A 288,358-nucleotide genomic window follows, 5' to 3' on the forward strand; every position below is an offset into this window, starting at 1 on the left:
GTCCAAGTATTAGGGCCTTATTGTAAAGTTTATTATGCCATTTGGGAATGTAACCAATTTTACCATGTTTTATGGGTCAAAGCACCTACACTAGGGTTGGACAACAGTGTCCCAGTCATTAGAGTTCGAAACTCAGCAATACCAGTCAGCAAAAATGGAGGTGACCACTTAAAAAGGCACTTTTTCACAATGCCCTATTCACACACCATGAACCAAAATCCAGACTAGTCATTCTCTTTATTTTTTGCATCCACCTAGTCTGGGATGTGGGGTAGACAAGAACACTGCCGCTGAAACATAAAGAATGATCCTAAGAAATCTGCACCATAACGCATACCAATATTCTATTTCTTTTATTCAACAATGTAAATGTTTAGAAAGCATACTTCATACAGATGAAACGCAGTTTTTTGCATTGAAAATCTACATCAGTGACCAACATACTGTTAAAATTGTAGTAGTCAAAAAATTATACACAAAGATGATTTGTACATAACTTTTATCATTGATTAACCAAGTTTAATTTCTCTCTAAATATAATCAGTACATAATTTATTAGGCCATTACGACTTGAGACTACTCTGGTAGTATTTCCTTTCACTTTCTTTTCATTTTGAGTGCCATATTTCAAGTAAGTCAAAACTGCACCAATTAATTTAGTTGTTCTGACTGCAGAATATACACCTGGTTTGGCTTTTGTTCATCATCCTTGGAAATGACATCAAATGTTGCATTTTCTATTCTCTGCAACGCAGAATGACATACTTGAATGAAGAGAAGATGCCTATTATAGCCTAAAACTGAACAGGGACTTCAAGAGTAATCTTAAATCTAAGCGCTTTCCCACCCTGCAGTTGTTAAACCTTTTTTTTTCTTTTTTAATCAGTGTTCCAGAGCTTGTCACACACTTAAAACCTGAATAGGTACACTATTTCTCTTGTGTGTCATACTCGTTGCATTCACTCTGCAGCGGGCCATTTAATTTTTGGACTATTCTGGTTAGGTCTCCCTTGGCCAATGGACCTCCATGGATAGCCAGTAGGCCGGTAGACAATAGAAAACAGAGGGTTTCACCAGCCTTCCCCTGGGCTAAAATAGATCAAACTACAGACTTCATTGGAGCTGCCAAAGATTCTACAGGTAATTTGTTTAAGTGGGGTACCTTCCTAGGCTTTGAGAAGTCGATGAATATAACAGTAATGCATTTAGAAGTCTTTAATTGCACATTCGTCTTCAGTATAGGAAATTACAGATGATTACGGCAACAAAAAGTAATGCATTAGTACAGGCAAATATTAGAACTGAAAACAGATAGTAGAATCCTAACCTTTTATTAGGGGATAACAGAAGCCTTAATTGGATTTACTTCTGATCAAATAGACATGGACCAGATCCCCTGCAAGCCTCTCCTTAGGTAGGTTCAGACTGAGTGCACCCTTCAAGGAGCCGATGTTCAAAGTTCATGAATATAGTGTGCCTCTGTCCAACATTGTTCGCTGAAATTGACTAACAGCTGCCCAGACTGCTAAAATCTGAGTTTTTTTATAGCTATAAAAACAGCTTGTCTATTGCTTTCTTTGCTTCAAAAACTGTTTAGGAGAATGCAGAATACGAAATGTGTGTATGAAGTAATATAAAATACCATGCAAATGACACTTGAGAGGGCGCCTAGAAGACATACTGTTAGAAATGGGGTTTTTGGTTGGCAGTCAGGTTACCCTCTGTCCAAGCAAGAACCCTCAATCTAGTCAGGGTAAGTCACACACAATCCAAAATTAGCCTGTGCCCACCCTCTGGTAGCTTGGCACGAGCAGTCAGGCTTAACTTAGAAGGCAATGTGTAAAGCATTTGTGCAATAAATCATACAATACCATAATACAGCACCACAAAAATACACCACACAGTGTTTAGAAAAAATAGTGGCCAGCAACCAAAACCTGGGAGAGAACCCCTGGAAATGCTCACTTTCTAAAAGTGGCATTTCTAGAATAGTAATATTAAATCCGACTTCACCGGTCAGCAGGACTTTGTATTACCATTCTGGCCATACTAAATATGACCTTCCTGCTCCTTTCAGATCAGCAGCTGCCACTTCAACAATGTATGAGGGCAGCCACAATGTTATCCTATGAAGGGAGCAGGCCTCACAGTAGTGTAAAAACGATTTTAGGAGTTTTACACTACCAGGACATATAACTACACAGGTACATGTCCTGCCTTTTACCCACACAGCACCCTGCTCTAGGGGTTACCTAGGGCACACATTAGGGGTGACTTATATGTAGAAAAAGGGGAGTTCTAGGATTGGCAAGTACTTTTAAATGCCAAGTCGAAGTGTCAGTGAAACTGCACACACAGGCCTTGCAATGGCAGGCCTGAGACAAGGTTAAGGGGCTACTGAAGTGGGTGGCACAACCAGTGCTGCAGGCCCACTAGTAGCATTTAATCTACAGGTCCTAGGCACATATAGTGCACTCTACTAGGGACTTACAGGATAATTAAATAGCCAATCATGGATAAACCAATCAACAGTACAATTTACACAGAGAGCATATGCACTTTAGCACTGGTTAGCAGTGGTAAAGTGCACAGAGATCAAAAGCCAACAACAACAGGTCAGAATAAATAGGAGGAAGGAGGCAAAAAGTTTGGGGATAACCCTGTCTAAAAGCCAGGTCCAACACATACTATTATTGAATCAAGGTGGTAGTAAATTTAAATATTACATGATACATAAATGTAATATATGGGAGAATATGAGAAGCATCATGAATTAATAAAGGCTTATAATGAAAAGGAATTACATTATTACCCGAGCTCATGGCAAGCATCAAAGTCATAGGTTTTTACTTTGAATGATTAGGAATCTGTGATAATTCCGTAATTCTGACATTCCTCCCCGCCTTGAAGCTCCACTTTTCAGAGATACCCTAAAACATATAGCGTTTTCATCTGTAATTCCTTTCTTATAAAGTCTGACTCTAAACCAGATCACTCCACTGAAAAAATGCATTGGCTGCAAATGCAACCAACAACAAAGTACCTGTCGCGCCGCGGCCGCAAGCACGCGCGGCGGCGGCGCGGCACTCGATAAACACCGCGGCCCGCAGGCAAGCCGCGGGGGAAGCCGCGGCTCGCAAGCAGGCCGCGGGGGAAGCCGCAACTCAGGTCAGGGGTCGCGGCACTCGCCGCGCCCCCTTCCTTAGTTCGCCACTTCCAGGGCAGACGCGGCAGGGGAAGAGACTCCGAGTCGGATCTCGAACCTGCCGCGCATAGCGCATTTAGTGCGCTTAACATTCTGGTGCAATATATATATTCTACAACCCTCTTTTCCCTCACTTACCCGTCACACAGGCAAAAGATTTATTTTTATGCATGCTTTCTCCTTTCCCAGCATGCTGTTCACATCCTCTCTTCCCTGCATGCATTGCTTTTCTTTTCTAGGCACATGTTCCCTATCATTAATCATGACCTTTTCCCCAATCCAAGATGGTGGTATTTCTACTTCCTGTTTTTTCACTTCCTGTCCAGGGGTATATAAGGGGAATTTAGCTTCTTTCTCATTGCGTTGCAACACTCCTGTGGTGGTAGTCACACTCCGGCTGGTTTCCTCTTGAGAAGCCAGTTATCCTTGACCTGTCTTTCGTCTCCTGTACTCCTGAACGCAGTATCTTCCGCCCTAACGACCTTGTGTCCCCCTTCTGTTTCAGGGAGTTCCTGTTGGAGGTTTTTTACCCTTTTGGGGTTTTTCCTCTGGGACTCCTTCTGGAGGGCACGGACTGTCGTGGTTTGCTATTGTCAAACAGCACTGTGGCTACCGGAAGGGGTCGCCCCTACCTCGGCCAAAGCAGAACCTGCCGGAACCGGGGTCGTTCCCCACCTCTCATCAACTTCGACGGTAAGCCTTGAGTGAACCGTGACGGATTGCAACGCCCAAAAATCCAGTTGCAGTCCGGAACCATGGATAATCCAGTGGTAAACACAGAACCCACAGAGCCAGACCCTGCTCATGACTATACAACAACAGGCTCAATAACTCCAACAGCTACGTACTGAAAACACCGTCTATCGACAAGCCTTTGCATCCAGAACCACTGATGTTCCCTCGGTATCTGCCACTACACCTCGTTTCTCCGGGGATCCTAACAAATTGAGAGAATTCCTGGATGCCTTGACGGTCTATTTCGCTTTTCGCCCCTCACAATTTGTGCAAGACAAGACCAAGGTGGGGTATTTGATTAGCGCCCTATCTGGGCCAGCCTTGGCGTGGGCCACTCCTTTAGTAACAAGAAATGACCCCAGCCTGTCTAATTATTCCAGCTTTGTCACTACCTTTAAACAGATGTTTGAGCGCCCTGGACTCGAGTCTTCAGCAGAAGAAGCTCTCTGCGATATCCAACAAGGAAATCAAGATGTATTACAATATATCACCTGTTTCAGACAATTGGCAGCAGAAACGTCCTGGGTGGAACGAGCGAAGAATAGAGAAAAAGAAGAGTCGTTTGCCATCACACTCAGTGACGTCTCGCACCTTCCCTCATCGTACCGAAGAAGTCCGTCCTGAACCTAAGGGGGCTACCGAGGAAGAGCCGATGCAAATCGATACGGCTCGAGGACCTTTATCATCTAGTGAACGAGAACACAGACGAAGGAAGGGACTTTGGGCCTGATTCTAACTTTGGAGGACGGTGTTAAACCGTCCCAAAAGTGGCGGATATACCACCTACCGTATTACGAGTTCCATAGGATATAATGGACTCGTAATACGGTAGGTGGTATATCCGCCACTTTTGGGACGGTTTAACACCGTCCTCCAAAGTTAGAATCAGGCCCTTTGTCTGTATTGTGGTGCAGCTGGTCACCTAATTCGCACCTGCCCCGTTCGTCCAGCCAAGCCTTTGGGAAACGCCAACTCCCGTCCTCAGTGAGAAGGGTGAGGACGGGATATCGTGAAATACCTTCCATTTGTTCTTTCAGGGAGGAAGGAACCGCTCTCTTCCTTTTACCAGTTATACTTCACTTAACTGATGGCCGGGAAGAAAGAACTCTGGCCTTATTGGACTGCGGAGCCAGTGGTATCTACTTAGATGAAGCGTGGGCAAAGGAACGACAGATAGCACAAATACCTAAGGAAGTACCAGAACAAGTCCACACGGTGGATGGATCACTCTTGGCTTCAGGACCCGTACAGTATACCACCCCTACTTTCTGTCTCAAATTTGGGAAACACCAAGAAAATCTTTTGTTCGATTTAATTTCATCACCACATCACGCCATGATCCTGGGAACTCCATGGCTCACACGGCACAACCCCTACATCAACTGGGAAACAAGAACTATTTCTTTATCCTCTCACTTCTGCCAACACCACTGCTACCTACCAGGAGATTATTGGTCCCCAAAAGGTCTTTTAACAGCACCCCCTAAGGTGAGATGTTCTATTAACGTCCTACATGGAGTACCCAGTCATTATCAAGAATATGCCGATGTATTCCAGAAGCCAGAAAAACCAGAACTGCCACCCCATAGAGAATACGATTGCGCCATTCCTTTAGAACCAGATACAGTGGTTCCTTTTGGGCGTATGTACTCTCTAACAGAACCTGAGAAGCGGATTCTTAAGGAATACCTTGATGAGAACATACAGAGCGGATTGATTTCTCCCTCCTCTTCACCTGCAGGGGCTCCTCTCTTCTTTGTGCCTAAGAAGATGAAAGACTTGCGTCCCTGTATTGATTTTAGAGGATTAAACAAGATCACTATTAAGGATCGGTACCCGTTACCACTTATTAAGGACATCTTGGAAGCGGTCAGAGGGGCAAAGAGATTCACCAAGCTGGATCTCAGAGGAGCATACCATATTTTAAGGATAAAAGAAGGGGATGAGTGGAAGACCGCCTTTAGAACACCTTTCGGTCACTACGAATATCGAGTAATGCCATTCGGACTCACCAATGCCCCTTCCATTTTTCAGAGGTCCATGGACTCTATTTTTTCCGATCTTCTACAACAAACAGTGGTTGTTTATCTAGACGACATTTTAATATTTTCTGTCCACCCAGAGCACCACACTAAACATGTTCTCCAAGTTCTAGAGAGACTCAGACAACACCATTTATTTTGCAAACCAGAGAAGTGCGAGTTTGATCGAACAGAAGTAAAATACTTGGGATATTGCATTAACCAAACTGGGGTCGCCATGGATTCAGACAAGGTACAAGCTATACTGGATTGGCCATCTCCCTCTTCCATCAAAGAAACTCAGTGTTTTTTGGGATTAGCCAATTTCTATCGACAATTTATAGCAGACTTTGCCCAGAGAACCAGTTACATTACTCAAACCCTTAAAAAAGACCATCGAAAGAAGGGCTTTTGTTGGACGCAAGACGCATAGTTAGCCTTTCAAGACTTAAAGAAAGCCTTCATTCAAGCTCCTATTCTACGACAACCAGACACCAGCAAGCAGTTCATTGTTGTCGAAGACGCCTCAGAAAGAGCCATTGGGGCTGCTTTACTGCAAAAACAAGACGATGATGATTTAGAGCACCCTGTATTCTACCTGTCACCCATCTTACCCGATTCAGAGCGGAACTATTCAGTGTTAGAACGAGAATTACTCGCCTTGAAGTCCGCGTGCACGGAATGGAGACACTTTCTGATGGGCTCGAAAGAACCCTTTGAAGCCCGGACAGACCACAGAAATCTACAATGCTTGAGAAACTTTCAGTGTCAGAATAGCCAGCAGGCTCGATGGGCTTTCTTTTTCAGTGAATATGACTTTTATATCACATACATCCCTGGTTCTCAGAATATCCTGGCTGATGCCTTGTCTCGGCGTTACCCTGAGTGTAGCGATTCTCCTGTACAGAACCTATTTGAAAATAACAAGATCATTGGTTTAGTACAGACATTTTTAGACCAAGTCAAGTCTGAATATTCCCGTTTAGAAGATACAGAGCTCAATAAGTTGCGTCCGCAACTTCATATAGATCAAGGGTATTATTACCATGATAAGGCCCTGTTCTTACCCACTAAGTTAGTACAGACCGAAGCCTTACGTATGTGCCATGATTCCCCCATCGCAGGTCATCGAGGAATGAAAGCTACCCAAGAACTTCTGCTTCGCTCCTTCTGGTGGCCAACTCTCAAGACGGATACTGAAGATTATGTATCATCCTGTCCTATATGTGCTCAAGCCAAGACACCTGTACTAAACCAGTAGGATTACTTTGCCCATTACCCGTTCCCTCAGGTCCATGGCACACTATCTCCACTGATTTCATGTGCACGTTACCCTCTTCAGTGGGAAATCAAGTAATTATGGCAACCGTTGACTCTTTCACCAAAATGGCTCATTTCACAGCGTTAAGAAAGTTACCAACGGCCAAGGAATTGAGCCAAATCTTTACACAAGAAATCTTCCGACTTCATGGATTACCTCAGGTCATTATCTCGGATCGGGGTCCTCAATATATTTCCCGATTCTGGAAACAATTCTGTAAGATCTTGGGAATCGAAGTGGCCTTATCATCAGGGTTCCATCCTCAAACTAATGGACAGACGGAATGACTAAATCAAGGCCTCGAACAATATTTACGCAGCTTCTGCAATACTACGCAGAGTAATTGGTCTACCTATTTACCACTTGCAGAATTCTCCTACAACTCAAGACACAGTGCCTCGAAAGTCTCTCCTTTCTATGGGTCTTACGGTTTCCATCCTAAGGCCATCCCAACTCCCCTGAAAGATACTTCCAATCTTCCTGCCATCTCCTCCTATGTTCGGCAGCTACGGGGTGTCCAACGTGTTATCCATTCTAACCTTGTGGCCACTAAGTCCTGCATGAAAAAGATGGCTGATAAAGGACGTTGTGAGGCTCCCCAGTATCAGGTCCATGATAAGGTTTGGCTTTCCTCTAGGTTTTTACCTCTCCGACTTACTCAGAACAAATTTAAACCCCGTTATTATGGTCCATTCCTGATTCTCAAAAAGATTAATCCAGTGTCTGTGCGTCTTCGTCGGCCCCAGACTTGGAAGATCCACCCTGTGTTCCATGTCTCTCAACTCAAACCTTACCTTCCTGATCCTTTTCACAGACAATTCTCCTGTCCTCCCCCTCTGTTGATTGATAATGTGCCCGGGTACGAGGTCCAGGAAATCTGTGACTCTGGGTTTTTCCATGGACGCCTCCAATATCTTATTCATTGGAAGGGCTACCCTATGAGTGACTGTTCCTGGGAAGATGCCCATTCGGTTCATGTCCCTCTTCTGGTCCGTCGCTTTTTCCGGCTTTTCCCTCACAAACCTGGGGCCTCGGGGGGGCCTACTGTCGTGCCGCGGCCGCAAGCACGGGCCGCCGCGGCGCGGCACTCGATAAACACCACGGCCCGCAGGCAAGCCGCGGGGGAAGCCGCGGCTCGCAAGCAGGCCGCGGGGGAAGCCGCGACTCAGGTCAGGGGTCGCGGCACTCGCCGCGCCCCCTTCCTTCATTCGCCACTTCCAGGGCAGACGCGGCAGGGGAAGAGACTCCGAGTCGGGTCTCGAACCTGCCGCGCATAGCGCATTTAGTGCGCTTAACACTCTGGTGCAATATATATATTCTACAACCCTCTTTTCCCTCACTTACCGGTCACACAGGCAAAAGCCGACTGCATGCACATGATTTCTTTTTATGCATGCTTTCTCCTTTCCCAGCATGCTGTTCACATCCTCTCTTCCCTGCATGCATTGCTTTTCTTTTCTAGGCACTTGTTCCCTATCATTAATCATGACCTTTTCCCCAATCCAAGATGGTGGTATTTCTACTTCCTGTTTTTTCACTTCCTGTCTAGGGGTATATAAGGGGAATTTAGCTTCTTTCTCATTGCTTTGCAACACTCCTGTGGTGGTAGTCACGCTCCGGCTGGTTTCCTCTTGAGAAGCCAGTTATCCTTGACCTGTCTTTCGTCTCCTGTACTCCTGAACGCACTATCTTCCGCCCTAACGACCTTGTGTCCCCCTTCTGTTTCAGGGAGTTCCTGTTGGAGGTTTTTTACCCTTTTGGGGTTTTTCCTCTGGGACTCCTTCTGGAGGGCACGGACTGTCGTGGCTTGCTATTGTCAAACAGCACCGTGGCTACCGGAAGGGGTCGCCCCTACCTCGGCCAAAGCAGAACCTGACGGAACCGGGGTCGTTCCCCACCTCTCATCAACTTCGACGGTAAGCCCAGAGTGAACCGTGACAGTACCACAAGCAACCAGCTATTCCTCACTGATTTTGTCCAACTGGGCCAGAGCTGGCCTGGGTTTGCTAGTGTTTCTCTCCAAAAGAGACCTGGCAGTTCGGGTTGGACTGTTCCTGTTGGAGCAGGACTGGGGCTTGTTTGCACATGGGTGGTTCCTGTTTGGAGTGCCATGGTGGGAACAGAACTTTGTACTAGAAAGTGGCCCTAGTGGTTGCCGATTGTTGAGATTAATTTAAACATTCCATCCATCATGTACCTCAACCCCCCACAAAAATATTCACTCTGAGGTCCCTGCAACTGGCACACTCTTCAATGCTGATCTGCTAAGTAAAAATTACTCTGATATGACTGCTTATGCATGCATAGATTCATTATAGTGCACAGGAGGTAGTTTTGCCATTTCAGAGCTGTACATCTTTAACAGTAAAGCTGATGCTTTAACTCAAATTATGCCAGCGCCAACCCTCTGTAACACAATGCAAATATGGCAAACATACTGCTGATTTTAATTCAGAGAAGTGCACAATGCAAAGAAATATGCTATTTGTTAAGGTGACTTTTGCAATCACCTGCAAACTATGTTGTCAGCAACATTTGTTTAATATTTAGCTTTAATAAATATTACAATTTATTCACCAATTGTTCATTTGTGTAAGGTGAAGGAAGACAAGATCTTTTACTTAGTTATTATGATTAATAAATCAAACTGTAGCATACATTTTATATTTCATGTATATTGTTAAAAAAAATAATCAGAAAGTAAACTTTGAACATACCCTTCAATATAACATTGCCTCCGCATCAGCCCTTTGATAAACACTGTAGGTGCAGGGGTGTCCAAAGTTGGTGTACTCTAGCCATACCTTCCTAATAGAGTCAAATTAGTTTATTTTTCCACAGAATGAACACAGGCACATTTATGGTTGTATTGCAACCCAAAATCTAGATTCTAAATATTGTATGCAATCTAGTTATCACTTTGCAAAGTGTCAGAAAAAGTGAAGGCTGCATACAACATTCATGCGCTCCTTAATGAAAAGACAATATACTGTGCACTAAACGTGAGGTTTTTTTTTTTTTCCAATTTAAGGACCGCTTTTAAAAACCAATTTACATCAAAATCTGTACGAGTTGTAACAATTGTATGTATTGGTATTTTTTTTTACTTAGAAAATAAAACTATAATGCTGTAAGTTTTAAAATGTATTGTACATGGCTTCCATAAGAAACATTTTGTTACTACATGTAACCAACCAACAAGAAACTTTTTAAATTTCTACATATATGAATACTCTAGTTCAAAACCATGTACAATTTGTCTGATCACAAAAAAAAAAAATCACATAAGTACACAATATATTTTTTCACATGGAGATAAATAAATAGGCATTAAACAGGAGATAAAACATATACCTCCTGTACAAAACACGTTAAAGATCCAACCCTGAAAAGTCTTGTAAGACAATACTGGGACCTAATAAACTATGCTCTAAAAGCTTTTATTTTATTCAGTAGTCAGGTACCACTAAATATTCAAACTAAAGAAATATTTGTTGCAAGACAACATTATTAAATCATCACATATTTCAATCTTGATAATAGCTTGTTCAATGTTTTAATATTACCTTTTTTAAGAAACAAGAGGCTACATAAACTGAAACTTCAATTGAGATAGAGATTGAGTACTTGACATTACCGAAATAAACATTAATTAGCCATACACCTTTTTCTCTTGTCAATGTTTTACATTTTCTGTTCAATTGTTTAGATCAGTGGTTCCCAACCTTTTGACTTCTGTGGACCCCCACATTATCATTACTGGAAACCAGGGACCTCCACTTAATCATTATTGGAATCTGGGAACCCCACACTAAGTCATTACTGAAAGCTGAGGACCTATCATGTTAATATTATTTAATTTTCTAAGCAGTCGCAGACCCCCTGAGGAGGCTGTGCGGACCCCAAGGGGTTCCTGGACCACAGGTTGAGAACTACTGGTTTTGAACAAATGGAAACCATTATATATTGGTCAGGAACTCAGTTGTTAATTATTCTTTTCAGAAGTAGCTATTTTTTGCCTGAAGTGTTCATGTTTTTAGCAAATTGGTTCAAACACACCTTTTACCAAAAAACTGCAACATACCGGAATCTGCTGAAATGAGTATGCAAATTGTACAAGCTGTCAAAAACACCTACTATTTAAATGTGTCTTTAAAAGTACTATGAAATTGTTGTTTCTAAAGCTGCAAACTTGTAATTTTCTTACTATGGAATGTAATTGAATATTAATTTGAATTGTGATAAATCTAATAGCAGCACATCTACATGCTATTAATTTTATGTCAAGACCGGAGGCTCTATTATGCATTCTTTTCTTACTTTATTTTCAACAGCAGCAGTCAAGAACTACAGCTCCCAAAAGGACTAGCAACAGGCTAGCCAGTGGGAGCAAACAGAATCAAACGTTAGACCAATAAGGGAACCCCTCCAAACCATAGAGTCTACCCTTGACTGCAAGCAGCCCTCTTTTCTTGCTGCTCGCAGTCAAGAATAAGTACTCTTTCATGGTTTTCCCTTCAATTGTATTGGAAATACTTCTGTTTTAATTGTCTGTGTACATTGTTATTTATTGCCTTTGTACTTCATTTCTACTGTTTTCTCTGTTTTCTTATTTCAGTTCTGGCCCCCCCGCCCCTCATCTACCTTGTGATCGCGCTGCACGCGTTTCAACCGCTGCGCGTTCTATCGGGCCGCTTTCCGCCGGTTCCTGTCAGCGTGCTGTTCGTCTTGCGCTTCTGACCTCGGGGACGGCTTTTTTCTCCTGCTTCGTTGGTCTTCAGACGACGTTCGCCTCGCTCAAAGGGCTTGGCTTATCGCGCTGCTCTCTCTGCCTGGTAGCGAAGTGCTGGGAGCGCGGCTTCCTCTCTTGGCCGGCTTCCTGGTGCTGCCCCGCCCTCGGGGAGTGTTTTTTTCTCCACCGGAGAGCTTGCTGTTGGTTCAGTCTAACCCCTGCCTGCCCAGGTCTGCATAGTGGCTCCAATTTTATTCGTTTATTCTGTTTATCTTCGTTTTTTAGGCTAAATCTTATTTTTTCCATTTCTTATCTATGGATCCTGACAGTTCCCCTACTATGCCTGAAATCAATGAGGATGAGGAAGTTTTTAAGCAGGATTTAAACATGTTTATTCAGACATCAGTAAAACATGCTTTACAAGCATCTATGGACAAAATGTCAAAAAACATTGAAAATACTGTAAAGTCCATGGTGTCCAATTCTCTGGCCCATTCTGCGGGGGAAGGCAGAAAACGCAAACAGGCTGCGACTAAACCTGTTAAAGGCGTGCAATTGGACAGCGAACTTGCCTCACGACTGAGGACTTGATTCCTCCCAGGCCTCCTATGAAGGAGGGGAATATTGCTAAAAAACTTTTGTCTTCTCATTTAAAATTTAAATTTAATTAAAAGCATATTGACGCGCCAAAAAAGATTATTGTCTCAAAAATGTTGGACACCGATGATGAGGACATGGACGATTTGTCGCACTCTGATAATCCTGATGACTTTTTTCCTCCATCCTCACCACCTCCCAAATGTTCAAAACTCTCTCTTAGTGATCCCTCTCCCAGTATTGTCGATTCAGAGGGTGTCCCGATGTTTGATCCTTCACTGATTCAACACCCTAACTCCACTGAGTGGCTTCCATTGGATCACGTACGTGATTACATAGCATCCCGCATGCGTCTTCCTTTGGACAAGCAAACACGATCAAAACTGAGATCAGAATGCCCTAGACCTTCATTGGATTCTAACATAACCGCTACTCCGACTATTGACCAGTCTCTCATAACTATTTTCACAAAATTTGCCAAAGATCCCCGCAAAGGGGTTGACAAGGCCTGGACGACATGCCAGGACAAACTCCTGGATGTAGTGGGACCCCTCGCTCGAATCTTCGACTTAGCTGAATCAGCCAGACAGGAAGATTCCCCGATCGATCCTTCGGATCTCTCTCTTTGGACTCAAAGAGCCTTCTGCCTCTTGGGAAACGCTAATTCGGCAATCATCCATGAGAGACGGAAGGGTCTCCTGTTAAAGATGGACCCTAAGCTAGCTAACCTAGCCACTCTGGACCCCGTCAGCCAGGCTGACGGCAAACTATTCGGCGATTCTTTCATTAAAGACCTCAGCCGTTATGTCTCCACTTTTTCCTCTTTGGATAAAGCCCAACAACCGTTAAAAAAGGTCTTTAACCAACGGGTTTATGCACGGGCCGGTAGGGGCAGGAGCCGCTTTACCTGCCGGGCATATTGAAACCAAGGCTCAAGAGGCTCCTCCAATTCCTTCAATGCCTACGGTCAGGAGTTTAAACTGCAGTTTTACCCACAAAGATCAAGAGGCTTCCGTAACCGTGGACACCGCTACGTCAGATCCACCAGTGCTCAAGGTAAGCCAATTTTTTGGCCTTCCCTTGGGAGGCCGGTTACGTTATTTCCTTCCAAAGTGGAGGTCAATTTCTTCAGACCCTTGGGTTCTAAGCACCGTCCAGGGTAACTACATCGAACTCCTCTCTCCTCCTTTCTAGTCCCATCTTCTCCCCCACCCCCAAGATTCTCTCTGTCAATGTCCTCTCTCATTTCTTCAGAAATTCATGCACTTTTAAAGAAAAACGCGATACAACCTTGCGTTGCCGATTCTTCCAGTTTCATCAGTTCCCTTTTCCTCGTCCACAAAAAGAACAAAAAACAAAGACCAGTAATCAATCCCAAATCGTTCAATCAGTTTGTGGTCTACCGACATTTCAAGATGGAAACTATCATCCATCGCAGATATATTCTTCTTCAATACGATTGGCTGGCCAGATTGGATATGCAGGACGCTTATCTTACCATTCCTATTCATCCTGCTCACAGAAAATTCTTACAGTTCCAATGGAAGTCAAAAACTTATCAGTTTTCCTCCCTTCCTTTTTGCCTGTCGTCGGCACCCTGGTGCTTCACGAAACTGTTGAAACATGTTTTAGCCTATCTGAGGTCACTGGGCATCAGACTTATAATTTACCTCGACTACATTCTTGTCATGCACCAGAACGTATCTTTGCTTCTTTCTCATCTCCATACAACAACTATACTCCTCACAGAGCTAGGTTTTCTTATAAATCACGAGAAATCTATGGTTGTTCCTTCCCAACAAATAGAGTTTCTAGGATTTCAAATAGACTCTGTCTCGGCCACTCTTCTCCTCCCTTCTTCCAAAGTCGCCTCAATCAAAAGAGAACTGACTCTTACGCTTCAAAAAGATCTAATTTCCCTCAGGTCCCTCGCGAGGGTTGTAGGTCTTCTCTCCTCTTCAATCCAGGCCATCTTCCCAGGGCCGCTCCACTATCGACCACAACCACTACAAATCCTTCATCTTCGATGAGGCTTGGCCTTTTCCGACTTCGTGTCTCTAGACAAGGAATCTCGAATGGAAATTCAGTGGTGGATATCCCATTTAGATGCCTGGAACGGCAGATCCATCTTCCCCTCTGTGCCCGATCTTGTGTTAGAATCAGATGCAAGTCGCACGGGCTGGGGTGCCCGTTGTGGTTCGATATCGACTGGTGGTATATGGTCCACAGAGGAGTCAAAATTGCACATAAATTGTTTAGAGCTTCTTGCAGGCTCCTTTGCGATCAACAGCCCAATGCTCCATCCTTCTCCGTATGGACAACATATCCGCGGTACGATACATCAACCATCTTGGAGGCAAAAGATCCAGACCCCTAACCCTTCTGGCCAAGAGCCTTTGAGAGTTCTGTCTGTCCAACAAATTTTCCCTTCTAGCCGAATACCTCCCAGGATCCTTGAATTCCACTGCAGATTGGCATTCCCGCCATCTCACGGACGCCAGCGATTGGAAGCTGCACCAGTGGGTTTTCCAACAACTCGTAAAGAAATGGGGACTTTTTCACATAGATCTCTTCGTGTCGCTGCTCAATTCTCAACTTCCACTCTTCTTCAGCTGGCGTCCCGATCCTCTGGCCATCGATACGGACGCTTTTCTCCAGGATTGGTCTCAGGTGCTCAACTATGCCTTTCCTCCTTTCATCTCAATCAACAGAGACTGCAATTAAAACCACAATCTATTGTTTCTAGAACATCTATATCTCATTCCCACCAATGAGAGCCAATTCGGTAACCACATTTGAGGGGAGTTGGCACACTCCCTAACTTCCCATCTCCATGCAACTAGGTATACAGCTATTAACCTTGGATGTTGCATCTTTGTGGTACACCGCAAATAGGAGTCTTTCACTCACCATCACTGCGCCACGTTCATTGCCAACTTTCTTTTCCCAGGCCTCACTATCAGCAGTCTAATGCACAACAATAAGCCTTTCACTAGCTAATGAGGCTCTGCAGAGGAAAGAAGACAGCATGCTGGCAGTATTACATCAAACATGTTCTTGTAAGGCCTAACGTCAAGCTAAGTTAATTCTAGAATAAAAATGAATGACTGTTACAATATTATAAATCAATAGGAAGCAAGCAATTGATATTAAACGAAAACATATAATGAACATGGTTACATTAGTCTATTGATTTGCCTTGTACACGCATTACAAAACTTTTAGTGATTGGCATGGTTACATACTAGTAGTTAATTTAAATGTGCCGCGCGTTATTAAAATGAGACCACACTGACTATAAATGCCGTATATCTATATACATGACGCAGGTAGTGAGGCCAAAATTATGTAGCTCCAGGGTTGTGCAATATATTCTATATACCGTTACCTGTAGGTGAAAGACCAACAACAAAGTTACAGAATAGCCTGTTCTTTTTTTTTTTTTTGCCATGTTAATGACACTGCGCCCCACGTTAGCTAATCGCGTCCCCTTTGTACTCAGGATTACAGTTCCCATTCTTTTCTTTATGCACTGTAGTGTTGGGGGCCCTAGGCCCTCGTGCTACTAAAGAAGTCACGCAGACACAGTATCATGGTCGGTAGAACTGGCGCTGGGCACGTGCGCCCGACCCTTTTTATTGGCAGGGCCACCTGACCGGTGATGCCTGTGTTGGGTGGGTGTGGGGTGTAGATAGAAGGCCAGCCCTCACCGAGTGGCTGGCAGAACACTTGAACATGTCCAGCAGGACACTACATTCCTCCAAAACTTTATTGAGGAACAAAACAAATCCAACCTGCAAAAGAAAAACACAATAACTAAACACCACCATCAGTCTCTCGGCCTCGAGAAGGCAGGCTGCAGTATTGCAGGGGACAGGTGCAGCTGGGAGCACTCGGACACTTCCGCACGAGTCCATGATTTAACCAGGTACAGCCGGGCACGAACACTGTGTGGAAGAAGTCCAGACTCCGACAGTCAGATGGTTGATTAAGTGTCCACTGATGCACTGTTGTTCAGTCCTGTGGGCACTCGTGGCGAGGCTGGTGGTGTTTACAGTTCAATTTGTTCGAATTGGACGTATCATTCAAATTGGGTGCGTCATTAGAATTGGGTGCATCAAAGAGCGGTGATGGAGTCCGCTGTGAATATGCTTGTTGAGACATCCTGGCTTCATGAAGGCCAATCCCTCGAAGACGGATGACATCTGTGATGGCGTGAAGTCCTCCTCTGAAGCCTTTGTACATCCTGACACTTTGTTGACAGAGCTGCTTCCAGACCACCTCTCGTTTGTGGATTCTTCACTCTGGAACTTCTTTGAGGCCTTTTCAATGGGTTTGCCACAGGATTGGCGTGGACTGACTGGGCTGCGTGTGGGCCATCTGCAGGCCACTGCAGGCTCTCCGACAGGAGCCACGGTCAAATCATTTGTGCAACCACAAGGGGGGAATCTTTCGTAGTCAGTGCGCTTGCCAACATGGACCAGGTGTAGGTGGGCTCTCAGGTGGTCTCAGGGAAATTGTCTGTCATGTTGCCAGGAGGATGTCTAGCTGGTGTTGTGTTAATTCACTGAAGACAGTCTTGGTGTGCTGTGACCTGTTGGAGTCTCCACTGCACAGCCTTGCTATCTCCTTGACTTCATCGGTGGGGCAATGTCAAGTCCTCTCTCGCGCTTGGGAGGTCCCTTGTCTAGGTTGCCACAGGACTGCATGTGGTCTGCACAGGGGCTGCTTGTGTGCCACGTCAGGGCAGCTGCAAGACCTTCTAGGAGCCACTGCCTAGTCGCTCGTGCCATCACAGGGGTAGATGGGTCTAGGTCACAACTTGCTCTTGCCACCGAGAGCAGGATACAGGCAGGGTAAGCAGGTGATCATTGGTTGACTGGTTCTTCAGAGCATCAAAGCAACGATGTAGGACTCCAGTCTGGTTGTTTAACTGCTCCGCTGATGGATACCGTGATGCACATGGCAATGAGGGTGCTTGCCATTCGGAGACCTGGACGACAAGTGATGTTGCTGGAGTGAGGGTGATTGGAGGGACTTCGCCATAGCTAGTGCAGTCTTTCTTTTCCTCATGTGCAGATGCTAGCTGTGATGCCATTTGCTTTAAGCAGCCGGTGACAGGTGGCTTGGACGGTCACACTGTGAAGCGTAGGGCAAGTACGCGGTTTGCGCATGGCGTCTTACATTTGGTACTCCTGCTGAGCTGTCTCCAGTGATGTCACCGCACCCCGGTGGCTGTCTTGTCTGTGGGTGCACTCTTCCTTTGTGGCAGGAGTCCTCCATCTCTCCACCCTGTTGATCTTCCGTTCTTATTCTTCTGTGGTCGTCAGGTGTTGCAGTGTAACAGGTGATGTCACACAATCTCCTTTCTTCCTTCTTCATAGTGTGGTGCTGCACCACGCTTTCTTCTCCTTTGTTGTTGTGTCTGGCCACTTGTCTTCCTTTTTGTGTGGACCTTTCAAAGGTCCTGTCCTGTCGAAGGACTAGGGGCTCTTCCACGTTTGCAGTGGTGGCATCGTGCCACTTAGGGTGTGCGACTCTCCTCTTGCCTGTTGTGAGTTGCTACTGACTCCGTCTTGAGGCAGTGTGGGGGAGGACACTCCTTGGTTAGTCTTTGGCCCGTTGCAGGGCAGTGATGGCGGGTCACTTTCTTTTCCGCCTCCTCTTCACTTGAGGGTGCAGTGCTTGCGCCTCAAGGCAGTGCCTTCTCAGCACTGGATCCTGCTTGAACCTGGGTGTGCTTTGCAGGGGTTGGTCGCTTCTCTCGACCTGCTGTGTGATGGGCCAACTGTGGCCATCTAGTGTTGCAGAAAGGCCGCCTGGCACGGGCTCTTGTCCTGTACGTTACGTCACGCTCTCGGGTGCTCTCTCCATCTTCGCGGACATTGCCCGTGTAGTCATGTTTTGATGGCGCAGCTCTCTGCGCACCTGTGACATAGTCTCTTTTTTTTCTGGGCGTCCTTTGTTAACGCCTGGCATGTCCATGTCTGTCCTACAGTGATGTCCATCACTACTGGGGCATGTGGCGTTCTTTCAGCGGTGGCGGCGGACGGCCGCCAGGGGTGGCGCAGGCCATGCACGCTCTCGTTGTGCCTCACGGAGCACTTACGTCCATTCCTCACCGTTGCAGCTTGGCTGCGACAGCTGCGGTCCTCTCCTTCCCTGTGCAGTGTCGTTTCCATCTTCTGCGCCGTTTCTGTCTTCTGCGCTGTTTTCCTCCGCTGGCGTGCTGCTGGTCTGGCACAGTCACTCTCTGGGGTGTTGCTGTCACTTTTTTTCAACAAAGCTTGTTTTCCATTTTAAGATTGAAATAGGGTGCAGTACCGACTTTGGCCACTGGATGCCACTAGTGCACTTCTTTTCCAACTTGAAAGACAGACGCCGTTGAAGCCATGCTGCGGGAAGAGTTCTTCAGGCTGGTGGGGGCTTTTGCAGGTGTCCAGAACTGCAGGTAAGTGTCATCTTCTTTCTTTTTTTTCACTTTTCTCTATTATTTTCTTTTTTTTTTTTCAGGCAAAAGACAGCCTCAGGGGAAGAGTCAGGCAGGTTGCTGGTCGGGAGGGCTCTGGGCACCTTAAATTTGGATTTTTTCCTTTGCTGGTGCAGAGGGTGCGGCCCTGGGCATTTTGTTGTACTTTGGTGCATGTCTGCACCACTCGCACTTTCCTCCACTTCTGGGGCCGGGGCAGCCATTCCGGACCCTGCGAGCTGGTCTGCGGCATTTCTGGGGTCAGGGGGGGCGTCCCCGGGCAATAATCCGGACTCCATTTTGGTGGGAGGCAGCACCTCTGCACCTCACACGACGGCCGCAGCATGCCTTCTCTTGCGCTGCGGGCTGTGGGTGGCCTTCCAAGGCCAATCCTGGAATATTGCTTGGGGGCAGGGGACATAACTGCACCACCGGCGTTTCTCTCCTTCACGCCTGCAGCAGTCATTTCTTAGTGCTGCGGGCCGCCATGCTCTTTACTATTCCTCGTGGTGCGTGTCTGCACCCTAGGCTTTGGAGGCCCTGGACAGTTTTCTTTTCTGTGGGTGCGCAACAGCACCATTGCGCATTCTGTGTCTCGGCCGCGGCAGCTTCCTCTGGTGCTGCGGCCATTCTTGCTGAGACGGGGGTGGCCTTGGGCATTAACGAAATCTTCTTTTCTCAAACAAAAGTCAGCCTCGTGGGCAGAGGCAGGCAAACTGCACAATGCTCCGTGAAGGGGGGCGGCCCTGGGCACTTCTCTTTAGTTTGGGCGCAGTTCAGAACTTCTGCGCACGGCCACAGCAGCATTTCGGGGGTGGCCGTCCCCGGCTATGTTTTATGTTTTTTTTCGGTTCTTCACAAGCTGCGGGCCGCCCGTTTGCCATACGCATTTTTCAAAGGGGGCGACCTTGGGCATTACCGTATTTGTTTTTTCTGTGGTGTGTAGCAGCACCATTTTCTACCTCGATGGGGAGGGTACCCGGGGCTCACCTCATTCTCGGTGGAGTGCCGGACAGGGCTCATGGCAGGCACCAGTCTCTCCACCAGGTTACTGTCCTGTTCCCTCCATGAGAGAAGTAGTCGTGTGCAGCCACGTGGGTTGCTATATCCCACCTTCTGGTCGCCAATGTAGTGTTGGGGGCCCTAGGCCCTCATGCTACTAAAAGAAGTCACGCAGACACAGTATCTTGGTCGGTAGAACTGGCGCTGGGCACATGCGCCCGACCCTTTTTATTGGCAAGGTCACCTGACCGGTGATGCCTGTGTTGGGTGGGTGTGGGGTGTAGATAGAAGGCCAGCCCTCAGCCAAGTGGCTGGTAAAACACTTGAACGTGTCCAGCAGGACACTACAATGCACTTCGACCGTTGCTCCGGATCATATATTCGATGACGCTTGGTGTTATTATTTGACATGCATTGTTTTGAAAGGTGTCACTTGTGGTTTCGTTGATGGTAAACACTAAAGTCATGTCCCGTATCGTCATCAAACATGGTACACAATGACTGCTTTAATAATAATTACTGGTTACCCTTCTCCAGGCCCCGTTCGCCCCTTCTTCTTCACGTCCCCATCCCAGCCCTATTGCCGCAATACTAATATGAACCGTCGCCCCTCTCCCGCGAAGCCTCCGTTCCCAACAAGTACCCTCTGATGTTTATGGCCCACAGTCTCCAACTGCCCGTCGTCCCCTTGTGGCCCCGGCCACGCCTCGCGTTTGACTTTTATAGACAACATATCTGACAACAACCTCTCTTTGAACCGCTCTGTGCGCGCGCCTCTGCGGATCACGTGACGAACGTGACCTAACGTCGTTGCTAAGGGCGCTTTGTCTCCAGGAACTAGACGCGGCGGGCTCTTTGCGAGGAGACTGCCTCTGCTTGTCCACGTTGGAGAGGCGCTCCGTCTTCAGGCAACCGGAAGACGCCGGTGATTCGTGAACGGCTGCGCTGCTGGTAAGCAGACCCTTCCCTAAGGCAGCCTTAGTCTGGCTGAGCTCCGACATCGTCTTGAGTCAACAATCTCGGTGGCCTCCGAGAGCCACCCGGTCCGTACTCACCTTAGGGGCGGGTCACTACTTCCCTCTGGCCCCGCCCTTCCATTCCACCCCCATCACATTTTGTCGAGCTTCCTGACGCCTGTCTGGATGGCCCATCTCCTGATCCAGCAGCCCACACCGCTGGCCTTCGGCTGGAACTGCTAGGGCTTTGGTGAGTGCCACCTAGCACCTGGCTAGAGGGGCTACCAAAAAGGGGGGTGTCCTCCCCTACCTGACTCATTTCTCTGAGCGAGCGAGTCTGGAGCTCCCTGGCCTATGATGCACATTCAACTTTTAGTAATGACTAAGACGGATCGTATACTGTTCTCCTTCCTCTGGCGTTATACATTTTAAATATAAGCTCAATACAACATGCGAGATTTTCTCGCATAATAGTGGCTTAAGAAATCCTGCAGCCTCTTATGCAGTTAAACATGATAGTGCATCGGTGTTGTGTTAGCGAACCAAAGTACAGGAGAAACGAAAAGAATGTAAAGTGCCGCCAAAATGGAGCAAAGGATGTATTTGAAAAAAAAAGATTAATCCAAGTGTTTTGAACTATCTGAATGTGACGTCGGTCCCTTCTTCATGGGTAATTCACTCGCATTAGCTAGATACAGCCATGGATACTCAAAATTATATGATGCTTTCTAAGGATCATATACTAATGGAGGAACTAATTTATTACTTTGTTAAAAGATTGGTGTGGTAAGTTTACTGCAGCTACCTAATAGCATACTGATTCCACTATCTACCGACTGGTACTACCTCTCTATGTCATAACATATTTGACTGCTGCCGCCAGCTCTGGTTCCCACAGCTACACCATTTTTCAAGTGCGGTTCATCTTATGAAACTAGTGAAAATATTTTATTTTTAAATAAGTCCCTCACGTGACTAACAGCTTTGACTGAGAGGTGTATTTGAATATCACTAGTCTTGAGTTTTTATAATCTTGTGGATTTCTTTTTTGTTTTTATTTTAATTAGGTGCATTTCCACATTGCTGCTAATACTTTACTATGACATGGAAGTTTCTTGCCTTAATTAATTATATCAAGCCCAGTGTGCATCCTGGTAATTATATCAAGCACAGTGCATCTTTAAGGACAAAATGATTGTTTTTGGCCCATATCTAGTCAAAATTCAGGTTGATTGCCCAGGGCACAGCTAAGCATGTTGTCCCCTTTGTTGGTGTAAGAGATCGCTAGGGTTCCTGGTTATATCGTAGGCCAAAGGCTAGTTTTAAGAAGGTGATGGATAACTGTGTATGTAGTTTAAAAGTATATTGGATCAGCTGAAAGCTGGCCACAAATACAAAGTCTGATGTTGCTTTCAGGGTTGGATTGTTCAAACGTTTCTGAGGCATTTGTCCTTTGTGTGCTGATTTAATCAGTTTGAACTGGAATTATACATGTTGACCATTGTTCTGTACATAGTGTTTTTGAGTTATTTTATTCGCAATGCAAGGAAACTGTTGTGCCAAAGTAGCCTTAAAATCTACATTAGAAGGTAGTACAGAGATGTGCTCACCAACTTTATAACTTTTTCCCCACACATGTAAATGTGTAGGACTTGAATTTATCTAAATGTATTAGGGAACCTATGGTCTCTTGCGTATCTCGATTAGATTCCCCCCCCCCCCCCCAAGAAGATATTTATGGCAGAAATGGTCTTGGAAACATTAGCCCGATAGAGTGAGGAAGTTGCCGATACTAGTGACCGGCTGTCCGAATTCTGTAAACGTTTATCCAGAATGCTTGTGGATCAGATGCTACTAATGTTCAAAAAAATTAGACGTCAGGATTTTCCTGACCTATGATCCGAAAATGGCTACAACCGTATTGATAAATAAAATAAGCTAAAGAAGACCAGAGTTGGAATCAAGTCTTTAATGAATTTTGAAAGCAAGATACTGGCACATATGTTTTCAGATTGCCTTCATAAGATCATAGGAGCACCAGTGCACCCGGATCTGTATAGTGTCATGTAAACAACAACATTAGAGAAAATCTCAGGTGCTGAGTTGGTTGTTGACTGTTTCTGAGGTCACGGTGTTCCTAACACTGGCTGCAGCTAAAGCCTGCGACTCAGCCATGCTGGGCTTTTTTTTTTTTTTTTTTTAAATGGGTTTCTTGACGTATTTCTTGTGCTGGACACTATTATACACTGCTCCCATGGCTAGAGTAAAGGTAACATGATATGTTATCTAAACCTTACTATTTGGGGAGTGGTACGAGGTAGGGATATCCCTTCACACCAGTGCTGTTTGCTTTGGTGCTGGAAATATTGGTGTGCTGGGTCAGGAAAGGTGCTCTGATCCGAGATCTAAGATGTGAGCTCTTTGGAATGATGGAACATCACTACATGCGGACAGTATTCTTTTCTTTATAGCTACCCAGAGACATCCTGTGAATGAATCTTGGAGAGGTTTCAGAGTCCTTGGTAGACATTCTATATTTAGTATCTATTTGAGTAAATCTGTATATTTCCCAATGTAGACGATTGTCTAATCAATCACCCACCACAGTATAACACTGGATAGTTTCACATATCTTGGCCTGTGTTTAAAAGTGAGTAATTATTTGGAGTCGGCAGTCACCCATCTCAATGAATAATAACACTAGCGTGCCAGATTGAACCCTAAAGACATTAAATTAACCTGAGCTCAGGCTCCTGCTCGCTGTGGCACAGAGCAGACCGGCTTAACTAGGCAATTTGTAAAATAATTATGCAGTATCAAAACAGTAACAAAGTCAAAATAACAAAAACTATCGGAGCAACAATCAAATTAGTATACTTTAAGCTTTTAAAAACAATATGTTGAGGTGCTGTTCTTTCGTCCTTTGGCTTTGTTTGAATTTGTAATTCCGGGACGGGGTGGGCAGTTGTCTGTGATGGTGGTGAATGCTGCTGTATTTGAGAAGGCAAAGACTATGATGCTCAGATTATGGAGTGACAATGCGCCCTCACTATAGGTAAAGTTATTTTGGGACCTCGGAGTAACAATTGGTTCCCTGGATGTGGCACATTATGGGGAAGCCTGGCGTTTCTGTTCTGCTTCTTGGTGTTTACAAATTACGGACTCCTAAGTGTAAATAGCCTGGTAGAATTGGGAACTAATGACTCTTAAACTATGTGTTTGGATGTGCTGTAATGCGTACATTTCACTGTCATGTATTGTTGCTGTTAAGATTTATGTTTATTTGTTCATCCATTTATTGAGTTTAATTTATACACAATTCTTTTTAACACATCTATGTAGCATCAAACAAAATATTTTGGTCTGGAAGATTAAAGTCTCTTGCACAAGAGACGTTCAAATATATGTGCAAGAAAATAAGGCATGTCCCATATTCTGTATCAGCGACTGGAGTCTGACTTATTGAACACACTTCGAAACAAAAAGACAAAGACAGATTTAGATTGTTTATAGTTAAATTTGAATGCTAAGCACAGTTGTTCATTGATTTTTGTCCGAGGCTAAGTGCCTATGGTGTCTTTGAGGAAAGGATGGAATAGACATGGAGCTAGAGGAGGGAGAGCTATTTCGAGGACATAGGGCCTCATTATGAGTTTGGCGGAAGGAAAACTCCGCCTGCCAAACTCCCGACAGGGTGGCCTTCACAGCAGCCTCCCCGCCAAAGCCATTATGGGTGTCCTGCTAGGTCGGTGGGAAACAGGCTCCAGCATTGTCCCCGGCTCACAATCAAGCCGTCGCCAATGCTTTTGCCTGCAGGATGCACCAGCACCCTCGCAATGTTCACTGTCTGCTTTGCGAGGGTGCTGGCCAGGGGGGGTCCCTGCACTGCCCAAGCCAAAGGGCAGTGTAGGAGCCTCCTGCACCTGTTCTGCACCAGCCTTTTCATGGCGGTGTTACCACCATGAAACCGCTGGCGGAGAATGATGTCGTAATCCCCAGGTCTGCCCTCTGGATTAAGACCTCTGCCACTTCCAGACCGCGGGGATCCAAGATGCTGGCGGAGCTGGCAGTTTCCAGATGGTCCGACTGGCAGGGTTTGTAATGTGGCAGTTGCACTTCCGCATTGACGGCGGTCCAGACTGCCACACTCATAATGAGGCCCATTATGTTACCCGAGTTCCTTCTCTGCAGGTGATTGACGTCTCAAGGAAGGTAAACATTCAGTTTAAGTGCAGTGATGATAAGACCTGGGAGAGGAAAGGCTATAGTAGTGGCGGTTAGGTTAATGAATATAAACCTTCTCTTATCCTAAAGGAAATGCTTATATTTTTTGAGGCAGTAAAACCTTTCAAGCCTTATGTGTGATGAAAGCTATTTGCTTTGTTTTATGATGTCAAACAAATGGCCAGTTTGTTGGTCTAAGAGGGGACCTGCAACATGATGGCTTATCAAAACGAGGTTGTCTCCCAAGATGAAAGAAAGTTTAATGGAGTTCTTACTGTGTGGGGAAAAAAAACTTTGTCCGGTTGTTGTTTGGTTTGTGGTACCTGTAGATGCGATAGAAGAAGAGGAGGTATTTGAGAGATTCGTTGAGTATCCTAGACGTGTGGTGGAAATTCCAGGTGTGATTAGTAATAAGTGGCGGCTAAAGGGTAGTGAATAGGATGAAGTATTTAGGGAGAGCGAGGAAGCACGTGGCAGTATTGATATTTTTTCTTACAACGAGGCTTGTATAAGAGAAGGATTTCTATGTGAGATAGTGATTGCTAAACATGCAGTTTGTTTTGTAAGAAATGCATATACGTTTTTTGGCCGATGGATGAACTCTAAAGGGAAGCTCTTTACCATCCATAAGGTATTTGTCTGGTGGCAAAAAGCAATAGATTAATTATATTTTTGATATAGATAGCAGAAGCCATTTAAAAAATAAGGCTATTCTGCACAGGGGGTTGCAGTAACTGGAAAGTCAGCTTCTGAAGTGACGAGAGGATGCTTGCCAGTAAGAATAATTTGAGAGCTGTGCCTAGATGGTTAAAAAATAGTGTTGGCAGTATGTTGGCTATAAATACAAAAGTGAGGAGGTGACGAAGAGATCTTCTGAGGCGAGCGGTATGCTTACATTTCGGTTTCCTGAATGATGATTTGAGGCTTATTGATGGAGAGAGGATAAAATAGCGGATTAAGGGTTTGGAAAACAATTGTGGTGAGTCTATTGGAAAATGAATAAAGAGAGAGACAGAAGTGTGATAGAGAATAATTTCGTAGTGATATTAGAGAAAAAGAGTTAACTGAATAAAATATATTGCTTGGAAGAAGTTTAACAACTAAGAGTGGCAGAGAAGGTATCATTGTAATGTTAATTTTTGTGAGCTTCTCTTCACCCTTTTATTGTGATCCATTTTAAGTGATTTTGTGTAATTAATTCTGTATTGATACGGTAGCCACTCTGAAACAAAGGTGGGTGCACTTGTCAGTTGGGTTCCTGCACTCTGTAGCAACCACTGCCGTTCATCTTTTTACCATCTTATATCTGTGGGCCTCTGCGTGTAAATTCATCTGCTTTCTACACCTACCCCATTGGGTACCCTACTGCTGTAAATACTAGGGAACACAGCACACTTCCTGCTTATGTGGATTCTTAACCGTCCTTTCTCCTTTATCTCTGACGATACAGCAAAAATATTGTCTCTAAAACCGGAGAAGTATGTCCATGTACCCTGCCACTAGAGCAATGCCATGTTGTATCCTCCCAATGCAGCTGTGGTGTGGGAGGAGAAGGTGAGGAAATGCAGGGCTCTGTAATGTATTCCACAAGAACAGTGGTTCCCAATCTGTGCGCCGCGGCTCGCTGGAGCGCCATCAAAACTAGCCAGGGGCGCCGCACACAGTTTGGGAACCACTGAGCTATTTATAGCCCTTGGGCCAGTTCGTACAAAATAAAACTACTCAGTTGTAGCAGCTTTTTTTTTATTTTGTCCTTGAGCGCCCTCTGGTGGTTAAACACAACTAAAGGGATTCTACATTTCACAATATTTAAACAGTTATGTTATAACTACATAAAAATGAGACCTGCCCATTTTACTAGGGTTACGTCAACCAATATTTTCCCCTTACTAAAAAACCCTATGCATGCTGTAATTAAACAACTGTTACATTTTTATTTTTTACAGTTATATATAGAATTACAATACCTTCATTGGCGTCATCCCAATTCTTTTCAGGGAGAAAAATGGATGTACTCCCTAGGCCAGGCTTACATCCCCCACCCGCCAACAAAAAGTAACATAATGGGGAGCCGCAGCCAGTGGCCAATAGATCAAGGGAGCCGTGGGTCGAAAATGTTTGGGAACCACTGCACAAGAAGCATCAACCATTCCCTAGGGAGCAGGCCGGGTAACAATCACTCATACACTCAACATTTGGAAGTTAGTGCACATGACTACGCCAGCATGAGTTGCGGAGAGGTAGCTGTTGAACAGAGTGCCAGAAGAAAGCAGCCATATGTTGTGTTTACATACTTTTGTAGACACCTGAGGCATCTGCTAATTAAGAAGACAAAAAAGCCTTTCATATCTGCAACAAAAAAAAAATCCCTAGGATTGAGACCCTTACCATAATCCCACATTCCAGCTTCCTTGTCAAGCTATTTTACCAGCTCAACTTCACATGGTAAATTCTTGAATTGTTAATACCCCTCTGGATTTTCTTTGAAATGTTTGTTCTTGAACATGTTTGATATACTTTCAAAAGATTTAGTAAATATTTAGAAGCAGCATCCACACTCCCTAATCAGTCCTTGTGTTTTTTGTTTTTCAAAAGGTACCTTTAAAAATGATCTTAGATTTGCACCCTAGAAGCAGCCAGCTGAAGATGGAGCAGCCTCGACAGCCAAGCACATCTCAGGTCCATTTGTTGGCAGGCACCCAATCAAAGGAGAATTATAAAGTTGGGCTCTCCCAGCATCGGCAGACTCAGGTAATACTTGAGTAATGGAATTTCCAAGCTCCTTGGCATCCGTACATTAGTTGTATAGTTCTCATTATTTCTCTAGCTCAAAATAATCCCTTTTCAGAATTTTATTGGCATCAAATGTGTTGTTTTCTTTGCAACCAGTCCAGATAGAAATGAAACTTTGGGAAGAGGTAGACGAAGACATGAAATAATGTTTTTTAAGCAATGGAAATCTAAGGTCAAGAACACACTTTGAAGCAGACGGAATTGTTGAAAACAGAATAAAGGAGATGCTATTATCCTAGGTTTTGATAGCATCCATGTGGCATTTCTCCCGCAGCCCCCACTTCCCACCCTGCCCCCTCCCTTTTTTCGAACCGCAAAACCAGGCAGTGACTGACAGCTAGGTCCTGAGCTCATAGAGATTTGTTCATTTGATTATCATATTCCTAACCTTGCAAGTTCTTTTCCCTGCCTTAAAGATATAGAAAGATGTGAGACTTGAATAGTGCTTTAAATTAAGATACCTTAAGGCTTGGAATTGTATGGAACAAAAGAATATTGACCTCCTGGGTGATGTTTTGTGTCCTGGGATATACGTTATCTGTCTGTGCATTACTGTTAATTCCATTGTTTATTCTGGATAAAATATATTATTTTTATGGTGGTTTCAATGTCTTTTATACATTTTCCTTCAATGGGACACTACCGTTTTTTTGGTATTTCCTACTATCCTTCAGATAATACAAAATCCAATTGAAGACTGCAATGTTACTGTGATATTGTATTTCTGTTTCTCCTTTTCCCCAAGATAATTTAATGTGATGACATACGTCATTCATCATATTTTAAATCATACCTTTTAGCAGAATTGCAGTGCTGAAGTTGGTCTGAGGCCCACTGGGCCAATTTTGATTTTCTAATCTAGTTTGAGCTATTGAGGACAATATTTTTGTGAGGAATGATGGAGAGTTGAAGATACAAGGCCAGATTAATCGAAAGCTGAGTCCCTGCCTAGAACATTAATTTAGTCTCGTACTATTTTTTTATTTTTATTAAACAAGGTATTTCTATTGCAGAGAATACTATAGATGAGGGATGAGGCATGACTCTTCATTCCAGTAAATTTAATCTGGTCACCAATTCGGTGATCTGTAAATAATTTGTTTAACAAAAATGGTGTGTTGTAATTTGAGAAATCTAAATCAGTCGTACAACGCTGTAGAAATCTAGGTTTGACAAGGTGTATCTCTTGCAGTTGCACAAAAGATGATGGTAGGTCATCTTGGTGCAAGTCTTCCATCACTATTATTCCAGTTTTGATCCATGAAAGCCATATCAAGGGAAGGTTATCAAATTTAATATTTTGATTATCTCACAGACTTGCAGCTAATTTGCTCCACAGTTTTTTTGCCATTTTTCGTAGAGGCAGTGTCTCTCATTAGCTGTAATGTTCCTCTTATTGTCCATGTTTAAGGACCAAAATGGTTGTTTGGGCCAAAATGGGTTTGATATGTAGCCTCAAAAGTGGATATACTGAGCTAGTAGATCAGGGAAACTACCAGGTGCCTTTCTAGTCAAAAAGCTTTGACATTGAAAGAAATTTGATGTCCTAATGCTCCCAAATCCTTAGCCTCAGTTTGACAAGGGCGATGTGTTATCTTGTTTTTTCCAAATAGAGCAATTAAGTAGATGTTCTGTATTTTAAAAGAATATGGGTGATAGTCTTTGGGACAACATGATGAGTATGTAGGTAATTATGAGGCTATGCATCATCTTATTTGCGTTTACTATATTCATCCAGAATTTCTAAACCTACAATTTTCAGTAATGTTTGAGACTTTTTTTGAATGTCCTATCTACTTTTAGAAGAATGGTCTTCAACACAGTCCTTGCAAAGGCTAATCCAAGACCAGTGTGCTGATTCGCCATTTTTGCCTGGAACTGTTCCCCATTATTTTTTTTTCTTTTTAATTTTATTATGATTGTTATTATTTTTTTTTTTTGCATAACTATTTCAGGGCATTGGTTCCCATTTAAGATTTGTTTCGACACTAGCCTGCATCTAGAGAGTAGGCTTTAATTCTAAATTAGATAGTAGATATTAGATATTTCTATATATAATCTTTAATTTAATTCTAAATTAGATATTAGATATTTCTAAATTTTTAATGAAGATGATGATATCTGCAAATGCTGTGAGTTTGATTGTGGTGAGTGTAGGAAGCTGGCCTGGTGTGTGGTGAGCACCTGTGATGTTATTACCTTATACCAGGTCCAGGTATCCACTATTAGTGAGGTGTAGACAGTGTCTAGGAAGCCAGGGCTCTCTAGAGGTAGCTGTGGACGAGCAGCCGAGAGAGACTTATCTAGGAGATGTGCAGAACTTATGCAATACCATTATAGTCACACAACACTTACACACATGAATGAACCACACAGTGTTAAAAAAATAAAGGTACTTTATTATGGTAACACAAATACTAAAATACTGTTTAGGCAATACTGCTCTAGAAGGTGAATAAACACACTACTATATACACATTAGTAGTCAGGAATTGACATAGAAAACAGTGAAATAACGGAAAATAATGGAGACCCTAGAGGGAGACCAAACCATATACGAAGTAAGTGGAATGCGAAAGTCAGTCCCCAACCCAAGGAAGTGGACTCTGTAGAGGGGAGCTGAAGAAACTATGAACCCCAAAAGGTAAGTACCAGGGTGCCCTACAGTGAGCAGGAGAGAAGAGGTAAGTAGCATTTTTTTCCCCCCCAAACCCACAGATAAACTTTGCAAGAGGACTGTGCAAGACTCAAGCAAGACTGGAAGAAACCAAAGGTGGATCCTGACAGAAGAGGATCTGCAAATGAAGGGGACAAAGTCCAGGTCGAATTCGAGTGTCTGGGCAGGACCAGGTCGACGGTGACGTCAATGAGTCGCTGTGCAGCACAGGAGCAGGAGGAGAATTCCAGAAGTGATGCAGTCGATGTCCCACGTCGGAAGAAGAGTTGAAGTCAGTCAGTGGTGTGGAAAAACCACCTACAGGCCTTAGCAAAGGCAAGAGTTGCAGATGAAGAGTTGCAGAGCTGCCGGGGACCATGAAGGTCGAGAGGGACTCAACCCACAGAGCGGAGTCCCAGGTGACCCTCAGCAGTAACAAGAGTCGGAAGGCAAGGATGCAGCTCCCACAGGCAACTCACAGGCAGCAGGCACAGAAGTTGCAGTGAGGAACACTCAGCACACCTGGAGAGGAGTCCCATGTCGTTGGAGCAGGTGGCAGGAGACTGTGCTTTGCAGGGAAGAGTGCTGGAGGCCGGGGCTACACGGAGCTTGAAGATCCCCTGGAAGAAGAGCCAACAAGCCTTGGTAGCTGCAAGAGTAGTGGGGCACAGAATTACTGTCCTGCGAGAAAAGGCAAGGGCTTACCGTCTTCCAAGTTGGACAGCTGGTAGAGAGGACCAAGGGAACCACTCCAGATGACCATATGTGATGTAGGATCCATGCAGTTCCGGAGAAGAGAGGATCCACGCAGCCGGTCGTCGTTGCAGTTGCTGCCTGCGGATGCAGGGTAGTGACTCCTTCACTCCAAGGGAGATTCCTTCTTACTTCTTGTGCAGGCTGAAGACTTCTCACCCTCGGAGGATGCACAACCAGGGAAATATTGCAGTTGCTGGAAGAAGCCGGAGACAATGTTGCAAAGCGAAGTCGTCGCTGGAGTTGCAGGTTGTCGGTTCCTGGAGAGTCCAGTTGCAATCGTGGTGGCCAGAAGATGCAGTAAACGGTGCAGATGAGTAGTCCTGCTGGAGTCTTGCACATCGAATCTGAAGACCCACCCCGGAGGGAGACCCGTAATAGCCCAGGAAGGGGGATAGGTAACCTAGCAGGGTGACCACCTATCACGAGGGGACTGTGACATCACCTGCATGACCCGGCCACTCAGATGCTCCCAGGGGCCTCTGCCCACCTTTTATTCAAGATGGCAGAATCAAGTGGCCATCTGGAGGAGCTATGGGCACCACTCCTGGGTGGTGATGGACAGGGGAGTGGTCACTCCCCTTTCCATTGACAAGTTTTATGCCAGGGATCCCTGGACTGGTGCAAACCGGTTTATGGAAGGAGGGTGCCAAATTTGCCCTTCAAAGCATACCAGTGGTTTTGGGAGGCTACCCCTCCCAAGCCATGTAACACCTATTTCCAAACGGAGAGGACATTGCCTCCCTCTCCTAAAGGAAATCCTTTGTTCTGCCTTCCTCTGCTTGAGCAAGCTAAGCAGCAGGAGGGCAGAAACGTGTCTGTGGGGTTGCAGCAGCCCCGGCTGCCCAGAAAACCAAATAAAACTGGCAGGAGCAATGCTGGGGGTCTTCTAAGAAGCCCCCAGAGTGCATGGAATCACACAACCAATATTGGCAAAAGTATTGGGTATGATTCTGACATGTTTGATACCAAACATGCCCAGGTTCGCAGTTACCACTGTGTCCAGTACACGGGTAAAATGGCTTCCCTGCACTTGCGAAGTCCAGGAAAATGGAGCTGGAGTTCGTAGGGACACCTCTGCTCCTGCAGAGGTGTCCTCTCACACAGGTACTTGCACCCTGCCCTGTGGTCTAGGAGGGCATGCCATAGGGGTGACTTACAGTGACCTGGTGCAGCGATCTGTAGTGAAAAGGGTGCATGCACCTTTTCACCCAGGTTGCAATAGCAGGCCTGCAGACACATTTTGCATGGGCTCCCATGGGTGGCATAATACAGGCTGCAGCCCATGGAGAGCCCCTGGTTCCCCAATGCTCTGGGTACTTGGGTACAATATACTAGAGAATTACATGGGGACACCGGTATGCCAATAGTGGCGTGTACTAAGTCAGAAACAACCGAATTTAAAGGGAGAGAACACAGACGCTGGGGTCCTGCTTAGCAGGATCCCAGTGAACACAGTCAAAACACACTGTCAGCAGGCAAAATGTGGGGGTAACCATGCCAAGAAGAGGGTCCTTTCATTTAGAGTAAATGAAAATCACAAAACATGTTTGCTGTAATTTTTTTTTCTTTATCAAAATTCAAGGACTTGAAGGGATAACATGGGTGACTGAGTACAACACTGCCTTGTTTCAAACAAAATTAATCAGGTGCTACACAGTTGGTTTTAGTGTTGGCCTTATTGTTGTAAAATACCATGACTATTGTAATATACCCTTTACCTACTCTTGCATTAAGTATGTTTTTAAGCATCCAGTGTGATAGCTGCTGAAATACTGAAATTGTACTAAGGTTGATGATATGGGCTAACAATCTAGTGTTATCACTTTTGTCAGCCTTCCAGAAAGCCTAATTTTTGTTCTAGTGCGATCAGTGATGGCCGAGTTGATATTAATTTGTTAATTAAAAACTTTTGTATAGGTAAGCGCTTAGTAAACTTTTGAGAACCACAACCCAATTTTTCTAGCAGCAAACTTTCATGATCCAACTAGCTTCAACGGACATGATGCAGGCATGTTTTTTAAAATTCAGCTAAAGCACTGTGTTGTAGCTCCCTGTCGTTTACAGTCCATTTTCCATTGAAATGACGAGTAAATTTGCAGACGCACACAATATACTGTATACTGCAACTGTATTGCACACAAATCATAATGTGTGGAAATCAGGTTTTAGTGATTATCAGTTCTGCATCACACAGTAAAGTATCTGGATGTGTTTTGATCCTCTGAAGTCTTTGTTTCTATCACACCTTCAGAATTGCTTTCCTAACTACTGAATGTGTACAATCCATTTACTTTGTGTATTGTTACAAACAAATGACACTACAGCCTTTCATTTCATACATTCTTTACCGCAGAAAGTTTGTCACATAATTCACTCTACTTATGTCTGCAAAGTGAGAGGAGTTTGTAAAGAAAAAAATATAGCCAGCTATTTGTCAGAAGACACAGCCTGAAATTTGACCTCTGTCTTTGAAGCAGTGCAAGTCTGACAAAATAAATACAGAATTTAGGGCCAGATGTAGGAAGGAAGCAATTTGCGAGTTGCAAATTGCGAGTCCTTCCGACTCGCAATTTGCAACTCGCAAATTGCTATGCAGTACGGTGTCTCAGACACCGACTGCAACTCGCTATGGGGTCGCAATGACCCACCTCATGAATATTCATGAGGTGGGTCGCAAATTGCGGCCCCATAGCGAGTATAGGCACTCGCTAACATGGAGGCCTGCTGTAGTCAGCAGGCCTCCATGTTAGCGACCTGCTTTTCAATAAAGCAGTTTTTTTTTTTTTAAATGTAGCCCGTTTTCCCTAAGGGAAAACGAGCTGCATTTCAAAAAATCCGAAACCTTTTGTTTCGGTTTTTTCAGGGCAGGGAGTGGTCCCTTGGACCACTCCCTGCCCTGAAAAAATATTTTGGGGTCCATTCACAAAGGGGAAGGGGTCCCATGGGGACCCCTTCCTGTTTGCGAATGGGTTACCATCCACTTCAAGTGGATGGTAACTGCGACTCCATTTGCGACCGCATAAGCGGTCACAAATGGAATTGCATACCATTGCGAATCGCAAATAGGAAGGGGACACCCCTTCCTATTTGCGATTCGGAAATGCATTTTGCGAGTCGGTAACGACTCGCAAAATGCATTTCTGCATAGGAAACACGCATTTGCGAGTCGCAAACGGCAAATTTTGCCGTTTGCGACTCGCAAAGTGCTTCCTACATCTGGCCATTAAAGGCTTCTTTATTTGTTGCTTGGACTTTCAGATCCCACGAAAAATCAGGTCGCGACCCACAGTTTGGAATACACTGGCATAGAATTTCCATATGGAGTTATGTAAAACTATGGGATGATAATATTCTGGCTTTTTCTTTATACTAAATTGAGGCATCTACCAGATACGACTCACGGAAGGGAAAAAAGAGGTGGCGCAGCACAGTGCATGGCTGTGGGGGCGGGGTGAACAACAAAAAAAATATCTAATAATAAAACAAAACTTACCTTTTTCCCGTGCGGCTCCGATCTGATCTGCTCTGCTCTGGTCTGCTCTGGTCTTGCATTGCAGGCACAGGCTTCCAGACTGCCCTCCATCGAATCTATTGATGTTTTCAGGCTGCCAGCAGCATGAAAGCAGCAGTAGATTTGGAGGCAGAGTGGGAGCCTCTGTCTGCTCTCTCCAACCCAGCAACGCAGTGTGTGGTTGGAGAGAGCCTAGTGCCCATGTATGTTTCGCTGGCATGAGACGGGCAGCCAAAAATACTTGCACACTGAGGGGGAGTGCTCTGCAGTCCCCCTTTGTCCCAGTCATGCCCATGTCCCCTCCCCATTTACAGTAAAAACACAATAAACATAGTTTATTACGTTTTAACTGTAAAGGTTTTGCTGCTGCTGGCGCGGGGGGGGCGACGCTCCTTTGTCTTAGTGGAGGAGCCGCTGCTAGCATCTACACAAGGTTCCGATGTTTTTTTCCACATTGCATTGAGTGGGGAAAACATATCAACACATGAGGATAAAATTTCCTGTAGAAGAATTTGGGCAAACCATCAGAAATGGGGACTTTCCCAGAAAGAGGGGGCATCCTTCACTGCCCTATATCTTTGGGCTTTATGGAAACTTGCAGCGCATTGGCAAGATGGTCAGTGTGGTGCAAATAAAAGAGGTACACTTGTCTATTGGGATCCAGCACTTTCTACCAACCACACTGGTTTCTTTCTTTCCACCGTATGGATGGGAAGGCCTTCCCCTTTATCAAGTTATATCTGTAAAGATTGTGTGTGCATTGCTAGTCATGTAACTACCATGTGATTTAAGTTTCAACTTAAGGAATGAATGCTCACTCATTGTAGTTTACAGTTGTTAGACCTGGTAGCTTTTGGTGTGTCTCCCCTGTCTTTTTGCCTTTTTACCTCCTGTTTTTATGGTGTCCTGGACTCTATTTTTGCTGGTTTATTGTATCTGTGCATTTTACCACTGCTGATCAGTGCTAAAGTGCAAGTGCCCCCTGTGTAAATTGTATTGGTGATTGGTTTATCCATAATTGGCATAGTTGATTTACTGGTAAGTCTCTAGTAAAGTGCACTATGTGTGCCCAGGGCCTGTAAATCAAATACTATTAGTGGGCATGCAGCACTGGTTGTGCCACCCACATGAGTAGCCCTGTAAACATGCCTCAGACCTGCCACTTCTTTCCAGAAATTACTGTTTTGAAATTGTATGTATTTTTTGGCTTATAACTGTCTACAAAACATGTAGCACTGTACAAGAAAGTGAGATACAGTGGGAAAGCATGGAGACGGGGACAAGTCTCTACATTTGCTATTTGAGCGTTTTGTGTGGTTGGTCGTTTGCTTGTGGACAAAGTGTAGCATGCATTTTGATGTTTGCTTGATACATATGTTTCTTTTCCATGGTTCATACTCTGTTAAAACTTCCATATGGGCGCATTGCACACGCTTCTTGTAAAGGGAAGTCTTTATCTTTCCTGGCCCACCAGCGCAATTCCTCCTTTTGAGGGTTGTTTAGAAGCATGTTCAACAACTGCCAATGTGCAAAACATTTTCTTTCTGACCAAGGCTCTTTCATAGTAGAAAGCTACTCTGATCTAAGCCAACAGGTTGAAATGTACATTAACAGAGTAATGTTTAGCAGAGTCTTATGTGAATAGATCACGTCCTTATTCCATACTGCTCTGTGGGCAAGAATAGAATCTTAACAATGATTAAGTCAATTCCTGGAAGTTGGTGTGCGACAACCCTGAGGCAAAATGGCAGCAAGTTCAGAGTTTACAAAGAACCCACCTGCTCCTTTTTTGCATGCAGTGTCATCCAGTTTTTGGCAGAGACTAGGCAATGGCAGGGGTACTTATTCATCAAGGGCACTGCACTGGTTTTGCCACATCTATTCTTTGTAAGTATAATCTATTACTAAACCTGAAATGGAGCAGTTCATGCCTATAATTATTAGTTATGAGATGAATTTGGGAGCAGCTCTCTCTACCTACACTTCATTCCTTTGTCCAGCATTTGGGGAAGGCAAGGGTTGTCAAGGAGAGGCATGTGCAGTGAATATAAGTACCCATGGGCAGTCTCTGCTCCCATATGTCATAAAGGCTTGATGGAGCTACAGACATTCTGTATAGTTTGAACTGGCCTTGGGAATCTGTTAACCATGCAGGTACAAAGTATGCCTCGCAGCACCTGATATTTTTTTATAAAGACATATGGAGTATCATGTGTCTGGCTAAACCAGATTGCGATGTAACATGATTGGTAGTATATTTCCACATCCATTACGAGTGCTCGTAGATCGTAAGGTAGTGGGTGTATCTCCCAACATAGTCTCAGGTGAGGACCCACCCTCACCAACCTGCTCAAGGCTGTTTCCATTTTGGGGAAAAAACTGCCTGATTCAGTGGTATTAGGATTTTCCGGAATACACGTAGAAATATGTAGCGCACTAGCATTTTAAAAAGAGGATTTCACCCTGCAATAGATAGTGGGAGTGATAGCCACATCTCAGTGTGTTCAGTTAGCATAGCAAACACAGGACTGTATTTTTCCGGTATTATTGGTGTCTGTTTCTTTTGAGTGGGATCCCTATTTATCGAAATGAGCTGTTGCACCTTCGCAGGGGGAACTCCCTAACTGTCCTGAAGGTCGCAGCACTTAAAGGAAACATTTAGGATTTTGGCAAGTTAAACAGTATGCCAGGCATGTCTCTATACCATACTGTTTCAGCTCTGAGTGGTGGGAGATTTGTATCTGGAACATGAATGAAGAGTAGTATGTCATCAGCATACAACAACATTAATATATGTTTCTTGAAAGTAAGTCTCCGATGGGGGTGTGTAGTATGCCACCAAGTGGCCAGATGCTCCATAGCAAGTACAAATAAGAGGTGCAAGGGGGGCACGTCTATCTGGGGCCCGTGTCGAAAGGGAACGGCTCTGTGAGACAGTCATTAACACAGATCCTACCAGTGGAGTTGATATATAGCAGTTCATGCAGCACGACAAACAGAAGATGCCACTCAAGTCAATCGAATGCCTTCTTGGCACAAAGCAGCACGAAGATAGCGTTTACGTCCGGTCGAACCTGTAGCATGACTGCAAAAAATGTTTCTAAGTTATTAAGCGTGGCCCTGCACAGGGTAAATCCAGATTGCTCTGGCAGTACTAAACTAAAAATCAAGGGAGACAATCTATTTCCAATGATACACGTAGGACTGTAGGACTGTAGGACTGACAACATTGCCCATTCTTGCCAGGTTTAAGAATCTCTGTAATGACCGCCTCTCTAGTTGTGAGGGGCAGCTCTCTGGTCTTCACTGCCTCTCGATAGTGTAGCAAACTATATGGCACTAATATCAATTTAAACAATTTGTAAAACTCAGCTGTGAGGCCGTCGGTACCCAGGTATTTCCCACTCGCCTGTCTGTCAATGACAAAACTATCTCTTGCTTGACTATGGGCTCAGGTAGGAGCTCTCTATTATCCTCTTCGATACAGGCAACCACAATGTCATCTAAGTATTGTTGTATGTCCGAATCTGTCACCAATATCCAGCTTGTGTATACAGATGAACAGTATGCCTGAAACTCAGACTATATCGTCTCTGGCCCCTAATAGTTCCCCAGTGTCAAGCTTGAGGGACTATATATATATATATATATTTTTTTTTTTTACAAACAAAAGAAAACATGGGGCACTCACAGGTGCTTTGAATCCAATTTATTGCGCCACAGACGCGTTTCAGCAACACTTGCCTTTCTCACTGTGAATGCGCAAAAAAGAATCAAACAGCTGAGCAGTCTTTAAATAGATCTGTCGATATTTAAAATGGAAAGACAGATGATGGACTATCAGTGCACCTTAGCTCTGCCATCCAGGTCCCGCCATCATTCTATGTTTAGGCTCCATATTATTCAACCAGTGACACCCTTGTTTTTTAATTTCCTTTAGTAGAAGTCATTTCTTCAGTGAGTGTGGGTTGTCACTTTCTGTCAAGTTCTTAAAGGGCCCAGTAAATAGTGCTCTCCACTTTGCTCAGTTTAGTTCGAATTTCCTTTAATTTTAAAAAATGAAATACAGCAAGATGGAATATCCCTCGTTTACCGTACATTGCCCTATAATAGTCAATGTCCACAGAGTTCGGCAATTACAAGTGGACATCGGTGATTAATAGAGTTTACAAATGCCAGAACCACTGTTTGCCTGAAGGAACAGCATACCTGCTGACACGAGGTCACACATTACTGGAATGTGAAGGCTCTGATTACGAAATCGGCGCTTTGAGGTATGCACAGACTATTATAGGGCAATGTACAGTAAACGAGGGATATTCCATCTTGCTGTATTTCATTTTTTTTAAGTAAAGGAAATTCGAACTAAACTGAGCAAAGTGGAGAGCACTATTTACTGGGCCCTTTAAGAACTTGACAGAAAGTGGCAACCCACACTCACTGAAGAAATGACTTCTACTAAAGGAAATTAAAAAACAAGGGTGTCACTGGTTGAATAATATGGAGCCTAAACATAGAATGATGGCGGGACCTGGATGGCAGAGCTAAGGTGCACTGATAGTCCGTCATCTGTCTTTCCATTTGAAATATCGACGATCTATTTAAAGACTGCTCAGCTGTTTGATTCTTTTTTGCGCATTCACATTGAGAAAGGCAAGTGTTGCTGAAACGCGTCTGTGGCGCAATAAATTGGATTCAAAGCACCCGTGAGTGCCCCATGTTTTCTTTTGTTTGTAAATTGATAACGTGCAGCCACTAGCACGTAATGGAGGCACCCGTTAAGAGTTCGGCAATTACAAGTGGACATTGGTGATTAATTAATATATATATATATATATATATATATATATATATATATATATATATATATATATATATAAGAGAGGAAGAAAAGAAAAAAAGAAAGCAATAATTTTGACACCAGGAGAAAGCCTAAGTCAGTTATGAGGAGTCTTCAGCATCTTTATTGATTGCTGCTGCTGCTGCAAGGATCTTTGAACGCAATCAGAGAGTCTTCTGTAGCTTGCAGACTACTCAGTGTTAGACTTGGCCCTTCTGTAGGGCCAACCCCAAACCTTTTTGCTTTTATCTTTGTTTTTTATCCCATTTTTGTTGGCTTTTAGGACTTTGCACACTTTACCACTGCAAACCAGTGCAAAATTCATTGTTCTTTCTCCTTAAAACATGGTAGAATTGGCTTACACACAATTGTCATATTAAATTTAATAAAGTGGCACTACCTGTGCCCAGTGTCTGTAAATTAAATGCTACTAGTGGGCGTGCAGCATTGATTGGGCCGCCCACTGTAAACTTGTTGAGACATGCCACTGCAGCCTATGTGTACAGTTTTAAACTGCCATTTCGACCTGGCAAAATAAACCATTTCCGGGCCTAAACCTCCTTTTAATACATTTATGTCACCCCTAGGTGAAGCCCAGGACAGCCCAGAGGGAAGGGTGCAACATATTTAAAACGTAGGACATGTCTTACATGTCCTGGTAGTGAAGAACTCTTAAGTTGGTTTTTCACTACTGCAAGACCTACCTCTCCTACAAGATAATATTGGAGTTCCCTTATTAGTTTTGTAAGAGTAATTTTCAATTGGGAACAGGTAACAAGTTCATATTTTCTGTCTCATTGTAATGAAGAATCGTAACTTATGGTGGAGTTGGATTTTCAATCACAATTTTGAAAAGAATGCCACTTTAAAAAAAAAGAAAAAAGAAATTGCCATTTGATGCCTGCAGCCTATCTTTGGGTCACACGACTGGCTAAGTTGACAGTTGGGCTTTGTGTATTTCCCCTAGACAGCCACAGAATGGGAAATTTAGGTGTTACTGGATGGGAGGAAGGAGCTGGGCCCAACCTCACTTACACTTCAATATGCTGAGTCCTGCTTCCACACAAAGGGCTCATACCACCTGTAGTTAGTCTGGAACCAGTCCTGCCTCCACACAAAGGGCTCATACCACCTGTAGTTAGTCTAGAACCAGGGCCAAGAAGGTAGGGCACCTGTGCACTTCAAAGGCATGCCTCTCGAACCTTCTTGCCGTTTCAAATACACTGTTGTGCCTAAGTACTGGACCTCAGACACCAACTCTTCAGTACACTTCTGGACATGTGGATACTCTCCCAGGAAAGAGGACTACTGTGCTGCGGAAAGGACTGCCACTCTACTGGACTGCTGCTCTGAAGGACTGCTGCCCCGCTGTGCTGACCGGCATCTCTTAAAACCAGAGTCCATAGTAACTCCAAGGGCTAGTTGGTTGTCCTCCTGCTATGAAGTCTCAGGTCCACAACAGGGTTCCAACAACCTTGGACCCTCCCGTCAGCTTGGGACGGCTCTTGGTGGCCCTCTGTACTCTCAGGCCCCCCCCCCAACCCCTACAGACCACGCAAGAAACCTCACTATCATCCTCGACTCAACGCTCACCATGACCAGGCAGGTCAACTCAGTCGCCTCCATCTACTTCCACGCCCTCTGACTCCTCTGAAAGATCTTCAGATGGATACAAGCCGACTGCCGGAAAACCGTGACACGCCCTAATCACAAGCAGACTTGACTAGGGCCACACCCTCTATGCTGGAACCTCCTGGTAGAACCTGAACAAGCTGCAACAAATTTAGAATGCTGCCGCCAGACTGGTCCTAGACATCTCGTGCTGAGAACACATCACTGAACACCCAAAGAATCTCCACTGGCTCACTGTAGATAAGAGGATCAACTTCAAACTCCTCGTACACGCCTACAGAGCTCTCCACAATGGCAGACCCACCTACCTGAAATTCCCCTTCCAGACCTTCCTGCTCGTCCCAGCACTCGCTCACCACCGTACCCCACATAAAGAAGCCCTCGCCTGAAGGAAGATCATTCTTATACCTGGTAGCTAAAGGTTTGAACACCTTACCACCGCACCTCAGACAGTCACCATCACTGCCTCAGTTCAAGAAGGACCTTAAGATCTGGCTCTTCACCTGATCTCTTAGGACCCCCACCCAGCGCCTTGAGACCCTATGGGTCAGTAGTGTGCTCTAGAAATGATTGATTGAACCTTGCACCTGAACTCTAATTGCCATCCCAGTCCAGGACCCTTATGCGTGTGCTAAAGGTGCTTTGACAGCCTCTGTAGATCCAGTGGAATGGACGCATCTCCTCTGTTGTGTGGCACAAATGAGCAGAACCGACTCATCGCCGCTACTGCATGGGTTGGACCCATTGCAAATACCTGCACTGCCTTCACAGACCCATCAGAAATGTTGCTGCGCAGTGCATCCTCAATGCAGGCTCTTGCATCCCTTGTTGACTGTAGCCTTGACGACGATGCTGGACTCCGCGTTGGCGGCTCTCAGCTCCTCTGAACCGATGCATCTCCCTGACTGCGCAATGCATCCTTGATGCCGGACATCACATATCAAGCCCTCATCGATGGGATTCTTGACAAAGGCTCAGGACCTCACATAGCAGCTGCACAGTGCATCTTCATGGATCCTCTCAACGCTTAGCACACTGGGATTTAAGGTACTTTGTACAGCGGATCTAGCTGGGTCTCTGTAGCCGGCTGGTGCATCATTGCGGTCGCCCTGAATTTGTGACTTTGCCTCGGTTTGGCATGAACTGATAACCCCAGCTGGCACATTGTTCTTTTTTGTGCTCTTTTCATTAAAATATTTAAAATTGCATATCTCTGTTTCTACTGATTGGATTTTGTTTTTTGTTGTTTTGGTCTTGTTTTATTCATTTAAGAAAGTTCTACTTTTTCTAACTTGGTGTGGGATCCTTTTTGTGTGGTGTTTTCACTTTAGCACTGTTTGAAGTATTGCACAGATACTTTACACATTACCTCTAAGTTTAGCCTGACTCATCTGTGCCATGCTACCAGAGGCTTGAGCAGAGGTTCATTTTGGGTTAACTTGTGCCTTACCCTGACAAGGATTGTGGTTGCTGCTTGACCAAGGCACACACCCCAGTCAGCCAACTACCCAGTTTCTCACACTCTGCATAGGAGGCAATGGAAAACAATGAGTAAAGCAGAAAAATTATCAACATTCACAAACGTCTTTAAAAGGATGCAGCGTCTCCGAGGTGGTTAGACACGTTTGCTGCCAACAGTTTTGTGCTACCTCCTTTCACTCATCGGCCCTGGACACAGACGCTAATCAAACCTTAGCAAGGAAATTCAGCATTCGGAGCATGTCTTTAACACTGAAGGAATACTCTGAGAACAGCTGCGCTCCTTCGATCTCATAAACAAATCCTTGAGCCATGGATTCATATGCAGAGTGGAGCAAAATCATACCGTACTTTGACAGTCCTTGAACCACATCGGAGACATTCTGCGGTTAGAACATTTTGTTGGAATAATTGACAAGATATTTTTATAACTACAGCTGTACCTGACTGGTTTAGTAACGCTCATAACGAAAGCAAGGTAAAATAAAACAAAAGGCAAAAGTTAAATATAAGGTGTGCTTTCTCACCAGGAAAGAGTTTGCCACAGTCAATCACCTTCTCCGTATTTGCAGGCCTTGGCGTCTTCAGCTATGTATCTCATTTCCCTATCCATTAACTCCCCTACCTCCTGGGTGGGATTGTTCAGTTCTACTAATGTGTGTGGACTGTGGGTCAATTCATATGTTTCACCAGTTGCTGCAGTTTGACCTCCTTGTGAGCCACTTGCGACCGGATCTACTATAAGGTCCCTATGTATTTGATCAGTACGAAGCCCCTCATAAACACTTTGTGATAAACATTCACTGTATCAAGGAGTGCTACCGTGCCTGTGGTTTTCCTCGAAAAACTCCACAATTGCTTCTGAGAAGGCCACATTTAAAGGCAACTTAATTTATCTTTTCCAAGTCTGGTGACAAGATGGCCCTCTTGAAGGCAACCCCTTTTTATTTGCAAAAAGGAAAGTAATTAAAATAATACGGCTCACAGTTTAACTGGGGTTTCTTGATGATTCTACCAAGTAGTTGATCTTGAAAAGCGAACTTACACCATCTATTTTCTACCCTTAAAGAAAGACTCATTCCTGATCTTTGCCAAGCTACCTGGTATTCATTCTATTAAAGACTGAGGGTGTGGTTTAAATACTGGCAGACGGGTTACTCTTTCACAACTGTGACGGATATCCCGTCCACCGAATGAGATTTAGGTTTCAGCGGAAGGGAAATCCGTCACCATTGTGACCGAGTAACCTGTCCACCAATATGTAAATCGGACTCTTAGTCACTTGAAGAGCAACAGATGAGACCAGTAGTTGCCACCTCATCTCTGGCCCAAAACAAATGGCCTTTGATTTCCAACAAAGTATATTGAATAAGAGGAACGTCAGCTGGATAAACAATGAAGCAATCGGTTTCCTTTGCTGTAAACTGAGTTGCTTAGTGGATTTTAAAGAGAATGAAATGACAATTCACCACTCGCAGCCTGCCTCCCGTGCGGATGGATAAGCTGATGCAACCTCTGTATGTCACTTGCATAGAGACTATCAATCAGCTTATTTTCGGAGAGGTTTCACTTTGATAAGAAAGGTCAGCATAATCCTGGTAGCTGTTACCTAGATGTGCATAGGGACAGTGTTATGCTCTAAAACAAAGTTTGAAAATGTGAATCTAGAATATCTCTCACCTGTCAAGTGAAGAGGAGTGTTGGCACACCATTTGCCTTTTCTTACCAGTACACGGCACATACACTATACCGTTGGGAAAATACACTCTGTAGATGGCTGATGTATTGTGGCTTCTGGGTTGTCGTGTGTCAGATTAATTCCACCTACTGTCGGTGCCAAAATAACTTAAAATTCACATAGGGACCTCCTAAACTCTGGATGACAAAATGACGCACCAAATGTTAATTTAGGATCGTTTCATGCTCAAAAAGATTTTTAGATGATTACCATTTTTCTTTTTCTTAACTGACAGCATATATACAATGTGGACATGATAAAACCTAGGCAGTTGTTTCACTGTTTGTGATCATGAAAAGCCCATCCCAGTACTTGATCCTGGATGAAGCTCCCATCACTTGGAGTTTTGCACTGCTCAACTCTAGATGTTTGGTGTTCAGTGCTACTCACATTAGGGAATAACAGGATAAATCACCCCTGCACGTGTTCGAAAATGTGACCTGCAGACTACACACACACACACACATGTCCCACCTGCTGTGCTATATTGCTGTGTCGCTGGTGATAAAATGGGCTTCTAGGTCCAGTGGGGGTTGGATCATTGGTTCTGGTCTTGAAATCCTATTTTTTTATTAGTGGGTCCTAGAAAGACTTAAAGGGGCCACTAGAAATAAGAAAATACATAGTTCAGTTTAACAGAAACCTGCATAACCAGTTTAAAGAATGCATTCCACAATGCTCCTTGAAGTTAAGTGGAGCTATTAGGGTGTTCTCTGGGCATCCCATTTAAGGAAAGTTGAGTAGGAATGCTTTGCACTGTTTAATGGAACGTGGGTTTCTTGTATCCCATGCCCCCGTGCCCTTTACCCACCAACCCCTTCTGTTATAGAAAACAATATTTGGTGCTAGAGGGTATGCTGTTATCCTTTGTCAGACTGTTTGTTTATTCTGTTTTGTAAAGGGATTTTTTACACCGAAGAATGTCCTAGCACTGTAATCGTATTGGGTGCACCGTTTATGACTATTTGCATGGGCATGGCATCCTTAAATTATTGCTAAAGTCCCTCTGCTTGTAGTGGGGTGATTGGGTGGGGACTGAGGTCTTAATCCTTCAAACCAGAACCACCCTGAGGCCTTTGAATGAAGGTGACTGTAGTAGTGTGTACATGGCGGGAGAGGGCTGCACTCTTGCTGATCAGTGTGTAAGACAAGTGCATAGGTGGGAGAGGACGGTACCCTCGGTAAGCAGTGTGTAAGACAAGTGCACAGGCGGGAGAGGACGGTACCCTTAAGTAAGCAGTGTGTAAGACAGGCGCACCCCTGCTCTGGGGTAACTCAGAAAAGTGAGTTGTGCTGCAATGCCTAGTGATCTAATTGAGCATGGAAGGCTGGGGGCAGTTCACAACTACTAATTTTAAACTTTGCATTTGGTCTCAGCGAAGAGAAGCAGTGATTGCAAGCACTGAGGTTTCCACAAATCAGAGTTACACAATAGCACACTTTATTACCTGTACTACAGAAATTAACTGTGGCCCTCCGTCCCTACAGTTATCATGAATGAAAAAGTTCAAGTCTTACCTTCTCAGTGCTACTTATTCTTTAAACTGCTTGGTGTGCAGCAAGGTGTAATTGATTCTGCCGGTGAAAACAGTGCTTGCTTATACAAGATAGTATGTTGCAAATGCATTAACATTGCCCAGGCCATGCACTGTAATCACCAAAGTAACCATCATGATGATATGCAGAAAATGATACGTGCAAATTATTCTGGGCCATTCTATGTGTAGAGCCCAAGTAATAGAGTTCAATGGAACCCCGCCCATCGAAAATTTGTTTTTATTGAAAAGGTTGCGCTCTAAACAGCGAGTTGGTTTCTTCTATCATGTTTTTAAAGCAAATCTTTCCTTCCGTTTTCAACTGAATACTGGTTCAGTCTACTTCTGAAAATAACACTAAGTGGGAGGCTGGCGGACACCATTATGCAGTCCGACATTGCAAGTTTCATTTTTAGTAGCACACGCATGGATCAGCTGTGTGTTTCCTTAAAGAAGCTTGCAACAACGCTCTCAGCTGCTTGTGAGTCCAAGGTTCGGGTATTGTGGTTGGAGGATACTCTGCAAAGCCACCAGTGTGGATGTTATTTGATCGACAATTTCCCATTCTTTGAAATACTAGCATTTTCCCTCATCACATTAAGCCGCTTGTGACTATCAGTTATTGATCTCCTGGGAGCAGAATTGTAACTCTATTAAATGGTCAGTGGGAAAGTGTTAGCTACTTTTGGGGTTGGAAAAGGTGTAAAGGTGGAGCATGGGTACAAAACAAATTATCTATCACAAAATGCCCTTTTTTCTGCTGCAAAAATTAGTAGTCCATGCTGCAGTATCCTGGAAAATCTGTATAGTGCTGCACTTGAGTGTTTGTGACAGAATATCCTAAATGCTGTGTTGTCAGATGACCTTTACTGCGTTACTAGTTAACTCCAGCTTAGAGGCAGCGTGTTGAATTCTGCACACCCATGTGTAGTGCATCAATCAGTGCATATTTGGGAAAAGATTGCTACAAGGATTATGAAATGTACACCTTTTGCCAGGGAGCTTTCATTTTGGGATTTGGAGCCCTTTCAACTCATAAGCAGAGACATGATGATCGCTAAATGGAGGGAGGGGGGTTGCTGTCTATTTTGCGACGTATATTCTGGGGAAGCCTTGATCACTTTTCAGGACGCGGTGGTCTCTTTCGGGATTGGGCCTGTTTAATATTTACAATATGCCAAACTTGTCAGTACAACTAGAGAGCTTTAAACCGATTTCCCAGTGCCCCATCAACATTGAATACACTAGTTGGCATCCTGCGGCTTGGCACATTGATGACCAAAGTTGTGAAATCTGATAAGTCCAGTCCTGTATTTAAGGCTAGGCGGTCCAGGGATGGTGATCTGGATTCCCCGTTCACTGATAAATGGTCAAAAGGGTTTTTGGTAGTCCCCAATTTAAATTAATTCACTTTAACTTCCTACATTTAACACTACATACGTTGAATACGGTTTACCTGTCCAGATCTGCCGACTGTCTGAGATGTAGAATGGACTGAGCATCATTTCTGCTATTTGCAATGACTTCTGGAATGAGGTCACTACAAAATTAGACAGGTCAGCTATGAGTCCTGTACCCTTTCTCCTCCACAATGTTTATTAAGCATTATTGGTAGACCACAACAGAAGAAAATGCAATATAAGTTCTTGCAACTCGCTTTATTGTTGGCTTAAAGCTGCGTAGCAGTCGGCTGGTTTGAGAAACCGTGTCCAAGTATTATTCTGTGGGTAAAGGACACACTAGAGTGACCCATAGCTGAAGAGGTATGCAGCAGAATGTCCAGAATAGATGACTAAGTAGCAGATGATCTTGCAACTTGGGTGGCTGCCACACGGGCATTTGCTGAGACGTTAGATGGTACTGAATAGATGGAGGCCACTGAGTCCGAGTAAATCTTTTGGTTTGGTATTAGCAAACTGTTAACTAATACTGTAGGTTGTGATGGGTCAATTGACATCCCATGAATGCTTACCTTTGTTATGATGATTGAAGTGGGAAGAAGAGAGTATGCAAGCTTATGCAACGCCTGTATTGGGCAACTGAAGAGCATGCAATTTCTCCTCTTGGTGTTCTTGAAACACTGAATGGATAGAGAAGTGAAAAAAAACCCTGGCTGATAGGAGGAGAGCGAAGGAAGCAGAAACAGGCTCACAAAAGAATGTGAAAATACAGACGTCTGGAAAAAATATCAAGCCGCAGGAGAGAAGATGCCTTTGCAGTATGAGCAGTAAAGAAACATTGAGGTGTAAGCTAAACGTATCTAGGCTGTACAAAGATAAATAGAAATACTTAGGCTCATGTCATCTCCTTAGCCAGTCTCTAGGCAGCAGGGAAAATCAATGAGATCATGGTGACCACTTCCCTACTGATTGGGAGCATTATTGTGTCTCTTATTTTTCTCTCCTTTTTAGTCCCTTGAATGCCAGATATGAAGACTAAACTGTTGGGTCACCATTAAATTTGGCCACTGCCGTGCACATTAAATTGTAATGCTTTTTTTTTTTTTTTTTACTTCACTTACTCTTAATCCTGACTATTTAAAACCATTTTATTTAGCCCTGGTTTCTGTCGGTTAGCTTTCTATTTTTTTATTTATTTATTTTCTGTTTTTATTTTTATTATGTGAAAAATGTTCTAACACTTTTTCTAACAATCTAGACAGTTGGAACTCTTTGTTCATGATCTTCCAACCATATAGAATTATTTGAAACTATTTATCTAAAGAAAGAATTACAATGAACCACACAGATGCTCCAGTTAAGCTAGTTGGTGTTCCTGTTCTAGGTGTAGCATATAGTTGCAAATCAATGTGAAGAATTTGTTTTCTCAATAGTACCTCACTTTATTGTTTTGTAGTTGAACTTTCCTATATTACCAACGCTTTTTAAAAAGTTAAATGTTATGCACATTGAGGAAAGTAGCTAATGTCGTCTGTTTTATTTTGTTTAGCTCCAGTTCAATAGGAACGTACCTACTCTTCCCTCAAATTTGGCCGTCCAGTATTCCATCCCCAATCCAATTGTTATAGAAAAGCTGAGGCGGTCTCCGGATCGCACAAGGGACCAGACCGATGGTGATGGAAGGAGTTCCAACAGTTCAACCCCTTTCTCAGTCGTATCTGAGGAGAGACTCAATCTTGCAATTAAGCTGGCAAAAAGGGACATCAAACGTAGGAATTTGGAGGAAAAAGTGCAACAACATTTGGCTAAAGAAGATCAGAATAAATCCCACAGTAAAACACTGGAGCAGAGCAAAAGAGAAACCTATGAAAATGCCAAACCTGGGAATAAATCAAAGACATATGTTCGTTTTAAACGTGGGGAGCATTCCAAACAAGCAGCAAAGTCAGAGATCACCAGCTCCGGTGCCAGAGTGTATGTTTACACCCCAGATCGAGGCAATATACAACAACTGATTTTAGATTCACCACCAACCCATGACCCAGGGCCAGGCCCAAAGGCAAGCCCCAAATCGCAGGAAGATAAAAGTATGCAGGAGGTTCGACGGCTTCAAAAAGAATTAAGCAAGTACATCCATAAAATTGAAGAACTAGCAAAAATAGGTAAATCAACCCATACTTATGTCTGTGTAATCATTTGCATTTCTTTTTTTGAAAATGCACGTTGCTCGATTTAAACGTTTGCATGCTTGACGTTTTTTTTTTTACAGCAAAACACCCAAGAATTTCGTAGGATTATAGAGAGGCTATGGTTTTATTGGAATTAAGGCCACAGTGTTATCTCCTGAAACCTTTAGCCATGTAATCGTGATTTTAGTTACCTGAAGCCAATTAGTGTAACAGTCAGCAGGATGTTATTTGCAGGCCGCCAAGGACTATTTTAGAGTACACCTGATGGAAAGCAGTAGTAATGTTAGAGCATTGCACTTCCTATGTGGGCTTTGCAAAAATATGTTTTTAGATGTTTTGTGTAAAATTAATAAAAATGTCTTCTAACTGAGTAAAGTAATTCTTTATAATTTAAACTGCACACAGTATCTGTTTCTGAGATGATAATTAGAGTAAATTCATAGATCGTGCAAAGTAGATGGATTAAAGTCGTATGCAATGGACAATTATTACTCAATGTCCAGTACTTTTCACATCTGTAATTAATAGATATTTGTAAATGGTTCATGAAAACTTCAGAATAAACTATGAAAGGCCAAACCTCCCTTGTCTGGGGAAGGAGTGTGTGGTGTTTTAGGAAGCAGAGGTCTATCAGCTTGCTAGACTGGATTTTTTATGGCTTGCAACAGAAATAGATCACTGCTTTGGGAAATTATATTGACTGATAATAGTACAGGGAATTCCATGTTTGCGTGTTGAGTGCATGTCTGCAAGGTGGGTGTGTAGCATATATATTGTAGAAAGACTACACGTGTTGTTAGTATGGCTGCTATGAATGTTAGAGTACATTTTAGATGTTCCCTGTTTTAGCATGGTACAAGAGAAAGGGTTGATACAGGTTCCCCATATTGAAGGAAAGTATTACCTGTATTACTGAGTGGAGACCCAAACAGTGAGTGAAACAGAGTCTGGGCTCTGATTAGAAATTCCGTGAGGACCTTTTAGCAGGTGATTCTTTCCTAAGCACTGCCATGTGGTGGATGGTAGAGGAGTTGGAGCAAGTCATTAGCATTTTCTGTTTAAAGTTGGGGAGTTTTCGAGGCAAGGCCTGACCTTTTTGCCTTTCAAGTCACTGATTGCTACTCCAGAAGGCTAATGATAGCTAAGTGCAAGGACTTCCCACTTCATTATGTCTATGTCATTGTGTCCACGTTTTGGATGCTCCTGCTGTGAGAGCCATTATCTTGTGGATAGTCTCTGCACTACTGCCAGAAAATGAGATTTGAAAAGAAAACACCCCACATCGCTTCCAGGACCATTGACAGTGGATACATTTCCCCTCTCTGTATAATAAGTATAAAAGTGGAACCCCAAAAACCCCACTTTGTTCCATTTCCAAATTCTTCTTGACCATTGAAGGGAGTTCTCTGAAGAGTAATTGAAAAGCTTCTGTGAGACAGGGTCAGGTGTGTGAAGTTTGTGCAACGTACCAGTGAAGCTGTCTACCTAGCGCTTAGAAGCCTGCCTCCCTGCTCATAGAAGGAAGGAGAATGGAGAAACTGCTCAGGAGGAAAAGTCTAGCCATGTTCTTGTTGTGTGGAACACCTAAAAGAGGGCAGCCGGTGTTCAGGAGTGTGGTTCATGCTGACCCAAGCCGAGAAGCTGCCCCTGCCTCCCCATGTGTCTCATTTGGTGAACTATGTAAGCAACAATTACTGGTATGGCATCCATCATCTCTGGCATGACCTGAGTGGCATGCCTTCTGCCACCAACATCCAGACTTCACTGCTGCGGCAGCCTAGGACTTCATCCATAAGCCCAGTGGCCCCAACTAGCAAGGAATAGGTGATAGCTGATCCCATGCCTGCCTTACTGTAACTCTGATTTGACTCACGAGATGGCACCAGCTGTGCGACCCTGCTCCTGCTGCTGGAGGACTTTTCCATGTGATGGTGAAGAGTGCAGTATAACCGCAGCAATGCTCAACAGCTTTTTGCACAGACATGTAACACAAGGCTGTGTTTGAAAGACTGAGAGACTGCCTTGCCCTAGAACTGCTACTGAAATCGGGCACGAGTGCTGCCACAAATTCTTTAGCATGATACAATTTGAACTGAGATAGGGGTCCCCTGCTTTGGGCAACCAACCACAAAATCAGATAGTGTACTGGTGCATGGGCCGATTCTTGCCTGAGTGTCCTGATTGTAACACGTCCCCACCGATGGGTGGTAGCTGCAGGCATAGCACTGGATCACCATAACATAGCAGGAATTAGCACACCTGGCGAGTGTGGTAGCTTCGAAAATCGATTGTACCCCATAGCGTTGAAAGAACCCTGTAATTGACTCCTGTTCCTGCATATAGCTGTCCAGTGTTATTCAAGTGCTTTTCATTTTTCAAAAAAATCACTGGGCTTGACATCATATTGCCGTCTATTGAGTTTTCTCCCACCTAGGCTGTGCTGAGAGTCCGGGGTGGACGAGCTCCACTTGTAAAGCTACAGGAGAATGCACCCCTTAACACCGTAGGGATATGATTCAAGCATGAGGCCCTGATACCCTGTTTGTCTGGTGCTGCCACCCAGCCCCAAACAGGATCCAACAAGCATTGTTGTGGCATAGGAAAGAAAAAATGGAAATGAGGCAAAAAAACGAATTCAATATAGTTAATCCATATTTTAACATACAAAATATAGTGTTCCCCTTCTCTGCAACTTCTTTTCTTATAAAGCAAACTAGTCTGCTTCAAAAACCTGTTAATAATTATTGACTTTAGCAACATAAAAGGATGATGGACAGTGTGCTGAAAGTTTCAAACAAATTTAAAAAACACAATATGTTGACAATACTAACTTACAAATGGTTTGGAAACACATGAAAACTACTAGAAGCAAAAAAATTTGGGCAAATGTTTCCTTAATAGCTGGAGAGTCAATAAATATAGCAACACCACAAAATAAAATGATGGACGGAGTGTTGTAACTTTTCAAACACTCCTCCCAAGACACAGATCTGGGTTAAATCCATTATTCTTTTGCTCACTATGCCACCCCAGCTTGGACCCAGCCAAATGCAAGTTGGTCTTGAACCTGCTACCCATTGGAACAGTCCAGCCGAACTGCCAGGCCAGATCCTCCCTGGACCAGAAACCAGCATCCTGGGACCAGTTTTGAGGTGTCATCATGTTTTTTAAATATTTTTTTAATACTAAATACTAAAGTCATTTCAGTCTCCATCAAGAATGAGAGATTCCTTCCTTTGTTTAATAGGCTTTTGAAAAACGAAAGCACTGTACAGTGGTCATGTTTAACAGTTCATTTATCATTTTACTCCTTACCCTATGACTATCCCCCTGTGTTAGATTGGATCTGGAGATTTGTTTTGCAGTAACTCTCATGTGCCATCAGGCGGCATTGTGTGACCTTATTCATAACCTCTTTTTGCCCTGCAATTGAGTATACTAGTATATATACACACTGTGAGGTCTGATGTATTGGTGCTCATTTCTGTTTTTTCTTGCTTTATTCTAGTTTGGAGCTTTCTTAGGTTCTCAATAAAGTCTACTAAACTCTTCAACCATGCTTTGCTTAGGTAGGTGATGACTGGAATGGAAAAATCTGTTTCAGGCCCACATTGTACATCACCAAAGGTCCACTCCTTCTGACCTGAAATTCTTAACAGCCCACCTTCTCCAGGTGATTCAGGCGTCACTAATGAAACTGAAACCAAGTGCTTTCCCTACAGCACCTCTAAACTGGAAGCCCAATCTTCTTGACTCCATTGACATAATGCTTTTTTTTGCCTTGAAACAGTTTGCTCTTAAGCGTAGTGAATGACACCTTCTCAGATGCTATACTCCCTGTAGAAAAGTTGGCTAAATTAGTCTCTGAGATTATACAAAGACCAATTGTCTGAGTTGTTAAATATAGCCTTGACACTTCCATGCATACCTCCAAAAATATAGAATTTGCTTTTCTGACACTAAGGCTCACTCTTTAGCTTCTACAGTTACCTTGTAGAGGCGTGCCTGTTTGTAATGAGCAAGAGTTTCAGTAGTCATCCAGGCTGCCCTAATATGGCTGACTACTCAGGGGTGCATGTGTCTTTGATTATGCATCCTGGCAGGTCACGTTCCACCTTCAGCAAAAGAAAAGTATCAGCATCATCATGGAGCATGGATTTGCCATAAACCTCCCTGTAGTCCTTTCCTTATGTCCTCCTTACATTGCATAGGTCATCTACAGAGTGTAATTCAAAGACAACTTCTTGGAACACTTATGAAAGAATGCAGAATTCTTGGCCATTTGCTGTCAGTTTCTTTACCCTCAAAGACTATGACCATCCGACCGTTGTTAAGCCTGTAAGATCTCAATAAATTTCTCATTGTGCAGACTTTCCACATGGTTATACTTGCTCAGGCCGTGGGTGCAATGCAGACAGGTTCCTGTGTGATATCGATAGATTTCCACGATGTGCACTTTAGTATTTCTATCATTGAAGTGCATTGTCATCATTTAAAGGTTGCCGTCAAGAATGTGCTTTATCTGTCTGGTCTGCAATTCGATAATGCCAAAATCCATTGATTTGACATCCTCAGAATGTTTAGGGGTGTGGGAAATAATACAATTTCTATTTGTCCATGGGATAGTTTGCTTCACAAAACATCTTGTCCTGTAAAGAAATCTACTTATCCCTTTGGTGCTATGTTATGCGGCGACAAATCATGGCAGCAGTCTCATTATATAAGAGGTCTGATAATAGCCTCTCCGATTATGCCAGGGCTCATACTACAGAGGGGGTTTAATAGTAGTAGTTTACTTATTTTGCAAGCTCTCCACAGATCTACATACCAGGGCTGGAGGTAGCGTTAACCAATAGTTCCTTTTGAGTCTGTGCAAACTAGCTAACTGACATCTTTGGAAAAATACTCTTAACAAAGGCAGAACTAAAGCTTTTTCCATGGATAGGAAAAAAGTGGTTGGAAGGAAAGTGAACTTGTAACCGCTCAACAATTTTTCGCATGAGTAAATCTTTGCATGCATATTTGCTTGTGCTAAAACACAGTTCACAAATACTTTCCAGGAGTACGATTTCCGGGTCTACTTCTGTAAATTCTTGCCAGTTCAAGAAATATGTTAATCTGCGATAATGCAGAGACATATACCATGGGTGCAATTTTGTGACTTTTTTAATTAATTGGGCCCCTGAATAGGTCTGCCGTTAACCAAGACCTAGACACGTCAGATTTCAATGTAAAAATGTGATGTGTCCATGTTGCGTTTCCTGTTGCAAGCAGTAGGACTACCCATACAAGTGAGGTACCATTTTTATCGGGAGACTTGGGGGAACACAGAATAGCACAACAAGTGTTATTGCCCCTTGCCTTTCTCTACATATTGTCCTTTCAAATGTAAGACAATGTATAAAAAACACATCTATTTGAGAAATGCAAATAACCACTGCTCCTCAACACCTTATCTTGTGCCCATTTTGGAAATACAAAGGTTTCCTTGATACCTATTTTTCAGTCTTTATATTTCCCCAAATGAATTGCTGTATTCCCGGTATGCAAAGAAAAACTATCTCAAGGTGCAGCTCATTTATTGGCTCTGGGTACCTAGGGTTCTTGATGAACCTACAAGCCCTATATATATGTCTGCAACCGGAGAAGTCCAGCAGACATAACGGTATATTGCTTTCAAAAACCGGCCATAGCTGAAAAAAGTTATAGAAGAAGACGTGTTCTTTTTTCACCTCAGTTTTAAAATCTTTTTATTTCAGCTGTTACTTTCTGTAGGAAAACCTTGAAGGATCTACACAAATGACCCCTTGCTGAATTCAGAATTTTGTCTACTTTCCAGAAATGTTTAGCTGTCCGGGATCCAGGATTGGTGTAACACCCATTTCTGTCACTAACTGGAAGGAGGCTGAAAGCACAAAAATAGTAAAAATGGGGTATGTCCCACTAAAATGCCAAATTTGTGTTGAAACATGTGGTTTTCTGATTCAAGTCTGCCTGTTCCTGAAAGCAGGGAATATGGCGATTTAAGCACCACAAACCCTTTGTTGATGCCATTTTCAGGGAAAAAACACATACTCAGCAGCCCTTTTTTCCCATTTTTGTGAAAGAAAACGAAATTTTAAATGTTTTCTGGCTAATTTCCTGGCCTCCTCCTGGGTACTTCACAAACTCTGGGTACCTTTAGAATCTCTAGGGTGTTGGAAAAAAAAAGGATGCAAATTTGGCGTGGATAACTTATGTGGCCAAAAAGTTATGAAGGCCTAGGCACGAACTGCCCCAAATAGCCTAAAAAAGGGCTCAGCACTGGGGGGGGGGGGGGGTTGGGGTTAAGGCCCAGCAGCTAAGAAGTTAAAACTAATAGCTCTCATAGCTGAAACCAATTGGCTTTGTCAATGCTTGTCCTTTCCCTTTTAGGTGGAGCATAGCAGCACGCAAGCCCTGCTTTTCTCAAATGTTGTAATCTATTTTGTGGGCTTTAACCATGCCCATCTCACCCCTATCACTTTCATTCAATCATTCATGGGCCTGCCTTTCAAAAATCCCTTGATGTTGTTGGTAAATGCCTTATGTTTGTTCCACTGAGAGGCAGGTTTGTTACTGCCTTGCAGACTCACCCAGTTACATGGATTATTGCACAATCACCCATATACTTTAGTGTGGGTGAACTACTTTTCTCTTTTCTCTCTCCCCTTCACATTGCACGGACCATGGCAGTTTCAAGTGCGAACTCCATCGGAGGTATTAAAGCGATTTACATGAGCACCAGTTGCGTTGTGAAGCTCATAAAATTTAATTAACTCAACGTCACTGCTGGCAGCCTGTCGGTCACTTCCTGTCTCCCACAGCAGTTGTGCTTCTATTTTAAGTACGGTGGATGGTGGACCAAGGTGCATATGCGCCTACACAGATGGAGCAAGCACACTGTTATTACATGCTGTGTCTCTGCCGTCCCCTCAGCTACATATGCATTGCGACCGAAGTGCAGCAGGCAGCCGACCCCAGGGCGTTTACATTTTTTACAAATTATTCTCACACTGTAGTAACTGTTCAATCAATCAAAAAATTTGTAGAGCGCGTTACTCACCTGTGAGGGTCTCAAGGCGCAGGGGGGGGGGGGGTCACTGATCGAACAACCATGTCTTGAGGTTCTTTCTGAAGAGCAGGAGGTCTTTGGTTTTGTGAAGGTTGGTGGGGATGGAGTTCCAGGTTTTGGGGGCGAGGATCCTGTCGGTCCTGTGTTAACTGCGCCCCACTGCAGAGAATCTTGGTTAATTCACTTCCAGGGTAAAGTTCTTTCTTGCTTCAGTAAGGGAGTGACTGCACTTTGTTGCCAAGGATTCCTTCCGACCCACTTGTTTAACATGTCCTTGTGGACGGGTGTTGTGTTTCTACTGACAGTGCAGCTAAACCCACTCAGAATTGGCAGTTAAGTAAACTCAGTCTCGCTGAAGCTGTCTTACTTAAATGCACACACGTCGGACCAGTAAGCAATGCCCTTCTGTGCAGGATGTCCATTGTTTCCCCCTTCCCACTGCTCATTGTACTTGTAGCTACTGTGAGAGGCCGCCACCCTATACCCTGTTAAGACCCCAAATTTCATTATTGTGTGGGCATTTGCAACACAATTAAAAAAGGTGCCTGCCGGTGCAGCCTCTATGCTTTATTGTTTGGGTCTCAACTTTACCACTATACGCCATTTACGAGTTGAAGAATTTCCTGCTTCCATACAGCATATGTGTCTGGTAAAGCGCTGCACCCCCTGGAGGCCTAGTCAAATCCCTTTACAATGTACATTGTGACTACGAAATTCCACCTTTTGTGCATGGTGCTTCATGCATAGTTAAAGTGGGTTTATTTTAGAGCTCTGATTCATGCATCTCACTTTCCTGTTACTTTGTTATTGTGTAATGCTGACAGTACAAGTAGATTTAAGTCTCCACTGCCTGCCCGCCAAATCGATTAAGTTGAAAAGTATTCTCGGGGATGGACATTTGGTTGTGAAACCATACCAGAAGCTAAATGAGTTTCTCCTTCGGCAGTAGAGACTGAAACTAGTGAACTACTTCAAGAGCAGTTTGTTCTCATTGTCTTATATCATCACCTGATGTGGAGTTTTGATCGTTTGCGTTTCACGTTCACTGGATGGAGTTGTTTGGTTTGGCTTGCAACATAACATTGCAGTATTCTGTTTTAATCAAATTAAAGTTTTGTAATGAAGTTTAAAGTAATAAACATATTGTTTGAACTGACAGATGTTTTTTGTTTCATGAATTAATGTTTAGATCCAACACCAACACCAAGTGCTTTGTTCGTGAGCGCTGTGTTCTAGGACTAAACTATAAGGCAGGGTTGACCAATTTATGTGGCAAGGAAAGTCCAGTGAGGCATTTACAGTGCCAATAGCTCTAACTCTTGCACAAGCACGACCTATTGCTTTGCAAATGCTTGTTTCCCGTCTTTTTTCCTTCATTCCTTCTTTCCCTCTGTCTTTTTTGTTTGTTTCTTCTTTTTCCTTCACTTCTTCATTCTTTCTTTCCTTTGTTCTTCTTTGTTTCTTCTTTCCTTCTTTCTTTTTCTTTGCTTCCATTTATTTTTTATTTTTTCATTCTCCTCCATTTTTTCATTTTTCTTGTCGTTCTCGATTTGTTTTCTTTCTTGATTTGTTTGCTTGTTTCTTTCTGTCTTGCCTGCTTTCTCACAGGCAAAAGGCTAGCAGCCAATTGTTTTATTTTTAAGGTCTGTGTTAGCCAAGACCTTTTGATGTTACTATAATTATGTGTACAGCATACTTTTAAGGGATTTTCAGCCAGGTGTCATCCGTTAGTCTGTTGTTCTGTCATTCACATTTTTCTTGCACCCATTTCAGCATGCAATAAGGAGCAGTGTATCAGCCCATTTAAGCTATTTGCTGGCTTCACTGTGACTTATGGTGTGCTTCCATTTTTATAAGAAGCACATCCACACACAAAGTAGCTCCCTCCTCTGCTGAGTGAAAGCTTGCTTTCTTGAAACCAAAAAAGTGTTTTTGTCTTTAGCCACTTTTTAAGATTGATGAGGGCCTCGCAGCTTTTTGAACAATAAAGTTTTGCAGAAACCAAGACAAAACAAGAATTGCCAGAAAGCTAGTGACCAATGCCAGACCTATTGTCTTTTTTTTCAATGCTTATTTATGTTGATAATTTACCCTCTTGGTAGTTTAGATACTACACATAGAGCAAAGGAAAATTATGTTGGTCTTTCTTCAACATAATCTGTAATGAAGCACCTGACAAAATTTCATTCAGCAAACAACTTATAACTAGCAAAGTGAAGTTACAGTGAATCAGCCAGATGGAGACCAGTAAAAAGATCTGCTTTACATGCTTACTGTGTCAATCCTAGGTCAGTATTGAGCCTTGCAGATAGGACCAGATATCTTAATTGTGGGCTCCAGGTAGCCTGAAATGTTCCCTGGTTTTATATGTTATATGCATAATCACCACCCGTTCAGCTGAAGTCTCTGAGGTGGAAGAAGCAGAGCTGTTCCAGCAACTAACTACTTTCAGCTGTCACAAGTTAAGTTTAAAAAAAAAAGTTGTTCCATATCTTTTCCTGAATTGTAAGTGCATCATTTATTTTAGACCTGACACCCTTGACTGATAGTCCTCCAAACATGTTTGCTTTCACCCCTCCTGCTTTTTGTTGGCTTTAGGACTCTGTACCTTACCACCACTAACCAGTGCTTAGCTGCTTGTGTTCTCTCCCTAAAACATGGTGAAATTAGCCTACACCCAATTGTCACATAAAATTTACTTATACGTCCCTAGTACAGGGCACTACATGTACACAAGGCCTGTACATTAAATGCTACTAGTGGGCCTGCAGTACTCATTGTGCCACTTAATAAAGTAGCTCTTTAAAACATGCCTCAGGCCTGCTGCTACTACATCTTGGAGTGCAGATTAAAATGGCAGTTTTGATCTCGCAAAATAAACCTTTTACCATGCCTTAAATGTAATTTTTAATACATATGTCACCCTTGATATTGGCCCTGGCAGCTCCTAGGGCAGGGTGCATGGTATTTAAACAGTAGGCCATGTATACTTAAGTTTTACATGTCCTGCAGTGAAAACTCCAAAGTTGTTTTTACTACGGTAAGGCCTGTCTCTCTTATTGACTATCACTGGATCACTTTATTACATACAATAAGTGCTAACTTTGGATTGGGAGCAGATAGAGATATGCTGTTTAAACTCAAATGAATTGTAATTTAACTTCAATGGCAAAGTCACAATTTTGAAAATGCCACATCTATAAAGTGAGTAACTGTAAGGGGCAACCCAGTACACCCCTCTAGTCTTGGGTGTAAATGTATAACAGTAAAGGTGCCAACAAGAGACTTATTTGTAGCAGAACAATTCACACTAATTAATCAGTGATTCTGAGATGTTCAATAGATAGTAGCATCCAAGCTGATTTAAACCAAAAAAACAATTATATAGATGAATTGAGGAAGATCGAAACAACAGGTGTATTGACACACAAAAAAAATATTTATAAGAAATATTAAACTTCTCCATCAACAATTAGTAGGGATACATAATCAAACGTTGAAGAGTTACAAACACATGGCAGATACAGTATCACCAGAGTTCACTAGTAACAAATTGTCCATGTAACTGTAACCCACTCCCGAAAATGTCCCAGAAATAATGCAAAAGGTGATAATCCACAACATCAAACTGAATTGAATGGTTAGAGGGGAGCTGGGTTGAGCATCAACATTTCGGTCTTGGAGGCAGTTGTCGTTGAGACCACCATCAGGACTTGAGATATACACAAACACATAGATGTCCACTTAATAAGTACATTCATAGGCAAGAAGACCGTCCTGGTAAAATTCTTTGTAGTCCGAATAGGACCTTCATATGTTTAAGGCATCAGTCGTTCAAAGGATCGCAACTGGCCGTTCACAAAGCACCAAGGGAACAGTGTGTTTCCCAGGCATACAGACAGGCGTTCGTATACGAACACTGTGCAAGGCGGCTGTTGGCACCTTTACTCTTATACTTCTAGAAAGTTGGCATTTTCTTGTCCCAACTGTTTTTGTGTTCTGCAAGTATCCTGGGCCAAATGGCTGTGAATGACTCTATTGTTGGGGTATCTGTATTCCTCCCACACAGTGACACAAAATGGACTAGTTGTGGGCAGGATGGGCTATCCTGTCAGGATAGCTGTAAGTGGAAATGTATGCTGCCCCACTTACACTTCAAAAGGTTTGCCTCTAGCACACACAAAGGGATCTGATACTAGCTTTTTGTAACCCCGGACAGTTTGGAGCCTTGAAATTGAAAGAGAGGAAGTTTCCAGAACCAGATGTGGGGGTATGATAGGTGCCCCCGAAACACACACATACAGAGGCTAACACCAGGTACAAATATTGGACCCCCAGAACTACACTTCAGGTTACTTCTGGGCCTGTAAAAGGCTCAGAAGTAGGACTGCCCTTCTGCTGGAAGGGCTGCCCTTCTGCTGGTAGAACTTCCCTGCTGCTGGTAGAACTTCCCTGCTGTCCTGATGCCTGAGGAAAGAGGACTGGACCTGTGTCTTAAAGCCAGGACCACAAGAATGACTCCAAGGGCTAAGGACCAGCTAGCTAGCTTCTTGTATGATCTACAGGGACACAACAAGTTCCAAAGACCTTGAACCCTACTTCTTTCTTCTGCTGGAGTGAGTCTTAATCCTCCCCCAAATGGTGCCACCCAGGACCTGGACCTTTGGAAATGATGTTGGGGGTACTGCTGCTGCGTAATCCTAAATGCTGAGACTTAAAAATTATTCCAACCAAAACAGCATGGAGAACTGACAGAGGACCGGAAACTACCTGCCAACTGATCTGTCCAAGGTGCATCACCATTTAGCCTGACTTCACCAAAGCTCCCGCTATGTTCTTCTCAGCAGGAGCAAATCCACTTCAGTGGGACCTCCTGGTAGCAGTATCCGGTCTTGTGTAACCCTCTTCAGCTACAGCTTTTAGTCTTGTCCAGCTGGGTGAATCCGAGCTATAGAAAAACGTCTAAACCTGCAGATAGAATTGGTCACCTGGGTCGACAACAACGAGCATCCATTCGCCAACAATGACCTCCATAGCCTGGAATTCCATCTTTTTCCACTCTGAGCCTTTTCCCGCCTCCGTTGACTGCTTCACAGAGATCTCGTCCGCCAGCTCCCCGTCATCAATGATACGCCTCAGATACAGCCTGCTGCCTTGCCTGTCTGTGAGTCAACTATCTCAATAATTTTTCTCAAGAAGTTTTCTTCAAACTTTCTTCTCCTAAGGTAAGGCGAGACTAGGCTCAGTCCACTCCTTCTCTGTGAACCATGCACTATTGCAGTTGGTCATAACTCTTGACATTGACTCTGTTTTACGCAACCAGATACCCGCTTTTGGTGCTTTGATACTTTGGTCCTGCTGATTGGATTTAATTTGTTTTTTTGTGTAATTTTATTGAGTTAAAATGTACTCTATTTTTCTAGATTGGACTTTTTCTTGTGTTGTGTTTCACTGTATTACTGTCAGTGTTCTGCAGAAATACTTACATATTGCCTCTAAGTTAGCCCTGACTGCTTTTGTGCCGTGCTACCAGGGGGTTAAGCACAGGTTCATTTAGTGCCTTTTTGTGCTTCACAGTGACGAGGATTGTATTTATTATTTGAGTGGAGCTTCCAACCCTCTCAGCTAATATCCCAGTTTCTTACAGATTACATTTCTTTAAGTGAGATGTGAGCCCTAAAATTAGCCCCCTTACCCAGTTAGGTTAATGTTGCAATTAGAGTGCACAAAATGTTATCCTGACAGATCTGCCTTTTTTTTTTTTTTTTTTTTTATAAATATGGAGCAACATTGACTTGTCCAGATTGGTTGTATAAGTACCATATTTAGGATACTTTGAAGATTGAAAATCCTGGACACACATTCAGTTCAACATTCGGAGAAATGTGGAGGTGTGATGAAACCTTCATAATATGTCTGCCACTGCATTAGTGCTTGGTAATTCTCGACATTGTTTAGCTTTTTAGAAGATGTTCGAAGGATTTTTTATTTTATTTTATTTTTTAAAGGAGTGAAATATGGAAGAGTACGAAACAAAATTGCATGGAAAGAGGAGAGAATGCCTGAATCTTGGTCATTGTACTACAATCCTAAATTCCTTTGAAGTTTGACTACAATAAATTAGAATTAATGTATTCTTATAGAAATGAATATGTTAAAGGCAAGACCCCAGATCAATTTAATAAATGATACCTAATGCAGTACTGAAAACATGCATTTTATTAGTCTGTGTTACTTAATAAGTGTGCATCAATTTATATTCTACTTTATAGATCGATCTGAAGACAGTTTGGAACCGGATGAAGAACGCAGAGGTCAAATTAGGAGGCAAGAACAAAGTGCTCGATCTGCCAGGATGCTGTATGTGCTCCAGCAACAGGTGAGGAACTAGATTACGAAGGGAGACTTACAATTTGTGTTAACAAAAATGAACTGTAATCAGAGCGATCATTTTGACTGCACATACATATTTTCCAATCTTGTGTGGCGCTATTTGCTTTTTTGTACTGATTGCGTGAAATGGGCTTCCTGCACATGTGCCATCTTTCCAGATGCATCCGGGCATGAAGTATGACCTAAGGACTTGTTTTGAATCCAATTGAAGAGTTATATGATGGAACTCCAAAAATGTGTGTACAAAGTTCATATTTCGAAGCTAGTGTCCCTTATTCTCTCACACATTAATTTTGCTCACAGCAGTGTATTGCCCATTGCTTATCTTTTGGCTCCTGAAACAGTTTCTGCAACAAAAAGTCTACTTAATCACAGCCACTAGAATTTTTTTAATTTATGTCTAAAATGTAAATTCCTGTATGCAAGCAAATCTGGAAACATTTAGCTGAGGACTTAAAGGGCCTAATTTTGAGGCTGGTGGCTGTGCCTGCCAGGTCTTTTAGGGCAGCAAAGGTCTTATGGTGGTACAGAGGAACTCCTGCCCAATTTACAGATCTCTGGCTTGTTTGTGGAGGGAGCTAGTCACGGATGAACTTTGAACAAACATTTTCAGTCCAGTATGCTGCCATGTTGCTGTGGACCAACTGACTTCCTGTTTTCTGTATTTCTGAAAAAAGCACCATAGTGGGCGGTTGTTCTTAAAAAAAAAAAAAATCAAATGTCCCTTGCGCTCATGGAGATTTTCCATTATGCCTAGCGGACTGTTCTTTCTGTTGCTGTCCAGGAACGCCAACTTAACCTGTGTTAGACCTGACAGCCTTAGGGTGGTCACCCTCAACGTTTTGCCTGCCTCCCTCCACTTTTTGACACTGTTTTTGCTGGTTTTAGGACTCTGCGCACTTTACCACTGCTAACCAGTGCTAAAGGGCATATGCTGTCTTCCTTAAAACATGGTGACATTGGCTCATACCCAGTTGGCTTATTTAATTTACTTATAAGTCCCAAGTGAAGTACACTACATGTGCTCAGTGCTGTAGATTAAATGCTACTACTTTTTCTTCTATCTCTCACCCACCTCCACCTCTGTAACACCCCTCCCCTATCTTCCTAACTTTCCTCCTAACTTTCTTCCTAAACTCCCCGCCACCCTAACCCCCCTCCCCCATCTTTTCTCCCCTCTACCTGTCCCCCCTCCCTCCGCTTTCCCGCCGCCACCTCCTGCACGCCCCCGCCCCTCCAGCTCCCATTCGTCGCCCCACTCCCGCCCCCAGCTGACCCCTCCTCCCTCTTATGGCGGCCGCTGCGCGACAGAGTTAGCGACCCTTGACCCAAGGGCAGGTCGCTCCCCCTGCCGCTGCAGCTCCACCAGCCCAGGCTCCTGAGACCTCCTAGCAAGACCAGCGAATTCACAGTGAGTACCGCCCAGCCCCTCGCCCTGCCCCGCGCTACTCAACTCCTCTCCTGCTTCTTTTCTTCATCTCTGATCTTCCTCTGTGCTCTTCTTCGGTATTCTTCATCTGTACTCTTCTTTCTTCCCTGCTCCCCGTCTTCTGTCTCCATCTGTGTTCTTCTTCTGTGTGCTTTCTCTCTCCTTTGCACCGCGACCTGCGTGTGCTTTCTTCTTCTGTGTCCCTCTTCTTGGCTCTTCCCTCTGCTGCTCGTTGCTCCTCTCCTTCTTTACCGTCTTCTGTGATCTCTGCTCTTCTGCTCCTCTTCTTCTTTACCGTCTTCTTGGCTCTTCTCTCTGCTGCTCGTCGCTCCTCTTCTTCTTTACCTTCTTCTGTGATCTTCTGTCTTCTGATCTTCCGCTCCTCTTCTTCTTTACCTTCTTCTGTCCTCTGATCTTCCGCTCCTCTTCTTCTTTACCTTCTTCTGTGTTCTTCTCTCTTCTGCTCTTCCCTCTTCTGCTCCTCTTCTTCTTTTACCTTCTTCTTGGTTCTTCCCGCGTCTGCCCTCCTGCTCCTGTCTCGTCTCTCTGACCTCCCTCACTCGCCACCCCCCTCTGTAACGTCCCTATCTACCTATCTCTCTATCTTTCTCCCTCACTCGCCACCTCCTCTGTAACCCCCCCATCTTCTTATCCTTTCACTCTTCTATCTCTCAACCTCACTCACCTCCACCTCTGTAACCCCCTATCTTCTATCTCTCACCCACCTCTGTAACCCCCCCACTATCTTCCTAACTTTCCTCCTAACTTTCTTCCTAAACTCCCCTCCCCCATCTTTTCTCCCCTCTACCTGTCCCCCCTCCCTCCGCTTTCCCGCCGCAACCTCCTGCACGCCCCGCCCCCCCAGCTCCCATTCTTCGACCCACTCCCGCCCCCAGCTGACCCCTCCTTCTTATGGTGGCCGATGCGCGACTGCGCCGCTGGCGCGCCAAAGGCGTGCCAAAGGCAAGCCCATCTGCGCCCGTCCGCCCTGGCCCGCGCCCAGCACCACGACCCCTGGCCCTCAGCACTCCCAAACCCCGCTGCACCGCTACGACCCCATCACCCTCCACGCCCTCAACCAAGGGCGCTCCAGCACCTGCTTCCAAGCTAACCCGAAACGTACCCACAGGACCCTTCGCATGTCACACCTGCAAACTTACCTTCCACCACGAAACAACCACGACCACCAGCCCATGCGCCATCAACCACCTCAAATGCATCCTGATCAACGCTTGATCCGTCCACAAGCACACCGTTGAACTCTGGGACCTCCTGGACTCCACCGCACCAGACGTCGCCTTCATCACTGAGACCTGGTTGAACGCCTCCTCGGCCCCCGACATCGCCATAGCCATCCCGGAAGGCTACAAGATTTCCAGGAAAGACCGCACCAAGTAGGAGGCGGAATCGCCATTGTCTTCAAAGACTCCATCAGCATCACCACCTCCACCGAAGACACCCCCCTCGCCGCCGAACACCTGCACTTTCAGATCCGCACAGACCCCAGGACCACCCTCAGAGGGTCCCTCATCTACCGTCCCCCCGGACCGCGTGCCCTCTTCAGCGACTCCATCACCGACTTCATCTCCCCGCGCACCCTCGCCAGACTACATCCTCCTCGGCGACCTCAACTTCCATCTGGAACAGAACAACAACCCCAACACCACCGCCCTGCTCGCCAACCTCAGCCTCAAGCAACTGGTGAACACCCCCACCCACATCACCGGACACACGCTCGACCCCATCTTCTCCGCCAGCAAACATGTTTCCTTCAGCCACGCCTCTGCTCTACACTGGACCGACCCCAGTTGTGTCCACATCACCTTCCGACGCAAGACTCGCCACCTCCGCACTCAACCCATCCCTCGTCGACAGTGGAACAAAATCCCTGAAGAACAGCTTTTCTCCACTCTCATCGACAACCAACCCACCTTCTCCGCCGACCCCAACAACGCAGCCCTCAGCCTCACAAACTGGATCACCAACTGCGCAGACAACCTCGCTCCCCTCGGACGCCTTCCAAGACAGTCCAACACCAAAAAACCTCTCTGGTTCTCTGACACCCTTAAGGAATCAAAGAAAATTTGTCGCACCCTCGAGAAAGCCTGGCGTAAGGACCACACTGCAGACAACATGACTGCCCTCAAGAACGCTACCCGCGAACACCACCACCTGATCCGCGCAGCCAAAAGAAATTTCTTCACAGACAGACTGGACAAAAACAGCCACAACAGCAGAGAACTCTTCAACATCGTAAAAGAGCTCTCCAACCCCAACGCCATCACGCCCTCACAAGACCTGTGCAACTCCCTCGCCACCTTCTTCCATTGTAAGATTACCGACCTACACGACAGCTTCGGACACCAGACCCAGCCGACCACCACTGAACCCACACCCCCAGCCATCACCCTCAACGCCTGGACCCACATCAACACAGAAGAGACCAAAACCACCATGAACTCAATCCACTCCGGTGCCCCCTCGGACCCCTGCCCACACTTCATCTTCAATAAAGCCAACGACATCATCGCCCTGCACCTCCAGACCATCATCAACTCCTCATTTTCGTCTGCTACCTTCCCCGAGAGCTGGAAACACGCTGAAGTCAACGCCCTACTGAAGAAACCTACGGCTGACCCAAGCGACCTGAAGAACTTCCGCCCCATCTCGCTCCTCCCCTTCCCTGCCAAAGTCATAGATAAGACCGTCAACAAGCAGCTTACCAACTTCCTTGAAGACAACAACCTTCTCGACCCCTCTCAATCCGGATTCCGAGCCAACCACAGCACTGAAACCGCCCTCATCTCAGTCACAGACGACATCAGAACCCTGATGGACAACGGAGAAACAGTCGCCCTCATCCTCCTCGACCTCTCGGCTGCCTTCGACACTGTCTGTCACCGCACCCTAATAACCCGCCTCCGCTCCACCGGGATCCAAGGCCAGGCCCTGGACTGGATCGCCTCCTTCCTCTCCAACCGCTCTCAAATAGTCTACCTCCTACCTTTTCGCTCAGACCCCACCGAGATCATTTGCGGCGTCCCACAAGGCTCCTCGCTCAGCCCGACACTCTTCAATGTCTACATGAGCCCCCTCGCCGACATCGTACGCAAACACAGCATCATCATCACCTCCTACGCCGACGACACTCAACTGATACTTTCCCTCACCAAGGACCCCACCAGCGCCAAGACCAACCTGCAAGATGGAATGAAGGACATCGCAGATTGGATGAAACTCAGCCGTCTGAAACTGAACTCAGACAAAACGGAAGTCCTCATCCTCGGTAACACCCCGACCGCCTGGGACGACTCCTGGTGGCCCACGGCCCTTGGCACCGCACCGACCCCCTCAGACCACGCACGCAACCTCGGCTTCATCTTGGACCCACTTCTCACCATGACCAAACAAGTCAACGCCGTATCATCCTCCTGCTTCCTCACCCTCCACATGCTCCGGAAGATCTTCCGCTGGATCCCCGCCGACACCAGAAAGACCGTGACCCACGCCCTTGTCACGAGCCGCCTGAACTACGGCAACACCCTTTACGCTGGGACCACCGCGAAACTCCAGAAACGTCTGCAACGAATTCAAAACGCCTCCGCCCGCCTCATCCTCGACATACCCCGCAACAGCCACATCTCCGCCCACCTGAGACACCTGCGCTGGCTTCCCGTCAGCAAAAGGATCACCTTCCGTCTCCTCACCCACGCACACAAAGCCCTCCACACCAAGGGACCAGAATACCTCAACCGTCGCCTCAGCTTCTCCGCTCCCACCCGTCTTCTCTGCTCCACCAGCCTTGCTCTCGCCGCCGTCCCTCGCATCCGCCGCTCCACGGCGGGTGGGAGGTCTTTCTCCTACCTGGCGGCCAAGACTTGGAACACCCTCCCCACCATCCTCAGGACCACCCAGGACCACTCCGCATTCCGGAGACTCCTCAAGACCTGGCTCTTCGAGCAGCAGTAACCCCTTCCCCCTAGCGCCTTGAGACCCGCACGGGTGAGTAGCGCGCTTTATAAATGTTAATGATTTGATTTGATACTAGTGGACCTGCAGCACTGATTGTGCTACCCACATAAGTAGCCCCTCAACCATGTCTCAGGCCTTCCATTTCAAGCCTGTGTGTGCAGTTTCACTGCTAATTCGACTTGGCATTTAAAAGTATGTGGCAAGCCTTAAGCTCCTCTTTTTCTACATATAAGACACCCCTAAGGTAGGCCCTAGGTACCCCATAGGACAGAGTGCTATGTAGATAAAAGGCAGGACATATACCTGTGTTGTTTATATGTCCTGATAGTCTAAACGCCTAAATTCGTTTTTTAATGCTGTGAGGCCTGCTCCTTTCATAGGCTAACATTAGGGCTACCCTCATATACTGTTTGAGTGGTAGATTCTGATCTGAAAGGAGTAACAGTGTCTAATTTAGTATGGCCAGAATAGTAATACAAAATCCTGCTGGCTGATGAAGTTGGATTTAATATTACTATTTTAGAAATGCCACTTTTAGAAAGTGAGCATTTCTATGCACTTAAATCCACGTCTGGCTAGTTAGTTGACAGCTCCCTTGTGTATTTCACTCAGACAACCCCAAATACAGGATGCTCAGTCACACCTGCACACATCTTCATACTGAATGGGTCTTCCTGGGCTGGCAGGGTGGAGGGCCTGACATGTCAAAGGACAGTGGCCTGCCCTCACACAATGGACTGCCAAACCCCCTACTGGGACCCTGGCAGACAGGATTGAACTGAAAGGGGACCTTGTACACTTCTAAGCCACTCTTTGAAGTCTCCTCCACTTCAAAGACACATTTAGGTATTTAAACCGGGTCACTGACCCTACCAACTCAGACTCTGGACAAGATGCCTACTGGGAATGAAACTCTGAACCACAACCTTCTAAGAGAATCTGCCTGGCTGCCAAAAGGACTCACCTGACTGCTTTGCTGTAAAGGACTGCAGCCATGCTGTGGCCCTGCTGCCTTGCTCCCCTCTGGCTCTGCTGAGAAGTGCTCTCCAAGGGCTTGGATTGAGCTTGTTTCCTGAAGTATCAGGGCCAAAAAGACTTGATCTCTGCAAAGAACTCCTTGTGCTGTGAAAATTGACGCACAGCCTGCCCTGCGGTGAGAAAATCACAGCAACGCCAAACTGGAATGACGCAGCCTGGCTTCCCGAGTGGAGATCGACGCAGCGGTAGCCTTGCTATCAGAACTTTGACGTACGGCCCACCGGATCGACGCATCGCCTAGCCGGAACGGCGCAGCCCGACTTCCTGCAAGAAGAATCGACGCAGTGCCTGCAGTGCAACAGAAATTTCCCCACATCGCCCACCGGATCGACGCAGCTCCTGTGACTTCGCCCTGCATGCCCAGGATTTCTCTGCATCGTCCCCGGCGCGTCCAAATATCCCCCACAACCTGAAGAGGATCCAAGTCTGCGCACTGGAAATCAACGCAAAGTCCTTGCTGCGTGGAAAAGGATGTGTGCGCCAGGAGAAACCAAGGCACACCTCCCCGTTTTCCACGCATCTCCTCCTCTGCGGTCCCGTGCGGATAATTTTGACTCAAACCAGGTAGTTTGCGCTCACAAGAGACCATTGTTGTTTTTAAGAACTAAAAGACTCTATTAATCATCACAAAAGTGATATCTCAACTTGTATTTATCAATTCTTGATCATTTTGACCTTAATCTATTCAGATAAATATTCTATATATTTCTAAACCAGTGTGGTGTACCACTGTGGTGTAACCTTGGGGTGTTTGCACTGTGATATTGCATGATTGTGTGTGACTTACCCTGGCTAGAGTGAGGGTCCTTGCTTGGACAGGAGAGTAACCTGACTGCCAACCAAAGACCCAATTTCTAACAACGTGTAAATCCCAAATCGGAAAAAACAGTGCCGAAGATACTACACTGAATGGGGATGGGGTGCTTCTGCACTGCGACCTCGTGGATAGGCTTACAGGGTTAAGGGTTTTAGACGACAGATGCCTATGCAGGTATGCCATTCTGTGGCAGAGCTTCCACTCTGACAACACCTAAATGTGGCTAAAATACATATTTTGCCTGTAAAACATTACATAGTGGTAATGGCTTGTTAATTATACTCCACCTGGACTACAGTGGGGTTCTATAATGGCAAGCAGCAGAGAACAGCCTTCCACTTTTTGATCGCTAGATTCCAATAATAATGGACTTTTTGCACAATTTTTTTTTGTGAATACATTAGTACTGGGCGCCAAAAGCCTTTTATTTCTTTTATCAGCTGAAATGTGGACAACTCTTCTTAAAAATAGGAGCAAGGGAACACTGAAGTGCAGTGGCTGTACTTGTGGTGATCAAGTGCTCTGCACAATACATAAACATATCGAATACAGAGGGGTTTCTCAGCCTGCATTGTTTAAAATATGTCATTGTATGTGGAATCTAAGTATACCGTACACTGAGCGTGAAGGGTATTTTGAAGAAAGGCGCCTTTTAGCCTTGTAAGCTGGAAGAACTCAAAAAGGATAAATTTGATCTTATACTGTCAGGCTTGGCGAGGGGGGGTTGTGTAAAGATCCTGGAGCTAAAAAGGGAACTTGCCCTCTATAAATAGAATATCATTGCTTTGAATCACAAGGGCCTGATTACGAGTGAAGGCGTTATTTATCACACCTGATATATGGCGATTCCAAATGGAACGTTATACCTAATACAAGTTCATGGAGAATAATATACCATTTTTGAATACGTGCTCAAATCCATTACACCGAAGAAACCAGGATAGTCTCAGTGAGATGGGACAAAGTGATGAGAGGTACATTGAATAATATAGATAGAGAGGGATTCATGGGTGTAGTGAAAATGTCATATAGAGACATGCACTAAAATAAACTGTATCAAATATTGTTCCAAACTGCAATCAATGTATATATTTAAAAAGTACCTAGTCAAACTACTGACAAGCTATTCCGGGGTACACAGCTTTGTACGGCCCTATCCCTGCTCCATGTGATTTATGCTGGGTCATCGTTTAGATCTGTGAGAAATAGCACCCAAATATAACTGGAAAATATACAGCTGATCAGTCTCTCTGTTGATACGTCTTTCATGCATCATCTGTGACAGTGTTGTCGTTATTTAAAGGTTTTCCTGATCTCGAATTCCTATAGGCAGAGCTTTTCACTGCCATGTATGTTGGTTTGTTGTACTACTGATGTTATTGTGGACGATAACCACCCAAGCTGATTCATGAAAAGCGCTACTGTTGGTCTCACTGAAAGTGTTCTAGATTACAGACTCAAGTGTTTTTAGGGGGGACTTGAAATTATTTTTGTGTTTATGCAAATGCTGTTTTCTCGTACATGTATTGTGTGTTTGACCACAATGATTCTTGTTTGGAGTCAATCCACTTACCAAAAGGTTATCTATGCCAGAAAAATATCAAGGAAACATTTTGTTTCAGTTAAAGGTTGATTTGCTTAACACAGAAAGGGTGGCTTGCACCAGTATGTAACGTAGCATGATGCACACAATGGAAGCACTTTTATCCATGATGCAGAAAATGTGGACTTTAATCCATATTCGATGCCATGCATTGTTCCATTAATACCTGTGCAGTAGTTTGCCTTTTGTGCACAAATAAGGCATTGGTAAACATTAATAAGCAACATATTTCAACTTGCCACAACCACGTCTAGTTCATAGAATGACCAATTCAAATACACAAGTAATGCTGAGATGTCAGTTATGCTATCAAGGTATTGGTTTATTTCTTGCCCTTAAAAGTAAAGGCAAGTAATCAGCAGATCTCATTATTGTGTCAGAGTATATCTTTTTACTATTGTATTCAACTACTGCATTCATTTATTTATGTAATAGAAACTATGTGGCTTTGCATATTTAGAAAAACATTTATTTTCCATAATGGAAGCCAGTTTCTGGTTAATATTATTGGTATTTTTCTCTTTTGTAATGTACAGGTCAAAGAAATTCAGGAAGATCTGGAGAACTTGAGCCCACAAAAGATAAAACATACAAAGAAAGTAAGATGCTATTGTGCTTGTTAAATGTTTTACCTTAGTATTGTGCTCAAAACACCTGATCAGCACCCACCTATGCCGTTATTCATCAAGACTCTTAGGGCCCGATTCACATACATTTTTATGTGCAACTGTGAGGCACTTGGGTAGCCAATAAAAACACTTTAGGAACAAAAATTCCATGTCTTGATTCATAGTATCGTGATTTGTGAGGCTTTGTGGGAGATACACTAACAGATCAGAGGTGGGATTTTGCGCATTTCTGGCTGGAGGGACTCCCTAACACACAGAAACCCATACGTTTGTAAGTTTTGTATGTCTGTTGAGAGAGAGAGAGAGAGAAAATTGTACCTAGAATTTTAACACATCTATACATACATTTGCCTACATATCTATGCAGCCTATGCTAAAAGCTAAAAAAAAATGCTGAATTTTCGTTAACTTTTTCTTTAATAAATATCAAACCAATATAAAGTATTTCTGTAAGTCAGAAAAAGAGAGGCATACTGTGCAAAAATCTCCTTCTATTGAAGAGAAACTGCAATGAAATGCAAAGGCATTGTTAGCCAATAGGCTGCATTTAAAACATAGGTAAGCAAAAACTGGCACCTTGCCTTTAAGATCTCCAGGAACTCCAGTATCCCACCATGCCCCAGAGATGAGTGAGGTGACAGGTCGTTTCTTTTTTTCCGGCTTCTTCAGTGAGGATCCTAGAGCATTGAGTTCTCATTTTCAGGTCATTTAGCCAGAAAATTACTACTAAAAACTACTTCTCAAGGCTTCACTCGACTTTTTTCACTTTTTGAGTGAAAATACATCATTTCCTGACAGGAATGTTTTGATTTTCCTATAATAAAATGCCATCTTTTTGTCAGGTACCCTGCCTTTGGTAAGAAGAAAGTCCAGACTGACCCTCACTCAGTCTGCATCATCTGTCTACCTAACACACATATACCCGAGACCTGCAGGCACTGCCAACACCTTTCAAAGAGAACTTTGAAAGACAGGGAGAAGATTTGTCTCCATGACCTGGAAGAGAGAAAAGGCAACATCAGGATAATCCAGCTCTGCCTCTGTTTATGAAAAGGTCTCCAAGGACAAAGGACAACAACCTACAGAAAAACGACGTGCAAGATCTACCTCTAAAGGTAGGAAGATACATATCTATCCCCCTTTGGCGTCAGGATTGACGTCAACAGTGCTTGTACTGCCGTCATTGCATCAATGACGTCGTTCGACGTCGAGGGACTCAACACCTCCTCTATCGACGGTGACACAGATGACATTAAAAGAGATAACACAGCGCCGTTTATCTTGGCAAGGTTGGAAAAGTCTCCATCGGTTACTCACTGATCAATGTTGAGCCAGCACCGGCAAGCTGAGGCTCTGATGAGGGTACTTCATAGCCCATCCACGTCGATACAACTTCCGACAACGAGGACTACGTTGTCAACGTCACTCCATCTGTCGTCGATGTCAAAATAACGGTCTGTATCTTTGCCAATGGCAATCAGTCGACATTCGACATTGAAACACACTTCCCTTATTCTGCCTCAATCGACGTCAAGACACTTCTCGGCGTCGAGATATAGACTGCCATAATTTCGTCGTTGGCAACGCAACGTTGTACATCGTCGAAGCACCACTCACCAGCATAGACTCCCTCACTTAAGAGGCTGCTGTCGACGTCAAGACATCATGCAACTTCTAGACAAGATTCACCTACCGTCAAAACAAAAGAACACAGAACTTCGGCTGCAGCATCAGGAACTTCTTTGCATGGCTGTACAAGGGGACCATTGTCTCCTGTCAATCTATTGTCAGGACGGCTGGAGAGCCTCCAACGGGATTCGGATACACAGAGTCTGGACTCTCAGCATTCGCACGTTTATTCTTCTACATGGACTTCCCCAAGGACACCATCACCAACTTTTCAGATGGAGGTGACTGCGCGTATGACAACACCTGGGTCTCACAGACACTTCAGGGTACCTAGCAGTGACTGGTACTCCCAGATCCCAAACAAAGAGTAGATCATGACATAGATCTGGAGCAAAATTACACTCTCCTACCAGGAGATTCATTGCCCTAGGGCACATCATCAAAGGCACAGATCTCCTTCCTGGTCCTGAACAATCATATCACTTATACGAGATTACTCGTCTACTCTAATGGACACTTCCCTGGCAACAGTATCTCTGGTGGATGATATTAACACCTTTAATAAAGTATTGGTTAGAGGCGCTAATAAATTAAATATCGACATCGCTTCTCCCACAACATCGTCTTCTGTAAATTTTGAAACTCTACACCATCTGTCCTCTTCAGGACAGCTCCTCTCTCTTGTTCCAGGCCTCCAATGACCGGTGATGGATGTTTTCCTCACTCCCGCAGCCTTATGTGCGGCTCCACCAAGAATCGTAACGAAATGCAAGGCCCCAGACCAGGACCCTTTATTCTTAAGAGCCGACCCTCCTCTGGACTCAGTCATCTTAGCAGCCGCCAGGAAGACACATTCTATTGCTTCCTCATCATCTCAAACCCCAGACAAGGAAAGTAAAGATAATGACTTTTTGGGGCGTATCAGCCTCCGTAGAAGGTATCCAGTGCTTCCGCGCTCTTGGGTAAGTAGGACAGGTCTCTCTGGGATTCACTACCCAGATTTGATGAGAAACTACCCAGAGATGATAGACAGGATTTTCAAGACATCCTACAGGAAGGCGGCCTGGTGGCAAATCAAATAATTAATGTAGCTGCGGATGACCCAGAATTAGGGGCTCATGGATATGCACATGGACAATGTGTCAGACGATCATCTTGGTTTCGTCTGACAGGTCTCAAACCTGAGGCACAGGAACTGATCATGAACCTGCCGTTCACAGGCAATTCTTTATTTGGGTCTCGTACAGATGATCAGACATCCCTTCCATCAGAGGGCTCAAACCCCTCACTGGGCCGCAAGGCAGCAACGACGACAAGGGAAACCCCAATACTGGTCCCGTAAACCAACGAGGGACCGATGACAACTTCCACCTCATCCAAAACTCCATGCAAACAATGAAACGTCGCTTCCCCCAGTTCTGTCGACTGCTCCTGTAGAGCGAAGTGACAGCAATCATCTAGACGGGTGGCGTTCAATAACCAAAGACAGCTGCTCCTCCCCCATCGGTTTCACCGTCTAGAACACCTCAACAACTGCTTCTACAAACAAAGTTGTCATGTTACCTCGGAAAAGAGCTATCTATGAGGTTCCACCCTCTCAAAGGGGTTGAGGTGTGTACTCCCATTACTTCCTTGTGGGGAAAAAAAGGTCCAAGCAGAGACTTCAGACCCATTCAAGACCTAAGACTTCTCAACAAACACATTCGCAAAGGAAAATTCAGAATCCTTGCCCTCCGTCAGGGGAACTGGATGTGTTCTATAGATCTGCAGGATGTCTCCTTCCACATTCCAGCAGCAAAAAAGCACCAGAAATTCCTGCGATTCACAGTTTGATCCAAACACACGCAGTACAAAGTACTACCCTTCAGTCTGAAGTCAGCTCGTGGCACATTTTCCAACTGCGTAGCAGTAGTGGCAGCACACCTGCGGAGGAAAAAGATCTTCATTTATCCGTACCTCGACGATTGGCTACTGAAAAGTTCCTCCCCAACTTAGACAATGCAACATTGCCAGATCTGTTTGGAGACACTTTAACATCTCGGTCTTCAGGTCAATCTAGACAAATCCATACAGACTCCAAACCAAAGGCTACATTACTCAGGAGCACACCTGGATACAAACTTCGCAAAAGTGTATCTTTCGGAGGAGAGACTATCGTCAATAGCACAGAAGTGTCACAAGTTCCTTCACACTTTGTGTCCGTCTGCCAGACAAGTAGCCGAAATGTCTGGGTTCCATGGCCTCCTGCATTTTCATTGTTTTAAATGCCAGATTACATATCAGACCCGTCCAAGAAGATCTGTAAGATCAATGGAGTTAATTTGCAGACAAATAGGATGGCAGGTTAATTCTGTCACCAGCAGCAGGGAACTCACTACTATGGTGGACACATCAACAGCATCCCCTAACAGGTGTCCCTTTACATCAGGACATTCTGACTCAAATTCTTGTAACCGATTCATGTCTTCAGCGTTGAGAGGCTCATATGGACCCCCTCCAAACTCAGGATCGGACAAAGAACAACAATATCACGTCAACGTGCTAGAGCTGAGGGCAGATGATCTAGCCCTGAAGTCTTTTTATCCAACTAGACAGCTCTCTCCTGGTCCAAACAGACAACACAACTACATTGTGCTATCTGAACAAGCATGGGGGGCACTCAATCTCACACCTTATCTCGGGAAGCACAGACCATCTGGAACTGGCGATTCGCAAGAAAGTTGTCAATCACAGCATCCACCTCCCAGGAGTCCAGAACACATAAGCGGATTCCCTCAGTGGAAGTTTCACTGACTCGCATGACTGGGTTCCTCATCGCGACGTCAGGCAAGACATCTTCAAGACTGGAGGCATCCTAAAATAGACCTGTTTGCCTACAAAAACAACAAAAAATGCAGACACTTCACATTCAGGTTTTATCGACCAGGCTCAAAGAAGAATGCCCTATTGATAGATTGGTCAGGAACATTTCTGTACACTTTTCCACCCATTCCCCTGATACGACAGTCATCAAATTCTATAGAACCAGAATCATCCTGATGGCCCCAGAATGGCCCCACCAGTGGTGATACATGGACCTTCTACATCTATCAGAAAGGCCACACAGGAGACTGCTGTGCAGACCGGATCTCCTTCACAAACCCGAGGGCAAGATATCCCACCCTACCCTTTCCTTGCTGAGCTTGACAGCATGGCTCCTGAATTTGTGCAGTATGGTCATCTAGGTCTTTCTCAGGAATGCATGAACATTCTCGAAGAGTCAAAATGACCATCAACAAGGTGTTCCTATTCATTGAAAGGAAAAGATTTTATATGTGGTGTATCCAGTATGGCTTCCATCCAATTCTGAATCAGGAGAATGTCATGCTACCCTACCTCCTTCACCTAACAAAATCAGGTTTGCAGTTTTCATCGATTCAAGGTACATCTTGCAGCTATAACTGCTTATCGAAAATCACCTTCTCGGACATCATTCTTTCGAATGCCTGTTAAAGATTTTCTGTAGGGCTTAAGAAAGTTTTTTCCTCCTGTTTGTTCACCTTCTCCTGAATGTCGTACTTTCAAACTCATGGGTCCTTCTCTTGAACCTATACATAAAGGTTCTCTACAACATCTTACGTGGAAGACAGTCTTTTTTGTCGCTATCACTTCAGCACATAGAGGTAGCGAAATTCAAGCTCTCTGTGCCAAAGAGTCTTAGTGTTCCATGATAACAGGGTAGTGATGAGGGCCTTTGCAAAGTTTTAAAGATTATAAGTTTATTATCAAAAGTAAGCTTGACACTTTTTAATAAAATATTCATTACATATAGGTCAGCATGTGTATACAGATATATCTATATATATTTAAATTAAACTGAATTTATATATTTATTAGAAAATGTTTATGTATTTAATCATTTACTATGAGTATTATTTTAAATCTCTCCATGGGATTGTGTTGCAGTACCTGTTAGTATCCATGTGTAGAGCTGGACTTCCTCCAATGCTTTGCTGGAATATGACATTTATGACTTCTCTGGACAGTACCATTGTCACCATCGAAGCCTACAAGATAGCACATCGGGACCAAACCAATAAATACGGAGGTGGAATTGCCATCATCTACAAGGACACCACCCGCTACACAACCTCCTCAGACGACTCAACCACTAAAATGGAGCAACTCAACTTCCAACTCCACACAGATAGAAAATGTACCATCAGAGGCACCCTCGCCTACAGAGTACCAGGACCAAGCCCCAGTTACTGCAAAGTCATTCCAGACCTCATTGCCCTGATTGCCATTGACTCCGTGTACTACATCTTCCTAGGAGATTTTAACTTCCACTTCGGTTCCGGTGACACAAACACAACCGACCTCCTGGAAAGCATGAGCAACATCGGCCTCAAGAAACTTGTCTTCGACCCTACCCACATAGCAGGACACACGCTTGACCCCATCTTCACGTCCAGTAACAAAGTTAAGTACCGCCACGTCTCACCTGGACTGACCACTGCAGTGTCCATTTCATCATCTCAGGTCCTACCAACATGGGCACCATGCCCCCTAGCTCAATGCAGAGAAACTGGAAAAAAATATTGGAAGACTAGTGGAACAACGCTCTCAACTCCCACTTCCCAGAAGCAAAATCCAACCAAGAACAGGCTGCGAAGAACATCTCCCAGCTGCGCCGACACAATTGCCCGCCAAGCCAGCAAAAACCAAAGGAACTGCTAGAAGAGCCAGCTGATTCACTGCAGATCTGATATCCACCAAATGCAGCTGCTGGCAGCTAGAAAGGAAGTGGAACACCAGTAAAGAGACCGGAGACTATACCTCTGTCAAGACAGCACTCAACTAGTACCACCGCCTCCTGAAGGAAACAAAGAATAGTGCCCTAGCAGACCACATAGAAACCACGGCAAACTGCAGCCAGGTTCTCTTTGCCATTGTGAAGGAATTCTCCAACCCCACAGCCACAGAGAACTACATCATGCCCTCCCAAGAACTGTGCGACACCCTAGCAGATTTCTTCCATGACAAGATTTTTAGTCAGCCACAAAAACTTAAAATCCCACCCCCTGCCACCGACGGCATCAGCCTGCTTACACCCACAAACACAAACCCTGAACACCTGCCCACCTATTGGGACCCTGTCACAACTCAACCCACAATCTCAATAATGAACTGCACGCACTCAGGAGCACTGACAGAACCCTATCCCCACCATGTATTTAACCTCAGGGGAAATAAGATTGGCCACAAGCTCAACAAAGTCCTGAACACCTGCATCACCTCAACCTCATTCCCTGAAGACTGGAAACACCCTGAAGTGAGGTCCCTCATAAACAAACCTTCTTCTGACCCAGTAGAGCTGAAAAACTACTGGCCTATCTCCCTGCTCCCCTTTCCAGCAAAGGTTCTAGAGAAGGCAATCAACCAGCAACTCATCGAACACCTGGAACACAACAACCTCATGGACACCTTCCAGTCTGGTTTCTGAGCCAACCACAGCACTGAGACAACCCTGATCGCAGCCACTGGCGACATCAGGGCCCTCCTGGTCCATAGCAAAATGACAGCCTTCATCCTTCTGGACCTGTCAGCCTCCTTCAGTAATGTCTCCTACTACATTGTGATTAACAGACTCCATCACATCAGAATCTAGGGAGACACGTTCAAATGGATCGACTCATTCCTACCTGGAAGAACCCAGAGGGTCAGTCTCCCACTGTTCACCTCGAAACCCAAAAAGATCTGAGGCGTCCCCAAGTATCATACCTCAGTCCCACCCTCTTCAACATGTACATGACCCCCTTGGCCAACACCGTCGGATCTTACGGACTCAACATCATCTCCTTCACAGATGACATCTAGCTGATCTGTCCGAAGATTCTCCTCCACCAGACCTAACCTCCACAGATGTTTGGTGAACAGTGCTGACTGGATGAAGGACAACTGTCTCATACTCAACTCGGACAAGATGGAAGTCCACATTTTCGGGAACAACACCTTGCCTTGGAACGACACAGGGTGGCCTGCTGAGCTAGGCTTACCCACCTTCCCCGATAGACCACGCCTGCAACCTCGGCATAATCTTAGACAGCAAGCTATCTATGTAGAACCAAGTAAATGCAGTCTCATCTGCCTGCATCCACACACTATTCATGCGCCCCAAGATACTCAGGCGGCTCCCAGTCAACACCAGAAGGACCATCACGCAGGCCCATGTAACCAGCAGGCTGGCCTACGGGAACACAGTCTACATAGGGATCAGCGCACGCCTTCTGAAGAGACAACAGATAATTCAAAACTCTTCGGCAAGACTCATCCTCGACCTCCCCAGACTAACCCACATAACCCTTCACCTCAAGAAGCTACATAAGCTCCTGATCCAAAAGAGGAGCCAGTTCAAGATGTTGACCCACGCATACAAAGCCCTGCACAACGAAGGACCAGCATGCATCAACAAACTCATACCCTTCCAGCAACCTGCCAGACACGTATGATCAGCCACCTTTTTCCTCGCAGACACTCTCCCTGGATCCGCTGAAGCAACAGCGGAGGACGCTCCTTCTCACACTCAGTGGCCAAAGCTTGGAATGACCTATCCCTGCACCTCAGAACTGCCTCACCGTTTTGCAGTTCTGGAAAGGACTCAGCACCTGGCTGTTTGAATGAACAAATCCCCTCTAAGCAGTCAGTTACTCCAGCGCCTTTAGACACTCACAAGTAATTTGCCACGTTTTATAAATCCCTGATTTATTGATTGATTGATTGATTGATTTTGGGACCTTTGTGGTTATACCTTAGAAGTGCTGTTTTTAAATTTTTTATTATATATGGTTACTGATTTTTTCCAGAAGAAGCAGGTACAAGTATATCATCACCAGTTATTACAGATACTCTGCAAAACAATGCTGTGTGAGTAGATGTGCACATCACTATTGCTTGTGTTTATATAGCGCAGTCTTTGTTGGAGAAGCAGTTGTCCTATAACCAAGTACCATTACTGGCAACATGAGCAAGAAAAAACAGTATACATCTAGAATATACTATGTTTCATCCCCCTCACACTATACCGCCCTCCCCTACCCATCCCTCATATAAGTAAAGATAAGAGACACTGAAATCAAACAGATTTTGGTCTGAAAACCCAGGACGTAATGGTTAATGGCACCTGTTAGACTGGAGTTATTGTGTGCGGGTCTGTAATGCCTCAATGTTTGTTAGAAGTGATGTTTATGAAAAACAATGGGTTACCTTTGTGTGGGTGGGTGTTTTTGTTTTTTTAATCACTGCCCCCCTAAAAAAACAAAAGGCAATCCTTACCCTGCTCTCTTAAACCTGCATGCATTTAGGTGTAAGTAGGCCTACATGGTGGAGATCTTCACATAGAAAAGAGAGGAGAGGCAGAGGTCTCTGCACGTAAGTATGGGAATTTCATTTTGTAGTACATCAGTAGTGCTGCTGTAATAGTACAACTCATACTTCACTATGCAGTTTGTGAACAGACTCTATTATTGCCAAATAGCTCCGTGCTAATTGTTAGAACCCCTGTTTGTTTTTGCTTTTTGGCTAGGGATATCATGCTGAGATTTGGGAACCCATTTTTATAGTATGGAAATCTTAACTAAAATTGCCCGCAGTAAAAATTGCTGCTGGCTAAAAAGCCCAGAGTGGCTGAAGGTATCACACATGATAAGGAGCACCATTGCGCCATTGTAGTCTTGTCATGTGCCAGGATAATCTTAGTAAGGGAGCTATTGTTAGTGGAGTTAACCATATCAAGATCACTCTCTCAAAGACTGGTAGGACTGGATATCACCTCTGATAGGCTAGTAGAGTAGGGTAAGAGTCAGTAATATAACAGATTTCTTTTAGAAAGATTTTTAGGGCTGTTTCAGTGCTAAATCTGACCAGTGACTGAAATATAAGAAGGTGGGAATGCCAAACGCAGAGGAACACCTTTGATGGGCTGGAATGTTGCGAGGAGCCAGTCATATATCTTGCACCCTAAAACATGTCTGACTGCCCCGGCGCTGCTGCATTAAATGCTCCTGATTTGAAATAAAAATGAATTTATTAAATGTATCCATTTTTATAAAATACATCTTTAGTCTGTAGTGGATAAGGTCAAACAGAGGCTCATGTGTCTAGTTACTTCAGACAGTTATTAAACCAGCAGGTCTTACAGCAATTTATTGATATGCCATACCATGAGCAGTGCAGAAGACGACATATGGTACATCAGAAAGCATCAAGACGAAACAAGATATCACACCAGACTATTCATGAGTTGTCTCCTATTCATCAGCAAGCAAACAGTGTCTTGTGCTTCCTTGAATTGCTGTATCAGGGCTTTGGTGCCTTCCTGGTATCAGGTGTTGGCATTATTGAAGATGACAGGGTTGCTTTTGTGCAGTTCCCCATCAGTAGTTTTGAATGAGAAGAATTAAGGGCAAAAATGAGGAACAAGCTAGTGCTAGGAGGTGGGGAATACGTCGTAAACCATAATAATTGTGTTAAGAGCGGGTGACAATTTAGATCAGAAATTTCATCATTTGTAAATGGACAGGAAGTTTGTGTTATCTTCACATCAACACAAAGCAATGGCAGTGACAGTTGTTATTGCTCTTGTATAATAAAATGGCGTTTACCATTCACCAACACACAACAGAGACACAGCTTGAGCAGCAACACTGCAAGCATTTCTAATTCATATAAGTTCAAAGACGGTTACAATAGTAGCAGCACATGCTTCAATGACCTATACAAAGCTATTACAGTGCAGACGGCTGCAGTGTATGCTGTCTTTCGCTCTGAATAGGTACAGCATTTGCATCAGCAGTGCATTGTGGAGAGTAGCTATAGCTGGGTGAAGTAGAAAGTGGAGGCTGGGACATAGAGGTGGTGAAAAGGTATTGAAGCAGAATAGAGGTCACTGTAGTTGGGGAGGTTAAGGTAACGTCAGAGATCCAAAAAAACGAGTTGGAAGCTTGTGAAACTAGAATAAAGGGAGGCCGAGCAAGGTCTGGCAGATGGGAGACTAGCAGCAAGAGATGTGGATAAACCGATATCGAGATGAGTAGTGGGAGAGAAACTGGACAGAATGGGTCACAGGCAGGGACATGGAGAGGCTGACACGTTCATAGATGCTCTGGGAAAGAAAGAACAGTGTCCAAAGGATGGGACCAAGGGACAAAGGTGGTCATTCTGACCCTGGCGGTCTTTGACCGCCAGGGCGGAGGACCGCGGGAGCACCGCCGACAGGCCGGCGGTGCTCCAATGGGTATTCCGACCGCGGCGGTAAAGCTGCGGTCGGACCGGCACCACTGGCGGGGTCCCGCCAGTGTACCGCCGCCCCATTGAATCCTCCGCGGCGGCGCAGCTTGCTGCACCGCCGCGGGGATTCCGACCCCCCCTACCGCCATCCAGATCCCTGCGGTCGGACCGCCGGGATCCTGATGGCGGTAGGGGGGATCGCGGGGCCCCTGGGGGCCCCTGCAGTGCCCATGCCACTGGCATGGGCACTGCAGGGGCCCCCGTAAGAGGGCCCCTACATGTATTTCACTGTCTGCTGCGCAGACAGTGAAATACGCGACGGGTGCAACTGCACCCGTCGCACAGCTTCCACTCCGCCGGCTCGATTCCGAGCCGGCTTCATCGTGGAAGCCTCTTTCCCGCTGGGCTGGCGGGCGGTCTGAAGGCGACCGCCCGCCAGCCCAGCGGGAAAGTCAGAATTACCGCCGCGGTCTTTCGACCGCGGAACGGTAATCTGACGGCGGGACTTTGGCGGGCGGCCTCCGCCGCCCGCCAAGGTCAGAATGAGGGCCAAAGTGTTTTCAATTTCCTGCCAAACTACCAATGCATAATGTGCCTCTACTGCACTGAATAGACACTTCGCTGTGCATGCAGTGCAGTTACAGCGTTGGCAGCATGAGGCCATTTAAAGGATCCAGTTATTTCTTGATGAATAGTGCATTCATTACATGTCCTGCTCTGAAATTAAATTGCACTGTAATGTTTTGAGAATATAACCAGAACAACGCCATAAATAGCTCTGTTCAGTCCATGGCCTCTTCTACAAATCTAGATCATTGGCATGTTAGGTGGATTATAAAACGGACTTAGTAAGATATGCAAATTAATAAATCTTATATTATTGGAAACAATGCATTTTAAATTGTTTCAATGGCTGACGGTGCTAACCTTCCATGTTGTGTTCAACTAGACTCGCACATTGTCAAGGTTGGCAGCTGTTCACAGAGGTGCAATCCGTGCCCTGCAGATGTTTGTAACTCAGCTCACAGACCAAGCAGAGCCTTCTCACTACAAGGAACTGGGCCATCTCATTCGGCAGCTGTCTCTTTGTTCTGCCAAACTAGATGGGACTGTGGATTCTTCGCTTTCTGACACCATCATTTCTATACTCCAGCAGGTGGAGGTAAGAAGTCTATCACCAGTACCGATGAGCAACAAAAAATTAAGACTTTGCACAGCAACATAGCAATGCTCAATTTTAAGGCTTTGAATGACCCTAGTTAGTAAATCTTCTGCCACATGATTTGTGACGTAGGCTCATTTTTTTGTTGCTGCGTAGACATTTAAAAAAATAAATACAATGTGATCCAAATCATTCCATATTGAACGTTGCCGTTCCATATGATAGTTCAAGATGTTCTTGAAATGTGATTTGAACAGTACATCACCGCCCTAACTTGTAAACTCTTTGTTTCAAGGATTTGGAGTCTATCATGGAAAAGAGACAGATGCCCCAAAAGATAAAGAATCCTTCCAGAGCTCGCAGTAAATCCTCTTCAAGCAGGGAAGGGTCTCCAGGGAGGCGGCGGAGTGCATCTCCGAGGAAAGGAAAGAAGCCACCTCCTGTGTCAAAGGAGCGTGTCCCACTGGAACAGAAACGGCCTCCGGTGGTGAGAAAGCTGGTTATTGGTATGTGGTCTAGGTTGTAAATTGAACTGTTTCCTTTGCACTAGAGGTATAGCATTCCCTAGCACCTCTGTAGGTCACTATTTACTGGCTTGCTGCCTGAAAAGGTTTAGCAAAGCCTTGATTTATATATGTATGGATGGATGTGTTTATTCAATTCCAGAATTATTTCCTATGAACCATCTTATTAGTAATGAGTGTTTTTAATAAATTCACATTCCCACCTTTATAACTATGGTACAAGGTAATTTGGCTGGCTATTGCTATACTCTATCCTAAGTAAATTGGAAAGTCACTCTACCCCACTGTGCTTAACACCATGAAAGCCATCAGTCAAAATTAATGTGATGCTTATCGTCCCATAGCCAGCTGTTAACAGGTCATCAGTATTCTCATATGCTCTCCATTATCTGTGCGCAAAAGGAAGCTTACAGAAGGATTTAACTACTATTGACAATAAAATGACTTTATATGAGGAGGAAAGATATGCGTTGATTGGTTTATTTGAACTAGCTATCAGTGTGATTACCAAAGGAAGAGGAAAACAAGCAGAAAAATTAGATGGACAGAGTGGAGTTTGAAATCAAATAGAGCCTTGTTGGACTTTTTCCCCTTTTGCAGGGTCTCCTCCAATCTTTTTGACTCCTTCCTCCTAATCTTTCTGCCCTGTTGTTGTTGGCTTTAGGACTCTGGGCACTTTACCACTGCTAATCAGTGCTAAAGTGCATATGCTCTCTGTGTAAATTGTATTGGTGATTGGCTTTAGCATGATTGGCATATTTGATTTACTAGTAAATCCCTAGTAAAGTGCCCTAGAGGTGCCCGGGCCTGTAAATCAAATGCAACTAGGGGTACTGCAGCACTGGTTGTGCCACCCACATTAGTAGCCCTATAAACCTGGCCCAGACCTGCCACTGCAGTGTCTGTGTGTGTAGTTTTAAACTGCCAGTTCGACTTAGCAAGTGTACCCACTTGCCAGGCCTAAACCTTCCCTTTTTATATATGTAAGGCAGCCCTAAAGTAGGCCCTAGATAGCCCCACGGGCAGGGTGCAATGTATGTTAAAGATGGGACATGTCCTTATGTGTTTTACGTGTCCCAACAGTGAAATACTGCCAAATTTGTTTTTCACTGTTGCATAAGTTAACATGGGGGCTGCCTTTTAGTATTAAAGTGCAGATTCCCTTAGGGAGCAGACAGAAATTTGGAGTTTAGGGTCTCTGAGCTCACAATTTAAAAATACATCTTTTAGTGAAGTTGGTTTTTAGATTGTGTGTTTGAAAATGTCACTTTTAGAAAGTAGGCATTTTCTTGCTTAAACCACTCTGTGACTGTGTCTGTTTGTGGATTACCTGTCTGGGTCAGTTCGACAGTTTGGCTGTTTGCACCTCTCTCTAGACAATGACACAAAGGGAGCTGTGGTATAGCCTGCATATCCTGATGAGCCATCTGTGCTGGGAGGGAGGGGAGGAGTGGTCACTCACACCTGAAAGGGCTGTGCCTGCCCTCACACAAAGCATTCTCCAACCCCTTGGTGTGTGTCTGGAGCCTGTCCTGGGCAAGGCAGGATTTCACAAACAAGAAAGACTTTCCTTTGAAGTAGGCCTACTTCAATTGCAGAAAGGGGTATAAGAAGAGCACCCAAACCCCCTGAAAATTAGATCACTTCTGGAATCAAGGGGAACCTCTGCCAAGGAGAAGAGCTGAAGAGCTGAGGAGAAGTGCTGCCCTGCCTGAGACTGTGCTTTGTGGAACTGTCCTGCAGTTGCAGCTTCTGCCTGTGAAAAGGGACAAAGACTGGACTTTGTGGTATTATCCTGCTTGAGAAGAATCTCCAAGGGCTTGGACTGAGCTTGCCCCTTGTTCTGAAGTCTCAGGGTCATCAAAGACCTCCCCTACCAGCATCTGGACTCTCTGCTGAGACTCCTGCCGTGACAAGTGGTGCCCTTTCCAGTCCCTGGGCCCTTGAAAGGAGAAGCTGGTGAACATCCAAGAAAACCGACTTCGGACGACTCCGTGGAAGTCACTGCACCACGTTGTGACCGCCAGATATCGACTCCGCCCGAAGTGCATGGATTGAACGCTTCACACTGATGCTGCCTCACCTCCAGCGCTCCCCAGCAAGGACTGGTTTGTCCGAGTGTGAGTGAGTTGGGGGTTGTTGGTGCAGGAGTGGTGGGTATAGGGTGTAGGAGAGTGCACGAAAACTTGTATGAGGTGCAGGTAAGCACTCCTTCCATTTTCTGTAGTGGGGTGTGGCAGCAGTGTGGCAAGTTGTGCCTGGGGTTATGGACATGTATTCACAGCAGGATATTGGTGAATCAGGGGAAGACCAAGGTTCCTAGATTTGGGCATGGTGTAGGTACAGACCAAGGTATCTTTGGCACAACAACGGAACTCCCGCACTGCAGCTGTCATTAAAAAGTTCCGAAGAGTAGAGAGGCATGGAAGGGTACTGTTGGCAGAAAGCCAGTGATGTCACTCCTTATGCAAATGGATGATGGGAAGTCTAGCAATGTCATTTCCTGTGGAGATGGGCAATAGGAAATGAAGTCCTCTTGCTTGGTTTCTCCTTTTAGAGACGGTTTTGTTGGGAAACCAGTGATTTCACTTACTGTGCAGATGGGCAATGGGGAAAAAAATACTTATATTTAAAAAAATATATATTTGCTATTATCATTTTGATCAGTGTCATTTTTACAGTACTATACTAAGTAACAAAATGTATTTTATCCAGATGAAAACGAACCAGCCTCTGGATTTCCACCAACAGCAGAACAAACTATCAGAACAGATACAAAGCTGGATAACATACCCCCTGATGCTTTTTCCAACATCAACAAAAATGGCATTTTAAAATCCGGAATTTCTGCCTTAATACAAGAACTCCGCCATAAAAATAAACACTTGCCAGAGACAGCTCCGCTTAAGAACAAAGGTGTTTTGGTGCCTCAAAGACCACAGGTAATAGTCATAGGAAATCTCTTTAAAGCCACACACATTTCAATCTAGTGTTGATGATTCTTTTTTCATTTGGTTTCACGTTTAAGGTACTAAAAGAAACCTAGGATGCTTTGGATATTTCATCCTGTTTTATCCTATTTCATTAGAAAAAATATGTTATTTTGTGGAACTCTTATGCATCCTACATGCTGTCTGGATTATTGCTGCTTAGTGGTGTACATGTGAAACAAAGTGGCAACATTTTCTATACAGTCAAATATTTTCACTGGGAGACTTAAGATACATTAGAACTAAATTCATGGCAAAAGAAAAAGGTGGCACCAGTTCATGATTCTTTACTTTCTTCCTACTCGAAGTATTGCAAGGAGTAATCATTTGCTCTTGCATTGGATCTTTCTCATATCACATGCATGGTTCACTCTGGGTTCTCAGGCTGGGTGGGAAATGATGCAAGCATGTTAATCTATGAATGATTCCAACATGGGAGATCTGTAGTTACTGATAAGGAACTTGTTTCATTATTACCAGATTGTGGGTGTTGAGGCGGAGGATGGCTTGAAAGCACAGAAGAAATCAAAGGTTTTAGAAGACAATAAAACGGGTTTAGAAGAAGAGTGTTTACACAGGGCACATGGGGGTGATATTGTATACGGATTTGATGACTAACATTGAGAATCAAAATAGTATTCTGCTTTGCATCAGATCTGTTTTTCAAGTGAATTGAAATAGTAGACGTGGACCAAATGTAGACTGCAGGACTCGTCCATCAGTCCAGTGAGTGGAGTGTCTGTTAGGGCTTTGGTGCAATTCATCTTGTGATTGTACCATATTTTGTGTGTGTTAAACAATTACCTTTATACAGGCAAATTGTATAAATTTGTGTTGGATTCCGCTAGCCATACACCTCGTAGAGGGCTCTAGGATGCTGGATGAAACACTTAAACCTGTAGATGAGGAGATGATTTTTTACTCCACCTCCTATACACTTTCTAGTGATTTAATTTGATCAGGAGGTACACTAAGAGGGGATGATCAGTTAAAATCAAATAATTTTAACTTTTCATATATAGGATCCCACATTTCAACAAAAGATCTCGTTTAAGAAGTCCAGTATCAAAGCCCAACCTTGCTAGAACTGGCATATTTCGGCCAGATGAAAATCAGACCTGATGGTGAAACATACCACCCAGACCAGCCTCTGACCCCGGTCTAAGCGCTTTCCCCTGCTGCCTCTGCCTTGCTCCTCGTGTCTGCTGCCCAGCTGGAGCACATTAGGCTGCTGGTTCGATCCTGCGCTCTGCCTGGACTGTCTTACTGCCTTTGTAATTTCTGTCACGGTAATTGTTTTTTTGTAAAGTTTTTTTTTTTTCTATTGTGTAATTACAGTCTCATTTTCCTGCACCCTTAGTTGCCCCGTTCTGTTTTGCCTCCGTGCTGTGCCCTGTTGTTGCCTGTATTTTGTCTGTGTTTTGCCTGCCGCCCTCCCACCTCCCTGTCCCAGGACTATTTATGGAGGCTTCTGCGTGACTGCACAGCGGGGACACCTCTGGTGTGGTGAAAATTCACCAAAGGCAAGCCCATCTGCACCCATCCGCAACTGGACCATGCCCAGAGCCTGGAACCCTGGCCCTACTCACCCCCACAGATACTCTTCTGTGGATCCTCGTGCTCTCAGCCCTATACGCAACAACAACTGCTGCCTTGCATCGCCCGCCACACAGCGGGAACATTCACCTGCACCCACTGCCGATACTCCTCCACCCCAGGACTGACCGCCATCACTGCCACCGCCTTGCCATCACCGCAAACAGAAGTCCTCGGAACAACTTGGATGCATACTGTTCAACTCCAGATCGCTGTGCAAACATGCAACCGAAGTCTAGGATGACATCTGCACCCTTTCCCCTGATTTACCCTTCATCACAGAGACCTGGCTCACCCCTGTCTTGGCCAAGGACATCGCTACGGCAACACCCCCCGGCTACAAAATGAAACACTGCACCAACAGCACGGAGGCGGCATCACCATCATACACAATGAATCAATCACCTGCACCATCACCAATGATGAAACCACACCCATCATGGTACACACGAACTTCCAGCTTCACGCCGACAATAGCACAACCATCAAAGACACTCTTTCATACAAACTATCAGGATCAAGAGTCAGCCTCAGCAATGCCGTCACTGAATTCATCACCCCATTCGCTATTGAATCCGAACACTATGGGGGTCATTCCGACCCTGGCGGTCCATGACCGCCAGGGCCGGGGACCGCGGAAGCACCGCCAACAGGCTGGCGGTGCTTCCAGGGCCATTCTGACCGCGGCGGTAAAGCCGCGGTCAGAAAAGGGCAACCAGCGGTTTCCCGCCGGTTTACCCCTGGCCCAAGGAATCCGCCATGGCGGCGCTGCTTGCAGCACCGCCATGGGAATTCCGACCCCCTTCCCGCCATCCTGGTCCTGGCGGTAAATACCGCCAGGAACAGGATGGCGGGAACGGGTGTCGTGGGGCCCCTGGGGGCCCCTGCACTGCCCATGCCACTGGCATGGGCAGTGCAGGGGCCCCCTCACAGGGCCCCATAATGATTTTCAGTGTCTGCAAAGCAGACACTGAAAATCGCGACGGGTGCCAGTGCACCCGTCGCACACCAGCAACTCCGCCGGCTCCATTCGGAGCCGGCTTCATCGTTGCTGGGGCTTTCCCGCTGGGCCGGCGGGCAGCCTTTTGGCGGTCGCCCGCCGGCCCAGCGGGAAAGCCAGAATGGCCGCCGCTGTCTTTTGACCGCGGTGCGGTCATTCGGCGGTAACCGCATGGCGGGCGGCTACGGCCGCCCGCCGCAGTTGGAATGACCGCCTATGTCTTTCTGGAAGACCTCAACTTCCACCTGGACAAACTATCCAACATAAACTCCACTGACCAACATGGGTCTCAAGCAGCTGGTCACGGGCCTACACACACAGCAGGTCACATGCTGGACCCCATCTTCACGTCTAGCAACAGAATCAACGACAGCCACACCATGGAACTCACCTGGTTGGACCACTACATTGTACACTTCACCCTTGCCAGATCCCCCATCTGCCACAGCACCCCCTCACGTGGCTGGAGCAGGATCATTCGGCAGCAATGGACCGACCCCCTCAGCACCTCTCAGCCCAACGTCACCATCAACTTGAATCAGGCAGTACAGAACTTTAATGACTGGATCATCAGCACTGCCAAACTGGTCGCCCTGACCAAACCATCCAAGACCTACCTAGCCATCAAAAAAGCCAGCTGGTACACCGTGGAATTTAGCAAATCAAAACGCAGGTGCAAACAACTGGAGAGAGTGTGACGCACCAGAAAGAACCATGCCGACCCAACCACATTCAAAACTGCCCTCTGCGACTACCACCGCCAATCAAGACTGCTAAAAAAGAGGCCCTGACCTGCCTGATTGTAAACAACACCGACCAAACCAAGGAACTCTTCACCATCATCAGTGTTTGCCTGCCCATCAGCGATCGAAAACTCCTTTCCCCCTCTCAAGACCTCTGCAGTGTCGTCACCGACCACTTAACACAACAGGATAAAAAAACATCTACTGTAACTTCGATCCCCAACCCTCCGACATCCCCAGCATTCCATCAACCTCCACTGCCGACCACCCACTCACTGCATGGGGACAACTTAGCACACCGAACATGATCACACTCATGAGCTCCATTCACTCGGTATCACCCACAGGACCCAAGAAACGGGATCAGCTGTCAGCTCACCACCACATGCAACTCCTCTTTAACCACAGCCACTTTTCCAGAAGCCTGGAAATACACAGAGATCAGACACCTCCTCAAGAAGCCCTCTGCAGACCTTAGCGAGCCTCAGAACTACCACCCGATCTCTCTACTCCTGTTCCCTGCCAAAGTCCTGGAGAAGGCCATCAACCTCGAACTCGCCAAACACCTGGAGAGAAACAACCTGTTAGACCCCTCCCAATTAGGCTTCAGAGCCAGTCACAGCACAGAGACAGCAACAGACTAAATACGCACCCTGCTTGACAGAGAAGCAGCTGCCCTGATTCTGCTTGACCTCTCCGCCGCCTTCAACACTGTCTCCCACCACACACAACCGACCATGCCAGATAGGGATCACAGATGATGCGCTCAGATGGATGTCATCCTTCCTCACAGGATGCACCCAGAGAGTCCAACCCTCCCCTTCAGCTCAGTAGTCAAGCACACCAACAATGGCATCCCCCACGACTCCTCCCTAAGCCCAACACTCTTCAACACATGACAACACTCAGACATTGTGAGATTGCACAACATCAACCTCATCTCCTACGCTGACTACACGCCGCTCGTTCTCTCTCTCTCTCTCTCTCAACATACCCCACCAAGACGAAGACCAACTTCCACAGCTGTATGAAGAACGTATCCACCTGGATGAAGGAAAACTACCTGAAGCTGAACAACGATAAAACAGGTTCTGATCTTTGGCAGATACTGAACCCTCTGGAATGACTTTTGTGGCCATTAGAGCTCTGACCCCCCCCCCCCCCCCTCACATTGAAAGAGCACACCTGCAACATCAGCATCATTTTCTCGCCAGCGAACTCTCTATGAAATGCCAGGTCAATGCCATTTCCTCAGCCTGCTTCCACACGCTTTGCAAGATATTTAAGTGGCTCCCCATCAGCACAAGGAAGATAGTGACGCAGGGCCTCATCACCAGCCAACTGGACTACGGCAATGCACTCTACGCAGGCACCAGCACTGAAGTCATACAAAGGCTCCAGATGATCCAGAATGCAGCTGCCAAACTGATGCTCAGCCTGCCCAAGAAAACCCATATCACCCATATCACCCATCACCTGAAGGACCTCCATTGACTTCTGATCCAGAAAATATGCCACTTCAAGCTCCTGATCTATGCCTACAAAATCCTCCATAACCAAGGACCCTCCTACTTGAACCACCTCTAGCAGTCGACCAGGAACCTCCGCTCGGCACACATCGACCTCGCAAAGATACCATGCATACGCCTCTGCCACGCCGGAAGCCGCTCCTTCTCGCACCTCACCATCAAAGCCTGGAACGCCTTCCACCTCCGCACCCTTGCTGACCTACTTCAGAAAGAGACTGAAAACCTGACTTTTTTGATAGACCTGCAGCAAGCGCCTGGATACCCACTCAGGTGACAAGCCGCGTTATACAAATAACACCTGGTTGATTGATTGATTGATTGATTGAGGTGGAAAGGGTCTTGTGTCCTATTCAATAACAACTATTTGTCTCAGAAGCATTTCAAGAAACTGATTGCAAGGATCTTCAAAACAATACTAATATAATTATATGTTATGCTTCCTTAGAAATGTCTGTGCTTTTTAGTTAAAGATGCTGATTTTAGAGGTAAAATCTAAATAAATGTCTCCATTGTTGTTGTTGAATCTGTGTTCATTGAAATAACGGTCACATATTTCTAAGGGATTCCGTCAGCCACGCAAGCCAAGACCTGCACAGCCTAACACAAGGCATGCTCGCTTTCAGGAAAAGACTCTGGCATCTAGACTTAAGGAAACCAAGGCACCTGTTAAAGAACTGAAAACTCCATGGATCCCTCCACATCCTACCTCACCACCTGCATCACCAAAGAGGTAATCAATTAACCCCTCATTCATTAGAAACGTTTCTTCATAAAGCTAATGCATGGACACTCAAATAATTTATGATTAACAGATTAATAGTATATTAGAATTTGAACATTTCCAATTCACAATGAATGTAGTGCTTAAGAATTGTTCAAATCAGGAGTCCTCGCAGGACTGCATTCACTGTGGATTGAAATGGGGGTTAGATAAGTGAATAGGAATGAAAACTACATTTGCATCTGCCATTTACATATGAAATATGCATCAAAGAAGTACACAACATGTTTGTCAAAATATGTATTTATTTAGAGGTTTGATCTACCCCTTCACCCTGGAGCGTTGTAGCGTGATTTACAATTTTTAGGGCATTGGGGTGATAGAAAGTATAGTAAGGAAAACGGGTGACATAAACCGCCACAGGCACCATATCCATAGCAGTAAAACAAGTAAGCTTCATCAACTTAATTACACCAAGAAATGTACTAAAAAATGAAACAATTTCACGGGTTGGATCCGATTTGAAAATAGGTAGAAGGCACAAATGGACTAAGTCACCATGTTATGCACACTGACACCACGATACAAATAAAAAACATGAATGCTTTTCATACAATATATTTTTTAGGGTGTGTTTGGGACAGAGCCAGTGCTATGTAATGCATAGCAGGCACTCAATACCCTTTTCATTGTCTGTATTTTAAATCCCAATCATACCCTCAATTGGTAGCTCCTGTACTGGATTTATTTGTACAAAAATTGCAATTGTACAGTTATGAAAAAATATAGCCTCCTTATTACAATATTTATGTTCTTCAAAGACGAATACACTGTGTTATTTCCTTTTCTCTCAGTAAACACATTTCAAAGAGACTCCAGTTAATATAAGCTGCAACTCTGCTCCTGTATTTATATTGTTAGGACCACTAAAAAGTTATTTAATGTCTTTTCTATATGTTTCACAGCAGTATGTAATAGGTCTCTTCTATATGTTTCACAAATAGTGGTAGATTTATAAACATCAATGTCTGTTTAATATACTATTAGGGTGGCAAGTGTTAGACGAGGCTTGGTTTAGCACTGAATACTTGAAATAAGGGAGAAAGTCCTGAGTGTGTTGGAAGGGCAAGAAGAGTGTACTTGACTGTCACTGGCTTTATTAGTTTTTGGTCCCTAATAATTTGCTCACCTTGTAGATTTCCAAGTCCCCCAAAAAGAAATACAATCTTTGCAGATAATAGGAACACTGGTTGGTGGTTTTCACCTCTCCCTCTGAAGTAAGATGCAGAATCGAACAAACCTGTCAGATAATCTATTGTTTCTACAGGTGATGTCGAGAAGTAGCCAGTCGATGTGCTTGTCTTTCCCTCTTCCCAGTTACCATGGTCTTGTACACCTTCTCTACTGTGGGGAGCCTAGGGTGCATTCCGTACAAATGTACTCCGATCCTGCATTTTGGAACACACGACTGAAAACAATGCTTCTATTGCTTCATTAATAATCGTGCAGAAGCTAAGTCTTCTATCTCTTGAAATCTGTACAGACCCCCTACAGGTTCAGCTTGCATTCAGACTACAGCTGCCTTGAACTCTGCATGGATGGAAAAATACCCATTATGCTAACTGAGACCTGTTAGCCTTAGGATGGTCTTCCCCGAAACGTTTTTTCCTGTGTATCTCCTCTTTTTGCTGATTGTTTTTGTTGGCCTTAGTATTCTGAGCACTTTACCACTGCTGACCAGCGCTAAAGTGCATGTGCTTCCCCCTCTAAAACATGGTAACATTTGTTTATCCTTAACTGGGATATTTAATTTTATAGTGAGCATTACCTGTAGCCCGGACATGTACATTAAATCCCACTAGTGAGCCTACAGCACTAATTGTGCACACACAACAAGTATCCCTTTAAGCATGTCTCCAGCCAGCCACTACAGGGCCTTGATGCACAGTTTTACTGCCATGTCGACTTGACATGTGAAACCATTTTTTCAAGCCTTAAAACTCCCCTTTTATTACACATAAGTCTCTCCTTGGTAGTCCATAGGGCAGGGTGCTATGTAAGTAAAAGGTAGGACATGTACTGTTAAGTTTTGCATGTCCTGGTAGTGAAAACACCTACATTAGTTTTTCACTACTGTGAGGCCTACCCATCCCATAGGTTAATATTGGGAATTCCTTATTACACTTTTAAGCTGTAATCCCTGATTGTAGGAAGCTGGTCTGGTGTGTGGTGGGTACCGAAGGTACTTGCACCTTATACCAGGTTCAGGTATCCCCTGTTAGTGTAGCGTAGGCAGTGTCTAGAAGCCGGGATCTCTAGAGGTAGCTGTAGATGAGCACCCAAGGCTTATATAGAGGACATGCAAAGCTCATGCAATACCACTGTAGTCACACAGCACTTACACACATGAAAGAAAACACTCAGTGTTACAAAAATAAAGGTACTTTATTTTAATGACACAATTACCAAAATGTACTAGGAAGGCAACCCTCCAATAGGAAGTAACACACTAGTTATGTACACTAGTAATCAGTAATGGGCATAGAAAGTGATAGAAAACAGTGTAAATGCAAATAGGCAATAGTGACCCTAGGGGGAGCCCAAACCATATCCTAAAAAAATGGAATGCGAATGCAGGACCCAGCTCTGCATACCTTTCTCTACATATAGGCCCCATCTGCCGTTCCCAGCTCGATCCCACCAAGGTTCTGAATCAGGCCTTAGGGCGGGGATGCAACCTTCCTTTGGCAGTCGTGGAAGGCAGGGGCGCCTCACTTTCACCCCGGGCAGTGGGGGATAGTCTATTTCTAGCCAGGATAATGTATTTCGGGCCTGGAGGCCACGTGGAGGGGAGCTGGGGGAGCTAGGAAACCCCAAAGGTAAATACTACAGTGCCCCACCCCAGCGACCAGGAAGAAAGGAGTAAATTACTGAATCTTCCCCAAACCATGCAAAAGGAAGAAAATGCAACACCTAGACAAGACCGAAAGAAACCAGCAGGAATCCAACTCTATAGCAGGTGAAGAGTTCCTGGAGGATGCAGTCGATGTCCCACGCCGGATGGATGATTGTAGTCGGTCAGTAGCGTGGAAGAGCCACTAACAAGCCTTGGCAAAGGCAGAAGTTGCGGTGAAGCAAAAGTGGAACTGCTGGGGACCAGCAAGGTCCAGAAGTCCTAGGGGGACCCTCAGTAAGGCAGAGAGTCCAAGAAGAAGAGGCAGCCCCACAGGAGACCCACTGGATGAGTAACCAGGAGTTGCAGACGAGCCCACGCAGCACAACTGGAGAAGGGTCCCATGCCGCAGGAGAAGCACACAGAGGGCTATGCGCTGCATATGCCCTGAGGCTACACGGAGCCTGAAGATCCCTTGGAGGAGATGCCAACAAGCCTTGGTAGCTGCAAGAGACGTGGTGCACAGGGGTACTGTCCTGCATGGGAAGCCAAAGGCTTACCTCCAGCAAAGTTGGGCTGGCAGAGAGTACTGCTCCGGACCACCACCCGTGATGCAGGATCCATGCAGCTCAGGATGAGAGAAGATCCATGCAGCCGGTTGTTGTTGCAGTTGTGCCTGCGGATGCAGGGGAGTGACTCCTTCACTCCAAGGGAATTCCTTCTTCCTTCTCATGCAGACTGAAGACTTGCCGCCCTCCGAGTATGCACAGCCGGGGAAATGTTGCAGAAGCTGGAAGGAGCCGTGGAAACAACGTTGCAACAGAGTTTTCGTCGTGGGTGCAGATTGTCTGTTCCTGGAGGGTCCAGTCGCGGTTCCAGTGGCTAGAAGTTGAAGTAGAGGTTGCAGAGCAGTCCTGCTGGAATCCTTGCAAGCCAAATCTGACAACCCACCCAAGAGAGAGGCCCTAAATAGCCCTGAAAGGGGGATTGGCCACCTAGCCAGGTGACCACCTATCAGGAGGGGGCTCTGATGTCACCTACCTGACCTGGCCACTCAGATGCTCCCAGAGGTCCCTGCCAACCTTGGATTCAAGATGGCAGAACCCAGGACCCTTCTGGAAGAACTCTGGGCACTTTCCATTGTCCAGTTTCATGCCAGAGCAGGGCCTGGAGGTACTTGAACCGGTGTAGACTGGTTATTGCACAGAGGGCACCAAATGTACCCTTCGAGTATTACCTATTTCCAAAGGGAGAGGGTGTTACCCCCTCTCCTAAAGGAAATCCTTTGTTCTGCCTTCCTGGACTTGAGCTGTTCAAGCAGGCTGGTACGAGCAATGCTGGGGGTCGTCTAAGGAGCCACCAGAGTGCATGAAATCATACTTCCAATACTGGCAACAGTATTGGGGTATTTCTGATGGATACAACTACCTGTGGATTCCTCACCTCATGAATACTCCCATGGCGCCAGCATTCGACGGAAATCTTCTTACCAGTCTCTGCACGTCGACGAGGACGTCACTGTCTCGCACGCGACGCCGTCTGACGTCATACAGGCAATAAGAGGTCCTCGACGACGTGCGGACGTCAGTTCCCTTTTTTCCGTGCATTCGAAACGGTTATCTTCGAGGGAGCAACTGTTACTCTTGCGGTTACAGTGTATATCTTGCTGCGTACTCTTTCTCTGTGGAAATAATGTCGCAGAGAAAGTCTGGATTTAAGCCTTGTCGTGAGTGTGGAGGCAAGATGTCGGTGACGGATCCTCATTCCGATTGCCTTTGGTGTTTGAGCTCCGACCACGACGTCTCGACTTGTGATTCGTGTCAGCACATGAATCCGAAGGCCATTAAAGAACGCGAGGCGAAGCTGTTTATGGCCAAGTCAAAGGAGAAGCATCACAAGAAAAAGTCTTCTCCAAGATATCGGCGTCATCGAGAATCCCGGCGCCGTAGAGAATCTCGGCGTCATTCAAGGGAGGCTCGTTCCAGGTCTCCGGATCGGCGCCGGAGGACATGGGAGGTCAGCCCCACGGTGACGCCGCATCCTTCGACGCCGTTGCTCTCTCCGACGTCTCCAACTTCGCCTGGACAGGCGTCGGTGATTGAGGTATTGGAGCCTCAGGTGTTTTCTCCGGCGCAGACGCCGAGGCCGGCGTCGGGGTCGCCTCCGAGTCAGGCACCCCAGTATCCGGCTTTTCCCACCCCTGGAGCCGATAGTTCCGCATTCTTGAATGCGATGTATGCCATCTTCCAACAGATGGCTCCAGGGGGTGCTCCGGCTGGGCCTTTGGCCTTTTCTTTGGGTGATCCTGCGCCTCTTCGGCCGGCACCCTTTATGCCCTTTCTCCCGTTTGGGAACGTGGGCTCGGCGCCAGTGTCGGCGCTGGTGGCCGCTCCGATGGCTTCGGAGGGATTGGCCCCAGGGATTTCCATCCCGTCGACGTCGAGATTTCGGCCTGTGACTCCAGTGGGTCCATCCGTTTCATCTGCTCTTCAGTCGGCGCCGAAGTTACCTGTGGCGCCGGATGCGGCGTCGGTGGCTTCGGAAGATCGGCGCCGATCTCCGACTTCAGCGGAGGTGTTGTCGACTCCGCGGATTGAGCAACGACTGCGTTCAAGGAGGCGTGCTCTCCGGGTACTAGAGGAGCAGGAGTACCAACGAGCCCTAGAGGAAGGAGAGCTAGAGGACTCGGGTGATGGGCTGCGTGGACTGGAGTCGGCCAGTGGGCTGGACACTTCCCCTGAGTGGGACCTTTCGTCCCCGGGGGAATATACCGAGGAAGCTGCTTCCTTTCATACAGTGGTACGGAAGGCAGCTAGTTTTTTGGACCTGCCTTTGCCGGTGGTGGAGGTGAAACAAAACCTTTTGACAGAGGTGTTGCATCCGGCCTCAGCCGCGGCGGAGCCTCTATTACCTTTTAATGACGCTCTGCTGGATCCGGTTTTAGAGGTGTGGAAGAAGCCGGCATCTTCCCCAGCAGTTCACAGAGCCGTGGCCAGGAGGTATCGGACGGCTCCAACTGATCCTGGTTTCCTATCTAGGCACCCTACGCCGGAGAGCTTGGTTGTGCAGGCCTCCTGTTCGTCCAAGTCAGCGCCTGGTTCTTTCCCGACGGTGCCTGGGGACAGAGACTCAAAAAAGCTAGAGGCGCAGTCGAAGAAGATTTTTTCGTCCTGCAGTCTGGCGTTAAAAGCCACTAATGCGACCTGTATCCTGGGGAGGTATATTCATGCTCTGATGGATGACATCTCCTCTTCGTTTACAGAGCTTCCCCAGGGTCTTTTGGATCTTGTCTCTGATGCCCAGGCTGCTGCGACCCAAATTATCCAGACGGGACTGGATACCACCGACTCGGTAGCCAGAGCAATGGGCACAACTGTGGTGGAAAGGAGACAGGCCTGGCTCCGTAACTCGGGCTTTTCGGCAGATGTACAGTCCACATTGTTGGATCTCCCGTTTGATGGGGACAAACTGTTTGGGGCTAAGGCTGATTCGGCCTTGGAACGTTTTAAGGAGAGCAGGGCCACGGCTAAGTCGTTGGGACTCCAAGCTCCTTCTTCCACGGCCTCTTCCAGATTCTTCAGGAGGTTTCGTGGATTTGGGCGTGGCTCTTCCTCTTCCTTTCGGGGAAGATATCAGCAACCTGCCTCTTCCCATCCCTATAGATCTTTTAGGGGGAGGGGTAGGGTCCGCACCAGGGGAGCCTCTCAGCAGCACTCTGCCTCTTCCTCATCCTCTGGCGGGGTGCAGCAGGGGAAGCAGCCTTAGGCTTCCACCATTTCCCACTCACTCCTCTCCTGTAGGGGGAAGATTACAGCATTTTCTCACCAAATGGGAGACTGTTACGTCGGACACTTGGGTTCTCAGTGTTGTGAGAAAAGGCTACACCCTTCCCTTTCGGGAGTTTCCGCCCCTCATCCCGCCCCGCCCTTCGTATTGTTCACAAGAACACCTCCTGTTGCTAGAACAGGAGGTAGAAGTCCTCCTTTTAAAGGGCGTGGTGGAGTTGGTCCCGGAGCAGGAAAGGGGTCAAGGAGTTTACTCAAGGTATTTCCTGATTCCCAAGAAGGATGGTCGTTTGAGACCAATTCTGGACCTGAGGATCTTGAATTGGTTCCTCAAGCAGGAAAAGTTCAAGATGCTGACCCTAGCACAGGTGCTTTTGGCGTTGAACATGGAAGACTGGATGGTGTCTGTCGACTTGCAGGATGCTTACTTTCATATCCCGATACTCAAGTCACACAGGAAGTATCTCCGGTTTGTGGTGGGATCGCAACACTACCAGTTTGCGGTCCTTCCGTTTGGTCTTACTTCAGCACCTCGAGTCTTCACGAAGGTGATGTCGGTGGTTGCGGCAGAGCTCAGAAGGAAGGGGATAGCAGTATTCCCTTACTTGGACGATTGGTTGATCAAAGCCAAGTCCCCGGAGCTTGTGTTGCGTCATCTGCAGTCAACAACCCAGTTGTTGTTCGACCTGGGCTTTTCGGTGAACGAGCCCAAATCTCACCTGGAGCCCTCTCAGCGCCTCCTGTTCATAGGGGCAGTACTGGATACGACATTGGGTCGGGCCTTTCCTCCGCCTCAGCGGATTCAAGATATTCAGGATTTGGTTCCAATGTTTCGAAATGGAGCGGTAGTTCCAGTCCTCAAGGTCCTTCGTCTGCTCGGTCTTTTTGCCTCCTGCATTCTGTTGGTCACGCATGCTCACTGGCACATGAGGGCTCTTCAGTGGTGCCTCCGAAGGCAGTGGTCTCAACACAGAGGGGATCTAGAGGGTACTGTCAAGATCTCCAGAGATGCTGCTGTGGATTTGAAGTGGTGGATTGCAAGCAACAATCTTTCACAAGGAAAACCGTTCCAGCAGTCGCCACCAGTGGCCACAGTCATAACGGATGCTTCCACTCTAGGGTGGGGAGCTCATCTGGGGGATCTGGAGATCAAAGGTCTTTGGTCTCCAGAGGAACAGATTTTTCACATCAATCTGTTAGAGTTACGGGCTGTACGTCTGGCTCTCAAGGCCTTCCTCCCTTCCCTTCGTGGTCAGTCGGTACAGGTCCTAACGGACAATACTACCACGATGTGGTACATAAACAAGCAGGGAGGAGTGGGGTCGTACCTTCTCTGCAGAGAAGCTCTTCGACTATGGTCCTGGGCAAAGGACCATCGGATTTGCTTGATAGCAAACCATCTGGCCGGAGTCTTGAACGTACGTGCGGACAGTCTCAGTCGCCACTTCTCGGCAGACCACGAGTGGCGTCTCCATCCAGATCAAGTCCGTTTAATCTTCCAGAAGTGGGGGTTTCCTCGGGTAGATCTGTTCGCCACTCGAGAGAACGCGCATTGTCCGTTGTTCTGCAGCCTTCAGTATCCGATGCAGGAAGCGTTGGGGGACGCGTTTCAAATGACCTGGTGCGGCCAGTTGCTTTACGCGTTTCCTCCCATACCCTTGATTCCTCGAGTATTGAGGAAGATTCGCCAAGACCGGGCTCTAGTAATCTTAATAGCTCCGGATTGGCCAAGGAGGGTGTGGTACTCCGACCTTCTCCAACTCTCAACGTGCCCGCCGCTCCGTCTCCCTTTCAGGGCAGACCTCCTCTCGCAGTCGCAGGGGCAGGTTCTACACCCCAACCTCCAGAGTCTGCACCTACATGCCTGGAGATTGAACGGGGCAACCTGAGTTCCTTCTCTCTCCCGCCTGAGGTAGTGGATGTTATATTAGCGGCCAGGCGACACTCCACTAAATCTATCTACGCTAATAGGTGGTCTAAATTTGTTGCGTGGTGTGGAGAGAGGCAGATTGATCCTTTACATGCTCATCTATCGGACGTTTTGTCTTTTGCTCTATCTCTGGCGCAGAAAGGTTGTGCAGTGGCTACCATTAAAGGTTATTTATCGGCCTTGTCAGCCTTCATATGTCTTCCAGACCAACCATCTTTATTTAAATCCCCTATTGTTATCAGATTCTTGAAAGGTCTTCTAAATCAATATCCTCCAAAGCCATTCGTTATGCCGCAATGGGATTTGTCCTTAGTCCTGACTTTCCTTATGGGGTCCCCTTTTGAACCTATGCATTCTTGCCCCTTGAGGTATTTCGTTTTAAAAACAGTCTTCCTGATAGCTATAACATCAGCAAGGAGAGTGAGTGAGTTGCAGGCCTTATCAGTAAAACCCCCTTATACAACTTTTTATGGGGATAAGGTGGTGTTGAGGACCAAGGCTGCTTTCCTCCCGAAGGTTGTTTCACCCTTCCATTTGGCTCAGGCAATTACTTTGTCCACGTTCTATCCTCCGCCTCATCCTTCCAAAGAGGAAGAAAGACTGCACCGTCTGGACCCAAAGAGAGCGTTGAGCTTCTTTATCGATAGAACAAAGGATTTCAGGCTGGAGGATCAGCTGTTTATTGGATACGTGGGCAAGAGGAGAGGAAAGGCAGTCCACAAGAGAACACTATCCAGGTGGGTTGTTCTTTGCATTAAAATATGTTACTCTTTGGCAAAGAAGGATCCTCCTGAGGGCATTAGAGCTCATTCCACCAGAGCTAAGTCGGCCACTTCGGCCTTAGCCAGAGGTGTTCCTGTGGTCGACATCTGCAAGGCCGCAACTTGGTCGTCCCTTCACACTTTTGCAAAACATTACTGTTTAGATTCTGAGGTTAGAAGGGACGGCCATTTTGCACGGTCAGTGCTGCAGGATTTCTTGGTTTGACCATTTAGGCACCCACCGCCGGGCGTGGTACTGCTTTGGGACTCTATTCATGAGGTGAGGAATCCACAGGTAGTTGTATCCATCAGAAGAACGAGTTACTTACCTTCGGTAACGACTTTTCTGGTGGATACATTAGCTACCTGTGGATTCCTCACGGTCCCACCCGCCTCCCCGTTGCCTTTATGGTCTTGCCAAGTAATCCTTGAGTGCGCTCCTCTTGATCTTTGAGGGTGCAATAGATGTATATATATAATATATTTATATATATATAGGTATATGTGTATATATCTTTATGTATATACTTGGTGTGTGTATATATTTTAAAAGAGAGAGTTTTATATATATATATATATATATATATGTACATAAAAAGATTTACAGTTATTCATACAATGTGGTGTATTTTTACAATATAATGGATGTTGCTTTGTTCTTTCATTGCATTGCCTGGTTGTTCTCATGCACGTAAAAAATTATTGGTACTGACGTCCGCACGTCGTCGAGGACCTCTTATTGCCTGTATGACGTCAGACGGCGTCGCGTGCGAGACAGTGACGTCCTCGTCGACGTGCAGAGACTGGTAAGAAGATTTCCGTCGAATGCTGGCGCCATGGGAGTATTCATGAGGTGAGGAATCCACAGGTAGCTAATGTATCCACCAGAAAAGTCGTTACCGAAGGTAAGTAACTCGTTCGATTCCGACATATTTGATACCAACCATGCCTAGGTTCGGAGTTACCATTATATAGCTGGAGATAGGTAGTGACCTATGTCCAGTACACACATAAAATGGTATTCCTGCACTCACAAAGTCCAGGAAAATGGAAAATCGAGTTTGTGGGGGCACCTCTGCTAGTGCACGGGTCCCCATACACACAGGTACTTACACCCTGCCCTCTGGACTAGGAGGGCCTGCCATAGGGGTAACTTACAATGAGCTGGTGCAGTGACCTGTAGTGAAAAGGGTGCATGCACCCTTTCACGCAGGCTGCAATGGCAGACCTGCAGATACATTTTGGGGTGGCTTAATGCATGCTGCAGCCCATGGGGATTCCCTGGTACCCCATTACCCTAGGTACCTGGGCACCATATGCTAGGGACTTACATGGGAGTACCAGTATGCCAAATGTGGGGTGTAAATGGTTTAAGTAACCACATGTTCGATGGCATATGTTGCTGCAGATACACATGTTTGGCACAGTCCGCTGCCTGGTGTTGGGCTCGGAGTATTACAAGTTGTTTTTCTTCGAAGAAGTCTTTTTGGTCACGGGACCGAAGGACTCCTCCCTCTTCGGCTCCATTGCGCATGGGCGTCGACTCCATCTTAGATTGTTTTTTTCCGCTGTCGGGTTCGGACGTATTCCTTTTCGCTCCGTGTTTCGGTTCGGAAAGTTAGTCAGAATCTCGGAAGAAAGCGTCGGTATTGTTCCGTTCGGTATCGGGATAGTTAGGTACATCGACACCAATCATCGGAAGACTTTGGGGTAGCTTCGATTCCCCCATCGGGGCCTGGTCGGCCCGACCGCGTGCTACATCGAAGCCGATGGAACGGACCCCGTTCCGTTTCTGCCCAAAATGTCACAGTAAGTATCCTTATACAGATCAGCACTTGGTCTGTAACTTGTGCTTGTCCCCCGAGCACAAGGATTATACCTGTGAGGCCTGTCGAGCCTTCCGGTCCAGAAAAACACTCCGGGACCGAAGAGCCAGGCGTCTACAAATGGCGTCCATGCCGACAAAACAACGTTTCGACGACGAAGAGGAAACATTCTCGGTTCCGGAATCAGAATCCGGAGACTCCGACGTCGAACAACAGCAACAAACTGTGAGTAAGACGTCGAAAAGTAAAACCATCGACAAAACGAAAGCCCAGGGGACGCCACTGCCAACAGGCCATGGCTCGACCCATAAAACAGGCGACCCGTCGAAGGCGCCGAAAAAGGGCACGCCCATAGCGAAGACACCCGACTCCGGTCGAGGGACCGCCATGGAGCAACCTCGGAGCCGAGAAAGCGGCTCCGAGAGACAAAGACAAGATACCGGCACCGAAAAACATCGGCACCGAGAATCCATGCCGAAAGGAACAAAAATTCTGTCGGTGCCGAAACCGAAAAAAGATTCTCTCTCGGCGCCGAAAAATACCACACCTTCATCCTACTCAGAGGAACAAGGAATAAGTGGCCAGATGCACAGATTTGGACAAGAGCTCCAAAGTGTAGAATCAGACTACACACAAAAGAGACTGTACATCCAGCAAGACACAGGGAAGATATCAACCCTTCCCCCAATAATGAGGAAAAGAAGGATCAGTCTCCTCAAGGATGACGCACAACCACAAGCCAAAGTGGTCAAAAAAGTCACGCCTCCGCCCTCTCCACTACAACAGGCATCGCCGGCACAAACACCGCCACAAATGCACTCACCAGCGCAAACTACCATAAGTCAAGATGATCAGGATCAAGACGCTTGGGACCTATACGACACCCCAGTGCCGGACAATGATCCAGATTCATACCCCACAAAGCCGTCACCGCCAGAGGACAGTACCTCATACTCACAACTGGTGGCTAGGGCTGCAGAATTCCACAATGTCCAACTGCATTCAGATCCTATAGAGGATGATTTTTTATTTAACACCCTCTCGGCTACACATAGCCAATATCAATGTCTCCCAATGCTACCGGGGATGTTACGGCACGCAAAACAAATTTTTGAAGAGCCCGTAAAATCAAGAGCCATCACCCCAAGGGTGGATAAAAAATACAAACCACCACCCACAGATCCAGTGTTTATTACTTCGCAGTTACCACCTGACTCCGTAGTAGTAGGGGCAGCTCGCAAAAGAGCAAATTCCCATACATCTGGTGACGCCCCACCTCCGGACAAAGAAAGCAGAAAATTTGATGCGGCAGGGAAAAGAGTAGCATCACAGGCAGCCAACCAGTGGCGCATCGCAAATTCTCAAGCGCTGCTGGCCAGATATGACCGCGCTCACTGGGATGAGATGCAACTTCTCGTAGACCATCTTCCCCAAGAATACCAAAAAAGGGCGCAGCAAATAGTTGAAGAGGGACAAACGATCTCAAACAATCAAATCCGCTCTTCACTGGACGCAGCCGATACTGCAGCGAGAACAGTCAACACTGCTGTCACCATAAGGAGACACGCTTCGCTCCGCACTTCAGGCTTCAAACCTGAAATCCAGCAGGCTGTCCTTAATATGCCCTTCAACGAAAAACAACTTTTTGGCCCTGAAGTGGATACAGCCATTGAAAAACTTAAAAAGGACACAGACACGGCCAAGGCCATGGGCGCACTCTACTCCCCGCAGAGCAGAGGCTCTTTCAGAAAAACTCAATTTAGAGGGGGGTTTCGTGGCCAACCCACAGACACCACCAGCCAACAAACAAGAACCACACCATATCAGGGTTCCTTCCAAAGGGGAGGTTTCAGGGGATATAGGGGGGGTCAATTCCCAAGGAGTAGGGGAAGATTCCAGACTCCAAAAACACCTCCACCTAAACAGTGACTTTCAAGTCACGCAACCCCTTCACTCAACACCAGTGGGGGGAAGACTAAGCCAATTCTACCAATCTTGGCAACAGATTACAACAGACAATTGGGTATTAGCAATAATCCAACATGGCTATTGCATAGAATTCCACAACTTCCCACCAAACATCCCCCCCAAAACACGCAAAATGTCACCACAACATTTAGAACTTTTAGGACTAGAAGTTCAAGCACTACTGCAAAAGGATGCAATAGAGTTAGTACCAGTACAACAAAAAAACACAGGAGTTTACTCCCTGTACTTTCTAATTCCAAAAAAAGACAAAACATTAAGACCAATATTAGATCTCAGGACACTAAATACGTACATCATATCGGACCATTTTCACATGGTCACACTACAAGACATCATTCCACTGCTCAAACAGCAAGATTACATGACCACATTAGACCTAAAGGATGCGTACTTTCATATACCAATACACCCTTCTCACAGAAAGTACCTACGGTTCGTATTCAAAGGAATACATTACCAATTCAAGGTGTTGCCATTCGGAATAACAACTGCACCAAGAGTGTTCACAAAATGTCTAGCAGTAGTAGCAGCACACATCAGGAGACAACAGATACATGTGTTCCCTTACCTAGACGATTGGCTAATCAAGACCAACACAGTAAAAAAATGCGCAAACGACACCACATTTGTCATACAAACCCTTCACAAACTGGGGTTTTCCATCAACTATACAAAATCACACCTAGAACCGTGTCAAACACAACAATATCTAGGAGCAACCATCAACACTTCAAAAGGAATTGCCACTCCAAGTCCACAAAGAGTGCAGGCATTCCACAAGGTAATAAGTGCTATGTTTCCAAACCAAAAGATACAAGCAAAATTTGTGCTAAAACTTCTAGGCATGATGTCATCATGCATAGCCATTGTCCCAAACGCAAGACTACACATGCGACCCTTACAACAGTGTCTAGCATCACAATGGTCACAGGCACAGGGTCAACTTCAAGATCTGGTGTTGGTAGACCGCCAAACATACCTCTCGCTTCTATGGTGGAACAGCAAAAATTTAAACAAAGGGCGGACATTTCAGGACCCAGTGCCTCAATACGTTATAACAACAGATGCTTCCATGACAGGGTGGGGAGCACACCTCAATCACCACAGCATTCAAGGACAATGGGATATACACGAAACAAAATTTCATATCAATTACCTAGAACTGTTAGCAGTATTTCTAGCATTAAAAGCCTTCCAACCCATAATAACACACAAATACATTCTTGTCAAAACAGACAACATGACAACAATGTATTATTTAAACAAACAAGGAGGAACACACTCAACACAATTGTGCCTCCTAACACAAAAAATTTGGCAGTGGGCGATTCACAACAACATTCGCCTAATAGCACAATTTATTCCAGGAATACAAAACCAACTAGCAGACTACCTTTCGCGAGACCACCAACAAGTCCACGAATGGGAAATTCACCCCCAAGTTCTGAACAAGTACTTTCAAATTTGGGGAACACCCCAGATAGATTTGTTCGCAACAAAACAAAACTCAAAATGCCAAAACTTCGCATCCAGGTACCCACACCGCGAATCACAAGGCAATGCTCTATGGATGAGTTGGTCAGGGATATTTGCGTACGCTTTTCCCCCTCTCCCTCTCCTTCCATATCTAGTAAACAAGTTGAGTCAAAACCAACTCAAACTCATACTGATAGCACCCACATGGGCAAGACAACCTTGGTATACAACTCTACTAGACCTTTCACTAGTACCGCATGTCAAACTACCCAACAGGCCAGATCTGTTAACACAACACAAACAACAGATCAGGCATCCAAACCCAGCATCATTGAATCTGGCAATTTGGCTCCTGAAATCCTAGAATTCGGACACTTAGACCTCACACAAGAATGCATGGAGGTCATAAAACAAGCTAGAAAACCTTCCACTAGACACTGCTATGCATCTAAGTGGAAAAGATTTGTTTACTACTGCCATGCCAATCAAATACAACCATTACATGCCTCTACTAAAGACATAGTAGGATACTTACTACATTTGCAAAAAGCAAATCTCGCTTTTTCATCTATAAAAATACACCTCGCAGCAATATCTGCTTACCTACAAACTACTCATTCATCGTCTCTATTTAGAATACCAGTTATTAAAGCATTCATGGAAGGGCTAAAAAGAATTATACCACCAAGAACACCACCAGTTCCTTCATGGAATCTTAACATCGTCTTAACAAGACTCATGGGTCCACCTTTCGAACCCATGCATTCCTGTGAAATGCAATATCTAACCTGGAAGGTCGTATTTCTCATTGCAATCACATCCCTCAGAAGAGTAAGTGAAATACAGGCATTTACCATACAAGAACCATTTATTCAAATACACAACAATAAAATAGTTCTAAGAACAAATCCAAAATTTCTGCCAAAGGTAATCTCACCATTCCATTTAAATCAAACAGTAGAATTGCCAGTGTTCTTCCCACAACCAAATTCTGTGGCTGAAAGGGCACTACATACATTAGACATCAAAAGAGCACTAATGTATTACATTGACAGAACAAAGCTAATCAGGAAAACAAAACAACTGTTCATAGCTTTTCAAAAACCACACATAGGAAATCCAATCTCTAAACAAGGCATTGCTAGATGGATAGTCAGATGTATTCAAACATGCTATCTTAAAGCCAAAAGAGAATTGCCTATTACACCAAAGGCACACTCAACCAGAAAGAAAGGTGCTACAATGGCCTTTCTAGGAAACATTCCTATGAGCGAAATATGTAAGGCTGCAACCTGGTCTACGCCTCATACGTTTACTAAACACTACTGTGTAGACGTACTAAATGCACAACAAGCTACAGTGGGCCAAGCTGTACTAAGAACATTATTCCAAACTACTTCAACTCCTACAGGCTAAACCACCGCTTTTAGGGGAGGTAACTGCTTTATAGTCTATGCCAAACATGTGTATCTGCAGCAACATATGCCATCGAACTGAAAATGTCACTTACCCAGTGTACATCTGTTCGTGGCATTAGTCGCTGCAGATTCACATGTACCCTCCCACCTCCCCGGGAAGCCTGTAGCCGTTTAGAAGTAGATCATAAATCTTAAACATCTGAACATTTGTAAATAATTATTATAAACTCTTAACGTACATACATATTCACTCCATTGCATGGGCACTATTTATACCAAACAACTCCATCCTCACCCTCTGCGGGGAAAACAATCTAAGATGGAGTCGACGCCCATGCGCAATGGAGCCGAAGAGGGAGGAGTCCTTCGGTCCCGTGACCAAAAAGACTTCTTCGAAGAAAAACAACTTGTAATACTCCGAGCCCAACACCAGGCAGCGGACTGTGCCAAACATGTGAATCTGCAGCGACTAATGCCACGAACAGATGTACACTGGGTAAGTGACATTTTCATTAAAGGGAGAGAGAGCATAAACCTGGGGTCCTGGTTAGCAGGATCTCAGTGAACACAGTCGAACACCCTGAGAACAGGCAGAAAATGGGGATAACCATGCCAAGAAAGAGGGTACTTTCTTACACTGAGAAGGAGTAACTCTGTTGTGTTTTGTATCAATCAAATGATAATTATAAATCCACTTTGCTTGCAAAGTTTGATTTAACATTACTATTTTAGAAATGCCACTTTTAGAAAGTTGGTATTCCTTTACTCTTAAAGCTCTGCGTGACTGTTGCTTGTCCCCGATACACCTCTGGAGTAGGTGACATCTAGACTTTGTGCATTCCCTCTAGACAACCACACACAAAGAAAGGTTAGGTGTGTCTGAGTGCCCATCGACATCTGCTTTGCTCATCCTGGGAAGGATGGAGAGGGAGGCGGTGACACACCTGAAAGGGCAATGTCCAGTACCCACACAAAGGGCTGATTATCCCCTGTAGTGAGTCCAGACCTGGAGGTATGAAGAAAGAACCTCTGTGCATTTCAAAGACCCTTCTTTGAAGTCACCCCCACTTCAAAGGCACAACTGGGTATAATTACTGGGTCTCTTACTCCACCAAATCAGACACTTCTGGACCTGTAAAGAACCTCTGTCGGAAGGACTGCTGTGGTACTACAAGTACTGTCACACTACTGTCCTGCTGTTCTGGAAGGACTGCTTTTCTGCTGTGCTGGCTTGGAGCCTGCTGCTTTCTGACCCTCTAAAATTATAACCTATTTTTCTAAGCTAGTGTGAAGTCTTTTTGTGGTGTTTTCACTGTGTTACTGTGTGTTGTTGCACAAATACTTTACACATTTACTCCTAGGTTAAGCCTGACTGCTCTGTGTGCTAAGCTACCAGCGGTTGAGCACAGGTTAACTTTTAGTGTGTATCTGACTTACCCTGACTAGGATTGTGGCTCCTGCTTGGACAGGGTACATACCTCTGCCAACCAGAAACCTAATTTTAACATTGATGCAGCATAAGTAAATAAAATATGTGACAAGTTAGCACATATTGCACACTGCTTGCTTAAAAATCAAGCTGGAAAACGTTGAGGAATGTAGACCAAAAAACCCTAGCACACTTATGCTGAATAAACCAGGAACCCAAATCCAGCCTTTCCATGAACATGGGCTATGTTAATATGTATAATAGACCGTAACACATGTAATATGTGCTTGGATGTGTGTGGTACAAATAAAACTACAACTACTTATACTGTATGAATGTAGTTCTATAAAAACATTAGTTTGTAAATTTGGGCATTCAAGTTGCCCAGTGATTTTGACCAGTCAGTTCTTTTTGGTGCTTTTTTCATTGAATCATTTGAATACTAGCTTGTTTTATTAACAAGCTTGCATGTTTTCTTGGATCTTTGAAACAGGAACTCTTATGTGTACTTTAATGTATTTGTTCATGGGATGACCGCTTCCACTATTTTTATGTCTTTTTTTCTTTTAGTTTTACTTCTCTGACACAGATTAAGCTCATTATTGGGTCATGTTGAAACTGGCTCTTCTTTATTGTCTTTTTCCAGCCAGCACCCCTGCACTAGGTCCTCAAGGCTAGAGCAGGAGGAGTTTTGTTATCAATAACAAGATATAGGCAATTCATCTGAGACGTCACTTTTCTTACTTGAATCTATATTTTGAAATTCTGAATATGAGCAGATAATAAACCCCATTATGGATGTCAAGAAGCAAGGGGGCTCAAGGTCCCATATAAAGACTATAGAAAAACATCAATATTACATTGATGTCCTAATCAGTAAGATAGTGAACTTCCTTTACAGAGATTAAAATAAACAAGATGTGGGAAAAAAACAACTGCATGGAATAGAATATTCCAGAGCATTAAATATTTGTTCTTGGCTTTCTTCAGTTGTAAAATTTTGATTCCTAAGACCAGTGGGGCACTTGGGCTATAGTAGGCCAGAACTATACCAGTTTGACACTAGTTTAGTTTATGTCTACTAACTTAACTTGACTTGGAGGAAGATGTTAAAGCATTTGATAATGTCATTCACCGTCAGCAGAACCTTCTTAATGTTTAGGTACTTATAGACATCAACATTTTCTGACGTACGTAGGATGTTCATCGTTAAACTATATTCTCTTCCAGGGGATCCTCATCAATAGTCATAAACATTGAATATTCCCGCCCTTGTGCGGGGACCCCGGAGCATATATAAAATATATACACATTATACATGTGTAACAAACAGTCATGCAGGCTATCATGTTAAAAACAGGCTAAAATGCTTTATTTCTATGAAGTTTTTTTTTTTTTTTTTTTTAAATACTACAATAGAGCATAAATAAGTAGCCAAGCTCCTAAAACTAGGCTTGGGGAAGTAAGCAGTAGCAAACTCTAGTGAAAAAATAGAGAAAACTGCATTGAAAAACAATGAAGCATTCTTAGCCAATAGGCTGCATGTAGGTTAACACAGGAGAACCATAAAAACTTTGGCACTGTGCCTTTAAGACCCTGAGCACCTCCAGTATCCCACCATGCCTCAGGGGTGAAGGAAAGGTGACAGTTGGTTCACAGTTAGGTCAGTTCTTTTTTCCGGCTTCTTCTGAGAGGATCCTGGAGCATTGAGCTCTCAGTTTTTCTGAGTTTTCCTCAGAGAAATTATTTAAAAAAGCTTTTTTTCACTTTTCACTCGACAAGTAACATCTTTGTCTGAGCTAGGAAGGTTTTTTCTGACAGAAAAATGCCTTCTCTTTTTGTCAAATGCCCTGCTTGTGGGAAGAAGAAGGCCCAGTCAGATCCCCACTCTCTGTGCATAGTATGCCTGCCTCAGAGTCACTGCCCTGACACTTGTAAGTACTGTAAGAACATGTCTAGGAGGACTCTGAAAGACAGAGAGAAGATCCGACTTCATGGGCTTCAGGAGAGGAAAAGAACATCGTCCTCCTCACTCCCCAGGCATCCAGAACGCCATTCTCAGGAGAGAATGGCCCGGTCGACGTCGACAGGTAGGAAAATACCTGTTTGTTCACCGTCGACGTCGTCGCTACCACCGTCCCACCGGCATAGATCGCCGTCGACGGCGACGCACCCGACGTCGAAGGGAACGGCGTCGAGGGAACATCAGAGCAGGGGCAGGTCTCCGTCGACGGCAGCCCGCCGATCGACGTCGAGCCACCGCCGGCATGCCCGGTCGCCGCCAAAGGCTGTGCGCCCCCCGACGTCAGGACACACGACGTCGAGATCTCCACGACGGCACGAGAAACATCCGCCGTCAACCTCCCATCGCTCCACGTCGAGGCACACGACGGCGAGCAGGTCGAGGTCCAAGGAACGCCGTTCGACGTCAAGGCACTCAACGTCGAGGCAATCAACGTCGAGGCAGGACCAACCGACTGGGCGTCCTTCGACGTCGAAACAGCCATCGACGTCGACGCAGGTTTTACCGGTCCAACAGGGAGCAGAACATCGCCCCTCGCCAGACAAGGCTCAGTCTCCAGTGGTCTCCATACCGAGCGACTCTTCTCGGTCAAGAGCATCTCCTGGGCATGTCTCGCCCATCAACCTATCTCCGAGATGGCTGGAGAGCCTCAACAGACCAGCGGCCTCCCCAGATTCGCAATATTCGCGAATGTATTCACCCACTGCCTCCCCGCCAAGAACGCCATCGCCGACAGCCGGGGCAGAACGGGCTCGTTCAGCTCCTCGACAGCCGACCGCGAGGCCTAGGCGCTCGGCTACAGCGTCCCGCAGCAGATCTCGCTCTCAACGGAGATGCAGGTCGCGCTCAAGAAGATCACCCTCTTGGTCTTCATCAGGTTCTTCTGTCGGGCGTTACTCACCTACTCTTACAGATTCACCACCTGCTAGAGTCTCTCCAGTGGATGACATAACCACTTTCAACGAGGTGTTGCTAAGAGGAGCGCAGAAACTCAAAATAGAGGTTCCAGAACCGTCTACCTCCTCATCAATCATCTTTGAGACGCTACAACAGAGATCAGCGTCGAAAAAGTTGCTGCCTCTAGTGCCTGGTTTGTTGCAGCCGACCATGGACACTTTTCTGGCCCCAGCCTCGCTTAAGTCTGCCCCGGCTCGGATTCTTAAAAAGTACAAGGCTCCAGAGCAAGACCCTTTATTCCTTAGGAAGGATCCGCCACCAGACTCCGTGATCATAGCTGCCGCCCGAAAGACCCACTCGGTGGCATCTTCATCCACGGTACCCCCGGATAAAGAGAGCAGGCATTTAGACTCTCTGGGAAGAAAGATGTGCGGGACAGCGGCTTCAGCAATGAAGGTCTCTAGTGCGTCTGCGCTCCTGGGCAGGTACGATCGTTCTCTGTGGGATTCCCTCAGTAGATTTACAGAAAAACTGCCCAGAGAAGACAGGCAAGATTTCCAAGAGATTCTACAGGAAGGATGCCTGGTATCTAACCAAGTTATCAGCGCAGCAGCGGATGGGGCGGATTTGGCGGCTCATGGGTACGCACATGGTATCTGTGCGAGGAGATCTTCCTGGCTGAGGCTCACTGGCTTGAAACAGGAGGCACAACAACGTATCCTGAATCTCCCATTTGCCGGGAATTCTCTATTCGGTGCCCATGCAGACGAAGAGATGGCCCGCATGAAGACCGAGGTGGATACCATGAAGGCGGTAGGCCTCGAAAGAAGGAAAGATTTCAGGCGGAGGTACAGACCGTACGATAGACGCCCTTTCCAACAGAGGGTTCAAACCCCTCATTGGTCGCAAAGGTCTCAGCAACGACAGGGACGCCCTCTGTTTCAGCGAAGAAACACAAGGGAGCGAGGGTCAAGTAGACCTCAACAGTCCACTCCAAAAGCACCCACTAAGCAATGAAGTCTCGCTTCCCTCGACACTGTACACCACTCCGGTGGGGGGAAGTATTATTGTTCATCTTCACGAGTGGCACTCTATCACAAGAGACAAATGGGTGCTCAATATTGTCGAACATGGCTATTCTCTCCTTTTCAAGCAGCCTCCACCACACTTGCCACCAACCAAACACAATCCGGCTCATCTCACCTTGCTACGCAAGGAGGCTCTCGCCCTCCTAAGAAAGAATGCCATAGAAAGGGTTCCACCTGCCCACAGAGGAAAGGGGGTCTACTCCCGTTACTTTCTAGTAGCAAAGAAGGATCAAGAGGGCGTTTTCAGGCCAATCCTGGATCTAAGACTGCTGAACAAATACATAAGAAAGCAGAAGTTCAGAATGCTAGCGCTTCACCAAATTTTCCCTCAACTGCATCAGGGAGACTGGATGTGCTCCATCGACCTGCAGGATGCGTATTTCCACATCCCAATAGCTCCAAAGCATCGAAAATTCCTGCGCTTTCGAGTAGCGTTACAGCATTACCAGTTCAGGGTTCTACCCTTTGGCCTGAAGTCTGCTCCAAGAGTTTTCTCGAAATGTATGGCAGTGGTGGCGGCGCATCTACGAAGACAAAGGATATACATATATCCATACCTAGACGACTGGCTACTAAAGGCTTCTTCTCCGGAGCAGGCGAGAAGCCATCGGGACATTGTACTAGGAGTTTGCGAAGCTCTAGGTCTTCAGGTCAATTACCAGAAGTCAACCTTGACTCCAACGCAGAGTCTTCACTACCTAGGAGCTATCATAAACACAGAACTACAAAAAGTGTATCCTTCGGAGGAACGACTGTCCTCAATAAACATGAAGTGCCAGGACCTGTTGAGAGCCAGCGCACCTACGGCACGTCAGGTGACATCACTACTGGGCTCCATGGCATCTTGCATCTTTATTGTCCCAAATGCCAGACTCCACATGAGACCCCTCCAAGAGGCATTGGAGGCCAATTGGAGCCAAAGAACAGGTCGCTGGGAAGACACAATGCGGCTACCGGAGGTAGCACTGCAGTCATTGAGATGATGGATGCACAGACCTCACCTGTCAGTGGGCGCTCCGTTTCACCAGGTACTTCCATCCGACACTCTGGTAACGGATGCGTCTCTTCAGGGATGGGGGGCTCATCTGGGTCCTTTTCAAGCGCAGGGTCTGTGGTCAGACAAGGAGAAGCAGTACCACATCAATCTGCTAGAACTCAGAGCGGTCCATCTGGCTCTCAAGTCTTTCACACCGCTAATTCAGGGGAAAACTCTATTGATACAGACGGACAATACAACCACGATGTATTACTTGAACAAACAAGGGGGAACGAGATCCCTACCCCTTTCACGAGAGTCCCAAGCGATATGGCATTGGCTCCTGGCCAGAGGAATGTCAATCACAGCAGTTCACCTGCCAGGTCAGCAGAACGTAGAAGCAGACTTTCTAAGCAGACACCTGGAGGACGTTCACGATTGGGTCCTGCACGACGAAGTCGCAGAATACATCTTCGCGCAATGGGGTCGGCCTCAACTGGACCTCTTCGCAGACGATGTAAACAGGAAATGCCCAGACTTCGCATCCAGGTTCTACCGTCCAGGATCTCGAGGGAATGCCCTGTTGATCGACTGGTCAGGGACATTTCTTTACGCTTTTCCTCCGATTCCCCTCATTCCGGCAGTGATCAGCAAACTTTACGGATCCAGGACCAGAATGATTCTTATAGCGCCACAATGGCCTCGACAATTCTGGTACACGGATCTCCTCAACCTGTCGGAAAAACCTCACAGGAGGCTGCCGTGCAGACCGGATCTTCTGAGCAGAATGGAGGGCAGGATTCTGCATCCCAACCTACCCTCTCTGAGCTTAACAGCATGGCTCCTGAATTCCTGCAGTATGGGCACCTAGGACTCTCGCAGGAGTGCATGAACATCTTGAAAGAGTCCAAACGGCCTTCCACGCGGCGTTCCTACGCTTTTAAGTGGAAGAGATTCTACATATGGTGCTGTCAGCAAGGCCATAATCCCATACGGGCGCAGGAGGACGTCATACTGTCCTATTTGCTTCACCTAGCGAAATCTGGTCTACAGGTATCATCTATTAAGGTACATTTGTCTGCTATTACTGCCTATCGCAAGTCACCTTCTCAGGAATCCTTCTTTACGAAACCTGTAGTCAAGGATTTCTTAGAAGGTTTGAAGAAAGTTTTTCCGCCAATTCGGAGGCCTTCTCCTCCGTGGGAACTGAACATAGTCCTAGCAAAACTTATGGGCCCTCCTTTCGAGCCTATCCATAAGGCCTCCTTACAACACCTTACGTGGAAAACGGCTTTTCTGGTGACCATTACTTCAGCGAGGAGGGTCAGTGAGATCCAGGCCTTGTCTGCAAAAGAACCGTACACGGTTTTTCATGACAATAGAGTAGTTCTACGAACTCACCCATCTTTCCTTCCGAAGGTGGTGTCAGAATTCCATATTAATCAGACCATAACTTTACCGACGTTCTTTCCCAATCCGGAAACTCCGGCTGAGAAAGCATTGCACTCATTAGACTTGAAAAGAGTGCTGAAATTTTATCTGGACAAGACAAAATCAATTAGACACTCTAACCGCTTGTTTGTGAACTATGGTCATTTAAGGACAGGAGAAGCAGCATCTAAGCGAACAATATCAAGATGGATAGTCTCTTGTATTGTTAATACTTACCAGCTAGCTAATAGACAATTGATAGCGCGGCCTAGAGCGCATTCCACAAGGGGAAAAGCGGCTACTGCTGCTCTCCTTAACAATGTTCCTATATCTGAGATTTGTAAGGCTGCTACATGGAAGTCTGTCCATACTTTTACAAGACATTATTGTTTAGACTCAGATGCAAGAGCGGATGCCCAAGTGGGGCAGGCCTCTCTAAGGAATTTATTTGCGTAAGACATGTCTATTCCTGCACTTCTATCGGACAGTCCGCTGGGTTTAGGGATGGGCTTGCTAATCTATTCAATGTTTATGACTATTGATGAGGATCCCCTGGAAGAGAAGGATAAGTTACTTACCTGTAAATCCTAGTTCTCTTCCAGGGGTATCCTCATCAAAGTCATAAACAACCCACCCTCCTCCCCGGACACACGTCTACTGGAAGTGCAGGACAGACAGTATTTTGATTCAATTATACAAATTGTCACCGTAAAAAGAACTGACCTAACTGTGAACCAACTGTCACCTTTCCTTCACCCCTGAGGCATGGTGGGATACTGGAGGTGCTCAGGGTCTTAAAGGCACAGTGCCAAAGTTTTTATGGTTCTCCTGTGTTAACCTACATGCAGCCTATTGGCTAAGAATGCTTCATTGTTTTTCAATGCAGTTTTCTCTATTTTTTCACTAGAGTTTGCTACTGCTTACTTCCCCAAGCCTAGTTTTAGGAGCTTGGCTACTTATTTATGCTCTATTGTAGTATTTAAAAAAAAAAAAAAAAAAAAACTTCATAGAAATAAAGCATTTTAGCCTGTTTTTAACATGATAGCCTGCATGACTGTTTGTTACACATGTATAATGTGTATATATTTTATATATGCTCCGGGGTCCCCGCACAAGGGCGGGAATATTCAATGTTTATGACTTTGATGAGGATACCCCTGGAAGAGAACTAGGATTTACAGGTAAGTAACTTATCCATCCTGGACATTTGTAGCCAGCATGCCTGGGCCTTTGTCCAGATGACTACCAGCTTGGTGCACTATGTGACACCAGTAGACTGCATCAATGTAGTGTTTTTTTAGTGTTTGTTCTAGCCTCTGCCAAATCGAAGTTTGGGATCTGATGCTGAAATGGCGGGGATTGGATAGGTGTACTAAGCCACCGAACAGGTGAACAACCACCTGTAATAATGTAACTTAATGACATTTTGGAAACAGTAGTGATTTCACTGATATTTCCCTGTTGCTTGCATTTAAAAGGTGTCTGTATGAAATCACCTGTGTGGTCTGGGTCCACTCACCTGATGATTCTAAAGAGCAGGAAGTAGGAGGTGTGTTTCCAGATTATCATTTTTCAGAATATTGGTTTCTACGTATTGTTTCCAAAAATGTTGCCCCTTTAGAGTTAATAACAGAAAATCTACACCTATTGGGACATTATTTTTGTGAGTGAAAGGACATATTTATGTCAGACGATATTCTGACAAATGTCCAATCAGGCACATGGTCAGAAGGGAAGGGGGTAAGTGTGACCAGAATCGTCATCTCAGAGTAGAGTTTTCATACTTCTCTGTAAAATAAGGAAAGCCAAAATGGTGGGAGAGATTAAAATTGAAACTGTGTACTAATAAATCTGCTCTTAATAAGAATTAGCGCTTCCTATTCTGCTGCATTCTGCCTTGGTCTAAATATCACCTACCCCATCATTGTAAGAATCATTTTTATTGTATTTCTTTGCTTTACTTTAACAAAAGACCTGCAATGGTTGTGCTTCTTTTTTAGAGTAAATAGTGGAAAAAAGATGATTTCCTTTAAAGATGCTTGTGGCAGTGATCAAGGTGTTCTACCAGTGAAAACAGAAGACAAGAAGTTAGCAGCTGCTGAAGAGGAGGCAATCAGGTTGGTTTTGGTCCTAAAGCATTCTCTGTGAATAATGGTACTCCGAACTGTTGATGTTCACATCAGCAACTACCTTGGGCCGGTTTTATGAAATGGGTTTTCTGATGGAGCTTACATTGCACTTAATGGCAGTGGTTGCTAGTGAGAAAAACAACAATGCTGTGTACCAGAAGGCATTACACGTCACCATTGTCATTTCAGCTTGTCAGACAAAAACTCTCTTTTGTATTGCAATATAAAGGTGACAGTCCGTTGATATTTCCTCTTTTCTTCTGACTCCTAATAAAAGTTTATTAATGATACATGAACACTCCTGCAGCCATAAGCATTTGAATGATTACTGACTACCCTTGTCAGCCAGTAACTATTCACAAAATCGAATTGTGAATGACAATTGTTGACATTTGAGACCGTTGAATACCACCTTGATGTCCTTTCATGACTTTTTTTTCTTTTTCCCCCCACTGCAAGCTTTGGGCTTCTAATGTAGCTAGATAAAAGGCGTCCTTTAGAGGCTAGAGAACTGGCATCTTTTTTTTAAGGAAGTGCACTCCACTGGTATTCCATCATACATTGTCAGTGGTAGTTGCAGGAGTTCTTTTGTCTGGCTCTTGGAAATAATATTCTGGAACTGAGCTTGGCCTTTTGTTTTCTTTATGTCTTTGGAAAATCTTTCCAAACCTCCTCAACAGTTTTCACTCAATGGCTTCTAAATCTTAGTCAGTTTTCTTACATTTCAGATAGGAAACATTTTTTTCACATAAAATAGCAACCCTTTTTGTGAAATACCCTTTGGAAGGTAAGCAACGCACAGACCTCCTGCCACACAGATACCCATCTCACTGACAAATCTTCTCACAGGAACAGAGAAAAGATCTGGCTCCTTTGGGTTTAAGAGGTTCTGTGGTCTACCAACAGTCATCTTCAAGGAAATCTGACGATTGAAGAGAAAGAGCTTCTTTCTACCATAGCACCATATATCATCTCTGAGAACTCCTCTGGGAGGAGATCAATAATTTGGAGCGCATCATGAAAAATGGAACCACTCTTGGGTAAGGTCTATGATGTTAAGAGGATGTTCAGCCATGACATGTCTGCCGCTGTGGCCTAGTACACCATAAAAAGGTATTTGATGTTAAGGGGTTCACTGATGTCAAGACGTCGCTAAACATCACCCACATAATTGAAGCAATCTATAGAGAGAGCAGCCTGGAAGGCTTCCACCACCCTCTATCTTGGATTATCCAAGGACTTATTCTCCATCAATGGAAGTAACACCAGTGGTGAAGATCTCAGACTTACTATTTACAAGACTGCAGCCTTCTGTACTACCATTTATGCCTTAGGGGACAGCACCTATAGTGGGAGCACCACCGGCAGTGTTACTTTGTCACGGATGCCTTTAGCGATCTCTCCTCCATAGGTACTATCATTATGTGCCTTATGTGTGTATATTGAGAATCATGCGTAGGAGGTCCAAGACTACAAGAATCAGATCACATTTCCCACTTAGGTCACTTTATATGCACCATTCAAGGCATCACTCTTGTCATTCCAAACATTTGAGAAAATTGCACCACAACAACCTTATTCTTCAAGAACAGCACTTGAGACGGAATCATCTTCTCTAAATCTTCAGTCAGAAAATGCATTCTTACACTGGTAGATTATTTTCTATCTAGTCTTTTCTCTGCAGATGATATTAATACCTTTTAGGAAGTTGTGGCGTTGGAGGCAAGTAAATTAGTTCTTTGCTTTGCACATCTAAGAATGCTTTGGTAATATTTGAAACCCTTCATCACCCCTCTTTGTCTGGCCCACACCTGCCTCTATTTGAAGCTACTAGAGCATGCATTGGAACTATTCCTGTACAATGTCTTCTCCCTCACAGCTCCCAAAAATACAGGGCTCTAGACTAACTTCATTTTTTAGACCCACAGCCAGACTTGGTGATTGTATGAACTGCAAAGAAGATCCATCTAACAACTCCATCAACAGTTCTTCATGATGAGGAGCACAAGCATCTATGTTCAGTCTAGTGAAGAGGGTATGTGTAGTTGAGCAGTTGTAAGGGAAGCAGCAATTGCCACTGCTGTAGTGGGCAGGCATGACACATCCCTTTAGGATTTTGTGCACTCTGGGGGCTAATGCTGATGAAGAAATACAGTGCAGGAAAAGTAAAACGGGGAGATTGAAGGTGGGTGCCTAGAGAAGAAAAAACATATATAAACAATGTTGCAGACCTTAGTATTAATATTAGTTTGAGCAGAGGGTTCTAAGCCCCTCATTGGCATCAGCCACAACAGCAGAGACAACCATATTAAAAGTGGCAAAATCCAATGACAGGAAGAGGCAACAAGCAATAATCTGCAGCTGTGGGGATCCTTTGCCTCCCATAAACAGAAGAAAATCAGTAACTTCTCTCTTCACCCTCTTTCACCTAACCTCAAAAAGAGTAGGTAAAGATCACAAAGATGGGCAAGTGCTGAATAATGTGCAGTGTGACTTTAATCTCAGGTTCAAGTCTCCTCTGGTTTTACATCCAGATGATTTGGCCAGTACCATTAGGACTAACTAAACAAGGACATCAATAGAAAGCTATTGAGACTTTGGGGGTTATTCCAACTTTGGAGGAAGTGGTAATCCGTCCCAAAAGTCACAGATATACCACCAGCCGTATTACGAGTCCATTATATCCTATGGAACTCGTAATACGGCTGGTGGTAAATCCGTCACATTTGGGACGGATTACCACCTCCTCCAAAGTTGGAATAACCCCCTTTGTCTGGTAGAACAAAGGCCCATTCTGCTAGGGTTAAAGATGAAACTACCTCTTAAATTAGCACCTTATTGTGGAACTCTTGAAAGCAGTCATGTAGAGAGCTGTTCACTCTTTCAATAGACCTTACTTCCTTGACTAACTTCAGAGCTGTTGCCCAGGATGGTGGAAAACCTTTGAGGAACTTTTTCGCATAGAGCCTGATTTTTTTAAATTTTTTTAATTTTCCATTATTTTCAGAGGATGGTCTGCTTCTCTGTTGGTTGCTTATGGCGATCATTGAAGATTCATGTTACTCCTACATGAAAACAGCCTCTGATATGAAACCAACTGTGTACATATTTATCAAAATTGTGAAAAATCCAAATGTCCAGTCAGAAAATCTAAATTTGCCTTGAAATACATGCAAATATGTTGTACAGCAATTGTGGAATTACCTTTACTGATACTACAGCTTGTATATATTTTTTTTTACTCTTTGCCAGGCGGTATTCTCAAAATCTAGGCATTACAATGCTCCAACCGTTTGTTTTGTTAGTAAACCCAGGTATAATACCTCAGTGCTATTTAGGGGTTACCATATGCATTGAGCGGTTACTGCTTGGTTAAATATCAAGCTTTAAAAAAGTGCATGAGAATGGATAAAAACCTGAAGGTCATTAACTGCTACAATTGATGTTGGTTGTTCTGGTGAAAGAAGGCCTTCCATCCATGAGTCGATTCCTTTGTGACATGGAACCTGTAGCTAGTATAGTTGTGCTAGGTTTTGAGACAGTCATGCGGGTTTGGCATCTGTCACTGCAGAAAAGATGTGTAAAGATCACTCACCTGTGCTGGGTGTTGTTTCAGCAAATATGAAAGCTCTAAACAAATGGAAACAAATATTCTTCTAGTATCCTGACATCTGGATCTACCTATACACGTTATGTGTTACTACATTTCTTTCAAAGCAAATAGAAAAAAATCTGTGCACTTTCCTGCAGAGTCATTCCCACCCATTTTATGAGGCTGTTGCTACATGGGTCTACAGTGGTACAAGCTATGATTAGATGTACCAAGAAATGTGCTTTTCATGGAGGCTGTAATCAAATGATATTTTTGATCCACCCCTCCAATTTCCCCCCATTCTGTTATGTTTTTGTTCCTAATATACTGTTCACAGCCGGGGGATGGGGGGGTAGGGGTGTGGGGGTGTGGGGGGGGGGGGGGATTAATTTGCTTTGGGATCTCAAAATAATGTGTGAGATAATCTCCATGTACAACAAGAGTAGCTTCAGGGGATGCTGGTTAATGTCAGGAAATTGGGGAGGTTGTGGGGGTCATATGAAGTGATAAAACTGCACAGATACAGCCATCAAATAATGCAGTTACTTATAAAGTACATATATTCTTTGTGAATATTTTTTTAATTTCCTTTTCAGCTGTACGTTTGTTCTGTTAATTCTGATGACTGAGTTAGAGCAGGATTGTTACACTGTATTGGGATACTTCATTACTTCTTAAGTGTTTCTGTAAGCATTAGCGTGTTTGCTCTGCAGCCTTTTTACAGGATGTAGAGGTTCTCATATTGACAACCTGACTTTAGACCACAAGTAATCTCTTCTTTACCACCACTAGCAAATGCTCTGATTGTAATGGGTCCAAACAAGTTTAATCTCCATTCAACTGGACTGATATCAGGCTGGTTCTGTGCCCCTAGTCTGACTGTTGGACAGTGACCCCCAGACCCATACCTATTGAAAACTGTGCTTCTATCTGTGTTGACATGGAATATAACACAGAATATAATGGGGCTTATTTGTTACATGTCACAAGTGTTTCCCGCAGTTTAAATTGTGTAGCCACAGTCTGCTGCACTGTGGCTTGTCATACCCCAGTACTAAGACTTTGCTAATTGATGAAGCCTCTCATCAGTCCTCTGTCATTGCAGTGCAGAGCAGCAACATCTTTAAAACCCTGCAGAGGAATTAGTGGAGGTAGATCACGGAGTTTGGATGAAGGATGAATGGAACAGAGATGTTTGCTTATTCCAGTGGTTTTAGTTTTACAAGCCTGTTTGTTAATAGCTTTGTAAATCTAAATGTGTGTATCGTTTCTTTCTAGGCTAGCTTGGCTAGATTCTGTAACTGCCAGAACTTTGAAAGAATTAAACTCAATGCGAAGACAAGAAATGGATCGAATGCAAAGCCTCAGGTACCCTGTTTTTAGCATGTAGATTTTAACATTTAGAAGTGTGAAAACTGCACTCAGCACTTTACAGTAGTTGTACAATGCAACACGTTTGCAAAATAGTACAGATGTCTTTAGGGTACAGTAGTCCTCCTATTCCATCAGGAGAGTGTATTTTTGCATGTTGTTTTTAACATTGACTATAGTTATGTTATACGAAGGAATACCAGAAATTGAGTAATCATATTGTCCATTATTTACAGTGCTTAGAAATGGTGAAAGTGCTGTATGACTGTGTTGTTATTTGTATGTGCATACACCACTGTGTAGTTATAGTTAGACCAGAGTTTAGCATAAGAAAAGTTTTTTTTTTTTTTTTTTTTTCTTAATAACTTTTGCAAAGTTCATCCACTTTGGCTCTTTTTTTGGAAAGTTTTACGCTGAGCCATCAAGCGGGGCCAGGAAACAAAAGGAGTTGGGGTCACAAAAGTGCAGTTTCCTATGTTAACTCTCATAGGAAACCTTTATTTCTGATATAGCAAAAAAAATGGCTTACCAAGAAATGAACATGTAAAGAAGGGCTGTGGGTAACGGTATGTAGATGATTGGTCCTGTGGTATGGTACTCTAGCAGTACCAAAATTCAATAAATGCTAAGACCTGATTGGTCGAGGGACTTTTTCCCCCATATGTCATTTCAGTATCGTTCCCACAGTACTGAAACAATCTGATTTGCTGGCCTCCGCATCAGCAATACTCGGTAACAAAGGTTAAAGTGGCGCTGTAGTTAGGTGTTAAAAGTAACATTTCAAAACAGAACAAAACACTGAAATTCACCAGTTACAGTTTAGTGAACCAAGAAGAACGTGTGCCCCCATCATGCACTGCATGGAACCTCACATATTACATCACTCATGACATGTTAAATGACATCTTCTAGTAGAGACTTCTACCCACAGATTCCTCACCTTTTGAATATTCACCAGGTGTCAGACTGAATCTGGAAATCTTTAACAGTACCCATACATGCCAGCAAGGGGTGCTGTGGCTCTGTTTTGACGTCATTCTATGCCGGATGTGACTTGCACAGGGCTATCGGTGCAAGTGACCCATATTTGGTTTGCCTGTGGTGCCGGGGGTCAGACAACGATTCCAAAGCCTTATTGATTGTGCCTTGATGCATTCCAAGGCCATGACCTGGAAGCAAACCTCTTTATTGCAAAGCACCGCAAGACCCCACTCCGGGGTCAGTTGCGGTCTAAAGTAGGTACCATTCCCGCTCTGTGGTCAATCCCACAACAGTCGTCTTCATGATCTAAGTCGTTGGCAAGCGGACTTGGCCCCGTCCTGCCACTCTAGATCTTCTTAGAAGGCATGAGCCCTTTTCCCATGACATCGAGAATAACTGGAGCCGTCAAGGACTTCAGCAAAGCTATGCTGCAGCTTTTTGGCATATTACTGGTTCTCAGACATGTCTGGGGCTCCAAGGAACCAATAGGTCTCCCAAATGTGCTTCTGCCTGCAGGTCTACCCTTGGTGCCACTTGATCCCTCTGGATTCGACTTAGGTACCAGTTCCTTTCCCTGCACATTCACCAATGCTGGTGCTGCCAACTCCGGATGACGATCGCCAGCCCATAGTGCTGTCTGATGCCGAGACGGCACGTCACGACCAATGCCACATCCTTCTTTATCTGAGCTGCAACCACTTGACCACCATTGCGACTCCATCCTTCTGAAAAAGCTCATGTCCTTCACAAGTTAGTCGGCACAGACTCTGATAATGGGGGCTAGGATGTTGGAGACGATATTGCCCTGCCTTGTCTAGAGGACAACTAGTAAGAAGACCTCCAAGATGCCAGTGGTCTAGATAGCTTCCAGACTCTGGACTAGTATATACCCTCCACCCACCAATCATGCCACTGAAGACAGCACCTCCTTTACTATGTTTATGCACAGGACGGCAAACATTCTTGATATTCAGCTTACCACTCAAAGTTAAAACCAATGTTCTGACAGAGCGATTGCTGCTTCGCCAGTTGTGTTCTCAGCACCTGGTCCAAACTCTGCTTCACCTATGCATCATCAGATTGCAGACTCCATTGCCCTGCTCTGGGAGGTGAGCAGGGTGCTCACCCAGCACCCTGCTTTTGAGAGCCTTGTGGTGCAGGCTTCAGCCAGTATAGTAAACCCAAACATGTTTCGCACTACTCCTCCAAGAGATGGAAACAAAGAGACTTTAGTAAGCAGTTTTTTCCTTCTACAGGTTTGGCCCTTCATTCAGTGAATGAAGGCGCTACTCTCACACCCTGTGGGACTCCGTAGTCCAAGTACTGTCCATAGTCCGGAAAGAAGCTTGGGTGATACATTCCCAGGCCATGCAAGATGGTTGTGATGCAACCAAGTTCACCATCTGCTGTGGACTGGACTGGATACCTCTAACTCCCTTGGCAAGGCTAATGGTATCATGTGGCCATGTGAAGGCATGCGTGGATGAAGTCCACAGGCTTTTATAGGAGATGTTAAAGCCAAACTTGCCATTTGATAGCTCCCAGCTTTTAGGGAATGAAGTTCACTCTGCCCTGGAGTGCATCAAAGATAGCATGGCCGCAGCATGCTCCCATTATGCTTCTCCACACTAGCCACACCAGCTTTTGCCCCCTTCATAGCTTTGGTAGAGACCTCCAATATCACAATGCCCCAGCAGGTGTAGCAATCACCCCAGTCATTTTGTTGACGCACTTCCCACAGGAGAGGACATTCCTGTCTGAGGCAGGATCTAACACTTTGTGCTTTGGTGGCAGGTGATAACTTCGGACACTTGGGTCCTGCAAATTGTTCAATAGGGTTACAGTTTACTATTCGACAAGACTCTGCCGCACCTTCCACCATCCCCAGACCGACTGGTGGAGAACTGTTTATTGCTCTTGCACCAAGAAATGCAGACTCTTTTGGTCAAAGCAGCCATTCAGATGGAGCTAGAGTCAGAAGTTGGCAGTGGTTGCTATTCCCTTTACTATATGGGGCCAAAAAAGAACAGATTCTTTCATCCTATTTTAGACCTTCACCGTCTCACTGCCTTGCTACGAAAGGACTAATTCAAGATGTTCGTCCTGGCCCAGGTTTTGTCTGCCTTCGACCCAGGAGATTGGATGGACCTGCAGGATGCTTATTTTCATATGCCCGTCCTGTAGGCTCACAAGCGTTAACTACAATTCACGCTAAGCCACAAACTTTTTCAGTTTGCTGTGCTTTCTTTTGTGCTTACCAGCGCCCCACGAGTGTTCATGAAAGTGATGGTGGTGGTATAAGCACATCTTTGGAGATCAGGGGTTCCAGACTTCCCCTACCTTGAAGCCCGGTTGTTGAATGCAGGCCACCTTCAGAACAAACCTCATGACATCCATGGGGTTCAGTATCAATGCGCCAAAGTCACACCCATCTCCTTTGCAGATTCTCCCTTCATCTGAGCCATTCTGGACATGGTGCAGTTTCACACCTGTCCACTGCACGCGGGGTATGATCCCAAAGTTTCAATCTCTGTTTTGGATCTCAGTGAAGATGACTCTGAGGCTGCTTGGACTACAGGCCTCCTGCATCCTGCTGGTCAAACACACCAGATGTCATTTGTGGGATCTTCAATGGGATCTGAAGTCCCTGGTGGACGCAGCACTAGGGGGATTTTTCAGATCTGATCCAAATTTCGGAGGAGACTGCAAAAGATCTGTAGTGGTGCTGTGAGAACGTGATTGGGTCTGCGCAGATCCCTCTCCTTGCCCTACCAGAAACTAACACAGGTGACTGTAGATCGCTTCTGGATAGGGAATGCTACCTTGGAGCAGTGGAGAGATGGAGATCAGAGGAGTCTAGTTTCCGGTGGAGGCCAGGCTCCATATCAGCCTTCTGGAGCTGCTAGCCATCCTCTTGGCATTAAAAGCCTTCATGCCCTCCATCAAAGGGAAAATGGTGCAGGTGCTCACAGGCAACACCAATTCATGTGGGTTCCCTGAACTCCAGAGTGATCAAACTAAGCTGTTGACGCCTTGTGGATCACGATTGGCAGATATATGGTCCATTTCGTAAATGGCGAGAACCCTGGCTCTATCATTTCACCTCTGCCAAAAATGTGCAATGCTAGCTCTTTTGAAATTTGGAGTTTACAAAGTTTCTGTTTTTCAGAGAACCATACCACATAGCATGGAGCTCTGGACTCCACTGCACTTTCCCTCCTATACCTACCCCTCTCCGAGTTCTGAAGAATATCAGGACCGACTGGGCCAAGGTCATCTCAGTGGCCTCGGATCAGGCATGGAGAGTATGGTATCCCAAACTTCAGGGCATGAGCATTTGTCTTCAGGCCGCCTCTTCGGGATCATCTCCTGTCACGGCATCTTGCACTGGATCTTACTCTGCAATAGGATCTGCTTTACACTCAGCTGAAAGCAGCCTCCTCAAGTTTGTGGACTCATTCTGCCAGTCAGCATTAAATAACAATTGGGTGACCTTGTGTTCCTCAGAATCCTGGCATCATATACTGTACAGGTAAAAATTGGTTATGTCGGAAAGGTAGAACATTCATTACTTAGTTATCAGATTTATTGTGTGCAAAGTTGCTTACTTGATTATAGAGAAAACAAAGAGGGAAACATGGTCGTTCAGGTAACTCAATTGTTGGGAATGGTGTATACTTCTTTAATAAAATATATAATTTCAAAAAATCAGATACTGAGGTGCTCCTTTGATGATAAGTGAAGAAAAGTGCTTGTGCAGTGCATCAAGGAAATAAACGATCACACATCTATGCAAAAACAATTCAAATCTTCAGTGAGCCTGTTCAACAAATTCAAGCCTGTCAACTGTCATCGATGGACTAAGTTCATTATTCCTTAATTAGCCCAGACTCTGGGATTGATTAGTACAGGCTGAGTGTAACACTGTTGAAGTTTCAACCCTCTTACGAAGCTTGTGCTTATCACATCTTGACGGGTCTTTATCTGGACTGAACATAGAGCAATATCATTCTACCAGAACCAACACTGCTACCACGAGAAACATCAGTGCCATTAGTCAATTTCCCACCTTTACCCCATATTCCTTTAGCATAATTCCTTTTTTGCAGGCAAATTACTAAATCCAATAAATCCCTTGGCATACCCAGCCTATTTAGGACTGACCAAAGCTTAGCTGTGGGAATCAGGTCAAAGGCAGATTTAAGATATACAAACACTACGCATATATGGCCTTTATTAATTTGGACCCATTTCCTGATGACTAATAAGGAACGAAACACCTGATCAATTGTGGTTGTATAAGCTCTAAAACCTCACTGCAAATAGGATAAGATCTGCTTCTCCATCATCCACTCTTATATCTTCATTAGAACCTGCTTGCTAAAATGTTTTTGGGCTGAGTAAATTAGACTAATGGGCCTGTAATTAGCCCGACCCCTTTTGTCTCTTTCTTGAATATGGGGATGATTTCAGTCTCTCTCCATGACTCTGGAATTTCTGCTCCCCTGGCAATGGCATTTGCCAGCCTGTTTAGGATGAAGCCCCAGATTAGGATTTCAGAACTATACAAGTCACCTGGGATTCTATCCAAGCCTGGAGCTTTCCCCTTTTGTATGCCAGAAAGTGGTTGTGGGGTCTTCTTCATTGTAAATGTAACCAGGTGTACACTCTCCTTATTCTGGCTTAGTGTTGCCTCACTGTCCCTTTTATTGTATACTGGGCCTTTAGTTTGAGAAAAATAACATTTAGTGAAGTGTGATACCCATGTATCTGGCATTATATGAAAGTCCTCTTCAGATACCATACAAGATGCACTGTTTGCAAGCAAGTGGCAAAATGATTGATTATTTTTCAATGAGGCAGCCCTTGCCAGACCTTGCCACTGCACCTCCTCCCACTGCCGCCTAGCAGACAACTGAATGTTCTTATAAATTCTTCTGGCTTCTATTATTGCAGATCGACCACCTCCTTTTACAGCCTGCACTAAGTTTGTTTTAGCTCATTTGCAATCTTTTTTATACCACTGTGCTGCCTTGCGGCTTGCAGTAGTAACGTTAATGGGAAACTGATAGAAATAATCCTTCATTGTACTGAACAAATCAATTAGTATTCCCATAACCACTGGGGCATCCAACCCAGGATTCTCAAGTAATAGGATTGCTTTCTCAACTACAGTGTATAATCGTGCTGAGGCATCCTTGCTCATTATAAATTGGGGCCACGTTACTCTCCTGCCATTGTTTGATGAAATAATTGAAACATCCTTGTCGCATATGTCCAAATCACTACATAAGAGTGGTATTTTTTCAGTTCTAGAACTAAAGCATTGTGATCGCTATCATTCCTCTCCTCAACCACCAGGTCATGCAAATTAAACCATAAATCCATGTCAGTAAGAATATAATCAATTCTACTTCTGGAATTAGCCCTCCAAAACATATGGTTTGCCCCTTTTCTGATTGACCACGCCCAATACACGCTCTTAATCCATTTCCTAGGCCAATCGAAGCTAACTGGAGTGCTACCTTGGAGCTTCTTTTCAATACTGGCGTCAGCAAACTGGAGATACCCCTCTCTTCATTTTCATCCAACATTACCTCTTGTATAAACTCAATGGGTATGTAGTTCGTATTCATATGCCTGCTGAAATCAATAAGCTATTCGATTTTGTTATTTACCAAGAATTCAGATAAGGCTGTAAAAATCTCAGATCTCTGACTCATGATTGTGTTAGCGGGTCGATTACAGTTGTTAATCAATCTTATCAGAGGGTTCCTTTTTTTTTTTTGTAATGACTATGCCCGTAATGTCACTAAGAGGAAAATGTAGTCTTTTAAGCTTACATGCTACTGTGTTCTTTACCCATATTATTATGCCGTCCAAGGGCTGCCCTTTATTTGACAGTCTTGCTTCAACACTGAAGTTTTTGTATCCTGATTTATAGATAAATGTTGTGGACCAGGCCTCTTGGAACATGCTTATTTGAAATTTCTCTATGAATACACCCCGGTCTGTATCTGAGATTTTAGTCTTAAATCCTGGTAGATTCTATGAAATTATTCTAAGCAGTGAACTCCCATCCTTGCACTCCATAACTTTTGCTTGGGCTGGCGGGGGTGCTTTACTTTCCCTCTCACTGTTGAGTCTCTCATTAACCTATTGGAAACATCAATATTCCCTACCTGTTTCTTAGGGGAGATAAATAATCTATCAGACTTCTGGGGGACAGACAGACTAGGATCCCTTCCACTACAGATTGGTGTAGTTAACGAACCGCTGTTAAAAGCAGCACTTTCTATCAAGAGTCAGTCAACCTAAGGGCACCTCCATCCCCAGTAGCTGTATGGGGTGATGAAAATCGATGGAGCAGGCCCTGCTAGACAGAGGTTTACTGTTATTGCTGTTCAAATCCTCAAAAGGAGGTTTATATTTAAACTAAATTTGAGTTCCCTAGGTGGGCAAGTGCATACGTCTAGATTTACAAGACCAACTGCATACTCCTCTTTGCTTACTTCAATAGCTATATCATCAAACTGTGATATTTGTACTGAACAGCGCTTCATCTCAACGAGGTCAGCCCTTATCACTGAATAGCAGTGTCTAGAACTCCTCACCCCGTGAATCACCTTATTCTTAAGGGACTCACTATTGACTTGCAAACCTGTGGGCAACTTAGGGACATTGATCATATACAATATTTTTGTTGTGCTCGTATTCGGAACACTTTTTGATGACAACATTCTGGACCTATTGCTTTGTCGGTGCCCCTGCTTACAGCCCCACTTTGGGAGATAGGGCACTGCTAGAAACTCCTAACCGTACTAACAACAGGATTTTATAACTCTTGTTGGTGTAGACATGGAATTTCTATAGTGACTGGTATGCACTCATTGATTACCATTAGCTCCCCTCAGTGTGTCCCATTTTACATAACTTCCTCCTACTCTATCGAACATAATGGTATGTGCCTTCTCCTTTTGTAATCTATCTTGCCAACTCGAACCCCTTGAGGGGCCGGCTAGTGTTTAACTCAACATACTCTCAGTTGGATTAGGCTCCATCTGGGTAATATTTTAGTTATTATTAGAAACTGCTATTATGAGCATTCCCAGTTCCTCCACTTTCTCTTGTTGCTGGGAAACTTGTGAGCGCAAACTGAGAATTCCCCTGCGTAGTTGTTGAATAAGGGCTCTTAATTCAACTGATGCATCACCCTCTCTCAGTACACAAATATCCATAGCCCCCTGTGACCTCCCTTCCTTAGTCCCATGTTTTTATTTTTATTTTATATATATCTATTTTATTATTTCCAACACATATCGTCAGTCACAAATTCAAGTACCAAAAACTGGGTCAATGCATACCATATTCCATAGGCCAACAGAGCATCTGTTTGCTGATTCATGGTACAGATTTATCAAAGGACAACAAGCGATATAATCAAGAGATAGCTGCATGGTACATTGCGATTTCATGTGTTACCCCTGAATGCTTTGGATGCGTCTAATCTGTTACACCTCTCACCCATAGGCTTAGTTTTCACAACACATTACAAGCTTGAAGTCCCGTATATCTGGTCCAATTCTCTACTGATTAAAAACAGTGATTTGAACAATTAGGTAAAATCAGTTTTGTTGGCATTCTCGCGTGCTCATTACCAAAACATTTCTGTAAACAGAAGTCCCTATCAGCCTCCCATTGCCCCCCGTGCCACAGGAAAACTCCAAAGCTTAATACCTTACGATATGACTCCCATAACTCCTTCAGTCACGGCGGGCGCTCATCATTTTTAATTTCCAGCTGAGTAACAAGTTTCTCCCAAGTGTCATAACCTGTGTGCATCTGTCCCTTATCACGCAAGGCTCGTAATACTTGCGACTCCGTCCGTGCTCATTGCAATGTCATAGCACGCCACTTGTGCACCACCTGCACCCTGGGCGCCTGCCAGTTCATAGCAATCAATCGCTTGTAAATAATAAATGCGACGTCGGCGAACCTGTGGATATATGTATGCTGCTTGACTCTGGTTCGTATCCCCAATAGACAAGATTTTGGTTCCAATAGGAACGCATGTTCCGTAATGTCAGTGATATCTGTCACTATATCATGCCAAACATTCTGCAGGGGCCCACAATCCCACACCATATGGTAAAAGTGTGCTGCTTGAGACCCACATCGGGGTCATGCCGGATCAGATGTAGATACATGCGTTGGATACCGGATTGGGACAGGTATGTCTGGTGCACAAAGTTAAACTGGGTATAACGGAACCTAGGATTTCGTGATACTCGCTGTACGTTTTGAAGGGCCACCGACCATGCCTTAGGGTCAGAGACATCGGAAGATCTGCATTCCATCCCTGCCTCGCTACCTCCAGTCTATTGTCATCCACTTCAGTTAGGACTTTATACAAATTTGTAATCTCTTTTGACAGGCCACTATCTGAGAGCAAAAAGTGTAGTGTGGCAGAGGTTACAGCTCCTGGTCTCCCCCCGCCCATGCTTTTTTAATCAAATGACATATGGTGTAGTACAACATAAAGTGTCCCTATCCCACTGAAGCAAAGTCCCTAATAGCATCAAATGACATCAAAACACCATCGTCAAAACAATCCCCCACTGTCTCTATCCATGCCTCCACCCATGTTTTTAAGGGAGTGAGCTTTGAGCAATTGTGCACCTTCCAGTATCTGGCGCAGAGGAATGAGGGGTGAGTATGGGGAACCAGATCCACCTCTCTGTACGCATCTCCAACAGGCATATGCTGCTATCAGTAAATAATTACCGGTGTTATGTATCACTGTGCGATCCGTTAGCCACGTGTAAATAGGAACACTGTGCTGCTGTGTATGTACCCACACTGCCTCCGACGACTCAGGCCTATGTATCCAGTATAATGGCCATTGTAGCTGTGCTGCAGCATAGTAATGTTCGAAGTTCGGTGCGCCCAGCCCTCCCTTGCGCAGCGGCCGCTGCAGAGTGGCAAGGGCCACCCGGGGTCTGTTGTTCCCCTATATAAGTCCCAACAATAATCTGTTCAGCTCGCGGAAAAACTCCTGGGTACAACTATGGGCAATGCAGCAAAATAATAAAGGAGCCGCAGGAGCACCAGCATGTTTGCCACTGCCACCCTGCCCAGGGGAGAAAGAGCAAGCGACCAAAACCGAAGCGAGCCCTTCATAGAACAAAGCACATGTCCCAAATTACCATCCCTCAGGTCCTCAGTTTTGTGGTATATTTGTACTCCCAAGTATTTAAATGTGTCCAAACACCACTTCAGCCTTCCCGAAGGAAGTGTCTCCCTCATCATTGCAGTCAGGACAGCTAAAGGAAACAGACAAGATTTAGACCAGTTGACCCTCAACCCCAAGATCTCTCCATACGCATCCAACAAGGACATCACTGCAGGCAGTATGGTCCAACCGTTCTCCAAGTAAATTAATGCATCATCGGCATATAATGATATAATAATATGGTACATTCCCATCCGACATATCCCCCATTGCTCGGCTAGTGCACACGTCCGAACCGCAAGCGGTTTCATTGCAATGGCAAACAGTAGAGGTGATAGGGGGCATCCCTGTCTGGTCCCACTACCAATAGGAAAACTGTCTTATATTACTCCTCCCGTTTTACCCTAGCCGTGGGCTCCGCGTACAAGGTCTGCACCCATCGCACAAAACCCTGACCAAATCCCATGCGGTGCAGAGTGGTAAACAAAAAATCCCAGCCTCATGTGTCAAATGCCTTATCTATATCCAATGACATTGCCACATTACCATATGCCTCTGTTGGAGTATCGCCAATAATGCTTAATAGTGTACGGATATTCAAGAACGTGTTCCGCCGTGGCATAAAACCATTTTGATCGTCAAGAATCAAAGTGTGTATTACAGGGGCGGGTCTTTTTGCTAACACCATGCCTAAAATTTTGCAATCTAGATTAAGAAGAGATAACGTCCTATAGGACTTCACATCTGTGGGATCACGGCCAGGTTTGGGGAGCACTACAATTAGCGCCTCTCTCTCCGAGATAGTGGGAGCATCCTGCGGGTCCACGCTTCTTCAAACACTGACAACAAGTGCTGCGACAAATTCTGCGCATAGGTGGCATAGTACTCGGCAGGCCATCCACACCTGGGGTTTTATTGCAGGCTATTTGTGCTATGGCTACAACAATTTCCTCTAATTGGAGGGGTTCATCCAGTGCTGCCATATTCATTGCTGATAACTTTGGGAAAGGTGTTCCGCAAAGGAAGGCCTCCAATTGCTGAATGCTGCAGATCGCCTGCCCACGATACAGCCCCATATAGTATTCCTTGAAAGCATTATTAATTGCTTCCTGCGAGGTGACCAGAGTTCCGTCAACCAGACATATAGCCCCGATTGGGGTGTGTTGCTGGCCCTCTCGCAGCAGCCATGCCAACAGTCTCCCCGAACGGTCACCCTCCACCTGTAATCACATGCAATGGTAATTGTAATCGTGACAACGAAGGTGTTGGTCTGCCTCCTCGTACAACTCACGCTTAGCACGAAGGGATTCAAACAACACCCTATTCTGTGCAAATGCTATTTACAAAGCCCGCATATCTTTTTCCAGGGTGACAACCTCAACATGCAGCGACCGACGCGCCCCCCAGGAGGCCGAGAGACAATGTCCTCTCACCACAACTTTATGTGCATCTCACTCTATAGCCCTCGAATCAGTGGATCCATTATTTAATTCCCAATATTGCTTCAGTGCTTCCCTTTGTAGACGCCAGGTGGGTATTGTGGAACGTTTTCTATCCCACTTTACAGTCAGCAGCAATGGGGCGTGATCAGACACCGCCCTAGCCAGGTACTCCGAATCCTTAATCAAGGAGCACACGGTTGGAGTTCCCCACAATAAGTCTATTCTAGTGTGCAGTTTGTGTATTGAGGAGTAGAAGGAATACTCCCTGTGTGTCGGGTGACCCATGCGCCACATGTCATACACCCCGATGTCACCGGCCCAAGCTGTTAACAAATTAGAATTGCGTCTACTTGTTGCACCCTGCAATGGCAATGCTGAACGATCCATCAGTACATCTGGCACACAATTAAAGTCCCCACCCCAAATGGCACCCCTGCTGTCAGGGGCAGTCAGCAGCACAGGGATCAAGACTTGGAATTCACTTAACGCACTGTTTGGGGCATAGATACCCACTTTAGTTAATGGTCTACCATCGAACTGTCCTTCTAACACTGTATCTGCCCCCCTCATCTATCCTGTGTGTATGCTGAATGTATGGTATGCCAGGCGCTATCCACACTAGTACTCCCCTCACGTATGCCGAGAAAGATACCAAATATCTGTCCACACCAGCGTTTCCTCAGAGCCTGCAAATCGCCCCTCATCAAGTGTGTTTCCTGTTGTATGGCAAAATGCAACCTCTGTCGTTTGAGGTAAGTGTATATACAATGACTCTTACCCAGTGCAGCCATCCCGTGTGAACCTGTAACACGGTAAGCAATACATTAGTGCGTGTGTTGTCCTGTGACCAATCCCCAATGAGGATATGCAACTGCAACCTTGGAGAAAGTATCTGCCTGGCAATTGTGAGAGCATGCATTGTGACCCAGTTAAACAGGTTGAACAGAACCCACCACCCCAACAACACCCGCAGCCCTAAAAAATGGTGACTCGCTTGCACATCCTAGTCACCTCCAATAATAAAAAATAAAACATACATTGATTGCAAAAAAACCTTGTCCATTTGGATACCATCTGGGGGAGCATGGTAACTGTCTATGGAAGCCCGTTTTAGGGCCCCTATTGCAGGATAAAAGATATTCATAGTGACGCCTCCATCAGCCGCAGCCACATTACCAGGAGTACTCTTTTACTCTGTGGAACAAAAAGAAACCTCCACCAGTACATATAGCCAAAACTATCACGGTGTCATGGACTCCATCCATAAGCCAACTGAGTGGCATTCCTGTCCTCAAGTCTCTTGTCCACATGACCCAGAGTACATATCATGGCACCGCAAAGGCAATCAAAATCCCATAGTAAATCACCACAGGGTCAAGAAGTGACTGTTCAGGTATTATAGCTCATCTTCTGTCCTGGGTGTAATCGCCGGTCTTTTCATCACATCCGTGATGGTCGAGTCGGATCCACCAGAGTCCGAGTCTGTTTGCTCCCGTGAAGTGGGCCGGAGCATAGTGAAAGAATTTTGAGTGTGCAACGCCGTGTCCCTCAGTACCCTTGCCCTTTCTGCAGCTGCTTGTGTTTTCGTGGGCTGTGCTTTTGATCTCTTGGGTCTCCTGCGAGCCGACGAGGCCAGCCATTCTCCATGTTCCCCATCTTCCTTCAATGGCTGGGCAGTACCCTTGACATGCATCCACGTCCAGGCATCAGCTGGCGTGGCGAAGACATGAGTGCGGTCCTCCGCAATCACCCGGAGCTTAGCAGGGAACATCAGGGTGTATTTGAAATTGTGTTCACGGAGACGCTGTTTTATCTTCATATAGGATCAGCGCTGGCACTGCACCTCTGCTGTGAAGTCTGGATAGGCCGTAATGGAAGCCCCCTCGTGTCTTATCAGGCCGTTGTTTCTAAAGTATTGCAGTATCGCATCACGATCTCTGAGTTGAGAAAACGCACAATTAGCGGACGGGGCTGCCTACCCGGAATTCTGTGTGCCCTTTTCACAGAGAAGAACTTTGGTGCTGTGCCATTGATTACCTCTTTAATGAGCCATTGCTCCAGGAACAATTCCATGCTGTGCCCTCCAGTCTCTCTGGATACCCCAAAAACCGCACATTGTTTCGATGAGATCTACCTTCAGCGTCTTCCGCATGTTTTTGGAGGGCTTTCACTTCCAAATCCAATCATTGTATTTGCCTTTGGTTTTCAGATACGATAGGATCCATGACGCCTAGGGTGGTTTCCGTCACCCCAACCTTCTCCGCCAGGCTGTGGTGATTCACTCTAAGTAGGTTAAGGTCTTGGGATACCGTGTCTATTCTGTTTTCAAGAGACAGTTTAGTGTCTATGATAGCCTGCAAAATCTTCTCGAATTGATCCGAGTGTGACCGCAAAGTACTTTCCGGAGAATGCAAACTCAGCACTTCCAGTGGTGCCTCAGGAAGAGCTATATGTCCAGATTGCTCCTGGGGCTTGGGTGTCTTAGATTTCCCCATCAATCTATCCGCACAGAATGTCACTCCTGCAGGGTGGTCTGCCTACACCCAATATACTCTCCACTCCACGACCTTGTCAAAAGGACCACTCGTCTCACCGCTGCCAAATGGATCAATATCCTCTTGCTAGTAATATAAGTAGCTTCAGGTCCACATGAATACCCTAGAAAACCAGTACCATCACCGGCTCCAGGGACTATCACCACTCAAGCAGGCAACAATCAGGCGCAGGTCTATTCAGTGTGTCGGTATTATTGTGCAGTACGCTTCAGTTCACCCTTTTTTAGTGCTCAAATCCCCCTTTCAGATAGTCAGTGGGGTTTACCACACTTAGAACAATATCTCTGGGCATGCCAGCAAGTGTGCCTCCTCTTTAGTTGTCTCTGCTGCCTCCGATCAACCTCGACCACATGCAGTTACTATGCACAGCTGCTTGGACCTTCAAGCACTACCTCCCTTCACTTCCTAGGCGAAAGATGCTTGGGAGATGGACCCCCGTAATCAGACAAACAACAATATTGTAGTGCAGGGTGTGGGGGACAAACAGGAGGGAGGGAAACGGGCCCCTCAGTCAGAGCACCCACTCAAAGCGCTCAGCAATCCTGGGCCCACTGAACGCACTCTTCAGTTTTCACGGCCTCCTTCTCCAGCCACTCGCACAAGGCAGCGCCCAGCAGGTGGAAGAACGCCCAAACAGCTGCCACCGCACACCGTTGCGTCTCCGCAGCACCAATACTCCTTCAGCGCCGCTCCACCTCACAGCCCGTCTCTAGCACGGCGCACCTCTCCGGCAGGCCACCCCCGCGCCTCCTGGCCCCGGGGAAGGCCTTGCTCACCTCGCCAGTCCCGATTGCCGCTCCGATCACGTGAGCGGCACCAACTGCTCCAGGCACCTCCAGGTCACTTCTGCCACCTTTTCTATCGTGTGGCTGGTGCCGTGGAAGTGTCGAACAGGATACTTGCAAGGGCCCGAAGCGGAGCTTGATTCCAAGCGTCCGCCACGGCCACCATCTTGACCACCCACCATATTCCCATGTTTAACCACTTCATCAGTCTCACTGGCAAGCAGGCTGAAACCATTCCAGCATGGGACATTACAAACAATAGAATTGGTTCCTGCTTCATTACTTGGTTCGTATCTCTCCAAAGTGTCAGAGCCAGGGGGGAGACTGAGAGTAGGAGAATCATTCACGGGGTTCTCTGTGATACACTGGGGTTTTAACACACATTGATCTTCCAGTTTATTAGATTTGCACCCTGTTTTGAATATATCCGCAATTTTGGAAGCACTAGATTCACAGGCTGGCTTCTTCCCTTTACCAAAGATGGTCTCTCTACTTCCTCTACCAAATTATCAATCTCCTCAATCACACAATTCCCTGCTGCATGTTGTACTGTCCTTTTACTTTTGTACTACCCTGTGGGCTGCTCTGGGCTTTCCTCTTACACATAACGCTACGACGATTGAAGACAGGAACACTAATTAAAAGTTGCTCAAAAATCGTTCTAAAGGACAATAGCTGTCATAACGGCAATGAAAAACAAGCATTTGCAATGCAACGGGTCTCGCATTTGCTCGAGTTAGAGCTATTAGCGTTGTTAACTCTTAACCGGACTTTTCTTGCCACACATATTAAAAGAAGAAAAACGGGCGCTATCACGCTATGTAAAACGCAGTGCGATCACGCTGAAATTGAAAATGAAAAAAATGAGCGCGATCGCGCTATGTAAAACCCAGCGCGATCGCATTGCGTGGAAAATAAAAAGATAAAGTAGTCCGGAAACAGACTGAAAACAAGTATGTTTTCAGTAATTGGCCGGTGTGCTCGAGGAGGGCTAAACACCGAAAAAGTAATGACATATGCTTGCCTTTCACTAATGAAATCAAGTGCATTTTAAAAGGCACGCCCACGGACCAATGAAAGTGACAGGCGTGACATAAGCATGGTTAAAAGCCCAAAGAGAGCTTACAACAGGGACGGAGCGATTGTGCGCTCGACCCTAAAAACATTCATTAAACACCAAAATCGGTTGGGAAAAGAAATAGCAAGATAAAATCAAATGAGGAAAGTGAAGCGCACACTTGAATCAATACTAGTAGAATTGCATCCTGGATTAGAGTGATATATTTAGCAGTAAACAACATACACAGTCGTTAATAATCCTTCAAATAATCAAACAGTCTAAAAAAGCATCTGTGATAGCAAAGAGCAGCCTTTATATATAGGTTGTAAGGGCTGGATTCAGTATTAGTCTTGTGTATAGCTAACAGATTAACCTCCTTGTTAGCACATATCTGTTAACCAATTATAAGGGGAAAAGTTGTATTAGTTAGCCAAGGTGCGAGAAGAAAGCTAAATAAAGTGCTCAATTTAGAGATTTGCTTACATTAAAAAATTTTGATGTATAGTAATCCAGTAGGTGATCCATGTATCCTCCAGCTCCACATAGTGGAGTTCCTACAAAAAGCTACAAATGTGGTTTTAATTACTACTGCCAATAAAGATAGGACCAGCATATCGTGCTGCAATTCATTTATCGCATTATTTGTCGCATTCTACACAAAAAGAAAAAAACAATACAAAAATCATGTGAGACAAAGTTAACAGCTGTTTGCACATTACCCATTTGGGGAGAAAATGGAAGTTAAACAGAAATCTCCACAAACATATACACTTATGTAATCTGAAAGCCCAACTAATAAGAGGTGAGCTTGATGCGTCACATATAAACATAATCCAGAACATATGATCAATCTCCATAATCACCATACATATTCTGCATGCCTGATAAGCAGTAAACGCTGATATCAGAGACCACCTAGAGTCTACGTCTCTTTCCACAACCCACGTCTCCAATAAGAAATGTTAACTAAGCAAAATCCAAAGGGACTCAGGCATAAACTTAAAGCATCAGGAATCTCCTAAGCACCCCACATATTCGGTAAATGACAGTGAGAAAGTCGCAAGCATACAAACCTTTTCCGGCCAATAACCATATCCTTTCACAACCCGCGTGTCCGAGAAAGGTGTGACACTTTAGAAAAGTTCCAACACGCGTATAAACTGATATAATCAGAAAAGACAATGTCTGAAATGAGAAAACCTTGAAAACATCTCGTACATTTTGTATGTCTAACATACATTAAGTACAAAGGTCGAAGACCATTAAGAGTCTACACACTCATAACCTGACCCTTCGACCTAAACAGCCATCAGTCAGCATGGTCATCACCGAACTCATACGTTCTTATCACAAAGCGTCTTGAAGCCTGCTGGCTCACGCTCTCAATGCTTGCCAATAGTCATATATAGATGGTGTCCACAGCTTATGCGGCATTTATGTAAGAGGAGCCATATTGTGGAAATGCTGTTTAAGTACACAGACCCGCGAAAAGGACTAATAACGTGAGAAAAATATAATTAAGGAAGATTTCAAATGGGTTGGTCATTTAGAGTGCAGTCAAGAAGATGTAGAGAGCATGGTGTACTTAATCAAAACTGGCTTAACTTAAAAAAGGACTGTGTGCTAGCCCATAAAATAAATTAAGCGCATCATAACAAAACCATATTAGAGAAAATTAAAATGAAAAGAACGAGTGCGATCGCGCTATGTAAAACCCAACGCGATCGCGCTGTCTGGAAAATAAAAAGATAATGTAGTCCGGAAACCATGCTGAAAACTTGGAGACTCGTATGTTTTCAGTAGTTGGCCGGTGCTCTCGAGGAGGGCTGAACACCGGAAAAGGCATGACGCATGCATGCCTTTCACTAATGAAATCTAGCGGTTTTTAAAAGGCAAGCCCACGAACCAGTGAAAGTGACAGGGGTGACATGGGCGTGGTTAAAAGCCCAAAGAGAGATTACAACAGGGATGGAGCACTGTGCGCTCAACCCTAAAAAGGACTTACCAACAGAACCATCAAGGAGAAAGAAAAAAAAAAAGAAAAACCAAGGGATGTAGCCCTGCCCTGCCTCTTCCTGGCGCTGACGGGCGCAGGACGGGCCTGCCCATGGCCCTGGCTTTGCTTGGGCACGGCCTGCGCACTTCCCGTGCGGTGGCAGTCACAGCATGTTATTATAGTGACCCAAGGATAGGCCAGGTGCGGGAGATCCCAGGCTCCTCCTGTGCCCCCAGGAATCCTGTTAATGGTTGTCACAGCAGCTGAATTGGCGCTTCCCGCGCCACGGGAGTCAGGGCATGTCATTATAGTGCCCCAAGGTCAGGCCAGGTGGGGGCAACCCTGGGCTCCTCCTCTGCCGCCAGGAATGCTGTTAATGGTAGTCACAGCAGCTGAATATGCACGTCCCTCTTTATTTGGAGCACTCTGCAACACCACCAACACACCAAATCTTCTTCCCAAATGTCTGTTTTTCTAGCAAAAGCCAAAGCTGCAATACTATGCCTGGAATAATAAAATGGAGATAAATAGATATAGCTGTATAATGTTCCATAACAGTAAATATGTAATGCTCTCCTGTATTGCCGTTTATGGATTCTGGTGATGTCATGAACCAACATAGTATCCAGTATGTATTTCTGATTTTGCATATTTATTTTGGGTAAGTTGGATTGATAACTGTTTATCGCCCTCTTCTCAAAGGAGGGAAATGTTTACTGAGAGCAGTCAGTTAAATATTCAACTGTACTGTTTGGTTGACTTAGTAAAGGGAAGAGAACAATACTTAAGCATGTAGTTACACATGTATATATTTTTGGAAAACCACCAATTTCTTTTTCTATCTATAAAAAGGGAGAGGTTGTTGAAGTTTTCTATGCAAGTTGCAGTTACTAGTTGGCACAGATTAAGATTATACTGGCTGGATAATATAACTGATATTTCACATGCACCTGTGATATATTTTCCACATCACGAAATATGTATGTTCGATGGCATCTGTCGCTGTAGATACGCATGTTCTGCAATAGCTCGCCATCTGGTGTTGGGCCGGAGTGTTACAAGTTGTTTTTCTTCGAAGAAGTCTTTCGAGTCACGGGACCGAGTGACTCCTCCTTTTGTCTCCATTGCGCATGGGCGTCGACTCCATCTTCGATTGTTTTTTTTCCGCCATCGGGTTCGGACGTGTTCCTGTCGCTCCGAGTTTCGGAACGGAAAATTAGCTAATTTCGGAAGATTTTCGTCGGTATTGTTGCGTTCGGGATCGGCGTACTTACATTCAACACCGCATCGAAGATCGAAGAGCTCCGGTGCCCTTCGGGGTAGTTTTTCGATCCTCCGTCGGGGCCTGGTCGGCCCGACCGCGTGCTGAAGAACGCCGATGGAACGGACCCCGTTTCGTTTCTGCCCCAAATGCCACAATAAATACCCCTACACAGACCAACACTTGGTCTGCAACCTGTGCCTGTCACCTGAGCACAGCGAAGACACCTGCGAGGCCTGTCGTGCGTTCCGGTCCCGAAAAACACTCCGAGACCGTCGAGCCAGAAGACTTCAGATGGCGTCCGCACCGACAGCCCAACGGGAGTTCGAGGAACAGGAAGAGGAAGGTACCTTCTCGATCCAAGACTCAGACTCCGAAGGATTCGACGATACACAAACCGTGAGTAAGACGTCGAAAACCACACAGAGAAACATTTACAAGGCCCAGGGGACGCCACTGCCACCAGGCCATGGCTCGACCCATAAATTCGGTGACCGACCGTCGGCACCGAAAAAGGCCCAAACAGTGCCGAGATCGTCCGACTCCGGTCGAGACACCGGCACGCAGCCTTCTCGGGACCGAGAAAGTGCTGGAGACAAGCCTCGACACCGAGATGCCGGTGTGGACACGGCTCGACGCCGAGACAGCGGCACCGAAACAGATCGACGCCGAGAGGTTTCGGCCCCGAAAAGGAAAAAAGTAACCTCGGAGCCGAAAAAACACGCAGACAAAGTTTCGATGCCGAAACAAACTGCAAGCGACCCAGCTTCAGGCTCTTATACAGAAGAGCACTCGCTAACCTCCCAAATGCAGAAGCATAGGTTTGAGGAAGAGCTACAAGCAACTGATGTGGACCATACGCAAAAGCGTATCTTCATTCAGCAGGGGATAGGAAAAATAAGCACCCTTCCCCCCATTAGGAGAAAGAGGAGGTTGGAGTTCCAGACGGAACAAACACCACAACCAAAAGTGGTGAAAAGAGTTACACCACCACCCTCTCCTCCGCCCGTGATTGACGTTTCACCAGCACAAACTCCATCACACTCCCCAGCTCACACCACCATGAGCCAGGGTGACCAAGATCAGGACGCATGGGACCTATACGACGCCCCAGTGTCAGATAACAGCCCGGAGGCATACCCTACAAAGCCATCTCCACCAGAAGACAGCACCGCGTACTCTCAGGTGGTGGCTAGAGCAGCACAATATCACAATGTAAGCCTCCACTCAGAACAGGTCGAGGATGATTTCTTGTTCAACACACTCTCCTCCACCCACAGCTCATACCAAAGCCTGCCTATGCTCCCTGGTATGCTCCGGCACGCAAAAGACATATTTAAGGAGCCGGTCAAAAGTAGGGCAATCACACCAAGGGTGGAAAAAAAGTATAAGCCGCCTCCTACGGACCCGGTTTTCATCACTACACAGCTGCCACCAGACTCTGTTGTTGTAGGAGCAGCTAGGAAAAGGGCCAACTCCCACACATCTGGAGATGCACCACCCCCAGATAAAGAAAGCTGCAAGTTCGATGCAGCTGGTAAGAGAGTCGCAGCACAAGCTGCAAACCAGTGGCGCATCGCGAACTCCCAGGCACTACTTGCGCGCTATGACAGAGCCCACTGGGACGAGATGCAACATCTCATTGAACATCTGCCCAAGGACTTACAAAATAGGGCAAAGCAAGTGGTCGAGGAAGGACAGACCATTTCCAACAACCAGATCCGCTCCTCCATGGACGCTGCAGATACAGCTGCACGGACAATTAATACATCTGTAACTATCAGAAGGCATGCATGGCTCCGAACGTCTGGATTTAAACCAGAGATTCAACAAGCAGTTCTCAATATGCCTTTTAATGAAAAAGAACTGTTCGGTCCAGAAGTGGACACAGCGATTGAGAAACTCAAAAAAGATACGGACACTGCCAAAGCCATGGGCGCACTCTACTCCCCGCAGAGCAGAGGGAATTACAGCACATTCCGTAAAACGCCCTTTCGAGGGGGGTTTCGAGGTCAAAGCACACAAGCCAGCACCTCACAAGCCACACCGTCCAGTTACCAGGGACAGTATAGAGGAGGTTTTCGGGGACAATATAGAGGAGGGCAATTCCCTAGAAATAGAGGAAGATTTCAAAGCCCCAAAGCCCCTACTACTAAACAGTGACTCACAGGTCACTCACCCCCTCCACACAACACCAGTGGGGGGAAGAATAGGTCATTATTACAAAGCATGGGAGGAAATCACTACAGACACTTGGGTTCTAGCAATTATCCAACATGGTTATTGCATAGAATTTCTACAATTCCCTCCAAACATACCACCAAAAGCACAAAATTTAACAACACACCATTCCAATCTCCTGGAGATAGAAGTGCAGGCACTATTGCAAAAGAATGCAATCGAATTAGTGCCAAACACACAAATAAACACAGGAGTTTACTCACTGTACTTTCTGATACCAAAGAAGGACAAAACACTGAGACCAATCCTAGACCTCAGAGTAGTGAACACTTTCGTCAAATCAGACCACTTCCACATGGTCAAACTACAAGAAGTATTGCCATTGCTAAAACTGCACGACTACATGGCAACTTTAGACCTCAAGGATGCTTATTTCCATATACCAATACACCCATCGCACAGGAAATACCTAAGGTTTGTATTCAAAGGAATACATTACCAATTCAAGGTACTGCCTTTCGGATTAACAACCGCACCAAGAGTCTTAACCAAATGTCTAGCGGTAGTCGCAGCACACATAAGAAGGCAGCAGATACATGTGTTCCCATATCTAGACGACTGGCTAATCAAGGCCCATTCGTTAATAGAGTGCTCAAATCACACAAATCATATCATACAAACCCTCTTCAAACTAGGGTTCACCGTCAATTTCACAAAATCCAAAATTCTGCCACGCAAGGTACAACAATACCTGGGAGCCATAATAGACACATCAAAAGGAGTAGCCACTCCAAGTCCACAAAGAATTCAAAATTTCAACACCATCATACAACGCATGTATCCAACACAAAAGATACAAGCAAAGATGGTATTACAACTCCTAGGCATGATGTCATCATGCATAGCCATTGTCCCAAACGCAAGACTGCACATGAGGCCCTTACAACAATGCCTAGCATCACAGTGGTCTCAAGCACAGGGTCACCTTCTAGATCTGGTGTTAATAGACCGCCAAACTTACCTCTCGCTTCTGTGGTGGAACAACATAAATTTAAACAAGGGGCGGCCTTTCCAAGACCCAGTGCCACAATACGTAATAACAACAGATGCTTCCATGACAGGGTGGGGAGCACACCTCGATCAACACAGCATACAAGGACAATGGAACGTACATCAAACAAAACTGCATATCAATCACCTAGAACTTCTAGCAGTTTTTCAAGCACTAAAAGCTTTCCAACCAATAATAGTTCACAAATACATTCTCGTCAAAACAGACAACATGACAACAATGTATTATCTAAACAAGCAGGGGGGGACGCACTCCACGCAGTTAAGCCTGCTAGCACAAAAAATTTGGCATTGGGCAATTCACAACCAAATTCGCCTAATTGCACAGTTTATACCAGGGATACAAAATCAACTCGCAGACAATCTCTCTCGAGATCACCAACAGGTCCACGAATGGGAAATTCACCCCCAAATTCTGAACACTTATTTCAAACTCTGGGGAACACCTCAGATAGACTTGTTTGCGACAAGGGAGAACGCAAAATGCCAAAACTTCGCATCCAGATACCCACACAAACAATCCCAAGGCAATGCCCTATGGATGAACTGGTCAGGGATATTTGCTTACGCTTTTCCTCCTCTCCCTCTCCTTCCTTACCTGGTAAACAAACTCAGTCAAAGCAAACTCAAACTCATATTGATAGCACCAACTTGGGCAAGGCAACCCTGGTACACAACGCTGCTAGACCTATCAGTGGTACCCTGCATCAAATTGCCCAACAGGCCAGATCTGTTGACACAGCACAACCAAAAGATCAGACACCCAGATCCAGCATCGCTGAATCTAGCAATCTGGCTCCTGAAATCCTAGAATTCGGGCACTTACAACTTACCCAAGAATGTATGGAAGTCATAAAACAAGCAAGAAGGCCATCCACCAGGCACTGCTATGCAAGTAAATGGAAGAGGTTTGTTTGCTACTGCCATATTAATCAAATACAACCATTACACACAACTCCAGAACATGTAGTGGGTTACTTGCTTCACTTACAAAAATCTAACCTAGCTTTCTCTTCCATTAAGATTCACCTTGCAGCAATATCTGCATACCTGCAAACTACCTATTCAACTTCCCTATATAAAATACCAGTCATTAAAGCATTCATGGAGGGCCTTAGGAGAATTATACCACCAAGAACACTACCTGTTCCTTCATGGAACCTAAATGTTGTCCTAACTAGACTTATGGGTCCACCTTTTGAACCCATGCACTCCTGCGACATACAGTTCCTAACCTGGAAGGTGGCATTTCTCATCGCCATTACTTCCCTAAGAAGAGTAAGCGAGATTCAGGCGTTTACTATACAGGAACCTTTTATACAACTACACAAAAATAAAGTCGTCCTAAGGACCAATCCTAAATTTTTGCCAAAGGTTATTTCACCGTTCCATCTAAATCAAACAGTGGAACTTCCAGTGTTCTTTCCACAGCCAGATACCGTAGCTGAAAGGGCACTACATACATTAGATGTCAAAAGAGCATTAATGTATTACATTGACAGAACAAAAAACATCAGAAAGACTAAACAACTCTTTATTGCATTTCAAAAACCTCACGCAGGAAACCCAATTTCAAAACAAGGTATAGCCAGATGGATAGTTAAATGCATCCAAATCTGCTACCTTAAAGCTAAACGACAGCTGCCCATTACACCAAGGGCACACTCAACCAGAAAGAAAGGTGCTACCATGGCCTTTCTAGGAAACATCCCAATGCAAGAAATATGTAAGGCAGCCACATGGTCTACGCCTCACACATTCACCAAGCACTACTGTGTAGACGTGTTATCCGCACAACAAGCCACAGTAGGTCAAGCCGTATTAAGGACATTATTTCAGACTACTTCCACTCCTACAGGCTGATCCACCGCTTTTGGGGAAATAACTGCTTACAAGTCTATGCAGAACATGCGTATCTACAGCGACAGATGCCATCGAACTGAAAATGTCACTTACCCAGTGTACATCTGTTCGTGGCATCAGTCGCAGTAGATTCGCATGTGCCCACCCGCCTCCCCGGGAGCCTGTAGCAGTTTGGAAGTTACCTTCAATTATTTATATATGTATCATCTCAACCTTAAATAGGTGCATACTTAGTCACTCCATTGCATGGGCACTATTACTACAATTCAACTCCTACCTCACCCTCTGCGGGGGAAAAACAATCGAAGATGGAGTCGACGCCCATGCGCAATGGAGACAAAAGGAGGAGTCACTCGGTCCCGTGACTCGAAAGACTTCTTCGAAGAAAAACAACTTGTAACACTCCGGCCCAACACCAGATGGCGAGCTATTGCAGAACATGCGAATCTACTGCGACTGATGCCACGAACAGATGTACACTGGGTAAGTGACATTTTCATTTCATATTGCTACTTTTGTGCAGGCAGTGTATTCAAACCTGTAGCATAGCATGTACTATTTATTATCATTGCTGAATGTGAGAAGAGGCCATGATTCATAATGGTTGTTATGTGTGTCTGATTAAATATATGCTTAAATCCATACTTAAAGAAAGTGACTGAATTTTTCTCCCCTTTAATTTTTCCCATCTTAAAACACCCTCCTGTTTCTTTCACCAAAAATCATGTGTCCCAGATAAGTTATTACTCCCACTCTGGATTTGCATTTTCCCTCTTGAGGGTGAGCCCTTCATCTCTTACCTTCCTCAACACCTTCCTTACAATGTCATGATTTGCTCTGTTGACACCACACCCAAGGATGTCTTCCTGCTCGGCGCATCGGGGGCAAATGGCACTCTCTGCGCCAAACAGCTGGGATATTCTATCTGGGATGAGGTAGGCTCTATGAAGGATGTAAAAGTTCATTAATTTAAAGCAAGCATTTCTGGAGACTGTATGTGTGCAAAGTAATCCTAGCCCACTAAGCCTCATCAAGGGGAACACAAATATTGTGTTCCCACCTAAGCCTCAATGCATCTAAGGGGAGTAGCGCGTCCTTCCTCAGTGCCCTGTACATGGAGGTAATTGCCTTCACCCTCCCGTTGATGGTGCATATGCTCTGGTAGCCTCTGTGTGTTGTTGGTTCTGCTGACCCTTGCCGCCATTGTCGTCTGATTGTGGTTATCAATATCCTGTGCAATAAAGGGGGAGCCCATGTTCGTCAGCCAGGGTATCAAAGGGTAGTAGCTCCGGTCTCTGTAAAAGTCCCCAAGTGTTGTGATATTGTGCTCAGACCATCTGGTCTCTCCCAGAAGGGGCCTGGTTCTCCGGAAGAGCAGATAGCCTGCTTATAGGTAGCTCTGGGGCTTAGGGCAGGGTGGTTTTAGTACGCTGTAAGCTACACAGACGGCATCGCTTCACAACCTGTACAGCCGGCAGGGCCGGAGGGTGCCACCCACTGGGTTTCAGAAGAATTCACAGCAAGTTATGATAATATGGTAGTCTGCTGCCTATCTTTGTTAGGTTGGGAGCCCTCATGCAGTCACTGCGCGAACCATTGAAGTTGTCTTGCCAAATAGCATTATTCTTCATTTGGAGCTTCCAACCCTCCATCTTTCGTGGGGTGCTAAGGTTTTGTCAAGGCTATTCTACGTTGTCCTTTTCCCCATACTAGCCCTTTTAGTATTGAGTTAACTTCCTGTAAGAGGGATCTAGGGAGGTTCACTGGCACGGTGACAATGAAGTATATCAGGCGAGGCAGGGCCACCATCCTAACAAGGGGGATGCGTCCCGCCACTGAGAAGGAGAGTGTTCTCCAAAAGATCTCGTCTGCCCTAAGTCTCCGACTTGCCCAACCCACGTTACCCTCCAGAAGGTCATTGGGTTCGTGGTAGATCTGTACACCTAGGGATTTAAAAGTGGATGCTACCCAAGAGAGGCCCTGGCGGGCCCAGGCCAGAAGTGTGCGTTGCTGCAGTGGGAATATATGGGACTTCTGCCAGTTAATGTGCAATCCCGATAGGTCCCCAAATCGCTCAATTAAAGTTATCGCCCCCCCTCAGCTCTTGATTGGCGTTAAGGAGGTAGAGCACCATATTGTCCGCATAATGTGCGATCTTATGTGCACGTCCATCCATAACCAGTCCCCTGTAATGATTTCCCGTTCTCGCTGCCTGTGCCAGGGGCTCTACTGCTGTTGCAAATAATAAGGGGGAGAGAGGACAACCCTGCCTTGTTCCTCTACCCACTGCGTAGGGCTCAGATATCGTGCGAACTGTCCGGGCTCAGGCCGTAGGGGCGGTATAGAGCAGCTAAGTCCATCTAATGAACCCCTGCCCCAGTCCCATCCGCTTGGTAGAGATAGTCCCAGCAAAGACTATTGAGAACTTTTTCTATATCATTTGTTATTATCCCCGCGTCCTCTGCCTCTGGGTCATTGCTGAAGGACGGAAATCAGCCGTTAGATATTGATAGCTGTATTGCTGCGAGGTATAAAGCCTGTCTGATCCGAGAGAATCAACGTGGCCATATGCAGAAGGAGGCGTGTTGCAAAAATCCTACTCATGATTTTATAATCCATATTCATCATGGAAAGTGGGCGGTATGACCGTACGTCCCCTGTGGGGCGCCCAGGCTTTAGAATTGGCATGACTATGGCTTTGTTGGTGGAGGGGGGTAGGATCCCCGTCTCCAGTGCCTCAGCATAAAGATCAACAAGTCTAGGGGTTAGTGTGTCTTTATATGTGCTGTAAAACTCTGCCGGGAGCTCATCCGCCACCGGTACCTTGCCCCTAGCCATTGATTTAATGTCTGCTCTAATTTTGGAAGGGTGATGGGCCTCCCAGGGTCAGGCCGTCTGCCACCAATAACTGCAGGAGTTCAAGATCCTCCAGGAGTCTCAGCTGCAAGGAAGAGATAAGTTCACCTGGTGGGGCGTATAACGAGGTGTAATATTCAACAAACCTGCCATTTATCTCGCCCTGTCAATATAATCGTTCCTCCCTTTCCCCTTCAATCTCCAGTACCAGTGAGCTCCTAAGGGATGAATTCACCAGCCATGCGAGGAGAGTTCCCGATTTGCCCCCTCCGCGTGCGTCTGTGCAGTGTAAACCCTATGGTCAAAACATCTCAGCCTCTCAAGCGAAGCTGGCACTTTCTCCCTGGCCTTCAGTACCAACGGACATGAATCCAGATTAACTGTTCTCTCTCGTTCTAGGGTGTGTGGTGCATTTTCATGGTCCTCAATTTCCTTTTCAAGGGTGCGTCTAACCCCAACAGCATTGGCTATGCATTTTCCCATGACCACTGTTCTAAAGGCCTCCCACTCCACCGCCCAGGAGGTCGCGGAGTCATTGTCCACCAAATAGGTTTGGATGGCCTCACCAATTGATTGGTGGAATGCTGCATCCTCCAGTGTCTCAACTCTGAGCCGCCAGTCCGGTATATGGGGGCGCTCTGTGCCACGCTACCGAGAGCAGTAGGGAGTTGTGGTCTGATAGCATGTGGCATAGAAATTCTGCAGCGCGAACATAGCTGTGGACATCCAGGGACGCCAAGAAGGCATCCAATCTGACGTGTAGAATGTGGAGCCCTGAGTAGAACGGGTAATCTCGCTAGTCAAGGTGCAGGTGCCTCCATGTGTCCAGGAGTCCCTAGTGTTGTTGCCAGTCAGTAAAGGTTTTGGCTGTGCGGTGTATTGGAGAGTTGGTTAAAGAGGGGGTGATCTGTCAAGATCAATATTTGAAACGCAGTTACAGTCCCCTCCTATAACAGCTGCTTGAGTTAGGTGATGGCCTCTCTGACAGCGTAGCAAGGAAGGACCCCTGCTCGTGGTTAGGTGCATATAGCCCCATTATAGTGATGTCTCGACCCTCCAACTGTCTGGAGACCAGGGTATAGGGGCCCTCCGGGTCTATCAATTCTTTTGTTGCCTGAAAGGGAACCTCTGGGCGAATCCATATCAGGACTCTCCTAGCGAATGCTGAGTAAGTGGTGACATACACTTGTCCGCACCATCGTTTTTTGATGGCGTTGCGTTCTTCAGTTGTAAGGTGTGTTTCCTTAATGATTGCAATGTGTACACCCTGCCTTTTTAAGTGGGAGTAGACCTTGTAGCGCTTGGACATGCTATTCAATCCCCTGATGCTCCATGTAATTAAGTTATAATTTAGGGAGGCCGCCATGTGGGTTCATTGGTGCCTAATAAGTGCATGCTGCAAAGTTGCAGTTGCCCGCCTCCAGCAGGCTCGAAAATACCCCTTATAGGAATAGGAGATGATGAGTGAGCAGATGTGACCCCAGTGTCATTTTCTGTAACAATCAAAACAACTAAATAAACAGCCCAACTACCCTTCCCCAGGGCCTGGATAAGAAACATCCCCATCCAAACGTTCTTTTAACATTTTCAACAGTCAAAGCAGGGGGTCCATGCAAGGAGCTCTGGGCAGACTCTTATGGTGACACTCCATGCCATCTGCTTTGCCAGGAGTATTGGAAGACCTCCAGTCGTGCCGCTGATTGAGCCCACCCTCACCAGTGGGGTTGGTGTTGTTATGAGCTGAGGGATCGCCTCCAGATCTCCATTCGTTGTGGACAGGGTCGGACTCTCAGCGTCAGCTCACAAAATCTGTAGCAAATATTCAGACACCACCATCCGCGTTACTAGCGCTCAATGGCCACCGGGTGGATCGAAGAGTCAGGCCAGCCCAATGGTGTAATGTGGTTATATAATTTCATCAGATGTTCCGGGTGTTGCTGTCGCCGGTGGGCCCCTGAGTCCATGGAAGAGATCGAGGCACTTTCTGACACAGAGTCTCGGTCCAACAGATTATCCGTTGGGTGCGAGAGCCAGGGCTCGCTGCACCAAGGGCCACCATCCAAATCCATTGCCGCTCGTCTTTCTGTTAGTGCCTGCGTGCGTGATCTAGCCGATTCACCCTTAGTTCGCCATGGTTTCCTTAAGCATTTCCCGGGTGGGCTCTGCTTATCTCCCTGTCCCTCTCCAGAGGCAGGGAGGTTCGATTCCATCCAGTCCCATACCTGTTGAGGGGAAGTGAAGAAGAGTGTAGTATTGTTGTTAGTTACACAAAGTTTGGTGGGGAACAACCTGGCATACTGGACCCCCAGATCCCTTAACTTCTTCTTGGCCTCTGTAAATGATGCTCTTTGCTTCTGTGTTTCCCTTGTGAAGTACCAGAATATCATGATGCGGCGGTCCTCAATTTGTATCTCTCAAAGCAGCCGAGCTTGGGCCAAAATATGACACAGATCTTTGAAGTAGAGCAGTTTAGAGACAACCGGCCCGGCATACGACCCCGGCGGGGGTGGTAGCGAGAGCACCCAGTGGGCCCACTCAAAAGCAAAGTATGGGGCTAGGCCCTCTGAGGCCATGTCGGTGCATATCCAGTGTTCCAAGAAAGCAGTTGTGTTCACTGCAGGCCCTTCAATTGTTTTCGGTAGGCCCACAGTGCGTATATTGCTCCTTCTTGCTCTACTTCATCTTCCACTCGCACTTATAGAATTTTCATTTTTCTTTCCATTGAGTTTGCAACTGCCGGAAGTCTGGGGGTAATATCATCCAGCAATCTTCCTGTTGTGGTGACTCTGTTGGACAGCCTACGATAATCGTCTCTGAGGACACTCAGGTCAGTGGCGATCGTGTCAATTTTAAGTTCTAGGGCCTTCCGGGACCCGGCTATGGCTTGGAAGATTGTGTACAATGTGGTTTCTTGGGGCGAACTCTGGGATGAAGCAGCAGGCCCGGATCCTCCGCTCACACTGTGCGGGCCCATTGAGTTGTCCCAGTCCAGCCGATCCTTCTTTTATGTAGACTTGCCCATATTGATCAGCGCAGCAGGGCAAAGGGAGGCGGCCGGGCTGTATTGCAGTGTCTGTATTAGGACCGCCGGCCCGCGTCTGGTAAGTGCTGCAAGGCTCGCCGCACACTTTCCCCTTGCGGGAGGCACCCAGTGTGTGGCTTCATGCACTCCTCAGTGGTTGGCTGGCAGGCACCGCCGCCGTCCCGCCACAGAGCTTAGCAGGCAGAGAGGTGGCACAAGTTCACAGGGAAGAGGCCCTTTATATCACGCCCGCATAGGTCTCACTGCTGGCCTCATGCCTTGGGTACATCTCTGGGCCTGCAGTTCTCCCTCTGCCCCAGGTCCAGATCCCTTTGCCGTAAGCAGCCAGGGCCCTGTATCTCCATTACCTCCCGGGGCTCAAGCCAATGGCGCAGCAGCCACACAGCTCCCACAGACCGCAGTCTTTGGACTGCGGCGTCCTCCAAGCAGGCCCTCGGTTCGCCCCCTCTCTTCCGAGGGCCGTTGATGCAGTTCCTACCGGGGCCCTCGCACAGAGTTCATCTATGCAAGGGGCCCGTAGTCAGGGCCCGAACATGAGTCTCTAGGGGCCTCCCATAGCTTTGGTGGCAGCTGGGGACCAAGGCAACAATAGATCCTGCACCGCCCGTCACATGACCGGGGAAGACACGGTCCCCACCTCGAGGCCCTGATCTCCCCCACTCAACCAGAATCCGGACGTCCCACTGAAGTCTGCGTTGCGGCGTTGGAGGGTGATCAAGGCCACAGGTCAGCTCGTCCCGCCAGTGGTGTTTGCGTTGCTCGGTCCCCCGCCTCAGCTCGAAGCGGCGGCTCACCCCTCAATGTCAAATGGAGCACTAGTAGTGGGTGCTTATAGGCCCATGATTTGTTATTCGCTGTTCCCCTCGATTAGGGGGCCAGCCGTCCAGCCATGGACTCCCCCGTCCGGGGCCACCGCTCCGCCTTCAGTCCAGTGCACAGTGTCCAGCTCCTCTGTGTGCCGCCATCTTGGGCGCCAGGGCCCTCAACCCAATCGTCCGCTGCAGCTCTATCAGGACGAGCCTTGGTGATAGGCCATTCCCAGCATGACAGGGGTCATGGCATCTGCCCTTTGAATGATTTTGGGGGCTCGTCGCACAGCAAGGGAGTCAGGATTGCGGCGGAAGGCGGAGATCGGCCAGGAGCCTCGCCCAGTGCGTGCTACTTCATAGGCTCTAGGCCACGCCCACCCTACTTCAGGTACTGTTAACTATGGAAAGTATAAAGTGGTTACATACCTGGAAGTTGGTCAAACTGTGGAAACAAAACACTAATAAATTCATGAAAACTGGAACTTTTTGGTTATTAAGACGGATGGAATGAAACTACGATAATATTGAGTAAGAGGCTCGTCTCAGTACTTGAAGTAGTGTGTAAGGGGACATGTGTAGCTTTCTGTAATTGCATATGGTGCTAGACTACTTAAACATGCAAAAAAGTTTCATATTCTTTCTTGTTTGGCGTGAGTACGAGTGAAAAACGTATGCCTCTACAGTACCACAATTATGCGCAGGCTGAAATGTTCCTCCAGCATTTTGAGAGATATTTCATATATACCCTTGGGTTACCTTTCTGCATTTCGTTAGTTCCTCAAGTCTCTCATAAATATTCCGACCTTCTATGACTAAATTGTGTAATAGCACTCTTTCCTTCCTGAATGTTAAATACCTCTCACCCTCTATCACTACAAGAGTTTGAGTCAAAATGTTTTCTCAAGGCAACATGGACTTGCCCTCCTCAGAAAGGAAACTGGGCGATTGAGAAATTATGAGATGCCATCCTTAATATATGCAAACACAATAGGCTAAAATAAAAATTCAGAATATCAAACTAGAATAAAAGATTTAAAAAAAAAATGTGAGTCTTTAGTATTAATAGAGTTACAAGTAAAATAACACTGAGTTCTTGCCAAATGTCACTAGGAAATATCTCCATCTCTAAATGCCATGTTCAATTAAGATTTGTTGTGCCCTTTTAAAAGATAGTTTCCTAGGGCGAATGCAAATATTTTCAACCGTTCTGTTAAACGATTCTCAAAATACGTTGAGACTGCACAAGCTATTGTTACAAAAAAACATAAAGTGCGTTCAAATGGCTGCTCTCATTTTTATTCACGCTGGTGTCAACCTTAACATTCCACAGGACTGAGAATGTGTTCATCATGTGACCATTGCCAATAGTTTCCTCTAAATCTTAAAGGATGCTTAATACATTTGTCACATGACCAATCGCCGTCTGCTTCCAGGAACGTGATGTGTAGATCAGGTGGTGAGCTCCTCTCACTGGATTGTGTTACAGAAACTAATATCAAGAATGTGCTCTGACTTTCCAAGCAGTAGGTAATGTCAGAATGACGCACACACCCACACTGTAAGACAGTAATGTTTTAAGATATCTCAAACTTACAGTTGTATAGTATCTTAGTTGAACAATCCAGTTGAAGATATGCCATGCTTGGGGTGGGTCGCTACTGTGATCCTTAGCACTAAATGTTTAGGGTTTGATGTGATGAAAGTTTAAAAATAAATAAAATAAAGAAGGTGGTGCATTAGTCCACCACTCTTTGTAGTCTTTGTTGCCATGTACGCTGTTGTGTCCTCTTCCTAAGAAAAGCCTTCACTCCACTGATTGTGGGAAAGAATTTATTTGAACAGGATACAAGCCACCAAGATACCACAGCAAGTGATCCACCAACAACTGAAATAGTCTTCAAAACGTAATACACCAAGTAAGAATTCACGACAAACATTCTAAAATATTTTAGCCAAAACATAACAAGTTGAATGCCAGTCATGGGGAGTTGCTGGACCATGGATCTGTACTTTGGGAATAATCTTGTTTTATCTTCAGTCCCTGTTTGTTCAAATAGGATATCCAGAAGACCACAACCCAGATATTTTTTCCCAGTACCAAAAGAGTTAGAACAAAGCAGATACAGGAGATGACCCTTTTGCGTCCAGGCCCTTTCGCCATGTACTCTGCAGACTTCCTGTTCCCAGTCTTGGATATTTCACGTTTGCATTCTACAATGGCTTCTTTGCTTAGCCTAAGGAATATCACACATGGTTCAATTTTAAAAAATCTGCTTGAAGTTCAGTCCAAACAATAACTGAACATTTGCAGGTAGGACTTGGCTCTAAGGACGTATTTCTTCTTGCCATATTGTTCTATTTTTCTTACTATCATGCTCTATCTCCCACCTCTTCTTTGGGGAAGGCAGCTTGTTATTCTGGGTAACGTTTATAAATATTAATTAAGGTTTCGTCCTGGGGAAAAAAAGTTACTTTCCTTTTAAGACAAGTAGCCCATAATAGATATTATCATTAAATGAATTATATGAAAAAAACATTTCGAAACCCACCATATATAATCGAGCTAATTGAAAGGAAGTAGCTTAAGGAACTATCTTTTCTAGTGGACCATCAAAATGAACTGAGGAAAGATGTACTACTTTTGTGTACTCAGTCTATCAAGCCTAAAGCAAAAGTATAGTTTTTACACTGCAGGAAAAGTTATACCTGTTGGAAACATTTTCCCTTCATTTTGTTTTTTAAAAATGGGTGTTATGAGTAATGTTATCTCACCTGTGTTCTGCTTGTTGTTTGCAGTTGATTGTTTGTCAATATAAATTCAGATGTTCCACAGCAGGGGTGGGAAGAAAATCCTGATTTTATTAAAAACACTGAGGCTAATATTATGCATATCTTCTTTATTGCCACACACACAGCAGCAACAAATAGAATCTATAACTGTAGTATTTGAACTTTTAAACATACTACAACACTATAAATGTCCAACCACAAGCAGACATCTTCCTTCTTTTGCTGCAAAACCATACAATCTTCTGATTTTGAACCGGAAACATAAAATGGAAACATCCACATATCTTTCTTCTTCAAATCTTCTCAAACTCCCTCATTTCTTCACACCGTTCCTGTTAACACAAACAAGAATTATTAAGGGTGGGTCAAATTTGGGAGGGATAATTTTAGCCTCCGTGTCTTTAATAAAATCATGTTTTTCTTCCCACCCCTGCTGTGGAAAATATGAATTTTATGGCAAAGTATGGAGGCCAATATTATGAATGTTTAAAGCCTTGTCGCAACTTTCAGAGCTGTACTTTCAATTGGTTTAAAATAATTGTAGGAAGTTGGCTCGGTTTTTCCTATTTCAAAGTAAGAGATAGCATGCACAGAGTCCAAGGGTTCCCCTTAGATGTAAGATAGTGGCAAAAAGAGATAATTCTAATGCTCTATTTTGTGGTAGTGTGGTCGAGCAGTAGGCTTATCGGAGGGTAGTGTTAAGCATTTGTTGTACACACACAGGCAATAAATGAGGAACACACACTCAAAGACAATTCCAGGCCACTAGGTTTTTATATAGAAAATATCTTAATTTATTTTAAGAACCACAGGTTCAAGATTTACAAACAATACTTTAAATGAAAGGTATTTCACTCAGGTATCTTAGGAACTTTGAATCATCACAATAGCATGTACAGTTTTGGCACAAATGGCAATAAAATTGGACACAGTGCAAAATTCAACAGTTCCTGGGGGAGGTAAGTATTTGTTCGTTTTTCAGGTAAGTAAAGCACTTACAGGGTTCAAAGTTGGGTCCAAGGTAGCCCACCGTTGGGGGTTCAGGGCAACCCCAAAGTTACCGCACCAGCAGCTCCGGGCCGGTCGGGTGCAGAGGTCAAAGTGGTGCCCAAAACGCGTAGGCTTCAATGAAGAAGGGGGTGCCCCGATTCCAGACTGCCAGCAGGTAGGTACCCGCGACTTCGGAGGGCAGACCAGGGGGGTTTTGTAGGGCACCGGGGGGGACACAAGTCAGCACAGAAAGTACACCCTCAGCGGCACGGGGGCGGCCGGGTGCAGTGTGCAAACAGGCGTTGGGTTCGCAATAGGTTTCAATGGGAGACCCAGGGGTCTCTTCAGCGATGCAGGCAAGGGGGGGGGGGCGCTCCTCGGGGTAACCACCACCTGGGCAGGGGAGAGGGCCACCTGGGGGTTGCTTCTGCACTGGAGGTCGGATCCTTCAGGTCCTGGGGGTTGCGGGTGCATTGTCTTTACCAGGCGTCGGGTTCTTTGGAGCAGGCAGTCGCGGTCAGGGGGAGCCTCTGGATTCCCTCTGCAGGCTTCGCTGGGGGGGTTCAGGGGGGTCAACTCTGGCTACTCACAGGGTCGCAGTCGCCAGGGAGTTCTCCCTGTAGTGTTGGTTCTCCGCAGGTCGAGCCGGGGGCGTGGGGTGCAGAGTGGAAAGTCAAACGCTTCCGACGGGAAACGTGTGGGCTTTAAAAGTTGCTTCTTTGTTGCAAAGTTGCAGTCTTTGTGGAACAGGGCCGCTGTCCTCGGGAGTTCTTGGTCCTTTTAGATGCAGGGTTGTCCTCTGAGGCTTCAGAGGTCGCTGGACCCTGGGGGACGCGTCGTTGTTGCAGTTTTTCTTGAAGTGGGGAGACAGGCCAGTAGTGCTGGGGTCAAAGCAGTTGGTGTCTTCGTCTTCTCTGCAGGGCTTTTAGGTCAGCAGTAGTTCTTCGTCTTCAGGTTGCAGGAATCTATCTTGCTTGGTTCTGGGGGCCCCTAAATACTCAATTTAGGGGGGTGTTTAGGTCTGGGGGGTTAGTAGCCAATGGCTACTAGCCCTGAGGGTGGCTACACCCGCTTTGTGCCTCCTCCCTGAGGGGAGGGGGGCACATCCCTAATCCTATTGGGGGAATCCTCCATCTGCAAGATGGAGGATTTCTAAAAGTCAGAGTCACCTCAGCTCAGGGCACCTTAGGGGTTGTCCTGACTGGCCAGTGACTCCTCCTTGTTTTTCTCATTATCTCCTCCGGCCTTGCCGCCAAAAGTGGGGCTGTGGCCGGAGGGGGCGGGCATCTCCACTAGCTGGGATGCCCTGTGGCGCTGTAACAAAGGGGGTGAGCCTTTGGGGCTCACCGCCAGGTGTTACAGTTCCTGCAGGGGGAGGTGAGAAGCACCTCCACCCAGTACAGGCTTTGTTACTAGCCACAGAGTGACAAAGGCACTCTCCCCATGTGGCCAGCAACATTTCTGGTGTGTGGCAGGCTGGCAAAACTAGTCAGCCCACACTGGAAGTCGGGTATGTTTTCAGGGGGCATCTCGAAGATGCCCTCTGGGTGTATTTCACAATAAAATGTACACTGGCATCAGTGTGCATTTATTTTGCTGAGAAGTTTGATACCAAACTCCCCAGTTTTCAGTGTAGCCATTATGGTGCTGTGGAGTTCGTGTATGACAGACTCCCAGACCATATACTCTTATGGCTACCCTGCACTTACAATGTCTAAGGTTTTGCTTAGACACTGTAGGGGCATAGTGCTCATGCACATATGCCCTCACCTGTGGTATAGCGCACCCTGCCTTAGGGCTGTAAGGCCTGTTAGAGGGGTGACTTATCTATGCCATAGGCAGTGTGAGGTTGGCATGGCACCCTGAGGAGAGTGCCATGTCGACTTAGTCATTTTCTCCCCACCAGCACACACCAGCTGGCAAGCAGTGTGTCTGTGCTGAGTGAGGGGTCCCCAGGGTGGCATAAGACATGCTGCAGCCCTTAGAGACCTTCCCTGGCATCAGGGCCCTTGGTACCAGGGGTACCAGTTACAAGGGACTTACCTGGATGCCAGGGTGTGCCAATTGTGGAGACAAAGGTACAGTTTTAGGGAAAGAACACTGGTGCTGGGGCCTGGTTAGCAGGCCTCGGCACACTTTCAAATCATAACTTGGCATCAGCAAAGGCAAAAAGTCAGGGGGTAACCATGCCAAGGAGGCATTTCCTTACAATAATATTTTTTAAATACTGAATCAGTAGACCAATCTGCAGATGCCAGAATATTCGATAAACTTCTTCCCACTGAAACCACTTTTGAAGTCATAGCCCTTCTAGCCAAATGTGCACCAAATCTAGATACATCTATGCCACTCTTTTCCACAATCATTTTCATCCATCTTGCCAATGTTGGACATGATACAGCTTTATGCAGATGCCTAAAAGAAATTAATAATTGCTGATTTGATGAGATTCTCAAATTCTCTGTCCTCTTCTCACATTCTCTTCAACATTTCACCACTCATAATTTACCATTCACCTCCAAACATGGGTAAAATATCATTCCTGACATACATTTAGTTCTCTGTCTAATATTGAAACAAACCCCTTCTAGTACATGACTTCTTGAAGGCACCTCTAATGCCCTTGTGTCCAAAACTTGTCTAAATGAAACTAAACAAAGAAGCATTGTGATCTTCATGTAATATGTTGTGCCTGAATCATGATGGTCTGACCTAGGCAAAAATGCCAAAATTCCTTTGCTCGATCTGCCAGTGCTTTCAATCGAGGGCCTCCCAACTTATTCACATACCTCACAGCAGGCACATTGTCCATTCGTAGCAAAACACAACATTTCACATGATGTTTCACAAATCTCTTTACCGCAAATGATCCTGCCAACATTTCTAGATTATTGATTTACATGGAAGAGACCACTTCCACATCTCGCTCCCCATCCTTGAAGGCTGGCATCTGATTCTATAATCAGATCTTGAGTCTTTTAAAAAATTGCTCTCCCATTCCAAGCATCCAGATTCTCTCTCCAACATTTCAACTCCTGAATCGATTCCACATTTAAATGAATTCTCGGGGAGTATCTCAAGCTTCTGTAATGTTCTGCCTTCAACCTCTGCAAAGTCCAATAATGAAGAGGACCTGGAAAAATCGCCTTAATAAAAGACAAAAGGCCCAACACATTTGCCAGCTGCTTCAAATATATTCACCTGGTGTCCATAACTCTCTTTATTTCCCTGCATATCTTCCTCACCTTCTCCATAGACAACCTCAATACACATTCCAATGTCTGTATCTGAAAACCTAAAAACTCCATCTCCTGATAAGGAGTCAAATACAATTTTGTTCTGTTCACCACAAACCCAAGATCCTCTAACATCCTGACTGCCCTCAACCAAGCCATTACTGGTCCCATCACCTTGGTGTAGCACAAAAAGGGAGACATGTTAACCTCCACATCTTTCCTTGCCATCGAAACCTCAAATAATCTCTGTGTGCTTGACATATCGGAATTGTCAAATATGCGTTCTTCAAATCTATTCGCGTCAACCAATCCCCTCTCCTCAAAAGGTCTCTTAACAAATGGATTTCCTTCATTTTGAAATGATTGTACTGAACCGAATCATTCAGCTCCCTTAGATTTATGACCGGTCTCATACATTTCCCTTTCTTTTCCACTAAGAAAATGTTGCTTACAAATCCTCTTTTTCCTCCTGGACATATCTCTATTGCACCTTTTCCTAACAACTCCTTAACTTCCCCAGTTACTAAACCTGTCCACTCCTTTGGAAAAAAACGAACCCTCTTGGCTCTCTCGATAGACTTGGTTCTTTCACAAACTCTGTTTCATAACTTTGCACTGTTTGTATTACCCAGTGATCTGAGGTTATCTCTCGCCAACGATCTACAAAACAAAACAAAACAAAACAGGCAAGTCTGCCTCCCAGTTTTACATGGATAGATAAAGGGTCTTTTTGTTTCAAACATACCTTGTGCTCCTCTAGTTCTTCTGTACCCCCTGGATGATCTTCCTCTACCCCTCTGTCTTTAGGGATAAAATCCTTGACTATAAAATGCGCTTGAGGGTCTGCCTCTTTGTGCGAAAAAACCTCTCAAGATATCGTATCCACGGCCGGGGAGCCGATCACGCACTCTCCTGGCCTTTCCAAAAACCTTACGCATGTCCCCTTACACTTTCTGGATCGAATTAAAGGCTCCAACATACTTAGCCATTTCCTTTACAAACTCCTTGCCAAACAACAGACCCTTTGGCTCCATACCAGCCACCTTATTGGCTAATTCTGCGAACTTTGGTTCTATTTACATAAGGATACTCTTCTTTCTTTCCACACAAAGTGCTGCGTTTGTATTACCCAGTAAACAAATTGCCCTCTGTATCCATTGCCTGAGTTCTTCAATATTTAGTGGCTTCTCCGTAACATAAGCCTCCTCACATATATAAAAGACCTTAGTCAAAGGTCCAAACACATCCAACAATCTATCTTGGCATTCTTTAAGACCTTTATCCAAACCTCTCCTTGGATCTCTCCCAGATTTATTTAGGAATGCCAATATCTTTGCATCCAACTCAGGAGTATAAGCAATTATGTTCTCCAAAAATGGTCTAGGACACTCAGACCTCTTTCTATTTCGAACATCTTTGGGCATTTCTCTCCTCATCCAATACTGCACATACTATGCTACATATTTGTCAGGTGTCCATCGGGGAGACAACGGATGTTGTAACATATGCGGGTCAAATATATTCTCACCCAAGGGATCCATCAATCCCTCCTCCTTTTTTACATGTGATTTTCTTTCATGTTTTTCACCTAACTCAGTGGTTCCCAAACTTTTTCGATCCCCGGCTCCTTTGACCTATTGGCCGTGTTGGCCACGGCTCCCCATTATGTTACTTTTTTTTGGCGGGTGGGGGAACGTAATCCCAGCCTGTACCTGTACCTACACTATTTACAGTTTGACTTCTTTATTCTCTCGTTCAGGTTCCTGAAAACCATTTATTGGAAACTATGTTTGTTCTTTTGTCATAGGGATATTATTAATGGTACTTTGGCGCCCTCCGCTGGTCACAATAATTAATGCAGGGGGTTTTGTTTCCAATACCACGGTGAAAAGCTACCGATTAAAAGCACCTCGAGTGGTTTCCAGACTGTGTGCGGCGCCCCTGGCTAATTTTGATGGCGCACCAAGGAGCCGCGGCGCACAGTTTGGGAACCACTGACCTAACTCCTCCACATAAGAGTCATCCAATCCTGATGAACAACTTATCTCGACATCCCCACTTGAAGATGATTCATCACAAACCACTGTTTTTTTATTTCCTTTCTTGGCCTTTACGGCCATATCCTCCTCCAACTCCAGTTGAGCTGCTCTCTTTCTCTTAGACAGAGGACCCCCTTGCCTTCTTTAGCTTAGCGATACCGCCTTACTTTCAATTTGCTTTCTCTTCTGTGTCACTTTCCTTCCAACATTACTATCAACCGGCTTTCCTTCCAATCCAAGTTGGCAGCCTCTATTTCTGTCATCGTACAGCAAATGCAGGAAGCCAAAAAACTTTATCTACTCACTTCCTACACATCCTCTTCCTGAAGCGCTCATTAAGGTAAACTTAAATTATCTTTCCTTTAAATACTAAATCTATTCCACAAATCTGTCTTAACATGCGAACACATAGCGAAGTTTAATTGTTAATGGTTTGTGAATGTTACAGGCCGAATATTAACACGTTGTCGTAGAACATGCAGCACAAACGCATTTCAATAACCCCTTCTGCGCCCAGGACGTAATGGTTACGTCCTGAGGCACAGTGCTTGTGTGCCCATGATGTAACTATTATGTCCTAGGCACAGATGTGGGGTTCCCCCCCACGCCCCCAAGGCAGGGATGGAAGGGGAAGCCCTTCCACCCCCTGTGACGTCAGCGCGCAATAACTAACTAACACAGAGGCCTCCTCCGATCGGAAGAGAAATGCAAAGCATTTCTCTTCCGATGACGTGGAGGAGGCCTGAGAGGCTTCAAAGGGAAGGAAAGGAATTTCCTTCCCTTTGAAGTCTCTCAGAGCATTTCAAAAGCCGGTTTGTAAAGCAATCCAGCTTTTGAAATGCCCGCTAGACACCAGTTAATTCATTTATTACAGGAAATTGGCATAAGGGGAGCGACCCCTTGGGCATGGGTCGCTCCCCAGGGGGACATTTTTTTAAGGCCTTTTAGATCAGCCTATTATTAGGACGATCTGCCCGCGGGTGGGCAGAAACCTCTAAGCGCCAGGGCTAATTTTATTTTATTTTATTTTTTTTGTTTGTTGGCAGAAACCTCTAGGCGCTGTTCTGCTTTCCCTCTTATCTCATAACCGAGCTTACAGAACCTCTCTGGAATGCACTTCTGATTGTTATTAATTCCCCACCCACAAGTTCCTGAGAGACAAAATTAGTAGATTGGAAGCACACGTTCAAAAGTAGTCGCAGCAATGAAAGCAAAATGTATAAAAGTACTTCTCAGTTGCAATGTACACAGCAAATATAGGTGCATAACTTCAAAGCAAAGCATAAAAGTCAAATTCATCACCGTAGGGCCTATAGCTCAGCTTCATCTTTCTGGGATCTGCAAGTTGATGACTCCGGTCAACTGCGAGAAAGAGATTCTCCACCCAAACGGGAAACAGGCAACTGACGTCTAGTTCCTGTCTGAAGTCAAGCAGATTTAAATCTAACTCACTGTAGCCCAGAGTCATCCTTAAAAGCAAACTCAGTGTGAGAGCCGAAGAACCTTGGAGAGGGGCCAATTCTCCTGAGCTCACTCGCTCTCAGACTGGATTGCGAGGTAAACACAAAATCTACGTGCTCTTATCAGCTAAGGTCTGGTGTGAAGAAAACAGCTTGGTCCATCTTGTGGAAAAACACAGCTCATCTGCAATGTCTAACTCCACATTAAAGCCAATAGGCAGCTAACCTAAATATCAAATGTAATGTCTAATGTCATGTAATGTAATGGCTAATACCATGTCAAAGCCAATAGGCAGCTAACATAAATACAGAATGTAATGGCTAATGCCATGTCAAAGCCAATAGGCAGCTAAACTAAATACAGAATGTAATGTCTAATGCCATGTCAAAGCCAATAGGCAGCTAAACTGAACACAACATGTAATGTGCTACTGGTGAACATTGAGCAACTAATATGCGCAGTGGTGAAACACAAAGTAATTGGTCAAACACAATTAATAGCATCACAGGCGCCAAGGCAATTTTTTTTTGTTTGTTTGTTTTTTTAGAGATGGGGAGCGACCCATTAGGCAAGGGTCGCTCCCCTGGGGGGCAAATTGTATTTAGACCATTTCTGCCCCCCTCGGGGGCACATCGGCCGATTTTTAGGTCAATCTGCCCCCAAGGGGGGCAGAAACCACTATGCACCTGGGATCTTTTTTTTGCGCCACTGTCATGCAAGGTGAGCGACCCCGTAAGCAAGGGTCGCTCCCCAGGAGGGGGTGGGGCAGGGGGGCAAATTTATTTTAGTCCATTTCTGCGCCCCGAGGGCAGATCGGCCTATTGTGGGGCAGAAACCACTAGGCACCGGGGATCTTTTTTTTGCACCAATGTCACGCAAGGGGAGCGACCCCGTAGGCAAGGGTCGCTCCCTGGATGAGTGGGCGGGGGGGCAGGGGGGCAAATATATTTTAGGCCATTTCTGCGCCCGAGGGCAGATCGGCCTATTGTTATTAGGCCGATTTGCCCCCGGGGGGGCAGAAGCCTCTAGGCGCCAGGGATAAAAAAAAAATATAGGGATTTTTTTTTTTTTTTTTTTTTTTTTTAGAGGTGAGGAGCGACCCCTTAGTCAAGGGTCGCTCCCCTGGGGGGCAAATTGTATTTAGACCATTTTTGCCCCCCCTTGGGGGCAGATCAGCCAATTTTTGTTAGGCCAATCTGCCCCCATGGGGGCAGAAACCACTTAGGCACCAGGGATTGGTGTGTGTGTGTGTGTGTGTGTGTGTGTGTGTATACGTGTGTTTTCTTTAGGAGGGCAGTCCCTTGGTTAAGCGTTGCTCCCCATGGGGGCACATTACTGTTGGCAATATCGGCCCCCATTGGGGGCAGATGGACCTATTTTTGGAAGGCCCATCTTCCCCCAAGTGGGGGGGGGGGGGGCAGAAAGCCCACCAGAGGCCAGGGAAGTTTTTTTTAAAAAAATAAGAGGGTGGGGTATCGCCATACCCCCACCCCAAATTAATGGGGCCAAAGTTGTTCTGCCCACCAGTGGGCAGATGGGGCAATTACCCCTGATCCACACCCCGGGGGGGCAGAAAGTCTACTAGATGCCAGGGAATAAAAAAAAATATATATATATTGGGGTGGTGGCTACCAACCAGTATGGGCCTGGTTACGCTCCCCACCTCAACTGAAGGGGGTAACAGTCTTTCAGCTCTCCCCCGCACTCTAAAATAACTTATCCCACAGCAAGCAAGAAGACATTTGATTATTTTGGGTGTTGGTTTTACATTTGGGCCATGAGAGCTTGGCTTACTCTCAAAATCATCCCACTTGGAATGGTGAGGGCTGCACTTTATGGACTTTGGGACGCTGCCAGGTAGAAATATCCACAAGACCTAGACACATCTGAATACTAAACATCTGGGTGATTCCAGGGTGGTGTGTTTCACATGCACCCCGCACCATTTTTGTACCCACAATCCCCTGCAAACATCCAACTTTGCTGGAAATCACACATTTTTCCCACGTTTTTGTGATGGAACTTTCCGGAATCTGCAGGAATCCACAAAATTCCTACCACCCAGCATTGTCTCATCTATACCGATAAAAATTCTGCTGCACTTGTCAGCCTAAATTTTTTTTTTTTTAACTGCCCTTTTGGACCCCCTTTGTTCCTCCTCAATATAGACATTTTTTTGGCTCTTCCCTTTCACAAGCACCTGGCCCACCTACACAAATGAGGTATAATTTTCACCAGGAGACTGAGGGGAACATTGGGTGGTATGAAATGTGTCCCAGTGCGGTGATCCACACAGAAATGTGGGAAAAATATGATTTTTTTTAGCTAAATTTGAGGTTTGCTGAGGTTTCTGGGTAAGAAAACATTGGGGGATCCATGCAAGTCACACCTCACTGGACTCCCTCAGGTGTCTAGTTTTCAGAAATGTCTGGGTTTGGTAGGTTTCCATAGAAGGCTGCTGAGCCCAGGACCAAAAACGCAGGTGCCACCCTGCAAAAACAGGTAGTTTTGTATTTGATCATTTTGATGTGTCCAGATAGTGTTTTGGGGCATTTCCTTTTGCGGGCAGCAGGCCCACCGACAAAAGTGAGGTACCATTTTTATCGGGAGACTTGGGGGAACGCTGGGTGGAAGGAAATTAGTGTCTCCTCTCAGATTCCTGAACTTTCTGTCACCGAAATGAGAGGAAAAAGTGTTTTTTTGGCTAAATTTTGAGGTTTGCAAAGGATTCTGGGTAACAGAACCTGGTCAGAGCCCCACAAGTCACCCCATTTTGGATTCCCCTAGGTGTCTAGTTTTCAAAAATGTGCTGGTTTGCTAGGTTTCCCCAGGTGCCGGCTGAGCTAGAGTCCAAAATCCACAGGTAGGCACTTTGTAAAAAAAAATAAAACACCTCTGTTTTCTGTGGAAAAATGTGATGTGTCCACGTTGTGTTTTGGGTCATCTCCTTTCGCGGGCGCTAAGCCTACCCACACAAGTAAGGTACCATTTTTATCGGGTAACTTGGGGGACCGCTGGGTGGAAAGACATTTGTGGCTCCTCTCAGATTCCAGAACTTTCTGTCACCGGAATGAGAGGAAAAAGTGTTTTTTTTGCCCAAATTTTGAGGTTTGCACAGGATTCTGGGTAACAGAACCTGGTCAGAGCCCCGCAAGCCACCAAATCTTGGATTCCCCTAGGTTTCTAGTTTTCAAAACTGCGCAAGTTTGCTAGGTTTCCCTAGGTGCTGGCTGAGCTAGAGGCCAAAATCAACAGCTAGGCACTTTGCAAAAACAGCTCTGTTTTCTTTGTGAAAATGTGATGTGTCCACTTTGTGTTTTGGGGCATTTCCTGTCGCGGGTGCTAGGCCTATTCACGCAAGTGAGGTACCATTTTTATCGGGAGACGTTGGGGAACACAGAATAGCAAAACAAGTGTTATTGCTCCTTGTCTTTCTCTACATTTTCTCCTTCCAAATGTAAGACAGTGTGTAAAAAAGACGTCTATTTGAGAAATGCCCTGTAATTCACATGCTAGTATGGGCACCCCGGAATTCAGAGATGTGCAAATACCCACTGCTTCTCAACACCTTATCTTGTGGCCATTTTGGGAATACAAAGGTTTTCTTGATACCTAATTTTCACTTTTTATATTTCAGCAAATGAATTGCTGTGTACTCGGTATAGAATGAAAACCCATTGCAAGGTGCAACTCATTTTTTGGCTCTGGTTACCTAGGGTTCTTGATAAACCTACAAGCCCTGTATATCCCCGCAACCAGAAGAGTCCAGAACAGTATATTGCTTTCAAAAATCTGACATCGCAGGAAAAAGTTACAGAGTAAAATGTGGAGAAAAAAGGCTGTTTTTTTCACCTCCATTTCAATATTTTTTTATTTCAACTGTTATTTTCTGTAGGAAACACATATAGGATCTACACAAATAACCCCTTGCTGAATTCAGATTTTTGACTACTTTTCAGAAATGTTTAGCTTTCTGGAATCCAGCATTGGTTTCTCACCCATTTCGGTCACTAACTGGAAGGAGGCTGAAAGCACAAAAAATAGTAAAAATGGGGTATGTCCCCGTAAAATGTCAAAATTGTATTGAAAAATTGGGTTTTCTAATTCAAGTCTGCCCGTTCCTGAAAGCTGGGAAGATGGTGATCTTGCCACAGCAAACCCTTTGTTGATGCCATTTTCAGGGGAAAAAACACGAGCTGCCTTCTGAAGCCCTTTTTCCCATTTTTTTGAAAAAAACAAAATGTTCACTGTATTTTGGCTAATTTCTTGGTCTCCTTCAGGGGAACCCACAAGTCTGGGTACCTCTACAATCCCTAGGATGTTGGAAAAAAAGGACGCAAATTTGGCGTGGGTAGCTAATGTGAACAAAAAGTTATGAGGGCCTAAGCGCGAACTGCCCCAAATAGCCAAAAAGGCTCAGCACAGGAGGGGAAAAGGCCTGGCAGCGAAGGGGCTAAGAAACGTGCATGCAGGCACCAACTGCTAGCGCATGATTATTCCGACTCATTAACTGTTCAAATCACATCATTTTAAAAGATTTGCTAAACCCACTCTGCACAAACTTTTCCAAGCTTCCCGACCTTTTACATTAGTTTTACATGACCTCTTGTGCTATGTATATGCTGTGGTTCATACTAGCAACCCCGCGCGCAGCCCGAGTTTCACAATGATGCACCCAAACTGTTGTTTAAACGATACCCATTCAAACAATGCAGAGGATGGAGCGCCTCGACCATTCTTTTGACGTTTATCCTCATAAGCTCATAATTCATTTACCTCTGCCTACCTAACAAAGCGCTCATGAAACTGATTATGCTTACTTAATAGTTAAATAGTCTCTAATAAGTTAAAACGAATTAAAATTATTAAAATGTTTAAATATTATTAAAACACATTCCTTGCCTGTGAAATATGATTTTTTTTTTTTTCTTTTTTAAACAAATGATACTATTTACATTCTTTTAACTTATGTAATCTACGATCAAAGTTCATAAAATATACTCCTCTGATGCGTGAACAGCAACAAAGAAGGAAGATGGCTGCATGTGGTTGGACATTTATAGTGTTGTAGAATGTTTTAAAAGTTCTAATTCTACAATTAAAGATTCTATTTGTTGCTGCTGTGCAATAAAGAAGATATGCATAATATTAGCCTCTGTGCCTTGCCATAAAATTGTATTCTGGCATGCTGCACATAAGCTGAGACACTGTGTTCAAGAAATTAGTAAAATGGCCAGAATGGCAAACTATGGTTACATGTAATTATCTTTTTCTTATTATTTTTTCTGCTTAGGCCTGATAAAGATGACTCAGCAGAACTGCAAGTTGAGAACCATCAAGCAGAGAAAAAAGAGGTACATTCTACGATCCCCTAAGTTAAAACCAGTGCATAGAACCGCATTTTGATGTTTGTAGGCTTGTAATCCATGGGTCTTCTTGTCACAGGGATGAGATGCTATAGAAATCTACTTTGCCGGCTTGAACAATAAACAGTTTGTCCTAATTGATGTCATGCAGTGAGGTGGCAAATTATGGCTGTGTTCCTATGTTGAAGCTCTGATAATCACTTCTTTAATTATGCTCATACTCACATTATGTGAGGGTTTAGATTCCACCAAGGCTCCCATTAGCCACCTTTGTGATTATGCTGGACTCTGAACATACCTGTGCTCTATTTGTGGGAAATATTTGCAGAGGCTCTACCCAGGCAGAAGATCTGTTTATGAACAGAATCTGTTTATGCCAGTTTTCCGACCACACTAGGACTCTTAATGTCCCTGCACTTTATATATGCCAAAGTTATTAAAGAAGCTAGTGTGTATTATTATTTTAATTGTGCCATTGCTCTTTAGTTTTTGAGGAAACATCATGTAAATTGCTGTTAAAAAAATTGTTTTTAAGCGTTCAAACAATTTCACAAAATTTTACGGTCATAAATAAACTCAAATTATACTTGAGAACCAGTGCCTGGTTTGCCAACTGAAGATTAAAGAGACCAGTCACATTCCTACCTTTGGCACTTAACCATGTTGTGTAATATTTGTAATATCCACTCTTATAAAAGGATTTACTCGCCTAAAGAATTCCTGAACAAATCTACTCACAGGGGTTTGAAGGTGGAGGAGTTTCAGGGATTGAATGATACGATGGAGCTTTCCCTGGTGGTCACTCTGCAACATACCACTATGAAGCATGTTTCAGATCCATTTTGCAAACAAAACAAATGACATAATATGTTATCAGTGCTGTCTGCAACCTCCATTGCTTTTTTATATTTTACAAATATTCCCTTTTAAAAGCAAATTCCCTTTTAAAAGCAAATTCCCTTTTAAAAGCAAACAATGGCCAGTTTTGCTTCTGCTCTTCTACATGTACTTGCATACAGACGAGGAACTTTTGGAGAGCATTATAAATAAGAAGAGACGTGTTTTGCAGTAAATCCTAGCTTACTCCTCAGTCTGTTTCCTATGAGCTCTTGCCCCAAGAGTAAACGCTTTGCTTTAATGTTTCACATGTACAGTTTTTTTAACACCTTATACATGTGGATAAGTATATGTGTGTAGTGTTGTGGCTGGAGATAAACGTGCTCTGTGTACGCCAGCCACCTGTTGCTTGGTGTGGATGTTTGCCAGGTCTGTCTTTTGAAGATGTTTTGAGTCACAAAGCTCCTTGTGACACCAGTGTTAGCTCTCAGTGGCCCAGGACAATGACTCCACCTCAGATTGTTATTTCACGCCATTGGGTTCATATGTTTCTTGTGCCAGTTCAGGAACCTTTGTGGTTTTTGCCAGGACTTTCGTGTCAGCCTTTGACCCCAGCAGTGCGAGAGGAGCTTCACTGGACATGACCATCTTTGGACGTCATCTGTTCCTGTGAAATTTCACCAGGCTGCAACAGTGGCTGCTTGTCTCAAAGTAGTGTTGATGCAGCACCCTTGTAGAAATCGATGGCATAAAGAATGACTGCTGTGGAGGGGTTGTTATGGTGAGGAGACACATCCATTTTTTCCTGAATGCAATGCCAAATTTCCCTGGTCCAATCCGCTTTGGATGTGCATTCTTTTTTGTATCCAGACTATAAGCAATCTGCTTTGCATGTAAAGCGTTCAGGTGGAAGGTAACCATCCGGCACTGAAGGAAATGCTATTGGATACATCACAAGATGCAGATACAGGGCTGCCTGGAACTCCAGACCTGATCAGAGGACATCTTCAGGTGTTGAGGGAGAAGAGATGTTACCTTTGGTGCACATCTGGCACAGGGAGAGCAGCACCAGAAGGTGTTGCCCTCTGATGCCAGAGCATGGAACTCAGGACAAAGACTACCCCCAGAGCACCCATCCCACTTCATGCACTCTTGAATCAACCCCTCGGTGTTCGACCTGTCAAATGCACTCAGGTTTAGGCCAAACACTTCTCCCAAGTAAGTCTGGTATCGAGTCCTAAGACCAGCCTAAAGCGGCACATTTTTCGGGAACAGCTGCTGGCACTGACGCTTCTTAGGCCCTAAGTAAGCCTCCAGCTAGGGATTCTGAGCAGCGCTACACATCTTTGCCTCCTTGACCCAGAGACCATTAGAATCCTACGTTGAAGCTGAAATTCATTTCAAACTCTAAAACCCACCTTGAGCTCAGTACTGAAGTCAGACTTGAGCAAGGCCCTCATTACAATAGAGTTTCCTCATGTGCCTTATGTAACTCAGTTCTAGATAAATTCTGCAAATTGGATTGTCCCCAAATCTGTATACAGACATAAAACAGAAAAGTTTGTAGAGAAGCAATTTGTGTACGCATTTCCGCAGATACACCTGATCCGTGTGTCATCATCAAGTTGTTGAAATGCAAGGCTTGGTTGATCATGATCTCTCTGTAGTGGCCATATTGATGCTGGTTTACCACCCTTCTCATTCAGAATGTCCACATTAGAGACAACTATTAAGACTGGATGTCCTATTTAAGTTAAGGTACCTGATTCTGCATCCCAGTCTTCTATCGTTGAACTTGGTAGCGCTGCTACTGAACTCTTACAAAACTTACATTTCAATCTTCCGTTCGTGGGCAGCCTGTCCATGGCACCAGCCTCATATTCTTCACATCCTAATGGAGGAGAGGCTAACCTTTTCAGGATATTTAGTTTAAGAACAAGTCCACCAGACCACTACCGCAACTTTCTACCCCTGGGCCATGCACACCACCACCTCCTTTGTCTAACACACCTCTACCTCCTCAGTCATCACAGCCATCTAATCACTCACCCAGAGAAGACCCTTGGGAGGATTATCGAGTTGACCCGAATATGATCCAGACTTAAATCCCTCCCATTTTAAGGCATCCCCACTTGGTGATACATCCACCTACATTATGATCATATAGAGGGCATCAGAGCAGCACAAGGTAAAACTTCATGTGTTAGAGGAAGAGGCCCTCCCTAGGTTGCTTAAGTATCTGCCCATTGTCATAGCTGTGGGGGCACCTACACAATGGAGAATCGCTAATGTGGTCAAACTGCTCATTACTGGAAAGAGACAGAGGAGATAGTTAAACATATATGTGGATCTGACCACAAGAAGGGGCAAGCACTGGTTGCAGAATGGAAGGTGATTTTGAACTGTAGAATTGGACCCTTGGACTCTGATGATACTGTCTCACAAGAGGTCAATACCAGCATTGTTTCTGACAGAGACTCCAAACTGCAGATTCCTCACCTTTTTGATATTCCCCAGACATCAGACCGGTTCAGGAAGTGTTTGAGCAGTACTTCTGTGTGCTGGTAGGTGGTGCTGTGTGGCTCCACACTGATGGCGTTCCACTCTGGAAATGACGTGCTGGGGTTAATATGTGCACCATTCCCGTGGGCTGGCATCAGTTCCTTTCTTTCTGTGCCATCAGATGGAGGTCCTGATTTACTTCTTGTCTCTTTGAGATCTGTTCATCCAAAATGTTACTGTGTGCAAGGGACATGCCACCTCCCAAGAAGACCTTGAAAGAACTGTTAGAAACAAATGTCTGGGACAGTTCAAAACAACACAGGGAAACCTGATGAGGATCTGAGGCATAACTCGAAGTCTTGCACTGAAGGCTTATAAGTGAACCCGAAAGCCATATGAGACCGTGGGGCAAAACTGTACATTACCAAGAATTCGAGGACTCCGCTTTGAGACCGGTCCAAGTCCAAGGGTCTGTTTCAGTCCAGATATCACAGGAATCGATGGCCATCATACTCCAGATCCTCGGGTAAGTCAAAGAAAAAAACATTTAAAAAATCCAAGAGGGACTTGGTGCCTTCCGGCCACTCTTGTACACTTGAGAAGGCATAAGGGCTTCTAAATGCCTCTCAATATTGCTCTTGAAGTCTGTTGATGTCGGAGCCCATCCCGCAACTTGTTCTGGCACAACTGAGTTTCTGGAGCAGTCTGCAACACCAAGGCAGAAAGTGTGTGACCATGCTACTCTTCAGGTCCTTTCTGTGACTCCCTCTGATGTGCCTGTAGGCCCCAAGAACCCAGGAGGCTCTCCATCTGGGATACCACTGGCAGGTTTGCCCTCAATGCCAAATAGACCCTTCTAAACCATCACTAGGCTGCTTCTGTCACCCGGATGGACTCAACCTCGGGTCTCGTGCTGGTTCTTGATGTGTTGATGCCGATGCCAACGCCAGCTCTATCAGTGCTGAAAGACAAGGTGCCCATTGTGTTCTCAAAGTACGAATCTGCTCCGCTCTGACCTTGACCAAGACCATGTTTGGTAGCTGTTGAACCGCTTCCTTCTTCATCTGACCTGCTTAGCATATCATCTCCACAAGACAGGTCTCATACGCTACATTCCTTGTTTCGACCTCCAGGATGTTACTGGTCTTGACACCTTTCCTGATTCCAGTCTCATCTGACCCCGCGACCATGCCATTGAGGAAAGTGCATCCTTTCCAATAGTTATGTAGAGGGCAGCCGGTATTCGCAACCTCCAGCTCCCCACTAAAGAAATAAAAAACAAGTGTCCTGACAGAAGTCCTCATCTGTGGCAAACCAATACAGAACCCCTGCTGGCTTTCGATGAGACACTCAGTGGGACCCTTTTAGGAGGCCGGGCCAAACCTTGTTCTGGCCCCCGAGTAAACTGCCAGATTGCATGGCGCCACTGACTTGCCTCAGGTGACCATGTCTTCTAGTCTGAGCACCCCACTCCGGAGAGCTTGGTAGTGTAAGCATCCACCAGTCGGGAAAACACTAACACTTCCTGACTACTCCACCAGATAGGGAAGAGAGTGGAGACCTTCAGGAGGTGGGTATTTTCTTCTCTGCTCTCAGATTCGGTTGTTCAAATATTCCCAGGAATACTGGAAGACCTTTCCCCTTTACTGACCAAGGGCATGTAGGATGGCCAGGACTCTGTCAAGTTTACAATCTGCTCTGGATTGGATACCTCAAATTCCATTGGGCGAGCAATTGCCACTATGTCGTTAGTAGTCTCCATGCCTGGTTGCAGTAGACAGGCTTTTCAAGCAATGTCCAATCAGCCCTAATGGACATATCCTTTGATGGGACTCACCTTTTTAGGGATAAAGCAGATTCTGCTCTTGAGCGCTTAAGAGAGCAGGACCACAGTGCTCCACTTTGCCAACCACATCAGTTTTTCTTCTTCATTTTTGTGGCTTTGGCAGGGGTACCAAATACAGACAGCCACTTCAGACTCTGCAAGGTGCCCAGCCCTTTCATGGACAAGGCCACTGGCCCATTGGTCGGGGACAACAAGCCCAGGAGCCCACACATCACCCCCTCTTCCCTACACTGCCCCATCTGCCAGTCCCCCCATAGGCGTGCCCTTAGTGGAGCACAGCCACCCAATTGCTATCAGGATTTAACCGTTTCTACCGGGCTGGCGAGCCATAACATTGTTCATGTGGGGCCTGCAAATTGTCCAAAGGGGTTACAAACTACTCTTCCTGACCACTCCACCACACCTTCCACCATCCCTGGAATGACTGGTTGAGGGCCACCTGTCTGTCTTATAGCAGGAAGTGCAGGGCCTTTTGGCTGAAGGGGCTATTGAGTGGGTGCCTGTGCCAGAAGTGGGTCGTGGTCGTTACTCGTGCTACTTTCTGGTGTCAAAGAAAGACAGAGGCCTTTGTGCTATAGTAGACATGCCCTCTACCCTGGAGACTGGATAGTGGCGTTGGATGTACAAGACGCCTTTTTCAATATACCTGTCCTGCAGGCCCTTCGCGGCTACCGGCAGATTGTGGTGGGACAGGAGCATTTTCAATTCACAGTGCTTTCATTTAGTCTCACCAGTGTCCCTCGGGTGTTCATGAAAATTGATGGTGGTGGTAGCAGCACACCTTCAAGAAGTCAGGGGTCCCAGTCTTCCCCTACCTCAAAGTCTGGCTATTGAAGGCGGGCTCGCCAAGAGGGTCACCTCAAGACTACAGCGAACCTCCTGTAATCTTTGGGGTTCTATATCAACCTGCCAAACTAACACCCTACTCCCTTTCAAATGGCCCTCTCCTTCGGAGATATTCTAAGCACAGGGAAGAGATCCTCATGCATCCTGCTGACAAGTATACCAGGTGGCCTAGGCGGGCTCTGCAATGCAATATCAAAGGGGCCTGTCTGACCACATCCAGATTTTGGAGGAGACTGCAGAAGATATGCAGTGGTGCTTACTGGACTGCGGTTGTGTCATCAATGGACCCCTCCCTCTACTCCACCCAGAGATGACAGTGCTGAGCGCTGAGTCACTTCTGATTTCGGGCGGCCACCAGCTCAGCCTTTGACACCTAGCAGGTCACATGTGGCAGTATATTACTACTGTCCTAGAGGTGAGTGGCAGAAATGGTTTATAGCCAGATCTGGCTCTAGCCTATGGTACTTTTTACCTTTCCTCAGTTTAAAAAACTAAAAAGGGTGTAGCTTTGGGGCTTTTTTCTAGTATGTATCCAAGTGAAGTTAGGAAGTAAATATTTTAATCCAGGCCTGTTCAGGGAAAAGGCTAGAATAACCTAGCCAGCAAAATAGTTTTTGGGGTTTATTTTACAGGAAGAGCACACTAACCTCAACATGTCGTGTCCTATTTTTTTTTTTTTATACATTAACAATCTTCCCAGTGGACTTAGAAGTCACATTTTAGAGGTAATTTATGAATATATAAAAAGAGGCTTTCCTACATGGCCAAGGCACTTTTCCTTGTCATGTATCACTGCAGTGCATATAAATTACAGCCCGACCGGAGCTCAGTGGTGGTCTATGCAGGTATATTTTTTTAATATATTTGGGTGGTGTTAATACACACGATAGCACACATATGACATATATCCTTCCATGCTATAGGTGCATTTTAGGCACTATTTACAATGGACTCATAGGTGAGGTAAATAGGTGAAAAAGGTACTCCAATGTCCATCACATGCACGTCACTACTTTTTAGAAGTGGTAGTGTCCAGAAAAGGTGGGCCACAGAAAAAAGCAAATTTACCACTGGTGGCAATCCCACATTAATATTGCACACATGTATGGCATTTTTTAAAGCTGTTTTAACTGCCCAGTACCACATTTCACCCATAAACTGGGCCAGATTAGGTGGAGTTGCTCCGGTTGGCTTTTGCCTTCTGCTAATAAATACTTTTCTCTCTGTATGGCTTATTAACAAACCAGTCCTGCATACTGCAACTATGAATTAAGTAGCTTGAAATAGATTTGGCCAAGACTCCCTCCCCCCTTTGCCTCATAATCTCTAATCTTACTCTAATATGGGCCATATCCACAATAGCCTAAACGATAATTAAATTAGGTCTTTAAACAGATTGGTCAGGAACAGGCAAATCTAATCCTGTAGTACACAATGGGACAGAGTCCACATCATCATTTTTGTTAGGACATTTTCCCTGTAACTGAGGGTGATTGTGGTCTTCAAAACTCCTAGATTCTAAGGAGTCCTGGCTGCTGCTTCTTAGCAACCTTTATGCCTACATATTGATGTCTAACTTCTCTTCTTATTCCCAGACTCAGTAGGGGCTGCAGTTCCCTTCCAAACATACTCCCTTGGGGTAATAGTTTGGATTTATTACAGTTAGTTTGTAGCCTCATTATATAACCAAAACTATCTAGTTTTTTAAACATAATGGGTGCCCAGCTCCTTGTCCCTGAAACTAGATTGTGCCATCTGCATATAGCAACATCACAAGTGCTTTCTCTCTAGTATGCTAGATTGTTCCTGAGGTTGCCTGTTAGTTCCTCTGTAATATATAGGACCGCTCTGATGCATTCCTCTTTCCAGAACCCAGTTCTCCGAATCTGTCCCACCCTTACTGACCATCACTGAAAGCATGATATAGAGGGGTTGAATCTGCCCAGTACAATTTGGACCAACGTTTTGTAGCAAAACAGCAATATACTACCAGTATTGAATATTTTTTAAGTGAGGCTACCACATATTTCCCCCACCTCATCTTTCAACAGGTGCGTGACTTGACATTCTCCTTAAATTTAAAGTGATGTGCCTGTTGGTGATAATTCCATATTGAATTGAATTTACCAAATCACTCATTACACTCCTGAGGCTTTACTTGATTAATTTGGATTCACTTTTTTTCATTGGCAGGGGTCTATGTAACGTGATTTCAAGCATCACTAGCTGGCTTTGCTATGAGTGATTATGGTGATCTTGAGCCTAACCATCAGTATTCCCTGCTCTCTAGTCTCCGTGTTACCCCAGTAGTCTATCCACTGACAGTTCTAAGAGGGTCATATAAAATTGTGATCATGATTTGTAGCTGCATGGTGTTTTATCTAATTTCTTACTGCGGAAAGAACCCCATCACATCTGCCGTGGCCAACGCAAGCCTTCAAGTCTGTGCTTTGTTCTTGGCTAAGCCTAATCAACTTTGTGAATCTAAGGTAGTCCTAAACCCATGCAGAGCCAGGCTCAGACTACCATAAATGTCAGTATGTTGTGGATTCCAACCAATCATTCATCAGTCGTAGTACATTCTTCTTTGGTTGTTCTGCCGTTATTTTACATTGCCTTTGTAGTTTCATATCACTATTGTATGTGGATGTATTTCTTAAGCTTTTCATAACTTTTTCTCCTCTGCATTGGAATCCCTTCACTCGCCTTTTGGGAACTAGTGAGAGTTTCTAAATTGTTTTGTTTATCCTGTTCTCAAAATAGTCTGTCCGTTTTTAGCAAGCACTTTATCTACATTTACCACTCAGAGTAATTCCCATTCTATTCATAATGTCCATACGCATCTAATTTGTTCCGAAATGCTGGCCTGTCTTTAATAGTGGACAATTAATTTATTAACCTAAATGTTTAAATTGTTTCCAGTTTGATTTCAATAACGTAACCCGAACCTTTAAACAATTGTTTAATGTGAAATGTTTATAACTTGGTAATCAAAATATAATCTTTAAATTATTTTGTTGAAGCTATATTTATCAATGTTTATTATACTTTCTCTGTTTAAATATGATTAAATGCATGTTTATGCTTTTTTATGTTGTATTTTATTTACCCACCTACCAACATTTTTAAGTACATAAATATTACATTTGACTGTGTGTGTGTGTGCGCACATATTTCAGGCCCCCCCCTACTTCGTTTAATATTTTATTTTGTTTTGCTATAGTTAAAAAAAATAAAAAATCGGGAGCAATACACGTCCTTACGTCCAGTTTAGTTACTTTTCTAAATTTTGAGGATTATATTTATAAAGATGATCAATATTTGGTACTCAATATAAAACTCTTTTCGCTAAATGTGCTGCCTTAATCCATTTGAAAGACACACCCAGCGATTAAGACGTCAGAGCAGAGTAGTCCTTAAATAAGTTTAACTCCTTGATGTAACACCCCCAGCACGCAAATGGGTATGGTTATAACGTTTTTGAAAATACTGCATCCTTTGTGTCTAATTTAATAGACTGCAGCACAAAGAGTTGATCTGCTGAGTGAGAAGTTAATGGACGACATCTTGGAAGATACTGCTCTGGATCTCTGGAATCTGGACCGAGGTGATTCGCTGCGGTCTGAGGCGATGGCCACACAGGACAGCTCTAGCCTTGAGATCATGTTGCAGAGAATGGAGGAGATGGAAGTGAGTATATGGGAGAACCCTACATGTCTGCATAGAAATATGATACTAATCTCATCAAGTTGGGTGTAACGAGGGCGACAGACAGGGCAAATGGAATTTCAATGTGGTGGAACACAAAGTCAGTGGTCAAAAACACATATTTCTCTACAGACCACTTTGTTATAAGAAACAAAGCATTATGTCCATGTGGCCACAGTCTTAGGTGGAGTTTCCTTTCAATCCCACTAGCTATTGATTATTAAATATTTTGATCTCGACAGTCAGTACTTCCAATTAATTTTGAGGTTTATTTTTTCTTAATATTATTCCTATCCTTCAATTCTTTATAGCTCATAATTAAAGCTACAGTGAGCTTACTCAATAATATAAATTTCTAGGTAACCCTAGTGGATGTCTTATCTTAATCATCTATAATTTTTGCCCAACTGGGCTAACTAATTAAAGCATAGAATAGCTCTTTTGCTGAGTTGGATTTGTCGTTCTCGCATTAATTGCTTACCTTCCGCCTGCTCCTGCAACTGCTCCTTCTCTTTCATCATCTAAAAACAAGTGAAACCCTTGCATGTTAAAATTATATGTTCGATGGCATCTGTCGCTGTAGATACGCATGTTTTGCATAGCTCGCCATCTGGTGTTGGGCCGGAGTGTTACAAGTTGTTTTTCTTCGAAGAAGTCTTTCGAGTCACGGGACCGAGTGACTCCTCCTTTTGTCTCCATTGCGCATGGGTGTCGACTCCATCTTCGATTGTTTTTTTTCCGCCATCAGGTTCGGACGTGTTCCTGTCGCTCCGAGTTTCGGAACGGAAAGATAGCTAATTTCGGAAGATTTTCGTCGGTATTGTTGCGTTCGGGATCGGCGTAGTTAGATTCAACACTGCATCGAAGATCGAAGAGCTCCGGTGCCCTTCGGGGTAGTTTTTCGATCCCCCGTCGGGGCCTGGTCGGCCCGACCGCGTGCAGAAGAACGCCGATGGAACGGACCCCGTTCCGTTTCTGTCCCAAATGCCACAATAAATACCCCTATACAGACCAACACTTGGTCTGTAACCTGTGCCTGTCACCTGAGCACAGTGAAGACACTTGCGAGGCCTGTCGTGCGTTCCGGTCCCGAAAAACACTCCGAGACCGTCGAGCCAGAAGACTTCAGATGGCGTCCGCGCCGACAGCCCACCGGGAGTTCGAGGAACAAGAAGAGGAGGGAACCTTTTCGATCCAAGAATCGGACTCCGAAGGATTCGACGATCCACAAACCGTGAGTAAGACGTCGAAAGCCACTCAGAAGAAGACTTACAAGGCCCAGGGGACGCCACTGCCACCAGGCCATGGCTCGACCCATAAATTCGGTGACCGACCGTCGGCACCGAAAAAGGCCCAAACAGTGCCGAGATCGTCCGACTCCGGTCGAGACACCGGCACGCAGCCTTCTCGGGACCGAGAAAGTGCTGGAGACAAGCATCGACACCGAGATACCGGTGTAGACACGGCTCGACGCCGAGACAGCGGCACCGAAGAAGATCGACGCCGAGGGGTTTCGGCCCCGAAAAAGAAAAAAGTCACCTCGGAGCCGAAAAAAGATGCAGACAGGGTTTCGGTGCCAAAGCAAACTGCAACCGACCCAGTTTCAGGCTCTTATACAGAAGAGCACTCGCTAACCTCCCAAATGCAAAAGCATAGGTTTGAGTAAGAGCTACACTCAACTGATGTAGACCATACGCAAAAGCGTATTTTCATACAGCAGGGGACAGGAAAAATAAGCACCCTTCCCCCTATTAGAAGAAAGAGAAGATTGGAGTTCCAAACTGAACAGACACCACAAACAAAAGTGGTGAAAAAAGTTACCCCACCACCCTCTCCTCCACCTGTGATTAACGTCTCAACAGCACAAACTCCATCACATTCCCCAGCTCACACCACCATGAGCCAGGGTGACCAAGATCAAGACGCATGGGACTTATACGACGCCCCAGTGTCCGATAACAGTCCGGAGGCATACCCTACGAAGCCATCTCCACCAGAGGACAGCACTGCGTATTCTCAAGTGGTGGCTAGAGCAGCACAATTTCACAATGTAAGCCTCCACTCAGAACAGGTCGAGGATGACTTTTTATTCAACACACTCTCCTCCACCCACAGCTCCTACCAAAGCCTGCCTATGCTCCCTGGTATGCTCCGGCACGCAAAAGAAATCTTTAAGGAGCCGGTCAAAAGCAGGGCAATCACACCAAGAGTGGAAAAAAAGTATAAGGTGCCTCCTACAGACCCGGCTTTCATCACTACACAGCTGCCACCAGACTCTGTCGTTGTAGGAGCAGCTAGGAAAAGGGCCAACTCCCACACATCTGGAGATGCACCACCCCCAGATAAAGAAAGCCGCAAGTCCGATGCAGCTGGTAAGAGAGTCGCAGCACAAGCTGCAAACCAGTGGCGCATCGCTAACTCCCAGGCACTACTTGCGCGCTATGACAGAGCCCATTGGGATGAGATGCAACATCTCATTGACCATCTGCCCAAGGACCTACAAAATAGGGCAAAACAACTGGTTGAGGAGGGACAGACCATTTCCAACAACCAAATCCGCTCCTCCATGGACGCTGCAGATACAGCTGCACGGACAATTAATACATCTGTAACTATCAGAAGGCATGCATGGCTCCGAACGTCTGGATTTAAACCAGAGATTCAGCAAGCAGTTCTCAATATGCCTTTTAACGAAAAAGAACTGTTCGGTCCAGAAGTGGACACAGCGATTGAGAAGCTCAAAAAAGACACGGACACTGCTAAAGCCATGGGCGCACTCTACTCCCCGCAGAGCAGAGGGAATTACAGCACATTCCGTAAAACACCCTTTAGAGGGGGGTTTCGGGGTCAGAGCACACAAGCCAGCACCTCACAGGCAACACCGTCCAGTTACCAGGGACAGTACAGAGGAGGTTTTCGGGGACAATATAGAGGAGGGCAATTCCCTAGGAATAGAGGAAAATTTCAAAGCCCCAAAACCCCTACTACTAAGCAGTGACTCACATGTCACTCATCCCCTCCACACAACACCAGTGGGGGAAAGAATAAGTCATTATTACAAAGCATGGGAGGAAATCACTACAGACACTTGGGTTCTAGCAATTATCCAACATGGTTATTGCATAGAATTTCTACAATTCCCTCCAAACATACCACCAAAAGCACAAAATTTGACAAAACATCATTCCAATCTCCTGGAGATAGAAGTGCAGGCACTATTGCAAAAGAATGCAATCGAATTAGTGCCAAACACACAAATAAACACAGGGGTTTACTCACTGTACTTTCTGATACCAAAGAAGAACAAAACGCTGAGACCAATCCTAGACCTCAGAATAGTGAACACATTCATCAAATCAGACCATTTTCACATGGTCACACTACAAGAAGTATTACCATTGCTAAAACTACACGACTACATGTCAACTTTAGACCTCAAGGACGCGTATTTCCATATACCAATACACCCAGCGCACAGGAAATACCTAAGGTTTGTATTCAAAGGAATACATTACCAATTCAAGGTACTGCCTTTCGGATTAACAACCGCACCAAGAGTCTTTACCAAATGTCTAGCGGTAGTCGCTGCACACATCAGAAGGCAGCAAATACATGTGTTCCCATATCTAGACGACTGGCTAATCAAGGCCCATTCGTTAATAGAGTGCTCAAATCACACAAATCAGATCATACAAACCCTCTTCAAACTAGGGTTCACCGTCAACTTCACAAAATCCAACATTCTGCCGTGCAAGGTACAACAATACCTAGGAGCCATAATAGACACAACAAAAGGAGTAGCCACTCCAAGTCCCCAAAGAATTCAAAATTTCAACACCATCATACAACGCATGTATCCAACACAAAAGATACAAGCAAAGATGGTATTACAACTCCTAGGCATGATGTCTTCATGCATAGCCATTGTCCCAAACGCAAGACTGCACATGAGGCCCTTACAACAGTGCCTAGCATCACAGTGGTCTCAAGCACACGGTCATCTTCTAGATCTGGTGTTAATAGACCGCCAAACTTACCTCTCGCTTCTGTGGTGGAACAACATAAATTTAAACAAAGGGCGGCCTTTCCAAGACCCAGTGCCACAATACGTAATAACAACAGATGCTTCCATGACAGGGTGGGGAGCACACCTCGATCACCACAGCATACAAGGACAATGGAACGTACATCAAACAAGACTGCATATAAATCACCTAGAACTTCTAGCAGTTTTTCAAGCACTAAAAGCTTTCCAACCAATAATAGTTCACAAATACATTCTCGTCAAGACAGACAACATGACAACAATGTATTATCTAAACAAGCAAGGGGGGACGCACTCCACGCAGTTAAGCCTGCTAGCACAAAAAATTTGGCGTTGGGCAATTCACAACCAAATTCGCCTAATAGCACAATTTATACCAGGGATCCAAAATCAACTCGCAGACAATCTCTCTCGAGATCACCAACAGGTCCACGAATGGGAAATTCACCCCCAAATTCTGAACACCTATTTCAAACTCTGGGGAACACCTCAAATAGACTTGTTTGCGACGAAGGAGAACGCAAAATGCAAAAACTTCGCATCCAGATACCCACACAAACAGTCCCAAGGCAATGCCCTATGGATGAACTGGTCAGGGATATTTTCTTACGCTTTTCCTCCTCTCCCTCTCCTTCCTTACCTGGTAAACAAACTCAGTCAAAACAAACTCAAACTCATATTAATAGCACCAACTTGGGCAAGGCAACCCTGGTACACAACGCTGCTAGACCTATCAGTAGTACCCCACATCAAATTGCCCAACAGGCCAGATCTGTTGACACAACACCACCAAAAGATCAGACACCCAGATCCAGCATCGCTGAATCTAGCAATCTGGCTCCTGAAATCCTAGAATTCGGGCACTTACAACTTACCCAAGAATGTATGGAAGTCATAAAGCAAGCCAGAAGGCCATCCACCAGGCACTGCTATGCAAGTAAATGGAAGAGGTTTGTTTGCTACTGCCATATTAATCAAATACAACCATTACACACAACTCCAGAACATGTAGTGGGTTACTTGCTTCACTTACAAAAATCTAACCTGGCTTTCTCTTCCATTAAAATACACCTTGCAGCAATATCTGCATACCTGCAGACTACCTATTCAACTTCCCTATATAAGATACCAGTCATTAAAGCATTCATGGAGGGCCTTAGGAGAATTATACCACCAAGAACACCACCTGTTCCTTCATGGAACCTAAATGTTGTCCTAACTAGACTTATGGGTCCACCTTTTGAACCCATGCACTCCTGCGAAATACAGTTCCTAACCTGGAAGGTTGCATTTCTCATCGCCATTACTTCCCTAAGAAGAGTAAGCGAGATTCAGGCGTTTACAATACAAGAACCTTTTATACAACTACACAAGAATAAGGTCGTCCTAAGGACTAATCCTAAATTTTTGCCAAAGGTTATTTCACCGTTCCATCTAAATCAAACAGTGGAACTTCCAGTGTTCTTTCCACAGCCAGATACCGTAGCTGAAAGGGCACTACATACATTAGATGTCAAAAGAGCATTGATGTATTACATTGACAGAACAAAGAACATCAGAAAGACTAAACAACTATTTATTGCATTTCAAAAACCTCATGCAGGAAACCCAATATCAAAACAAGGTATAGCCAGATGGATAGTTAAATGCATCCAAATCTGCTACCTTAAAGCTAAACGACAGCTGCCCATTACACCAAGGGCACACTCAACCAGAAAGAAAGGTGCTACCATGGCCTTTCTAGGAAACATCCCAATGCAAGAAATATGTAAGGCAGCCACATGGTCTACGCCTCACACATTCACCAAGCACTACTGTGTAGACGTGTTATCCGCACAACAAGCCACAGTAGGTCAAGCCGTATTAAGGACATTATTTCAGACTACTTCCACTCCTACAGGCTGATCCACCGCTTTTGGGGAAATAACTGCTTACTAGTCTATGCAAAACATGCGTATCTACAGCGACAGATGCCATCGAACTGAAAATGTCACTTACCCAGTGTACAACTGTTCGTGGCATCAGTCGCTGTAGATTCGCATGTGCCCACCCGCCTCCCCGGGAGCCTGTAGCAGTTCGGAAGTTACCTTCAACTATTTGTATATATATCATCTCAACCTTAAATAGGTACATACTTAGTCAATCCATTGCATGGGCACTATTACTACAATTCAACTCCTACCTCACCCTCTGCGGGGAAAAACAATCGAAGATGGAGTCGACGCCCATGCGCAATGGAGACAAAAGGAGGAGTCACTCGGTCCCGTGACTCGAAAGACTTCTTCGAAGAAAAACAACTTGTAACACTCCGGCCCAACACCAGATGGCGAGCTATGCAAAACATGCGAATCTACAGCGACTGATGCCACGAACAGATGTACACTGGGTAAGTGACATTTTCATTATATATTCTACATACATTTAAAGACACTTGCAGTTATATCATGCATTCCTGATCAATTTCACTTTCACTAAAAGATGTACTTCCAATTCATCATCTAAATTCCAGCCAGTAGGATGTAAAGTGTTGTACCCAATGCTAATTTTAGATTCTAATCTTCGTAACTCCAAAGTTCTGTTCCCACTTCTGTCATTCAGGGGAACTCTGTTGATGACCATAAAATGCAATTTATCCACTCTTTTCTCATGAGATTGTTTAAAGTAGCGAGCTACTGGATATTTCTTATTTTCATGCAGTGTAGATCTCTTATGCGCCAACATCCTTTTCTTCGCCATATATATAGTACTGCCCACATAGTATTTATCACACAGACGTTTCAAAACTTAAACACTAATCTAAATTGCATGTCAGATGTTTCTTGATCTTAAAGGCCCTTGCTGCCATTGGAAACTCAACCTTACTAATGTTTTCACTATCCTAATGTTTTCACTATATTTACAGGCTTTACACTTCCCACAAATGTAAAATCCCACAACTGGTTTCCTCTTACTTAACTGTGGGACTTGACTATAAGTGATCATAGGATGGTCAGATAGAATTTTAGAGAGAGTCTCATCTCTTTTAAGAGGAGGCCAACATTTCTTTAAAATCCCTCTTCTTTACCGTGACTATGATACGTAGTGATAAACCTTATCTGATTTACGTCATTCTGTTGTTTTTTCCTAGGTATTAGCAACTCTTCTCTTTTTACCAGTTTCACCTTCTCGAATGTTTTTCTAAATGCCTGTCTTTGAGTATCCCCTCTCAATAAACCTTTTACCTGACTCTTGAGCTTCCAATTCAAAAGTGTTGTCTGAGCTGCAGTTTCTCCTAGCTCTGATTAATTATTCATATGGGATATTTGCAGTCAGACGTTTCTGATGGCAAGTCCTTGCATGGAGTAAACTATTACCCACCGTATCTTTCCTGTACAGTTTACTCTCCAACTTACCATTCTCAACTCTAAGTTGAATATCCGAAAATCCAATCACTTCCTTATTCAATTGACATGAACATTTCTGATGATTCAGCTCATTGTCATTCAAAGATTTCACAAACTCATGGGCTGACTTACTGTCCCCTCTCCAGATACAAAATATGTCATTAATGTAACGTACCCAGAGGACTATGTGCTCTTCCATAGTGCGGATGTTACTGACCACTGGCTCCTCCCACCAGCCAAGGAACAACCCTGCATAGCTGAGGACGAAACAGGGGCCATCTCAGTCCCCTGGGTCTGATGACAAATTTATTTGTTGAAGATCAAAAAAATGATTTGTCAAACAGATGTAAATCATATCTAAAATCATCTCAGAGTGCACCAGATACAACAGAGGTCTTGCTCAATGAAATACTGTACTGCCCTACTGCCCAAACCATGTAGTATACATGTATACAGGTTAACATCCAAACACATTAATATGTAATCATTTTCCCAAACAATATCATTAATTATTCACAAAAAATCACCTCTATCACGGATATATGATGGTAACGTTTCTACATAGGGGCGTATAAAAAGTCACCATACTTTGAGGTATTCTCCAAGAGACTACCACTTTGCAGCTGTAGCCAAGCCACAGCATACACTTCGGTTTTTGACAGTGCGACCTGTCAAACAGGTCCCGTTGTAAAAACCGAAGCTTTCATCTCTGTCCTCAGCATGCGTGCAGATTATAAAGTGTTTTGGGTACTGTCTAATATTGGTCCTCTGCGGCCCCAGTATGTGAAATGGTCAATATTCCTCAATTGCTGCAACACTCTCCTCTTTACCTCAAATTAGTGCTGAAACCAAAGTTTAAAAAACAAAATGAGTAATGATACTTTTGAATGAATATTTCTGACCACAGATTCCTGACCATAGCAATATCCCCAGATGTAAGTCTGGATCTGATGACGTTTCCCTGCAATACTCCTGCACACCAATAGATTACACCATGTGGCTCTATACTGCCCTAGAAGTGACAAAGGAGTCGAATTTAAACACCACCCCTGTAACCTGATATTGGTCTCTTTCAGCTCTGTTTGACGCAGATTCAAAGCTTTACTCCCAACTTGTCAGTTTTCTGACCACTCCAAAAAATAACAGACAGTCCACCAAGGACAGAGTCTCCTACAAGCTGTGCTGTGACTTAAGGAAGCATTTGTGGGCCATAGACTTGCACAGGCTTGGGCTCAGGTCACAACTGTTATGTGCGATAAATGCATACAGGCTTTTCTTGCTCTCCGGAGGATCTGGGATTTTCACAATATGATTTTGTTTTGGGAGGGAGCTCCGGTTCCTGTCTTTGCCTGCTAGGTCTGCTGGCATCCTGCATCTTATTAGCCACAGTGGTGCTCTCCAGTGGAGGCTCCGCATGTAGTGGTTCCAACACGGGATGATCTCTCAGACTCTGTTGGTGTGGTGATACAATGAATCCTCCAATTCCTTTACCACAAGCAGCACCTGAACTGACCTTTACAGTCTTGACTTTCTGCAACTGAGTTGAAGAAGAGGTCTAGATGCATCTTCGGGGGTTGTGTTGTTGGACGACCTGTTAAGATAAGTCACAACTTTCAGCTCCTCAAGTACCTCTGACTTGAAATGTCTCTCTGTTTCTCTGCCAGACCAGGAAGCAAACTTTACTCCAACCATAAATATTGTAATTTGAGAGGGAAATAAGCTAACTAAAAGAAATAAAAACTGTTCTTAGAACCTGAGTTGCTAACTTCATAGCGAATACCTCAGTCAGGTTGTGGAACACCAAAACAAGTTCTCAAATAGGTCTCGCCTACCCAAGAGCTATTTGCTTTGCCACTGTCTTTGAGTCATGTTGCACAGCAGCGGGCATTACAAGCAACAACTGGAGGGACAGGGATCGCAACCACACAGGAGGGAATCGAATGGGACGAGGCAAGCAAGATAAATGCATGAGAGGTGGGTGAAATGACTCAAGCCAAAACAACACATGAGCGACGGGCAAGCAATAACAATGCGTGAAGGTTGGGAAAGGCCAGGCATGCAAAAGCAACACATGAAAGACAGGCCAAGCAACCACACTGCGGGTGGGACAGAGCAAGCAACACCAATGCGGGAGGGATTGGGCAAGCTACACCAATGTGGGAGGGATGGGGCAAGCAACAGCAACAAAGTGTCAGGGATGGGGCAAGCAACAGCAACAAAGTGGCAGGGATGGGGCAGGTAGCAACAACAATGTGGCAGGGATGGGGCAAGCAGCAACAAAAATGTGTCAGGAATGGAGCAAGCAGCAGCAACAACAACAACAATGTGGCAGGGATGGGGCAAGCAGCAATCACAATGTGGTAGGAACGGGGCAAGCAACATGTCGCGGGAGGAATGGGACAAGCAACACCAACAACGCGGGAGGGACGGGCCAGGCCAGGCCAGGCCAGGCCAGGCCAGGCCAGGCCACAGCAACGCGGGAGGGACGGGCCAGGCCAGGCCAGGCCACAGCAACGCGGGAGGGACGGGCCAGGCCACAGCAACGCGGGAGGGACGGGCCAGGCCACAGCAACGCGGGAGGGACGGGCCAGGCCACAGCAACGCGGGAGGGACGGGCCAGGCCACAGCAACGCGGGAGGGACGGGCCAGGCCAGGCCACAGCAACGCGGGAGGGACGGGCCAGGCCAGGCCACAGCAACGCGGGAGGGACGGGCCAGGCCAGGCCACAGCAACGCGGGAGGGACGGGCCAGGCCAGGCCACAGCAACGCGGGAGGGACGGGCCAGGCCAGGCCACAGCAACGCGGGAGGGACGGGCCAGGCCAGGCCACAGCAACGCGGGAGGGACAGGCCAGGCCAGGCCAGGCCAGGCCAGGCCAGGCCAGGCCAGGCCACAGCAACGCGGGAGGGACGGGCCAGGCCACAGCAACGCGGGAGGGACGGGCCAGGCCACAGCAACGCGGGAGGGACGGGCCAGGCCACAGCAACGCGGGAGGGACGGGCCAGGCCGGGCCAGGCCACAGCAACGCGGGAGGGACGGGCCAGGCCGGGCCGGGCCACAGCAACGCGGGAGGGACGGGCCAGGCCGGGCCGGGCCACAGCAACGCGGGAGGGACGGGCCAGGCCGGGCCGGGCCACAGCAACGCGGGAGGGACGGGCCAGGCCGGGCCACAGCAACGCGGGAGGAACGGGCCAGGCCAGGCCACAGCAACGCGGGAGGAACGGGCCAGGCCAGGCCACAGCAACGCGGGAGGGACGGGCCAGGCCAGGCCACAGCAACGCGGGACGGGACGGGACGGGACGGGCCAGGCCAGGCCAGGCCAGGCCACAGCAACGCGGGAGGGACGGGACGGGCCAGGCCAGGCCACAGCAACACGGGACGGGACGGGACGGGACGGGACGGGACGGGCCGGGCCGGGCCGGGCCGGGCCGGGCCAGGCCAGGCCGGGCCAGGCCAGGCCACAGCAACGCGGGAGGGACGGGACGGGACGGGCCAGGCCAGGCCAGGCCAGGCCACAGCAACGCGGGAGGGCCAGGCCAGGCCAGGCCAGGCCAGGCCAGGCCAGGCCAGGCCAGGCCAGGCCAGGCCAGGCCAGGCCAGGCCAGGCCAGGCCAGGCCAGGCCAGGCCAGGCCAGGCCACAGCAACGCGGGAGGGACAGGACAGGACAGGACAGGACAGGACAGGACAGGACAGGACAGGACAGGACAGGACAGGACAGGACAGGCCACAGCAACGCGGGAGGGACGGGACGGGCCAAGCCACAGCAACGCCCCCACGGGAGGGACGGGCCAAGCCAAGCCACAGCAACGCCCCCACGGGAGGGACGGGCCAAGCCACAGCAACGCCCCCACGGGAGGGACGGGCCAAGCTACACCTACACGGGAGGCACTGCCCAAGCAATAACAACGTGGCAGAGACGGGGCATGCAACAACAACAAAGTGGCAGGAACGAGGCAAGGAGCAGTAACTTGTCAGGTACAGAAGAAACAATACCAATGCAGGAGGGACGGGGGCAAGCAACACCAACACTGGAGGGGCAGGGCAAGTGGCAACATCAACACAGAAGTGATAGGGCAAGCGGCAACACCAACACTGAAGGGATGGGGCAAGCAACACAAATGCGGGAGGGACAGAGCAAGCACTGCCAACAAAGGAGGGTCGAGCCAAGAAACACCAACGAGGGAGGGACGGGCTAAGCAGCAACAACAATGTGGGCAGGGACGGGGCAATGAGCAGCGGCAGCATGGCCGGGACAGAGAAAGCAACACCAGCGCGGGAGGGACGGGGCAATCAACACCACCGCTAGAAGGACGGGGCAAGCAACACCAGTGCTGGAGGGATGGGGCAAGTAACACCACCAATACAAGAGGGATGGGTCAAGCAGCAACACCAATGTGGGAGGGACAGAGCAAGCAACCCCAGTACAGGAGAGATGGGGCAAGCAGGAACAACAAGGTGGCGGGCACTTGACAAGCAGCAACAACGTGACCGGGACTTGACAACAAGCAACAACAGTGTGGCAGGGACGGGGTAAGCAACACTGACGCTGGAGGGATGGAGCAACCAACAGCAACGCAGGAGGGTGGAGCAAGCAACATCAAAGTGGGAGGGACAGAGCCAGTAACACCAACGTGGGAGGGACAGGGCAAGCAGCAACAACAAAGCCGCAAGGATGGGGCTTGCAGCAAGAACAACAAAAACATGGGAGGAACGGACCAAGCAACAACTTTGCAGTAAGGAAAAAGGAGGATGAAGATGAAGAGATATAAGGGAGAGTAAAAAGATATGAGAGATAGAGAAAACGGACTGGGAAGAGTGGATAAAACAATTAGAAAAAGGACAAAATGGTAAGAAGGGTCACAGCAGAGGTATGGAGTAAAGGAATAGAGATGAAAGGGATGAGTAAAGATACACAACTCATGATGATCGATATAGGGGATAATATAATGTAAATAAGAGCCTAGAGACGGAAGCGACAGTGGGGGTGCTCAAAGGTGCAAAGTAATAAGTTCACAAATTGAAAAGGAGTGCTTATATCAATACATCAATCCTTCATATGAGCAATGATAATTCAAATGTTCATCAATGCACAAATAAATATTGATCTTCTGTAGTTCAGACCATCATCCATGAGCCATGGAGCAGTATCAATGTTGAAGTGTATTGCTTTTCTTTACAATGGCACCAGCCCAGCTTTTGATTTGCCCATGTGCTTAACATTGTTATAGTGTTGATAGGATTGCCCGGAACAAATCAAAATGATTTGGAAACAATGTGTTTTCCCGAAGTGGAATCTGAGCACCAAATGTCTGCACCGAAAACGACTTGTTTAAAATATTTCCTATTTTTATAAATTGGTGTTGGATTTTTATTTTGTGTTGTGTCTTATTTCATGTGTTGGTGTTTTTAAATGCTTTACACACCTGTCTACTAAGGTGACCCTGCCTGCTCGTTGCCAGCTACCAAGGATTGAGCAAGGGATTAATTTATTGAAACCTTGACTGGACCTTAAGTTGGGATTGTGACCTTATAATTAGTGGTGGGTACCTACGAACCCCTTAGTAGGGGACCCCTTCCAACAAAAGGCAAGAGAAAAAGGAACAGAAAGGGGAGGTGGTGAGAAAAGGTCTTAGGATGGGAAAGGCAAAGTGGTGGTGGGTGCCAAACAAGTCCTTTTTGGTGTTGAGACTGAAGGAATTCTCGATCTCTCAGATTCCACTTAGGAAAAACACAGTGTTTCCTAATCATTTTGGTTTGTTCTGGGGAATGCCATCAACACTACAACAATAATACACACAATGGCATATCAACCAAAATGAAGTAATTTGTCGGACGAAACACATTGGCTGGGCTGGATGACATTGTAAGGAAAATCAATAAAATTCAACTTTGATATTGCAAAAAAGGCTGGGATGGAGGACATTGTAAAGAAAATCAGTAACATTCAGATTTGATACTGCTACATGGCTCCTCAGGGTTGATGGTCTGAACTACAGGAGATCGATATTTATTTGTCCATTGATGAACATTTGTTTTCTCATGTGTCATATGAAGGATTGATTATTGACTACAAGCACTCCTTGTCAATTTGTAGATGTTGTTGTTGGAATTGGGTGATTTCTGAGCAGCAGAATCAAAAAAGTATGAGATAATGAAGAAAAGGGAGAGAAAGGATGTTGAATAAAAGGGACGAGAGTGATGCTGGAGAAAAAATAGAAATGCAAGGGCTAGATGCAGTGCAGAATGGAAACATCTATGTATAATGGAGAGAGCTTAAGGCAAAGAGGAGAAATGCAAGTAGGAGTAGCGAGGACAAGTGAAAAATGGAAAGTAGAGCGACAGAGAAAGCGAGTGAAGTTGTATAAGGAAGAGTGTAGGGATTCCAAAGAATAAGGAAAAGTAGGGAAAACAAACTGATACAGAGGATAGAATAGGGAGAGTAAAGGGGACACGAGCTGCAGGAGAAAAGGGAGAGAGGCGTGGAAGACACCACAAGGAGCGGAAACATTGAAGGATAATGAAGAGGGAGGTTGGAAAGGTGGTTAGATACAAGGTGAGATGGAGGAGTGAAAGGCAGCAAGATAGAGATGTAAAGAGGAGTTGAAGAAGTTGGAGATATTCATTGAATTCTACATGGATATGTGGGACTTAATGGTACAGAGGGACAGAGCTGTCATTACTGCAGATAGGGCAGTGCCACTGGGTCCTTATCTGTCAGATGTGTCTCACTGCACCCCAGTGATGTCTGTCTGTTATTACCCAACCAGTCAGGAAGGGGGCCCATTTTTCCATACTTCTATACATACATACTTCCATTCCATACATAGCACTCTTCTCTTGCTGTGCCAGTTGGCGTTTAAGCAGTATGTTAATCATGCTAGAATGAATTATTGTAGGTAATGTTGTATTTAGATTATCTTTATCAGACCTCTTGGTAGAATAATTAAGATGAAAATGTTATCCTTTTACTCTGGCAAAACCACACCCAGAAACTGCAAGGGGATATTTGCAGTGGAGAACACTGCATTTGCCCGAGATGAATAGGTTAAATTATTTAATGAAATTGACCCATTGAATGTAATTAACCCTGTCTGGTGGAAGATGGTGCCTTTTGTATACTGTAAAAGCAGCAACCTTAGATGTGGTCTTACCATATGGAACAAATCAGGCTGCTCACTACACACAGGGACAGGTCAGTGGGGACAGTTGAATGCAAATATGCATTCTCTGGAGTTAAATTCTTTTATTACTAGGCATGTGTAATGTAAAATATGGTTTGGGACTTCCTGGTTGCTAATGTTACATATGATTTGGAACTTCCTGGTTGCTAGTTAGTGTCTGTTAGTCTTTTCAGCTTCATACCCAGTTTGGTGCATGATTGTGAAATAGATTAACTTTAGGATTGTTAAGTAGTCAAAACAAAATGACACACTGTTTGATTTTGTAAATCGTGACTGTTTAAGGATCGTTTTACATTGATTAGCTGGTAGGTAAGAATAGCTAAATATAGTTTTGTCCAAGCGCACAGCCTTTTTTTGTTTGTGTGTGTGTGTGTACTCTCCTCGTTTAGTGAGCAGGCGGTCCCATTATATGTGTTGCCGTGGATCTACAATGCACGCAAGTTTGCATAAGAGTTGGGTGTGCCCATATTTTCTACGATATATCAGTCACTTGTGTCTTAAGATCAGTGGTCTCCAAACTTTTTAATGCCGCCCCCTTCCCCAGTTGAAAAATATGAAATCAATGGTCCCCCCCCCCCACAGAATGTTTCCCAATTATTTTATAAAGATGGCAATGTTTAAATATGTCTAGACCTATTTAAACATTGCAGTTAAGTACCGTCACCTTTTTAAAAATGCAATAACATGCTTCTGCTTAAAACAAAGGCCTGTTATCTGTATAATGCTGCTTTTGGGTAGAGTCTGGCACCCCCCTGGGATCACTTGAGGCCCCCCTGGTGGGACCGCCCCCCAGTTTGAAGACCTCTGGTTTAGACTGACAGTTTTATATATATATTTTTTTATTTTGATGACTTAAAAAACCTAAACCTCTTACAAGGTGTTATGTGTTATTGGTACATGGTATATTTTAAGATCACCCCCACAGAATATTGCTGTCAGGTTCCCATCTTGTGTATATGTCTGTTTAATAGTTTTTATTATTGTTAAACTTACTCAAACAATCATTGCAAATGTAGGCGGAAAGCAGTCCACGCCAATATGACCCCTTGATCTCTTTGTGCGTGTTAATTCATACAAGGATTGCTCATAAGAAGCGTTGTTTGATATGTAATTCCAATTCAAACCTAGAAAAGGAGAGAACAGTGTTAGACTGGTATAAATGATATTCATTGTTCTCACTTTCATCTTATGAACCGTGTCATTTGTGCTCCCAGCAAGCAATGGGAATAGGCAGTGAAGCACTGACAAGAGGTGAAGCATATTGAAATAAACCTTTTACTACTATATTGGACAGAAAGCATATAGGTGTCTACATATCCGTTATTTCCCTCACATCTCACTTCTCACCACCTTTAGCTTTACATAGTGTTTTCAAAGTGTTGCAGCGTTGGTGTACCCTCTTGGCATCCCATAAGATATATTTCTTCTTTTGACATGTAACTTAGTGTTGCTATGTGAAGTAAACCAACTTCAATGCTGTTGGCTAGAAAAGTCTACTGGATAAGGTTGAGAGCTCATTTTTTCCTAAATGCCTCCAGTGTAAAATTCAGAAACTGGAAGATCTTGCGTCCCTCACACTGGAGGTCTCCTATACGTTGACAAACGTGCTTATGCTCTCTTTCCAGTTCCAAAGCTCCAGGCGTCATTCAGGCTGGGTGATCTCCTCTGGTGGCCGAGCATCTTGATATGGGTTTGTTATAGCATTTTATTGCTCCACATGCCAGGAATTTATTCTCTTTGATTACCTCTGCAATCTTCTCTCATCCTCCCATTTATAAAGCCAATTGTATATGCTGCTTTTGGTCTCTATCTACTCAGTTTTTTAAAGTGTTTGTTCTACCCTCAGAGATAAACCCTCAGTGCTATCATATAACTGATCATTTGTGCCCTGAAGCCTAGAAATGGCTCCCATTTCCCCTCAAATCTACCAGGTAATGTTAAAATAGGTTCCCTTAATGGAGCCACAGAGTCCCTTGATAGTTGCTCTGCGTATCATTTTTGCTTTTTTGCCAATTCCTCTTTACCTTTGAAGTGTAGGAATTCCAGCCACAATGATTCGACTAACCCTAGATTTGCCTAAGTCTTGTTTCAGCTTCACTAGGCACCCTCTCCCTGTATCTTAACTGAGTATCATTGAACTGTCCTTGTTTTCAGGCAGTACGCCGTTACCACTTCAACGACCACTAGGTATGTACCCAGTCGGCATTCATGAGCCAGTGAACACAGGATTAGCTGCCCCTATTCTGTTCAGACTGCCTTTTCCCCATTGTCTGTATCACAGAACCGTTTGTTCATATCCTCAGTGCCTTTCCAAGTGTCCACTCCTCACTCTGTCTCACACTCCCTCTTCTGCACGCCAGCATCTCTGTCCTTGAGCTGCACTGGATTCCCTGACAAATTGCTGGTAATTTCAGCATACTATGTACTTGTGCTGCCATAAGTGATGAACAGAGGCTTCTCCGCTCACTAAGGAGGGAACCCTGTAGATAGAACTCAATAAAATGTGCCCATATTTGTGGTCTTCGGACACCCACCCATACACATTTTTTAAACCGACAATTGTGGGGCTGATTAGATGTGATGAATTCACCTATAACCCACCACGACTTTGCCCCATCAAAATGTTGGAAAGTAGTTTATTAGTAGAGGTTGGTAGGTACCCACCACTAGGAATGAGCCGCAATCACAATATAGGGTCCAGTCAAGGTCTCAATAAATTAATCCCTTTCTCAACCCTTGGTACCGGGCAACGAGCAGGCAGGCTTAATTTAGGAGACAGGAGACCAATACATTAAATAAGTAAACCACAACACACACTGAAAAGCTCCAATTTATGAAAATAGGAAATATGTTTATCTTTAAATTGACACCAAAACAACAAAAATCCAATGTAGAGAACCAGAGATATGATTTTTTAAAGATTAAATTAAGAAATGTGCTTTCTAGTGCCTAAAAACCAATAACTTCAACCAGGGACATCTGGTCGTGCTTGACTGGGACAAAGTCAAAGTTTCAGGCTGATCGCAATGGAGTGTGGGTCGGATATATTTAGCGGTAGGGCTCGGTCAAAATGTTACCTTCTGACGTGGTCACTTTTTTGGAGCTTTTTCTCTTGTCGGCGGACGAGGCTCCTCATCAGGCCAGCTTTCGATGCAACGGCGGCGGCTTGGCTCAACGTGAGGTCCCAGTCAACTCCTGGTAGTCTCATCAACAGGGAAAAGCTCCGGAGCTTCAGTGGGACAAACGTGAAATTCAGGCCGGGTCCTGGTTCGACGTCTGCGGCTTGACTCTCGTTGACGGCTCAGCCTCCTTATGGAGCTTTTTTTCAAAGTTTCTCCAAGCGTCTTCAGACTTCTGGATCTACTTCTAGAGGTCCTCCCTTGGGTGGCCAGTGGTCCACAACACCAATCCAAGGGGCTAAAAGCTCTGATATGGTCCTTGAGATGTTGGGACTATGTTTCACAGAATGAACCCATCAAATCATTCAAAGTCCAGTTAAAAGTGGTCAATTGGGCTCTTCTCAGTGCAGATGATGCAGGTGAAGCTCTTTTAACCTATGCTTTCAGCAAGTCCACTCCTTTACTTCTGAAAGCCAGGGGAAGTCCTTAGAGCTGTAGTTCCTCAGTGTGCAGCAGGTGTAGCCATCCAGAGAGCAGTCCCTTGGGGTGCAGACCAGGGGTCCAGCAGGGCATTCCTCCTCTTTGTAGTTTTAGGCAGGGATCTGAGTTGCTGGGCAACTCTCACATATTTATGGCAAGCTGTGGGGGCACCCCTGACCAATGGGGTCCAGGGTGCCACCCTTTGGTGTGACTACTTCCTGCGAAGTGTAGCAAAAATCAATCCCAGAAAGCACTATTCTTTAATATTCCAAAATTGAGAAACCTTCTACTGGAGGATAAGATCTGACTAAGCCCTCCCACTGGTGTGGTCAAATGTCTTTAACATGCCCCTTCCAGCTCCTCTGTTCATCTAATTACTTGGGCTTCCATGTGGCTGGGATGGCAAGAAGTGGTGGTTTGCCCGTGTCCTGTCCTAACTGTCATTCCTCCTTTGAAGAATATTTTGGCTACCCAAACCTCTTTCTGGGTTTTTTTTTCACTGCAGCTTGCAGAACTCCACCCACCCATGTCTCAACGCAGGCCACTTCCTACCTCATTAGGATAGCTTGGCTCAGCTTGGCAGAGGCTGGCCAATCAGAAGAGCTGCTGGAAGGCTGGATTTTGGCTTGTCAGAAAAACAAGTTCTATAACTTATTTATTTTCTGTGAATCTAACAGTGGCAAGTTGTTGGATTTATTCCAACTATCATTTTAAGTACAAGAATGGCATTTGTAGCTTTTTCCTAGCAATATTTAAACTTTAATAAAGTATTCCCATTATAGCCTATTGAAATAATGTACTACAATGGGGGGGGGGGACGAAATTGGCAGTTTTTCCCTCACCAGGGCATATAAAACATATTTTATAATGTCCCTGCTTATAGTTACAAGGCACCCTACCCCGGGAGAATTTAGGGGTGACTTATATGTAAAAATAAAAATAAGGTAGTTTGAGGCTTTGAAAGTACGTAATTCCAAAGTCGAATCTGCATGAACATTTATTTTTAAAGCAGCCTGCAAAGCAGGGCTTGCTTTTAAGGTGACAGCACGCCACTCAGCAGTGCACACTTAAATTTGCTGGGCCTCTAAACCTACATGCCCTACCAGGGACTTAAAGATAGGTTGTCATGCCAATTATAATTATGCCTAATTTGCATATACCTTTTAAACAGGTCACTGACCCTGGGTCTAGTTAGCAGAGCCCAGGGCACAGTCATTCAGAAGCCACCAGTATTAGTCAGAAAATGGGGTGATGAGGGCAAAAAGGATGACTTTCTCACACCCTTGTTCTGCCTATTTTTCAGAATTATTACCCAGTCAGTGCTGCCCATCCATCCTGACATCTCTTCACTGTGAGTGGCTGTTGAGATGGTGAATCTAATGTAATCTGTTGATGTGGTTTTCATTTGCTCATATCTCCCAGGCATGATAAGAGGCATTTGAAGTATCTTCAGATCCACACTTCACGTCATCCTCTCAGCTGAGGAGATGCCATCGTTGAGACACAAGAGGAAAAGAAACAGGACAGAAACACAAATTCATGACTAATTCTCCAATCCCAATCTCATAAAAAGTCCATTATTAAACATTGGTGCACCTTCAATAGTGGAAGTAGAACCTACATGATACCAATCTAAGGGATTCCCTTACCAGACATTTGGTTGCAAAGCATAAAGCTATCCAACATGCTCTGTGGGATCTCTCTAGGGTAGAGAGACAATGCTTCTGTAGCTCATGGTGGGAAATGCAGACACACCACACCTTCTTCAGACCTTGGTCTGTGAACTGCTTGGTAACAAAAGCTCAGTGACAAATTGCAACACTGGGCTTCTAGCCTATCCAGCCATATTGTCAGATGGGCTGAATTACTTGGGGGTGATTATCAGGAAAGCTAAAACACAAAAGCCGAATTATGCATGCATGCTGAACACAAAGCTGTTTAGATCTTTCCTTTCATATTTATGATAAAATAAAATGAGTCTAAGTGACACTGCAAATCCTAACAACATTGTAGATCAGGGAGTCCGAGTTCGATGCTTATGGTTATCGGCCCTTTTGTTACTTTTGCTTTGTTTTTCCCTTGAAAAAATAAAAAAGGATGATTGTAGAACTTGTTTACTTTTAGACTTTAATTTAGTCAAATTGGCTATTCATATGAAAACAAAGTACAGAGGCATTAGCCATGCAGCTTTCTTTTGTAAGGAGGTTGTGTTGCTCCGAGCTCCCAGATTAGGCATTCAGTGCTTATTAATTTAGTAATGATGCCTCTCAGACCCACTTCTTTGGAGCCTCCGGGTCTCGCATTGTTCCTTGAACCACATGAGCCATGCACACACTGCGGTCTCATTCTACTGTTAAGTACTTACTATTTTGGCTTTGATTTTTTTGGACAAGATTTACTGTTGGAAGGTAGTATGTGGTAGAACGCCTAATTTTATTAGTACGTCAGTCACAGTAAACATAATGTCATAGCGTTCTCTTAGTTGTAATGGTAACATTATATTTACATTGAGAAAATACGGTGAATGACTTGAGGAAGCCTTCTAGCATAATGGATACCTCCTGGTAGGTATTGTTACTCTGTAGCTAATGTTGTAGTATGTCAGGGCCTGTACCCTGTACATGTTAGAAACAAGGATACAATTAGAAGTATAATCTAAAGGCAGCAGCCAGACCGTCTGATAGCAGAGGCCACAGCCACTCAGTCTGAAGCTGACTTCCTTAGATGAGAGGTGAACAAGCGACTCTTGGAACTGTTCATCTTGGGATTGCATCACTTGGACACTGTGTCAGGCAGTGGTTGGTCTTCATCACAGGCTGCAGTTAGGTAGTCGTTTCAGGTTCGTTATCTATCGGCAGCGTGGTTGGCAGAGGTGGTGTTTGAGGCTCGATAGAGGGAAACAACATAATTCTGATCCTCACTGCTGGAACTCTCCTCTTCACAGCGTAGCCTTAGTGGGACAACCAGGCCCTTGCGCGGGAGGGGACAGCACCTCTTGGATGAGATGACGGGTACAGTGAGAAGTCTGGCAATCCTTGGGTCCTCATGGCACAGGGTTAGCATTGCATAAGGGATGGTTTCACATTTGCACTGATGAGACGGAGATAGATAGGCCTTTGTCTCTGGAGCTGGCAAGGTGACAGCCCGTCTATGTGTAATGAGGAATTGCCTGAATGTGAATGTTTAAGGAAACTGAGAATTCTGAAGTGAACACAGTGAGCAATGCTGGAGGTCAAACAGGATGCTTACTGGCATCATTCAGCTATGTAGTGGTCCCAGTGCCTTCCATGGAGCGACTAACACTCTCAGGCTTACCGTATGACCTTATTCCAGCACATTCTGTAATCAGACAGTGAAACTGACTGCTTCCCTCGGTTAATTGATCACTGCAATAGTAAACTGTAGTGACATTATGAGTAGGGAAGAATTCCACATTACAAGGAGGTAATATTGAAGCCAGGTTGTGGAGGAGGACAGACCCTCCACATCCTCCTCTTTACATCCTACAGATGGAGACCCTTCATATGACATATGACTGAGCCTTTGTGTCAAACATGCTTCCCCGGGTAGAAGTGGATTTTTGGGGGTGGCTTTTTGAGCTGTTTCTGTTTTTAATGGTGACCTGGCTAACGTAGTATCAGTAAAGGAAATCTGATGGCTTCAGACTAGCGACTTCACAAGAAAGAAGGGAGCACTGGTTTGATGCTGGCAGATGTGACAAGATCCAGTCAGGGAACACTGGTGACTTTCTGAGAAGGGTTTTAAAATTGACATCTCTGCAACACATCTGATCAGAACTGATCTACACTAGGATTGAGATGTCTTGTGAAAGCTGGAGAGATATCTCACTGAAGCTAAACATTGGTCTCTGGACCAAAGCGGCGATTGGCAGGTCGGCTCAAATGTCCATTCTCCCTATTTATTGAGTACCATGAGTGGATAATAACATTTGTTATCAACAGTGCTTAGAAACTATAGAAACGTGGTAAAAAGCACTATACAAAAACAGTTTTTATTGTGGCTCTTGTGCTTCAATTTTGAGAAGATGGGAAAGCACTTACATTTTTAAACCCAAAGGTTAAAGAGAGCATCTTTTCTCGTTTGTGTAGTACGAGTGTTGATCTTTCAGAGGTGACATTTTCTGCTTTTTTGGGTATATGGGTGGAAATGTTACTGCAGTAATACTACACGGCTGTGTTGAGTTGATCCATGAATTCCTTTCTGAAGTACATCTGCACTCTTATTGTGAATATTATCAGTAACAAGCTTTAAACCTAAAAAAACAGTACCACTTTTGTTGTACACCTTAGCAAACTAACTTTTGCGAGTAACAGACAAAAACATGCCGTGCACCTGTCAGGAGATGTGAGCAGTCTTGTTCTGAACATGAGAAGGTACCAGGTCAGACCGACTGTAAGGTGACCTTCGACCCTATAATAACATCATGGGTAGCTGGTGTAATAAGTGCATTGTAATTCAGTGTTTCATCAAGCTCAGAAAAATGTTTCTTTTTTTAATCTTGGACACAATATTACCTGATCTTTTTGCAATGCAATGTACTAGAAAAGCTTAATTGTGGAAAGTGATAGATAATTTTCTCCACTCACTTTATTTTTGGTACATATGATGAGCCCACTAGCTGCTATTGTGTTCGTAATGTCAGATTTCAAGTGATTGTATTGAAAAAGATTGCTTATTACAGAAAAGTGCAATTTGGTTTGTTTTGGTAGCGATCCCAAGACTCCGTTCGGAGAAGGTTTCACCAGATAGTTTACAGTGACCCTCAGTTCTGGGCAAAAGAGGAGAAGGAAGGTGAGTTTGACATTTTTGCCAGCATTTACCTTTTTTACTTTCAGGTAAATAAAACATTTTCTTGTGAATTATAATTTGTATATGTTTGTGTACAGGTAGAGACATTGCACCAGTAGATCGAAAACCTGCTTCCCCGCGGCCTATCCGGATCACCAGAACAGCCGGCCGCAAAGAACCAGAGGTGGATATCATACTAGAAGAACCTCACAAGTAAGTAATCCGAAGTAAAGAACCAGAGATCCGAGTCGATGAAGAGAGGATAAAGCACAAGGGATCTCCGCTGCATAAACTGATAAAATTAGATGTGGTTTACCCATGTACACAATCACAATCGAAGTTTTACGCTGATTCGTAAACAATCCTGACCTATATTTTGTAAATGATTTATGTTGTTGATCACGCCCTAAAGGTAGTAACTTTAGAAACAGACTTGTTTTCCTAACTCTGCATGTGTTCATACAGAAAGTGTGGTTTAAGAATATTTTTTTAATTTTACTTTTTTTTAAATCTTTGCTTCAGTCGCTTTTTTTTTAAACTCTGGCAAACGCAGATTCCGTGCACTCGGTCATGTTTTATTCTTTATGGATTACATGGAATGTATGCAGTCCCAACTTGCTACTGTTCTAGAAGTAAGTGTGACTTACTCTTGAGTCTTGTCACTCCTGAAATTCATCAGTAAGTTGGGAGTATTATAAGGGCACCTCTTGGCTTAGTTTTGTAATTCAGTAGGAGGTTAGGCGCACTGCACGAGTAAGTGGCAGGAAAATATGTGTGAATGGGGCATGTTAGCCTTTAGAAAATGCTTTTATGAGGATTATTCTAATCTACAGTAAAGTGTTTTTTATAAAAACATATGCAAGCAATCCCAAGGAATGCCCTTTCCTAGGCAAGGTAGTGCTTTCCAAAATAGCGGCTGTTAAATAATTTAAGAGTAGTTCATATAAAGGACAAACTCACAGAAGTCCTGTGAACAGTAGGAGCAAATCGTTCCAATTAACATAATGCAAACCGTTCCTCAAGTGAATGAGCACAACCGTCAAAACACCCCAGGTTTATAAACTTTGTGTACTTTCTGCAATAACCATTGTCAGCCACCCGCCTTATCTCATCAACCTTCAGACTAATGTAGAAGCTCCCAAGATGAATGAGTGAATGAGAAAGATCTTTAAAGCACAACTGGTAATTCAAGGGTCGTCCTAGCCCTGAAGGGATCAGGCAATGTGGTTTAGTTTATGTAAATTGTAAAATCCAGGTTTTAAGTTTCTGAAGAAAGGAAAGATGAGTTTTGATCTTCTGATTTTGATAAGTAAATGTTTAGCTGCCAGAAAAGGATAAGGAGCCTCCAAAATAGAGATGCTGGCAGTGAAGGTGAGGTGAGCAGGTTTGCAGAGAATGAGCTTAGTGAGTGATTAGCGTGATAGGACAAGATCATTTTCCTGAGCTACATGGGACCTTTGTTATGAAGGACCCAATGGCATGGAACAAGTTGCTTCAAAATAGAGTGTTTGGCAGTAAGTAGCCGGGGAATATCTGGTTAGATATAGAGGCGCATGGAGGCGCCCCAGAATGAAGCACGCTGCTGTGTTTGGAGCTACTTACTGACAAATTGAGAGACAGGCAGGGAAGATTGGGTAATAAGTTTAGGCGTGGATGAGAACTTGAACAACAGTAAAAGCACAAACAGGACATATGACTCTTGACTAGAAAAGGAGACAGGAGGCATAAATGACTCCTTGAATCTTGATGCTAGTTTTTAAGACTGGTGCGGCACCGAGCTCTAAGAGCCACTAAAAGGACAACCACGGAAGTCAAAGAAAGGCTCTCAAGATTAAGAACGCTGTCTTATCGCTGTTAAACCTCAGGCAGTTACTCAACATCCAGTAGGGAACTGCCATCATGAAAGTTAACTTTCATCCAAGCCAACAGATGAAGAAGAGTTGGATTCTGAAATTGTCCCTTTAACATTATACCCCCTCTCCGACTTCCCCCCCTCTGTGGTCTTATTCAGCAACATGTACCTGAATGCAATGCTTAACGAATGGATGCTACATTAAGACAGCTACTTTTTAATTGACTTAGTTGTTTGTCTATAATAAAAAAAATAGTTTGAATAAGGCTGAATCTTAAGTTTCCTTTTCTCTTTAGGTTCCTTTTTTCCAAGCAAAGCTACAAATTGGCCATATACATTTCATATTATTCAACTCTGTAAACATGAGGACCCAGCAAACCTATCATATCTTATTTGCACAGTACCAAAAGGTGGATAACCTCAGCATCTGCTGACAACTTCCTGCATTGTCTATGTAAATGAAGCTTCCGTGTGTACACTAATGTGAAACCCATCCCTCTAATCCAGAATCCTATTCACTGGAAAATGATGACAGTTCCATTAAGAGCAGCCTCTTGTGATGCAGTGATAATGCATTCCTAGTGTAGAAGGCAGGGTGTCTGTATCACAAACCTTTGCAGCCAAGGTATGCTTTTCTTGTATTCCTTGGCCGTGCATGTATTCTTTGGATGATTCTTTCCTCTAGGCACTGTTTAAATATAGTCTTGAGCAACTGCTGGAGGTCGGGTTCAGGATATCTCTAAAGTTCAGCCTTTTTTCGCTCGTTTGCTAAACTTGTCATGTCAGATTTTATTTTTTTCAAATTGAGACTGAGAGCATTTTTTCATGATCCCTCGATCAAGAGTTTAGTTCAAAAGTTAATCTAATTTAAATGATGCTTTTGTATCCCTGAGCTGGGTGAACTTGAATTCTTTATCTGTCTTTTGGGAGCCTGTAGCTGTCAACTGCAGGAGACTCCAGACACACTATTGCACTTGTTCTGTTGTGGAAATGTCACCTTGCTGGCCCCGCATTTAGTTACTCTAGCAAATGAAGCCTTCCACCATGACCTGGTTAATTTTATGAATTTTCCGCAACTTTACCCATATATGTGGTTCTTAATTGTACCGTAGACTCTGGGCATATACAATCCTGAGCTGCGTTTCAATTTCGTTTTAGCCAGCTTCTTATACTGGCGATCCCTGTCAATAACATTGCAAGCCTGTTATAAATCCCACACATGGTTCTTGCATAATATTTATAGTGTACAAACATAATATTAACCCTTGTTCTACTGTTGATGCCCTATTCCTGATGCATTGCTTGAATTGCGCTGATGGGTGCAGGTGATTGGCACTAACATTCATATTTGGGGGCAAGGCTTAATTTTCATCATTCGATTAGGCCCTGTTGCCCTTGAGGCGAAGATTTCCTTGCTTATCTTCTACTTGGAGAATCATCATTCAACTGAGGCTGGTACCAAGAAGTCCCCCAACTTGGATTGTGACTTTTTTTCACCTGTGCTGCTATTTTGTGTTGACTTCAACAGATTTTTTTCTATTCCTGCTGGTTTTAATTGTAGTTAAAGAAGGTATGTTTGAAATGACCTATGCAGTTTTCATGCAATTTTACTGTTGACATCCCTCCTTTCCAGCTGGTGTTAACCATGGCTTTATTTTTTCCAAAATTTCCAGGTGCCCTTTGATGCACTCTCTTTTCTTGAGACCTGGATAAGGGTGCTTTTTGAGGTGTTGTATCTCACAGCAATCAGTGCTGATGTTGTTATCTAGAAAGAGATTGAGGTCATCCTCTGTCACCAATGGTTATCTCAGTTAGATTTTGTTGATTTTCACTTCTGAACATTCCAGCAATGAAACCCGTACATCCTTTTTAACTAAATGTTTATTTTTTGGGAAAAAGTGGGAGATATCACTTTTTATGTCCTGTCTAGAAACCGATTCGCCAGCCACAGTTGAATGATGATATAATTGATGATTAACTCACAGTATCTTTAGGACAGGGTGATCAGATATTCCAAGTGCACTCTGTTTAGGGCTCATATTAGCAACTTTTTTTTTTTTAAACTGAGTTTTCCATCATGGGTTCTTCACTAATATTCATAAACATAAGAATGTCCCTGCACACATGCAATGCCCTGGAATGAATGAAGCGGAGATAAATCTCTCAAACTATACTAAATAATCCAGATGTAAATGATAGAGGTAGGACACTCTGTCTCTTCAGGGCCGTTGAACTACTTTGGAAAGAAATTGTCTTTACACTGAAAATAGACTTTTAAAGCTTAGAATGACGTGAAGAAAATGTCCCACTAAATGTTTCTTGATGGAAAGACCAGAGCCATTGTTCTAGGATCTTCCCACCTAGAGCAGGACAAACAGCCAGAAGGAATCACTGCCACTCTGATGCATGGTGGGACTGTGGTGGTCCTTGGCTGCCTTAAAGTTTGCAGAGCAGTGTTTCATTTGTGTGAGGTATGTCATGTCCACAAAGACACTACCCATTCCCCTTCTTTTTAATATAAAGAAGAAATAAAAAATGCTTTGAGCGGCTAGGCTGGTGCCATCTTTCAAGTCCATCAGAAGTTTACAGTGGGTTTTGTTTTAATATGATTTCAAAACTAAGATGAGTGTCTCTATGTAGGCAGTGTGTGTTGTATTGTTGTAGAGATTTTGCTATTCTGCACATTCTGAGATATTGTACATTTAACAGAGATCCCCATGATGATGAATTGAATTTAAAGTGAAGTGACTTTTTCATATCCACTTTTCCTCTGTGTGCCAGCACGTGGGTGCCCCATGCCCTTATTGCTTCTTCATATTTGTTAGTTTTCTCTGCAGGGTCTAATTTTGCAATGCAGTCTCTGCAACTGATAATAAAGGTAAACTTTTCACCATTCATGTTTGACACTTCCCCCTGAAAGAAATGTAGCTTCTTCTGAAAATGGTGCCCTGTTTTGCACGATTCATAGATTTTACAGTTATCAATCTCAGAGTCTGTTGCTATCCACACTGCGCAAATGAATGCTTTATTGTTGATAAAGGTCACTTGAATAAGCTTTTGGTACTAAAATTTGTAGTTATCACGTGAGTAAGTGTTTTTTGTCCTCTGTGCTAGACAACTGAGCAGAATCATTACATAATGCCTGCATCCTGCCATTATTCTAATATGTACGTTAGCAACATAGCTGCCTCTCCTTTTCCCAGTACATTGGTTTACATCTAAATGTTTGAGTACCCTTGTTTCAGTAAAAATGTATCCTAACCCAATCAATTTTGTTATTTATTTTGAGTAATTATTTTACTTGTGAAACTACTTTTGTTTTGCCACATTTAGTGAATAAGTTAATGAGGAAATTGCACCCATTATGGTCTATAATTTTAAACTAAGTTTTAGTATATTAGCAAGACGAGCCAGGGTTGTCATCCAAGCCGGGTCTGATGGCTCACTTTAATAATGGATTCAGATGGTTCCAGATTTGGATCCCGATGGTGGATCCTGATGGGGACACTCAGCTGTTTACAGTCCAGACATTGATAATGTGCTCCTTTTAGTTGAATAAGAATACACGTCTGTTATGTGAGCCAAGAACCCTTCCAGTGAATATGCATATTACAAATACTCTAGATATGTTGCAAACACAAAAAATTAATGTTTTGAGCACTGAAGCTCAGTTTATTGTTTTCCATTGGAGAAAGACCATTCTATGAAGCTATGTGTGAACCTAGAACGTGAAGTCTGTATGTTTAAGATTGCCATCAGCATACCAACAAACATGTATTTAGAATTGCAAATAACACAAAACGCATGCTGCCTTTTCTTATGCTTTTGGTCAGATTTGGGGAAGAAGGTGCGGGTACAGAGTCACATATTCTCAGTTATGGGCATGTGCAAGGCCTCTTGCCCTTATTTAATTGTGGCTACTGGGTGGCCATGCCGACGGCATGTTAAAGTTAAAATAAGTTAGATCTTCTACTCCTGATTTATGTATCCTCTAGGCTGTAGTATCTTTCACTGTGTCCAGACTGTGATAAGTGGGGGAAGGAGGAGTGGCCATAATTTGTTAAAAATCTATTAGACTAGATGTTATGAAAGAATCATCTGGTATTGTTCATAGGTTGTTAATATGCAGCTGGCGACCCACACATTTTGCATCTCTGACTCTGATCCTTATTTATTTGACTCCCAGAACCTCATGGGACTTTTAGGGAGAGAGGTTTAGAGCTTTGTGGTTTGGTATAACTCCGTTTTGACCCTGGGATAGCTTAATGAGATCTAAACTATCATGGAGGTTACACAGCAGCCGCCAGTTAACTGCCACTTGCCCCTAGTTGGAGGATCTGAATTTAAGGCAAATGGCGTAAGAGGCCACTCGCCTTAAAGGCCACTCTTTAGATCTCATATTTTGCAAGCTTCTAGAGATTACTAATGAGACGGAGATTACACCATTTACATGGTCCAATCGTTTTATTATTGATGTCTTTATACCATTCATGACCAGAAAACTAGAGAAACCTAAAGGGAAATATTGTGACCCAATAAGAATATCAGGAAAATGAATAGGGATGATGCTCGGGAAACATATAGGAAACAGTACTCCGCACCTGACCAGAAAGACTCCCCTATGGATCCAGTAAAACCTATAGTCAAAGCAGTTGGCCAGATGGCTGAACAAGTGGCTCCTTGGACTAACAAAGGCACTAAACTAGCTAAATCTACTCATAATTGCTTCACCCCGATCCTCGAAGGAAGAGTTTGCAGTTAAGTCAAAAAGAATATAGGTGGAGGGAAGAGTATGAACATTCTTTAAGTGAGGAGTTTACCGCACCACTAAAAAAGTATGAAATCATTCATTAAGACATTCAAACACAGTTTACCTCTCAGAAACTACATACTTTTTCTAACAATTCCAAAGAACTATTTAAAATCATTAACAACGTTTATCATTCCTCTGCATTAGCTGCAGAGATCCCTACTTCTCAAGACCTTTATAACAATTTAGCAGAATTTGTCACTGTTAAAATTGCCAATATTTATGATCAGTTCACAGAATCAGTGTCCCAGAGGTTGTAAAGTCTCTCTCAGACAATTACAGGAGCTAATGCCACGACGATAATAACAGAAGTTAGACATCTTCCGAAAAAAGTATTGTGTTATCAACTTCCCATATTAATCTTCTCTGAAAGACATATTGAAGTCATTTAAATTCAGGGGTCCATAATATGCTTGTCCAATAGGAGTTTTTAAGGAATTATTTCATATAATGGAGACTATTAGCAATTCATTAAGATCTGGAACTGTACCAAAACAGTTTAAACACTAGTTGGTTAGGCCACCTTTGTTGCAAAGAAACCCCAAAACTTTAGGCCTAGTATATTACTCCCTCGATGTCTAAAGTGGATTAATATTTCCTGGTGACTTGGCTTACAAAATCATTTTGAGGAAAAATACAGTTTAAATGAATACCAAGCAGGTTTTACGTACAATTGTGAACCAATTTCACAATTTACAGTTTCTCCTATCTTACCCTCCTGTCTTTTGACTTATCTCTCCCTGATTCTACTGCTAAGATGCTGCAGTGAATGAGCCCTTAATAAATATAACAATAATATGTCCATAGTAGCATCTGAGCTTCACTGGTGGGTCACATCCTGTTCAATTTGGTCTGTGTATAAGTTGAAGAAGTGGGAGAGATGCTCAGGCTAACTTCATAGAGAGAAACATATTTCCCCTTTAAGACATTCAAGGAGCTTCACAGATGCAGACTGTAGTGTACCGGTAAAGACCAGTTCTTTTTTCCCTTGGTGCAACGATTGACATTTTCCTAACTCATCGTTATTTCTTTCTTTATTTTTTGTTTGTCACGTTATGTTTCCTAATGTTGTGTGTCACATTTTGAAGGAAAGGCTTCACTTCACCCTCCTTTCTCCGCTTCTGTGTGCAGCAAAGTGCCTAGTAAAAGTCTACTGTTTAATGGCGCCATCCAATGTAGAGTAAAAAGCAGTCCTGTATGTAAAACAATCACCAGTAGGAATTCAAGAATGCTCTTTGTTTCACATCTGCTTGGGTTTTGATATTTTGTGACATCATTCACCAGCTGTCACCTTTAAAGAAAGAAGAAAGAAACAGTGTTAAATGAGAAAAATAAAGATAAATTGCTGCCTTGCTTGAACAATGTAGAATTTGTCAAATAGGCAGAGCCATTCACTATTAATAATTTCAAAGACTATTCCTTGACAACTAGGAATGCAGTCAAAAAGTTTCTACTTGTAAGTGCCATGCCCATCTGTTTTGCATTGGTGGAATGCTGAGCTGTATTTCTCAAATGAGTCCATGGAGTTTAAAAAAATATTTATCTATGGACCAATTAATTCCCAAGGCTGTATTTGATGTTTTTAAGCCATAAAGTAGGTACGCATGTAAATCGTTTGAACTGTATTTGTTCATTTTTTCAGTGCTACTGATGGAAGCATAGACGTGGAGGAAAAGTCTGTAAGTGAGGGAGACCGTAATCCTGTGCCACCCAAGATGTTTTGGCCGAGGGAAGGGTGCACATTTCTCTCGGTTCCAAGGCAGATGTTGAAAAGCATTCAAGATTACAAGGACAGATATGAACAGCACCTAAAGCTAATTTCTCATGAAGCAGTTGGTAGCTTCAATCCATGGCACATTACAGAGAGGTAAACATATGATTCATTTGCATGGTGCACACACCCATGCTTTACTTATGTCATTTATATGTCAATCTTTTAGAAACCTGGGGGGCTGCTTAAAGTTTGATCTCCATATTTGAATGTTTGGTTATAATATTTTCTCACGTGCATCCTATAACATTGTGACAAGGCAGATATGTACAGCAGCTGTAAAAACCTACATCTACGTAATCATTAGTCTGTTCCAAAGTGCATCAGTGCAATACAAGGAGACTTCTAGATTCCAGCTGTGATGGAGATAGTCACTTGGGATCGGAGGATAGACAGTCATCCTGTTTGATAACCATATTTATGACTGTAGTTAGAATCATCATGAGATTGAAGAGAGTACAGCTTGACTTGAACTGACTATAAAAATGAGAGTTTTGTGTGTGAATGTGTATTGAAATTAGTTGGCAGGGGTATTACCGTGTCCAAGTAGGGACCGCAATCCTAGTCAGGGTAAGTCAGATATACAATTCAAATTGACCTGTGATCGTCCTCTGGTAGCTTGACCCAGACCATTCAGGCTAAACTTAGGAGGAAATGTAGAAAGTATTTGTGCAACACATTAATTACATTAACACAGTCAAAACACCACAAAAACATTCCATACCAGTGTAAGGGAAAAAAAAAAGGATCTTATTCTGCTTGAAATAAGACCAAAACGACAAAAATCCAAACAATATGCCTTAAGTTATACTTAAAGCAGGCAGCAATTGAAGTGCTTTAGAAGACAAACTCTTCTCTATTACAGTAATTATAGTTCAAGTACATCGGTCTCCATCAAGGGATCCGAAAGCTGGACTGTCTCAGTGGGGGAGCGGGAAAGCAGGGCTCTGACAGTCCTGGGAGGTAATGAGTTGTGGCAAGAAAGGGGGAAACAGTGTTTGATAGACCCTGGCGGCCGCCCGCAATACGCCGTGGGTAGCAGGGGCCACTTGACCCCACAGTACCTGCGCTCTTGCTGGAGCAACAAGAGTGTCAGCCTCCTGGGTCAAGACTGGTCACACAGTAATCTCCCTGAGCTGGGAGGCAGCCTGACGACTGTGGGGCAGTGTAGCAAGCTGGCTATTTATGTAGTGTACCAATGTGAGGGGAAAGTGTGCAGATAGTCGAGGGCAATTCTTATTGGCTGGGATGGAGTAAAATAATAACCTTAAAAGCCCTCTTCTGTAGTATGGGCAATCAGTTGGGCTTATTAGAGGACAGTGTAAAGCATTTATTGCACACACACAGGGAATAAGCGAGACACATACTCAAAAAAGAAATCTGACACTAATTTATAAAAATAACACATACTTTTAAATAAATTTAGACACCAAGAGCACCAGAAACGGTGAGTACTTTTCTAGTTTTCAATTCTTACAGCTTTCAAAGGTTGACAGTGCAATTCTTGGGTGTGGTAATGTTATCCTATGGGAGAAAAGCATATACTGCTTTCGGCACTTAACAGCGACTTACAAGACTGTCCTCCAGGACTTAAGTGAGCATGGGGCAAGGTCCAAGGCCACACCAGCAGGTCACCTCAGGAGGCTCCATGGTATCTGGGTGCCAAGGTGTGTTAGGGCATCCGGTGTCCCATTCACATCAATGGGGAACGGTCTGGTCACAAAAAGGCTGCAAGCTGGGATTTGGGGCGTTGGAGGGAGGGGGGGGGTGCAGTCCGGGCGAACCCACATGGGGGCTAAGTTCTTGCTATGCTCGGGCACATAGGGACACCTTTGGTCAGGCGGGTGGACGCAGAAGTGCCCTAAGGTGTCGGGTTTATGTCACAGTGGCACTCATGGGTACAGGGAGCCTGCAGAATGAGGCTACAGGCAGCAACTGGAAGTTCAGTCTTGGTGAATCCAAGGGTGGCTCAGCTCAGGACCCAGTGGGCATCATTGACTCTGTTGGACTCTGGCTGCGGGGCTCAGGTGCAGAGGTGCTTTGAGGCGTTTGGTCGCAGTGGTCACAGACTGGCTCTGGGTCTAAGTGACCTGGTGCAGAGGGGAAACAGAGCACTGGGGCACTATCCTGAAAGGCATTGTTGATCCTGATGACCCTCAATGGTGGGTTGGCTTTGGTGCTGTTGGAGTCCGGGTTGGACCACCAAAAGCCCTTGGTGGTTGCAAGGGGTCCAGTTCCCCAGGTTTAGGTGCGGGGAGACTCTGGGAGGGGTCAGCATCTCAGGACTTCGGTGAAGCGGTGGGGCTGACCTCCTGGGCTCCAAACAGTCTTCTCCTGCCTTGTTGATCCATCGAAGGGCCCGATGGCGGGTGGGAGAAACAGAAAGGGAGGAAATGGGACTTCACATACAAACAATACATATTACAGCCCCTGCCGGGCAAACATGAGACCATTTTGCTATCATTTACAATTGAGTCATGCAAGCGATTCCCAAACTCATGAGAGCTCACCTCAACCATGCAGCTTAAACACCTGAATAAAGACCACTACATGCCTATCAACTGCCTAAATGACTTATCCAACTATCCATCCCAGGAACATACCCAACCACATGTCATCCATTACGGGATGATACAAATCTGAGCACAGAACAACTGAGCACACTAACTGACAGGAATGTGTGAAGTACATGTGGTACAGAGGTCCATTCATGTAGCAAGTGAAGCAATTATAATGTTCATGTAACATGCCTGTCATTACCCATATACAGTGCCAATATGACCTCCTTGTACTACTACAGTACACGCAGAGATGGAGGATGCAGCCAGTGACATGATAGCATACTTGAGCAACCCTTACATACAGGTGAACATGTGTCACAGTCCCAGCACTTCTTTTCCTGCATGGCTCAACATAGTTAACGTGGCACACTCCTACATGATTGGTGTGATAACCAGGACTGTACATTCCCTAAATCTCATCTGACCACGTAAATTCCAAGTCCAGTGAGGGTCACAGTACACAACCATGCAGAAGTCACCTAACAGTCAACACCTATCCCCTTGTGGCTACTGTGCTGTCTTCAAGCGCCCATCCAACTCTGGGTAGGCCACCGCCAGTATGCAGGCCATTGGGGGGGGGTCAGGGTCCAACAGGCACCCCTCCCACATTGGGAGGCCATCCCCAGGTGGGCCTCTGCGGTCTTCTGGACCCAGCGTCTTAAATCCTCCCACCGCTTCCCGCATTGGGTGCTCCGCCAGCTATAGATGAGGTGAGTGATTGAGCGGACTTTCGGTCTCTTAAAGGCTAGATTTCATTGCCTACATGTGTCCGGTGGTGCCCTACAGTACCAACCAGGGAAAGTCTGAAAGATCATTGTTGCATGCTCCATAATCTGGCCCTCAGAAGGCACATCCCACTGTTGGAGGAGAAGGACATTGATGCTGGCGCAGTGTTTGGGGCCGGTGACTCTGATGCTGAGGTGGAGGCAGACGCGGATGAGGCACATGACAACAGGACTGACATGATTCATCACTACTTTCAATGATGTACAGGTATATGTGAATTGTATGTCATCTGCACATGAAAGATGTATTGCTGAAGCCAGTCTGTAGCCAGTATTTGCATGCATTAAGTTGCGTGTGGGGGGACTACAGCATTCCATCTTGCTTTCCGACCCTGAAAGGTAGGTGACTTACCATGAGGGGTAGTGGAAATGCACTGCTGCTAAGGACATTTGTGGAATGAGGGTGCCAGTGCGGCACAGCCCTATAGTTGTACCAAAGGTTTAGGGTCCTCAGTCTGCCTGTTTGGGGAAATGTTAGGGTGACTTGTCATTCTTGTCCTGCTTAATAGGCATGCCATGCTGCATTGTCAGATGCTGTGTGGCAAGGTCCTGCAGGATGTCTGGATGGGTGACCTCTTTTACGGGGGGGTCCCTCAGCTGCAGGGGTAGGGGTGCTGGTGACCTGTGGGCCCTCCTGCTGTGTCTCCATTCTAGTAGCAGGTGTTGATATTGATGGCAGTGGAGTTGCCTGACTACCGGATGGGGCCTGCTGTTGGGTGGAGGATGTCTGCAGAATATTGTTCAATTCCTTGAACTCCCCTAATATGGAGACCATGGTGGTATTGAGTCCATGCCACTGCTGCATGGCCTCCTGGTGGTATTCCCCCTGCAGCCTTTGGGTGTTCTGCAAGGTGGTGAGTATCTGGCCCATCTTGTCCTAGGTTTGCTAGTAGGCTCCCAGGACTCTGGAGACAGCCTCCTGGCCAGTCATGTCCCGTACCTGCCTTGTCCCTTGGACCACGATTGCCCTCCAACTGGCCCTTGCGCCCTCAATGCACTAGGTTGGCTTGTCCCCCTGGTGCAGTGTGCCCCCTCCCACTAGCACCAGGACCTTCATTGTCTTCGGTTCGCACTGTTGACTCCTGCCCCTGTCCTGTGGGGCACACTGTTGTTTGATGTGACCTTGGGACACTGGTATGGGAAGGTGGGCTCTGCTGTGCATTGGCTGCCACAAGGGAGGTGGTTTCAGTTGTGGGCAGGGTGAGGCTGGTGGTGGTGGACTGACCACTCATGCCTGATAGGCCAGGTTTGTCGTCCATATCCAGACTTACAGGGGAGTCCTCCCCTATTGGACCTGCTTCCAGGCCTGGGCTTTCTGTCACTGGGCTCCTCTGCTGTGTGGCAGTACTTGGGAGACCCGTGTATTGAGAGGTATTGTGTCAGATGATGGTATTGTAGTAGTGACACACATGGTTGTATGCCATCATTGCCTGGATTTGCAGGGAAGTAATGGCATTGACAGTTACCAGTTCACTGCTTCTGTTACCATCAGTGGAATGTTGCAATGGGCCTATTTTGGAGAATAGTTAATGTTTGTCTTGCTACTGTCATTGCCATGTACTGATGTGCATTCCTTATACTTATTGGTGATAGGGAGTAACATGGTTTAACGTGCAATTGCAGAGATGTGATGTGGATGTAGCAGTCATGAAAGGGGAGGGAGTGTTGCATTGTGGTAGTTGTGGTACTTGCTGCAGTGTGAGGTATCAATGCACTAGGTGGGCCTCTGAGGGAATGGTGTCAGGGGGCTGTTGCATGCAAGGGTGGGTACTGGGGCCATGGTGGGCTTGTGCACGTTAGGGTGTTGTGAGGGGGTGAGAGGGTGGTGGGGGTACATGCTGTGCACGGGGACATGTTGACCGGGGAGTACAATTGACTTACCAGCGTCCAGTTCACTAGGTATTCCCGTCAGCCCTTCTGGATGTAGAATGGCCAGGACCTTCTCCTCCCACGGTGACAATTCTGGGGGAGCCGGTGGGGGCCCACCACCAGTCCTCATGACGGCGATTTGGTGCCTGGAAGCCATGGCCCGTACCTTCCCTCTAAGGTCGTTCCACCTCTTCCTTATGTCCTCCCTTATGCGTGGATGGTTCCCCACTGCATTCACCCTGATGACTATCCTCTGCCATAAGTCGTTCTTCCGGGCTATGGATGTCTGCTGGACCTGTGTTCCAAACAGTTGCGGCTCCACTCTGACGATTTTGTCAGCTATTACCCTCAACTCCTGTTCTGTTAATCATGTTTTTTTTTGTGGTGCCATGGTGGTTGTGTTGTGGTTGGGGGTTTATGTTGTGCAGGAATGCTGGGTGTGCTGTTTGTTGGTGTGAGTTTGGGTAGTGGTATGTGCGTGTGCTCTGTGGTTTCTGTGTGCAATGGTGTGTTGTGTGATGCTTGTTCAGTGTGATGGTGCCTGTGATATCTAGGTGCAGTGCCTCCTTCCAGTGTGCTCTTGCCTCTCTCTGTCAGAGTTTCTGGTTGCAAAGGGTTCTGGGTATGTGTGGGGGTGTGTTGTGTAGTGCTGTGAACAGGTGTGTGTGTATGTGTCTCAGGTGTTGGGTAATGGCATTGTCCAATGTGGTGCAGTGTGGTGGTGGTGGTGCCTTTTTTTCCCCGCGGTGGTTCAGACCACCAGTGGATAGCTGCTGTGTTGGGACTGCGGTGCTGATTTGTGAATCGTTATTTGTCATGTGGGATGTTCTCAGCGTGGCGGTGTTGGTGGGGCAGCCGCCTCCTTCACGCCGTTGTGTTGTTTTTTGGGTGAATTTTGGGTGGTGTTGTGTGGGTGACTCGTAATGTGGCGGTCTTCACACCTTTATCACTGGCTGTCTTTCGGCGGCCGCTTGCACGCTGGTCTTCGGTAATGACAGCAAAACTCGGAATGACCACCTCAGTGTATTTGTTGTGCACAAGTGCTGGGCAGCGCTTTACACATTGCCCTTGTGATAAGCCTGACTACTCAGTTCCAAGCTACCCAAGGGTGAGTGCAGGTTACACAGTGAGTATAATCATCCACCCCTGATGGGAATGGTAGGTTCTGCCTGACTAGGGCCCCGCCTCAGTCAAGCAAAACGTTCCATCTTCATTTTTGAGTTCTCAAGTAGCAATGCAATTTTAAATTATTTGCTATCTTTATTTCTTTTTATCCTGTTGATCACTTGATTATTTGTTAAACTTGGGGGAGAGGATGTGGCGTTACGACCAGAGCTCCAGACTTTGCAACTGAGGAACCAGGTTTGAGTTTTGGCATCAGCTTGACATCCTGCTATTCTGGGCAAATCACTTAACCTCCCATGCTTAAAACCAAAATGAATTTGTCCTTGTGTGATGTAACTGATGCTCATTTAAGGCACTCCAATACCTTTGGGTCAAATCTGCGCTATATAAAACTGCAAAAACAAAACAATTCAGTGTTTTGCACACTTCTATCATTGGGCTATACCTGGGCTACATTTGGGCGATATGTGTGCTATATTTGAGCTCATTTGTCTCTGGTGACCATCTTGCGGAACTTATTTGTTATGAAACTCCAGAATTTCCTTATTTACTGCAGTATCCGGAGTAGAAAATGCTTTCAATTTTCCACTTCGATTCCATCAAGATGTAGTTCAGATGTGCCACACTTTTGGCATAAATTCAGAATGTTAGCAATCTAGTTGCTCGTCAGAACAATGTACTAAAGCTGCTGATTACCAGTTAGTTAACTGGCAGTCTGCTGCTGGTGTTAAAAGTGCATCTTTCAGTCTGCATGTCAGAATGTTTTAATGAAATAGAAGAGATATTTGAGAACTCACTTAAAACATGCCCTATTTTTTCTTTCTACAGCACTAACCATCATTTCTGTGACAAAATGAACCCACTCATTTTGTTCCTTTCTAAATTAAATGTTTTAAGTTTTTTACCAGTTTGTTTCAATCAGGATGGCTTCAGGTGTACCACATCTTTGTCATAAGTAGGACTAAGCGCCATAGTTGTTTTTTAGAACACAAGGGAATCAACTGACAGGCTGCTCCTGTTGTTTTATTGAGAATGTCAGACTTCATTCTCATATCCATGAGAAAGATAGTCTGAATTAACAGAAAATCTGCTCTCATTTGAGCTTCTGGAGCACCTTCCATAACATGTATGGAAAAATCATGAGAAAACAGTTTTCTCTTAAACGTGAGTAATGAAATCCCAGCAGAAGGCTTTTTTCACAGGGTAAAATCACCTTAGAACACACCACAATTCCTAAAACAAAATGTGTGGTACCATCAACAAATTGCTTATATTATAACTAAAATCTGTATCACCCTTATATGTTCTCCTTCTTGTGACCTTCAAAATCTGCCATTCAGTACAATGCATTTCCAATGAGAGCATATCTGAACACCAACTGTCCAGATATACAAATGTATTTTTCCTTTAGTATCTAAAAAAAAAAATCTCAGAGGGTTTGGACCAAATAATAAAAAGGCCTTTTTCTGGACCAAGAGCTGCCTGTCTGCCACATTTGGTGTAATTCAGTCTAGTGGTTCAGGCTGTAGTCGTGTTCAAAATCCCTATGGGAATTTGCATGGGGAAAAAGTTTTTTGGGGACCCCCTTTTTCCTTGGCCCCTGCTTGACGAATCACCCCGAAACTTTCAACACAAACTGTCATACTAGTTTTGAAAATTTCATGAAGATTCATCAATTGGCGCCAGTTATTGGCAAAACAAAAAATGCTTTTCCTATGGAAACTGGGTCCTAACTATAACTGCCTACTCCCAACCTCCAGCAGTTTTATTTATATTTATATATATATATATATATCTCTCTCTCTCTCTCTCTATATATATATATATATATATATATATAGAGAGAGAGAGAGAGAGAGAGAGATATATATATATATATATATATATATATATATATATATATATATATATATATATATATATATATACTTATGACAGTCTCCAAACTACTCTGCAGAACTTTAACAGGGTTATTAGGATTATGTTTCACATTCTGCCTGTATTATTTTTATCCATTTGAGATACAAACATTTTGTCTGAAGTCTGCAAATTTAGCAACTTACGTGGTAAGTGCTGCAGTTGTAGAATCGCCCGAATTCATTGACCCTCAATATTCCTCATTATTTCCTTAACAATTCATTCAGGAAAAGAAAACAAAACATTCTATTTTCTATCAGTGCCCATTGTTAGCTGTACTTTGAAGAAAACAGCTTTTTCAGGCAAGCTATCCCAAAATCAACATATTATATTAAATATCTGACTGGTACCATGTCAAATATGGTCCTTTGGACTCAAGGTTTATGATGGCGCCAGAACCACTCAGTGGCAATATTGGACCATATTACACAGTTACCTATTATCTATTCTTAATATATAACACACTGTGGGGCGCAACTGTGTAGCTGTGGCTCAAACAGTATTTCCATCTAAAAGGCATTTTTTGACTTACGTGTATCTTTTGACTCTGGGGACAGGGTTGCATGAAACTTGGCAACATACTCAGTCAGCTAATTTTCAGCTTGCCCACTTTTGTGAACATCCTCAAAAATGTAAAAGGGAAGTGGGAAATCTGATTTCACAAGGGAATTGTGTTAACGTCTACATCCCAAATGGCTGAATAGATTTACAAGAAATTTGCATGAAATTAGATCTTTACTCTGAAAGGTACTTTTGTTTTGGTTTGATGTAAATCCATTCAGTAGTTTGTGAGATACAAGCTTTTAAAATACATCTTTGTCGGGCTTGAAATGGTTAATACTTTTGTATAGCTTTGTCATTTCAACTCCTGACTCTAAGTTCATAAATCCTGTTAATCACATTTGGATTTTTTGTTTTGTTTTTACGAAATGGCATTGACTGAATTATTGTTGATTTTTTTTTTTTTCCCGTCATCTTGAAATTTGTGAATAGACTCCAACTTGCGAGTTTCGCATTTTGAAAAAAATATTTATTTCGACAGCCAACCTGGGCAAACCCTAAAGGTGACTGATTCCTGGCCAGGGATACCCAGACTTGTGGAAATATAAAGCACCCCAGGGAAAAAAGTTTTGAAACTGACTCATGTGCCACAAGTTGAAGCGGACTTGCGAGCTTCCATCTTAGGTGCTAGATTTTTTGTGTTTGCCTCGTGGGTCACAGTCAGTTTTTAAAAAAGTGCAAGCAAAGCATTTTGAGTGTCTTTTTTTTTTTTATGGCAGAGTGCAGGGGCTGGTAGCCAGCCAGGCCTCGGGGCCAACCGCTACTAACCAGTCCCCACTGAAGGATTGACAGTGGGGTTTGGAACCTCACAGGGGATTCAGTGCAGGTCATCCCAAAAGCTGTGCCTAGCAGGGGTTGGAAAGTTAAATACGTAGTTAAAAAAAAAAAGGGAAATCACTTTCAAAAAATTCTTGATAGCAGAGTTGTGGTTCTGGCTCTTGCAACACCATTAAAATTTGCCACTTATGGTTGTAATCACGCACAACAGCAGCTCATAATACATAGTGTCTGCATGCACAAAGCACCTACACCTATTCGCCAGGAGCATAGATAAATCGAAACAGGTAATAGGAGAACTACAGGGTCAACAGTGAGATATCATGTGAGTTGTTTGTGTTCATATTCAAACTAGTGAATTTCAGTTATTTTACCCTTTGGAGCCAGAACCATAACTTGTTTTTTTAACTGTTTTAGTTAAAGTGTATGTTTGTAGCATGTGTGGCTGTACATATACATGCTTAGCATAATCCTGCCATTTAGTCTTGGGCTCTAAAGTTTTGCAAGATGTTTTTCTTCAAAGACGTCTCTTGGGGCACAAGATATATTGTGACTCCTCCCTTTGGTGTACATTGTGCATGAGCGCTGATCTCATGTTAGTTTGTTTTCTTTTAGCCATTGAGTTTGGACGTGCACCGAGTGCTCTGAGTTTGCCATATTTTCTAGCACTCGTCTGGTTCAGTTCGTGTATTTGTCTAACTATTGCGTCAGGCTCCTTCAAGCTCGGTTACCATCTCTGTTCTTGCTGGAAAGTGGTCATGCCTCGAAGGACCCCAGTCTTTCACGTCAGTGTTCGTGATCCTAACCCCTTTGAGAGCCCGACACAGTTTCAGGTTTCCGGTCGTGTCCTCTGAGCCATGCCTAATAAACGTTGGCTGACCACAGCGAGGTGTGTAATCTTTCCCTCTCCCCCTGACCATGATGCTCCCTGTGCTTCACCTTCGAGGTACCGGAAGGATCGCCATTAGGCATATAACACTATACAGCTACATAACCTATCTGCCACCCCAGGAAGATATCCCCTTAGTTCCCTGGGGCTTCCCCTCAGGCATTAGTCATCCAGTCCGAGCTGCTAATGCTGAGTTAATGTAACAGTGACCAGCCAGATCTTGATCCAACCCACAGACTGGCCCAAAGAAGTAAAAACACGCAGAGGGACCTGAGTGTACCAGCGACTGAGGAGTAATTGTTGACATTCACACCTCATGTTGAGGCAAAACTCTGCTCTTTTGGGAGTAGACAGCGAGCTCAAAGCATGGCAATCATCGCAAGTCTACCTGCAGCTTCAGCTTCCAGTTGGGAACAACAAAAGCCCCTAGAGGCATCCACACTGAATCCATTCTTGGCTCTGAATTCCTCAATGGTTCCAAAACCCTGTTCTGCTCCGAAGCCTTCATCGGTGACCAAGCTATCATCAGCATCGCAGTCATCCTCAGTGCCAAAACCCTGCTATAACACTGAAGCCACAGTCTACTCTGAAAACTCACAAAGGTCCAAGAGAAAATGAAGGACACAAACCTCCAACAACGCTCATGAAGGAGGATGTTGAGGCCCCAGTGCTGCAGAGGATACAACAGGAGTTGAACAGTAGACAACAGAACCTCTTCATTCACCCGCTCATGGGCAAGATCATCTTAGAAGCTGCCTCCACTAGCTTAAGCGCCACCTTTGAAGCTTATCCCTCACAAGAGGAAACTTACTTTTGAGGAAAAGCCTCTCTGCATGCTTTCTTCCCTGGATCTTGTACCTAAGAATACAGTTGTAGCCACCAGCCCTGTCCCTCTTCCACACACTCCCTCCCATCTAACCCTTCCCGCACAACCATGGCTGTCTACCTCTCCAACACTGCCTTTGCCAGAGTCTCCAGTAACTCAGGTTCTCTTCAGGGCAGTCCCTACAGACCATTTGACCTATATGACCAGCCACTAGGGAAGGAGCTCACCGTTGTGACCAAGTTACACATCCACCGAAATCTAAATCAGGCCCTTTGTCTCCTGGTGGAAGAAATGTCCACCAGAAAAGCAGGTTTTAAGCAATGTGGTGCCTGTCATTGACAAAAGTCGCTGACAGACCAGCATTTGGTTTGCCTGTGGTGTCATGAGCGTGAACACGACACCAAGACATGGAAGGACTGCTGCGTCATGCATCCTAAGGCACTGAGAGAGAGCTCACTCAGCCTCCTGACTGCCCGACGTTGATGGTCTCCGCAATGCTTCAGGACTCGCTCGCGAGGAAGCTCCTAAGATCGTTCACAAGGTTGTACCCGGTGATCATCGTTCCACTCCAAATCGTGCGGGAAGTCAGGGAAGGTTGCACAAAAAGAAAAAAGTCCAAGAGGTCTTTGTCTTAACTGTCCAAGTCTTCGGAAAAGTCGCGGGTCGTCAGCACTTCGAGGCCCAGCTCTGTGGTGGAGCATGCACCTAGGCCATCTGTGCACCTCCTTAAATTTACAGGAGCCATGCACAAATAAAGGAATCTTATAAGGTCATGCACCTCATGTTGGGCGGCTTGGCCAACTTGCTGGGGTTCACTATCAACATGCCAAAGTCATACTTGACTTCTCTCAGACAATCCCTTTCATCAGAGCTGTTCTGGACAGAGTGCACTTTTGTGCCTATCCGCCTGAGCTGCGAGTCAGGATATTCAGGCTAGAATTCTGATATTACAGACTCTCCTGGGTTTTGGTGAGACTTACTCCGTGTCTGTTGGGCCTCATGGCCTCCTGCATCCTACTTGTTACTCATGCCGTTGGCGTATTCTGACTGTGCAGTGGGACCTGAAGTCCCAGTGGGAGCAGCATCATGGAAATTTCTCTGACATGGTCCAGAACTTAGAGGGAACTGCAAAAGCTCTGCAGTGGTGGCTAACTAAACAAGATTGGGTCAGTGGCAGACCCATCTCTGTTCCACAACTAGATCTGACTGCAGTGATAGATGTCACTCCTGGGCTGGGGCTGCCATATGGGAGAGGTGTATCTCAGAGGAATATGGTCTCCAGCAGAGTTTAAGCTCCACATCAACCTGTTAGAGCTTTGGGCAGTACTCTTGCCATTGAAAGCCTTTCTTTCTTCTTTCGTTCAGGGGAAGGCTGGAGCAGGTGTTCACAGACAACACAACTGCTATGTGGTACTGCAACAAATAGGGCAGGGTGGTGTAGTGGACCCTCTGTCCAACCATCTCTGGACATGGCTGTAACATCAAGACATTTCCTTGCCTTTTCAATACCTGGCAGGCTCTCTCAATGCCAGAGCAGATGAACTCCGCCGAAGATGCCTAGGGGATCACAAAAGGCACCTCCATCCAGTGATGGTGCAAGGTCTCTTACAGCAGTGGAAAGATTCTTGGTTAGATCTGTTCTCCACTGCTGACAATGCTCAATGTCAACAGTTTTTTGGCTTTTCGTCTCGAGTGGCTCTCCGGTCTCCAGTACACATTTGTCAATACCACCACTACCCAGAGTCCTCAAGAAAATCCGTAACGACGGGGCCCAAGTCATTCTTATTGCTCTGGATTTGGCTCAGAGAGTCTGGTACCCCAAGCTGTTGAGCATGTCCATCGCCCGTCCAGTCAGGCTGCCTCTTCAAGAGGATCTTCTTTTGCAGCAACAGGGGAGGGTCCTGCACCCCATCCTGGGCATCGTCCACTTCATGTGTGGAAATTCAGTGGAGATAGTTGACAGCTTTTGACCTTCATCCCAAAGTCTGTGATGGTCTTCTGGCAGCCAGGAGTCCCTCCACCAAGTTGGTTTACGCCTCCCGTTGGGATAAATTTGTGTTATGGTGTGCTTCCCACAACATTGACCCCTTTTCTGAACCTTTATCCAAGGTTCTTTTGTTTGCTTTATCTTTGTCCTAGCAGGGCTCTGCTCTGGGCACACTTAAAACGTATCTCTGTCATTTTGGTATCTTTGTGGTTGCCAGACCAACCTTATCTGTTTAAGTCACCTGTTGTGGCTAGGTTCTTTAAAAGCATGCAGGGTGCCCCCCCATGCCATTCATCATGCCCCAGTGGGACCTAGACCTTGTCCTGACCTTTCAGATGTGTGAACCTTTTGAGCCCTGCGCAATTGTCCTTTTAGGCCATTGACCGTCAAAACTGCCTTCTTAGTGGCCATAGCATTGGCCACGATGGTCAGTGAATTGCAGGCACCCTCCTTACACCACCTTATACCTGGAATAACTGGTTCTCCAGACATGTGCCTCCTTCCTTCCGAAGAATGCAACTTCCTTCCATGTAGGCCAGAGTATCACTCTGCCTGCCTTTTTTGCAGTGCCTCATCCCTCCAAACAGGAGGAGAGACTCCACTGTATGGACTCAAAAAGAGCATTGTTCCATCTTGACCGCACAAAAGAGTTTCGGGTGAATGATCAATTCTTTGTGGGCCATATAGGTTCTGAGAAAGGGAAGGCTGTGCAGAAACTGACCATCTTGAGATGGATTGTTCTATGCATTAAGATCTTCTACGCATTGGCTAAGAAGCAACCGCCTGAGGGCTTGCGGGCTAACTCCACCTGAGCTAAGGCTGACACTACTGCGTTAGTGCATGGTGTCGCTGTCCTTGACATCGGTCAGACAGCAATATGGGTATCCCTGCGTTCGTTCACCAAGAACTACTGCCTGGACAGTCAGGTCATCATGATGGGCACTTTACTTGTTCGGTCCTGCAGGACTTTCTGATTTAGTTGTTTTTGCAGACTCACATTTGGGGAGAAATTGCTTAGGTATCTATTCTAAGGTAAGGAATCTGTGGCTAGAAGTCTTTATCAGATAAACAAGTTGCTTACCTTCTGTAACACCTTATCTAGTAAGAGACTCTATACAGCTGCAGATTCCCTCCCGTCCTCCCTGGTCTGTGAACTGAGTGCGGTGTAAGGACACCCTTCTTGGGGCTTTAGATTGTCCCACCAGGGGTCACCAGTGCTTGGTTTGCACTGTGGCTTATGTGAATATCCCTCTCCTCTTGAAGAAGAGGTGCATGCATTTCTGCAAAAGAGGGCCATTGAAGCTGTACCATCCCAACATCAAGGGATAGGTGTATACTTGTTGCATTTCCTTATTCCCAAGAAAGACTGCTCCTAGAGGCATGTTCTTGATCTCAGGCCCCTCCACCACTGCATCATATCAGAACATTTCCTGATGAGACCCTTGCAGGAAGTTATCCCCCTCCTTCGGCAAGAGACATAATATCACTGTATCTCAAGGACACCAATTTTCATATGACCATTGACCCTGCCCATCAGAAGTATATTTGATGTGGTAGTGGTGATCGCTTACCACTCAGAAAAGTCAAAGAACTCCCCTTCTTGAGTGCTCCTTCTGGTAGATATTTTGTCTAACAGCAGGTACTTCACCGTCCTCCCACTTCCACGTCGTGTGGAGTGGTCCCCTTTTAACATCTAAAAAGGTTCCAATTTAGCATTTTGCACACCAATACTAGCAATTGTTCATGCTCTGCGTCTGAACATGCGGAAAGGAAAAACCAAGAAAGTGACAGTAGTGCACAGGTGTGGCACTTAAATGCTGCTCTACTCCGTCACATCAAGGCTGTGTGGAGTTAGCGAAGGGTTGCATGGCGCCACCTTCTGGATCTGGCCTTGCTCCTGCGGAGTATTCTGAGGTAAGGAATCTGCAGTAGAGTATCCACCAGAAAGAGAATTAAGTAATTTGTTCATTAGAGATAGTCAGAAGGGATCTGTCCAAGATGTTTGCCTTTACTGGGGCAGACCTGGCTGGGACACTCCATTAACAAGCCTCTTCAGGAGCACACAGTACTCTCTGTACACGTTTTTCCTATACTGACTAATTCTTATGGTTGCCTGCATTTATTGTCAGACTTGCGAAGGGTATGATGCCCAATAGATACGACTCTAAATACACCTACTTGTGCCTCTTCTCCGTTAGTACACATTTCACATTAGCAAACTATATGTATAGTTATGAAGTGGGAGCACCATTTCCTCACACCGCACATGATTTTCTGCTCTGAAGTCGGATGATACCAGTGGTCGAAGTGGGCGGGATCGGAGGGGCATGATGTGCCCATACTTCTATGATTTGTGAAACACTGTTCCCCTACTTTCTGTAAAAAGACAACTGTCTTGGGATGGTTAATTCCGACAGATTAAATGCCTCAGCTGAAGTGTCATTCAGTGGATCTCCTCTGCGGTGAATCCGAAGCCGGGCAGGCAGCTAAACAAGTGTCCTGCCAGGGTGCCTGCTTGCCTGAAAGAAATGCAAATGTGTGCTACGAGGTCATCTGCAACTGTAAACAATGCTTAAAGAGTAGGTACTGGCTTAGACTGACCTAATCACGCAAGCTTTGTGATGTCAAAGATTTATTTTTTGAGTGGTTGTGCGGAGAGTTAACAACTGGGCTGTGAAGGGCATGCTTTAATTGTATGTATATCGCGCTTACTACACCTGGAGCTGTTGAAGGGACAGTAGTGTAAAACAAATTGCATAACGTACATTCTGGGTATTACTAAAATCTGTATTTCGGAAGCACCATTTTATCTTAAACTTTTTGCTCATTTTCTAGCATTATATCTGATACTGTGTGTAATGCAAGTGTAAGCTAATTAATTACATGTTTACAGTGCTTTCTGTGACCGCAAGCACTAAAAATACAAGTAACTTTTCTCCAGTGCACAAACCAAGACTTGGCTCAGTGGTTACACATAGACCTCTGCAGTGCATTAACTAATAGAGGTTTCATAATGTACTATGGTGCATTTCCCAATGAGTAACCTTTTTTTAAAATTTATTTTTCATTTAAGCTGAGAGGTATTTTATACGTAGCTACCTGACAGTGAAAGACAAAAAAAAAATTAAAGAGTATATATTTTCTTCCCCCACACCTTTGACCCCGCCCCCACGAGCACTGACCCCGCCCCAATGCATGTAGCGTCTCAGTTTCCATATTTTTTAATGCACTTCAACCCCTGGATGATACTAAAAGTGGTTACTAAATTGTGCATTTACCACCAGTGGCCGCCAGATGGCACTCATTCCTAATCATAAATGCGTTTTTGGCTTCTAAACTTAGAATTGTCCACTCTTCTTTTTAGATTTATTCACATTTTTCTTTACCCATCGCAAGAGCTTCATTCCTTAGGCAGCTTAATGCCTTTCTGCATTTTTGGACATGTGAGCATTTTTTTTTTTTTTATTCATCTTTCTTCCTTGATACTCATTATAAAATGATAAAACTGCACATTTCTTCCCACTTCCTAACAGTGCTCCAGTGCTTGGTCTGGCGCTGGCTGAGCCTTGAAAAGTGCATGAGGAGGCCAAATGGCAAGTGGGGGTGAAAATGACATCTAAGCCCCCCACTTCCCATTATAAAGAAATCACCTTACATTGTACATGTTTACCAGACACTAAGATGAACACAAAATGTAATACATCCAATGCAGTCATTAAGAACCGTGCCCGCGGAAAACACTCTGCTTCCGGAAGAGGGCGCTACGAATTTATATTCAGTAATGTGCAGTGGCAGCTACTGTGCAAACAAAGTAAATAAGCCTGCCCCCCGGTGGGTGTTCGTATTCTTCCCGAGAAAGTTTTAAATAAATGGCTCCAACCGTGGATTTTATAACAGTATTGAATGTAAATTGCCAAGAGTAACAGGTATTGCAAGAAAACTCCCAAATGCACTAGTGAAATCTGCGATTTCTCTTTCGGAATCATGAAAAGCCCCCAAAGCAAGAACGTGAACTCTGGCATCAAGTAAATGGTAACATCATCGGCAAATACTAATGTAAAACATGTTGAACATTGAGTAATTCCATCAATAAAATCTTTTTTTTTGTTCTTCATATTCGGTAATGTACTCAAACACTTGCTTATACTTTCTAGTAAACTTAACTTTGCCCCCAAACTTCACCTTGTTATTTTATGCGGTTGTCTCCTAATATCAGCTTTTAATATTCTTATTTTCTTTTTACTATTTTCCCTAAATGACAGGCTTTAGCTACAAATAAGTGTTTTGGTCTTCAAGCCTCTTTCCAACATTATTGAGCACACATGTCCTAGAATGTCATTTTCAAAAACTTCTCAGAAAGTACTGTAGTCAGACTTGAAATTCAAACGACTTGATTATTTTTATAGCTCTTTGTAAGTGTAATGCTTTTAATCAGCTACGCACCCTAGTAATAAAATGTGCAATTACTGTAATCCTTGCAGATGACTGCCCCGGACAGTCCCTGCTTCAAGCCGCATTACCACAGTCCCTCGGGTCCTACCGCCGGGTCTGCTCCAGAGCTCCCTCAGCTCTTCGCTAGTTTCCTGCAGGTAGCTCTGCCCCTGAGTTCCCTACAGCCTGTTCTCTGCTAACGCCCCCTGGTTCCCCAAGAATAACCCTGCGGCCTCACCCTGCAGAGTTCCTCGAACAGGCTTACCCTGCAACAGAATCCCTGCAAGGATTGCTGCTGCAGGCTCTACCCATAGTCCGAGCAATTGCCTCCGCTCCAGGGTCCCTCCAGGCGCGGACACTGGGGCTGCAGTCCGAAGAGGTATTTCAAAAAGTCCTCTTCAGTGGGCTAATATCACCAAAGAACTCTCCTGGCCTTGTGCTGGCACGGGCCCTGTGCACCAAGAAGGTTCAAAGACATCTGGCCAAGGCAGTGGGCGGAGTGGGCGGGATCTGAGGGCCCATCCTACTTTAATTTAAGAACAAAAGTTGCCTTACTTTTTGTGAAAAGAGAACTGTCCTTGGCGGTTATTTCTGACGGCTGAAATGCTTCAACTGAAATGTAAACAATGAGTCTCCTGTGCTGTGGAACTGAGGAAGGGACAGAGCGCTGAGCAAGAAACAACCCTTCTTACCGGGTGTCCGCTGCCCGAAAGAAGTGGAAATGTGCGAAACTGGGACATCTGCGAATTTAAAAGCGCTTGGACGCGGCATTGGCTTTAATTGATGAAACCCCCCGAAGTTTCCTGATAACACAGATGTATTCTTTTTGAGCGGCATTACTATGGTGTTACCAGCTGAGCCATGAAGTGTGTGCTGTTAAAGGACAGTTAGAAAAGTAACACTACATACTAGTGTAAGAAAAATTACACTATATACAATCTGGGTATTAGTAAAATCTATATTTTGGAAGCCCTTTTTATCTTAAACCTTTTTGCACATTTTGTAGCAGCCTATCTTCTGCTATGCGTAATACAAGTTTAAAATAATGACTTAAATATTCACAGTGCTTTCTGTCACAGACTGGGACCTCGGAGCACTACACATACACGTCACTATTCTCCACTGCATCAACCAGGATTAATTTCTTCTGCTCTGTGGTTACAGGCACAGACCTCTGCAGTGCATTAACTATTAGAGGTTTCATTTCACACGGATTCCCATAACTCAGACTTTATTTTTAATTTAAGCTGTGCGTTATTTTCTATGTAGCTACCTGAAGGGTAAAGACTGAAGAAAGTTGCAGAATATTTAGTTTTTTAGCCACGCCTTTCACCACACTCACTCACCCGGTCCCCATTTGTGCACCCCATTACAGTCCCATATTTTTTTTTTATGCACTTCGACTGCTGGACCAAAAGGGGGGCTGGGTGTGTGCTAAGATGGGACCACACTGCACAGAAGGTAATTACGGTCGTAACTCTAGTGTGCATGCTAAGGATCCAATACGTTACCTTAGTAGTACTGAGTGTAAGGCAGGGAGGTGATTCCTCCACCAGGTAACGGACTTTAAACATGAGTTGTGTGATGCCTAACATAATGAAGCACCACAGTGCAGTAAGTGTCCAAGATAATGGGTGGACTTAAAACGTGTGTGTGTGTGTATGTATGTGTGTGTGTGTGTGTGTGTTTTCTCTCTCTAGCCTAAAAGTGAGCTTTTATCCAAGATTATCTTTTGATTTGAGCAAGGAACCCCGGTTTCTTGTTTTAATGTGTTCAAAATGTGATCCCTGGGTGTCCACATGTTAATTACTGAATAATGTGTTCTAGAGGAGACTTGCACCCTGGGAGTTGTAATGAGAACAACCTTAGTAACTGAACGGATTTTCGTGGTTTTCCGTAATCCTGGTTTTAGGACTTCCCACCCCTAGACAGCTCCGGTATATAGGGGGGGCCTTGTGTTCGTCCCTTGCACACTATGTGATAGCTTTCCTGCTTATATCTGTTTTCAGACCCTAGTTTGATGGTTTTATTCCTTATGCTGGTATTTGTCGCATCCAAATAGCATTTTGGTTTCACCAGTGTTTGACTGATCTCATGACACTGCAGTGCATGAGGGACTATTTTCTTTCTTGTTCTCTTCCTGCTCACCCCACTGTATTTTTACGCTGTCTTAATGAAAGAATTGGGACCCCTTCCCCCAAACCCTTGCGCTTATAGAGCTGCCTCTACTGAATTGGCAGGTGGACATCTGTATTTTTATTTTTTTACCATTTCAAGATGATTTCACATGCGCCTGCATGCATGGAGGCCATATTGGAATGTTTTTTCTTATGTTCTAAAAAAAAAACATTCCAAGATGGCTATCACGCCTGTGTACGCATGTGCAGTGGCCAATGGGTGAAAAGCAAGCATTGGCCAGAGGCAATAGCTTTCATGAGCGACCCCCACTGCCCTTGCCAGTGCTTCATGTCCCTTGAGGTTAGCTGCTTACCTGCTTTGGCCAATGTACTAAACAAAAAGAGTGATAACATAATACTGCATATTCTGAACACATTTCGGGAGACAGCCCCATCTTGCCCTGAATTAACCAATGAGTTTGGTCTATAAACCACAGAGAAAGGAGACATGTCCTTGTCCCTGTGGGGCACGAGCATCTGGCGGGGAGGTGGCGGGGGCTTGTGTTTTGCGTGCTGTTTGCCCCCAGTAATTAACTGTGGATCTGTGTCCCCTCAGCATCGCAGAGGAGCTGCTGGAAGACGCCTTGGGTGAAGTTGCCGCAGAGCTGCAGGACCTTTGCGAAGATTACGCAGAGGCCGTCTTCACCTCCGAGTTCTTGCAGCCTGTGCAGTGACTGATGGTGCCAGGGATGTCACTCCTCACCTACCCCAGGAGACTGTTACTTTATTACTTTGTGCTGTGCGTGGTGGCCACTGAGGGGCGCTCAACTGATCACCTGGAGGGATTGGGGACTCTTTCATATAGTTTAACAAATGAACTTTATTTGTGGCTTTTTTACCTAGTCTGGTCTGAAATGCGTTTGCTGGCAAAATAAGTTTGGAGAAAGCATCCGTAATACCGAAAATGGCCCTTCAGAAGCACAGCCAATTGTAAGGCAATATGAGGACATTGTCTCGTTTTTCCTATTTCTTGTGCAACTTGCCAGAGCAGAAATTTGCACTTCGAGTTAATTGCTCCTTTTATTTATTCCCAACACCGTGACTCACTTGGGTGCTGCGCAATGCTGATTACGTCTTCCTTTTGTGAAACCAGCCTTTGAACAAGGATGAATCGTACAACATATGAAAATGGTTTACAAACTCCTGAAAAATGACCATAAATCATATTATTTTCAGCATAGGGCCTCTGTAGGATAATAAATCATGCGCCTTTCATCCTGGACAGGTGCTTTGTGCAAAAAGACCAAACATGAGCAGGTTGAATCCTGTTTGTGAGTTTTATGTGACTTCCTGCCACTGTGATTGTTTGCTGAATAATGTGATGTGTTCATGAGAAACGGAGTCTCCAAGATTATCTCCTGATAAGTATGTAGGCCAAGATGTAACCACACTATTGAGATCTGCATCTAGGCTGGTCCTCCTGCGCCTTGGAGCCGCAGTCCACCCCTACATGGTAGCAGAGGGTGGAGTAATACGTTACTGACACGTCACTGACACTGCTTCCGCCTCAGGGACATATTACTTTTCTGGGGGCAGGTGGTCGAATAGCGCCACAGGACAAATCCCAAAGACCCCACAAGAAAGAAAGTGTGTAGGGGGCCCTGGATGGTGGCAGTCTGCTCCAACTCGATGCCATTTATTAGCTTTAAAATAAAAACACGTGTCCCACAGCAATTGACTTTATGTCTAAGTTCCTAGTGTTTCATATACTCACCAAGGGGGTTATTACAACTTTGGAGGAGGTGTTAATCCGTCCCAAAAGTGACGGTAAAGTGACGGATATACCACCAGCCGTATTAAAAGTCCATTATATCCTATGGAACTCGTAATACGGCTGGTGGTATATCCGTCACATTTGGGACGGATTAACACCTCTTCCAAAGTTGTAATAACCCCCCAAGTGTCTTTCGCATGGAGTCTGAATTATTTTCTGGCTCTTTGCTCAATGTGTGCCTTACAAATAGTGGTTCGTTTTTTGTGATTTAGCTCTGTCAGTCTTTCACCTTGTTTTGTACTGGCCTCTGACAGCAACATTTAATTTCCAGGCTCCATAAACCCCAGCGTAGATTTTGGTTCCAGTGATACAGGGGGCCGCTGTGACAAAGAAACAGACACAGAACACAGTTTTATTGATGCATTTCGTGGGAATATAAAGAAGGGGTTGCCCTCTGTCCTCAAGCAAAATCATGACCAAGAACACCCCTTTTTAATCCACTGTTTGTATATGTACTGTCAAGTTGAATGCCTGTTTTTATAAAACTACAGCTTTCACCTCTTTTTGGAAGCTCTCGGCTCTATATTTATTTGTTTAAAAATGTGTATAATTTATTTTTGAACACAGTAATTTAAATTTCAGATGATCAAATGTGAATTATTTTTTGAACGCTGTAGGACCTGTGGTTTCTTTTAATAAAATACTGATTGGTTTTAATCAGGCGCGTGTTTGTGTGTTTTTATAAATCCTGAGAGGGTTTTAATCAGATGTTTGTGCGTTTTTATATGTCCTGATAGGGTGCAAAATAGATGGAAAAGAAGCAGGTAATAGGAGTTAGTATGTGTGACAAACTCGCTTTGTTCTTTCTTCTCTTTAGAAAGCCTTCTAGTCTTCTCTACTTTACAGTCACGGTTACCAAGGCCATACTTTACTATATTGCAGAGGGCACAGGGCATTGTCCAAATATGTATTACAGATCAAAGTCTTGACTCAGATCGTGCTTTAGGAGAAAAAAAAAATAAAGTCAGCTTTGTGATATTTACAGCATGAATAATTAAGTTGTGTTCTTCTGTCCCAGCATGCATGTATGACTTTTTTTCTGTGTTGGCATTCAGAGTGTGGACACAGAGATCGGTGACATCAGAGTATGGAAACCGAGATCAGTGATGTCACAGTATGGAAACCAGAATGAGTGACTGGCGAGTGCAGGCACCAGGGTTGGTCACTGGCAAGGGTGGACACCAGAGTTGGTGACAGGGGAGGGTGAACACCCAGGTTGTGACGGTCAAGGGTGGACACCAGGGTCAGTGACAGGCGAGTTTGATGCCAGTCTTTACTCACGAGTAACAAGCACTACTAATGTAAGAGATCGAGAACTCGTAAATTATATCAGATCGATTTTTTTGTCTTTATTGTAATCCATGCAAAATGTGATTGGAAGGTCACTTTGATTATAATCTGTGTGGCTATAATCTGATAGAGACTTCTAGTTGCAGATTCCTTACCCTAGAATTTCCACATGGTGTCAGTCTCGATCTGGAGATTTTTCTCAAGCAGTACCCCTGCGTGCCATGGGGTGACGTCGGTCAGCACCGCGCCCGTCATCGACGTTGCGCGCCGGATATGACATTGCAGGACCTATATAAGTGCCACCCCGGTGCACTGATGTCAGTTCTCTTCTTTCTGCGCCAGCCAGTGCAGATCCAAAGAAGAGCTACTATCCCTCAGTCACTTTTTCACGGATCTTTTTTCAATGTTTTTTGAGATTGAGATTTCTGAGTATCTACACTCCTGGTGCGTCGAGAATGTTGTCACGCAGGACCGGGTTCAAGCCCTGCTGATCCTGTCATCAGACAATGTCAATGGCATCTGCTTGCGGTGTTTGGAGTGTGACCACAACCCAAAATCATGCTTCGAGTGCAAGGCCATGAATCCGAAAGCTATGAGGGAGTGGTCCCTAAAGCTCATTGTGGCCTAGTGCTCGGCTCCACAACGCTCTTGGTCGAGAGGAAGTTTCCAAGAACGGTCGCGGAGCCCCCATTCTTGATGGTCCCACTCAAAGTCCTCTGGATGGTCAGGTAAGTCGAGGCAAATAAAGAAGTAGAAGAAGAAAAAGCGTTCTGTAACTTCACCCCGTCCATCGGCCAACGCAACAAGGGGAAAGGAACATCGTCATTCCAGTCCTCCATCCTCGCTGCCTGCTTCTAGGCCAACTCCTTGCCTCCCTGAGTTTCCAGGAGCCCCAGCATCCTCTCCCTACTACGGGAGTTCTATGAGACCTAGGTCCTCATATTTGGGCAGTTTGACTCAGGCGAGCATGTCTTCGGGGCCCGTAGAGTTGGCAGGGGCTCCCTCAGGTTTCGTGCTGGCGACCTTGGCACATGGGGGTGATCACCCATGGATCCATTCCTGGATCCGAACCGGCACCGGTTGTACCAACTCGACCTTCCCCGACAACGGGTCCGACTTCAACCTCCCCTTGCAACCCAAATCCTACTGATATGGACCCGGACCGGCGTTGCGAGTCGCAGATTCTGCCTTCGACAGAGACCTTGCTCCCTAGGTCGAATCCTGACCCTTATTGTCTTGGGTTGGGGTATGGTGAGGATTGAGAGGGGTCGCTGGTCCCTTTGGAATACCAGCTTGAAGATCCCACAGACTGGCTTATGGATGTGGGTAAGGCCAGTGGTCTGGACCCTTCCCCTCACACTGCATGCCAACAGTCTGGACACCCCCCTGACACGGGCATGCTTTCTCCCCCTACCGTGACTATGGAGGAGGAAGCGTCTTGCTCCATGGTGGTGCAGAGATTGGCCGAGGTTTTGGGCCTCGAGCTTCCCTTGATACAGTCAGGACTATCCTCCTGACAGAGGTGCTTCAGCCTGGGGCTTCGACATCTTAACCCCTTTTGCCCTTTAAGGAAGCTCTCACTGATGTCTTGGTGGGTATCTGGTCTCAAAACAGCACAGGTGCTCCTGTAAACAGGACAATTGCCCGCCACCATAGACCAGCTCGAAATGACCCAGTGTTCCTAACAAAACACCCGTCTCCTGAGAGCTTGGTTATCCAAGCTTCCAGATCCCCGAGCACATTCCCTTCCGCACCTCCGGATAGGGAATCCAAGAGACTGGATCAGCTTGGGAAGATGTTTTCTTCCTCCAGCCTGGCATTGCGGTCTGTTAATAATGCTTACCTTTTGGGCCGTTACATCCATACTTTATGGGACATGGTTGCGCATGTGCTTCCACAGGTCTCCAAGGAGACCCGTCATTCTCTCCCAAGCTGTTGCTGACAGGAGAGTCACAGCGAAGTTCACAATACGATGTGGGCTGGATACAACCGACTCACTAGGTGGATCTGTTACATCGACAGTGGTCTTAAGGCGCCAAGCTTGATTGAGGACGTCTGGCTTTTCAGGGGATGTCTAATCCACCCTTATGGACATGCCATTTGATGGCGCCCATCTCTTCGGAGACAAAGAAGACTCTCGCTCAAGCGATTTAAGGAGACCAAGGCTATGGCCAGGTCCTTGGGCCTCACAGCTTCCCCCCAATCCCCCTCAGTCTGATTTTCCCAGCCGAGTCACATCAGTTCCCCTCCACCCATCATGCTGCACATGCTGCCTAGTCTTTGCGTGGCTGGGAACATGCGATCCAATGTCCTTGTGGATCAGGGAGCCAGTGGTGTAGCTAGTCCACTGACCCCCCCCCTCTGCAACAGCCTCCAAACCTTCCTACTCTGACGTTTCTCCATCAGGGACCAGTCAGGGGTAGGATTCGCCATCACCTTCCCCACTGGCAGTCCATGAAATCAAACAGGTGTGTTTTGCAAGGGGCTACTCCCTCCCCTTCGAGACTTCTCTTCCATCCATGCCACTATCCTACAATCGGATGACTGAGGATCACTTGGCACATCTCCGCAAGAAGGTTACTGCTCTTTTGACCAAGGGAGCCATAGAGAAGGTCCCTGTGCCAGAAGTAGGTTGTGGTTGTTACTCCATCTACTTTCTGGTACCCAAAATGGACAAGGGCCTCCACTCTATCCTAGACCTCTGGTCCCTCAATCTCTTCCTCAGGAAAGAGAAGGTAAAAATGCTCACTCTGGCTCAGGTTCTACCTGCGCTGGCCCCAGGAGACTGGATGGTAGCGTTTGACTTACAGGATGCCTATTTCCATTTTCCCGCCCTACCTGCACACAGACATTACTTGCAATGCACGGTAGTCCAAGAACATTTTCACTTCAACTTGCTCCCTTTTTGCCTTACCAGTGCCCCTCTGGTATTCACGAAGGTGATGATGGTGGTCACAGTTTATCAGCGCGGGTCAGGGGTTTCAGTCTTCCCCTACCTCGACTGGCTGTTGAAGGCGGGCTCACCCCAGGCTGTTGTCTCCCACCACCAGACAATGGCAAACCTTCTGCATTCGCTGGGGTTCACTATAAACAGGCCAAAGTCAGACCTGTCTCCCTCTCAGATGCTCCCTTTCATCAGAGTTATTCCGGACACAGTGCAGTTTCTGGCTTATCCTCCCAAGCGGTGAGTCTAGGATGTTCAGGCAATGATACTGATGTTTCTGCCTCTATCCTGTATTTCGGTGAGACTGACTCTGAGGCTGCTGGGCCTCATGGCCTTCTGCATCCTGCTGGTGTCACATGCCAGATGGCATATGCGGGCTCTGCAGTGGGACTTGAAGTTCCAGTGGGCACAGCATCAGGGGAATCTCTTTGACATGGTCCAGATCTCTAAGAGAACTGCGCAAGATCTGCAGTGGTGGCTCTTAAACCGTGATTGGGTCAGAGACAGATGCCTATCCATTACCCAATTAGATCTGACCGTATTGACAGATGTTTCAGTCCTGGGATGGGTCTGCTGCATGGGAGAGGCCAAGATCAGAGGCATCTGGTCTCTGGCGGAGTAGGGGCTTCATATCAATCTTTTGGAGCTCAAGGCGATCAGACTGACATTGAAGCATTCCTTCCCTTTCTCAAAGGGAAAGTAGGGCAGGTGCTTACGGACAACACCACCGCTGTGTTGTACTGCAACAAGCAGGGTGAGGTGGGGTCGTGGACCCTTTATCAGGAGGCTCTGCACCTCTGGACATGGCCGGAACATCAGGGCATTTCTCTGGTGCTTCAACCCCTGGCGGGCTCTCTGAAAGCCAGAGCAGATGAACTCAGCCGACAAAGCCTGGCAATCATGAATTTTGCCTCCTTCTGGAGGTGGCTGAAGGTCTCTTTTAGCAGTGGGGAGAGCCTTGTTAGATCAGTTCACCTCTGAAGAAAACACGCAATGGCAGCAGCTTTTTACATTGGAGTTTCGAAGACGGCACTCGCTCAGTAACGCTTTTCGATCTTGAGTGGAGCTCGGCCCTCCTGTACGCCTTCCCACCCATTCCACTTCTGCCCGGAGTTCTCAAGAAGATAGAGCATGACCAGGCCCAAGTAATCTTTGTGGCTCTGGACTGGGCATGAATAGTCTGGTATCCCGAGCCATTAAGCACGGCCATCGATTCTCCAATCAGACTGCCCCTTCAGAAGGATCTTCTGTCGCAGCAGCAGGGGAAGGTTCTCCACCCAAACCTGTCCAATCTCCTCCTCCTTGCATGGAGATTGAGCGGTGGCAGTTGACAGCTTTTGACCTTCCACCTGAAGTCTGTAACATTATCTTGGCAGCCAGGCGTTCGTCCACCAAAATAGTATGTGCCTGTCAATGGAACAAATTTGTGGTATGGTACACAGACAAGTCTGTTGACACCCCTCTCTGCCCCTTTTTCCAAGGTCCTCCTTTTTATACTTTCTTTGGCCCAGCAGGACTCTGCTTCAGGCACACTCAAAGTTTATTCGTCTGGCAGCTCTGCTTTTCTGACATTTCCTGACCAATCCTCTTTGTTTAAATCTTCTATTGTCAATAGATTCCTTAAGCGTCTTACCCATATGTTTCCTCCAGCACCATTCATAACGCCCCAGTAAAATTAGAATCTGGTTCTTACTTTCTTAATGTGTGCTCCTTTTGAGCCACTCCATAATTGTCCTCTCAGGCTTCTGACATTAAAAACAGTCTTCCTTGTTGTTATTACATTTGCCTGCAGGGTGAGCAAGCTGCAGGCATTGTCATCTAAGCCACCTTACCTTACCTGACAAAGTTGTGGTTCGCAACAGGGCTTCCTTTTTTGCCAGAAGTGGTCACACCTTTTCATGCAGGCAGGTGCATCACCTTGCCTACTTTATATGCACCCCCTCATCCTTCTAAAGAAGAGGAGAGACTCCACCGCGTGGACCCAAAAAGAGCATTGGCGTTCTACCTTGATTTTGCAACTAGAAGTCTCTATCAGACGAGCATGTTACTTCGGTAATGCATTATCTGCTAGAGACATTGTAGTTGCAGATGCCTTACAAGCCTGCCCATCCTCCCCGCTTTGAGAGCTGATTTCTACGAACTTCCAGTTCAGATAATGCACCACCAAAGGTAAGTAACTTGTTCTTCATGTAATCTGAGGTCACCAGTAGAGAATTCTGGGGTTTTAAATCTTTATTGGCACCCAACATCTGGAGGTTTCAACGTGTGTGTGTTTGACATTAGATCCCAGTATTGCATTAACAACAATTCATTCATATTTTTTAACTGCTTCTATGAAAAGGCACATTAGCCATAATATAACTATAAAGTTTTTTCAGTAAATCACATTTTTTGAAGCTGTCTCTCCATGTATATTGCATACCCTTTCGTACTTCACCTTAATGACTTCCTGGGTAAGGTGGGCTAGTCTACTCGATAGCCCCCACCTTTGCAGCTTAGTCACCAGTTGAACTGCTATGACCATCTTTCTCCCTATGGTAAGATCCTTTAAGGCATTTTTAACCTTACAAGTGGATTAGACGCACTATACAATTTCCTCTACAATACAATCTGTATAACACTAGCATTGCTTACTGTGACCAAGCATTCACCTTTTCAAGGACTAGCGTTATTAATGTAGTGTTTACTAGGCTGCATAAGTGCACCTTACTGCTCTTCAGTGTGCTTCAACAAGCAGCAGCAAGGCATACTTCACCTGCCCTCCACTGTGATCATGTCGCCCTTTTGCCCATTTTCTTCATCCCGAATTGGGGAACCAAAAGCAGTCCTTGTAAAAATGCTCAAATCAGTTCTGCTTCCATGCTCTCCTCTTTCCATCTACCTGTTCTGTCTTGTGCCGTCTCTCTCTCTTCTCTCATCCTCATATAGTGTCTGAGGAAACTGCAAAAGATCTGTAGCCGACTGCAATTGGATCATGGCAGATGTCTCTCCTTACCCTACCCAGAGGTTACGTTTGTGAGGTATGCATCATTGCTGGGTTGGGGAAGCCATCGAGTAGAAGTGTAGATCAGAGGACTCTGGTGTCCAGCAGAAACTGACCTCCACATCAGCCCGTTGCAGTGGTGGATAATTTGCTTCCCATCCATCAAGCCAGAATTGTTGCAGCATTTTGCGGATACCACTGCCCTGTGGTACTGCAAGAAGCAGTGCAGTGGGGTTGTGTTTCCTATGCCAAGAAGCTCTATGCCTCTAGAATCGTTACATCATCCTCATAGGTCACCTGGCTGGATCTTTAAACCCCAGGATGGACAAACTCTACCTGCATTGCCTAGCATATCACAAATGGAGACTAGACAAATGGAGACTAGACACGGAGGCGGCACAGAGCATCTTCAATCAATCAATTAATCAATCAAAAAAAATTATAGCGTGCGCTACTCAACCATGAGGGTCTCAAGGCGCTGGGGGGGATCAAAAAAAGAGGGGGAGGGGGAGGGGGGCAGGGAGGGTCACTGTTCGAAAAGCCATGACTTGAGGCTCTTTCTGAAGAGCAGGAGGTCTTTGGTTTTGCGAACGTAGGTGGGGAGGGAGTTCCAGGTTTTGGGGGCGAGGTAGGAGAAGGACCTGCCTCCTGTGGTGGTGCGTTGGATGCGGGGGACTGTGGCTAGGGCGAGGTCGGCTGATCGGAGTTTGCGTGTGGGAGTGTGGAAATTCACTCTTTCGTTGAGGTAGGTTGGGCCGGTGTTGTGGAGGGATTTGTGAGCGTGGATGAGGATCTTGAATGTGATTCTCTTGTCTATGGCGAGCCAGTGTAGGGATTTGAGGTGCGGTGAGATATGTTCGTGGCGGGGGAGGCCAAGGACTCGGTGTGCAGCTGTGTTCTGGATTCTCTGCAGTTTGCGTTTGAGTTGGAGTGTGGTGCCGGCGTAGAGGGCGTTACTGTAGTCTAGTCTGCTGCTGATGAGTGCATGGGTGACTGTCTTTCTGGTCTCTGGGGGAATCCATTTGAAGGATTTTGTTAGAGTGCGGAGTGTGTGGAAGCAGGAGGAGGTTAGGGCATTGATTTGCTGTGTCATGGAGAGGGAGGGGTCTAGAATGATGCCGAGGTTGCGTGCGTGATTTGCGGGGGTGGGCGGTGGGCCACCAACAGTCGTCCCATGTGGTTTTGTTGGGGCCGAAGATGATGATAATCATGGGGAGACGCTTGACTTTTGCCACAGCGGAGCAGCACAGTGTCCATATTTTAGTGCGTTGGAGTTTCCAAGGTAACTCTCCCTCAGAAATGCCTTTCGGTTGGAATGGAGCTCAGGTCTTCTGTACACCTTCTTGTTTCTATCTCTCAGACCCAAAATTCTGAAAACAATCAGGAACAACCGAGTTTGAGTTATCCTAGTGGCTCAGGACTGGAACGGGAGAGTGTGTTACCCAGAACTTCTGTCCAGAAGCATCTGTCCTTTGATCTAGCTCCCTCTTCAGTTGGGTCCTGCAACTGAGCCTTGTCAAATTATACCTCCGTTCTTGGGAGTGAGCAGTAATAGTTTGCATCTGACTTTCTTCCCGGAGTAGTATCATTCTGACCTCCAGGCATCCCTCTACCAAGATCATCTATGCAGGACTCTTGCCTCTTTTGATATCACCTAGAATCAAAGCCTCTGGACCATTGTGATGAGTGAGCAAAGCTATGCCTTGGCATGCTTCACATTTTGTTCATATCATCTGGGGCTACGATCCACAATATTCCCTCTGACCACCACACTCGAGCAGGATGTTTGCTGCACAAGTGGGTTCTCGAGAGACTTTTAATTCATCTTAACCTTTGAGACCAGTCCACAACATGAATTAAGATGCTCATAACTTCACAACCAATCTCTGTTTGACAGCCATGAATGTCTTATAATGGCGAATGATAGCCATAATGGAATGTGGCTTTTCACAGATGTAATTTAAAACCTCCAGGATGTTAGCCACCCGGAAAGCTGCCCCCAGCGAACCACAAGATACTTCTGCATACCCTTCAGGACAAGTAAACCAGCATCTTCCAGAAGATTACAAAGCACAAAAATAGGAGGCAACTAATTCAATGAAGTGATCTGATATTCAGAATTCCTCATCTTCATAGAAGTCTAATTGACAGGATTTTAATACCTTTTTATCAACCCTGTCCGATCCTAACTTTGGAAAATGACTTGAAATTCTCTTTTCCACCCGCAGCAGGAGAACGACCTCTCACTGCAGGCCACTTAGAAGAAATGAATGAGTCACACGCTGAGAGGCATTAGCCCGCAATCAGACACAGCGGTGCCACCGAAGAGACCAGCGATTTGATTGTGGAGGCTTACTCAATAAATGACGTGTGCTGTGATCGTGTGCTTTGACGTCAGCAGAGCCTTCGAAGATAGGTGCAGCTTTCTGCTCCCTGCTGGGCCCTCCGGAGCCTAGCAGGCTGTTCCACCAGCCTAGGGTCGCAGCCTAGCTGTTTGAAGCACTACCCTGCAGAGGTTTTCCACCAGCCTGGCGTTGCAGCCTAGCTGTTTGAAGCACTACCCTGCAGAGGTTTTCCACCAGCCTGGCGTTGCAGTCTAGCTGTGTGAAGCACTACCCTGTAGTGGTGTTCCACCAGCCTGGCTTCACAGTCTAGCTGTTTGAAGCACTACCCTGTAGTGGTGTTCCACCAGCCTGGGGTCGCAATCTAGCTGTTTGAAGCACTACCCTGTAGAGGTGTTCCACCAGCCATGCGTCGCAGCCTAGCTGTGTGAAGCACTACCCTGTAGAGGTGTTCCACCAGCCTGGGGTCGCAGCCTAGCTGTTTGAAGCACTAAAGCTGTAGAGGTGTTCCACCAGCCAAGGGTCGCAGCCTAGCTGTTTGAAGCACTACCCTGTAGAGGTGCTCCACCAGCCTGGGGTCGCAGCCTAGCTGTTTGAAGCACTAAAGCTGTAGAGGTGTTCCACCAGCCAAGGGTCGCAGCCTAGCTGTTTGAAGCACTACCCTGTAGAGGTGTTCCATCACCTGGGGTCGCAGTCCAGCTGTTTGAAGCACTACCCTGTAGCGGTGTTCCACCAGCCTGGGGTCGCAGCCTAGCCGTTTGAAGCACTACCCTGCAGAGGTGTTCCACCAGCCTAGGGTCGCAGCCTAGCTGTTTGAAGCACTACCCTGTAGAGGTGCTCCACCAGTCTGGGGTTGCAGTCTAGCTGCTTGAAGCACTACCCTGCAGAGATTTTCCACCAGCCTGGTGTCGCAGTCTAGCTATTTGAAGCATTACCCTGTGGAGGTGGTCCACCAGCCTGGGGTCGCAGTCTAGCTGTGTGAAGCACTACCCTGTAGCAGTGTTCCACCAGTCTGGCGTCGGAGTCTAGCTGTTTGAAGCACTCCTACCCTGTAGAGGTTTTTTACTAGCCTGGTGTCACAGCCTAGCTGTTTGAAGCACTATCCTGTAGAGATGTTCTACCAGCCTTGCATCGCAGTCTAGCTGTGTGAAGCACTACCCTGTAGTGGTGTTCCACCAGCCAGGCGTCACAGTCTAGCTGTGTGAAGCACTACCCTGTAGAGGTGTTCCACCAGCCTGGTGTCACAGTCTAGCTGTGTGAAGCACTAGCCAGTAGAGATGTTCCACCACCTGGGGTCGCAGTCTAGCTGTTTGAAGCACTACCCTGTAGAGATGTTCTACCAGCCAGGCGTCACAGTCTAGCTGTGTGAAGCACTACCCTGTAGAGGTGTTCCACCAGCCTGGCGTCACAGTCTAGCTGTGTGAAGCACTACCCTGTAGAGGTTTTCCACCAGCCTGGTGTCACAGTCTAGCTGTGTGAAGCACTACTCTGTAGAGGTGTTCCACCACCTGGGGTCGCCATCTAGCTGTTTGAAGCACTACCCTCTAGAGGTGTTCCACCATCCCGGGGTCGCAGTCTAGCAGTGTGAAGCACTACCCTGTAGAGGTGTTCAATCACCTGGGGTCGCAGTCTAGCTGTTTGAAGCACTACCCTGTAGCTGTGTTCCACCAGCGTGGGGTCACAGTCTAGCTGTGTGAAGCACTACCCTGTAGTGGTGCTCCACCAGCCTGGTGTCACAGTCTAGCTGTATGAAGCACTACCCTGTAGATGTGTTCCACCACCCTGGGGTCGCAGTCTAGTAGTGTGAAGCACTACCCTGCAGTGGTGTTCCACCAGCGTGGGGTCACAGTCTAGCTGTGTGAAGCACTACCCTGTAGAGAATGAACTCTAAAGTGAACCCCACAGCAACTGAAAATGGAGGCTGTGGCCCTGAAATATTAAACATCCCACATAAGCATCCAGAGCTGAAAACCAAGGCTTTCTCTCTGGCTGAAAGTGCTCTCTTAAGACCAGAACTGCGTGTTCTTGAGGACTGTACACGTCTCAAACCATATGAATGACCATCATGGCAAACTAAATTCAGTATTTTAAAAATATGTTCAGCTTGCATGTGGTTGCTCTTCCAGGTAATTTGTGTGCAGTACATAAATTATCACAAGCCGTGTTTGATGGTAGAAGCCAGTTGTACAGCCTTGTAAGTACTTGTTGGACCTGGCCCTTTTACAGGGTCATTCCCCAGACTTTTTGCTTTTTGCCTCCTTAGTTTTCTAACCTTTGCTGGCTGACGTTTTGACTCTGAGCACTTTTTCACTGCTAACCAGTGCTAAAGTGCATGTGCTCTTCCTTACAAATTTGGTATGATTGGATTCTACCTGATTGGCATATTTAATTTACCTATAAGTCCCTTGTAAAGTGGTATCTCTATACCCAGGGCCGGTAAATTAAATGCTACTAGTGGGCCTGCAGCCCTGCTTGCGCCACCCACTGAAGTAGCCTGTCAAACCTATCTAAGGCCTGCTAGCGCAGAGCCTGTGTGCGCAGTTTCCTGCCACAGGGACCTGGCATCTAAATTTACTTGCCAGGCCCAGAACTTCCCTTTTACTACATGTAAGTCACCCCTAAGGTACGCCCTAGCTAGCCCTTTGGGCAGGGTGCCATGTATGTAGAAGGCAGACATGTGCCATGTTGCGTGGCCTGTCCTGGTAGTGACAAACAGCCTAACTTGGTGTCTCACTGCTGTGAGTGCTGCCCTCTCATAGGATTGCATTGGAAATGCCCTGCCTTATGTGTAAGGGGTATTGTCTGATTTCTGAGGGGTAGCGTAGGCATGTTTGGTATGGTTGTGACAGTGGTAGGAAATGCTGCTTACTAGTGTAGGTGTATTTTTTATTACTATCACAGAAATGCCACTTCTAGAAAGTGCACATTTATTTGTGCTTATAACTTTGGTGTTTTGCAGATTGTCTCCAATCAACGTCTGGGCCGACTGACAGTTGGGGCTTTGTGCATACTTCTCAGGCAACCTGAACACAGGGAGGGTGGAGGTGTCACAGAGGTGCATCTGCATACTGAATAGTCTTCCTGGGCTGGGAGAAGGGAGAGGCGGAGCACACCTGCATTTGTAAAGACTGTGCCCTGGCCTCACACAATAAGGTCGTTAACCCCCCACTGATGTTTGGAGCCTGTGCTGAAGGGAAAGAGGGGGCATTCCCAGAACCAGTTGTAACTGGCTGGAACTTCCTCTTCCTACCATTGAAAAACACAGTAAGAACTGACTATAAATACAGGGGAATTTTCCCCACAATTTGAACATTCTTGGAACTGGAAACTGGACACAGAACGCTGATGTATGGACGCACCAGGAAACCACTTTGGACTGCTGCTGTAGTGCTGACCTGTGACCTGCCTGGTCACTAGGAGGAACTGCCACCATCTGCATCCCTTGTGCTGGTGTGTAGTTGGGCCCTCCAGCCATGTGCTTCCTTGGACTCCTGATTGCTCCCAGGGACAGGGTGCTGCACCCCTTACCCCTGCACCAATCTCTTCAGCGTTTTCTTAGCACTTTGGAAAAGTGCTTTTCTCTTGAAGTAGCTGGGAAATCTCACCGCCGCAGCCCGGGCTTTAATTTTGCCCTGAGCGCTCTAAAAGCGCTTTGCCTTTGCCCCAGGACACCGCCGCAGCCCGGGGCTCGAAACTCCTCTGCGCTTTGGAAGCGCTTGATTTATTCCCCCTGAATCACCGCCGCGACCCGGGGGTCATATTTGTAATCAGCGCGAGGATCGCGCTGTTCTCCGTGCCCCCAGGGCACCAACAAAAGACCAGGACCGGAGCGAGTATGCTCCAACCGTTCCCCCGGGGTGAAGCGCGCTGTCTGACGCGCCCCCGGGGCACAGGCAGGCCCCATCCTTGGTGCTTGCCCCACGGAGAAGCCCAGGTCGGGCTTAACCGCGCGCACCAGATCGGGTGCGGCCGCATCAGGGAGCCGGTCGGAAGCCTCATCGGAGGCCCCGGCTCCTCTCCCTCTTCTCTCTGGCAGCCGCACCGCGGACAAGGGCGGCTGCCTTCCCCCTGAGCAGGACGCGGGGAGGGAAGGGAGTTCCCTTGCCCCCCGGTCACTGCGCTAGGGGCGCGATCGCCCCCACCACTCGACTCTGGTGGCTTTTGGGCCCCCCCCCTCCTCTCGGGAGAGGGCCATCAAAGGCACAGGGGGCCCCACCCGGATCATGGGACCCCAGAGGGGCCCGTTCCACACGCCAGGGAGAGGGCGCTGATCGTCCCCCTCACCCACAGACACAGCGTGGCCCCCGTGGTGCACCCAGGAGCGCCGGGGGCCCCCGTGTTCATCTCTAGGCACTGGAAGCGCCTTTTCCACCAGCAAGCAGGTACTCTTTAGAAAATCTAGGTTCTAGGAGCCTAATACAAACTTACAGATGTTTGCTATTTCCTACCTGTTTACTGGTGATACATATATGTGCTAATGTTCCTTTTCTAGGCATGTCTAGCTGATATGTATGTATATGACTTGTGGTATATTCTCTAATTTTCCTTTGATGGGTATTTAGGAATTGTTCATGACAAGTGCATATATCTTTTACTCTAATTCCTGACTACTGCTTATGTTGCAGAATCCTGAGTACTTACGTGTTCTAATGTGACAACTGCATATTCTTGCAGAGTATTAGTAACTTGTGTAACATTCTGACAACTGCTAAGGTAGCAGGGTATTACTTATTGTAATGTTGGTCTAATTATGTTTTGTGCAATACAGATTATTTTTACATAGCTTAGTGTTGTGTTTACTTTGTGGTGCATATTTTGCGTCAGTGTGTTGTGTGTTGTGCAAACGCTTTACACATTGCCTCCAGGTTAAGCCTGACTGCTCGTGCCACGCTACCAAGGGGGTGAGCAGGGGTTATCTTGGACGTGTAACTCCCAAGCCCTGACTAGAGTGGGTAGGTTCTGCCTGGCTGAGGTGCATACCCTAGCCAACCAGTAACACCATTTCTAACAGTACTGAGTAATCCAGTCCAGAAAACGTCCTTTGTATAGGCACAAGTTTTGTAGAGCTCCTTCATAACACATCATTATTGGGAGAATAAAGCTTCTGATCCTTCCTTTAATGTAATTTCTAATAAGAAGGCCATTCTGGTGAATGTGAATTGTTACTCCTTGTGTTTCTTTACACTCTGCAAACTATGTGATATTATCATGGCCATGCTCTCTTCAGAAAATGGGGAGTCCCACATTCATTTCTAAGTAACAAAATCACCCCCTGGTTGTCTCCATTCTTTTCAGTAGATATATTCATGCGAATAACCAATTAATTGCTGTGCGTAGACCTGTTCCTTCGTGGTACTTTTTGAATGGCTTCTAATACATTAGTGAGACTGATTGTTGTGCTCTGACTGAATATAAGAAAAAAACACCCTTCTGATGGATGCAACCACCTGTGGATTCCTCACCTAATGAATACTCCCATTGCGCCAGCTCTCTACGGAAATCTTCTTCCTAGCTTCTGCACGTCGACGAGGACGTCACATTTGCCCACGCAACGCCGTCTGACGTCATACAGGCAATAAGAGGTCCTCGCCGACGTGCCGACGTCAGTTCCCTTTTTTCCGTGCCATTCGAAACGGTTATCTTCGAGGGAGCTACTGTTGCTGTTCGACAGTTACAGTGTGTTTTTTGGCTGTTTTTTCTCTGAGATTACAATGTCGCAGAGAAAGTCCGGATTTAAGCCCTGTCGTGAGTGTCGGTTCAAAATGTCGGTAACGGACCCACATTCTGACTGTTTGTGGTGTCTTAGTTCCGATCATGATGTTGACAGGTGTGATTCATGTCAGCATATGAATCCGAAGGCCCTGAAAGAGCGCGAGGCCAAGCTTTTTCTGGCGAAGTCGAAAAAGATGGAGAAGAGACACCATCGAAAATCCTCGTCACCGAAGTCTCGTCGTCGAGAATCACGGCGCCGGTCGAGTAAAGAGAGGTCTCGGTCGAGGTCACCATCGACTCGACGTCGGAAGACTTGGGAGGTCAGTCCCACAGTCACTCCCCATCCGTCGACGCCGTTGCCTTCTTCAGCCTCACCGACTTCGCCCGGGTCTTCGGGCCAACCACCTTCAGTGTTTGAGGTTCCGCAGCCTCAAATGTTTTCTCCGACGTTACAGACGTCAAGGCCGGCGTCGGTGTCGCCTTCGAACCAGGCACCCCAGTACCTGGCTTTTCCGGCCCCTGGAGCTGATAATACCGCATTTTTAAATGCAATGTTCTCCATCTTTCAGCAGATGGCTCCAGGTGGTGGACCGGCTGGGCCTTCGGGCCCTTTGGCTTTCAACATGGGTGCTCCGGCTCCGCTTCGACCAGCACCCTTTATGCCCTTTCTCCCCCTGGGGAACGTGGGCTCGGCGCCGGTATCGGCTCCGGTGGCTCCTGAGACTTCGGCTCCGACAGTTTCGGCTCCATCGGCTTTTGTGTTTCAGCCAGTGACACCGTCTAGACCTCCTACGACTCGGAAGCAGTCTTCGCTCCATCCGACTCCTGGTTCGGCGCCGAAGGTACCTGTGGCGCCTGTAGACCCGACGTCGGACGGATCCGGAGATCGGCGTCGTTCTTCGACATCTGCTGACGCCATGTCGACGCCGAGGATTGAGGAGAGGCTGCACTCGAGGAGGCTTGCTCTCCGTCTCCTGGAAGAACAGGAGTACCAGCAGAACCTGGAGGAAGGAGAGATTGAGGACTCTCGTGAGGGTCTCTATGGGCTGGACACTGCTAGTGGCCTAGATACTTCCCCTGAGTGGGACTTGTCATCTCCTGGGGAGTATACAGAAGAGGCAGCCACTTTTCATGCTGTTATCAGGAAGGCAGCTAACTTCTTGGATCTTCCTTTGCCGGTGACTGAAGCAAAGCAGAATTTGTTGACAGAGGTGTTGCACCCGGCCTCTACATGGGCAGAACCACTTTTGCTGTTCAATGAGGCGCTGCTGGAACCTGTTTTGGAGGTCTGGAAGAAGCCGGTGTCTTCTTCAGCTGTCAATAGGTCTGTGGCTAGGAGGTATCGGGCTGCACCGGCTGACCCTGGTTTTCTTACCAGACATCCAACACCTGAAAGCTTGGTGGTCCAGGCTTCCTGCTCGGCAAGGTCTGCTCCTGGTTCTTTTCCATCTGTGCCATTGGATAGAGACTCCAAGAAGATGGACATGGCATCCAAAAAGGTGTTCTCGTCATGAAGCATGGCATTAAAGTCCACCAATGCTACATGTATTTTAGGGAGGTACATTTATGCTCTGATGGACGAAATTACATCTACGCATACGGAGGTCCCTCAAGGGCTATTGAATCTGGTATCGGACGCTCAAGCTGCTGCAACTCAGGTTATCCAATCTGGGTTGGATACAACTGACTCTGTGGCTAGAGCAATGGGCACTGCTGTAGTTACGAGGAGGCAGGCTTGGCTTCGTAACTCAGGATTTTAATCGGATGTACAGTCGACCCTGCTGGACCTTCCTTTTGATGGGGACAAGCTCTTTGGTGCCAAGGCAGATTCGGCCTTAGAGAGGTTCAAGGAGAGCAGGGCCACGGCCAAGTCGCTGGGATTGCAAGCCACTTCTTCTGCCTCCTCCAGATTTTTTAGGAGGTTTCGAGGATTTGGTCGTGGTTCCTCCTCCTCTTCCTTTCGAGGAAAATTCCAGCAGCCTACCTCTGCTCTCTCCTATAGGTCTTTTAGAGGGAGGGGTAGGGTCCGTACCAGGGGAGCCTCTCAGCAGCACTCTGCCTCTTCCTCTTCTTCTGGAGGGGTGCAGCAGGGGAAGCAGCCTTAGGCTTCCACCAATTCCCACTCACTCCTCTCTTGTAGGGGGAAGGTTACTGTATTTTTTCCACAAGTGGGAGGTCATCACATCAGACTCCTGGGTTACCAGCATTGTGAGAAAAGGCTACACCCTTCCCTTTCGGGAGTTTCCGCCCCCCATCCCGCCCCGCCCATCTTGTTGTTCAGAAGAACACCTCCTGCTGTTAGAACAGGAGGTTCAAGTCCTCCTTTCAAAGGGCGCGGTGGAGTTGGTTCCAGAGCGGGAAAGGGGTCAAGGTTGTTACTCGAGGTACTTCCTGATTCCCAAGAAGAATGGTCGGTTGAGACCAATCCTGGACCTGAGGATTTTGAATTGGTTCCTCAAACAGGAAAAGTTCAAGATGCTGACCCTAGCTCAGGTGCTTTTGGCGTTGAACAAGGGAGATTGGATGGTGTCTGTCGACTTGCAGGATGCTTACTTTCATATCCCGATACTCAAGTCGCACAGGAAGTATCTCCGGTTTGTGGTGGGGTCGCAGCACTATCAGTTTGCGGTCCTCCCATTTGGTCTTACTTCAGCACCTCGAGTCTTCACGAAGGTGATGTCGGTGGTTGCGGCAGAGCTCAGAAGGAAGGGGATAGCAGTATTCCCTTACCTGGACGACTGGTTGATCAAAGCCAAGTCCCCGGAGCTCGTGTTGCATCATCTGCAGTCGACAACCCAGTTGTTGTTCGACCTGGGCTTTTCGGTGAACGTGCCCAAATCTCACCTAGAGCCCTCTCAGAGCCTCCTGTTCATAGGGGCAGTACTGGATACAACATTGTATCGAGCCTTTCCTCCGCCTCAGCGGATTCAAGACATTCAGGCGTTGGTTCCAATGTTTCAAAGTGGAGCGGTCGTTCCAGTCCTCAAGGTCCTACGTCTGCTCGGTCTGTTTGCCTCCTGCATACTGTTGGTCACGCATGCTCGCTGGCACATGAGGGCTCTTCAGTGGTGCCTCCGAAGGCAGTGGTCTCAACACAAAGGGGATCTCGAAGGTTCTGTAAAGATCTCCAGAGATGCTGCCACGGATTTGAAGTGGTGGATTGCGGGCGACAATCTTTCCCGGGGAAGGCTGATCACGCAGCCTCCACCAGTGACCACGGTAATAACGGATGCTTCCACTCTAGGGTGGGGAGCTCATCTGGGGGACCTGGAGATCAAAGGGCTTTGGTCTCCAGTGGAACAGATGTTTCATATCAATCTGTTGGAGTTACGGGCTGTACGTCTGGCTCTCAAGGCCTTCCTCCCATCCCTTCGCGGTCAGTCGGTTCAGGTCCTGACGGACAATACTACCGCGATGTGGTATATAAACAAACAGGGAGGGGTGGGGTCGTACCTTCTCTGCAGGGAAGCTCTTCGGCTATGGTCCTGGGCAAAGGATCATCAGATTTGCTTGGTAGCAAATCATTTGGCCGGAGTCTTGAACGTACGTGCGGACAGTCTCAGTCGCCATTTCTCGGCCGACCACGAGTGGCGTCTCCATCCAGATCAAGTCCTTCTAATCTTCCAGATGTGGGGGTTTCCTCGGATAGATCTGTTTGCCACCCGGGAGAACTCGCACTGCCCGTTATTCTGCAGCCTCCAGTATCTGGTGCAAGGAGCGTTGGGGGACGCGTTTCAGAGAACCTGGTGCGACCAGTTGCTTTACGCTTTTCCCCCCATACCCTTGATTCCTCGAGTGTTGAGGAAAATACGCCAAGACCGGGCCCAAGTAATCTTAATTGCTCCGGATTGGCTAAGGAGGGTGTGGTATTCCGACCTTCTCCAACTCTCACTGTGCCCTCCGCTCCGTTTCCCTCTCAGGGCAGAACTCCTCTCGCAGTCGCAGGGGCAGGTTTTACACCTCAACCTCCAGAGCCTGCACCTTCATGCCTGGAGATTGAACGGGGCAACATGAGTTCCTTTTCTCTCCTGCCTGAGGTAGTGGATATTATCTTAGCGGCCAGGCGACACTCCACTAAATCTAGCTACGCTAATAGGTGGTCTAAATTTGTGGTATGGTGTGGAGAGAGGCAGATTGATCCCTTACGTGCTCATTTGTCGGATGTTTTATCTTTTGCTTTGTCTTTAGCACAGAGGGGTTGTGCAGTGGCTACTGTTAAGGGTTACTTGTCTGCCTTGTCAGCCTTTATTTGTCTTCCAGACCAGCCTTCGTTATTTAAATCTCCTATAGTACTTAGATTCTTGAAGGGCCTTATGAATACATTTCCTCCAAATCCTTTTGTGATGCCTCAATGGGATTTGTCCTTGGTTCTAACTTTCCTTATGGGGTCCCCTTTTGAGCCTATGCATTCTTGCCCCATAAGATTGTTAGTTCTTAAAACAGTTTTCCTGGTTGCTATTACATCTGCAAGGAGAGTGAGTGAGTTGCAGACTCTATCGGTAAAACCCCCTTATACCTCTTTTTATGGGGATAAGGTGGTGTTGAGGACCAAGGCTGCTTTCCTTCCGAAGGTTGTTTCACCCTTTCATTTGGCCCAGACAATTACTCTGTCCACGTTTTATCCTCCGCCTCATCCTTCAAAGGAAGAAGAGAGACTACACCGCTTGGACCCAAAGAGGGCGTTAAGCTTTTATATAGACAGGACAAAGGATTTCAGGCTGGAGGATCAGCTTTTCATCGGATACGTGGGAAAGAGGAGAGGAAAGGCAGTCCACAAGAGAACACTCTCCAGGTGGGTTGTTCTTTGCATTAAAATGTGTTACTCTTTAGCAAAGAAGGATCCCCCTGATGGTATAAGAGCTCATTCCACCAGAGCTAAGTCGGCCTCCTCGGCCTTGGCTAGGGGTGTTCCTGTGGTCGACATCTGCAAGGCCGCAACTTGGTCGTCCGTTCACACTTTTGCGATGCATTACTGCTTGGACTCTGAGGTCAGAAGGGACGGCCATTTTGCATGGTCAGTGCTGCAGGATTTCTTGGTTTGACCATTCAGGCACCCACCACCGAGTGCAGTACTGATTTGGGACTCTATTCATTAGGTGAGGAATCCACAGGTAGTTGTATCCATCAGAAGAACGAGTTACTTTCCTTCGGTAACGACTTTTCTGGTGGATACATTAGCTACCTGTGGATTCCTCATGGTCCCACCCGCCTCCCCGTTGCCTGTTTGGTCTAACCAAGTAATTCTTGAGTGTGCTCCTCTTGGTTTTGAGGATTGGTATATATTATGTATATATGTTTATATGTATATATATATATATATATAGTTAATATATTTATTTACTTGTATATAAAAAATAAAAAAAAATTGGTAGACCGAATTCTCAGAATGATGTGTTTGTTTGAAATGTCATTAAATATTGCTATTGTTCTTTCATCTCAATGGATTATTATTCTCAGGCACGTAAAAAATGTTGGTACTGACATCGGCACGTCGGCGAGGACCTCTTATTGCCTGTATGAGGTCAGACGGCGTCGCGTGGGCAAATGTGACGTCCTCGTCGACGTGCAGAAGCTAGGAAGAAGATTTCCGTCGAGAGCAGGCGCAATGGGAGTATTCATTAGGTGAGGAATCCACAGGTAGCTAATGTATCCACCAGAAAAGCCGTTACCGAAGGTAAGTAACTCCTTCTTTTGGACAGAATGACTGGTTATGTTTTTAATTAACAATGTGTTATGTATAGCTCTTATTTTGTGAGTGGTATTTGTGCCTACCCTGTTCTGTTTAGTAAAATACACTTGGCGTTTTAGAACTTGTAGTTTCACTTTTACCATCCGTCATACGGAATCCAAACAGGCACAGTATATAGGACATGAAGTGACGCCTGTCTGGGGGTCATTGCAGAAAAAACTGCAAAAGCTTTCTCCTGCCTCCTCTGTATGCCATTTTACAATCATCTGCCCCCTTATATTTACTTATGATTGAATGTTTTTGCATAAAAAAGAAAACAACATGGGTGCAGCGCAGAAGTAAGCCCTGAATTCAATGCTTCCTGATACCTAGCAAGGAAGAGACCTGTTGCTAAGTACAAAATGTATATCCACATATTCCACATAATACATTTCAACACAAGCTAGGAAAAGAGAGCATAGGTACATTTTATTGGCAGTTGACTCTGCCACTTGTTACCCCAAAGTCTTTCCATTACGAGGAACTATGCCTACACACCTTCTTTGCAGATGTTCTATTGTCTTTCTCATAGCATGACTACCATCAAATGTGTCAACAAACCAGGGCACCAACTTCATCCTGTGACTCCTTCAGCAGGTATGCTGCTTGTTGAAGATTAAACAAAATAAAATAGTTCACATCATTAGACCTGTCAGCCTTAGTCTAGCCTCCCCACAAATGTTTTTGTCTTTCTCCTCTTGGTTTTGCTGAATTCATTTTTGTTGCCCCTAGGACTCTTCACATTTTACCACTGATAACCAATGCTAAAGTGCTGCTACTCTCTCCCTTAAGCTCGGTGAAATTGGCTTGCACCTAGTTGGCAGGTTTAATTTACTTGTACGTCCCTAGTAAAGTACTGTATGTACTCAGGGCCTATAAATTAAACGCTACTAGTGGGCCTTCAGCACTCCTTGTGCCACCCCCTTGAGTTGTCAGCCCTTTAAACATGTCTGAAGCTTGCCTTTGCATCCATGGTGTGTGAAATTTTAAATCACCCTTTCGACCTGGCAAAATAAATCTCTTCCAGACCTAAACCTTCCTTTTTAATACATAAATGTCACCTCTAGGGTAGGTCCAGCACAGCCCATAGATCAGAGTGTAGTGTATTTTAAAATTTAGACATGTACTTTTAACTTTATGTCATAGCAATGAAAACTCTTAAATTCATTTTTCACTACTGCATTGTCTGCCTCTCTCATGTGATAAAATTGGGCTACCTTATTACGTTTAATAAGTGATAACTTTCAGTTGAGAGCAGGTAGGAATGTTGAGTTTGGTCTCTGAAGAATTGTAATTTAAAAACCTCTTTAATAGTAAAGTTGGATTTAAAGTCACAATTAAGTAAAATGTGACTTTCAGAAAGTTGGCATTTTCCTGTCCCAACCATTTGGTGCCTGCAGCGTGTATCATAGGTTACATGACTAAGTATAGCTGGCAGTTGGCCTTTGTATTCGCTCCCAGACAGTGAGGAATAAATGTTGGCAGGATGGGCTATTTCTGACTTTGGTAGGGGGTGGAGCTGTCACCTACCCCAATTGGTCATCACAAAGATTCTGCCTCAACACACTCGCAGAGGGTTTTTACACTAGCCTTTTGTGCTCCCAGACAAGCCGGGCCAGGGCAGGGAGGCAGGAACTTCCAGACATCTCTGTAAGGTCTTGAGTAAGACAAGGCCTTGTAGTGGACACCCTAAAATTTCAACATTTCTGCATATGTGGGACCAACTGTCTCTATCAACTTGTTTGTTAAGTTTTACTAATCTTTGACACACACTCCCTCCCAAATTGTTTGTCATGCCACCATAGGACCTTAACGTGTTCTTGACATTCCTCATGTGCATGTCTCTCAGCCTATGCATAGGTGTTCCCTGTGTATCCTAATCTAAAAGGATGTGTTCCTCATTGTGATTATGTCAGCTTGTCGTATGAATGAGCTTGCGGCTTTCTCCGTGCAACTGCCCAGTACCAACCTCTTTCCAGACAGACAAATTGGTGTTGAGGGCTCAGGCCCTTATCAAAAGTCATGACTCTTCCACATTGACTGCAACAGCAAGGCGATGGATGGAATGATTGAATTAATCTAAGCCATAGGTAGTTGCTTGGGCAGCATACAAGTTCATAATTTTTTCTCACCATGCCACCTTGGTTTGATCCCACCATATGCAAATCAGTATTGGCCATGTTTCAAAAGGAACAGTCTGGCCTGAAATGCTATGCCAGGTTCTCCCTGAACCGGAACACAAGCAACCCAGGACTGTTTCAGCCTGATTGTGGCTCATCAGTAAGGTATAGGTTGGTTCCAGTGGCACAGTGAGCACGTGACTCATGTCCAGATGTCTAGGCATACCTGCCGCAATTAGGGCTTCAACGGATACAACAAGATGATGGAAGAAATGCTTGATTTTATCTCCATCACGAACAGTCGCTCAGGCTGCATCCCAGTCCATTCTTTTTTGGTCACCATGGCACCTCAGTTTGGTCCTAGACATATGCAAATCAGTCTGGACCCTGCTCCAATACGAAACGTCCAGCCTAAACTGTCTGTCCAGGTCCTCCTTAAAATGGAACACAAGCAACCCAAGACCAGGTTCGTCCTGATTAGGGATCATCAGTCGGGTCTAGTTTGGGATGTGGCCATGAGTAATTACCAGGGGCTGAAATTGATGCAAACATTCCATCCATCATTTTAAAGTAGGACATGTATGCCCAGATGTGGGTCCTGTGCACACTGTCATTGGAGCTAAGCTATACCTGGCTGATAAGCCCTAGTCAGGGCGAAACTAGTCCTAGGTTGCTTGTGTTCTGGTACAGAGAAGACCTGGCCTGGCTGTTTGGGCTGGACTGTTCCTATTGGAGCAGGGTCAAGACTGATTTGCCTACGACTTGGTCCAAACTGAGGTGGCATGGTATGTAAAATAAGGATGTATGCGGACCTTAGTAATTAACAGTGGCTGAGATTAATTCAAGCATTCCATTCATCCCTTTTTGTGTATTTTAATATGTTGCACTAAGTGAAATGGGTATTCCCATACATGGGTCCCGTGCACACTAACACAGAAGCCCAGCTATATCTGGCTGTTCAGCTTTAGTGAGGGCGAAACCGGTCCTAGAATGCTTGTGTTCCGGTTCAGGGAGGATCTGCCTTGGTAGGGTAGGCAGGACTGTTTCCACTGTAGCATGATCATGACTGATGTGCATATGATTGGGTCCAAGCTGAGGTGGCATGGTGTGTAAAATAACGATGACTGGGGTGTGGCCCGAGTAGTTACCAGTGGAGGAGCTTAAATCAAGCATTCCATCCATCTCTTTGTATACTTTAGTGTCCTTTATACGCAGGGCAATAGATCACTCTTCCAGCCTTCTTTACTCCACCCATGCCCCCTCAAAAGAGAAGGAGAGGCTCTATAGGTTAGACTCCAAAAAGGCTTTAAATGTTCATCAAGTGGCAATCAACTTTTTTGGGGCTTTTCAGAGCAAAGACAGGGGAGACTGTGCAGAAGAGGAGCCTGTCAGGGTTGATGGTCCTGTGAATTAACTTCTGCTACACACTGACCACGAAGCAGCCCCCTGAAGGTCTAAGTGTCCATTCTACCAGAGCATATGCTGCTACCACTGCATTCTCACGAGTGGTGCTGTTCCATGATATGTGCCCTGCTGCGAAATAGGCATTAGTGCATACATTCATGAAACACCACTGCTTTGACAGCTAGGTCCAGCAGGAAGGCCATTTCGCCACCTCCGTTCTGCAAGGCTTTTTGGTCTGAGATCACTCGACAGACTCCCAACCTCAGTAAGCACTAATTTGTTATGTATTCTAAATTAAGGAATCTTTGGTTAGAAGTATCCATCAGAAGAACAAGTTACTTATTGTTGGTAAATCGCTTTCTGGTGACTACTCATTCTAACTCCCAATTCCTTCCTGCTCTCCCAGCTCCCCATTCTGTTACCAATATTTTTCTCATTCCACGTCTGGGGACGTGGAAAGGGGAAAGGTAAGAAACTGGCATCAGTGTGCCGAGGAGATGCTTATATGTGGTTTTGTGCCACCACTTCTGGAGCAGAATGGTGTCAGTGCGAAGTCACACTACTCCGCCTGTGGCTGTACAAGATAGCTGCTACAACATTCACCAGAGCCAGTATGAACCCTGTGGGATATTCTGAGGTGCAGAATCTACGAATAGAGTATCCACCAGAAAGTGTGTAAACAGAGGTAACTAACTTGTTCTTCAGTTCCATGCACACTTTGTCTTTGTAACGTCTTTTTGTTATACGATCAGACTTCTGGGAATCTTGTGTAATCTCCCTTCATAGCACAACACACTGGAATCCTATCTGCCTTTCGCTGCAGGTGCTGTCCCTGACCACGCGGACACCTTCGGGAAGAACTGTATGCTCATGGGCACTTGACTGTTGGGGACCACGGATGAGGACCTTGAGTAATTTAGTGTTCGTGAACACCATATAAGTGTATTGAAAACCAGTGTGTCATTGTGATCATCTTTTCATGTTTTGAGCAGAGCCTGAAAGGGATCATTTCGGAATGTGCATTGAGTTCAGTGGTGGCTGACACCATAGGGAAGGGGTTTACATGGTTTAGAACTGAGGTGGGGGAGAGAATAGTAGATGGGACTCAGCCTTCAGTACCCCACCCCCCGTCCACTTTGTTGTTTCCGAGGTACCCTCTGCCCCCTGTCTGGACCCTGGTAAAGTTAGGAGATAATTGCATGACTTTTCCAATTGAAATTAAAGCATTTAATTAGCAGGTACAGCTGTCCAAGTACAGATGCGGCTAACAAGTTGACTAACATTTTTAATGAATTGCTGCATCTCCAATGTAAAATGTTTCACAGATCATGTTACTTGCCTAGTTTGCAAGGGGCCGGGTTTTATATTCAGTGCAGAGGAAGGGCAGATTGAAACAGCAGGAGGTCTGGCAGCAGATCAAAGTCACTGCTGCCAGGCTTCTGTGCCCATTCATATTAAGAATTAACAGGGCTGACCTGGCACAGGTGCCATAAAATGCCCATATGAATGAGTCCAGGATTTGCAGAATGCAGCTCAGCTATGAGCAGCAATCCAGGCACCACACATGGACCGGATCAACCCTGTTGATGGGAGGGATTGAGGGATGCTGTGGAGGAGGGGTGGGGTGGAGGTTAAGGAGGATGAGATAGGTAGATTGGGGAGCTGTTTGTGGTCTCCACCCCGCACCAAGGGGTATATTTACTAAGGAGTTTATTTACAAGCACCAGAGCGCCACTCTTATGACGTTCCGGCGACGCACACTGCAGAGCCATGTCTACAAGGCCACATCAAGCCACCCCGCTTGGCTTTACATGCTCTTGTACATATGGGTTGAGGCAACGCAGTGTAAGTCGCTGCGTTGCCTCACACTGCGTTAGGGAGGCACGCCATGGTCGTTACAGTGGGTGTTCCTGCGTAACACCCATGGCATTTGACGCATTCCTTGATTCACAAGAAATCGTAAAATTGGGAATGCGTCAAATTGCTGCACCACCCCTGCAGTAGCATTAGGGAAGCGCAACAGTGAGAAATAACATTATTTCTCCTTGTTTTTTCCTCCTCCTTTTCCTCCTTCTATGTGTGCTGTAGATTTGCTCTCTGATTTCCAACCTTTCAATTTGGACCAATGAGAGAATTTCAGACTGATGAGTAGGACACTTAAGGCTCTCTTCGGACTTTACTAAACCCAGTTGATCAATTGGGAGCTATCTCTTGCTCAGCAGGTCAATTTGGCCCATGCTGCTGCAGGCTTGAATGGCAGTCACACCTCATCCGCTCCTGAGGGATGTACTACATCTTAGTAGAGATTTCTAAACTCTCTGTGGCTTCTTACCTCGTTTCTTCTCCATGGCATGTAATAATGTGCCGCTCCAATGTTGTGGTTATTATGTCTCCTCAGGAATACCCGGTTTCCATTATGGGATACAGTGATGTTCATAGGAAGAATGGGTTTATTATCTGGTGCTCTCTGCTCAATGTGTATTTCCTGCTTTCCTCCCTTTTCACCTGCATTTCCTCTCTTTTCTGTTCATTGTAATAAAGATTTCCTGAAGATGTGCTCCAGGTTGGACAGGCGTTGAAGACCCTTCTTGCAGTGCCTGAATGGATGGAGGACATGTCTCCATTGGTGAAGGAGGCTGCCTGCATCTTGAGTCCCCTCCCCAGCCCCCATGCTACAAGCCCACTGGCACTCAACTTCTGTTCCGGAGTTTGCATTGTATTAAAAGACAGGCCTGTGGTGAGAGACTCCCTGCCCCTCTCTACAGCACTCGTTTTCTACTAGCTTTGCTCTTGTTCGAGACCTTATGAAGAACTCTGGGATGTGGTGCTGTGCTTGGGTGAATGGGCAGCGTAAGACTGACTTCGGGGCCCCGACTGTGCCCCTGCTTATTTAACTATCTTAAGAGATGCTGCCCTTGTTTTTTATCCTGTATTTTATCCACCAAACCACCTTCTATGTTGCCTTTTACAGTCACCTTGACAGGTCTGCTTTGCAGCCTGTATACAACTTGTGACTAACACCCCACACCTCAGACTGGTAAAAGAATACTAAAATGCTATGCACCTATCTAATTGTCTGCAATCATGGGCTGCTATAATTTGTGTTCCCCCCAGATAGCACCCAAGACCGCAAGCAGTACCCTTCCACCACCAGCAGGTGGCATGGAGGTGCATTGCATGCATATTACCTGAGGAGATGTGGAGAAATACTATGTGAATCCAGGGGTCCCCACAATCATGAGACTAGCACTGGAAATGGCAAGTGAAATATCCCATACCAAGCTCAGCAGCTTCTGCGATGAATATGGACCGAAAGGGACTCTTTTGAGAGCCTACTAGCATTTGAAAGAGTTCGGTCTTCATCCATGTCATTTCCGGTTTGTTACCAATTCTCTCCAACTTTTGCCACACCCACTGTTCCTTTCCAAACAGTAAATTTGTAGCGTTAAGCAGGAATATGCAATTGCAGGGGGTGAAAAACAGCTACAGGCCACTGAAGCAAACTACTCATAAGCTACACTGTGCATGTACATACACACCACAGCTGCATGTGCGCCTCCGGGTACAGCCACTTCCATCACTTTGCTGCAGGGTTCCCCTCAGGTTGCGTGGTTACCAGAATCCTATATGGTGAACTGTTAAATGCTTTTCTTCCTTATGCAAAGTGCAATAGGAAGAGAATCAAAGATATTACAGAATCTTCCCCTGAATAGAAGGACCATTGCCAGAGAATTCACAGTTACACAGATACCTGTTTTAGATGAATCCGAGAATGCTGTAAAATGGTAAGGGGGCATATTTATACTTGGTTTGCGCCGTTTTAGCGGCTTTTTTTTTTTTTACACACTAAAACGGCGCAAACCTAACTCCATATTTATATTGTGACGCTAGACCGGTCAAGTGTCAAAATATAGGAGTTAGCGTCATGTTGTGGATGTGGCAAACTACACTAATTAGATGCAAGGTAGGCATTCCCATCCACATACAACACTAACCCCCTACCGCCATATTTATGCTCTGGCGCAGAAACAACGCGCACAGGGGGGTAGGCAGACCCAAATAATGGTGCTAAGCCTGCTTAGCACCATTATTTAACACCTGGGCCAGACCAGGAATTAGGGTAACTGTGGACCCATTTCTGTGGCTAAACACCATGGAATGGGCCCACAGATGCCTGCCCCAGGAACACCCCACCCACACCAGAGGGACGCCATAGGATGGGGGACCCCATCCTGGGTAAGTATAGGTGAGTATTATTATTTTTTTCTGTGCCATTAGGGGCCCTTTACATGGGGCCACCTGCCTGGCACTGGGTATTACGGCCATGCCCAGGGGACACTGGTCCCCTGGACTGGCCATTGATGTGGTGGGCTTGGCTCCTATCTTTACTAAGACATAAGTCATGTTTGGGTAGTAGTGCATCAGAAAATGACGCTAAGCTGGTTAGCCGCTAACCACCCTAGCGTAATTTCTGGCCCACTAGTGCCTTTACAAATGCTGCTTAATAACTAAATAGGTAACTGCTAAAGGTTAGCTAAACGTCTGTAACAATGAAACCATTTAAAGTTTTAGGGGCATATTTACTACAAAATGATGCAAGGCAACGCAGCAAGTGCGCCACAGGGAAAGGGCAGAAATGCACTGTATTTACAAAATACGGTGCGTTTCTATCCCCGGCCCCCCTGCACTGGTGCACAATTGGCTGCTTAGCACCAACGCAGGCACCTTCCTGCACAAAAACAATCCACAGAGGCGTTCTCCTCTTTCTGTGTGTGCTGCAGAATGCAGATGAAAATATGAGGAGAAATGAAAGCATTTCTCCTGGGTGCGCCTGCCCTGGGGAGGCAGAAGGTTTTGAGGCATTCCCAGGTTTTGCAATGCCTTGTAAATCTGAATGTGTCAAAACCCCTGGGTGTTGCATGGGAACTCCCACTGCATGCCCATGAAACACCCCCCACGCAAAGTAAGGCAACACAGCAATTTGCACTGCGTTGCCCTATAGCATATCTACGAGGCCATGAAAAGCCATGCAAAGTGGCTTTGCCTGGCCTCGCAGGTATGGTTCTATACTCTGCGCTGCAAGAGCATTATAAAAAGTGGCGCACCAGGGGCGCATGGGACTTGCAAATATGCCTGTTAGTATTTAATTCAGGAAACAATATACAGATCTAATCAAGCTTACACAGAAATAAATGTAAGAAAACTCAAAATGAACCTAACGTTATAGTAATTAATAGAAATTGGAATATGATGTAGACCACTTCAGTTGTTGCAAATTCTGTAATTTGCTAAATCACAGGAATTGCACAGCAAAAGGGCTTTTCTCTACAATGTACAAGACCCAGTTCCTGAATCATAAATAGGAGCAGGCATGAAGGGGGAGCACCCCTTTTATGTATGAGCTGTAAAAGTATGTACTAATGGTTTATGGGACACCTTAACTTGGGGTACTACCTGATCGGCAAAGGGACTACCTTCCCTTTGCAGGTCCTGACAGAGGGCTCGGGAACAGCAGGCAGTGTCTTACTAAATTAGGTTGCTTACTTTTAATATTGATATTGTTTCTTTTTTAAATGTTTTATTGATTTTAACAACGAATGCTTGACTGCACCCGTGGTATGTATGTTTAAGGTGATTATATTAATACAGTGTAACATTAAGGAGGCTTGCTAAATATTGTGTAAGTGGGTAGTTCTGAACGCCTTTGATAAGTGTGTATATATATTATTTTTTTACAGATGTAGACGCACTCTAGAAGGACTATTCACAAATATTATCTGCCTGTCTATGTATCTATCTTTACATATATGTTTATATGCATATATGTGTATTTGTATATATATGTATATGTTTGTATGTACAGGTGTGTGTGTGTGTATGTATTAACTATCCTATATATTTGCTACTGCATCTAGGTGTTACTTTACAATGTTTTGCTATTCACCATTTCTAAGTGTAGGGAAAAGGCTGCCCTCTCACAGCGGGGCGATTCTCACACCTTAAGCGCTCCATTTTTGCTGTCCTTTTGGTGGGAATGTTACATTGCTCTAAATGGCGGACTGGCGTATATCACCCAAGTATTTTCTTTCTTTCTGCACTCACACTTTCACAGATCTCATGATTTTATGATTGTTATAGTGGGATGTAATATCTCATCTATTATGACCAAGTTTTTAAACAAATTATGTTTAGTACATTGTCTTTCTCTCTTTTTAACAAATTGCATTGTATTTGTTGTATCTTTTTTAATTGTGTTTTAATTATTGTATGACTGGAAGCTGACGCAATGAACTTGACTTGATTTAGAAGTGTAGATTTACACCTTGGTGTATACTTACATGTCTCCACCCCCTCAGATAAAGGGGTGAAGACTACTATGACAGGATCTATGAGTGTAAAGAAACTTGCAGTAACTTTACCCATGCAGGTTGAGATCTCCTTTCGAAAAGTATAGAGAAAAAATATTTTATTGTTAAATATAAATGCAAATTCATTTTAAATATTTAACTTTAACCTAGCACAAAAGAGAATTTGATAGCTCATTAAGCCCATCATATACAACATGCATTAAATAATACATTTTAAACAATAATAAGATATCCCACCTTGCTAATATTTTTATTTTTATGTAGTACGTCTTGTTAAATTTTTTTTGATTATTTTAAATATTTTACATTTAATAATCGTTTAACAGTTTTATTTAGTTTTTAAGTAAATGTATTATTAACTTCTAAACTAATAAAATATGTATTTAATTATCTATAAAAGTAGATATATAAATATTTTAACCCATCTCCTTGCAGTCAGCCTCAAGGTCTGGGCACCAGGTGTTTCTTGACCTTCCTCTTTTCCTTTTTGTCTTGAGGGTTCCAAATCAGGGCTTGCTGATAGTGTTTGATACGGGCTTGCAAGGGATGTGACCTATCCAGACCCAGAATCTTTTCATGAATTCTTCATGAGCAGGAAGTTGGAAGGACTTCTGCCATAGGTCATTGTTGCTAATGGTGTTTGGCCAGCGGATTTAGAGGATTTTCCTCCGACAGGTTTTAATTAAGGTCTGGACTTTATTGGAGGTGGTCACGGTTGTCCTCCAAGTTTCTGCTTCATGCAGAAGGACCGAATTTTCATTGGTGTTCTAAAGCATAATCTTGGTTTGCAGCATTAGGTCCTCAGAGCTCCAGATCATCTTTCGCTTAATTAAGGCAGCCCATGCTTGTTAGCCTACAGGATCTTGTTTTTTTCTCCTGTGGATGTTGAGGCCAAGTTGTGCTGACACATTTTCAGTCTTCTCGTACATCTGCAGATGGGAACGGGAGAGTAGGGCCAGGTCGTCTGCAAAGTACAGGTCGCTGAGCTGCGTCCAAGGTGTCCACTGGATTCCATTTTTTTCTCCACTGGATTCCATTTTTTCTCCTTGCTGTGAATGTCTTCATGATCCAGTCTGAGGCCATCAGGAAAAGAGAAAAAAGCGATAGCAGACAACCCTAGTGGATTAGAAGTCCTCACTTGGAAGGCTTCTGGGAGTTGTCCTCCATGTACTATCTTGAAAGTAATTCCTAATGATTCTTATGAGTTTATCTGGCACAGTGTAGTGGTGTAGAGAAGCTTCCAAAGGGTCTCTATTTCCACACTGTTGAATGCCTTCCCATAATCAATGAAATTGACATAGATGGGGGTGTTCCATTCCATTGACTGCTCAATGATGATGTGCAGTGTTGCAATCTGGTCTTTGCAGGATCTATCTTTGCGCAAGCCAGCAGGCTGGTCTTGCAACTGAGCTTTGACTTGTTTCTTCATTCTGTTCAGGATGACTCTGTTGAACACTTTGCCTGGGATTGATAGAAGAGTTATCCCTATTTTGTTTGTGCATTTACTCAGGCTACCTTTCTTGTGGATCTTGATAAGATATCTCTCCTTCCAGTCTGATGACATGTTTACCTCTTCCCAGATCCTTCCAAACATGAGGTAGAGCATGTCTACTGATGTTTCAATGTCTGCCTCGGTGCCTCTGCAGGAATGTTGTCAGGTCCTGCTGCCTCCTCATTTCTCAGATGTTTGATGGCTTGCCTTATTTCTTCCTTGGTTGGTCTTCTGAAGAAGAAGATTGCAAGTCCTTGGAAGCGGGCTGTCTGTCTAGTGGAGACTGCACCACGGGCTGCTTCTTCAAAGTGCTCCATCCCTCTTTGTTGTTGGCTTTCGTTACTCATGATTGTCTTCCCAGTTTTGTCTTTAACAGGTCTTTATGTTTCCTTGTTATGTCATAGAGTTCTTTCATGTTTCTGTGGCTTACTGCTTCCTGGGCTTATGTGGCAAGATCATCAGTTAATCTTTGCATGTCTGCTTTTATGCTTCTCTTTGCTTCCTTGTTGGTTTTGGTGCATTTGGCTTGAGCTTTTACTTTTCTGCTTTTGTTCAGGTGATGTTGTCTGCAGGTTTTTCTTTTCCTTTCCCTCTTGGATTTTTCAGAGAGTCTTGGTGAACATCCATTCTTGGGGCCAAGTAGCTCTAGGCAGTTTGGTTTAATTGTGTCTTTGATCTTCTCCAACTGACTTTCTACTGGGTCTCTGTCATCCTCTACTTTTGCAGGACTTGAAACATGTTACTGAGGGTGACTCAGTAGTCACTCCTTTTCTGTGCATGTTTGAAGATAGTGGTGTTGTATCGCAGTGTTGGTTGTCGGTTTCATCCATGCTTTCTTCAGGTTTAGCCTAGCCACGATAAGGTGATGGTCTGATGCCACGCCTACTCCTGTCATTACTCTCACATCCTACAGGGACCTCTGGAACTTCTTGACAATGCAGGCAGGGTCAGTCTAATTCTCTCTTAAATGGGCTGTTATCACCAACGTTGCTTTGTGTATTCTTTAGTGTGGGGAATACACTACCACCTACCACCATACTGTTCAAGGCTCAGTTTCTATAGGGTATTTATTTTAGCTTACAGTCTCTATTGTGTTGCAGTACCTGAGGGTGTTGATGTATGGTTCTTGACTTAGTTCAAGGCTCAGCTGGATTACATCTACACCCGTTTTGACACCCCTAGGGCTGTTTAATTTGTGAATAGCAATTATCTTACTCTTTTATATATATATATGTATGTATATATATATATGTGTGTGTGTGTGTGTGTGTTTCCATTAGTATATCTCTCCCTAAACCTCCATTATATTTCCCTTAAGCCTTCCCAATTTGCAGTAAGTATCCACCATGTTGTAGCCACTACCCCTTGCCCCTCCCACATTTACAACTAAAAGTTATACCAACATGTGTGGACATTTCCACACAGAAATGATAGGAGACGTGACGGTTTCCACATGTAGGTTTTGAATAGCCCTTTATAGTAGAAGAGTAGTATTAGTACTATTTTCTGTGCTACAAAATGCAGTTTGTGAATAGGCTTTGAGATATAGGGGGTCATTCTGACCCTGGCGGTCAGTGTTAAAGCGGCGGCCAACCCACCAACAGGCTGGCGGTCAAAAAAAGGTAATTCTGACCCTGGCGGGAACCGCCAACACAGCCCGCCACCTTAACACTCCGACCGCCACGGCGGGACACACAAACAGCGCGGCGGTCACCGCCAACAGGCAGGCGGCAGACAATGTACCGCCCACACTATCACAACTCACCAATCCACCACCTTTTCCGGGGCGGGAGCCCCGCCGATAAAAACACGGCGGAAACAGACTACGAACGGGAAAACGCTCACCTATACACACTCCACGAGGACGGAGAACAGCATGGAACCCGAATTAAACATCCTACCAGCTATTGTCTACCTGCTCATCTACCACGAGTACGAACGCCGGCGCAGACCCCCCCCCCCCAACTATCTACACACCAATGCAGAGCACCAAGTCACAGTGACACCACCCAAACCCCCCGGAATAATGCAAAGACATAATTAAAGTGAGAAACAAAATTTATGTATAAAAGAGGTTCTTTGAAGTCATGGTAAAATAGCAATATGAATTGTAAAAAATCAAGTAAGAACATTGCGAAACCGATAAACATAGGCAATAAGTCCTGCACAGTCACTTAAATTTCCACTGTCCGTGGGCCAAAGTGTATCAACACATGGGCAAAGCCCACACAGGAGACCTGAGTCCGTTGGAGAGAACACTGCTGGGGCATCAGATGACAAAACTACAGGCACCTCAGGGGGAAGGAAAGGGGGGGCACCTCAGCCACATGAGTCCACGACGCCAGATCCACGAAGGGTCCACCATGCCCACTGTGCCATCCTGGGGAGTGCAAAGCCACAGTCTCACAAGTCTCTACAGTGGGTGGTCTGCCCACTGTGCCATCCTGGGGAGTGCAGAGACACAGGCCATCAGGTGGATTACAGACTCCACAGGTAATGGAGGAGGCAGGGTGCCCCGAGTGCAGCGTGAACACTAGCTCGACACAGAACCGGCACTGTCAATGGGCCAGCGGTGCTTGACAGGAAGGGCCCAGCGGAGCGGTGCTTGACAGGAAGGGCCCAGCGGAGCGGTGCTTGACAGGAAGGGCCCAGCGGAGCGGTGCTTGAGACGGCGGGGCCCAGCGGAGCGGTGCTTGACAGGAAGGGCCCAGCGGAGCGGTGCTTGAGACGGCGGGGCCCAGCGGAGCGGTGCTTGACAGGAAGGGCCCAGCGGAGCGGTGCTTGAGACGGCGGGGCCCAGCGGAGCGGTGCTTGACAGGAAGGGCCCAGCGGAGCGGTGCTTGTCAGGAAGGGCCCAGCGGAGCGGTGCTTGTCAGGAAGGGCCCAGCGGAGCGGTGCTTGAGACGGCGGGGCCCAGCGGAGCGGTGCTTGACAGGAAGGGCCCAGCGGAGCGGTGCTTGAGACGGCGGGGCCCAGCGGAGCGGTGCTTGAGACGGCGGGGCCCAGCGGAGCGGTGCTTGACAGGAAGGGCCCAGCGGAGCGGTGCTTGTCAGGAAGGGCCCAGCGGAGCGGTGCTTGACAGGAAGGGCCCAGCGGAGCGGTGCTTGAGACGGCGGGGCCCAGCGGAGCGGTGCTTGAGACGGCGGGGCCCAGCGGAGCGGTGCTTGACAGGAAGGGCCCAGCGGAGCGGTGCTTGACAGGAAGGGCCCAGCGGAGCGGTGCTTGAGACGGCAGGGCCCAGTGGAGCGGTGCCTTTCTGCACGGCGGGGCCCTCTTCAGCGGTGCCTTTCTGCACGGCGGGGCCCTCTTCAGCGGTGGCTTTCTGCACGGCGGGGCCCTCTTCAGCGGTGCCTTTCTGCACGGCGGGGCCCTCTTCAGCGGTGCCTTTCTGCACGGCGGGGCCCTCTTCAGCGGTGCCTTTCTGCACGGCGGGGCCCTCTTCAGCGGTGCTTGTCCAGTCATTCAAGGGAGCCAGACCTGGCCAGGACTCCCTGCTTAGTCGCCCTCCGACCGTGCAGTTGCTGGACCCTTCTGTGACGGAGTCATGGGCCCGTGGGTGTCCTCCCTCACACCCGGGATGGGGCTTGTGGGGCCCTCCTGGTCCGCGCCCCTGCTGGCTGACTTCTCCGCCCTGCTGCCCTTGCCCTCCTTCGATGAGGCTCTCTGGCCCTTGCCTCCCCTGGATGTTGTGGCAGGTGACGGCCCAGGACTTTGCTTCTTGGGGGCAGCCGTGTCAGTCTTCTCGCAGCGGCCCTTGATTTTACGGGTCCTCTTTCCAGGGGGGGGGGCTGGCTGTCCCCTTGCTGCTGGCCGATGTACCAGTGCTGGGAAAGGGTGGACTCCAAAACCCGTGCACAATGGTGACACTTGAAGCAGGGCTGGTGGTGGCTGAGGTGCTCTTGGGACTTTTAGCAGATGGAGGGGGTGGGTCAGGTGGGTCAAAGAGGTTAAGTTTGGAGAGGTAAAGTTTTTTAGGACCAATGTAAAGGGTAGGTGTAGTGGGTATGGGAGTGGAGGAAGAGGATGTGGTTGTAGGAGAGTCAGGTGTGCTGTCTTTGGGTGCAGGTGCTTGTGACGTAGGCTGTCGTGAGGTGGTTGGCTGTTGGGTGGGTGGCTGCCTGCGTTTGTGTGTCTTGGAAGAGGGGGTAACAGACACAGTGGGAGAGGACACAGGGGACGTGTAAATGGCAGTGGGGGTGGTGACTGCACGTGTGCGGACTGTACTGGAGGGTGTGCTGGTGATGGAAGTACTGGCTGATGGTGGTGTGCATGCAGGTGTGAGTGGAGACGTCACAGGGAGGGAGGAGGGAGACGAGGAGGCGGGGGACACAGAGGTGGTAGTGACTGTTGGCATGTCTGCATCTGGGTGTTGCTTGGGTGAATGCTTGTGTGATCTGTGGTGCTTATGTCTGGATGAGCTGCCCTTGGGTGTTGAGGTGTGTGCAGGCTGGTCTGATGGTGTGGATGGGATAGGCTGAGGAACAGGAGACAGAGACAGGGTGGAGGCAGTTAGAAGAGGGAGGCTGGAAACAGGGACAATGGCTGCCGTCAGTGCTGAGGCCAGAGCATTGAACGATCGTTGATGGGCAGCCTGACCCGAATGAATGCCCTCCAGGTATGCATTGCTCCGATGCACCTCCCTCTCTACCCCCTGGATGGCATTCAAAAGGGTAGACTGCCCAACAATGATGGTCTGTAGGAGGTCAATGACCTCCTCACTGAGGACAGCAGGGGTAACAGGGGCAGGGCCTGAGGTGCCTGGGGCGAAGGAGATGCCCGCCTTCTTGGGCGAGCGGGCACGGAGCGAAGGCTGAGGGGCTGCTGGGAGGGCGGAGCTGGTGCGCTAGGGAGCTCCCTTCCGAGGACGTGTCGGTGTCGCTGGTGTCACCACGGGTCCCCGTTGTGGTGCTCCCCTCGCCCTCCGTATCACTGGTGACCTCGGTGTCTGTACCATGGCCCACCGGGGCCTTGTGAGTTGCAGCTCCCTCGTGCTCCGATGCCAATTCTCCTCCGCCTGATGATGCTAATGCACACATGCACAAGAAGATAAAGAAAAAGGGTGGGGGGAGAAATAAAAACAGGTTGAGTGCATGCATTGTCAACACCGTTGGCGGAGAGGACAGACACAGGAGCCTCATGCACTACGCCGCGCAATCGGGGTACACTACTCAGTACTTGTGACTAGGCCAACAGGTCTATGGACAACAAATGCGCACATGGGTGATGCTGGACCATCGATTGCTGTACTTGGCACCCTACAGAGGTGGGGGGTGGGGGCACAGGGCCATGCCTAAAGGAGGGGACTACACTACAGAAAGCGCCCTGGCCTAATGTCACCCACAGCCCTCCTTCCCCACCCAGACGCCTCCACTGCGTGTAAAGATAGCAGAATGTGCTGGTACTCACCCCCTTGTGTCTGCTGTGATGTCCTCACGCGCCCATCCAAATCGGGGTAGGCCACCGCCAGGATCCGGGACATCAGGGGGGTCAAGGTACGACTGGCACCCCTCCTACGTTGGGAGGCCATCCCCAGCAGTGACTCAGCGATCTTCCTGGTCCCGCGGCGGATGTCCTCCCACCTCTTTCGGCAGTGGGTGCCCCGTCTGTTGTGGACCCCCAGGGCCCGGACTTCCTTGGCGATGGCACGCCAAATGTCGACTTTCTGATGGGCGCTGACCTATTTGACATGTACAGGGTGGGAAAGGAATTTTCATCATTTTTCTGCATGTTAGATGTGATTGCCCCCCCCTCCCCAACCCTGCCATGTGGCACATGCTCTCATCTGTCGTGCCTTGCACTCCTCATTCGCTCCCCACCCCACCATCTTACATCCACCATACACAACCCAGGCATAGCCCATTCAAAGTGCACCCAGTGTACTTACCTGTTGGTCTGGAGGACCGTAGAGTAGCGCATACTGGGGCAGGACCCCATCCACAAGTTTCTCCAACTCTTCTGAAGTGAAGGCAGGGGCCCTTTCCCCAGTCGCAGCAGCCATTGTCTCTTCCAGACCGAGGTCACAGCAGCACTTGCAGTATAGGTCCTCTCCTGTGGATGGTCAGGTCTCGAGTGATTAAGCAGATAGAAAATGGCGGTCACGCCCGCGGCGGTGCGTACCGCCGGCGCACATCGTCATTGGCTCCTGAGACCCATAGGGTTCAATGTTAACCAATGCGCCTTCGCACTGCGGTCTTCGACCGCCTACCGCCACGGTGTGCCACGCCAGCGCGTTGACCTCATATCCCACTGTCACACTTCTCAGGTCAGGCAGCCGCCATTACAAGGGCCCACATGGCTTAATTGCTACTGCGTCACACAGGCCTAGGCCTTGCATTGCCACTCATACAAGCCTTTCAATGCATAGCGATGCGTGTACTGTGCAAGCTGGGTGAACGTACCTGTGGGTTGCTTGACTCTGTGCTCCATGTTGTCCTTCCTAGGCACCGTCCGCTGGGACTTGCGAGGAGAAGGATGAATCCTCCCGTGTACCGACCGCTGGTGGACCTGTCGACAATGGAAGAACGACATATTATACTTCGATACCGACTTGACCGAGCCACTATACATGAACTGTGTGCCCAGCTGGAGCCTGACCTGATGTCCCCCATCCGCCAACCCACAGGGATTCCCCCTCTGGTGCAGGTTCTGTCAGTACTCCATTTTTTTGGCAAGTGGGTCTTTTCAGACAACAGTGGCCATGTCATCAGGGATGTCTCAGCCTATGTTTTCTAAGGTTTTGTCCAGAGTGTTGTCTGCCCTGATGAAATACATGCGGAGATACATTGTTTTCCCTGAGGAGGGTGATTTGGCCACTGTGAAGGGTGATTTCTATGCCCTTGGACATATCCCCAACATCATTGGTGCCATTGATGGGACCCATGTGGCTTTAGTACCCCCAAAAGACGATGAGCAGGTGTACAGAAATCAAACAAATTACCATTCAATGAATGTCCAGGTGGTCTGTTTGGCTGACCAGTACATCTCCCATCTAAATGCCAAGTTCCTTGGATCAGTGCATGACGCGTATGTCATGCGAAATAGCAGCATCCCTTATGTGATGGAACAGAGACACCGTGTGTGGCTAATAGGTGACTCTGGTTACCCCAACCTGCCTTGGCTATTGACCCCAGTGAGGAATCCCCGGACCAGGGCAGAGGAACGCTACAATGAGGCCCATGGGCGAACTAGGAGGATTATAGAAAGAACCTTCGGCCTCCTGAAGGCCAGGTTTAGGTGCCTGCATATGACAGGTGGATCCCTAATGTACTCACCAAAGAAGGTGTGTCATATCATCGTGGCCTGCTGTATGCTTCACAATCTTGCATTGCGACGCCAGGTGCCTTTCCTGCAGGAGGATGGTCCAGATGGTGGTGTTGTAGCAGCTGTGGAGCCTGTGGAGAGTGAAGAGGAGGAAGACGACGGGGACGACACGGACAACAGGGACACAGTTATACAACAGTATTTTCAGTAGCACACAGGTAAGAATCACCCACGCCTTTTTACATTTACTTCTGCCCTCCTGCATCTCTACTTTCTGTGTTTCCCCCCAGTTCCTTTTAACTGATTTTTGACTTTCCCTTCCCTTTTCAGAGCTGTATGACCCACAGCGTGACTGCTGCTTTGTTTGCCCATGGACTAATGCTTATAGACATTGGTATGTTGTCATCACAATGTGACTGAACATTATTGCACCGTTATGTGTAATACATTTGTAAAGAATACAAGCAGACTCCTGATTTTTGAAGTGCAATTGGTGATTTATTTTAAGTGCTGCATATGGGTCCATGATAGTAAAACGGTGATGGGTGGGGGTGGAGTAATGTCCATGGCAGAGTCCAGTTCTCAGTCGCACAGGTGCATTGTCCATATGCCTGTGGAAGGATGGAGCAGGGGCAGTTCAAGGTTGGACAGGGTGACAATGTGGGACAGTGGGATGACATCAGGGGGGATCTTATGCTGGCGGGGGTCTTGGCATCCTACTCTGTCTTCTTGTGTGATCTCAGGTTCCGCTTGCGGGGTGGTTGATCTTCAGCAGGAGGTGGGGTTCTGGTGGCCTGTCGTTGTGTGGGGGCCTCCTGTCCACTAGCGCCGGCGGAGGTGGTAGGCTGTTCGTGGTCCGGGCTAGTGACAGGGGCCCTTTGGGGTGCAACATGGTCCCGCAATGTGGTGACTATCTGGTTGAGGGCCAGGACGATGGTCCCCATTGCGGAACCTATGTTCCTCCTGCTGTGCCTGGATCTCCTGGAACCTGGCCAGTACCGTCGCCATCGTCTCCTGGGAGTGGTGGTATGCTCCCATGATGGTGGTGAGGGCCTCTTGGAGAGTGGGTTCCCTGGGCCGGTCCACCCCCTCTCGCACTGCAGCCCTCCCAGTTCCCCTGTTTCCCCGGGCCTCTGTCCCCTGGACGGTGTGCCCACTACCACTGCCCCCAGGTCCCTGTTGTTGTTGGGGTGGTGGGTCAGCCTGGGTGCCCTGTAGTGGCGGACACAGCGCTGATTGACGCGTCCTGGAGACAGAGGCATGGGCCCGCTGGGTGGGAGCTGTGCTGGTATTCCCAGAGGGGGTTGGGTCTGCTGTGGCCTGTGTCTGTGTGTGGGGAACCGACTGTCCAGAGGTCCCCGATGGTCCGGGCTGGTCATCAGGTTCTAGGTCGACAGAGCTGCTGTCATCACTGGGGGCCTGTTCTGGGGGCGGGATGGACAAATCTGGACCCTCCTGGCCGGTGTGTTGGCGTTCGGGCCCTGCAGGGGTAAAAGACTATGGTTATTGCTTCTGTGTGTGCCATGGCGTGCGATTTGGGGGTGCCCTTGTCCCCCAGTGCTGGCATTCCCTTGTGGGAGGAGTTGTGAGGGTGGTTTGTGGGGGGGGATGGGTATGTGCAGTGATCATGCTTAGGTGATGGGTGTCCATGGTTTGTGTTGGCATTCAGGGATTGGTGTTGTGTTGGGTGGGTTGTGCTGGTGAGACATTGGCAGGGAGGATGTGTGCTGGGGGTTGGGGGTGAGGGTGGGGGTGTGGGTTGGCATGCTGGTGGTTGGGGGGGGTAAGGTAGTTGAGATTAGACTTACCAGAGTCCATTCCTCCGCCTACTCCAGCGAGGCCCTCAGGATGCAGGATGTTCAAGACCTCTTGCTCCCATGCTGTGAATTCGGGTGGAGTGGGTGGGGGTCCGCCGCCAGTCTTCTGCACAGCGATGTTGTGTCTTGACACCATCGACCGCACCTTCCCCCGTAGGTCGTTCCAGCGATTTGGGATGTCTTCCCGGTTTCTGGGATGCTGTCCCACAGCGTTGACCCTGTCGACGATCCTTTGCCATAGCTCCGCCTTCCTGGCTATTGTGGTGTGCTGCACCTGTGTGCCGAATAGCTGGGGCTCTACCCTAATTATTTCCTCCACCATGACCCTGAGTTCTTGGTCCGAGAACCTGGGGTGTCTTTGGGGTGCCATGGGGTGGTGTGGGGTGGTGTTTGTGGTGATGAGTGTGGTGTGTGTGGTGGTGTGTGGTGTTTTGTGCGTGGATGTAGTGTGGGTGATGATGTTGTGTTCCTGTGTGTGTTGGGGTTTTCGATAGCTGTGCTCTCTCTCTCTCTCTCTCGCCTTCTCTCCGAATTTCTAGTAGTGGGGGTTTGTGGGTGATGTGGGTGTGTGTTTTATAGTTGATTGGATGTGTGGGAGTGGTGTTTGTATGTGTATCAGGTGTGTGTATTTCAAATTGTCCAATGTGGCTGTGTTTTGGAGCTGGGTGTGTATTTTGAACGCGGCGGTGTGTCCGGCCAATGGAATACCGCGGTTGATAGACCGCCGCGTGGATTCGTGGGTCGTAATGGCATGGGCGTGTTTGTGTTGGCGTGACGGTGGAGGTTTGGTCATCTCCAGTTTATCGCTGACCGCTGATGAGGCGGCCTTCCGTGGATGTCGGGTTTTTGGCGGCTTGGCAATTGTGGGTCAGAATGACCGTGGCGGTTTACCGCGGCCGCGGCGGTAGAATGGCGGTCTTCTGACCGGCGGTAAGAGCCTTTTACCGCCGAGGTCAGAATGACCCCCAAAGTTTTTATTCTGATGCCCTCATAATTATGGAGAAACCTGCCATCAGCTTAGGTCTTCCTATGTGGAAAGTACTCTAGAAAATGTACCCTCAAACTAGCTTAAAAATGAATTGTCCATTCTTGTTGTTACAGCCACAACTCAAAATACATGTTAAAAGGGAAAGCCATGGGTAGAGTTGTGAAATGTGCTGCTAGGCTAAATAGAGATACTCCCTCCTCGACTGCGGCCAAACAGCAGCCCTCATCCTACTGGACCTATCCGCTGCCTTCGACACAGTGTCCCACCGCACCCTATGAGCTAGACTCCACGCAGCAGACATACATGACAAGGCCCTTCAGTGGATACACTCCTTCCTGACAGGCAGAAGGCATAGTGTCACACTACCGCCACACCTTTCAGAACCTACAGAGATCAGCTGTGAAGTACCCCAAAGATCCTCATTGTGTCTCACACTGTTCAACCTCTACATGGCCCCGCTCATCCCAATCATTAGAAACTGCGGCTTGAACACCATCTCCTATGCCGCTGACACCCAGCTGATCATCTCCCTGACCAAAAACCCCACAACGGCCAAGAAGAACTTCCAAGACAGGATGGAAGCAGTCACCGCCTGGATGAAGGAGAGCTGCCTTAAGCTAAACTCCGACAAGACTGAGAGCCTCATCGTGGGACCCTCCTCCTCAGCCTGGGATGACTCCTGGTGGCCCTCCACACTTGGCAGCCCCCTCACTATCATCCTCGACTCAATACTCACCATGACAAGACAGGTCAACTCTGTGGCCTTCACCTGTTTCCACACCCTCCAACTCCTCAGGAATGTCTTCAGATGGATCCCAAGCGAATTCCCCAAGACCTTAACACACGCCCTAATCACAAGCAGACTTGACTACGGCAATGCCCTCTATGTCGGAACCACCAGGAAGAACCTGAGCAAGCTACAACAAATCCAGGATGTCTCTGCCAGTCTCATCCTGAACATTCACCCCCAAGAACACATCACAGGACACCCAAGAGATCTCCACTGGCTTCCTGTAGAGAAGAGGATCAACTTCAAGCTTCTGGTACATGCTTACAAGGCCCTTCACTACCTTGGACCCAGCTACCTCAACCACCACATCACCTTTTACTCCCCCTGCCAGACTTCTCCGCTTCTCCCAGCAGTCGCTCGCCACTGTACCCTGCATAATTGAAGTCCTTGGCTGGCGGGAGATCTTTCACCTACCTCACGGCAAAATGCTGGAACACCTTGCCTCTCCACCTCAGGCAGTCACCATTGCTACCCCAATTCAGGAAGGGCTTTAAGACCTGGCTCTTTGACTGAATCTTGAGGACCTACCCCACAGCGCTTTGAGACCCTACAGGTGAGTAGCACGCTTTAAAAATGCTAATTGCATTGAATTGAATATATAGTTATTACCCTCAGTGGTGGTTACCACTTGGTAGTTATAGTTAAGACCATGTTTCTATAGGAAATGGATTTTATTGATTTGCTAATAATGCCATAGCGCTATTTGACAAATATTCACAAATTGTTTTTTAAAATGTGCTTCTACCTCAGCCTCTCCCTATAAAGTTCCAGCATGATCCATCAAGCGTGGGCTGAGGATAAGGTGGGGGGGGGGGGGGAGGTCTCAAAACGTGTTTTCCACATTCATTTTTCCTTAGGCAAATTAGACACAGCTACTCATCAAATGGCTTAACGGAATCACACCAAATTTGGCAGAAAGCAAGCTCTTGATTCAGAAAGTGTGCTGTTTTGGTGTAATCCCGTTCAGTAGTTTCAGAGAAACTAAGGTGAAGAAATATAGATATTTCGTGCTATGGATGATCAACGAAGCCAACAGATCTCCAGATGAGATCTGATTGACTGCCACCACATCAACAAAGATGTGATAGGTGCCATTTTAGAACTTGGGGACTCAGTCCTCTGTCCTAAAACTTAGTGAAAAACGTTTATAGGGGACCTGCCCACCTCCAGGCCAAAAATGGCTTTTTTTTTTTTTTTTTTTTTTTAAACAACACCACAGATCCCTGGACAACCCATGGATCCTGATGCCAATTAAAATAAATAAATAAAAATGCAGCGGTCTCCCAACTTTTTTCTTTTAATAGCCTCCCCCTAGGAAGCGCCGGGACCCAGGGGGAACGGTACATTTTTTTTATGGGGAAGGAGTGTGCAGCCCCCACCCCAAGCCTCAAAGGGGCCCTGGACACCCTATCCCCGGGCCAGTATTTAAAAAAAGGGGATGGGGCACACGCCCCCCCCCCCCCCTCCCTAAGCCATGGTATGTCCCCTGAGGATTCCATCCCCCAGGGCCTCCTCAGGTACTGTGTCCGGGGGACCCCATATACCCATCTTTCCCGTACCTGCGAGTGAGGCCAGGGAAGTCTGATGGAAGCAGAAAGCTGCTCTCACCGGGTGGGAGCACAAAACATTCTTGTTGCCAAAGTTTTCAGGCAGGGAAACAAAGAAATGCTCCCGCTAGGCAGGAGCAAAAGAAACGTTGCTCCCCCTAGGTGGTAGCACTGCCAGCTGCTGCCACAGCCGGGATGGATGCTAGCAGGGGAACCGGTGGGACTGCAGAGGCCTTGAGACTACTCCCATTGCCCCAATGTGGACAATGGTGTAGGTGTGTGCACGGGGCACCCCACTAATTAAAACATTTAGTGGCCCGCTCTTGGGGCTCCCCGCATGGCCTAAAAAAGTAAAAACAATGTTGTGGGGTGCCCTGGTGCTAGGCCCTGAGGTCAACCATCTGGTTGACATTATGTATGGTAATAAATAAGTGAAAGGAACCCTAGAACTTCACTGAACAAAAACTCAATAGTTAAAGGACGTTTTAGTTTGGAACTGTAATTATATCTTACTTTATTTAAAGATAAACCTTAAAAACTTCACTGACAAAAAAAACAAAAGTTAAAGGGACTTTATCGTTAGGTGAAAATATCAGTTTAAACTGTGCTATTACTGTATGGGATAAAGTAAACACTGATGTACAATATAAGGATATTCCTCAGCTATAGTTGCCCAAGGGGGTAAGGTGAATGCTCAAGATTTGCCAAAAAAATAGAAATTCTCTTAAAAAAACACAAGGGCTAAAGTAATGGTATAATTAAGGGTGAGTGGAAATCACAACGTCCATACATAGGGGTCCAAACATAGGCACCCCAGTGTGCATGGGATAGCGCTCATACCTTTCACAGTGGACTCTAGTGCCCCCAGTCCAACCCCTTTCAGCTCTTTGTCCACTGTGCGATAGATTTGACTCAGTAAATATTGTACTTCTTGTTTTGTCATTTCACTTTAACCCCCCTCCAACCCCCCCCCCCCAGGAGACGCTGCTGCTGCAGCAGAGGGTGCCGTCGAGCCCAAACCCCCAGGAGATGTCTTCATTCTTGGTGGTTCAATCTCTGAGGAGCTCAGTAGCTTAAGTTATCCGACCAGTAGCGGATTTCGCCATTTTGACGAGTGGGTGACACATTTATCTGTCTCCAGGGCTGTGATGGTTTCTTTAGCCGTTTTATGTCAGTGGTAAGTTGTGCATTTTTGGAATGTGAACAGAGCAAAATATGTTGAATGCGTAACTCTCTAAGGACATAGGTGCGGGGGAGTCAGGCGGTGGAACTGCATAAGTTACAACGGCGTACTCTTTTTAACCACTGTGAGTGAAAGACCACACAAAAATAACAGTTCCATCTATCCTGGGTTCCTTCCAAGACTGATGGTTGGTCCCCTCTGAGTGAGGAAACTGGGTTCCCCTTTGGCCATCTCTATGGCAGGAAGGGAGAGAGGGCCGTTCTTAGGCCCCCTTGCAGTCTGCAGCAGAGGGGGAAAGACTCGTGCACTGGTAAGAATAGGGGAGGTAGAGCGGTAGCTGCAGTGCAAAATTTGTAAATAAAGAGGTGCCGGTGCTCAAAGCCCTTCTCTTAAACACAAGGCTGCTGTAAATTAAATCTGCCAGCAATAAATACTGAGGCAGCGTAATCCTGAAGCCATCTCGGGCCTCTTCAATCCATTTACAGCCACCCCTACCCCTTCAGCTCATCCTGCAACTTTCTACTTTCTCCCTTTCTGACGCTTTTTATTTTTTCCTTCTTCCGTCTTTCCCATGTGTGTCTTTTTCTCGCAGCAAATGCTTGAGGCATTAGAATAAACCCCGGCCCTCACAAATAAGTGCTGGTGTTCAGCACCGGAATCAACAAGCACAAATTAAGCACTGGGTAGCTGGCATCTTCTGCCCCTCCAGGATAGAGAGAGGATGCTAACAGACATGCTTATAGAGGTCTTCCCTCCCCAAGCACTCACAGGCCTTGTGCTGGGGGCACGAAGCAGGCACTGGGCTACAGAAGGGGATGAGCAGTAGGAGTGCCTCCTATTCCTCTAGAACAGGAGTCTTGAAACTTGGGGGGGGGTGGGTGGAGTCTTGAAACTTGGGGGTGGGCCTTAAGTGATCCTGGGGGGCGGCTTTGTTTTAAGCTGAAAAAATGACCAGCAGTAAACCACTATGTAATAGGCCAAAACTACCATGTTTTGTTATTCATACCCAAGCAGGGAGTATGTGTCAAAAGGAAAGAAACTCCAATTACTCTGCAAAACCCCCACCCCTCTTCTAATAATCGCACTGTGTATACTTTTACACGTTAGTAAGGCCTCCCTGACCAGAATAGTATGTTTGGCATCATGGATTTGATTGCATTTTTAAAACAGTAACAGAACTTAACTGCAATGTTTAAATAAATGTTGACATATTTAAACATTACCCATTTAAAGGAATAATTGTGAAAAATTCGGAGGTGGCAGGGCATTGATTTTTTTTTTCATGGTGGGGAGCGAGGTTAGTGGCATTAAAAAGTTTGAAGACCACTGCTCTAGAAGGAATAATCCCTGCAGCGCCCTAGTATGAGGGCTTGTTTATGCTCATGCCCATGAGTGACAGCTGGGATCAATAGGCCCTGCCCAGGGCGGAGTGCTGCCCTTGCGACAAGCACAGATAGCACCTCATGGAGCACCCACCCTGCAGGTGGATTCTCCTCATGATGTCACTGTAGTCATGTGGCAGTGGAAACCAATCAAGACCTGGGTCTGATTTCAAAATCATCTTATGTTGGTTGATTGTTTGCTGCTGGAGAGTGCCCTGGTAGAATTACCTTCTGCACTTTGGAGGGTTCTTTACCTACTGATAATTTTGCCAAGGAGAATTTGCCACTTTTCTGTAAATTGGAGGATGTTCCCACTAACCACCTGTAAACCTATCCACAAATAACTATATTGTTTCCTACTGAAACTTGTTTACAGTTTGTAGAATTGACAGAGACTGTGCTATTACTGTATGGGATAAAGTAGACACTGGTGTACATTATAAGGATATTGCAAGTCACCGAGGAGGTCCAGGACGATATGGCGGAACAAATCTGAGTTCCTTTACAAGGGGGTACTTTAGTTCTTATGATACTTGGTCACACTATCACCTTTCCCACAATCCACTTAAATTCTTCGGGGCATGTTTATGAGAGGTTTGCGCCGCTGTTGCGTCAAACGTTTTGATGCAACAATGGCGCAGTCACTACTCAGTATCTATGAGATGACGCATTTTCCCAAATGTGCCCGTTTTTTAAGGTTTGCGTTGTGCTGAAGCTGCATCTGAACCAGCTGCGCCATGCAAATCTTAAAATATGCAAGGTAGGCTTTCCCCCGTAAAATACAAGGCATTTGTAATGCAATGGTATCCATGAGATTGGCAATGTGTGACACATCTTTTAGATGCATCGCATAGTGACCAGCTGAAGTCACTTAACACATCATAATCATCAGTTATATCACATCCTCAACTAGTAGTAGGCCTACATATGCAGCTATCTACGCTTAGCCCCCCTTGAACAACATGGGGGCATTGCACCTTATATATTTTCAACCACTGCAGCACTGCAATGTGATGCGCGCTGCACAGCATATAAGGGACGGGCCAGGCTTGCCACATATCCACATAGGTATGGCTCCCCAAGTCCACCCAAGCCTACTATCAACCATATAATGTAGGTAAAATAAGTTGGTTGACATACAATATGTACCATTACATTACATTACATCACTTACTTGTATTCACGCGCAATAATGTGTTACTCAATACTAGGTATATTGTTACACATAAGCTGACTATGGCCACTGTGAAGTCACACATAAGCATACTGTAGACGTGTCCACTATTCATCCAGGCCCATTTGAAGTGTGTCCAAGGTGTGAATTCCTCCTTGTTTTGGACTTGTACATTAGTCCCCACACATTAGGGCAGTTGCATCACTCTGGACCCATGCATCGCCTTCGGGGCAGATGCACTGTGCCATCCTTCCCACAGATGCTTGGGCGCTTGCAACATGGTATGCCATACTATAGATATGGCTCATCCATATCACTGTTTTCTGTCATACCGCAGCACAACTTTTACTGACCATCACTGCCTTGCCGCAGTGATGCGTCAGTTCTCATAAGTTAAGGCCTTGGTGCTTAGCTTTTTCATATGAAAGAGAGAGCTTGTTTGCAGACATGAAGGATAAAAATAGAATCTCTAGTGCAAAAGTAAGCACATAAAAAAAGTATTTGGACGCTCTTGGGTCGATGAAGCTTTTGACCAAGTGGGGCTCTCTTCACCCGAGAGTAATCAATTTAATCAAATCAATAATCAGTAACGAACATAAGCAACGCCCTGATCAACATAACACTTCACAATTAATCCAGAAAACATTTCGGCGAACCATGACCTTTCGGCCATGAATAACCACACCAGTTTATTCAAAGTTAATGAATTTATTTCCCTATATTAACAAAGCTAGCACGATATAAATGTGTCTCAACACCAAATGATATATGTAAATGAACATTAATAGCTGTCCATAACGGCGAAAAAGATGCAATCTATGCAGCATTTGAATAACAATGCATTCAATGATAGCAACGCAAACCACTAAAACTATAATCTGTAATGGGCTAATTGCATACATTAGTCAGCATAACAAGGTCTCAAATTGCATCGTGCGACAAATGAATCCTCATCTAACCTCAAATTAGCATCTGCATGTCGGATTTCATGCAAAACAATTTAGCAACATTAATTTGGAAAACTCCTAACTAGGGCTCTTATCAAAAATCAGCAGTTGGTTACCTAAAAAGAAACACAATGCAATTGTACATTTTATCCTTTCATATTTACCAAATTCAATCAGCATTCAAGGAAGTCTTCGTCTCACAGGTACCGGTTTCGATCAGCATGGGACGGGGGCAAAGGGGCAGGGTGGACGGGGCAATTGCCTCGCAGCGGCAAGATAAAAGGACAAAACTACTACTTTATGCAAAGGGACGAATCAAAGTTAAAGTCTCTAGGGTGAGAATTACTTAAAGTCTCTTTCTCTCGATTAGAGAAAGCATCAAAGTCTCATTCAAAATGGCGTCGAACATCAATTGGCATCGTAGAAGATGGCAAAATGACGAGGTCGGCAAGATGGGCCATAATGTCTGTAAAGTCTGCAATGGCTGCAATGGGCGCAATGGGTATAATGGCTGTAATGTCCTGCAAATGGCGGGTAATGGCTGTAATGGCTGCTTTCTTCTTGTGCACCTGGTTTAAATAAACAACAGTTCAAATCCAGTAGGGTCTTCCATTGGAGGGTTCATAGGTTGGCTTCAAATTGTCCAATCAAAAACAACAATTCACAAGCTTCTACCTAGGCATACATTATCCTTGGAGTCGGGAAAGTAAGTTGCAACATATTTTACCAATTAATTCACTTTCAGAGCTTTCATTGTCTGCACCTGCAGATTGACCTTGGAGCAAAGAAGAAGATACCAGGCTGGCACGAAACCTTAAAGATAAGCATGTGAACCGATCTCACTGGAAAAGTACAGCTTCAAGCAAGAATACATGTTTTATTAGCACATTAGAAAAACACGAGCATCTAAACCGTGAGACAAGGCAACTAGGCCGAAGCCTCCACTAAAGTTATGCTAAGTTAAAACATTTCAAACAAGCAAATCATGGCACACGTTTACGGTTATGTCAGATTAGTACAATTCTAATACATCACGTTATATAAAGCACGCTTATAAATGTTGGCGAACTACTCTGAGGGCACATTTGTCCCCGTACAATCTTTATTAGTTCGGTTAAAGTCACACTTGATTATTGCGGCACTACGTTTATGCGCTAATAAATGTAAAACCTTCATTTCTGCGTCATCAATCCCTCCTCTGATGACTATTTGTCATCACACAAAACTATTCCCACAAATTTTATTCCATTAAAATTCTGTCAGTTCTCTTTGCCTTTTAGTTCCCCTTGTTCTTGCCTTGTATTCTTCTGCCATTCTTTTCATCATTTTCTCTTCCTTCCTTCTCTTAATTCTTGCCATGATCATTAGTATTCCCCTCTTTATTCCCCAAATCCCAAAGATGCAAATTAGTACTATTAGAATTCCCTGTATTATTTTTAGTAATATTCCATTCCAAATGCCACCAAGCCAATTTCCCACTGAAGCAACTCCCTTTCCAACCTTCTCCCAAACTCCTGGTTCTTTCAATTCCTTCAAGTCTGCACTCTCTATTGTTAGATTTGCAAGCATTGTTTTAATCTTCACACTGTTGTCTGGTATATACGTGCAACAGTGACGCGCACCAAGCATTTTACAAACGCCGCCATCCTTTGCTAAAAGAATGTCTAGGGCAAGCCTGTTTTGAAGAGTCATAGCTCTTTCTGCTGCAAGTTCAGCATCCATCAGGATTATAGCACCTGAAAACTTTGTCAACATGTTATCCACTATAGTAGACAACTTTCTTATTTTGATGGAATTCAACACAACTCCCAATGAAGGAATCATGGCTCCAAATATATCTCCTACCACAGCAGCTGCGGTCTCTCTTTTCTGGATACGATGAGATCCAGGCGTCTTTGGAATCACCGATAGGTCATCCAGTTGATAAACCTTTGGGAACACTATACCCAAATAACATCTCCCCCACCATCCCTTTGGAAGACGATAATAGGCATTATGCCCACAAATGTAATATACCCCAGGTATGACAGGGTCAAGTCCGTTCAGCATGAATGTCCATTTGGCCTTAAAGATAAACGTATGTTTACATTCACTCGCTCCCACGAAAATGTTATCATAATAAGACTCACCACGATATATACAAAATTTCCCTACATGCCAAGCGTCTAAAGCTATTTTTCCTTGTGTTTTTATTGCGGCAAAAGCATAATTATCTACTGAAGTCCTCTTACTTAGCTCCTTTTCTAATTTCGCATTCATTTGTGCCCTTCTATCATCTGTGCGATCTAAAAAGCTTATTTCTACTGCAGAGAGCGAGCAGGTAAGGTTTTCCCTATGAGCGTGAGCTGTTTCAAAAGGTTGCATTGGCTCGAAAAATTCCCTCATTAGTTTAGCATCCCAATCTTTAGCAGTCTGGCTTAGTTGCGTTATTATAGGAACATATGCAAAGGTAACATCATAATTTGAATAAAAATACTGTATGTTAGTTTGACCATAAAATCTAGAAGTTACTAAACTACATGTAATCCCATATGTAAGAGGCATGTGGTGATAAGTCACCCCTTCCGTTACCGATGTCGGTATCTGTGTACACACATAACAATCTTTCGCATCCATAGTCTCAACATATTCTGTTAGTAGGCGATAGAAAACATTATACGAAAGTTCCTTCTTATCATGCAAGTGTCTCTCATCTAATTCTAGTCTTTTCAATGCGGTTAGTTCAGTGACAGTAACAGGTTTAGAAGTAGAAGCATCAATTTTCTCATTCTCACCCTTACCACGCATTCCAAGCACTATTGCCATTATTATTAGTACACATGCAGTTATCAGGCCTATACACGCATATTTACAATATTTCACTCTACTGTTTTGTGTAGCGTACTTAGTCATGATCTGTATAGAATCAGAGAGCCGAAAACACTTATATATAAAAACGAGTTAGCAATTTGTCACAAAGCTGAACGAGCGCAATGTTCACACAGTTTTCTTCAGGAGCCCAGTCACTTATCGGTTAGCAGCATTTGTCTCAATTCGGCAATAACTCAGTCTTTTATCAGTTAGCAACGTTGTCTCAAATCGGGTTTAAGAGTCAATCAGGTTATCAAAGTCTTATCAAGTTAGCAAATGTCTCATCCGGTTTTAGCAATGTCTCAGCTGGTTGTATCACGTTAGATTATAGCAAGCAATGTCATTTATCAGCTTTTCAATCAATAGTGTCCATAAAACTTTTCTTTTCTATTGGTATCTCTTCTTCTTCGTTCTCGAGGCTAAGAGATACAAATTCGTCGGTCCAATCGTCATTGACTACATATGCCCATTCTGGACCGGAATACCTCCTGTTTGGTATTCTTTTCCTTTTCAATTTTGCATCTCTCTTTGATTCTGCCTCACTGGTACTTTCCTCTTTGGCCAAGTCCTTTTCTTCACTTGATGTTGGTACCACGACAGACACTTCCTTTCTTTTCTCTTTCACTCTTGGCCCTTCACTGTCGTTCAACGTTTCTCTAGTTCTTAGTTTTACTGGTGATATGCTCGGTCTTCTCTTTGCACTGTGTCCGCTTGATGGACCTGCGATCTCTTCTGAAGAAGTTTGAACAGTTTCGTTCTTTTCTGCCTTGTCCCCTCCTTCTGGGGAGTCAATCAGGTTTTCCTTTTCTTTTTCTGTACCGTCTGCTTCTGGGAAAGCCCTCCTCTGATCAGGCTCTCCTGCTTCTTCACCTCTTTCGAGCCCTTTGTCACCGTTACTTTCTTCAGGCTCTTTGTCACTTTCAGCTGCTTCAGGCTCTTTGTTACCTTCAGCTGCTTCGTCGCTGTCTGAGGTTTCTCCTTGGTCTTCCCCAAGTGAATCGGTTGTTTCGTCCTCAGAGAATATTTCTCTCTCCTCTATTTCTGCCTGTTCGCTTCTAGTTCTGTTTTGCTCTGTCTCAGCGCTCGGCACTTTGTTATCAGGTACTGGCAGTTTCAGCGCTTCAACTTCCTCATCTGTGGGACACAACACTTTCTTTGTGTGACTGGCGTGAATTCAGTTGGGAACTCCCGCACACTTCACAGCGGTAGTGG

The 288,358-nt window shown here is 45.7% G+C and overlaps 1 protein-coding gene across 2 annotated transcripts; it reads left to right on the top strand.

The window, feature by feature from the left end:
• Window positions 1-20,916: 20,916 nt before the first annotated feature.
• On the top strand, window positions 20,917-235,482 carry KIAA0753 (KIAA0753 ortholog). 2 transcript variants are annotated; one of them, XM_069226993.1, is made up of 17 exons: window positions 20,917-21,033; window positions 27,858-28,013; window positions 49,152-49,764; window positions 63,157-63,263; window positions 72,673-72,735; window positions 84,611-84,823; window positions 85,119-85,329; window positions 88,063-88,289; window positions 93,766-93,935; window positions 119,849-119,965; window positions 124,848-124,937; window positions 171,885-171,945; window positions 181,505-181,678; window positions 204,635-204,716; window positions 204,812-204,926; window positions 213,018-213,242; window positions 233,608-233,852. In XM_069226993.1, exons 2-17 carry the CDS (start codon window positions 27,870-27,872, stop codon window positions 233,723-233,725), a joined length of 2,730 nt encoding a protein of 909 aa, XP_069083094.1. In that variant the 5' UTR covers window positions 20,917-21,033; window positions 27,858-27,869; the 3' UTR covers window positions 233,726-233,852. The 2 variants fall into 2 exon arrangements, with proteins under 2 accessions (XP_069083094.1, XP_069083093.1); XM_069226992.1 differs by lacking the exon at window positions 20,917-21,033 and adding an exon at window positions 21,172-21,288 and having other exon boundaries at window positions 233,608-235,482.
• Window positions 235,483-288,358: the final 52,876 nt, after the last annotated feature.

This window comes from Pleurodeles waltl, chromosome 3_2 (assembly GCF_031143425.1).
Source record: "Pleurodeles waltl isolate 20211129_DDA chromosome 3_2, aPleWal1.hap1.20221129, whole genome shotgun sequence".
Classification (NCBI taxonomy): Eukaryota; Metazoa; Chordata; class Amphibia; order Caudata; family Salamandridae; genus Pleurodeles; species Pleurodeles waltl.

What these genes read in the sequence shown, in the direction of transcription:
- KIAA0753 (XM_069226993.1), top strand. Translation starts at nt 27,870, where the DNA reads ATGATCTTAGATTTGCACCCTAGAAGCAGCCAGCTGAAGATGGAGCAG. An exon ending in AGATAAAACATACAAAGAAA is followed by an intron (nt 72,736 to 84,610) that starts GTAAGATGCTAT and finishes GTGTTCAACTAG; the next exon opens with ACTCGCACATTGTCAAGGTT. An exon ending in AGAGAATGGAGGAGATGGAA is followed by an intron (nt 181,679 to 204,634) that starts GTGAGTATATGG and finishes TTGTTTTGGTAG; the next exon opens with CGATCCCAAGACTCCGTTCG.